Source organism: Tenrec ecaudatus, chromosome 2 (genome assembly GCF_050624435.1).
Source record: "Tenrec ecaudatus isolate mTenEca1 chromosome 2, mTenEca1.hap1, whole genome shotgun sequence".
Lineage (NCBI taxonomy): Eukaryota > Metazoa > Chordata > Mammalia > Afrosoricida > Tenrecidae > Tenrec > Tenrec ecaudatus.
Genome location: NC_134531.1, coordinates 211144423 through 211432780, shown reverse-complemented (window position 1 = coordinate 211432780; position 288358 = coordinate 211144423). Strand labels below are relative to the sequence as shown.

The 288358-nt window shown below is 49.0% G+C and overlaps 4 protein-coding genes across 5 annotated transcripts; 1 reads left to right on the top strand and 3 right to left on the bottom strand.

The window, feature by feature from the left end:
• The first annotated feature begins 92709 nt into the window (after positions 1-92709).
• On the top strand, positions 92710-173184 carry ABCG1 (ATP binding cassette subfamily G member 1). 2 transcript variants are annotated; one of them, XM_075543355.1, is made up of 15 exons: positions 92710-92751; positions 100140-100383; positions 148081-148198; positions 149854-149986; positions 152783-152833; positions 157903-158048; positions 159279-159402; positions 160484-160598; positions 163426-163574; positions 163751-163852; positions 164552-164720; positions 166302-166402; positions 167021-167179; positions 170076-170194; positions 172095-173184. In XM_075543355.1, the coding sequence occupies exons 1-15, from the start codon at positions 92710-92712 to the stop codon at positions 172321-172323; spliced, it is 2001 nt and encodes a 666-aa protein (XP_075399470.1). In that variant the 3' UTR covers positions 172324-173184. The 2 variants fall into 2 exon arrangements, with proteins under 2 accessions (XP_075399470.1, XP_075399469.1); XM_075543354.1 differs by having other exon boundaries at positions 163426-163610.
• A 12804-nt stretch (positions 173185-185988) lies between these two features.
• On the bottom strand, positions 185989-188608 carry TFF3 (trefoil factor 3). Its single transcript, XM_075542909.1, has 3 exons — positions 188527-188608; positions 187553-187699; positions 185989-186140 (listed from the first exon to the last, which is right to left on the bottom strand). The coding sequence occupies exons 1-3, from the start codon at positions 188606-188608 to the stop codon at positions 185989-185991; spliced, it is 381 nt and encodes a 126-aa protein (XP_075399024.1).
• A 1341-nt stretch (positions 188609-189949) lies between these two features.
• TFF2 (trefoil factor 2) lies at positions 189950-240110 on the bottom strand. The gene is made up of 4 exons (XM_075542907.1): positions 240032-240110; positions 239222-239371; positions 237962-238108; positions 189950-189981 (listed from the first exon to the last, which is right to left on the bottom strand). The coding sequence occupies exons 1-4, from the start codon at positions 240108-240110 to the stop codon at positions 189950-189952; spliced, it is 408 nt and encodes a 135-aa protein (XP_075399022.1).
• Positions 240111-256112: 16002 nt separating this feature from the next.
• On the bottom strand, positions 256113-264094 carry TFF1 (trefoil factor 1). The gene is made up of 3 exons (XM_075542906.1): positions 264019-264094; positions 259904-260044; positions 256113-256279 (listed from the first exon to the last, which is right to left on the bottom strand). The coding sequence occupies exons 1-3, from the start codon at positions 264092-264094 to the stop codon at positions 256113-256115; spliced, it is 384 nt and encodes a 127-aa protein (XP_075399021.1).
• Between the last annotated feature and the right edge of the window lie 24264 nt (positions 264095-288358).

The following is a 288358-nucleotide window of genomic DNA, read 5'->3' as shown; positions in this document are numbered from 1 at the left end:
TTGTTCTTCCCGGCAACCGCCCGAGGGAGTGTTTCTAGCAACCAAGTCCAATTTCTAGCACAAACTGCTCATGACAGGAAGTCAGATGCCCCTGGCCACCCACTCAGCCTTTCTTGGGATGACCCCTGACCGATGGGGGCTCTGTGCCTTCCCCACGGGCCCCTGGGCTGCCAGGTGATTTCGGAAGCTGCAGGCGTCTCAGGTGCTGCTGCAGGGCTCTTTGTGGAGCAGGGACTTGGGTGCCTCTCAGGGCCCAGCCACGGGGGCCAGGTGACCTGGCTAGTTAGCCACAAGGGTCCCCGCCAAGCTCTCAGCCACAGAGCAGGTCTGGACAAGTTGTCTGGGTAGGAAAATGGTGATGACACCCTTCACAGCGCACTCCTCCCCACCAGGTGCTTCCTTACCTGCTCACCTGTAGTCAGATGATTCTGCCAGCAGAAAGTGACGGAGAGGCTCTGGAGGGCAGGAGAAGGTAGCCCGGGATCCAGGTAGCCTTGGACTTTCCCTCATCCGGCTGCTCCCACCCCGAGGAGAGGGATGCTGGTTCCGGGGAGGCACTGGGATCAGAGGATACTGTCACCACCACCGGGACTTGAGGTGCCACAGCATAACATGTAATTGATTAAGATTGACTAGGGGTAACCCCCCCTAAAAAGAATAGAATTTTTTTTCAAAGCTATATATTTAAATTTTTTTGTCTTTTAACAAAACAACCTTATCACCTTCAAAGCACTCTTCATTACTCTTAATCCATTTGTCAAATCTGTGATTCCATTCTTGGGAACATTTTTCAAACTCCTTTGTTTGGATGGCTGACAGCACCTCCCTCAGGTTTTTTTTTTTCCTTCACCTCTTCCATGTCCTCAGATCACTGTCCTTTCATGACCTTCTTCATTCACAGAAACAAAAAGAAATCACACAGAGTACTGTCAGGTGAGTAAGGTGCGTGGGCAAGAGAGGCATGCTGGGGCTTTTTTGCCAAATACTTTCTCACTGAGATGGCTGCATGAGCATTATCATGGTGGCAAAACCAGTCCCTCGTCCACCACAAATCAGGCCTTTTTTGTCGCATACTATAAAGCAGTCTTGTCAGAACCTCTAAATAGAAAGCTAGATTAACAGTCTGACCTGGTGGAACGAGCTCCAAATCCACTATCCCCCTCATGTGAAAAAAAATTAATGAGCATCAGTTTTGGAGGGGAGGCCCCTCCCTGGCATTCTTGTTTATTTAATTTAAAGACAGACAGTATTTGGGATGGAAAATGTACATGGAAAAACAGGTTCCCATTTAATAATTTGTACACATTAGTGTCCGGGGATGTAGGCTGCACATTTCAGTGTGGTGACGTTCCCGCTCTTTCTGTTCCAGGTGTTCCATGAAGTGACGGTTTCTTTTACAGGCACAGGACTCAGTGGTGATATTCTTTTACTTTGGGAGTTAAAAGAGAACTTCAAGGGGGCAGTTTCGCATTAAACTTAGGGAATATCTCAGGCTGGGGATTCCTCCAGTCTCACCGGGTCTAGAAAGCCTAGATTCTCCGAGCATTTGAAGCTCTGTTCCCTACATTCCTCCTGTTCATCAGGACCCATCTGCAGGACCTGAGTCATTTTGCTCAGAAAACACCTTCACCGTGGCTTGGTGTTTTATTGATTTTCTATTCAAGGGTTCGCACATGTTTCTTTCACGGGTTGGATTGCAACCCTCGGTATTGTGGCAGCAAGCCTTCCCACCGCCTCCTTGGGGGCCTGTGTCTGTTTGCCCCCTCTTCCAACTCTTTCCTGCCTCTTTATTCCTGAGCAAACGCTGCTCTTTTTATCACGTGAGCCCAAGCAATTCTTACCTTCACAATCAATTTTAAGGAGGCCTTGGAGTAATGATGGACGAACTTATAAGACTAAAATCCTCTTAAAGAATTAGTCCTATTTTCAACCTAGTTAATTCAACTCTCTTAGCCATTTTCAACTGCATTGATACATGTATGCACTTTATTTTCTTTTAAAGGCATGGCAATGATCTAATCCAAGCAGCAACATTTAAAAAAAAAAACTCGGTTGTTATTAAGGGACCTTCAAGTCCCCATGGTCAACAAAATGAAGCACTACTCGGTCCTACAATTGTTATATGTTTAAGCCCATTGTTGTAACCACTGTGTCATCTCACTGAGCAACATCCTCTTTTTCACTGACCTTCGGTCAATCATTATGGCCTTTGCTAGGGGCCGAGCTGTCTTGATAACCGGCATCTCCTACTAACGCGTAGAGCAGAGCCTCACAATCCTGGCTTCTGAGGACACTCTGACTGTACTTCCTCCGAGACAGATCTGCCTGTTCCTCTGGCCGTCCATGGGACTTGCACCATTCTTTGCCGGCACCATCATCGAAATGCGTGGACTCTGCTTCCTCTTCCTTATTGATTTCCAGTTTCCACATGCAGATGGGGCGATTGCAAAGACGATGACTTGGGTCAAACCCCCCTTTGTCCTCAGAGTGACAGCTTTGCTCTTTAACACTTTAAGGAGGTCATCTGCAGCAGATTTGTCACATGCACCAGATTCTTTATTTCCTGGTGGCTGCTTCCATGAACTTTAGTAGAAGTCCAATAAAATCCCTGGCCACTTCATCCTTCTCTCCATTTGTCAGGATGTCGTCCACTGGTCCAGCTGTGAGGACGTTTGCGTCCATTGCATGGAGTTTCAGTCCAAACTGAAGGCCGTGGTCTGGTTGTCATCAGCAAGTTCCTCAAGTCCTCCGTACTTTCAGCCAGCAAAGTTGTGTCACCTGCATATTGAAGGTTGTTCGCAAGCCCTGTGCCTCGCACAGTCCAGATTCTCAGATCATGTGTTCATTCAGCACACAGATTGAGTAAGTATAATGGTTCCTGACTGTGAGCCATGCGGTATCACCTGGGTTGGTTCATACGGCTACCTTTTGGTCTATGTACAGGTTTCACAGGAACACAATTAAGTCTTGGAATTCCCATCCTCCGAAGTATTATCCAAAGTCAAACGCCTCTGCATCGCCTGGAAAGCACAGACAAACATCTTTCTGGTATTCTCTGTTTTCAGCCAAGATCCCCCGATGTCAACAATGATATCCTTCACTGCATGTCCTCTTTGGAATTTAGCTTGAATGTCTGGCAATTTACTACTGCAACCCTTGCTGAATTATCTTCAGCAAAATTTTACTTGTATATGTTATTGATATTGCTGAATAGCTTCAGCATTCAGTTGGGTCAACTTTATTTGGTATAGGCACCAATATGGATTTCTTCCAGTTGGGTGGGTAGGCAGCTAGCTGTCTTCCAAATGTCTTGGCATAGATGAGTTAGTACTTCCAGTGCTCTGTCAGCTTGTTGAAACATTTTAAGTTGTATCTGCTCGATTCCTGGAGCCTATGCCTGCAGTGCCGTTTGGACTTCTTTCAGCACCGTTGGTTCTGGACCAGAAGCTACCTCTTGAACAGATTGACTGTTGACAGGTTCTTTTTGGTACCATGACCCTGAGACTCACGGAACCCTTCAGTAGTGAATCCCAGGGCTTGAGAGGTGCTGGGGGTGCTCTGCCTCTTTGGCTTTCTAACTCCGGGTCTTTGCACATTTCATTAGAACACTCTGTCTTCTTGAGTTGCACCTTGACATTTTCTGTTCGGCTCTTTTTGTTTCATCATTTCCACCACTTGCTTCCTATACTCTACGTCCAAAAAGCAAGTTTAAGAGTCTCTTCTGACACTCACGTTGCCCCTTTCTTTCTTTCCTGTCTTTTATACCTCGTTGCTCTCATTGCGTATGATGTTCTTGATATCATTTCCCAACTCCTCATGCCTTCTAGCAATAGTGCGCATGAGTCAGCCCTGTCCTTGAGAGGGTCTCTAAATTCAGGTGGGATGTATTTGACCTTATACTTCTGCTCTCATGGACTCGTTTTATTTTTTGTCAGCTTCATCCTGAACTTGCTTTTGAGCAACTGATGGCCTGATACACAGTCAGCCCCTGGCCTCATTTTAGTTGCTGATACTAGGCCTTTCTGTAGCCTCCCTACAGATTAGGCCATTTTATTCCTGTGTCTTCCATCTGGTGAGGTCCACATGGATAGTGGCCATCCATGCAAAGGGTATTTGCATGGAAGTTTCTGGTCTTGCAGCATTCTATTTGATCTCCAGGTTTTCGCCCCAGGGCCATGTTTTATAACTACTGATGCTTTCTCTGTGTTCCCAAACTCTGCACTCCAGTCACCAGTAATTACCAATGCATTTTGAGTGCAGGTTCCATCAAGTGATTCATTTCAGACCAAAAATGTTGGTAAATTCTTCAAATTCTTCAGCATGAGGTTGTTGTGAAAGCTTAACAGTTGTCTTCCTGGTAGGCATAGATCTTGCATTTCACAGCCGGCACTGTACTCCAAGAGGGATTTTGAAACGTTCCTTCCAATGATGAGTGCTATGCCCTTCCTCTGGAATTTGTCATCCCTTGCATAGTAAACCAGAGGATTGTCTGACTCAAAAGAGCCAATACCAGTCCATTGAGGTTGACTGTTTTCAAGAGGCAGCTCTTTCTGAGTCTTATTTTGAGTGCCTTCTATTTTGAGTCACTGTATATAAAAGAACTATCCATTTCAAGAGGTAGCATATGAGCAAGAAACAATGATCCTGAAGGAAGAAGTCCAAGTGGGTTCCTCTTCATAACGACTCTTCTATGTACAACACAGTGAAACACTGCTCAGTCCTGTGCTGTCCTCACAATGGTTTTGATTGATCCTATTGTGGCAGCTACTGTGTCAATCTATCTCATCAAGGATCTTCCTCTTTTTGGCTCTTCTTCTACTTTACCAAGTAACATCATCTTTCAGGGACTGGCCTCTGATAACTGATAACATGTCCAAAGTATTTGAGACAAAGTCACCACATCTTTCCTTCTAAGGATCAGTGTGTATATATTTCGTCTAAGATAGATCAGTTTCTTCTTTTGGCAGTCATCAATTATGGTTCTCAGCACCATAATTTAGATGCATCAATTCTTCCCTGGCCCACTTTATTCAATATCTAACTTTCATTTGCACATGAGGCAATTAGAATTTCTCTGGCTTGGGTCGGGCACAACTTAGTCCTCAAAATGACATCCTTGCTCTTCAACACTTTAAACAGATCTTGGGCAGCCATTGTACCCAGTGCAACATGTCATTAGATCCCTTCTCCTTCCATGAGCATTGATTGTTGATCAAGACAAAATCTTGACAACTTCAATCTTTTCCCCCCAAGTTTGGTGTTGGAATGCTCACACGTGTACCTTTTATGTATGACCCTGTTTGCAAGCAGGGATTTCTTTTTATGCTAATGGGGTTAACCAGTGTAGGGTGGGTACTAAATCTAATAACTTCTGAGTTGTAAAAGGCCCAGGAGAGGCACAGACTCACAAGGGGTTGGAGGTAGACAGCTGATGGAGACAATTGTATCTCAAAGCCCAGGAACACCAAGAATTGCTGGAAGCTAATAGAAGCTAAGGTAGAAAGAAAAGCCCTTCCCCTAGAGCCTCTCCCTGTGTTCAGACTCTGTCCTTCTGAAATGTAGACAATGCATTTCTCTGCTCGTGGTATTCTTGTTACTGCAGCCTGGGGAAATGAGGGCTGACCACAATTGACATTTTATCATTGAGTCTCACAAAAACCTTGTACATAGTTGGCATTTTGCCTCGTGACCCCCCACTATTCACTGCCTTCTAGTTGATTCAATTCCTAGTGACCCTTTAGTGGTCCTATGCCAGTGACATAAGTGAGCACATTGTTGCTAAGACCTGGTGAGGGGCCTAACCAAGGCCACATAACTAGGATCCCATAGGACTTTGATAGCCACATTGGTCTCTATTGGCTACATTCTTGGTCCCAGAGGCTACATTGGGAAGGTCACGCTTATTTCACCCCACCCCCAATGACCCTGTGCTCCAGGAGCTGTTAGTGTTCTCATCCCCTAAGCAGCCAATCAGGGCCTCACAGAGATACGGTGCCTGGGTGACATTGTGATTCTGTCTCAGATCTCCTCTGATGTCAACCTAGTCTATGTGACTTGGGACAGAGTTATAGATCTCCTGGTTTACCAGAGCTGGAGGAGGGAATCACAGAGGAGCATATCAGAAAGGGCACTGGGGACGGGCAGGTATCCCCTCTGGCAGACAGACCTCTGTTCACAGAGCAGCCACAGCACAGAAGACCATTCAAGTCAGAAGACAGCGGGATCACTGTGCCCTGCAGTGGGAGGGGGTCCAGGCAGCCCCAAGGCCATGGCTCCTTCCGGGGAAGTGAGGTTTGAGGTGCAGGCTGAGAGTCTAACAGGGACAGACTGGACTTTTACTCGATGCCACTAACTGCCACACGTTTGACATAAGTGGTGCCTGCCATGCAGTCTCTCTTCCAGGCAGAAGCCATCAACCCCCTTCAGCTGGAGACAGTGAGCACAGAGAGGGTACTTAATACTGAGTGCTGCCATAACCCAAAATCCTGTGAGCGGGTAGCCTTAAAGAATGGGACTCTTGGTTCACTGTTCAGGAAACGAGAGTCTAAATTCAGGGTATGGTCTAAGGGGGGGGTCTCTTACTTGTCTCAGCTTCTCAAACGTAACAGTCAGAGTTTACTCCCAGTCAGCGACCCGCTGGGGTAGGTAGAACTTCCCCTTTTGGGTTTCTGAGACTGAGTCTTTGCAGAAGCAGAGACAGTTTCCTCCTTGTCCAGTGGAGAAGCCAGTGCGCTTGAACCACTGACCTTATGGGAATCAGCTCAGTGTGTAGCACACTACTCCACCGGGGCTTGAAATGCCTGAAATTCCTGCGCTGTGTCTTTATTCGCCATATGTATCTGCCATCAAATGCTGTCTTCTCAGTGTGTGCCTGTCTCTGTGTGTCTTCTGCCTTCGTTATAACTCAGAAGTGGTTTAGAACCCACCCTACTTGGGTCTGGACTAATGAACATGACCGAAGAGACCCTCTCTTTCCAAACGGGATCACATGGACAGATACAGGCACAGGGCTTCAATGCATACTGGGTGGGGGTGAGGGGAAGGGACGGAGGGAGAGACACAAGGTTGACCATGAATGTTGGTGGAGTCAAGATGTTAACACATGATTCAATGTCTGTCGAACCAGTACCAAGGAGGAGTTTAGTCTACAGACTCAGGGTTGGGAGCCAGACCCAGCTGTTATCAGAACTGACACCATATAGGATGCCCTCCTTCTCCTGGGGATGGCCATGGGGGTTGGAGCGGGTCTGAATCTGCCAGCACCCTCAGGACCTTTAGCAGAGTGGCAAGGAGGTAGTAGAGACTGAAGAGTCTGCCCTTCCCCTCTCTGCACCCCCATCCTGCCTTCCCCCACTCTGTTTTACGTTAAACCCAAACAAACAAACCAGCTGCCATCAAGTCAGCGCCCCCTCATGGCAGCCTAGGGTGTGTCAGGGGGACTGCTCCGTATGGTTTTCTTGGCTGTCACATCTACAGACACAGAGCACCAGGGGTTTCCGCTGCTGTGCTGTTGGGTAAGTTAGAAAGGCCAACCTGTAGGTTGTACTCAAGTATTCATCATGCATTCTACCCGGAGGCCTTGTGGATACCCTACAGCAAAAGAACTGCCCTCAAGTCCCCTCTGGTCCATGGGGTTTCAGAGACTGTAAATGTTGGCACGATCAGCCTGCCTTATCTTCCTCCCAAGGAGCAAGTGAAAGGGCTCAAGATCCAACCTTGTAGTCAGCAGCCCCACAGAGGGCCCTCGGAGCCACAAATTCCCTTTCCCTTCTAAAGGGCAGGGGTCATCTTGATCCTGTTCCAAAAGGCGCAAGGCTGGGACTTTTTTGGAAGGGGTGTGTGTGTCAGAGGTCCCCAAGAGCACCCTCAGGGTTGATGAGTCATTAGGACTCACAGAACATAGTGGTCACAGTAGATCAGGCAGAAGGACACAGATGAAGGCCAGCCAAGGCAAAAGGTGCACAAGACATTGTCCAGGAGAACGAGACCCAAGTGCCCAACTGTCTTCTCCCAAGGACGGCAGTGCTTAAGTGTCCCAGCAATGAGCTGAGACAACACACACTTGAAATCTTGCCAGCCAGGTAAGCTCAGCCCAGCCTTGGCATCCAGGTGTTTCCTAGCATGGAGCACCTGCATGGCTAGCATTAGTGACTCTGCCTGCCAGGTGGCCAGTCGGGGACAGCCTGGCCCAGGGTGTTCACTATCCTCACACTGGTTAGGACGAGCTGATTATGGGGCACAAGGTCCTTATGCAACGCTCATGTTAGGCACGGTGTTCCCCGGGCTTAGCGCTTATGCCCTGGGATCCAGAAACGGCAAGTTCGGCTTTGAGTGATGCCAGTTTGAAGACCTGAGGTCAGCTGCACTAACCCTTCTCAGTACCGCAGACTTAGGGCACACAAGGGAAGAAGTTCAGTGTTCAATGGTACCTGCTGAAGGTCACACAGAGGGCTCTTTCCCTAAAGATGCACCCCGGCTGCCAGGGAAGCCACGGCAACCCAGTCAGAGATGGAGCTGACTGAGGGACCCAGGGATGGATTCTTCCACCAAGTTTCCTTGCGTGCTGCCGCTGGGGGAGGGGGAGTCGAGGGGGGGGGCGGGGAGGTGGAGCCGGTTGGAAGAGAGGAGAGTGTGAAACTGGGACGGGGCTTTCCTGAGTCATCCTTGGCCACATCATCTCTTACAGATCCCCCCCAAAGTGTTGACCAATACTCTTTTCAGAGGGGCAGAGATCACCACCAGCCCAGCAGAAAAGGACTTCGCTGGTACCCAGTGTGACTGGAGCATTAAATACCGGGCGGATAGGACCTCGGGCTACGCAGGTGTTTCTCGAGCTCTGCAATGTGCGATCCGGCATGGAGCTACGATTTCTATGGTAAATACTCACAGAGCACCCAAGCGGCACAAAGCAGAGAGAGACATTCTGGGGAGAGAAAGGAGAACCAGGCGCACCATCCAGTCCCCCAAAGACCTTATGACTGAGCCGGGAGAATGAGAAAAACAAGGAGTGAGAATTCAGGTTAGAAAGCCACACCTGCCAAGGGTGGGGCTAACATTAGGGGAGCAGGGCTCAGGAGTGGGGGGAGCTCCTGCCCTGAGTCTCCAAAACGAAACCAAACGGAGATGGGTTGCGGTGGAGGGGATTCAGAAGTATGGCGACCCCGTGTGGGTCAAAGAAGAGCAAGCCTTCACAGCGTTTTCAATGTCTGCGTTTTGGAAGTCGATCACCAGGCCTTTCTTCTGAGGTACCTCTGGATGGACTCGAGTATCCAGCCTTTCCATTTATAGCCAAGCACATACCTGTTGTGCCACCTAGGAAGCACCTTGAACCTCAGAGTGCGAGCCGGTGGCCAGAGAATGGTGACCAGAACATCCGGGTTCCTTCTTTGAATGCTGACCAGACACCCTTTAATCCTGAAGTCTCTTCTTCTCGTGGCATTCCATAGACCCCCAGGGACTCTGGACGGGGCAGCTTGTGTTTCCTCTCCCCCACTGTGACGTCATTAGAATCCCCCCTCCCCCCACCACCCCTGTCCCTGGGCTCCGACTGCCTTCCCCACCACAGCAGCAAGGTGTCATCACTCTTGGGCAGTGAGTGTGGGGCCAGGTGAGCCTGAAGCAGCGTGAGGCTGTGGGACCCCTGTGGCTTTGGGTGAAGAGGACAGTGCGTTGCTGGACCCTGTGAACACAGCCCAAACCCTTGGACAGCACACCCACTGACCCACCCAGAGTCGCCAGTGTTTGCAAATGCCTGCGATCTCCCCAGATAGCCTCTCCAAAGAAAGCTCTCACTAAACCTGCCCTGAGGACGGGAGAGCCAGACCAGACTGGAACTGGCTCAAGAGACATGGCTCCCAACTTAAGTCACACTAAGGGCCACCCAGGATGGCTCTGCCCAGGAGTGGGTTAGGGGTGGGAAACAGGTGGGAGACCCCAGACCTCGAGCGGGAGGCAGGGTAGAAAGAAGAGTCTCAATCCCCAAACAACATATCCCTTGGCTCTCCACTTTGCCCAACTGGCAGACGTTTTCAGGACTTTGAAGCTGATACCTTGCAGCCTCTCTCTGTTGCCCCAAACCGTCTCCAGCCTGTCTGCTAGTTTGTTCTATTGTGGTGGCTTGCAGGTTGCTGTGATGCAGACGTTTTGGCACTGAGATTTCCAGTACCAGGATGGTCGCCACCCATGCTGGAGAAATCTCAGCAGAGCTTCCTTGCCCAAGAAAGGCTTGGTGATTGACTTCTGAAAACCAGCCAATGAGACCTCTAGGAATCACAAGAGAACACTGTCCTAACACCGTGCCCAAAGATGAATCCCTTTAGGTTGGAAGGAACTTCACACGCACAAGGCCAAGATCATGGACTGCAGTACACAAGGAATGTGAAGACGGCTCTGAATCGGACAATGTTTCCCCCTGTGATACTTGAGGTCACCGTGAGTTGGAGGCCACCTCGAGGGCTCGGGGATGTGGCAGGGACCAGAGGGAGGAGGAGAAGTTGGAAAGTCTGCAGTTGAATCCACCAGCTCTTTGGGAAACCAAACCCAGCCATGTGGTCCCATACAGATTTTGGTCGAGGAAGGCTTGGGAGCCACATGACTGTGTCCTACAGGATTTCTGGTGAGAAGCAATCGATGATGGCACCTCAATACCAACAGTAACACAGAGAGAGGGAAGTCTATGGGGGTGAGGATGGAGGAGTCGTCCCTCGAGCTGTGGTCCTGCTTTCTGGTCTTTCTCTCCCACTCTCCTAGTGGGTGTCTGGCTGCGTATGAGTTGGGATGCTAATTACAGGTCAGCGGTTCAAAACTACCTGCAGCTCCAAGGGAGGATGATGGGGCTTTTTACCCCCTTAACTAGCTACAGTCTCAGAAGTCACAGGGGCAGTTCCACCCTGACCTATAGGGTCACTGTGAGTTGGCATCGACTTGGTGGAAGTGGGTTTGTTTTATTGTTCTCCTAGCAAGTGATTTGTGAACTGTTTGTTCTGACCCTCCACATACATCCTCTGCATTGGGGCCCCAAGCGCAGTTCTAATGGCCTCTCCTGGCCTGCCCTCTCCCCAGTGACACAAGCAGATTCACCTGGAGCCTAGACATGACGGACCCTTGGACTTGGGGCTGGGGCCCTTGTTCATCTGTGGACACTTTCCACTTTGTGATCTGTCTGAAGGGAATAGTGCCCCAAGATGGCTCTCTCCCAAGTCGTTAAGGGACAAAGGCACAAAGCAGCAGCAGGAGCAAGCAGGTTAGGAGGCGGTGTCTGGTGAGACACGATGCACAGCAGTCAGAAGAACAAAGTGGGGGCCTCTTCCAACCTCAAAACCTGCAGCATAGCCTCGAGGTCAAGCCGAGGGGGACTGGCATAATGACAGCTATGGAGCCCAGTGGAGCAAGGTAGGGAACCCCAAAATCATCCACTAACAGACAAGTGCTTTCTCACAAGGGTTTAAATGCATTAAATGGGGAAGAGATAGTCTCTGCATTGAATGGTGCTGTCAAAATTGGGGTTCGAAGACCCCACCATGACGCGCCAAACCAGGAGGACAACGTAACACACAGAGGAATCCATAAAAAGACTGGACTCTATGCCAGGCCCCAACCAGAATCAGCCTGACCCCACCATGGAAGGGAGTGCCACAGAAAATGACAATAGATCGTCTGTTGAGGGAAAGGAACTGACCTACCATACCCAGAAGGAAGCTGAAGCAAATGAAGGGAGAGGAAGGGAGTGGAGCACACCAGGTCCATCAAGCTCAGAGGATATAGGCCTGCTCAGAGCGGCCAATGCACAGAGAGCACCATGTGGCCAGTCCCACTGCAAGATGCGGCATCCTGCACTGACCCACGGCCCTACACAGGACAGCACTGAGACACAGTGTGGGATGTGTGACCGAGCTGACCCCACCACACCGAGGCAAAACACTAGGGGCGTGCAATAGAGCGGTGGGGGGAGAAGAGCAAGGAGGTCCCAAGGGAGTATCAAGCATGGACTTTGGGGCCAGGGTGTGGCGCCCCATCAGACTCGTCCAGAAAACACTCCTAAAGGTTAACAAACAGACTTGAACTATTAACAAGCTTTTCTTTCCTTTCTTCCACCCCCGCCCCCTTCTTTAAGATTTTGTATGTCAGTAGCTTTTGTTTGTTAGTTTGTTGGTGTTGCTGCTGTTGCCTTGTTTTTATGTGCCACTTTGTTTGGAGCTGTTGAGTCCATCCGCAATTCTATGTGCATATTATTATCTCTGCAGGCCTATCTAGATAAGATAGGCTGGATAAACAATGTGAAGAAGAAAACAACCAGACCAAAGGTCCCAGGGGCACATGGCAGAGTGGGAGGTGGGGGAAGGGAAGAGGTGTTGGCCAACCCAGGGACAAGGGAACAACCAGTGATTCAAAACCAGGTGGCAGGGAGGGGGTGTGAGGACTGGTAGGGAGTGATCAAGGGCAATGTAAGCGAGAGGAATTACTGAAACCCAAATGAAGGCTGAGCATGGTAGTGGGACAAGAGGAAAGCAAAATGAAATAGAGGAAAGAAGTAGGAGGCAAAGGGCATACATAGAGGGCTAAATACAGGCATGTATATATGCAAATATATTCATGATTATGGGAGAAATAGATCTATGTGCATATATTTATAGGTTTAGTCATAGGGTAGCAGATAGACATTGGGCCTCCATTTATGCACTCCCGCAATACAAGAACACTTTGCTCAACCCAATGGTCATTCCATGATATGCACCTTTCTGACATGATCGCTGAAGAAAAATGTGTGCATAAGCAAATGTGGTGAAGAAAGCTGATGGTGCCTGGCTATCAAAAGATATAGCATCTGAGGTCTTAAAGGCTTGAAGGTAAACAAGTGGCCATCTAGCTTGGAAGCAACAAAGTCCACAGAGGAGAAGCACACCAGCCTGTGTAATCACGAGGTGTTGAAGGGATCAGGTAGCAGACACCAAAGAACAAAAACCATCATTGTGTGCTCACCTTCCGCATATAAATACTGAAGATAAATGTGTGCATAAGTAAGTGTGGTGAAGAAAGCTGATGGTGCCTGGCTATCAAAAGATACAGCATCTGGGGTCTTAAAGGCTTGAAGGTAAACAAGCGGCCATCTAGCCCAGAAGCAACAAAGCCCACATGGAAGAAGAACACCAGCATGTGTGATCACGAGGGGTTGAAGGGACCAGGTATCAAGGACCAAAGAACAAAAAATCATATAATCGTGAATGAGGGCAAGTGTAGGATGGGGCCCCAATGCCCATCTGTAGACAACTGGACATCCCTTTCAAAGGGGCAGTGGGGAGGAGACGAACCAGGGTGCAGTGTAGCATTGATGAAACACACAACATTCCTCTAGTTCTTAAACACTTCCTCCCCCCACCCACTCACTATCATGATCCCAATTCTACCTTACAAATCTGGTTAGACCAGCAGATGCACAGTGGTGCAGATAAGAACGAGAAACACAGTGAATCCAGAACAGATGATCCCTTCAGGACCAGTGGTGAGAGTGGTGATACTGGGAGGGAGGAGGGAAGTAGGGTAGAAAGGGGGAACCGATTACAAGGATCTACATATAACCTCCTCCCTGGGGGATAGACAACAGAAAAGTGGGTGAAGGGAGATGTTGGGCAGTGTAAGATATGATAAAATAATAATTTATAAATGATTAGGGTTCATGAGGGAAGGGGGAATGGGGAGAGAGAGGGGGGAAGAAAAATGAGGAGCTGATTCCAGGAGCCCAAGCAGAAAGCGAGTGTTTTGAGAATGATGAGGACAACAAATGTACAAATGTGCTTTGCACAGTTGATGTATATATGGATTGTGATAAGAGTTGTATGAGCCCCAATAAAAAATGATTTTTAAAAATTGGGTTTCGATTTGCAGGACAATGGACTAGGACCCCATACCTCACTACGTATAGCAAATCCTACTCAAAATGGATTAAGGACATAAATGCTAACCCTCCTGCCCTCACTGCCATCGAGTCCATGCTAACTCACAGTGACCCTCCTGGGCAGGGTAGAGCTGCCCCTGTGGGTTTGTGAGACTGTGACACTTTATGTGAGTAGAGAGCCCTGCCTGTGAGTGGCTGGTGGTTTTGAATTGCTGACCTTGCTCAACTTGCAACCACTCTGCAACTGGGTCTCAAATGCAAACCTAGACCTATAAAAGCCACCAATGGAAAAAAAAAAAGAAACAAATTTAGGGACCTGGGTAGATGGTGTGAGCATACTATTAAACACATCCACAGCAGAACACAAAAAAGATGACTCCAACCTTCCCAAAACAAGACACATACGTGCCTCAAAAGACTTCACAGAAAGAGTCAGAAGAGAACCCCTAAGTGGGGAACATTGTTTGGCAGTGATATATGAAGAGAGGAAATGATCTTTAAAATCGATGTTGTTGTTAGGTACCATGGAGTTGGTTCCGACCCACAGCAACCATGTGCACAACAAAACCAAACACTGCACCATCCTCACAACTGTTCCGGAGCTTGAGCACCTGGTTGCAGCCACTGTAGAAAACTGCAACCCGTCTGGGAGACAAGGATGAAAATCCAATTTAAAAATGAGTAGAGGATACGAACAGGCGATTCGCCAAATAAGCCATCCAGTTGATCAACAAACGTATGAAGAAATGCTCACAATCACTGGTGTTTGAGAGATGCAAGTCAAAACAGTGCTGACATACCACCTCATCTTGGCATTGACAGCAAAGTTAAAAAAGACCGAAACGCAGAAATGCTGGAAAGTGGGAAGATTGGAACCGTCCCATACACTGCTGGTGGGGTTGTATTGAAAGCATATGATGCTTCTTCAAACAATCGGGGATGGAGACAGCATGGTTGATTGCAGCCTTCAGGATGGATTACAACTCAATGTAAAAAGGAGCCAAAATTCTCATGACAGCATCAATAGGTGACATCATGCTGAACAGAGAAAAAAAATCAAAGTTGTCAAAGAGTTCATCTTGCTTGATTCCACAAACATGCTCATGGAATCAGCCATCGAGGGATCCCACAAAGCACTGCGTTGCCCGAATCTGCTGCACAAGATCTCTTTAAAGCGTTGTAGAACAAGGAAGTCACTTTGAGGATGACAGTGTGCCTGACCCAATCTGTGGTATTTTCCATTGCTTCCTGTGCATGTGAAAGTTGAATACGAAGGCCAAAGAAGACTCCTGACATAGAATCAGCGTGCCTGCAAAGAATGTAGAAAGTACTGTGCACTGACAAAAACCAAATGCATTTATCTCCGAAGAAGTACAGCCAGAAAGCCCCTTAGAATCGAGGATGGCAAGATTGTGTCACAGAAAGTTTGGACATGTCAGGAGAGACCAGGCCCTGGAAAAGGCCACCCTGGTTGGTAAAGTAAAAGGGCAGAGAGAAAGAGAAAGAACCTCGACCCGATGGATGGACACAGTGGCTGCAACAATGGGCCCAAACACAAGAGCGGTGAGGATGGTGCGGGACCAGATGGAGTTTCGTTCTGTTGAGCACTGGATTGCTATAGGTTGGAACCAACTTGACGGCATCTAACAACCAGAACAATGTGACCCAGCAAATCCTCTCCCTGGTATGTACCCCGAAGGAAGAAAGGACAGGGCACCAGCACACCTGTGCTCGCTGCAGCCCTATTCACAATAGAAAGAAGACAGGAACCGCCTAAATGCCCACCAGAGGAAAAGTGGATAAGGAACTTTGGTACATACACACCACAGATACTACACATCGCTAAAGACTGTGAAACACCTCTGTGGCCGTTATACAATCTCATGTCAACTTGAGGATATTAAGAGGGAAAGGGGTGGAGTCTAGCCTGTCAGTCAGGTCATAGCCTGATCCCTCCATGTTGGCATGGACTTCTCATGAGAATTCTGGGGACTTCCTCTCTCTTGATTCTGCCATCAAGAGACACGGGTCTCTCTCTCTCTCTCTTTCACATTCCTGTTGACAAGCCACATGAGCCACATGCTGATGGCAACCAGAGCCCTGGCGATGCGTCCACTGCCATTGGACCCACAGGACTTTCCACCCATCAACCGACCTGTGATCTTCCTGCATTCGGCATCATTGCTTGTGCTGTGAGTCTGAAACCTACAGGAACAGTTCTACCCTATCCTACATGGTCACTGCGAGTCAGATTCAACTCGATGGCACATAAGTTGAGGTCCCACGGGCTGTGTTCCTTCTGGAAGCTCTAAGGGAGATCCAGGTCTTAGCCTTTTCCAGCTTCTACGGGCGGCTTTGCTTCTTGACTGCTGGCTCCCTCCTTCAACTCCAAAGCCAGGGATGGCCATCTAGGGATGTCAGCTGCTGCTGCTTGCTGACACAGACTGTCATGCTTCCCTGGTGATTGCATTATGCCTCCCAGAGAGCCCGGCACCAACCAGTTGTGTCCAGTCAGCTCGGACTCATTGAAAGCCCACGCATGTGGAGTGGAACTGTGCTTCATAGCGTGTTCAGTGGCTGGTCCTGGAGGTAGATGGCCAGGCCTTTCTTCTGGGCCGCTGGGTGGACCCAAACCACCAGCCTTTTGCTACGGAGCCAGTCAAGCCTGGTAACTAGTTGCACCACCCAGGGGCTCATGAACCCAGGTTAGGCTCCCTATTTTAAGAGCTGTCAATCAGCAACCTTAATTCCATCTGCTCCACGAATTACCTTGGCCATGGAACAACACACACCCACGGGTTTCAGGACATTGGCATCTTTGGGTAGGCCAGGACATTCTCCCGCCTACCACAGTTTCTTTCCCCGTGGCACTCGGATGTGTTGGCTATCCAGAGACTGCAGTAAGGCAGCAGAGTGCTGTCCTGTTTCTGCTTTCGCCCAGCCATCTCTGTAAACTGCCAGGTTTATACACCTGACTGCCATTGGACACACCACCAGATGGGCCACAGCTTCCCTGGCACCCTCCTCCTCCTCTCTCTCCCTCTCTTTCTTCCCATCACTTTTCCTCCTGTTCCCCCATGATTTCTTACTGCAGGGAGTTGGAAGTCTCTCATCCACCTCTTTCTTTTCCTCCCTTGACTTCTCTTCATGCTTGCTCTCTCTGTTTACAGCGCTTACCTTTTATCCCCTGAGTTATCTCTCTCATTCTCTCTCTCCTCTCCTCTTTTCTTCTTCTTCTTCTTCTTCTTCTTCTTCTTCTTCTTCTTCTTCTTCTTCTTCTTCTTCTTCTTCTTCTTCTCTCTCTCTCTCTCTCTCTCTCTCTCTCTCTCTCTCTCTCTCTCTCTCTCTCTCTCTCTCTCTCTCTCCCTCTCCCCCCCATCCATTATCTAGCATCTATCTATTACCAATCCATTTATCCATCATCTCACTCTCAAACTTTCTCTTTCTTTCATTCATTACCATCTCTCTCGCACTTAATCTTTTATGCCAGTCTGCCTGCCTGCCTGCCCATCTGTCTGTCTGTCTACTCTTCCATCTCTCTGTTATCTCTCTCCATCTCCCTCTGCTACCAACCATGCCCCAGGCTCCAAGATTCATTCCTATTTCACTGCTTTCCTCCTGCAGCCTGGCTGATTCTCCCACAGCAGTTGGGGGCTTCCCAACATCCCATTCTGGATGTGTCCCCACTGTCCTTCTATCTCCTGTAACTTGAACTGTGGGGACAGGTCCGGGGCAGGTATCCTCCAAGGTAAATTCCAACCTTCAAGTGTGAATTGGACCAGTTCAGATGGACTTACTTACAAGAGCTGAGTGTGAAAACAATAACAACAAAAATGTTATTAAAAATTAAATGATTAACTTGCCACAAAATGTAAATTATGTCAAAGACACAATGACAGGTGCACAACATTCATCACTCTCTAATCACGTTATAATGTATGTTGTGTATGACAGCTCCCTGGGGTTACTGAGGTCTGTAGTGCTGTGCGGGGAGAGAAGCTTCCTTGACAGGCGCCCCCATTGTTTTCGACTCTGCTCAATGGCATTCAAGTCATGCTGCTGGCTTGGAATCAGGCATGGTGAGGATGCTCACACCCTAGAAGCTAGTGAGTGGGGGACATCCGGGCTTGGCTTTGCATCCAGCCTGAAGAAAGTGATGGAGTCAGTGATAATAAGCTAGGTTAACGTAAAGGCATGCCATTTGTAATGGTTCCCTGTGCATAGCGCATCAAAGCTGCCACATCATGACTAAATTACAAACTAATAACCAGTTTGGTTATGGACATGTCACTGGACAAAAAGCACCCACATTCTATATGAAATTATTAGGCTGTACAGATCTTATAATCAAATGTCTACTTTATTCTTAAGTATGTGCTACAGATCATTTATACCAGTAAAATTCAGAATAAACTTAGGCCTACATACACACACAGCATCCCCTCCTTTTGTGTGTGCTGGGAGCTGGTAACATTTCTTCAGCACATTACAGCCTTCATGCTCCCCTGCCGTGTCCTCCTGACCTTGGTGCGCCCTGCTAGGCCACTAGAATTTTCTGGAACCCTCCCTGCTCTTCCCTCAGCTTGGGATGACCCCAGCATACCCCTCTCCGCTCCACCCCTGCCCCTGGTCTGGCTGGTGCTACCTGCCCTTCAAGTCCAACCCAGAGCCCTTTCCCGCAAGGCCAAGAGGGGAGCGGTGCCATCGGCATCCCCCTCCCCAAGCCCTGCCCGCTGCTTCTCACATCACAGCGCCTGCCTCATTCTCAGGGGCCATGCTGCTCCTCTGTTCACACAGGTGTCCGCTGGCCACAAGCAGCTGTGTGCACTTGGTGTTTTCCTCCTTTTGCTTGGTCCTAGACTCCGGCGCAGTTCTGTGTAGTTCGTGCTCAATAGACACTTCACTCACTGAAAGTGGAGAGGATCAGATATTTTATGTAAAGAGTTGGAATTGTCTTCCACTGGATAAAGCTGTGAAGTCTCTCCCAGAACACAAGAGAAAACATAAAAGGAAAACAGACACCTATACCTATGCCGATGCCTTGGTCTCTCTGTCTACCCATCTGTCAGTCCATCTGTCTGTTTTAGACTGAGTTCTCTAGATGAGAACAGTGAGGTGTTTGTGTCAATATAGAAAGAGAAATTCATTTCAAAGAAGTGGATCATAAAATTGTGGAGACTGGTAAGTCCCAAATCAGGTGCCAGGTTGGTGGCTTCTCAATAGCCTAGGAATTGGAGGTCAGAGGATGACAAGATTCATGTAAGATCAGAGAAAGAAAGAGCGAGAGAGAGAGAGAGAGAGAGAGAGAGAGAGAGAGAGAGAGAGAGAGAGAAGAGAGAACTTTGCCAAAGTATCTGTATTAACTGGATTCAGGCCACATCCCCAAGGAAACTCTCCATCCAAATGATGTTCATATCACATGACAAAATGGAATCATTTTCCATGATTACACAACACCTGTCAAGCCACTGAGAGTCATGCCCTTGCTAAACTGACCGTCTATCTGCCCATCATCATCTGTCTACCTAGTTGTGAAGAGGGCCAGGTTCTGGGAAAGTAGGGGTCTGGGAACAGTAGAGTGCATCAGGGAGCCTCACATATCAATCTCATGAGGTGAGGTTATCCTGAGCCCCCAAAGTATGAACACCTACATCCTGGGAGGCTGCATTGGAGGTTTGCACCAGGGGAGACCACACTGGAAACAGAACCCAGCCCGGCTGCCCATATCTCTTCTGAGCATAGTGGGCAAGGGAGAGTGGGAGCAGGACAACCAGGCAGCCATCCTGCGGCTGCATTCTCCACACAGTCCAGCTTCTCAGATTATTGCTCAGCACTCAGATGGAAGATGCACAGTGAGTGGAAACAGCCCCAACACACACCTCTCCTCTTCTTGAAGCACTTGGAGATAAACATCAAAGACGACAGGCTTCAGGGTGAGTGTGTGTGGGTTTGTTTCTCCAGGCACCCCAGCCTGATCCTGACAAAGGGTTAGGTGATGAGGTAGCTAGTTTATTGTGCCAACCTGGCTGATAAACACGTGGGATTAATTGAAGGGCGGAGGGATAAATGGCTCAGTGAGCTTCCCCTTTCTAAATCTCCGGTCTCTTGCTTTGTGGTCGCAACAGGGTGCAGCTGCCTTAGGAGTTCCCTGCTTCAGCTGGCAAGGCTCACTTCCTGCGAGACATCCCTGAGGAGAAGCCACGTGGACCTGCCCAGATGCAGCCCTCGGTGCTGGAACAGCCGTGTGGAGACCCCTGCCAGCGCTGAGATGCTTACACATTCACTGACTCGGCTTTCCTCCTGCAGTCGGCATCATTGCCTCTGTTTTGTGAGAAGGAGGAGGACTTTGTGGATTGGTGTTGGACATATGGGTTAATGTTGGACTTGTGGGCTTGGGCAGCACTGGGTTGGGATGTTTTCTTGATGCACACTTAACCTTTATATAAAACTCTCTCTAACACATGGGTTTCTGTGTATTTGTTTCTCTAAAGTACCCAGACTAACACAGATGAGAAGGAGGGATGGAAACAAGGAAGAAGTAGGGCAAGTGATGGCACTTTGGGGGGATCACAATGGATGAAACGCGTGTGAACTGTTGAATGTCAAACTCATGATCTTCTCTGTAAACCTTCAACTAGTTCAGTGACTTTCAACCTTCCTCATGCTGCTGAGACCCTTTCATACAGTTCCTCATGTGGTGGTGACCCCCAACCATAAAATTATTTTTGTTGCTACTTCATAGCTGTAATTTTGCTACTATTATGAATCAGGTGACCCCTATGCAAGGGTTGTTCAACTCCCAAAGGGGTTGTGACCCACAGGTTGAGAATCACTGACCTAATTCAGAGTTCGAAGGGTTTTTGTTTTGTGTTTTGTTTTTTAAGTGAATGATATCTCTGAGCCATGCTCACGATGTTGACATTTAAGATTTGGCCACAACATCAACCAAGGCCCCAAACATGAGTATAGGGTCACCAATGTATGCGTAGAGACAGATAAATATACACATTGTGAAAAATGTAATTAATGTCGCTGAGAAATTTATATCTAATTAGGGAGCTCTGTGAGCATATGAGACTACCCAGTGATATGTTAACTGAAAGGTCACCATTTCTAATGCGGCAGTCATTCCACAAGGGAAGGGCGGGGCTGTCTACTTCTGGAAAGATGTAAAGTCCTGAGACCCACAGGGGCAGTTCTACTGAGGACTAAAGGGTCACTATGAATCAGAATCGACTCAATGGCAGTGAGCTTGGTCTTTGTTTTTGGTGGGCAGATAGAGTATCTGTATGTGAACACAAGTATAGATATGTGTTCTTATGTGGGTGGAAGTTGAGCAATGAGTAAGGAAGACTGAAGGAGAATGCGTGCATCTGAATTATGGTGCAGACAAGGAATATTGAAAGTATCATGCCAGCTACTGATGAGAGCTACTTGTCTAAAGGAAAGTTTTGTTGTGAAGGTGCCAATGGGGTCAGAAGATGGTGAAGGAGGGGTGAGGGACTGAAGACACAGGCTCTGAAGATAAGGGATAATGAGGTGCGGGGATATTCCTGGTGGAATATGGTCCCCATGACCAGAGAAGGCACCATTGGCTCTGGAATTGAGAAGACATTGCTAAAATGGAAATACAAAACCTATGGATTTCCCCGGCTGGTGGGTGTCAAGGGGAGGTGTAGAACTAGGTGAGGGAGCTTGGGTCATGTAGGGTTTGGCCATGAGCTCAGAGCAGGGCAGAGCCTGGAGGAGGACTAGAGAAGGGTATCATGCAGAGATAACTCAGGTTCACATGCAATCGTAAGAAACCACACTGGACTGGCCTCGTGCCCCCAGCTTCCTCCAGTGGAACATCTTGCCATGTCTTCTAGCAATGTCTTCTCAATTCCAGCATTGAATCTAATTCAAAAGCCAACCAGAATTAGGGTGTTTGATTACCAAGGCCACAATGGTGACGAATGGAAAGGTTTGTGGTTCGAGTCCACAGAAAGGCACTTCCGAAGAAAGGCCTGGAGATCTACTTTGGAACAATCATCTGTTGAAAACCTTACGGAGCACAGTTCTACTCTGACGCACACAGGCTCACTCAATGGCAGCTTTGAGCTCCTAAGCCTACCTGCAGTGGGCAGGGAGCTATCACCAGGTGATAGAAGAGACAAAGCTGAAAGCCCCAGACTTTGGTTCTGGGTGGGCGAAATCACACCTGGGAGCAGATGCACGTGTTGAACATGATCCGGTCATGTGTAGATGAGCAGCGTGTGGTGACGACGTGCACACATCAAGGAGAGAGACGAGAAGAATGTCCACACCCTGGGGACATGCCAGATCGAATCTACATTTAGTTGGTATCTTGCCATCGTAAAAGAGAGACACTTGCTAGCAAGAAGCTCTCCTGTGATAGCCTGTTCATATGGTTTGTTTTATGTAATGCAAAATAATAACATTTTATTGTGATTTTGGCAAAAGTTTACGTGGTTCATTAGATCCCTATGTGACATTTTTAAATACAAATTGCTCAGTGGCATTACTGACATTCTCCTTCATTGGGGCTAGGTTGTATGATTCCCACACTTCCGGTTTCAGCTGTGCTTTTGGGGGGGAAATGTTGAACTTATGCTTCCATATAGATAATTTGTACTTATGGGTAATATTCGTTAATTTGAGTGCCACTCTTATTCTTCTAAAAAGTGAGCTCTGGGGACCGTTGTAATTCAGGAGTGTCTCAGGGCAGTAGTTTCAGAGAGCCCTCTGACCTCAAGTGGTCCAGCAAATCTTATAGTCACTTTAGTTTTGTTCTACATCTTTTTGCGTTATATCTGAATCAATCTATTGTGCTCCTGGTCAGATGGTTGGTAGTGGTAGCCAGGCACCATCTAGGTCTTCCAGTGTCAGGGGAGATGGGGCCGTGGCTCATGTCAACTGCTCTTCCGGTCTCAGGGGAGCTGGCTCATGTCAACTGCTAGCCTAAAGACTTGTTTCTTTTCTGAGGCATTTATTTCCTTCTTATTCTTCGGCTCCCAAATAAAGCAAACCAATAGTTTTCTCTTAGAAAAGCATGCTTAAGCGTTAAGACCCTAAACAGCATTCCCTTCATTAAGATGAAGAGCATAAACTGGCGATGCCTATTGAATGACTTGGTCCATGAGACTAAAGACAGGTAGATGTATCTATATGTGCATACAAGTATAGATAAGCGGGTGCAGGGCCATATATTCATAGAAGAAACAACCACAGACATTTCCCAGACATAACCAACACATTGTGCAGTTGGGCTCCTATATTCCAGAGTTGGAGACTTCAGTCTCATGGGCCAATTTATTCAATAGATGCCCTCAAATCAATTCAGAATGCTTAACACTCTTATTACAACAGAATGACATGCAGCCAGGCACTTCCCCATCTGCAGAGTGGTCACCTTGGAGCCCATTGCCGCAGTCACTGTGTCAATCCGTCTCATTGAGGCACTTCCTCTTTTTCACCCTCCACTGGACCAAGCATGCTGGCCTTTTCCAGCCTCATGGTAACATGTCCAAAGGATAGAGAGATGGAACCTCGGCATACTGTTTATGGCTGCTTGTGTGCAGCACAGCAGGATCGAGCTGTTGCCGGGAGACTGTGTGGTCCTCAAAGCCTAAAATATTTAGTATCCAGTACTTTACAGAAAAAAAGTTTACCAGTCCCAACAACAATAGCCCCAATTAATACTTTTAAAGTAAGTGTTTATCATATATATATATATATATGTGTGTCTATTATTCTATTCATCCACTAATTGATCAATTTTTTGGATTCATTTTAAGGTAAGTTGTAGATGTCATTATATGTAATTTCCTACTCTTTATCTTAATTGTATCCCTTGATGAACAGAAGTTTAAATTTTTTATGACATTCTTACAGTTTTAAATTTTTAATTTATGTAGATTACTTTCTGTGTCCTAAGGAATACTCACAAGTGGAAGAAAAATTCTATTTTTTGCCTAAAATTATTAAAATTTTAACAAAGAATTTTAGGTCTTTGATCTTTTTTTACTTATTTTTTTTGTATTTGTGATCTAGAGTTAAGGATTGAGATTTCTTTATTTTTTCCACATGGATACCCAATTTTTCTATTTGGATACCCAATTTTCTATTTCCTTTACCCCTTGGATTGCTTTTGTTGAAAATCAAGCAGCCATATCAGTGTAGGTATATTTTAGGGTTCTGTATGCTGTTTCATCGATCAATTCTTTATTCTTATTCTATTGCCACACTATAATGGTTACTGTATCTCTTTAGTAAGGCTTAAAGGGAAGTAGTGTTCACCTTCCAAACCTTCTGTCATTTTTCAAGACTATTTGGACTCTTCTAGGTCGTTTGAATTGTATCTAAATTTTAGAATTAGTTATCAACTTCCACATACTATAAACAAACAACCAGCAAGATTTTATTTGCAATTACATTGACTCTATAGACAAGTTGCCCTAGAAATTTTGTCTTAATAATGCCAAGTCTTGTAGTCGATGAACATGGTATATCTTTCCATTTATTTAGATTTTCTTGCATATCATAGCAATATATGAGTGGGTACCCCCCAAGTAGATTTTTCCCTCAAAGTGTATTTTCCCCTCAAAGCTATGTATTTAATTTATTATTATTATTATTTTTTTACAAAACAACCCTATCACCTTCAAGGTACTCTCCCTTACACATAATGCATTTGTCAAATCTGCAATTCCATTCTTGGAAACATTTTTCAAACTCATCTGTTTGGATGGCTGACAGTACCTTCCTCATTTTTTCCTTCACTTATTCTGTGTTGTCAAATCACTGTCCTTTCATGTCCCGCTTTATTCTTGGAAACAAAAAGAAGTTGCACAAAGCGAGGTCAGGAGAATCAGATGCATGGGACAAGAAGGGCATGATGGGTTTTTTTTTGCCCAAAACTGGTGTTCTCATAAATTGACTATCCCAAAAGATGATGTTCAAGCAAAACTGCTTTTACAAAAAAAAATTCACTGTCACTAGAGACATCCTTCCCAGGTGATGCCACTGGGTGCACTAATTCAAAGGGAGTTGCTCAATGCTCGCCTAGTGGGGAAAATGTGTACTACAAAAACTCTGCTCAGCCCAGCACAATACCATTTTGGTGGTGGTGGTGGGGGTACTCTCTCATATTGCACTTTCCATTGTTAAATATACTTCAAAGTATTTTATATTTGATGCTATGTTAAAGTGATCTTTTAAATTTCAGTTTTAAATCATTTGCTACTGACAAATAGAATATAGCTCATATTTTTCCAGGGAAATTGTAAATGCATTTAGAAGGGGCTCAGAGCAGGTGCTTCACATGCAAGCAACCAATATATATCAAACAGACAGGCGACTGGTGGAGATATAGAAGTAATTTCTAAAGAAAGTTTGATGACTGTATTAGGGTGGTTGACTAGAGAAACAAATCCAGTGACATTTGTATACATGTAAGCAAGAGCTTTATATCAAGAAGTAATTTTATATCAGGAAAGCATCCCAGCCCAGTCCAACTCAAGTCCATAAGCATGATACTAGTCCATAAGTCCAATTCTAATCCATGAGTCCCTCTTCGTGCTCATGAAACTACATACAATGATGCAGAATGCAGGAAGATCACAGGCTGGAGGGTGCAGGATCTTGTGGATCCAATGGTGGTGGAAACATCACCAGACTCTGGCAGACCTCAGCTGTGTGGCTCACCAACAGGAAGGTGAATCAGAGAGAGAAAGGAAGTTCCCAGGATCCTCCTTATGAGAAGGCCATGCCCACCAGGAGGAATCATCAGTTTGTGACCTAATTGACAGGCTAGGCTCCACCCCTACACTTATATAGCTTCAATTTGTAACTAATGAATAATTAATTAAAAAGCATGCTTATATAAAAACTAAATGTACATATATAATACTAAAACACAATCTATAAATTCTAAAATATATTTTTATAAACATATCTAAATATATAACATATAATATATGAAAATTTTATAATATATAGACTCTATAGTATTATGCTTTGAGATCTATTCTGTAAGAAATATATATACTTTATATAGAATTATATTATTATGGTATTGTATATATTGTAAATATATTATGTATGTTGTATAATATACAAAGAATATATTCTATAATACAAAATACATATGCATACACTAAAATATGATATATTCTTACATATTTTATAAATATATATGTTTAGATACATATAACAACTATAAGAATATATAATAGTGTATAATATATTATTGATATATATTCAATATATAATCTAATTATAATTGTATCTAGTATATAAATCTAACCCCTGCCATTGACTTAATTTGAATCATAGAGATCTAATATTGAAGGTTTCTGAGGATATAAGTCTTTTCAGGAGCAGACAGCTTCAGGAGCTTCAGCTTTCTTCCATGGAGCAGCTGGGGAGTTTCAAACGTCAATCTTGTGGTTAACAGTTCAATGCTTACTGGGCAGCTTCACCAGAGCTCCTTAAATATAGTATATATTTTAATAACTATATCTCTGTAACACTTTGTATCCTATAGATTATCAAATAGGAATATGCATATATGTATTACCCCCTTGGGTCTAAAGCCCGTTTCATCCTCTCTCTCTACTCTCCTTTCTACCAGGGTTCATGCCCACACTAAGCAAGTCGCTGGAAAGCGTCCATCTTCTTAGTCGTTCCCCACAGAAGGACTTACTCGATAAAGACACACCGGCACTGATGAGAGAACCTCATTTGGAGAGAACTGCCGTGTATCAATAATGCATCGGCATAAGCAAAGGGCTGCTCGAGCTAAGAGCGAGCTCCGGGAGTCTTTCCCAAGCCAGGCTTTGACTGCGGCACAGTGGAGATTCCCTGGACACCTGAAAGGTGTTACTTTAAGGCAGAAACCACAGCCTCCTCCAGGACCTTAACGCATACGATGAGCCCTGGTGACCTATAAGCAAAGGCCAAGGACGCTGGCGGTGCTATAAGTTAGGTGTTGCACTGCTAGGCATAAGGTTGGCAGTTCAAAAGCTGCCAGCTGCAGTGAGAGAGAAAGATGAGGCTGTCTGCTGCTGTACAGAACTCTCGATGGAAGCACTGCAAGTTGGAATCAGTTCAACGGCAGTGGGTCATAGGGCACGAACTCTACCAGGCTTCTCATCGCTGTGTGTTGAAGAGCTGGCTTTAACTCATAGTGACCCTACGTACAGCAGAAGGAAGCACTGCCCCTCCAGTGCCACCCTCACAATTGTTCCTGTGCTCACCTCCTTGCCGTAGTCACTGTCACTCCATCTCGCTGAGGGCCTTCCTCTTTTCTTGGTAGACCCTCGACTTGACCGAGCATGATGTCCAGGTTCTTCCTGATAAGATGCACTGGGAAAACCTGCTGCCAAAGAACTTTTTAAAGTAGGAAAAAGCAATGGTGTTATTATGAGAATTAGGGTGCACTTCACCCAAGCCATGGTCTTTCTATTCATCTCCTTGAAAGCTAGACAATGAATAAAGAAGATCGTGGGGCATGTGTGTGTGTGCTTCGTTTGAATTATAGTGTTGGTGAAGAATATTGAATATGCCATGGACTACAAAGACTGGAAAAATCTATGCCAAGTCTAGGGGTCTGTAATTCCTAGCATGATAGGAATAAGTAATGAATTACCCATTGCTGCATAGAGTTAATTCTGACCCCTAGTGACCCTGTGTGACAGAATGGAACTTCCCCATAGGGTTTCCAAGTCTGGGATCATTACAGAGGAAGATTGCCACATCAAGAGCAGCTGATAGCTTTCAGCCACCGGCCTTTTGGTTGGCAGTCAGATGCTTTAACTATTGCAGCACCAGTCCTTTTTAAAGTAATGCATAAGTTCACTTAAATGTGAATTTACCTTTGCATGTGAATATCTGACTAGGGAGCAAGGTTTGGAAGATTCAAGTGAATAGTTTGAGCTTGTTTTCGTATCTTAATATGAAGACTTACATTGGACAGATGGTGAATTTACCCATAGACTATAGCTACAGCAAAGAGCGAAAAGTCCAAATATATATTTTTCAAAATGGCATACAGTGTTAAAATACTGTTGATATGTACTGTCCACTTTGATTCAGCATGGCCCTGTACAATAGCATAGAACTGACTTACCTAGGCTGTAAATCTATACAGGAACAGATCACCTGCAGAGCGGGTAGTGAGTGCCAACAGACAGCCTTTCAGTTGGTGGCTGTGTTCTTAACCATTGAGACACCAGAGTTCTTGTGTAATCATTAGACATTCCTAAGAACCACTTAAAATGACTCATTGCTCATGCTCTGTCCTTTGTCCACTTTGACGTTGATTGGTCTTCCTAAGAACGCTCAGCAAAGTTCTACTGCTCTATTGTAAAATGGACTTATTGAACAGTAATTGTTTTTTGGTTCTGCTTTCATTTGTTTTAAAAACCAGGGAGGGAGGGTGGGGAGGAGGGGAAAAAATGAGGAGCTGCTACCAAGGGCTCAAGTAGAAAGAACATATTGTGAAAATGATGATGGCAACAGATGTACGAATGTTCTTGACACAATGGATGGGAGTACGGATTGTGATAAGAGCTGTAAGAACTCCCAATAAAATGATTTCACAAAAACAACCAAAAGACACCAGATATTAATGGAAAACAAAAACAACAACTTAGAGGAAATCTCCATCGCATGGGAGAAAGAGCCATAGCAGTTGACCACCATGTTAGCTAGTGTTAGAAGACCAAAAGAAGGTCGGAAGTGGAGGAGTGTGGATTTTACCTGGCAGAAAGAAGGCACCAGGACCTCCTTGGTCCCTGCACTGCCGATGCATCCTCCTCCTGCCCACTAAAGTGAGTTAACTGACTCCAAATCCTGACCAATCCCTTCAAAACTACTTTGGTTCCTTTTGGCTAACCTGAAGGTTGGACTCTATTGTCCATTGATATGCATAAGCCACCCAGTGCCCATGTGGGCCTCTCTTGCTGCCTCCATTCCTCACAGTCTGTGGCCCTGACATGTCAGACATCATAGGCCATGCCTCTGTGCCTTGGGCTTGTCCTTCTCCCAGCCAGGAACCACCTGAGTGTCCGTTCACCTCTACACACCTGTGAGTTGTCATCCAGTTGGCTCTGGCTCATGGAGATCCCATGTCAAAAAATGAAATGTTGCCCAGTCCAGCATCATCCTCACTGTCTTGGCATTCTTGCATCCACTGTATGACAATTGTGTCCAGCTGTCTGAGCGAGGGTCCTTTTCTTTACCTGTGACCCTCTACTTTCCCAAGAATGATGTCCTTCTTCAGTGATTGGGCCCTTCTGACAAAAGTTCAAAGTGAGTCATATAAAGTCTCACCATTCTCATTTCTTAAGGAATAGGCGCCAGTTGGGGTTGTCAGGTGCCACTGCGTTGAATCTGACCCATAATAACCCACGCACCATAGAACGAGACACTGTCCAGTCTGGCACCATCCTCACCGTGGTTCCTGTGCTTGAGTGCATCATTACAGCCACGGTGTCAGTCCATCTTGTTGAGGACCTTCCTCTTTTCCGCTGCCCCTCTCCTTTACCCAGCATGATAGCCTTCTCCAGGGACTGGTCCTGCCTGACAACATGTGCAAATATGTAAGAAGTTTCGTCAGCCTTGTCTCTACGGCACACCCAGGCAGTACTTCTCCCAAGACAGACTTCTTTGTCTTTTTAGTAGTCCATGGTTCTTTCAATGTTCTTTGCCAGCACCACCATTCCAACACATTGATTCAGTTTCCCTTATTCAACATCCAATTTTTACATGCATCTGAGACCATTGAAAATGCCATGGTGCAGGTCAGGCTCACCTTCGTTCTCCAACTAACCTCCTAACACTCTAACGAGGTCTTGCGCAGCAGATTCACCCAATGCAACACATCTTTTGATCTGTAGACTACAGCTTCTGTGGGATTGATTATGGATCCAAGCAAGACAAAATCCTTGGCAACTTCAATCTTTTCTCTATTTTTCACGATTTTACCTATTTCTACTTGTGAAGATTTTGGTTTTCATTGAGTTGTAATCCACACTGAAGGCTGCAATCCTTGATCTTCATCAGCAAGTGCTTCAAGTCCTCCTCACTTTCAGCAAGCAAGGCTGTGTCTTCTGCATATCACCACTCATTAATAAGCCTTCCTCCAGTCCTGATGTCGCATTCTGTTGCTGGCCTAGCGTCCTCCAAAGCTGGAGTCCCTCTTCCCAAAGTGCATGTGATACTGATACTATTCTTCATCAGCACCTCGGGCCAGCTCATATACTTTGGACCCACTATGAGGAAAAGCACATCCCTAGAAAAGGACATCATGGCTGCTGAAGTCGAGGTTCAGTGAGAATGAAAGAAGGCTTCAATGGGATGGATTGTCTCAGTAGCTACAACAATGGACGCAAACATAACAAATGATCATGAAGATGTCTTGGAAGAAGTATATCCTGAAAGCCCCTTAGAAACGAGGGCTGTGAGTCTTTGTCGCCTGTACGTTGGAGATGTTATCAGGACCAAGACCTTGGATCAGTGCCTGAAAAAGAACATCATGCTTGGTAAATAAAGAAAAAGAGTAAGACCCTTGATGAGATGGATTGACACCTTGGTTGCAACAATGGATTCAAACAACAATCACGAGGTGGCACAAGACCAGAGATGGTTGTTTGTGTTGTGTATGGGGTCGCTATGAGGCAGAGCCTATTCAAAGTCATGTAACAACAACAACTTATGTGAGGCTCTCTTTCTAGAAAAGTCCATTCTACTCCATGGATCTACCTACATGGCCCTCTTTACATCAATACCAACCGATGTCTTGCTTATTGTGGCTTTTTTAAGCAGTGGTTCTCAACCTTCCTGGTGCTGCAACCTTTTAATACAGTTCCTCATGTTGTGGTGACCCCCCCCCCAAAAAAAACCATAAAATTATTTCCATTGCTACTTCGTCACTGTAATTTTGCTACTGTTATCAATCAGGCAACCCCCATGAATGGGTTGTTCAACCCCCAAAGGGGTTGCGACCCACAGGTTGAGAACTGCTGCTTTAAAGTAAGGCTGATATCAAGTAGCATAAGTTCTTTAATTTTGGTCATTTTCAAAAATCTTTCATGTTTTGTACATTTCCATGTTAAAATTCAGAATCATTTTGTCAAATATTACCAAAAAGACTGCTAGGACTTTAGGGAATGGGTGATATAGAATTGATATTATTTTTCCCTAAAAAGTGTACAAATGAAACCATCTGAGATTAGAGCTTTCTTTAAGGGTTTTTTAACCATACATTAGATGCCTTCCACAGACATAAGGATATTTAGGCGAGTTCCTTTTCTTGCGTGAGCTTTGGTAGTCTGTTTTTCAAAAGGTTCATTCACTTCAAATAGGCTGTCAAAATTGTTCATCCTATTCCCTTATCTTTGAATGTCTCAAGGATCTATAGTGGGGTCCTTTTTGTAAGGTTTACATGGTAATTTATATCTTCTCTCCTTTCTCACATTGATTATTATGCATTTTGAAGCCTATCCATACACATTTAAGATTGTTGCGTCCTTCTGATAAAGGAACGTGCTCCTCTATCATTCTGAAATGCACTTCTTTATCCCTGGGAATCTGTTCTGAAGTTCATATCATCTCATGTTCATACAGCTACTGTAGTCCAGATGCCTTACACATTTGTGGGCTGTAACTTTTCTAATTCTATATATTTAACCTATCTGCATCTTTATATTTAATGTGGGTTTCATATAGACAGTATATAGTTGGATTCCATTCTTTGAGGGGTTTTTTTTGTCCACTCTGACAAGCTCAGTTCCTTAACTAAAAGGTTCAACTTATTTATTTATTTATTTGGGAGCTCTTACAGATGTTGCAACAATTTGTAATTCAATTGAATTATGCACGATTATACAATTGCTGACACCATCAATTTCAAAACATTTTCATTCTTCTTGAACTTCTTGCAATCAGCTCCCCTTGAAACCCTCCTTCTCCCACCCTACCCCCAAGAGCCCTTATTATTATGTGATATGTGTTATAAATTGTTATTATTATTCGTGTCTTACATGGTCCAATATATCCATTCCCTTACAATTCTGTTAATCATTCCCCTCGAGTGGGATTATACAGTCATCATTGCTATCAGCTCCCCCTTTTCCCTTCTTCACCCATACCCTCTTCCCGAACCCTCTGGGAATCATTACTCCCACTACTGTTTCTGAAGGGTTATCTATCTTGGCTTTCATGCATGTATCGTAGTTATACAACTGAGAATACTCATGTCTAACTAGGTTAATGAGGTAAGACAAGAACCATAATAGGGAGGAAATATTAAAGAACTAGAAGATAGGTTTAGCTCATTTAAATATGATTATTTTGGATGTGATTGATTTGAAATCCATCATCTTGCTATTTGTCTTTTATTTGACCCATCTAGTTTTTGTTCCTTTTCCATTTTTTCCTGCTTTACTTCGAACAATTGGATATTTTCTTTTTCTTTTCAGTTTTCTATTGTGCCTCCTCTGTTGGATCAATAACTGTGCTTCTTTGATTATGTGGCAGTTGCATTATGGCTTCTTACTATTATGCTCTCAGGCACCTTGAACTTGTCACCGCCTTCCTTCAAGTAGTGTTATACCCTTGCCCTCTCGGATAAGAACCTTCCAACTACAACTTTATTTTAATTTTCTCTCACCTTTTCCTTAGTGCTTGCATACATTTTATTTTTCTGTAGGTTAAAGCCTATACTGGGTTGCCATTTTTAAGGCAGGTCTCTTAAATCCACAATGTAAAAGAAAAATAATGATTTTTGAAGAAAAAACAGTACTAACATAAAATGCCCAAATGTCACAGCAAATGTGTTGCTTCTGCCTTTTGCTTTCAGTGCATTCTTTGTGGCTTTGCTTGTAGCAGTTTTTGGTCTTTCTCCTGCATTAGACAATACGATCCTTGAGAGCAGAAACAATATCTATTCATTTTGCTACCTAAGCACAATACCGGCACTCGGCAGGAGTTCAACAATTGTCCCCTCACTGGTGTCCTGACCGCCCTATGGCCCGGCTTACAGAAAAGAGGAAGGGCCATCCCATAGCAATACAAACACTAAACACAGATTGGGGCATGCTCAGCAAAAGAAGTAGTGGTGCAAACTCAGGAGCCCATGACCCAATAATCGGGGTCTAAAATAAATGGACTCATGTCTAAGAAAAGTGTGAGAATGCACAGGAGCGGGCCGTGTTTGCTCTGCTGTACACAGAGCCGCTGTGAGTTGGAACTGGTTTGATTGTATCTAACAACAACAACAACAACAACAGTTTTAAAACCCTGAATCCATTCCCATTGGCATTGATTCTACTCATAGGAATGCAATAGAACACAGTAGAACTTCCCTGAAGTCTTTCCAAGACTGTGGAATCTTGACAAAGCAGACTGTCACGTCTTTCTCCCTCAGCCTGGCTGGCGGGGGGTGGGGGGGGGATCCGACCACTGATATGTTTGTAAGCAGCCACGCACTTAAGCACTGATGAACTACAGATGAAATCCATGTGGAATTAGTCCTCATAGGTTTGTAAGTAAGCACAAGCAAGCCCAGGCTTACCTACTGTGGCAGCCACATAATCGCCCATCAACTTGCGAAGGGGTGGAGTCTAGCCTGCCAGCCAAGTTACAGCTTGATGGCTCATTTGGAGGCTTGCTGGAGACAATAGCTCACTGGAGGCTAGACACCCTCTCTCCGCTTCCTCTCCCCAAGAGACAGTACTGTTGACAAGCCACGTGGAGCTACGCTGGTGGAGGCAGAACTCTGGAGCTGGATGAGCCACCTGGAGACACACACCAGTACTGAGATGCTTACACCACCACTGGGTCCGCCCACTGGCCTGTGATCTCCCTGCATTCATGGCATGGCTGCATGAGTCTGAAGAGGAATTTACAAACTTGTATCGGGCAAATGACCTAATATCGGACTGATGGACTTGTTCTGGACTGAGCTGGGATGTTTTCTTAATACACAATTACTTTTTTATATAAAGCTCTTTCTTATGCACAACTGAATCTCCCTGGATTTGTTTCTCTAGTCAGCCCGGACTAACACACCTAACTCTTGCTTTGCGTAACTCACTTTATAGCCCTCTCTCTCCCTCCCTCAACAATATGTGTATATCCTTTCTCCGCGCTCTCCCCACCACGCAGCATCAAGCTGCCTTTCAAAATGTGACAAAAGGGAAGAAGAAAGCCAGAAGAATCCTCCAAGGAAACTTGGTTGGAAAAGGTGACACATCAGGACACAGAGTGGAACCCGGCTTTGGCACCCTTTCAGGAGTCCCTGGGCGTGGCTCTGTTGGCTTCCATGGTGTCTGTCCGCCTCAAATGCATTGTCAACAAATGGGACCCTCCTGCTCACTTCTGGCTCTCTGCTCCAGTTGGTTTGGAAAGAGGCCCAAAGCTCCTGTGCTTGCTGCGGGGGTTCTTTTGGATCAGATTGCTCCCCGTCTTCTCACCAGGGAAACTGAATCAACTTAGTAGCTTCAGCAAATGCAAGGCATCTTCTGAAACAGAACTCAAAACCAGAAGCAAACTCACTGCCATTGAGTCGATGCTAACTCATAGTGACCCTAGAGGGCAGGGTAAAACTGTCCCTGGGAGTGTCTGAGACTGCAACTGTTTATGGGGGTGGAAAGCCCCACCTATCTCCCAAGGAGCAGCTGGTGGTTTCAAACTGCTGACCTTGTGGTTAGCAACCCAATGCATAACCACTCGGCATCAGGGCTCCTTAGAATTAGAGAGCCCCAAATAACACAGGTGATATTGAGATCTGGAAAAGTCAAGGCTGCCACTTTACAAGTTGAGTGTGTCCTAAAGTGTTGGTGGCAGGCAATGGACGCCAGTGTTCTCAGTCCTGCAAATGAGGATGTGGAAATATTTCTTCTCTAGTGTTTTGAATTCACAATGACAGCATTCTGATGCCCCTTTGCTTTGCGGAACTTCCTTAAGGTTCTAGTCCTTGAGCTGCTGGGGAGATTGTAAGAATGTTCACAGGGTGCTTTAATGGACAGTTCTAGACAAGTGAATAGAAAGCTAAAAATAATACTTCCCCTAACCAGCTAGTTTTAACATTCTAATACAGAAGAGAGATCCTTATTTCCAGAAGAGACCTTTAATACATAACCACACCCACCCATTGCTGGCATGCGGTCCATTGCACATCACAGTGGTCCTAAAGACAGAGCAGACCTGCCCATAGGGTGTCCGACTCTGTAATCTTTAGAGGAGCAGAGCGCTCCATCGTTCTCCCCCAGGGTGGCTGGTCCATGTGAACCCCACATCCAGTGTGGTACTTAACAGCCAAGCACTTCATCCACAGTGCCACTAGGACTTCTTTATGAAGGTGTACATAATTTAAAAAATTCCACGACCTGTTCTTTCCAAGCTAAAATTAAGCCCAACAATCTACCTGTTGTATGTCTGATTTATTTAGCTCATACGAATGAAGCATTTGTGATGACGGTGGGAGGGGTGCGGGCCCCCCATGGACTCATCTCTCTGGCAGAGATGGCATGAGGCAGCTCCTGACAAATGCTCAGCGATCTGTTCCATCTTTAGTCTTGCTTTCTGACACATGTATAGATCAGCCATCAGTTTCCTCCCCGCCAAATCATGGAACTGGAAGGCCTTCCATGAGACTGTGTGGTGGGGGTTTCCGAGCGTTACCATTTAGCTGAGGCACCCACTGTGAATAGGGAGTCAGGTGGCAATGGGATGGCCCGTTCTGAAGAGAGGGCTTGCAGCTTTGCCCACGACCACCTGCCGCACCTCTTCTCTGAAGCATTGACAGGGAGCTACTATAAAACCCGATGACCAGGCGCTCTCCTTTCATTTGTAAATGGGAGGAGTGCAGCCCAGAGAATGTAAGAGGCTGGCCTATGTCTAACAACCTCCAGTGGTGGTGTTGGTCTCAATACTGGGTCTCTGGCTCCTAGACTGCTCCCACCTCCAGCATGCCCTGTTGCCTCAAAGTGCTTCCCTTTGACGTCTGTTGGGTGGCCAGTACACAGAACGGTAGTGGTGAGGGGTGAGGGTAGGGAGAAGAGGGACAGCTAGCCATCTGAGCCATGGGCTGGCCAGGGACAGCAGTGGTGACTGGTTGAGTTGGTGACCAGGTTGGCAAGCATGCCAGACACCTTGAAGCTGGAGTCTCTTCGCAACCTGGAGGCTGAGGCAAGGATTAGGTGAAAAAGCCCATTCTGGGTCTAGTGGGGCCCAGGTAGTGGGGAGAGCAGCCAAGTGTGGCTAGCAGGGACATGTGGACCCCTAATTGAAAGGGTCCACAAGGATGTACCAAGAGCAGAATCTGGACAGGGGGCACACAAGGGAGGGGAGGCAATATACCTGCTCTGGAAGAACTCCATGTTGTCACCTGAGCCCGCAAGGGTCCCTCCACATTAGAAGGTGTTGTCCTTTCTTCTGCATTTACAGTAGCAGGCTACTCACAGATCTTAGAAGCTTCTGGAATTATGCAGCCCGATCCAACCTATTCAAACACTACTGCAGTAATATGATCCAGGTGTTATTTTAGAAGTTCAGTTCATGCTTCCAAAATGATGAGATACCATTTAGTAAATTACTACTCTGAAATACTTAATGCCATCCTAGCACCTGGGAAAAATTGATGTTCTCTCTCTCTCTCTGTCTCTCTCTCTTTCTGTGTGTGTGTGTGTGTGTGTGTGTGTGTGTGTGAGAGAGAGAGAGAGAGAGAGAGAGATTAATAGTATGCAAATCCAAAGGCTTATTTGTACTTCTAGAATCTAGATCATTCCTCTCTCAATGACCTGAAGTGAAGCTAATTTTATTCCTATTTGAGGGAATTATTAGCTTTAATTTCTTTAAAATGCCGTTTCAAGATCCATTAAAATAAAGAGCTGTATTATTCAGGTCTCCCTCTGAGCTTCAACCACCTCACCATAGACCAGGCAACATAGGGCGCCTGCTGGCTCCATTAATGAAAAGTCCTGGCTACAGTGATGTCATCCGTCTTCTCTCCTCCCCCCACCCCCACCCCACCCTTTCCCCATCTCTCAGAGGGCTCTCAATACCAGGAGATTGGAAGCTCCCTCCCTGTGGAGGCTCAGGATGACGGCCTCCGATTGGGCCAGCTTCAGGCACCTGAGCATGCTCAGTTCAATCCCTGTATCCCTGTGGTAGGGAGGTTAAGGTTAGACCATGTGGTTGCAGAGAAATCACTTCCACCTGGACACTTGGAAAAGATGCCCCAACCCCCCACCCCCACCACCAAGAGAGGAGCTCAGTTACTAAGGAAAAGCAGGGAAGTGCGTGCTGGAGGGACCAGAGCTCAGCTGATGTCTTCATCTGTAGTCAGAACCTCTCTTCCTGGTTCCTGGTCCTGGAGGTTGGAGTCTCTGAGTACAAATGGTTGTCATGCCTACTACTAATCACAAGCTTGGCCCTTCAAGTCCATGCAGAAGCATCTCAGCAGCAAGGCCTGGACGTCTCCCTCTGAAAAACATGCCAGTGCAGATCGTGAGGATCACAGCAATCTGATCCCCACCTGATCCTGTGATGGCATAGGCCCTACCGTATTGTTCCATTATGCCCGAGGTTGCCTTGAGCCAAAGGTCAGCTCAATGGCAGCTAACCACCACCGCCACTTTGGAATGATCCTTATCTCCTTTATCTTCCAAAGTATCTTAATGGTGAGGTCAGACACATGTTTTTGTTGTTAGGTGCCATCCAGTTGTGGCTGTTAGTCCCGCGGCTTGTCCGGTCTTGCAGCTCCTGCGGCAATCCATCGGGTTGAGTGGCTTCATTTCGGTTTGCCCTCTATACCGTGCTCACTGCCCCCAAGTCAGTGCCCCTCGTAGCGACCCTTCTGTGGGTTTCTGAGAGCCTAACTGCTTGTGGGCGTCGAGTGCCCTGTCTTTCTCCTGTGGAGTGACTAGTGGCTTCAAATTGTCAACATTTAGATTGCAGCCCAATGCATAGCCATCACACCACCAGGAATCCTTTACACTGTACAATATTTTATCACCCGAATTCTTCTTGAAGCAAAGCCCAAACCCAATCCACGGCCATCGAGTCGAGTCTGACTCATAGCAATCCTCTAGGGCAGAGTAGAACCACTCCCTGGGGTTGCTGAGGCAGTAACTCTTTATAGGACCAGTCTCATCTTACTCTCTCAAGGAGGCTGGTAGGTTTAAACCACTGACCTGGAGGTTTGCAGCCCAACACTTAACCCACTGCACCACCAGAGTTCCTTTCTGAACAAAGCTGCGCATATACACGCCAACACATTGAGAGGGGACTGACAGAGGCTCCAGTGAGAAACAGAAGAGGGCATGGAACGAGAGACATCATTGCTGATGTCAGAAGGTTCTTGGCCCAAACCAGGGACTTTCAGAAAGATGTTTACCTGTGTTTTATTACTGTGCCACGGATTTGACTGTGTGGATCAAAATACCCTGTGGATAGCCTGAGAAGAGTGGGAACTCCAGAGCACTTCCTTGTACATGGGTGCAGAGGCAGTTATGCTAATGCAACGAGAGGTCACTGCATGACTTCAAATCAGGAAAGGTGTGCATCAGCTTGCATCTTCTCACCATGCTTATTCAATCTGTATGCCGAGCAAATCATCAGAGAAGCTGGCTCATATGAAGAAGAAAAGAATGTGGCATCAAGATCGGAGGAAGGCTTATTAACAACTTGTGGTATGCAGATGACACAACCTTGCTTGTTGAACGTGAGGAGGACTTGAGGCACTTGCTGATGAAGATTGAGGATTATTGCCTTCAATATGGATTGCAACTCAATGGAAGGAAGACCCAGATCCTCACAACTGGACCAATAGGTAACACCATGATAACTGGGGGAAAAGGCTGAAGTTGTCCAGGATTTTGTCTTGCTTGAATTCACAATCAATGCTCATGGAAGCAGCAGTCATGAGATCAAATGATGTGTTGCCTTGGGCATATCTAATTCACAACACCTCTTTAGAGCAGCGAAAAGCAAGGATGTTTTTCCTTGGATGTTTTCACAGCACCTTTTTAGAGCAGTGAAAAGCAAGGACTGAAGTGTGCCAAGGTATTTTCAATTGCATCAGATGCATGTGAAAGTTGGATACTAAATAAAGGAGACCAAAGAAGAATGGATGCATTTGCATTGTGGCGCTGGAGAAGAATATTGAAAGTACCATGGACCGCTCAAAGGACACATAAATGTGTCTTGGAAGAAGTAAGGCCTGGGTGCTCCTTAGAGACAAGGATGGCAAGGCTTTATCTTACAGACTTCGGACATGTTGCCAGGAGAGACCCATCCCTAGAGAAGAGCATCATGTTTGGTAAAGTGGAAGGGTAATGAAAAAGAGGAAGGCCCTCAAGGTAATGGATTGATCCATGGGTCAGTGGGCTCGGGTATAGGAACGATTGTGAGGATAGCCCAGGTCTGGGCAGCATCTCATTCTGTTGTGCATAAGGTTGCTATGGATCAGAACCGATGGCACCTAGCTACAACACCTAGCTACAACAACACAAAGTCCTCCTCCCTCTTACAAAACAGACACAATGATGCCGACTGCAGGAGGAAAGCTGAGCCAGTGAATGTATAAACATGTCAGCACTGGCAGGGGTCTCCACACAGCTGCTCCAGCACCCAGAACTGCATCGGGGTATGTCAGTGTGGCTTCTCCTCAGGGATGTCTTGCAGGAAGTGAGCCTTGCCAGCTGAAGCAGGGAACTGGATAAGGCAGTGGCACCCTGGTTCGACCATCAGAAAACAAGAGATCCGAGAACTCCAAAGGCGAGGCTCACTGAGCCATTTATCCCTCCGCCCTTCAATTAACCCCACATGTGTTTATTGACCAGATTGGCACAATAAACTAACTACCTCAAAGTTGGTTTTAGAAAATAAGGCAGACTCTCTAGATCTTTAAAGTTAGGGACCCTACTCTTGGTCCTTGGGAAAACCAGCCAGTACCTTCTTTCCTGCACAGAATGGGCATGTAATATTTGTGAATGAACCCAGGACAGGCCCAGAGCACCAATGTATTCTTTCATGAAGCCATTTATTTTTCCATCACCACTCACGAAAAACTCTGAGCTTTCACAGAGCATTCATACCTGTTCAATGGCTGCTTAAACGTTGACACTGTTTTGCATGCATGTGTGCATATATGTGCACAGGTGTGGCCATGTTTATGCCTACATGTGTATAAGAGTTCGTACCCTTCATCTCTATTAGCTAGCTGTTAAAAACTCAAGAGCTGGGTACCAAGTATCCTGCAGCTTTTTACGTCTCACAATGCCTACTGACATATGGATGATACTTTAATCAGCGCTCAGTGAATACTTTAAGACGATTTTACCCACATTTTGTTGTTAGGAGCTGCCTTCAAGCCAACCATTGACTCAGAGTCACATTTCACAATGGAATAAAACACTGCTGAGTGCTATGCTACTGTTTATTTGATTGCAGACCAGACTTTTGTGATCCAAAGGGTTTTCATTGGCTGATTTTGGGAAGTAGGTTACCAGGTCTTTCTTCCTAGTCTGTCTTATGGTGAAAGCTCTGTTGAACCCTGTCCTCCATGAATGACCCTGCTAGTGTTTGAAATCTTTGTGGCACCGTTTTCAGAATCACAGCAACTGTCAAGAATTGAATTGTGTCCCTCCCAAATATGTGTCGATTTGGTCATATATTGATGTGATATCACACACACACACACACACACACACACACACACCATGATCTGATCTGATCTGATCTGATCTGATTAGCCAGTCAGTTGTAAGGGAATTCAGTTAGATACCACCCACTTCTTCAGGTCAGAGGCCTGACCTATTGTAATAGGAGTTTTCACCGGGGGTGTGTGATCAGCTTCACCTTTTATCTTACAAGAGATGAAAGGCATGAATAGGGAAGGAGGGGCCTACTACCAGCCAGAAGAAAGAACCAGGAGTGAACTATGTCCTCTGGACCTGAGGTCCCTGAACTGGGAAACACCTACATTCAGAGGAAGATGGATGCCAAGACACATGGAGCTCTCCAACAAAGGTGAGTCCCACGCGTGTTGAGTAACAGATGAGACATTCCCCAAGGGCTGGTCACCCCCAAGTCTGGACTGGATACAACTTCTGGCCTTCTAAGCCGTGAGAAAAGAATATGTATTTGTCAGAGTCATGTGTTTGTGATGTTTCTTTAAAGTAGCACTGGATAACTAAGACGGTGGCCCACAAGCCGCTACCGTATGGCAAACTGACTCATGGTTGATGGAGCAAATGGCCTAGTTGGATGCTAATATTCTATGCATTTTAAAGATAAAAGTAATGAGGCATATTGCCTAGTTCACAGGGTTTGCATGTACCAGTGTCAGAGAACCCTCCCTATCAATAAAAAAGGGGATTCATTCAAATAAAAAAAAATCTAACCATCATCCATTCAGTTTCTTGAGCTTGTTTGTCGATTTAAGGGATGTCAAAACTGCCAGTCGAATAAACCTGGGTGTGTTTTATCTTCAATGTTAGTGTGAAGTATTTAGCACAATCATATGAGAATGTTTCTAAAAATGTATAAATCACTTTGTATTATTTTTACTATTTCAATCAGGTATTTCGCTTTAAAAAATTATTGTTAAAAGTTGACCATGAGAGCAAATGTTATGAGAATGATGAAGGCAATGAATGTACAAACGTGCTTTACCCAATTGATGTTTGTGTGGATTGCGATAAGAGTTGTATGATCCCCTAATAAAATGATTTAAGAAAAAAAAAAGTTGACCATGGTCACTTTTAATTTTGTCATCTACAGTAAAGTTCTACTTGAGTATTCACTAAAAACACACAAATAAACTATTTCAAAAAATGATCTATATCAAACTGATTAAAGGGACTCTCATATTCCCAAAGGAAATACCATTAAACTACATCAAGATTTCAAAAGCCTTCATAAAAAATAATGAAGTTTTCATCAAGGCAAAAACACATCATGAGAGACAGAGAAGGCACTACATGATTAAAGGAACAGGAGAACAAGAAGACATAACCATAATAAATATATATATGCACACAATGAAAGGCCCTCAAATATGTTAATTGTGCTCACAGACTTGAAGAGGGAAATAGACAATACAACAGTAATAAGCAATAAAGAGAGAGAAAAGCTCAACAACACAAATACCAAACTTTACTTCACAGACATATACAGAAACAAATAAGAATGAAAATGAGACATACCGAAACTTTTGGGGACACAGTAAAAGCAGTACTCAGAGGACAATTTCCAGCAATAAATGCACACATGAAAAAAGGAGCAAAAATTAAGATCAATACCCCAACCTAACATCTTCAACAATTAGAACAAGAAAAATCAAAATAAACCTTCAGTCATCGGGGGTGGGGAATAAAGATTAGAGTAGAAAATATTAATTGGAAAATAGAAAATCAATTTTAAAAATCAACAAGACAGTTGAAAGGATTAACAAAATTTATAAACCACTGGCAAACTTAGCAAGAAGAGAAAAAGAAGGTGAAAACATCAAGAATGAGAAATGAAAAGATGACATCACAAGAGAGCCAAAGGAGGAGCGTAAATGATAATCATAAGGTACTATGAACAACTGTGTTCCAACAAATTTGAAAACTTGGATGAAATGCACAATTTCCTCTAAATACAACATCTACCTAAATAAGCACAGACTGATATGGACAATCTCAACAGACTCATAACAAAAAGATCAAATGATTAAAAACTCCCAACAAAAATGTCCATCACCAGACAGCTTCATTTGGGAATTCTACCAAGCATCAGAGAAGAGTTGAGACCAATTATACACAAACTATTTTAAAAATACTGAAATGGACTTCAAATTTCTGAACTCATTTTATGAAGCCAGCACAGTGCTAATACTAAAACCAGGTGCAGACATTACCAGAATAGAATATTAGAGATCAATATCCCTCATAAACATAGATGCACATTTTGTTCTATAAACAAGATATAATACACTAAAAAGTTATGATCAAATGAGATTCATATCAGGACACAAAGACGTTTCAATATGCAAAAAAACTGTCAACATGATCTACCATATAAATAAAACCAAAGATCATACCAATTGATGAAAACTGCATGTGGTAAAATCCAACAGCAATTCATGATTAAAAATAAATAGTTAGCAAATTAAGAACAGAAGGGAATTTTCTCAACAAAATAAAGGCCATATACACAAAACCAATGGCCAACAGCTCACTTGATGGAGGGAATCTGAAATCATTCCCCTGGTGAATGAGAACCAGACCAGGATGCCCTTTATCACCGCTCATCATCAAGATTATGCTGGAATTCTTTGACAAAACTATTACACAACAAAGATAAATCAAAAGTGTCCACATTGGTAAAGAAGAAGTTTCTATTTGGAGAGTACCTAATTCTATATGTAGAAACCCCCAAAGTCTAAATGACAACAACAAAATTGAAAGCAAGTGAAAGATTCATCAATGCAACAGAGTACTAGATCAGTGTATAAAAATCAACTGGTCTGGGAGGCTGGCCCCAGCACCATAAATTAAGTGGATTCCTGCCCCTCCCCCGAAAAGAATTTGTTCCAAAGGATGACATTGACTCTGCAGCTATGGGAGATGGACATATTTGATCAGAGCACACGGGAGCAGATGAAGGGGCAGGAGGAGAGAGTGGAGCACAGCCTGGCCCACCAGGACGTGATGATGATGTTCCTGAGTAGAGCAGCCAGTCCACAGAGAGAACAACATGGCTGGCCCTACTATGAGACATGATGCCCCTCAGTGACTAAGGGCGATACAGGGGACAGCACCGGAGACACGGTGTGGGAATTGCACCTGACCTGATCCCACCACACCGAGGCAAATCACTGGGGGAGTGCAGCGGAACAGCAAGGGAATGGAGTGGCAAGGTCCCCAGGGAATGCTGAAAGTGGACTTTGGGGTCAGGGCGTGGTGCCCCAACAGACTGGACTGGAAAACGCTCCTAAGGGCCAGCAAACGATCCCTGAACTAACTACAAGCTTTTCTCTTGTGAACTGTTTTGTTCTGTTCTTTTTCAGTGGTTTGCTTTGGTTGTTTTGTTGTCTGGTTGTATACTGTTGCTTTGTTTTCCTCTGTCTAGTTTTCGTGCATGTTAGTGACTCCACAGGTCTGTCTGAATAGGACAGGCTGGATGAACTATCTGGATGAAAAACAACGGGACCGACAGTTCCGGGGGGACTTGGGGTGGGGGGGTAGGGGGGGTAAGGAAGTGGTGTTAACAAACCCAGGGACAAGGGAAAAACATGGGACCCCAAATGGTAGAGAAGGGGGAGTGGCAGGCCTGGTGGGAAATGATCAAGGGTAAGGTTGCTTAGAGAAGAGGTATACTCTAGCCCAGGTGGCGATGAAGCATGGTAGTAGGGCAGGAGGAAGGTCAAGGGAGATGGAGGAAAGAGCTAGGAGTCAAAGGGCATTCATGGAGGTCTAGACAAAGACATGTACATGCAAATATATATAGGAGGATGGGGAAATAGATCTATGTGTCTATATTTATAGGTCAAGTATTAAGGTGGCAGAAGGACCTTGGGCCTCTACTCAAACACTCCCTCAATGCATGAATACCTTCTTTTATTAAATTGGAACTCTATGATGCTCACTCTCCCAACACAATGGCTGGAGCCAAAGTGGGTGAACAAGTAAATGTGGTGAAGAAAGCTGATGGTGCCTGGCTATCAAAAGAGATAGTGACTGGGGTCTTAAAGGCTTGAAGATAAACAAGCGGCCATCTAGCTCAGAAGCAACAAAGTCCACATGGAAGAACACACCAGCCTGTGTGATCGAGGGGTCCTAAAGGGATCAGTTACCAGGCATCAAAGAACAAAAAATCATATCATTGACTGCACACCTCCATGATAGGATCGCTGAAGACAAATGGGTGCATAAGCAAATGTGGTGAAGAAAGCTGATGGTGCCCAGCTATCAAAAGAGATAGCGTCTGGGGTCTTAAAGGCTTGAAGGTGAACAAGCGGCCATCTAGCTCAGAAGCAAATAAGCCCACATGGAAGAAGCACACCGGCCAGTGCGATCACGAGGTGCCCAAGGGACCAGGTATAAGGCATCATGCAAAAAAAAAAAAGATATAAGTGTGTGTATGTATGTGTATATATGTGTATATGTATATATGTATGTGTATATATGTATATATATATCATATTAAATGAAGGGGGAAGTGCAGAGTGGAGACCCAAGGCCCAAGTGTCGGCCAATGGAGATCCCCTCATAGAGGGGTTTAGGAGAGGAGATGGGTTAATTAGGGTGTGAGGTTGTATCGATGTAGAACACAGCTTTCCCCCAGATCCTGGATGCTTCCTCCCCCCAACTACCATGATCCGAATTCTACCTTGCAGGCCTAGATAGGACAGAGGCTGTACACTGGTACATATGAGGGTTGGAGGTACAAGGAATCCAGGGTGGATGATACCTTCAGGACCAAGGGTGTGAGGGACGATGCTGGGAGAGTGGAGGGTGAGTGGGTTGGAAAGGGGGAACTGATTACAAGGATCCACATGTGACCTCTTCCCTGGGAGAGGGACAGCAGAGAAGGGGGGAAGGGAGACTCCGGATAGGGCAAGATATGACAAAATAACGAGGTATAAATTACCAATGGCATATGAGGGAGGGGGGAATAGGGAGCGAGGGGGGGGGGAAAGAGGACCTGATGCAAGGGGCTTAAGTGGAGAGCAAATGCCTTGAGAATGATTGGGGCAGGGAATGTATGGATGTGCTGTATACAATTGATGTATGTATATGTATGGATTGTGGTAAGAGTTGTTTGAGTCCCTAATAAAATGTAAAAGAAGAAAAGAAAAAAATGATTAAAAAAATAAATCAACTGGATTTCTGTAAACTAACAAAGAGAACTCTGAGAAGGAAGTCCAGGAACAATACCATTTACCATAGCCATAGAAAAGATTAAATACTTGAAATAAACCTAAATAGAGTAAAAAATATACTCTCCAAAGAAAAATTACAAAACACTATTATAGGAAACTAGAGACCTACATTAATGGGAGAATGTTTCATGTTCATGAATAGGAAGGTTCAATATTGTGAAAATGTCAATACTACCCAAAACAATTTATAAATACAACACAATGCTGATCCAGATCCCAACTTCATTCTTTAAGAATTGGAAAAACAAATTACTGATTTCATACAGAGAGTAAAGAGACTGAGGATACGCAAAGAATTACTCAAGTATAACAAAAGTAGGAGGTCTCTCACTTTCCAATTTCAAAATCTATTACACAGCTGTGGTTGGGTTCAATAGGTGCAATTGTACGGTTGAGATATATAAATATTACATTAAAGTCCCAAAGAGCATGAGAGGAAGAAGAGAGATAGAAATAATGGAGTCAGACACATTTCATAGTAGCATGCTCACCTCAGCCTCACTTGGTGGTCCACGTGGAGAGAGGGGGAGGGGAAGAAGGACAAGGAGAAAGGGAACAGGGGAGCGAGGAAGGGAGAGGAGAGGGGGAGCCGAGAGAGGTCAAGGGAGGAGCTGAGAGAGAGCTCTTTATTGCTGACCCAGGCCTACATACCTTTTGGGGGAGTGCAAGCCCCCTAATTACAGGTAAAGACATACGTCACAGGAAGGGGTTGCACTATAGGTTATACAGCAATGAGAGGGGGACAATCTAGGGGACATACACGCAATAGGAAGAGGAGGAATTGGGGGTATACATGTGACAAGATGGGTGGATCCTAGATTCAGGATGGCAGCCTAACTTTGGATTTTCCTGAGCCAGTTTGACCTGTTCACTAGATCTCCATAGAAACCATTATCAGTAGGGTGTAAACCCCACCTACAGGAACCAACCTAATGGTCAAAAACCTATAGGGAGAAGTAGCCCATTGTCCTTAACAGCAGAGAGTAGGCTCCACCTGTGGTGGGACCAGTCAGTAGTCTGGCAACTGACTGCCTTCAGGGAGGATGTCTCTAAGCATCTGACCTCCCACCATATGCTGGCAAATAGCCTCTCATGTTTGACATGTCTTTGGGGGAGACAAAGCTGGGGAAAAGTCTCTTTATAATCCCACACACAGCCACAGTAGTAAAAACAGCCTGTTACTGGAATAATGATAGATATGTAGAACAATGGAACAGAATAGAAAGCCCAGAAATAAATCCATCTACTTACACACAACTAATGTTCAACAATTATTAAATGGGGAAGAGACAGTATTTTCAACAAATAGCATTGGCAAAATGGGATCTCCATCTGCAGGATGTAACAGGACCCACACCTCATGCTGTATGCAAAAAACGAACTCAAGACGGATTAGGACCTACATGCAAATCCCAGAACTATAAAGACTATCAGTGAGAAATGGAGACAAACTTTAGGAACGCTAATGCATGACATAAACACAGCATCAAATATAATGAAAATCAAAACCCACTCAGTAGAAGACAAAATAAATGACTTGGACCTACTAAAGATAAGTCATTTATGTGCATCAAAAGAGTTAAAAGAGAACGCACAGACTGAGAACAAAAAAAATTGACAAAGACCCATCAGACAAAAGACTGATCTCTAAAATCTATAGAAAACTGTGACATCACAACAAATTAAAAATGGAAAAGGACATGAATAAAAATTTCACCAAATGAAGAAAGCTGATGGTGCCCGGCTATCAAAAGAGATAGTGTCTGGGGTCTTAAAGGCTTGAAGGTGAACAAGCGGCCATCTAGCTCAGAAGCAAATAAGCCCACATGGAAGAAGCACACCGGCCAGTGCGATCACGAGGTGCCCAAGGGACCAGGTATAAGGCATCATGCAAAAAAAAAAAAAGATATGTGTGTGTATGTATGTGTATATATGTGTATATGTATATATGTATGTGTATATATGTATATATATATATCATATTAAATGAAGGGGGAAGTGCAGAGTGGAGACCCAAGGCCCAAGTGTCGGCCAATGGAGATCCCCTCATAGAGGGGTTTAGGAGAGGAGATGGGTTAATTAGGGTGTGAGGTAGTATCGATGAAGAACACAGCTTTCCCCCAGATCCTGGATGCTTCCTCCCCCCAACTACCATGATCCGAATTCTACCTTGCAGGGCTGGATAGGACAGAGGCTGTACACTGGTACATATGAGGGTTGGAGGTACAGGGAATCCAGGGTGGATGATACCTTCAGGACCAAGGGTGTGAGGGACGATGCTGGGAGAGTGGAGGGTGAGTGGGTTGGAAAGGGGGAACTGATTACAAGGATCCACATGTGACCTCTTCCCTGGGAGAGGGACAGCAGAGAAGGGGGGAAGGGAGACTCCAGATAGGGCAAGATATGACAAAATAACGATGTATAAATTACCAAGGGCATATGAGGGAGGGGGGAATGGGGAGGAAGGGGGGGAAAAAAAGAGGACCTGATGCAAGGGGCTTAAGTGGAGAGCAAATGCCTTGAGAATGATTGGGGCAGGGAATGTATGGATGTGCTTTATACAATTGATGTATGTATATGTATGGATTGTGGTAAGAGTTGTTTGAGTCCCTAATAAAATGTAAAAGAAGAAAAGAGAAAAAAAATGATTAGGGCAAAGACTGTACAGATGTGCTTTATACAATTGATGTATGTATATGTATGAACTGTGAAAAGAATTGTATCAGCCCCAATAAATTGTTAAAAAAAATTTCACTAAAAAAGACATCTAGGATGCAAACAAACATATGAAAAATGCTTACAACCACTAGCCATCCAAGAGATGCAAAACAAAACAATGATGAGATTGAACTATATCTCCAGAACCTCATCCTGTAACTGACTGTAGTTTTTTTTAAAAAAAATGCTGCAGAGGACACAGAGAGATTGGCCCCTCATGCGCTGCTGGTGGGGGTGTAAAAATGTGTGAGCATTGTGGAAAGTGATAGGGCACTACTTCAAACAACTGGGAATGCCTCTGCTGGGTATAAAAGTAGAGCCAAAACAGGAATGGACATATACACTCCCATGCTCATCGCAGGACTGTTTACAATAGCAAGAATATGGAAACTACCTAAATGCCAATCAGTAGATGAATGGACAGGAAAACTTTGTTACTTACACACAAGGGAATACTATGGCTCACCAAAGAAGAGCGATGATACCAGGCATCTCCTCATGACATGGGTGGACCTGGAGAACATTATGCTGGGAGATCATTATTAGACAATCACAAAACAAAAAATTGTGTATGAGTTCACTGTCATAAAGGAAAAATAAAGACAAAGGTCTTTAAACCAACGGAAACAGACTTTGATGCTTACCACTGGGGAGAGGGCAAGGGAGGAAAAATTAAGCAACAAGCTAAAGGGGACACAGTTATAAACTTCAGTGAAGAGAAAGACAGCAAATCAAAGCAGGGAGGGCAAGCTATTGAGTATGGTGTTGAAAAGTAGTTTAAGTTGTGGATTATAAAATTGGTGATCTGATGATCTGAAACCTAAAAACCCCACTTGATTCACAATAATTAAAAACAAACTTAAAAAGAACGAAGCTTTCAAACAACTGCTAATCCCAAATTACATAGACATGAAATAAACTATCAAGACTAAACAAACAAATAGATTACTATAAGGTTTCTATGAAAATATTGCCAGTATTCAAGGTTTTAATTTCTAAATCTAAGCTATCTCTTTTCCTTTTTTAAAATATAAAAACCCATCAGTTCAAATAGCAGCAAGATGTTGGTTATATGGATTGAGAGATGTGATGACACTGGTCAACATTTGGACTAAATGGATTAAAACGTATTTCAATGATGCTGCCCATGGGCTCCGAGGAATAAAGACTCACATGACTTGCTTGGTATTTGTTAAAACCAAATGCCCCTCAGCAGAGTCCTTAGAAGATTTTCTTTACAGGACATCTAGGACAGTTAAATCTGTAGAGGTAGCGACGGGATTAAGAATTTATTAGATAAGTGGAGAGCAAATGTTTTGAGAATGATGAGGGTAACAAATGTACAAATGTGCTTGACACAAATTGATGTATGTATGGGTTGTGATAAGAGTTGCATGAACCCCCAGTAAGATGATTTTAAAAAAAAGAGCTAAACTAAAAAAAGAGAAACCAATTTTTTAAAAAAAATAAAAATAAATGAAAAAATAGTTTATTAGCGTTATGGCAGAGGAGGGGATGGAATAGTGAGCTAATAGTAAGTATATAAATAAAGAAAATATTTTAAAATGTAATGATGGCTACAGAACACTTTTAAATATAGTGAAACCATTAAATTGTGTGGCATGTGAATTACATATTTTAACAATATCCCTCAAAGGAGTATCCTTACTAATACACAAAGAGGCACGTATCCCATTATTTAGATTGATACTTAACATTGAGCCTTAACAATCCTACATCTGTCTTGACTGCTACCATACTCTCTTAGAATAGTTCTCATTGTGACTCTTATTATAAAATGCTGTCTCTGATATATTTATTTCTGCTTTGCAATAAGATTTTTCACAGAGGTCTTTATTGTTGTTGTTGCTGGGTGCCGCTGAGGTGGTCCCAACTACAGGGCGCCCTGTGGACAAAAGAACGGCATACCAGCCAGGCCTAGGGCATCCTCACAGAGGTTCTGCTGGGGGAGCCCACGGCTGCAGACACTGCATCAATCCGTCCAAGTTGCAACTAGTAATGGATGCTTTCAGCAGTTTCTTCTCATTTTGAGTTGTGTGCCATAAGCAGATGAAGGTCCCAAAGATTTTACTCCCCGAAGCTTTACTGCATTCATGGCATGATGGTCAACTCTACTTTGAGAAAGCAGCTTTGTCTCGGTTGTATTTTGAAGCCTGAGAGGCCCACCCTCTGTCACTGTCTCTGACAAAGTGCTGCTGCGACTCAGGCGGGTTTTGGTATCTGACAATGTTCCATTGCTATCCGTAGGTTTTTAGCGGCCAATGCCTCAGCCATGCATAGCCTATTCCTTCTTCAGAGTCCTTTCTTACTCTGGAAACGGTACTGAAATCTGTTCATTTTGAGTGACCCAGGGACTTGGCTTCCAGTACCACAACACACAAGCCCCCAAAGTATGACAAACTGACAGATACATGGTGGAAAGATGTCTTTAGTGACCAGAAATGGAAAGCTCCAAATCTGCCAAACATGACTGAGTATATGTATATCGAAAAAGATACAAATTGAAGAGAAAACTCAATTTTTAAAAAGCCAACCACCACCACCACAACAACAACAAAATCACTCGAAGGAATGGTACTTAGCTACTCTGGGGTCTAGGGAAAGGGCAAAACACAAACCAAAAACAACTTCAACCTCCTCCTGGAATGATCAACACATGTGAGGACTCAAATTAAAATTCCAACAACCTGGAAATCAGAAACTGATGACATCTGGGGGGACAGGATTCCCTATGACCTCTGGTGCATTGTATCAGTCCGGGTAGACTGGAGAAACAAATCCATGGAAACTCGTCTGTGCATAAGAGAGAGGTTTATATGAAGGGTAATTGTACATTAAGAAAGCATCCCAACCCAGTCCAGTCCAAGCCGATAAGTCCAGTATTAGCCCACATGTCCGCTACCAATCTATAAAGTCCTCTTCAGACTCATGAAATACAAGCAATAATGCTGAGTGCAGGATGATCACAGGCCAGTGGGTGGAAAGTCTTTGGATCCAGTGGCATTATAAACATCTCAGCGCTGCAGGGGTCTCTACGTGGCTTCCCCAGGTCCATGGTTCTGGCTGTGTCAGGGAAGGTCCATGTGGCCATGTGGCTTCTCCTCAGGGAGCCTTGCAGGGAGTCAGTCAGTCTTGTGTCTTGTCAGTAGAGAGTCTCCAAGGGAGTAAGTGGAGAGAGTGTGTGTGTCTCCTGCCTCTAGGGAGGAAATACCAGAGTTCTGAGAATTTTACGGAGAAAGCCATGCCCACACAGAGGCCTCATTGGCTATGACCCAATTGACAGACTAGACTCCACCCCTTCACTCTTAATCCTCTCAAGTCCCAAATTGACACCAGATTATGTAACTACCACAAGCATGCCTACAAAGGCTTTTCTATTACTTGTTCTCATGTAGAATCAATATTTTTTGCAATTTAATTTTCTTAACAATTGTTAAGATTAACTCTCTTATAAAAACTAATTAAATTTCTAATTATCATTTTCTTCCCCCTAATCAAATGTTTCTTCCATTACATCACCTTATTCTGCACCCCAGAACAAATTTTCTTCTAATATTTTTAATCATTCTCAAAAAGTGACAACCTGGCTCTTCAGCACTTTACAGTGATCTTGTGCTGCAGATTTGCCATTTCCAATATGCCATCTGATTTCGTAACTGCTGCTTCCACAAACATTGGTTGTGGATCCAAGAAAAGTGAAATCCTTGGCAACTTTGACCTTTTCTCCCATTTATTCAGATGCTACCTATTGATCCTCACAAGGTCAGTTCTATTCTGTCCGATGAGAGAATATTATTAATAGTATATCCATTGGTCCAGTTGCTTGGATTTGGGTTTTCTTTACATTGAATCATAACCCACACTGAAGGCTCCAGCCCTTGATCTCCACCACCAAGTGCTTCAAGGCCTCCTCATTTCAACAAGCAAGACGTTGTCATCTTCAAATGGCTGGTGGCTGATAAGCCATGCCCCAATTCTGATTTGGCGTTCTTCTTCATTTAGCTCGGCTTCTCTGATGATTTGCTCAGCATACAGATTAAGCAAGTATGTTGAGAGGATACAATTCTGAATAACACCTTTCTTCATTTTAAACCATTCCCTTGTTATGTTCACACAACTGCCTCTTGATCCACGTATAAGTTCTTCATGAGCACCATTAAGTGTTCTAGAATTCTCATTCTTCTCCATAGTTTTGTTATGATCTACATGGTCAAATGCCTTTGTGGAGTCTACAAGATGCACATAAACATTTTTCTGGTATTCTCTGCATACAGTCAAGACACTTGGACTTGAAACAATGATGTGTTGGTGTTAGCTATCCCCTGATAGCAAGAACCAATTGTTAAATACAGTCATTATTTAAAATGAAATTGTAGTAAAACCACAACTAATAAACACTGAAATCTTATAATTTCCTAATCACCCATCATCTCGAAGTTATTTATCTCAATTTCAGTTGTATTGGAAATAATTCAGTCATGGTGTCCTGCTACACATCTCTTCCTAACTCTGTCATCAGTGAATGCATGTGGGTACCTTGAAGACCCCCAATGATGGGAGTATTTACACTGTGGAAATTGGTAAGCTCTAATGCCAATCAAGGCTTTGGCATTGCTAAACATGTACCAGAATCCACAGTTTAGTGCTTTGACTAATGGGTTTCCAGGTTTCTGAGGTCTCAATCACCACATCTGTCATCTCCATCGGAGTGGGAGCTTAATTATGTGGATAACTACTTTGTTATTAGAAAGTCACCGTCTTGGGATTCGAGGTGAACTTTGGATAAACAAGGTTACCTATCCTTCAAGAATTGTTTCAAATGTGCAGGAAAATTGGACAAGTTGATGTAAAAGGGGAAAAAACATCAACTTCTTCAAAGCCATCTACTAAATTAAGCAATAAAGTATGGATCAGAAATAATACGTTTTATTGACCATTTTCGGAGCCAAGCAAGGAGGTAAGTGATATTTAAGTTGACTGAAAAACAAGAAGAAAAATACAATAGATGGAATTGTCTATATTAGCAAAATCGTGGCAGCAAATTTCATTTTTATCCATCATAGAAAGGTTGAATAAGTTATGGCACTTACAATGGAAGATTATGTGCATAAGAAAACAATGGCTTAGCTCTCTCTCTATTGCCTTGGAATGCTTTTGTGATATTAGGGGGGAGATAAAATGGCTAGTAGAATTCCACTTTTGTTTAAAAATAAACAAAGCTATTTCTTAGAAGCAAGGATCGCAAGACTTCCTCTAACATACTTGGAACATGCTCTCAGATGTCCTTGCTTGTCAATGGGAGGGTTAGTGAAAAATTGGAAGGCTCTCAACGAGATAGAGTGACAGGTGGCAGTACCAACAGGCTCAAACATAACAACAATTGCATAGGACTAAGCAGTGTTTTGTTCTGTTGTGCATAGGGACACTATGAGTTCGTACCCACTCAATGGCACCTAACAACCACGACGTAAACCATTTACACATGGGAAGGAGCTCTGTTGCCATAGTGGATATGTGTTGGACTGTAGTCCGCAAGATCAGCAGTTTGAAACCGCCAGCCCCTCAGAACGATTGGGCTTTCTACACCCATAAAGGGCTACAGTCTCAGAAACTCACAAGGGTTTAGGAGCTGGCATTGACTGGATGGCAGAGAGAGAGAGAGAGAGAGAGAGAGAGAGAGAGAGAGAGAGAGAGAGAGAGAGAGAGAGAGAATATACACAGGAGCCCACACATAATTTAAAGGACAATATTGTGGAAGAATATACACCACACTTTCAGCGTTAGTTACCTCAATATTATGCGCTGCAGATAAACCTTTGGTGCTGATGTGGGGTAGGCATTGGCTGCCCACTGCAAGGGTGGCATTTCAAGCTCACCATTCACCGCAGAGGAGAGATTGGGCTGTTTGTGCTCAGACAGATTTATAGATGCACACATCCTACATTGGGTGCTATGAGTCAGAATTCACTCCATTGCAGTAGGGATTCCTGCCCTCCTCCTCTGTGTAGGTGGTGTGTTTGGTTATAATAAGCATTTTGATTTATTGTATTTTTAAGGAGAGAATATTCTTCTTTCATCTTTCTCAGCACTTTTGTCTTAAAGTTTCGTAAAGTGGGCTGGGCAGGGAGAATATCTGTTCTGGTGCTGGGGTGGCAGAGAGTCAGCCTTCAGAAGGGGTGCTGGGACTTTAACAGAATGAGGGGTTATCATGCAGAGCGAGGTGCAAGGAGAGGAGACCTGTTGGGGACTCTGGCACAGATGTGGGTGGATGCCCAAATAAGGCAGGGAGATGCCTCCATCAGAGGGTACACAGTGTGCCCAGTCACCTGGCAAGAGTGGTGCACTTTCTTTTCCTTGCATCTTCCAATTTAATTTAACCCTTGAGAGATTCATTCTTGGTACATTCTCAGCTTGGGCTTAAACGATTAGTCAAGAGGTTTGATAAACCTGTCTACATGTGTGCAGTAAAGAGTAACTCCACCCAAAGCATTTGGTCATTGTCCTTGTTTTTTTGAAAATTAACTTCTAAAACCTTTGTTCCCAGTAACGAATGGGGGTGTCTGATATGGCCTACCAACACACGAGAGAGTTTATGCTAATGAAGTGCCTTTTGAGTGGGCCCTAGCCACGTCAACCAGAACCCCTGCTCATGTGATGAAGCCACAGTTAAGACTCAGAACACAGATGTTCCAGGGGTTCTGGTGGGTAAAAGGTATTAGCGTACAAGAGAAGGTAGTGCACTTCATAGGACCTGGAAGCTCTCTTCTGGGAATCCTCCCAGACCTCTCCTTAGGCACCTGTTCCATTTATCAAGAGATGCTTATGGTTGGAGGAAAAAGGGCTTCACGGGCAATTGAATTGGAATCGATCAGAGAAGTGGGAATTGATTTCCCCAGAAATAAACAAGAGTTATAAGAAGCCTGGCCTCTGGACTCAGAATGAGCCAGATAAGGGTCCAGTTTCCCCACTTACTGTGTGTCCTGGACAAGCCACTGATTCTTCTACCTCCGTTGCCTCATCTATAAAATGGGGGTGAGATTAAGGTAATCGGCTCAACCTGGTCTCGCTACTGAAAGTCCCATGTCTCAGGAACCCCTTCCATCCCGGACAAACCTGAACTATATAGGACGAAATAAGACCCACACCTGTGGGTCATTCTGAAGACACAGGTGCAGGCAGGGGAGGGTGCACCAAAATGGGCCAGCAATGTGTCGACATGCGGCACGCACGGAGTGAAGGTCACTGTTGTTGCTGCCAGTATTCATCACCACGGGGCTAGTTTATGTGCAGTGGTAAAACCTTGGTTACGAAACAGGCTCTTGGTTATCAGCAAGCCAAGTGGTGTTCAGAGGTCCACGTCTAAGTTTCAGTGACTCTCGGAGAAACTGAGAGGGCACCTGGGAACCAGACAGGTGAGTCTCCCTGGACCTATTTCACATGGAACGACTGCACAGCCTGAGCATGGCTGAGGCGACATGGCTTTGCTAGCAGAGCACCCAGCCCGCTGATATGAAAGGAGGCTTTCCAAGGTGCCTTGCAGGTCACTGCCAGAGTGGGAGGCGGCGCTTTCACCCTGGGCAGACCTGTACCAAGGAAGGGGCAACACCTGGGTGAGCGAGGCCCTTCTGCTGGTCTTATGTATTTCTGTATCTCAAAGTGAATGGTTGGCTTGTTTACTTGCTTTTTTGTTTGTTTCCTTTTATATTTACTATATTTATATTTCATCAGATGTGCTCTTCCTTCTTTCCTTTGTCATTTTGTTTTATTGTTTATTTTTCATTGCACTTGTACTCATTCATCCCTTTATCCCTTCATTTACTTATTCATTCATCTATTCATTTTATCGTTCTCTCGCTCATATGTTACAGATGAGTTCACTTAGGTTAATGAGGAGGGAATGTGATGAATTCAGAGCAGGTTTAAAAGGGGATCTGATCATCAGGCCAGACAAGGGGAGCCTTCCCAGGGAAGCATCCAGCCCCGAGCCTAAAGAAGAGCCAAGAGCCAGGCTGGGTCTTATGTGTTTCTCAACTGACGGTGCCCTGTCTCAGGCTGAGCTGTGCTGTGCCGTGATGCTAACGCTCACAACGGTGTATTGAGAATAGTCGAGTCCCCAGGTCTTTCCATTGTCGTGGGATTCACCGTCAATTCCCCTTGAGGTCCGCAAGCAGCTCTTTGTGCCCAGAAACTGCTTATGGAGAAGTCTCCAGAAACACTGGCAGCTAAGGTGTTAGAGGGCAGCTGCAGCTGGAAAACCCTCCAAAACAAACACGATAGACGTCTAAGCGATGAAGTGACTTTTAGATGAGGTTGTAATGGCATGCTCCAGAGGCTGCATCAGCGAGATCTGACGTGGAAAGTCCACTGGGGAACTGGACTCTACTTCAGACACACGTGTAACCTGAGGACTTCAGGCGGAAAATGCGTAGTGTCTGAGGAAGCGGTTGCCGTACCAAGATTGTTGAACTGTTGGTAGGCAGACAAACATGGTCCTGCTACATCAATGCCCCATATGCTGGATTAAGATGTGTATTGTTCCAGCAAGCATGTGACTAACCAACCCTCTCAGTGAATAGTATTGTAACATTTCCCTGACAATTACGCTCATTGTTTGTGTAGATAGCGTCCAGCCACAAAGGGATCGATTCTGTACACGTGAATGATTCCGGTGCTGCGACATGGAGTTAGCCGACATTGATCAATGTCCCTTTCTCATCGGGGCTTTAAAAAATTAGTACCAGGGGCTAATCAAAGACAAAATGAACGGAATACCATTATGCCCCAGGGAGATGATCGATAAGACCCTCAGCCATAAATTAACAAGGAAGCCTTGAAAGGGCACCAAAGCCAGGTTAAAAAAAAATCCAGGAATGGGTTTGGGCCTCACACTAAATCCTCGCTCCAGTTTCAGAACCATTCGTTCTTACATCTTGGCCCTCCACCATACTCGCCCTCAGGACTGGAACACAGAAGATAAAGGCACTACAGCAAAGGTGGTGAAGAAAATTGGATGGTACCAGGCTATCAGATCAAAGCAGGGTCTGGGATCTTAAAGGCTTATTTCCAAAGAAGTAGCCATCTAAGTGAGATGTCAGCTAAGTCCACATGGAAGAAGCACACCATCATCAGTCACTGAAGGATTGTACATCGTATAATCTGAAGTCGAGGGAAGGGAAAATATCAGAGCCTAAATTGTGAGAAACTGGTTTGCAGAAGGGAATGCGTGACAGTGGGAGCCCAAAATACATTTGTGGGAACTACGTGGGAAATATGCCTCCAGTGATTTCCCTCAACCATTGATAGAGGGATGGGAGGGAAGTGTTTACCAAATAGAGTGATGGAGAGATGACTATAAAAGATCCAAATGATGAAGCCGACTGAAAGCCTTGCTAAAACCTTGTCAGCTGATCACCTCTCGGATGCGCATTGGGTCTGAGTGGTTTCAACCTTTTCCATATTTTTTTTGTTTGTTCAGATGTGTTATGTTATTGGAGGTCACTCTCTTGAATCTTTGCTGTATGGGGTTCCCGCCCCTCCTGTGTTTCAGCATATGAAACCCAGGACTGATGAACCTGTAGGGACAGCAAGTAGAATAAGGGTTTCTGGAGGGCAGGGGCAGGGGCAGGTACAGTGGAAGGGGAAGAAGTACAAGGGTGCTGAGGTTAAGGAGTTCAGGAAGGAAAAGAAAGTGTAGAAACCGATTGTGGTAGCAATTGTACAATACTGCTTGATGTGATGGAACTATGCAATGACGTGATATCTGTATTAACGCCCAATAAAATGGTTCTGAACAATAAATAGTGTTGTAAAACAAGCAATAAAATATGAGTTCCTTCTCAGAATATGGTCATGTACAACTTGAAGGGGCAGAAAGTGAGGCAGACAAAACTACAGTAAGATCTCAAGTATACTACACAGTGGCTACTACTGTGCTATGTGGCCAAGTGTCTCTAAACACTAACGTACAAAACACGCAATATTTCCACACGTGTGATTCCAGCTAGCAGGCTCCACAGCATCTGAAGTATGGAAAATAATCTACTTTGCCTGACACTGCATACAGATGATATTTTAGTGAATATTTTTAGATTCCTATGCAGGATTGTAGAATCTTTGACAAGTAATGCTTCTATTATGTACTTCTGAAAATAATCTAAGTGTCTGCCTGCATACAAGAATACCTCATTCCTTGGGGAATTCTAAAAATATGGCAGGTACTGACTCTCCCAGGGAAGGAAATTTCCCAGGGATGGCAAATACCGAGCACACCCTCCCTGCTCTTTGCCCCAGCAGACATTACTAATCCATCATAGCACTGGGTCCTGCTGAGTCTGCACTGGCCTGAGCAGGATTATGGGAAGGGCAAGGCCACTGATTGGCCTCCTCTTGGGTCAGGTCCCGCTGGTGAGAGTGCCAGCTGTGCTCATACCACCAGCCTTGCTTCTGCAGAAAGCTCAGCATGATAGAGGGTCCCCCGCCTTTTGAAATCACCATATTAGCACGTGCCATGTATGAAAGGCAGCCTCAGTTTGGAACTCAACACCCCCACCTCTCCCTTCCCCCTTCCTTTCTCCCTGCCTGGGGTTACTGCAGCAGCCCTGAACCAGCCCTTGCATTAAGCCGTACCTAGGCCTAGGTGAACTTCCAGAAATCAGACTCCTGGATCTTTGCAGGAGGGGAGAACCAAATCCCCTCCCGGAGCCCCTGGATGCTGGGGGCTCCACTGGGGATCTTTCCAGCAAATGCAGTGATGGTCTGTGTGGTCGCGCTCAATATCCTGCACTGAGAGAACCATGGAGAACCACAGCGAGCTCATTTAACTCCAAATGAAACAAAAACGGACTTTTAAGAGACTGGCCTGGGAACTTGGCCCTGATGTCTATGAGAAAATGCACGGCAAAGTTCCCCATAACAGGGCCACGGAAGCGCTGGCAGACCACGAGCAAGGGCTGCCAGCACTATAGCGAGAGGGTGAGCAGCTGTGGGCTGGGAGTCCCGGCTGGCTAGGCCGGGCTGGGGTCGCCCAGGCAGACGGGCACTGGATCTGAAACCGCAGCATGGTACCAGGGCGGAGCTGCTTGTCATCAGTGAGTGAAAGGTCCTTTCTCCGGTGCTCGGACACAATGGCACACAACTGTAATCTTCAAACAGGTGAACACTTCTCTGACTCCATGAGACAAAAGCCACGGGAAGCAGATGCTTTGAGACAGAAGCACAATTTCAGCCAGGGGACCAGTGGAGACTTAACAGCATGTCTGGGAGTCTGGGTGGCTGGCATTGAACCCCACTGTTTAATCTATGCCCTGTGGTGGTCAGCCAAACCACAGCCCCCAAAGATGCCCAGTGATCTCCAGACCTGTTACTACATTCTCTTCTGTGATAGAAGGGACTTTCCAGATAGGATTCCGTCAAAGCTATTTCGATGGGAGATGGTTCTAGACTATCTAGGTAGGAATCACATGCGTTCTAGAAGAGGAAGGAAGGGGGGTCAGGGTCAGAGAAAGCCATGTGACAGCGGAAGTGGAGTCAGGGAAGCTCCTACTCAGAGGGTTTTGAAGAGGAAGGTGTGGTTGTGAGCCGCAGCACGAGGCTGAAGGGCCAGAGATGGTCCCCTGAGTCTCCAGAGGCCCCAGAAGGAATGACACCCAGGTGTCTGGATTCCTGACCTCCCTGATTGCAGAGTACATGTTTTAAGGCAGCGAGGTGTGGGTACTGGTTACAGCAGCAAGGGGGAAACTTACACACCTTCCTCGCTCTGTGTTGCTGTAGGAACAGAACTGCTTCCTGTCCTGGGGGAGTTGACTTTTGGATTCACCACTCAGGGTTCCTGGATGCTCTCTGTGGACCCGTCCACACCTTGGGTGACTCACCCTGCTGGGCTTGGCTTTCCCTTTGCAGATCCCACGGTCATAATTCAGGACTTGGGACAAGATGCTGCCCAGTGTGGAGATCACAGCATGCTGGTGACAAATGCTCATGACACCCCTGACTTCCTGACACCCCTAACCTCAAAATCCTCCCAGCCTGTCAGAGAGGTGCCTGCTGGCTTCCCTTGTGTCTCTCCTTTTGACCCGGCTTCTGCAAACAGTCTTTCCTTGAACTCACGGAATGCTCCAGTCTTGTCTTTGGGACCCAAACTAAGTCGTGAATGTACTGAGATTTGGCCACCATCCTTGTGACTTACATCAACCTGCCGCTACTATTGCTGCCATTGAGTTGATTCTGACTATAGAACAGGGTGGAACTAGCTCTTCCAGTTTCCAAGACTGTAACTCTGCTCCTGCAGAAAGCTCGAGCATGTGGTGGCTTCGAACTGCTGACCCTGTGGTTAGTAGCTCACTGCCGTTAAGGCCATTTAAGAAGGGAGACTGGAGAAGAATTGATGCATTTGAATGATGGTCCTGGTGAGGAATTTTGAGAGTACCAGGGACTGCCCACAGAATAAACAGATCTGTCTTAGAAGAAGTATAGCCAGAGTGCCCCTGAGAGGCAAGGATGGTGAGACATCATCTTCCACACCTTGGATATGCCGTCAAGCGGGATCAGTCCCTGGAGAAGGACTGTACACTTTGTAAAGCAGAGGGGGAGCACAAAGGAGGACACCCCGAAACAAGCTGGATTGACCCAGTTGCTGCAACAATGAGTTGGAACATCACATCAGTCAAGAAGATGGCACGGGGCTGGCAGGCCCCCAGTCTGTTGTGCCCAGGTACCGACTGGATGGCACCTAACAACCACAGCAGCTTAGCTACCACGCAAATGACTTCAAGCTCTCGTCCACCCACAGGGTCCTCCAAAGAAAGACCTGATCATTGATGTCTGAAAGATCAGTCATTGAAAACCTGAGGGACACAGCTCTATTCTGACATACATCGGGTCACCATGAGTTGGACTTCACCACCACCACCACCCCCACACAGACACACATTTCAGCTGGCTTCACGAAGTTGGTGGGAAAATGGAATTAAAAATAATGAGGGTTTTTTCTATGAAATGTAGAAGGCTGTGTATCCTGGAGTGGGTGACAGTGGACGGAGCAGACCATCCGTTTTACACTCAACAAGTCCTACAAGTGCTGCTTGATCGCAGTCCACGCCCTGCCCTCAGTGGGGCACCCCCATCCCTGCTCCTCCCAGTGTCTCCCACTCTCCTCACCTCCCTGAACGGTGTCCTGGGGAAAATGCTGCCCCTTGAGCTCACATGGTTGTGTATTCTAAGGTGTACCTATCTCACCGATGTTCTCTTGTCCTTATAGTTCACCTGATAATTGAATCGGAAAAGGGATGGGTGTCAGTTCATGTCTACGCCTCAAGGGTAACTGCGGTCTCTCACTTCAAGTTCCACCTGTGTCTATCTGGCCAGTGAGCCTCGTCTGGTGTATGAAGTTCAGCTCGGGTCCATGTCTTTTTCTCCCTCTATCCAAGGCCCTCTACTGCGATCCCTTTCAGAGCAGCTGGCCGTGGGAGCCGGGCACCATCTAGTTCTTCCAGCCATGGATTCCACAACATTTCTGAAGTCCTATTGTATACAGTATTTCCCAACCCGGACGGGTATCCTGACGTGGCTCTCCACGTCAAGGAAATAGGCCCAATTGGCTATAAGAATCCACAGCTGTCCGTGGGGAACCCCTAGGGCCCCTCTTCTTGAGTCAGAGGACCAAGTGCTCTGCTTGTTCTTTTCACAGTGCCTGCTTTTCCCTCCTTGTCTGCTCCAGGCAGATTGAGATGCAAGGCAGCTTCGCGACAAAAGACAAACTATTACCTACACTGTGAACATCCCCCTGCTGACAGCAGCGCTGTAGGGTCTTATTGGCCAGCCACCTGAGCACAGAGCAATCGGCAACCACGCTGGAACAGGAAGCAGCAGCAGCAATGGCAGGGGCGGAAAGCTAACCCCGGTGAAAGCAGGCTTGGCTTGTCTGCACTCCTCAAAGGCTCACTGATGCAGTAACGCCAGAGGCCTTCTTTCTGATTGCAGGGCCTGGCCAGTGCCCCCGAGTCCACCGCAGCTTCCAGTAGCTCTGAGGCGCAATCCAGGCCTGGTTATTCCTGTCTGCTCACGGCCAGGTCTGTATTTGCTGCCTACTGGAGGGGATGCCTGGGCTGGTTTGCCAGGAGAGCCGGCCTCCCGACAGATCGGCGACCCCACTGGATGCGGTCTCCATGCCCTGCTGTCCCCTGCTCCCTTCGCCAGCTCTCCATTCCCCACTGTTTTCAGGCAGTAACAACAGGTGTGGATTTTTTCACAGCCAATGGTCCCATGGCTGCTCATTCGTGTGCCCCTCTCTGCCTCCTCCCCACAGACACCAGGTCGCTGGCTTGCCCGTTTCCCACCCTCTTTCTAGTTCTTTTCCCTCTTTTTAATTTCCTTAACCTTTCCCATTTCCGTCTCTTAAGGAGGGACAGAGTCAGAGACGGGGAGGGGGAGAGCTTTCTCTAGTGAATTAAAAAGAAAGGATAGATCAAGCCAAGAGTTGCCCTCCTAACCCCCCAAAGGCCCCCTCTCTGGACTCTCCTTAATAGTGAGGAAAAGAAAAGGGGTGGGGGGACGGCGTAGAACTTTCAGATTGAGAGCTTTGTTCTTGCCAGCTTCAGCCCAGTCCTGCTTCCAGTCCCAATCCCCCACCAAAGCATTTACATTTAGGTGCCCCTGATCTCTGCTGACTGTGTGGGCCCTGGAGGGTGGGGTAGAAGTGCCCCTGTGGGTTTCTTTATGGGAGTAGAGTAAACGCGGACTGATGCCTTGCTCCCTTGCTGCACGCCCTTCCCAGGACGCTCCGGGGTGTGTGTGGTCAGACTGGGCACAATTCCCCTGCAGCGCACACAACAGAAACATGGGTGAAGGGAGACAGCAGATGGTGTAAGATATGAAAATAATTATCATTTACAATTTATCCAAGGGTCACGAGGGTGGGAGAGTGGGGGAGGGAGGGGAAAAAAGAAAAGCTGATACCAAGGGTTTAAGCAGAAAGGCAATGTTTTGAAAATGATGATGGCAACATATATACAAATGTGCTAGCTACAATTGATGTCTGGATTGTTAGAAGAGCTGCAAGAGCCCCCAATAAAATAATTTATTAAAAAATAAATTGACTGATGGCAGTGGGTTCTTTTAGAGGGCAGGGGTGGGGGCGGGAGGTTTTCTGCTGGATCTCTTCCTGCCCAGACTACAGAGAACTCAAGGAAATATCTAGCCACGTGCTAAGAACACTCAGGGTCATGAAGCACTTAAGTCTTTATCCTTCTGAGCTGCTTTTATTGGGAGGGCCGTGCCCTGCTTCTGCCTATGGCAGCATCCCTGCCGCTCTGGGGCCAGATGCCTCTCCAAGAAGACCTCGGCTCTAGAACATGCAGCGTTCGGAAATGCACAGGTCCTGAGGGAATCGAGGGCCAAGGGGCAGATCTCAGAGGCCCAAACGGAGTGCTGGAAGGCAGAGAGGGAAGAGGGTACGTTTATGAATAGCAGAGAGGGTATCAGAGTCCCAGTGGTGTAGCGTTTACAGGTGGGGCTGCGATCTGCATGGTGAGCAGTTTGAAACCACCAGCACCTCTGCAGGAGAATGACAGGACTTTCGGCGCCCGTAAACCAGCGGTTCTCAACCTGTGGGTGGCCACCCCTTTGGGGGTCGAACGACCCTTTCACAGGGGTTGCCCGATTCGTAACTGTAGCAAAATGACACTGATGAAATAGCAACGAAAATAATTTCATGTTTGGGGGCCACCACCACATGAGGAACCTGTACGGCAGCACCAGGAAGGGTGAGAACCACTGCTCTGAACAGTTAGAGTCTCGGAAACTCACAGGGGGCTCCTGGGAGTCAGCATTGGTCTGAAGGCAGTGAGGGGTTTAATGTGTTAGTCTGGATATATTAGAGAAACAAATCCACAGAAACTCATATGTATAAGAGAGAGTTTTATATAATGGTTAAGTGCACATCAAGAACACATCCCAACCCAGTACTACCCAAGTCTACAAGTCCAACATTAGCCCATATGACACCAATTCCACAAAGTCCTCCTCCATCTCACAAAACACACGCAATGCTGCCGACTGTGGAGGAAAACTGAGCATGTAAGCATCTCAGTGCTGGCAGGGGTCTCCATGCGGCTGCTCCAGCACCCAGGGCTGCATCGGAGTAGGTCCATGTGGCTTCTCCTCGGGGATGTCTTGCAGGAAGTAGGTCTTGCCAGGTGAAGCAGGGAACTGGCTAAGGCAGCTGCGCCCTGGTCCGACCATCAGAAAGCAAGAGACCAGAGAATTAGAAAGGTGAGGCTCACTGAGCCATTTCTCTCTCCATCCTTTAATTAACCCTACGTGTGTTTACTGGTCAGGTTGGCACAATAAACTTTAACTCTCTCAGTCAGCATTGACTCGAAGGCAGGGAGGGTTTGCTTTGTTTAGAGCAGGTGTCCTCAAACTATGGCCCGCAGGCCACATGCAGCCTGCCGAGGACATTTATCTTGCCCGCCGAGTGTTTTTGCCCCATTTGTTTTTTTACTTCAAAATAAGATATGTGCAGTGTGCATAGGAATGTGTTCTTAGTTTTTTTTTAATTTAAACTATAGTCTGGTCCTCCAACGGGTCTGAGAGACAGTGAACTGACCCCCCGTTTAAAAAGGACCCCTGGTTTAGAAGGATGGGGTAGCCTGCCTCACAATTGTTGGGAGAGAGGCCCATGAAGACTTGGTGCCTGCCCTTCCCAGTGTGGTCAAGGGCATCGTGAACGCGTGGTGGCTTCCACAGACACAGTGCTCAGCTCCATGTCCTTAAATCAGACCCCCACTTGCCACCTACATCTTTGGGATTTGGGGGAGCTGGGGACTAGAGTTCTTCTTGAACCCTTTCAGTACTGGGCATATGAAGCAGAGGTGCCAGGACATTCCTTTGGAAGAGCAAATAAGGTGGTTGGCTTTTTCTTCTTGTTTATGACCCTGGGTTGATCATAGGGTGTCGGGCGGGGTGGGGGGAAATCTCATGCTCCTGTCCTCATGGGGCTGAGCCACATGCACCAGTGTCCTTCCCAGTGGTAGCTGGTGACCCACTGCTGCCTAGGCCAGGCCCAGCTGTACCAATGTGACCAAAGTGAAATGACGAAGGAAGGAGGGTTTCTTTAAGAACAGGCGCAAAACTGCTAGAGGTCTGGGTGGTGGAGATGAACTGAGTGTTGTGAAAGAGACAGGGGTGAGGGAGTTAGTTTATTGTGTCAACCTGGCTGATAAACACATGTGGGGTTAATTGAAGGGCGGAGGAATATATGGCTTGGTGAGCCTCGCCTTCGAGTTCTCGGTCTCTTGCTTTGTGATGGTCGGACCAGGGTGCAGCTGCCTTAGCCAGTTCCCTGCTTCACCTGGCAAGACCTACTTCCTGCAAGACATCCCTGAGGAGAAGCCACATGGACCTACCCCGATGCAGCCCTGAGTGCTGGAGCAGCCGTGTGGAGACCCCTGCCAGCGCTGAGATGCTTACACAGTCACTGACTCAGCTTTTCTCCTGAAGTAGGCACCATTGCGTGTGTTTTGTGAGATGGAGGAGGTCTCTGTGGACTGGTGTTAGACACATGGATTAATGTTGGACTTGTGGACTTGGGCAGAAACTGGTTAGAATGTTTTCTTGATGTGCACTTGAGCCATTATTTAAAACTCTCTCTTTTACATGAGTTTCTGTGGCTTTGTTGCTCTAAAGTACCCAGACTAACACAGGGTGGGTGACAGGGTACCCGGATTCCTCGCCAGCCCTGAGGAGTGGCCTCCTGGTTGGCGGCAGAGTTACATGATCCTGGACCACACCCAGCAGCCTGATTCAAGGGTCTAGGCGGCTGTATAGGCTGGTCTTCTAAGGGGCAGCCTGGGTTAAGATGCACATACTGCATTGTGCTTAGTTGCCCATGTGATGGGGATGGGAGATCTGGTCGTGTTGGGTTTGTGTTGGAGGTAGGCTGAAGAGTGAGATATAAATGATATGGCCTGAGAAAGAGGTTGGCAGACACTATCAGCGAAGACTTTATAAACACCCCACATTCAAAAGACGTAGTTCAGTGTTGTAGACACTTATTCTGTCAATAGTCCTGCAAGTGACAGGGGCCTGTGCACCGTTTCATTCTCTTGTCCATGGGGTTGCCACAAGTTGGGGCCACCTTGACCACAAGGGACAACAAATGGCACTGGGGTCTGAGAAGTCAGTTAAAAACACAGATCCCTGGATACACTGAATCAGAACATGGGCCAGAGAGTTCTGCAGCAAGCTCCTCTGTGCTTCTTAAGAATGCTCAAGCCTGGGAACTTGGTTTGGGCCTAGCTCTCCTTTGGTGTGCATGTCTGAATACAGTGAGGAGCTAGTTAAAATCCTGATGCCCAGGCCACATGCTAGACCAAGCGGCCCCAAGTCTCTGGGCCAGAGGGATCCCAATGCACTGCCCAGGTACAGCTGCTGATATGGGGTAGAAGTCAGGAGCGTGGAGTTCATGCACCTGGCAGGACGGAGGGGAGGGCAGCTGAGCCATCATGGGGCCAGCGATAGCAACAGGGTTGGGATGCCGGTCGGCTTGCTTTGAAAACAAGGTCATAAGACAAGTGGAGCTCCCTCTACAGAGAGACAGGGTGAAGTCCTCACATCTCTCTGGTGTCGCCCCAGACTGTGAGGTCTTCTCATTCCTGTTCCTGTGACTGGACTCACAGATGTCTGTGACTACTCCCTGTCCCCAAACTCAGCTGCCACGCCAGAGGGAACAGCGACAGAAACAGAAAGCTTTCTCACCCTCAGAGTTTCCTGCATCTCTGCTGGCCTCAGGAGAAAAGTAACACATGCCCAAAGGGAACTGATACAGGTGGTGTTTGGTCTTTCCAGGACAGATGGGTATTGGTCAGAGAACGGGGTGGGAGGAGCAGGTGGAAAACCCCAATGCTGTGGAAACGACTCCAGCTCATGGCAGTGCCGTGTGTGCAGGAGAACTTGGCTGCACGGTGTTTTCACTAGCTGATCTTGAGGGGAAACGAGATGGCTAGACCCTTCGAATGGAGTACCTTTTAGGTGGGTTCTAGCCAACAACATGGGTTGCTTAACCATTTGCAGCACTCAGGGAGCTCTGTGGACCCCCAAAAGCTCAGGGTTCATTGAGCATCACAAACCTGTTCCCCGGAGATTCCTTGCACCCACAAGTGAGTTCTGTTGGCCTCTGCTCCTGGGTCTAAATCTTTGGTTGATCGGGTTTTCTTTTATTCCACTTCCAAGACAGGGCACTGGACAGTCTGGGCATTTTCTCTGGCTTTTCAACTGTAAGAATTGAGAAGTGGATACAATGGACATATTAAAAGAGCTACCCTGTCACCTTCCATATGATGCAGCCTGGAGGGGGATGAAAAGTCTGCTCAGGTTCTTCTTTCAGGTGAGGTTTGCAGCACACGCCTCTCAGTGGGCTTTGTTCCTACTGCCTCAAAAACTTCCCAGAATCCCTTGGAGTCATCCAGCAATAAAGACAATAGTAATTTCAGTGAACCACTCAGAGTTGTATGCCCCAGCATCACAGTGGACTTGAGTATGAACTAAACATTACCCTTCACACACACAGTTTGTCTTTGTCACACACACCATGCTTTTGACATTCAATGGCCAGACCAGCAATGTAGGCTGTTTTTTAATCAAGTAAAGGACCTTTTACTCAAATTGTGGTGAGCAGTCCATCTTGATCAATGTGGATTGACCAATTCAAGGAACATGTGCAAAATGGCTTTATAGGTCAGCTCTTGCCCAAGGCAGCTTTCCAAACTGTAGGAAAGAAAAGCTGTCTCCTCGGTTTCCAGTCACAAGGCAGAGAGAGACTCATGACCACGTGGGTGATTGCACTGCACCCTATTATCATCACTAACCGGCCCTTGAGTGCAAAAGTGGCTCCCGCTTGACCAGTAACCCACATGCTGGTTCAGTGTTCCTCTCAGGAGCTAGTTCCCGGGAGTGCAATAACAGAACTCTAAGAAATTATGTCCACACGGAACTCAAAACCAACCCAGATGGCAACACACTCTAGGTGAGGGGTCATGAACATGTAGACCCAGCAGAGGTCAGGAGACAGAGCTGCATTTCATCCCCTTAGTGGAAACGGACAGCGTGTCTCAATGCTGAACCTTGGAGAATGGGAGCTAGATCGTGGAGCCCCTAACCAAGGACTTCAAAATACTGCCACATATGCTTTCTAAAAGGGGGGGAGGGGCAACGAATGCACAGATGTGCTTGACACAATTGATGCATGTATGGATTGTGATAAAAGTTGTATGAACCCCCAATAAAATGTTTTTTAAAGGGGGGGGAGGAAAGGACAAAAGATAGATGAAATATATGCAGAGGCTACACATCAGCATAGAGTGAGAATCATACTCTATGAAAATCATCAAGCAGACGTCCTAGAAGTGCAACTAAATATATGAAAATAAAGACATTTAAGACAACTTTAAGAGCAAACTGGCAGGAGACCTGGCAGTGTAGTGGTTACGGGCTGGCCTGCGATCCACAGGGTCAGCAGTTCAAAACCACCAGGACCTCCAAGACAGCAAGAAAGACTAGGAACGCCTCCCTTCTACAGTGACAGTCTGGGAACCCATGGGGGGTCGCTGTGAGTCAGCATCGACTCTATGGCAGCGAGAGTTTTAAGAGCAAACTAGACATAACAGAACGCATGGTCAATAAGCTTGAAGACAGATCAATAGAAAATATTCCAACTGAATCACAGAAGAAAATGCTCAACAAGAGAGCAAAGTGCAAGACATGTCGGATATGATCCACATAGAGCGGCTTCAACAGCAATGCACAGTAACACAAGTAAACACAAGGGAGAAAGAGAGTGGATATTTAAAGAAACAATCCCCAAATATTTTCTAAATCTTCTAAAAGACAACAGCCTACAGACTCCAGAAGCAGGCTTGAAATAGGATGAGTAATGTGGGAAATAGCACACATAAACACATCATAACAAATGATCCATGAATGAATCTGGAAGCGATTCTCATTAATAAATTATTTTAGAAAAACTCAAGTCGATGCAGAATTACACAACACGCTTCTAAATCAACAGGCTTAAAAAAACCACTAGGGAAATTGTAAAATGCTGTGGGGTGAATGAAAATAAAGACACAACGTACCCAAATGTGCAGGATAGAGAGGAAAGAGTCCTCAGAGCAAACGGTACAGCAGTAAATGACTGCATTAATGAAGACAAGCTGAGACAATAAACAACCTTTCAAAGGACTTAGAACAGGAGCAAAGCAAGTAGAAGGAAGGAACAGACTGCAAGGCTACAAGGGATGTATCTAGGTTGCTGTGTACAAAGTCACTACGCAAAAATCAATTCTATTTTAGATGCTGTTGTTAGGAAGTGCTGTTGAAATGTGCCCATGATGGCAGGCGCCGCTGGTCTGTGGAATCCTGATGTCATAGTTTCCAGCATTACAGGACATTGCACCAATAGAAAGGTGGCAACAAGGTGTGTACGTGTGCAAAGTACATCAAGGTTTACATGAAAATGTGTGTATTTGGATCGGATTAATCAAAGGGAAAAAAGCCCTCTATCTTAAAGGAAGAAAAAGAAAATTGTAGTTTTTGGAGCCAGACTGACTTGTTGGGTTAGAGATTCGGTACTTGCTGGCAAATTGTATAGCCTCTCTGTGCCTTACTGCTGTATTGTGTATAGAGGTGTCTGGCTCTTGTAGCTGTGTTGAGGTTAGAGTGAAATAAGGAATGCAAAGTTCTCAGCACAGTGCCAGGCACCTCACAGTCCTCCACAGACATTAGTCCTTGCTACCAGGTGATTGCTAAGTGCCTTTTATTGCTAAGCTCTCTGATTCTTCTGATTCATTGTCCTACTTTGCACCAGTAACAATAGGTTAATCTGGCATTCTGTGATGCTCACCTTCAAAATGGATGAATAAGTAAATGTGGTGGAGAAAGCTGATGGTGCCTGGCTATTATAAGCTATAGTGTCTGGGGTCTTAAAGGCTTAAAGTTAAACAAGCGATTATCTAGCAGGGAGGCAACAAAGCCCACGTGGAAGAAGCACATCAGCCTGTGTGATCATGAGGTGTGATGGGAGCAGGTATCAGACATCAGAAGACCCAAAACAAACAACCATTTCGATGTGAATGAATGTGGTTAGAATGGAGACTCAAAGCCCATCTGTAGACAATTGGACATTCCCTCATGGAAGGGCTACAAGGAAGGAACAAGTCAGCCATGGTGTAGTATAGCACTGATGAAACACACAACATTCCTCTAATTCTTTAATGCTTCCCCCTCCCCCCCCCCACTATCATGACCCCAGTTCTACTTTACAAATCCGACTAGACCAGAGTATGCACTCTGGTACAGATAAGCACTCTCGACATGCAGAATCCAGGACATATAAACCCCTCAGGAACAATAATTGGGGTAGTGAGACCATGAGGGTAGGGGGAAGGTCAGGGGAGACAAGGAGAAAGGGGAAATGATCGAGGTATAATCCACCCACCCCCAGGGGGACGGACAACAGAAAGGTGGGTGAAGGGAGACAGCGGGCAGTGTAAGATATGAAAATAATGATAATTTATCATGGATTCACAAGGGAGTGGGGGAGGGAGGCAAAAAAGAAAAGATGATACCAAGGGCTCAAGTAGAAAGAAAATGTTTTGAAAATGATGATGGCAACAAATGTACAAATGAGCTTGATACAATTGATGTATGGATTGTTATAAGAGCTGTAAGAGCCCCCAGTAAAATGATTTATAAAACAAAAACCAATTGGCTAGAAGAGGATCTATATGCAGAAGAATGCAGCATCAGGATTGGAAGAGGGGTGATTTAACAACCTATGATATGTAGATGACACCACCCTGCTTGCTGAAAGCGAGGAGGACTTCAAGCCATCACTGATGAAGATCAAAGACTGCCACCATCAGTATGGATTGCAACTCAATGTAAAGAAAACGGAAATCTTCACAACTAGACCCATTGACATCATGAACAATGGATAACATATCGAAATTATCAAGGAATTCATTTTCATTTGTATCCACAATCAATGTTTGCAGAAGCAGCAGTGACGAAGTCAAGTGAGGAAGTGCACTGGGCACATCTGCACAAGACCCCTTTAGAGTGTTGAAAAGCAAATGTGTCACTTTGAAGAATAAGGGCACCTGACCTAAGCCATGGTCTTTCCAATCAGCTCGTACTCATGTAAAAGGCGGACAACGCATAAGGAAGACCCAAGAGAACGGATGTGTTTCAATTACGGTGCTGACAGAGAATAGCGCGTGTCCCGTGGACTGCTAAAATAAGAAACACATCTGTCTTGGAAGATGTACAGCCAGGGCTCCTTGAAAGCTAGGATGGCAAGACTTATCTCTCATCATTGGACTTGTTAAGAGAGACCAGCCGCTGGAAAAGAACATCATGCTTAGTGAAGTAGATAATCATCACAAAAGAGATGAGCTGACGCAGTGGCTGTAGTCACGGAGTCAAGCATAGCAGTTGTGAAGATGCGATGGGACAGGGTGGCCCAGAGTCAGAACCAAGTGCACAGCAAGAGGAAGAGAACGTGCACTTGTGCCACAGTGGACTAAACATTGGGCTGCTAACGAAGGCCTGATGCTGGAAGCCAAGTCACGATCTCAAATACCGGCAGGGTCACCCAAAGTGAACAGGTTTCAGCAGAGCTTCCAGACTAAGAACAAGTTACAAAGAAGGAACAGGCTGTCCACTGCAGAGGAAGTAGCCACTGAAAACCTTATGGCAGCAAAACATTGTCGGACACTGAAACCCGCATGAGTAGCAGCGGAACATTGTCCGAGAGAGAGCCAGCAGATGAGCCCCTCGGGTCAGAGGGCACCCAAAATACGACGGAAGAAGAGCTGCCTTTCCATGTAGAGTCTGGCGTGATGCTGTGGATGGGGTAAAGCCTTCAAGACCTTCATTTGCTGGCGGGACATGACTCAAAATGAGAAGAAACGGCTACAAACATTTATTAATAATTAGAACTTGGAATGTATGGAGTGCAAATCTAGCAAAATTGAAAAACATCAAGAATGAAATTGGCTGGATAAAGAAAGATATTATCGAGGCATTGAGCTGAAATGGATTGGTATTGGCCATTTTGAATCAGAAAATTATATGGCTTACTATGTTGGAAATGACAAATTCAGGAGGAATGATGTTGCATTCATCATCAAATTTTAAAATCAATACTGTCTGTGATAGATAATATCTATTTGCATTCAAGAAAATTATGTCTCTATAGCTATTAGTTAAATTTATGCACCAAATACCAGAGCTAGTAATGAAGAAATTGAAGAATTTTACTAACTTCTTCAGTCTGAAATTGATTAAACATGTAATTGAGATGCATTGATAGTTATTGGTGATTGGAATGAAAAAGTTAGAAACCAAGAGGAAGGGCAGTAGTTGGAAAATATGGTTTTGGTGATAGAAACAAAGTAATGTCATCAAAGAAATTTGCAACACCAACGACTTCATTGCAAATAAATTTTCAACAACACGAACAGCGAGGATACATGTGGACTTCTCCAGATGGAATAAAACAGAAATCAAATTGACTACCTGTGTGGAAGAGACCACAGAGAAGCTCCATAGCAACAGCTGAAACTAGGCCCAGGGCTGACTATGGAACAGACAATCAACTGCCCATGTGTAAGTTCAAGTTGAATCAAAAGAAAATTGCAGCAAGTCTATGAGAGCCAAAATACAACCTTGAGTCTATCCCACCTGAATTTCAAGAACATCGCAAAACCAAATTTGACTCATTGAACTCTAATGACAGAAGACTTGAGCTATGGGATGAAATCAATAACAGCATACAGGAAGAAATCAAAGCTCATTAAAAAGACGGGAAAGAAAGAACAGATCAAAATGGATGTCAGAACAGACTCTGGATCTTACTCTTCTTCGTAGAATATCTAAGGCAAACGGAAGAAGTGATGAAGTAAAAGAGCTGAACCAAAAATTTCACAGGCAGCTCCAGAAGACAAAATCAAGTCTTATAATGAAAGCTTCACAGACTTAGAAAATCCAAAAAGAAAGAACACTCTCAGCATATCTTTTTTTCTCTCAGCATATTTTAATTGAAAGAACTCAAGAAAAATTTCAAGTCTTGAACTACACTATTGAGAAATTCTATGGGAAAAATATTGAATGATGCAGGAAACATCAAAATAAGATGGAAGGAATATAGAGTCAAAAGAACTAGTAGATATTCAATCATTTCAAGAGCTAGCATATGATCAAGAACAATAGTGCTGAAGGAAGAAATCCAAGCTGCACTGAAGTTATCAGACAAAATCAAGACATCGGTAACTGATGGAACACCAATGGAAATGCTTTGATAAGCTGATGAAGTACTGGAAGCACTCACTCATGTATGCCAAAACATTTGGAAGACAGCTAGTTGACTAACTGACTACAAGAGATATATTTGCATTCATTCCAAAGAAAGATGACCCAACACCATGCGCAAAATACAGAACAATATCATTGATGTGACATGCAATCCCTCTCCCCTCCCTTAAGATCATTCAGCAAAGGTTGCAAGTGTACACTGATTGGGAGTTACCAAAAATTCAGATCAGATTTAGAAGAGGACATGGAACAAGAGATATCATTGCTGACATCAGATGGCGTTTTTTTTAAAAGAAGAAAACACCGGAAAGATGTGGTATTTGTGTTTTATTTACTATGCAAATGCATTTGACTACGCGAGTGATAACAAACAGGAAGAATGGAAATTCCAGGACACTTCATTGAGCTCATGGGGAACTTGGATAGGGTTCCAGAGTCAGTTGTGCAAACAGTACAATAGAATGCTGCTAGGTTAAAATCAGGAAAGGTGTGCAGCAGGTTTGTGTCCTGGCTAGATCGTAAGATGAAGAATGATGCACCAGTATTGGAGAGAGGCTTATTAACAACCTTTGATATGCAGATGACACAACCTTACTGAAAAAGAAGAAGACTTGAAACCCTTAAGGATGATGCATTCAAATAGAATGCAATTTACGGTAAAGAAAGCCAAAACCCTCACCAGTGGACCAGTAGGTAACATAAATGGAGAAAAGGTTGAAGTCGTCAAGGGTCTTGCTTGGATCTAGAATCTGTGCTCAGGGAAGCAGCTGTCAAGAGATCCAATGCCATCTTGCATCAGGTAAACTTGCTGCACAAGACCTCTTTAAGCTGTTGTAAAACAAGGATGTTACCTTTGAGGTCTAAGGTGTATTTGACCCAAGCCATGGTATTTCCGCCTGTGAAAGTTAGACTTTGAATAAGGAAGTTTTGGATTGTGGTGCTGGAAAGGAATATTGAAAGTACCATGGACTGCCAAAAGAAGAAACAAATCTGTCTTGGAAGAAGTACAGCCAGAATTCTCCTTAGTAGCTAGGTTGGCAATCTTTGGACTTGTTATCAAGTGAGACCTGGAAAAGTCCTCCCTGGAAAAGGACATTGCGCTTGACGAAGAAGAGGGGCAGTGAAAAAGAATAAGGCACACGTGGGACAAGATGCATTGACGCTGGAGGCTGCACAAGGGGGACGTAAGAACAATGATGATGAAGCAGCATCAGTCTGTGCTTCATTCTGTTTTATGCAGCGTTGCTGTGATTCGGAACTGACCTGAGGCGGTGACAACATTCCCGCATAGAAAAGGAGCCCTGGAGGCATAGGGTTAGGCATTGGGTTCCTAACTGCAAGGTCAGCAGTTCAAAACCTCATGCTGCTCCGTGAGAGAAATAGGAGACTTCTTCCTCCCCCCAAAATATCTATAGCCTCAGAAACCCACAGGGCAGTTTGAATCCATCCTATAGGGTTGCTATGAGTCAGAACAGACTTGATGGCAGTATGTCTGGTTTTGAGTTAACTCACTTAGAGATCCAGAGGAATTCAATTTTTAAAAGTGGTTTTCAATGTATATTATAAAATATAAATGCAGAAGGACACATTCAACATGAGAAAAGCTGGGGAGGGGGGGAAGGTGACCAAGAGGTAGGTGTGTTTTTGGTTCTCATGTCCATCTGTGGGTAGATGGGCAGTGCCTACTATTTTATGCCAGTGGGGGAAACACTGGAGACCTGGTGGCATGTGCGGTGTGCTCTACACTGAACTGCTAACACAAGGTTTGCAGTTGGAACCCCCACGAAGCTCCGAGGGAGAAAGGCAAGGATATTTATTCCTGCCTGGATTTCGAGTCTCGGACACCCACAGTGGCAGTTCCTCTGTCCCACAGCGCTGCACCGAGTCATCTTCTACTGGGGGGCAGTGGTTTTCTATGGGGGTTTTGTTTAGTTTCTTTCTATTTCTTTTAACCTGGGAGGGAAATAGAACTGCCCTTTAGTAACCTCACTTACTTCCTGTTTTCTGTAGTAACAATTACATCGGGCAAGATTATTACACATGAGCTTGCATCATGCTTGGTTTAAAACGATTCTCGGTGTGGCACAGAGCAGCAAGCCAACCATCCTTGGCGGTTTGGCGTTTTTGACAGGTCCGCGGGGGTGACAGCTTAAATACCAGCCCAGGGATGGAGGGGTCTCCTTCTTTTGGGAGCTGCCAGACCAGCGCACTTCCCTGCTGCGTGTGAGGGGTGGCTTTTGTTTGCAGCAGAAGGCCTCCTTGCGGAGTGTGTACACTTGTGGTGGTGGGTGAGTCATTGACAAATGCCTTTTAGTGAAAAGTATTATTTTTAAAAAATATAGCAATGTATGTTTTTGTTGTTGGGCGCCTGTGAATAGATGCCCCCGAATGGAGTCCATATAACTAAATCGATACAGATGAATGAAACAACCTATAAGTAATGCGTCCTAATGGAGACAACAAATAATTTATGATTTAGCCTGCGATTTAAAGTGCCTTATAGAGAACTGGGGGGTGCGGCAGCTAAAGCATTTGGCTGCGAACTGAACAGGCGAGTGAGTCTCACCACCAGCTGCTCCTGGGGAGCAAGATGAGGCCGTCTGCTGCCATGAGGATAGAGCGCCGTGGAGCCCCCTGCCCCCCCTCCCCCAGGGTAGTTCCACTCTCCTCTATAGGTGCCTGTGAGTGGGAATTGACTCACTGGCAAAGGGCTTGCTGACTTTGGAAGCTTCTTGTAATTGAAACGGTTGAACACCCAACTACTCACTGAAGCAAGGCCTGATGGTCTACTGAAAAACCAGCCATTGAAACTCTCTTCAACAAAGCGTTGCTTTAACAGGGTCACCGTGGGTCAGAATCAACCCAGCAGCCATGGATGTGGCTTGGTTTTGGTGATTTGCATCAGTTTGAACACATGTGTGAAAGCCAGGCTTTTCCTAGCCCTTGATGATGAAAGATGAAGGAGGCCTAAGTTGCCCTGTCCTCCTGGGGTCCGAGGAGTAGTGTCTGTAAGAGGCAGGAGATACACAAATTCGGGTGGAGTGCTCTTGAAAAGCAAGCCGTTCCGTTGCTGTCCACAGAGAGATTACACCATCGGAAGCGGGTGACCAGAGTTCCTTCGCCCTTCCACGTGCCCGTACTCCCTTGCAGAACTACCTGCAGCACAGCCCAGCTGAAGATGAGCAAAGCCATTTCAAGAGAGGTGAGCATAAAATCATTGGGAAGGGGGTGGAGGTGGTCTCAGCAGGTAGGGGGCACTGTTACTGGCTTAAGAGCCTCCTGTTTCGCTTTGTGTTTTCTCCCTTCTTGGCTCCTGAGCATCTTAAGAGCCTCATTGGATTCAACTCTCACAATGAAAACCAAGACAAAACGAAAAGCCAATGCCGGAGAGTTGATTCAGACTCCGCCGTGACCCCGTAAGCTGCAGACTAGAACTACTCCCAAGGTTTTTCTTGGCTGTAATTTTCATGGAAGTAGATTGCCAGACCTTCCTCCCATGGTACTGCTGAGCGGATTCGAACTGCCAACCTTGAGCTTAGCAACCGAGTGCAAACTGCTGTGCCACCCCGGGGACATTGCCCTCGCCATCGTACTGCTTTATTTCGTTTTTACTGATGAAGGTTGAGGTTTCGAGCGGGTCAGTGACTTTCCCGTCATCGTGGAGCGAGTGACTGGCGCTGGCATTCCACCATGTTCCAGCAGATGTCTCAGGGGCGCATTTTGTTTCTGGATTGAATTGTGAAATCTTAACCCCTAGTGAATCCCTGTAAACGTGACCTCGTTTGGAAAGAAGGTCCTGAAACATGTTATCAGGTAGATTCATTTGAAGTCGTCCTAGAGCAAGGTGGCTCTACTCCAAAATGATTGGACCCTTTTAGGAAGAGGCGAGACCCTGAGACACACAGAAGGGAGCCATCCAGCCTCAAACCGAGGAAGCCCACGGGGTTCCCAGCAGGACTAGACGCTAAGAAGAGGCAAGGACGGGGTTTGCTCTGTGCTATAGCCTTTAGGAGAGCATGGCCCTGCCGCCATCCTGGTTTTGCACCGATCGTCCCCAGAACTGAGAGAAAAAAACATTTTAATTATTTTAAGCCACCCAGTTTGCCGTATGTGTTATAGCAGCCCTGCGGAGCTGATACTCTTTGCTGGCGTACCCACTGGTATGTCTAGTGGGGACATAGAGCATCTTGGTTTTATCTAGTGATCCTCTGTGTTGACTGGGGAGCCGCTGTCTCTCGACCTTCCTTACCTACACGTGCCTGCTTCTGTTTCCTGCTTACCTGTTCTTGCCTTACCAAGTCAGCATCTGACAAAGGAGGTCACGGACACTCCCGTGCCCGGCAGCCCTGTGTGTGCTTGGCCCTGAGCTTCTGCTGCTCTCCGGGTCCCTTTCCTCTCCCCAGCTCCCTTACACCCCACTCCACACTCCCGGGGCATCCCCACTTGCCTTCCAAGACGGCTGCGCTCAGAGAGGCTTCACTCAGGATGGTCTCCTGACTTGTGTTTTTTTTTAAAGGAAACTCTTTTGCGATAAAATAAGATCTTATATGTCATAGGAGAGCTTTAGAGCCTGGTGGGGTGGTGAGTAACGAGCTGGCTGCAGTTTGAAGCCACCAGCTACTTCGAGAGAAGAGGATAGGGCTTTCCGTTGCCTGGAAAATGCAGTCTCAGCACCCACCGGGGCAGGCACTGCCCTAGAGTGCTGCTGTGGATCGGAATCCTCTCCGCGGGCGGGCGGTTTACCGGCTAGCCCATCTTGCACCGGCTGGTACAGTACCGCAGCTTGATGAGACCACTCAGAGATCCCAGGGCGGGATGCTTCCTTCCATCCCCACAAGGAGGTTTTGTGCTGGCGCTTTGTTTTTTTTTAAGGCTGTACTCACTTTCCTCCCACGTGCCTCTCCTGCTGCCTTCTGTGGTTAGGTGTCCTGACTAATAGCAACCATAATTATAACAGATCAAAATGTGGCCCAGTTCCGTGCCATTCCAACAATTGTCGCTAGGTCTGAGCCCCTTGCGGTAGTCAGTGTGTCTATCTCGCTGAAGATCTTCCTCTGTTTTGCTGTCCGTCTGCTTTAACCAAGCATGATATCCTTCTCCAAGGACTGGTCTTCCTAAGAAAGCGCCCAAAGTAAGGGATGCAAAATGTCACTGTCCTTGCTTTTAAAGAACCTTCTGGCTGTACCTTGTCCAAGGAAATGTATTTGCTCTTCTGGCAGTTCTTGGTATATTTAACATTCATTGCTGATATCATCGTACAAAGGCATCGATATTTCTGAGATCTCCCTTATTCATTTTTCCAGCTTTTTCATGAAGATGAAGCAACTTAAAATACCACAATCTGGGTCAGATGCTCTGCAGATGTCAAAATGATATCTTTGCCTTTTAAGATTCTAAGACCGCGTTTGCAATTGATTTGTCCAGTGGCATATTGGATTGCTTAACTACTGCTTCCAGGGACACTGATTGTTGAGCCAAGAAAAATGACATCCTTACAACGTCAATTTTTCCCTTTTATCATTTATTTATTCCCAGGAACCACTAATATGCTTTCCAGTTCTCTAGTTTTGCATCTTATAATGTTAATGAAATACAATCATACAGCATGGAACTTCTTGGGATTGGCTTTTTTTTTCTCCAAGTATAATTCTCTGGATATCCATCTAGATCAGCAGTTCTCAACCTGTGGGTCACGACCCATTTTGGGGGTCGAGCCACCCTTTCACAGGGGTCATCAAGACTATCGGAAAACACAGAAATATTTCACAATATATAATTACATATTGTTTTGTGATTAATCACTATGCTTCAATTATGCTTAAGTATGTTCAATTTATAACAGTGAAAATATATCCTGCACATCAGATATTTACATTGCGATTCATAACAGTAGCAAAATTACAGTAATGAAGTAGCAACTAAAATAATGTTATGGTTGGGGGGTCACCACCACATGAGGAGCTGTATTAAAGGGTCGCGGCGTTAGGATGGCTGAGAACCACTGATCTAGATTGTGGCGACGATCAATTGTATCGGCGAGTGGCATGGATGGTCTGGGTATGAATGGACCAAAGTTTACCTAACCATTCACTCATTGCAGACTCTCTGAGTTCTCATCAGGTTTTTGGACTATTGTGGATAAAGCAGCTTCGCATCTTCATGGACAAGTTTTTGTGTGAACTTAAGTTTTCTGTCTCTGGGCTCGGCGATCAGGAGTGCGCTTCCCGGGTCACACAGTACCTGCATGCTTTGCTACCGGAGACAGTGCCGAGCATCTTCCAGATGGCCGTCTTGGTGTGCAGGGGGGAGTCAGTTCCCCCACAGCTGCATCAGCATTTGCGTGGGTACCACTTCCCTGCAGCCATGCTAATGGGTGTGCCGTGGTATCGCACAGAGCCTTCAATTTGCATTTCCCCGATAGCTAGTGATACTGAACATTCTCTCATTCACTTGCCATCTATACATCTTCTTTGGCAAAATAAATATTCAGGTCTTTGGACCATTTTCTAATTGAATTTTTTTCTGAGTAAATTGTGAGCGTTCTTCATAAAGTATTTTCTATAGCTACATACAAGATATCTCTAATTTTTTTTAAGCAAAAGGGAAGAAATTTATAGGAGCCCATACGGGAAACTCTAGAGGGGTCCAGCATTCCCTACTGTGTAGGAATACCCAGCAAAGGTCATACCATTCACTGTACCCCCATGTCCCAGAGGGACTCCCCTTGAGCCGAGCCCCAAAGCCCCACGACTGGCTGGGGGCGGGATGCTAACTTTTGTTTTTAATGCTGCAAATGAACGAGGAGATTGAAAGTGATTTTGAAAAGGAAGACAAAGCGGGTGACTCGCTCTTTTTCAACACTTGCCGTATAGACATAGTAATCAAGATTACCAGGAGTCAACGTTTTATTCTGGATACTAGTCTTTTGTTGGATATGCAATTTGTAAATATTGTCTCCCAGGACATCGATTGTCTCTTCATCCTCTTATCAAGATCTTTCTCAAAGCCAAAGTTAAAACATTTTTTTCAACTATGTGTTGCTTTTTAAAAAACTTTTCTTATTAGGGTGAAAATACACTGAAATATTCGCCAGCACAATACAAAGTTTTTAACTTTGGTGAAGACTAAGGAATATTTTACTTGTTCCTAAAACCCAAAAAATGTTCTTGTATGTTCTTATTTTTTTCCATAAAAATTTAATCTTTTTGCATGTAAGTCTCTGGTCCACTTTAAGCTAATTTTGAATAAAGTGTGAGGCTTAAGGAGAAGTTTTTGTTTCTGCTTTTGCCAATGGATTTCAACTGCTTCCCATTTGTTGAAAAACTACTCATTTTTCTATTAAATTGTTTTTATACTTACAAAAAAATCAGCTAGGCTATCAGTGTGGGTCTGTTGATGGGTTCTATATGCTGTTCTATTGATCGATGTAATTACCCCTCTGCCAGTACTGCACAGTCTTGATTACTGTGTCCATATAATAAGTTTTTAAACAGGTAGAACGACTCTTCTCACTCACGTTATCTTCTTTTTCAAACTAATTTTAACTCTTCTAGTTCCATGTAAATTTTAGAACAATGTTGTATATATCTTTGGAAAAGTCTTGATGGACTTTAAATTATGCTAAACTTATATGTCAATTTGGGGAAAATTGTCACCTTTTGTGTCAATGTATTTAGCCTTCCAATCCATGCACACAGTCTGTGTCGATTTATGTCTGTTTTTTATTTCTTCCATCAGCATTTTGTCATTTTTAGTGTATAAGTCCCATACATATTTTATTAAGGTTACATCTAAGTTTTTTATTTTGCTTGTGTAATTATTCATTGTACTATAATTTTGGCTTCGGTCTCCATATTCTCATTGGTAGCATATAGAAATAAAACTGGGGTTTCTACGTTTATTTTGTATCCTGCAACCTTGCTGGGCTCATTTATTGGTTTTAACAGTGTTTTTGTAGTCTTGGGGGTTTTCATTAAGGTTATCGTGCCAATTATATGTGGGGATACAAAACTTTATCAAAACTGAAAACAAAAACCCAAAAATCACTGTCATCAAGCTGGTTTGACTCACGACGCACCCTGTAGGACAGGGTAGAACTGGCCTGGTGGGTTTCCAAGATAGTGACTCTTTACAGGAGTTGAAAGCCTCCTATTTGGACGGTGGGAAAAGGAGCACAATTCAATCTGTAACAGGGAGCATCGTTATGGCAGAGTGGGGCCCTAAGATATCACCCTAGCAGGGACGTGGGGACGTGGGATGTGGGCGGAGGATCCTCGATATGATCTGATGGGCATAAGAGTTCAGACTCCACACTTAGGCTTCTCATGGACCCCACTTGGGCTGGGAGGGGTGGGGTAAACGGGTTGGGGAGGGGTTGGAAATACCTCATCATAGTCTGAGAAGGGTGGGAATCTCGGTTTTCCACTCCGTGCCGATCCTCATGTCTTAAACTGTCTCAGCCTATCTACCTCTATCTTTCAACTTTTCAGAGTCCTCCTGCATTTTTAAAAATTTTCCTGCCATCATTGTCCCGGGGCTTGTAACAGCAAGTTGAACTCAGCTTCCTGTGGGCCTGTCTCCTTATCTTGAATCGAGTTTGACCGAGTGACTGAGCAAGGGTTTAAGAGAGGTGGGAGGGCGAAAACTGTACTTCCTCAGTCAGGGGCCTGGACACCTGCGTCCTTGCCTGGAATTATGCTTAGGAAGGTTGTAGGATCCATGTAGCTCCATTTCCCCGTTTTCATGGTCCGGAAACTTATGGAGATAACATCTGAGTTTAACTTTCTTTGTTCTGAGTCTGTTCCCCTCCCTCCCTTACAAAGTGGACACGGCTTTTGTTTTTTAGTTGTTTTCATGCCTTGGAGGCTTTTACATAGGAAAATGCTCTCCCTAGCCAGACTTTGCTTTCAGTGGTGACTCCACGAGGGGATGGCCCCAGGTCTTCATGGAGGGAAGAAGAGGCAGAGGTGGGATTCTAGAGGCTGGGGGCAAGAGGCTCAAGAAGATTTTCTTTTGGGGGGTGCACAGTACAAGCATTAGTTTCTTGAGGTTGCTGTAACAAAGTCCCACAACCTGAGTGACTTATAAATAAAAACAGATTTTCTCACAACCTGGGGCGATGAGTCTGAAGTCAGGGTCTTGACTGTGTGAAATCATTTCAAGGGCTCTGGGCCATGCCTCACTTGCAGCTTCTGCTGGCACGGCCACCCGAGGCGTTCCTGGGCTTCCGGAAACAGCACTCCAGTCTCAGCCTCCATCTCCACAGGGCGGTCTTCCCTCAGCATCTCTATAGGTCTCGGTTTTTTCTCCTTTTCTACAAGGACACCTTTCAGAATTAGGACCCATCCAACTCTAGCATGTCTTCACATTGACTTAAAGCAGCAGTTCTCAACCTGTGGGTCACGACCCCTTTGGGGGTTGAACGACCCTTTCACAGGGGTCGCCTGATTCATAACAGTAGCAAAATGACAGTGATGAAGTAGGAACGAAAATAATGTTATGGTTGGGGGTCACCAAAACATGAGGAACGGTATGAAAGGGTCGCAGCATTAGGAAGGTTGAGAACCACTGACTTAAAGGATAGCATCTTTCCAGAGTCAATTGCCAAAGGAGTTCACAATCTCAGTGACCTGGGGTTATGACATCAATTGATCTTGTTGGGGTAGATCAGGAGGCCAAGTACAATCTCAGTGACCTGGAGTTATGACATCAATTGATCTTGTTGGGGTAGATCAGGAGGCCAAGTACATCATAGACTTCGTCTGTGTCTTTGGAGACAGAGAAGGTACCATTTGTGCCCACCTGGGCATGGCAGGGAGAAGCTCCCTATCGAACCAGTTGCTGTGGAACAGCCACGACTCCTGGCAACCCCACATGTGCCAGAGTAGAGTTGTGCTCCATCTGGTTTTCAATGATTGATTTTGGGGAAGTGGATCACCAAGCCTTTCTTCCCACATGGACCACACCGTCTAGCCTTCTGTGTAGCAGTCACCTGGGTCAATCATTGGCATCACCAAAGGACGCCTTCCAGTCACTAGAGATGCACTCCCTGACAGAGAGAACTATCAAGCCATGTGGCCTGCTTGATACATGGTGTGGGGGAGTCATGTTCATGCTCCGGTCATGGTCCCTTCCCTTCTGGCCTGTAGGAGTGTCTCAGAGTTGGTAACTATGTTCATGACAGCACTTTCCAGCCCTTTGGGGCTTGTTCAAATATAACTACTGGATTTTGTTGAGCACCTTGGCTGGTTGGAATGGTGCTCCTGCTGTGTTGGAGGCAGAGATGGAAAGAATCGCTGGGGCTTATCACCTCTTTGGGGAGACAGGGCAGGCTTCAGCTGGGAGGCAGAGATGAAGCAGCAGTGTTACAGGGTTGATGGATGAAGGACATTTTTTTTGGCCAGCTGGGTTTATGACCCTGACTTTCAACACTTTTGTCAGGCTGTTTGTCCTAGTTTGGGCCTTTGACATTGGAATTGAATGCGATCTAATGCATGCTAGCTCAAGGCCAGCATACTGGATCATCTAACTCCAAACCGAACCCATTGCAGTCGGCTGAGTTGATTCCCGTTTCTCGGGCTCCTGGTGTGTCAGAGCAGAACTGTGCCCCGTGGGGCTTTCTTCACTGTGCTCCACTTCACTGTGATCCACTTCCCCCAAATCAATCATTCTTTGGAAGCAGACTGTCAGGCCCTCCTTCTTTTTAAATGTTTATTTATTTTTAATCATTTTATTAGGGGCACATACAACTCTTATCACAATCCACACACACATCCATTGTGTAAAGCACATTTGTACATTCGTTGCCCTCATCATCCTCAAAACATTTGCTCTCCATGTAAGCCCCTGGCATCAGCTCCTCATTTCCCCCCCTCCATCCCCGCTCCCCCCTCCCTCATGAGCCCTTGATAATTTATAAATTATTATTTTGTCATATCTTACACTGTCTGATGTCTCCTTTCACCCACTTTTCTGTTGTCCGTCCCCCAGGAAGGAGGTTATAGGTACATCCTTGTAATTGGTTCCCCTTCTCGATCCCATCCTCCCTCTACCCTCCTGGCATCGCCACTCTCACCACTGGTCCTGAAGGGATCATCTGCCCTGGATTCCCTGTGTTTCCAGTTCCTATCTGTACCAGTGTACATCCCCCTGGTCTAGCTGGATTTGTAAGGCAGAATTGGGATCATGAGAGTGGGGGTGTGTGGGATAGGAAGCATTCAGAAACTAACGGAAAGGTGTGTGTTTCATCATTGTGACACTGCACCCTGACTGGCTCATCTCCTCCCCATGACCCTTCTGTAAGGGGATCTCCAGTGGCCTGCAGATGGGCTTTGGGTCTCCACTCCACACTCCGCCCCTCATTCACAAGGATATGATTTTTGTTCTGATGATGCCTGATACCTGATCCCTTCGACACCTCATGATCGCACAGGCTGCTGTGCTTCTTCCATGTGGGCTTTGTTGCTTCTGAGCCAGATGGCTGCTTGTTTACCTTCAAGGTCAGGCCCTCCTTATAGTCTACCAACAGAATAATGGTAATAATCATGACAAACACTTACAAAACACATAGTATGTGCTGAACTCTGTTCAGTTGTTTGTGGCTGTTAGGTGCCACTGACTTGGTTCTGACCCATAGTGACCTTATGCACCACCAAACAAAACAGTGGCCGGGCCCCGCGCCACGCGCACAATTGTTCCCAGGCTTGAGCCCATCATTGCAGCCGCTGTGTCGCTCCGGACTGCGGAGGGCCTTGTTCTTCTTATACGTCCCTCTGCCTTACCAAGCATGAGGTCCTTCTCCGGGACTCTGTTCTAAGTACTCTCAGGTATGAACTCACTTGATCTGAAGAACTATCCCATGACAGGTGCAATCGCCACCCTGCTTCATAGCCAAGGCGGTGATGGTCACGGACCTCAAGCTGGACAGGGACAGTGATGAGGCCAGGTCCCACCGACCATGGTGTCATCTCTGTGGCTGGATGTCGGTGCTTGGGCACTGAAAGGGCTCTGTTCCAATGACAAGAAAAACACTCATGGCATGGCTTGTCAACCCCCAAAGCAAAAGGCACCTCTTCCCTCCCAGGGTCCAGGCATGCTCCAGAGAGAACTCTTAGGGAAACAGTGGGCATAAGTCTTTTCCAGAACCACTGACAATAGCCTGATGGTGGGATGTTCTAGAGGGTACTGGTTAGGGATCGAGATCCCTGGAGCTAAGGAAGGGAAGCTCTCCAGAGAAAGGGCTGCCCATGACCTACTGTTGTTGTTGTTGTTGTGGGTGTGTTTGCTTCCTGCTGGTGTTTTGCATGCTTTTCTATGAAACCCAGGACAGGTAGGTCTATAGAGACAGGAACTGGATGGATCACTGCCTAGGGGGATGACCAGGAAGGACAGGTTGTGTGGGGCAGGGAATGGGGAGTTAACAACCACAAGTCTCGAAGAAAATGTTCTGAAATTGATTGTGGTGATGATTGCATAAATCTTCCTAATATGATGGAATTATTAAATTATATAACACGTGAGGTATATGTCATTAGAACCATTAAAAGTATCAGTGACACACACACATTATATATATATATATATATGCCAGTCCAACTCAAGTCCGTAAGTGCGACGCTAGCTGCAGGTTGGTGACACAGGAAAATGAAGTGGGATGCAAGACTACAGGGCAGTGGGTGCAAAGTCACATGGATCCAATTTGTTGGAAACATGATGGGGCACCAACAGTTTTAAGACTGGGCAGCCCATCCGTGGCTACCCCTGGAGGCAGGCACAGAGTCTCAGCCAGGATGAAGGCGAAGGCAGGAGATAGAGAGAAGAGGTCCTGGTTTCTCCCAGAACGCATCCTCTTCAGACCATGACCTGATTGACAGGTTAGACTCCACCCCTACACTCTCATACAAATTTAAGTTGACATAAAATTTAACTACCTTGACCTGCCTCTCCTCTCTCCTTTTCCCATCTCCTGGCTTGTCCTTAGCTTGGAGGTGGGGGGATGGGGAGGACCAGGGCAGCGTGATCCACTGGTCTACCCTAAGGCCCCTCCCAGGAGCTGGGCACATGCGGGAAGACGTGATGCTGGTGCCTCTAGCCACTGGAGACAGAATGTTGTTGAAGTCAAGAGAACCGGCGAAGCAAACTGAGAAGATTAAAGTCATTTGATTCTTTATTTATCAGTGGGCAACAACATCCCCTGGGTGGCACTGAGAAAACCAGGGTGGGGGTGGGGCTGCAAAGCAGCTATGGACCCTTTATCCTAGATTCTGGGCTCTCCTACAAACCTTTGCGATGTTGCGGGTGGGTGGGGAGTACTTTCTTTTTCTGAAAGAGTGGCCGTAGGCTAACGAAGTTTAGGAACCTCTAGTTTAAACGAAGCAAGCAACAGATTGTCTCTGCGCTCCCGTGTCATGCAGCTCACCAAACTCACCGCCATTGAGTCAGGGCTGACTCAGAGGGACTCCTCTGTGGGTGTCTGGGACTGCAGCGGTTTCCCGGAGTAAAAAGCCCAGCCTTTCCCCCTCGGAGCAACTGGCAGGAACCACGACACCCCCAGGGCCAAGGTCTATTTTCTTCTGTGTGCATTCTTACCTTGTACGGCTTTCTTTCTCATCCTTCCTCCTTCCTCTCCGACTTCTTCCTTCTCTGCTGCCCGCTCCCTGTACTTCTGTCTTCTCCTCTCGCGCATTACAATGGACACCATGCTTTTAGGCGAACACGGGTAGAACAGAGCTGGTGGCTGGTGCTTTTCCAATGGAGCCACGTGGAAGGCTCAGGGAAGACATTCACAAGGGCAGGGAGCAGAATGGCCTGCAGGTCAGCTCCAGACATGGTCCAGGTCAAGTTTACCAAGAGGGCTGCCTATTGGTATTAATCTTGGGCCAATGGCCTGCGAGTTTTAGATTGCTTTAGGATTCATCATGGGATTCATCTCTGCTCATTCACCCCTCCCAGAATCCCCCTTCATGTCTCTGTCCACTGGCACCCAGGGAGATGGGACAACCTCTTCTACCATCAGATGTAGTAACACCAGGTTTTGCTCTTATATTTGGGGGGTTTTGTAAACACATTACCTTATAGATTGAGTAAAATTTTGGGGGAAGAAAGCCCTAATCCCTCATGATGCTACTGGGAAGTCTGGGCATGGAGGAGAGGGAGTTGGTGGTAGAACCACAAGGATCCACCTTCTCCTGAGCTTTGAATTCTCCCATGAAATGGAGACTTCTCCAATGGATGGAATTGTTCCCTTGGCACAGGCGATCTGTCAGGGCAGGCTGGATCCCACGTTGGGAGGCTATGTTCCTCCTGCCAGTGGCTTGGGCCGTGGTGCCAGAGATTGCTGGGGTGGAATATTGGCTCATCAAGTGCATAGCTGAGTGCCTACGGGTGTATTCAGTAGACAATCTTTCTGGTGCTGGGGATCTGGCTTTGGATAAAAGCTCCTGCCAGCCTGGAACGTTACCCCAGAGCTACCTGACGGGCATTGAGGATAATACATAGCACACTGCATGGTGATCTGTGTACAAGAGAGCACGGTGCTGAGGACAAGGTGGTTTGGGAGGACATAACTGCAGAGACCAGGTCTCTCGATGGGGGCACCTAAAAGCTTGATCCCTAAAAAAACGCAGGAGGGCCGATGGTCACGCAACTTGTGTTTCCTGTTTGTCTCTGCTTGCCAAAACATACAACCACTCAAGCGTAAGCAAAGAGTCTACCACTTCTCTCTCAGTTTGTCACACTCTGTGGCTTCTGTGTTGCTGTGATACTGCTTCACCTACCAGCAGGGTCACCCATGGGGGACAGGTTTCACTGAAGCATGCAGACTAATGTACACTAGGAAGAAAGGCCTGGAGATTTAGTTCCACAACTAGTCAGTGACAGTCTCTGGGTTACAGCAGAACATCATTTGACTCGTGTGTCTCAGACGCTTCAGCATGTAGAGGAAGGTGTCATGCACGGTGAAATAGAAGGTGAGTGGGAGTGTGGGAGACCCTCGGTGAGGTGCATCAACACCACGGTTGCAACGATGGACTGACGCAGGATTGGGAGATATTGTATTCTGTGACACAAGAGGTCACCTTGAGATGGAATTGACTTGATGGCAGCTATCAGTGCCTCCGTAGGGCCCAGCGGAAAGAGCTTGAGGAACTGAAGGGTTGGATACTTGGAAGAAAAGCCTGACAATCTCCTTATGAAAGGTCCAAACCTTGAAAATCCCACGGGGCAGTGCTGCTCTGTGACACATGGGTCAAAATGGACTCAATGCTTTGTCTTGTTTTTATCCAGTTATCTGTATAAAGAGCCATCTCTACTATATGTCAGGCTATGAAACAAGGCATCCAATCTCTGTCAGGATGTTGCCTTTCAAATCTTAGCCCGTCCTTCTCCACCTGCCTCACATGGTTTTCCTTTTTTCTCCCAGCTGAAACCATGCCTGTTGATTTGAGTATTTTAGCTCTCAAGCTAGACTACACTTGAGGTCAGGGTTTCTTGGTTGGCTATCTGTCAGAGGAAGCCAGCCCCTAACACATCATTACGGGTCCGGTAGGCGCAATTGTACAGTGATAATAAGTAAAGATCATAGTAAAGTCATAGAGAGCATGAGAGATAGAAATATTGAAATAAATGGGAGTCAGACAAGTTTCATGGTAGCATGCTCACCTCAGCCCCACTTGATGGTCCATGTGGAGGGAGAGAGTTTAATGGTAGCCCTGGCCCCTTTTATATTCTCTGGGGCCTTGTAAGCCCCCTAATTATAGGTAAGGACATATGTCACAGGAAGGGGCTGTACTATAGGCAATACAGTAATGAGATGGGGGTGGTCTAGGGACATACACGCAATAGGAAGGGGAGGGATCCTAGGTTCAGGATGGCAGCCTTACTTTGACCTAGTCCCTAGATCTCCATAGGAACCATTATCAGTAGGGTGTGAACGCTTGGTCTCAGGCCTCAAGAAGGAATAGTTTATTGTCCCCAGTAGCAGGGAGTGAGGCCTGCCCTATTGTCTGGTTGACTAACTGCCCTAGAGGCCTACCCTGTAGTCTGGTGATTAACTACCCTGGGGAGGATGTCTGTAAGCGGTTGACCTCTCCCCACAGCTATCTACCCTTGCATTCCCAACACGGAGAAGACCTTCCAGCACCCGATAGGCCATCTTTCGGCATCTGCCGAGTGAGTGGCTAAAATTTCTTTTTAATCATTTTACTGGGGGCTTGCACAACTCTTATCACAATCCATACATCCATCCATTGTGCCAAACACATTTGTACATGTGTTGCCCTCATCATTCTCAAAACATTTGCTTTCTACTTGAGCCCTTGGAATCAGCTCATTTGTTCCCTTCCCTCCCTGCCCACTCCCTCACGAGCCCTTAATAATTTATAAATTATTATTATTTGTTATGTCTTACACTGTATGACATCTCCCTTTACCCACTTTTCTGTTGTACGTCCCCCAGGGAGGGAGTTTTATGTAGATCCTTTCAATTGGTTCCCCCTTTCTATCCCACCTTCCCCTTCCCCTCCTGGTATCACTATTCCCATTCTTGGTCCTGAGGAGTTTATCTGTCCTGAATCCCTGTGAGTGGATAAAATCTTAGGTCTACTGAAATGTGGTACTGGATGGTATCCATCAGGAATTGAGCAAAAGAAAGTTGGCCAAGTGGAGTTCACTGAGGTTAGTTCATAACTGGCCACCCTGCCATTATAGAGGACTTCAGGTCAAATTGTTGAATGCCAAGCAACAAGATATGAAGAAAATGATATTCACAAATGATATATTCATTAGAATTCTTAACTAGCTAAGAGGGAGCAAGCTGGAAAGCCATAGGTGTATTCCCAAAGGTTTATCTTAGGGCTTCAGAAACTGTTTTTTTTTTTTTTTTGGTGGGGGGACCTCCAGTGATGGAGAAAATCCACACCTGCTGGCAACTGGCTGATTCCTGAAACTCATCTGGTCAAGGTATAGCCATGCTTCAAGTCCATCTGCATGTGTGATTTACTTGTGTCTATCCTCACCTGGTATCAATGGCTGAATCCTCCTACCTGACCCCAAATCCTCAGGATGCTCCCTCTCCTTCACTTTCCAGCCCAAGTTATCCTCAGGCCCTCCACATCTGCCACACCAGAAAGAAATGGGACAATCTTGAAATGCAAGTCAGTCAAGTAAAACTACATCATTGCTAAGTCAGAGTAGAGCTGCTCCTAGGGGTTTCTGAGATTGTAACTCTTCAGTGGCGTACAAAGCCTCTTTCTTCCATGGAGTGCCTGGTGGTTTAGAACTGCTGACCTTGGACTTTGCAGTCCAATGTGTAACCACTATGCCAATTGATAGACACTTTACCCGAGTGAGACTGTTCAGAAAGTGCAGGGAGAGCTTCAACTTAATATAAGTTAAAACTCCAAATGAGCTTAAGCTTTACACAAGTTTGAACTTAACATGAGATCACACCTTATTATCTTCTTTGAGTCGAGAGGGAGAATTTGACTTTGGCCTTCAGGTGTGTGAGGGTGAAGCGTACTTGCCTGATATAAACAGCCTAGTAGGCGGAAGAAAAGGAGAGGGGCTGGCTTCATCAGAGATATGGTGGCGACACTGGCCAAGGGTAGTGATGGTCGGTAGGAACACATTCATGGCTGCAGTTCTAAACCTCTGAACACCAGCCACCCAGCCTGAGACTGGGAGTCCAGAATGTCTCTCATTATGGTTACCAAGAAAGAACCCATCTTAGCAGATGTCAGGCCATGTGGTATTCCAGTCTGGTGCCAAGATAGAGAGTCCTTGCTTGAGTGTCCCTCCTAAATGCAGGTACCATGAACCCAGGCATGGGCTGGGTAATAGAAGCACTGCCGTCTGCCCCAAATGGGCCTTTTCTTTGTTGACAGGTGGGGTGGATGGCAGAGGCTTGGCCACCTTTACCTCCCAGCACTTGCCACGTGGGCATACACAGAATGCTGTACTACAAGAAGTCCCTTAGTAGCCTGCCAACACCCTGCTTCAGCTGCCAATCTCCAACTCAGCTGGCAGAACCCACCACCTGCTCCGAGGAAAAGATAAGGCTTTCTGCTTCCGGAAAGATTAATGGCCTCTGATATCCAGTTCTACTCTGACCTACAGGGTTGCTATGAGTCAGAATCCCTCGTTCCTTGGCAGTGAGTTCTCTATTCTCTCTTCTTCACTTCGCACAGCAATAAGGTCTCAAACTGCCAACTGGCAGAAAGGTGTCCAGCAACTACACGAGAAAGAGTTTTTTTAAAGTCCTTCACCCTTTCTGCTCTTCACTCTCCCCTCCCTCACCCCCCACCCCCCCCCCCCCCCCCCCGCCGCATCCCATCCCGCCAGGATGCCCCTCTGACCTAATCAGCATAGCCGCCTGCCCTTGAGGCTCACTGCTAATGCAGGTACAAAGAGCACAGGAATAGGCTGGTGCTGGCCTGAGCCTTGGGGTCGCCGCCACTGCCAAGGTTTCCTGTGGACATCCTGGGAGCTCCCGAACGTTTCCAAATTGTGGGTTTTAGGGCGAGGAGCCGCTGGGAGGAGGGAGGCAGAGCCTCAGACGGTTCCGGGAAGCGGCCTGTCACGGCGCAGGACAACAAGAGCACGCGCACCTGCCCGCGGCCCCGCCCCCTCGGCGCCGGCCAATCGCAGGCGCGGGGCGGAGCTGGAGCCCGAGAGCCGGAGTGGGTGCAGGCACGGCGGCCCAGCCAGGAGCGAGCGCAGCCTCGTCCCCGCCGTCCGCTGCCCCGTCCCCGCCGCCGCCGTCCCCCACCGGGGCATGGCCTGTCTGATGGCCGCTTTCTCTGTCGGCACCGCCATGGTGAGTGCGCGCATCCTTAACCTGAGGGCTTTCTTGTCCGAGAAAAGCAGAGACCCTCCTCGCCCCGACCCATAGGGCGCTCGCTCCACCGCTCCCGGGAGCGCGTCCTCCGGCGCTGACCTAGGTGTCGCCGGAGAGGCTCGGCTCGGTCTCTCCTGCCCTGGCCACCTGGCATACAGGATGCTACTGGACCGGCCGCGGACGGGAGGGGAGTGAGGTAGCCAGACAGCCCCACAAGTGGACCGATGGCCTTGACCTCGTCCCTGTCCAGGAGAGGGGCATGCGGCCTGGGGACCGAGGAGCGTGCGGGGAGTGGCTGCAGCCTGGGCCAGCAGGGAGATTCGGGCGGGCGCGGCCAGGCTTTGGGGAACAGGGGCTCCTTCGCGCCACCCTCCGGAGCGCCGGGTTTGGAACAAAAGAGGGAGCGGGTAGATCCCAGAGAACTGGAAGCTGCGCTCCCTCTGCGCTTTGGGGGTAGAGGCAGCTTCGCCCGGACCTAATGGGGGCAGGACTGTGGAGTGCCTGGGGAGGCAGGCGAAGGGCGAGGGGGATGCCTACTGGCCGCCCTTCTGCACCGGCATGCAGAGACAGGGAGGGAACCAAGGCGCACACCTCAGTTTTGAGGGGAAGATGGGGTGCCGGTGATTTCATGGCTAGACACAATTAACAGCAAACGCCTTTCCAAGCTATGGCCAGAGACGCCTTTTGCGCGTTTGTGCACATCTCTATAAACTTACATTAGGGAAATAGAAAACAAAACGAATGATGTTTACTGCCAACTTCGCACTACCCCACCCCACCGAGGGCCGTTTATTTCGATGCCTAGCACATCAACGTTGCAGTTAGTTACTTATGGACAAGATTTAGGTTATACACAGTGTTTGGTATTCCTGCTGTTATCTATCCATCCGTCTTTCTAGCTCTTCCTATTTACTATCGTGCTTGCTCCTGCCCTACGGGGTGTAAGCCCACAGTGTATCTCACGCAGGGCTTTCACCGCGCCACCCCCACCCCTTTATTTCATTTTTAGCATCCTGTATTTGAAGTCAGCTGTGCTCAGCAGGATTTGACCGACAGTTACCTCTTGCCTTGCGCTCAGAGAGGAAAAAAAAAAGTAGCCTGGTTTCTGCGCATGCGTCACTCTGACAACTGCATCCTATGATTCCAAACAGGTTACTGTAGAACATACCGAACCTCGCCAGCTCATTATATAATGATTTTGTGTAAACCGATAGAATGAGGCCAGCAGAAAGCTTTAGTCAGTTGGTAGAGAAGGGGAATCCAGGGGAGCGGGGAGCTCGCCGGCAGCATCCATCGCCAGACGTACTCTATTGCTTGCTTTACATAGATAAGCCCTTGTGCCACTCGGTAAGGTGTAGCGTTGCCTCCATAGGGGTCTCTAAGGAGATCTTTATGGAAGTAGACTGCCGCATTTAAGGGGGGGGGGGTGAACAAACTGAAAAGACCCAATTTTCTCCTGCTTACATTTGCTTCCATCTGGTTGACTGTTTGGATAACATTCCCTAAGACATTTTCTTTTTTGCGCTTGTTCATCTCCGGAATTCCCAAATGATGTGGATAATGGAGAAGTAAAGAGCTTGTTGGCGCTCTTTGAAGGCAAGGAAAGTTTCAGATCTTTTAGTCGCCCATTCACTAGCTTTTAGGGATGCTGAGGAGGTGCCTACACATGGAAAACCAGTGGAATCCCAGCGTTTTCAAATGTAGATGGCCCTTGTAGGACAAGCCCTGCTCAGTTTTTGCAGCAGCCCTGAACTTAGACGCTTAGGACTGCGCTCATATTGTCGTTTCAGGGAACGCGCTTTTGTTGGAAAATCATAACCCTCTCTGGTAAACTTGTACTTTTTTTTTAAATTTCAAAAACATCTCTACCAATCGTAAACAAACGGCTTTTGCAAGATACCCAGGATCCTGAGCTTGGGTTTACAGCCCTGGGTCTCCACCTCCCCACCATTCAGAACCAGCCATGAGGTGTGGTGTGTGTCTGGAGCGGACTGGGAGAAAGAGAGAGATATCTAGAGGAGGCAATGGAGTCCCAAGGGAGCCTGTGGCCCCAGAGGGCTGGGCACAGGCTGCCCAACAAGGTGTTGTTGAGTGGCCTAAAGAGGTTTCTTAACTCTAAACAACCAAACGCACTGCCGTGGAGCCGGTCTGACTCATAGTGACCCTAAAGGGCAGAGTAGAACTGCCTTGTGGACTTCGGAGGCTGTGAATCTTGAGCGGAGCAGACAGCCTCGTTTTACTCCGGAGGAGTGACTGGTGGGTCCAACCTGCTGACCTTGGGGGCTAGCAGCCCAACCACGCTTAAAGAGTTGATGCTTTGCTGATTTCCCTGTGGGCCTTTATCTTGAGGATACCGGATCCGACGCTATGGACCCAGGACTGCATGACCCCCAGCAGCAAAGCCCACTCTCTAAGTGGACACCGAAGCTGACAAGGACGAACCAGAAAGAGGCGAGAGAGAACGATGCGCAGAGCCCTGCCACTGACTGACTTCCTTTTTCCTCTTTTCCCCAGGATGCAGAGGGGGAGTTTATGTCTCCACTTCTGCTTCCTGAGACTTCATAGAGCAAAAGCATCTTAAATGACTGACCGACCAGTGAGAGACACCCGCTCCCCACTGCCTATATGCCCAGCATTCAAAGGGAAATCCTGGGTCACTCTGCTCAGTGCCCATGCAAACATTCTCCTGATCAGCAGCCAGGGAAACCCCAAAAGAGGGCCCCCTTTGCATTCAACATCCATGAATGGACTTACTATTATTTACAGCACATTGTTGCCACACAGTTGCCCCCCAAACTGGTTGGGGAGGGGGAAGGTCCAAGACAATGTGAAAAGAAGCTATGAAAGAGACCAAAATAAGGGGAAAGGTACTGGTTTTATTTTTAATGAGCTTGCTAGAAGGTATAACTCGCTGGCACCTACGTTGTCGCCAGCTCTCCTCTGCTGGTGTTCTTCCAAAGAGGGGGTCCATTTCAGAGGGAGGGGCCGCTGCCTCACATCCTCCCAGCTCTCAGGGTTTCAGTCATTGGACAAACCTGTCTGGCACTCATGGGTGAGATGGGCAGTGGTTCCCCCCATGTGAGGGAACAGCAGATGCAAAGGTGGGTACTGTGTCCCTCCCTTTGGGGCTGTTTTATTTGAAGGTGGAGATGTAGGATTTCCTGTTGGTCGTGGACTTCCTTATACTGGTCATGCCGGAAGAGCTGACCCAGGGTTACTTAGAGCTTGTCTATGCAAAGCCAAGCAGCATTCAGACCACAGACCGCCAGGAGGGGTGGAAGAAGTTGGAAGCCTTATAGAGCTACACCCCAGGGAGCTAGGGAGCATCGCTACTGACAGACTACAGGATGGCAGCACAGCAGTCTCTCCAGGCTTTTGACTCCGCCTCTGCCCACCTTCTGGAGCGAAGGGCAGAACTGGAGGCGTAATTTATACCCTGTGGAGTTTAATGGGCACATTGTAATTGCTGAATCAATAGTAGCTGTTGTTTATCATCATTGATCTACTGTGCATGAGGTGCTATTAGTTAATACTTTGAATAGTAAGTACTTGACTGTGGGTTCTCTCTCACTCTCTCACTTCCAGATCCGTTTAGTCACCCAGTTTTGACCTACTGGCCAATCCACTCGTCTCCATCCCTGTTCCACCATCACCCCTTGATGGAAGCAGCCTTCTGTCTGTCCCACCCCATGCGCATCCCCCTGCCCTTGGTCTCCATGGAGACAGAGGTACTATTCTCAACTGCAGATCTGGTTCTTTGACTAGTGGCCTGCTAACTGCAAAGTGAGCTGTTCGAACCCACCAGCCGTTCCAAGGGAGGGAAATGAGGCTTCCTATAAAGCCTGTAAAGATTTATAGTTTTCAAACTCTCGGGGCTGCTTCCTATAGGGTTGCTATGAGTCAGTATTGACTCAATGGCAGTGAGTTATTATTTATAGTAGCATCCCAGAGAGCTCTAGATAAAGTCCAAACCCATTAACAAGCCCCCTCTTCTCCCACACTCCTTCCTCACCACCTTAAATCTAAACCAGTGCTCCAGCTCTGAGATTTCTTTCGAATTCTAAAAGTCCCTTCTCAGTAGCTTCTGAGCCTTAGCACAAGCTGTTCCCTCCCATGTAAGGAACTTCTATCCACCTCACTTTGTGACTCTCAGCTTGGATTTTATTTCTGAAGAAAGACTTTGTCCCACATCTCTCTAGCCCAGGATCTGCCCTGCCCTGCCCTTAGTTGCCCTTCTGGGTCCCTGCCTCCTCTTACCGGCCTGGCAACTCCAGATTATAATCACCTATTACTTATGTGGGACACTTGAACTTGCTCAGGCCAGAGCCCGGGTCTGTCCCGTGGACCACTGAGCATCAGGACTAAGTTTGTGGTGAATTGGTTGACTGGAATGAGTGAGTAGGTGACTAGATCGAGGCAGCTTAGAATCTAGTGGGGAAAGTCAGACCCTCATCAGAATATACATCAGACTGGTACAGAGAGAAGTGACCACGTGGAGGGAGATGCCTGGTGTGAGGGGAGAGCATGGATACCATGGCAGCTGCAATGCTGGGGTTGGAGGTTGAGGGGGGCCTGGGACTAGAGAGGAGCTTGCTGGATTAGCATGTCCCCCGTATCCTGTCTCCACATCTGAACACACAGCTGCTGGAGATCTCGGAGTTAGGTTCCTGGTTGACCAACACCTTTTATCTTTCTGTCTGTGTAGCCTGGTGCTAATTATGTTTTCACTGCTCCCACCTGCCTGTCCTTACCCTCCAAAGCCTGGATTTGGAGCTTACTGAGTTGAGCTACTAATTGCAAGGTCAGCAGTTGAAAACCATCAACTGCCCTGCAGGAGAGAGATGAGGCTTTCTGCTCCCGTAAAGACTGCTAGGCTTGGAACCCCACAGGGGCAGTTCTACTCTGCCCTGCCAGGTCACAATGAGCCAGAATGGATTCAACAGCAGGGCATTTTTCTGAGGATCCCTTTAGTGACAAAGAGGGCTACAAACCTGTGACAGCAGCCTGTGATCCCCAAAGGGCAGGGTGAATGGGCAAAAGGGGTGGCTTTGGTTGCCCTGCCTGGGGATGCCACAGCTGGCGCCCCACCTTCTGGCCTGTTGCCAGAGCAAAGGCATGCTGAGCAAGGGAAGGCTTTCTGTTGGTCCTCTAGGATGCCCCAGCACCGAAGGCCATCGCTCTCTTTCCGGCCCTGAGCCTCATGACTACCGCAAGGCTACACGGAGCCCTGCCGTTAAACAAATCCCAAATTCTGCTAACTTGTAATTTATGAGCCCACTTATGTTTGGGTCTGAAGCATTTCACATTCTCGGTGCCAGCAGTCAACCCAGCCTGATTTTGTCAGAGTTGTACTCTGCACCTTTATTTTTAGCCACAAAATGTTATGGTCCATGAGCTCAGTTTCACTTGGTTCAGGCTTTCAGAAGTGGGAGAGACCTAGGAGGGATGGATGTGTGTGTGCCCGTGTATGCGCGTGGGTTTTCCGTGTGTCTGCATGTGTGTGTGCATTTCCATGCCTTTTGCCTGAAAGGACACAGCCATGTTATCAGCCCACACAGGAATCATCACCCCCTACGTGCCCACCTGTTCTTTGAGTATTTGGACCTTCCAAGTCTAGAGATGGGTTTGGGAACCCTCATTCAGCGATGTGGTTGTGTGCCCATGAGAAGGCATTGTCTTGGGGGACGTTGTTTTTAAACGCTCGAGTTGCTGGGGTCGGTGAGTTTGTCTCCTGATGGAGCATTCGTGCTTCAGATTTGTTTTGGCTTTCTGATGAGGCACAGTAAAGGCTGAAGCTAGCGACTCTGAGGAGAGTCCCCGAACCTGTGGGAAAGCCCGGGATCTCGCGGTTCCTCTTTTGGACAAACACATACATGGCAGGGTCTCTCCGTCCCCACGTTCCCCACAGTCATCGGACTGATTCTGAGTCCCCAGAACCCTGTAAAGATCCAGCCAAACTCTTCCTCAGGGTTTCTGGACTGTACATCTCTCTTCGAGCAGATGGCGCATCTTTCTCCCTTGGGGTGGCTGGTGGGTTTGAACTGCCAACCTTGTGGGCAGCAGCCCAGTGCTTAGCCCACAGCAGCACCAGCGTTCAGTGCCCACGGCCATCGGAACAGCCTGAGTTCTCCACGATGGCTGTGCATGGGCTCTCTGATGAGACCTCCCCCAGGACAGCAGAGTGTGGCGGGAGGCCCTGCTTTCCAAACCATAGCACTGCTTTTGGTTAAGGAGGCAGCTAGAAAAAACGCCAGGCAATCTTTGCCCAGGTTCGTCAGTGTTTGGGAGCTACTTGGGGCGTATTGATTGCTTCAAAGTGCCAGGCCATCAGAGGAGGATAGACCTTTCTTTGCATAAAAACGCTGTTCTTGGCACATCTATTAGAGTTGAGTTGACTCTCACCGGAAGCTTTGAAAGCCAGTGCGAGCTACACAATGGCAGGTACGAGCATGAACATCTCACTTTTTCGGATGAGTCAGACTCTGGGCCCACCTCTGCCCTGTATTTGATTGTGGAACTTGGGACAAGTCCTTTACATTGTGTGTGCCCCCGGTGTCCTTGTCCATACAGCAAAGCGAAAGCAACAACACACAAACCCACCACCCCCGGCGGCCTCTCAGGGCTGTTCTGAAGAGTGGCGTGGTAAGAGATTTGGAAAATTTTAAAACGCAGAGGAACCCTCATAAAACCCACGAGCAAAACGGAGTTATTTCTCTTGAGAATTTTGATGAGGTGATGGAGGGAAGCATTTGAATAGCCCATTTTTAATAGGATTGTTTTTCAGTGATTATATATATTTGGCACTACACTCTTGCCGCCACACTGGGTAGTTTGGGAGGCTGCTGTCACCAGTTGCTGTTGAGTGGACTCGGATGCCGAGTGACCTGTGCGTGTGGAACCATGTAGAACAGTGCTCCAAGGGGTTACTTTCTGAGGACTTGATTTTTGGAAGTCGATCTCCAGGCCTTTCTTCGGAGGCCCCTCTGTGTGCATTTGAGCCTCCAGGCCTTTGAGTGGTAGTCCAGTGCTGATCTATTTCAGTCAATCGGGGCTGTGAGTCATTATGCTTAATGATGTTTTTTTGCCTACTTTGAGGCAAATAATTCCCTTGCTACAGTTATGTGATTAGGTTGTATGCTTCCCCAGAGTTGCGGATCAGCGCCCCCTTCTCTATCTGAAGCCTATTTTGAACAGGAGAGGAAAAGATGGGCAGAGAGGACCGAGTCCGCGCAGCAAGCACCCTTGGGCCGGTGCCAAAGGCCCCCGGAGGCGCAGTGTCGGCAGTGCTGTGTGACCCTGGGCCCGTGTGCTCCTTCCCAGGATGCAGCGGCTCACCGACCTTGTGCTTTGTGCTCCCCTTTGTCCAGAACGCCAGCAATTACTCTGCAGCGATGACGGAGCCCAAGTCCGTGTGCGTCTCCGTGGATGAGGTGGTCTCGGGCAACATGGATGCCGCCGAGACGGAGCTGCTGAACGGACACCTGAAGAAAGTGGACAACAACCTCACGGAGGCCCAGCGCTTCTCCTCCTTGCCTCGGCGGGCAGCGGTGAATATTGAATTCAAGGACCTCTCCTACTCCGTGCCCGAGGGTCCCTGGTGGCGCAAGAAAGGTAGGCACTTGGGGCGCGCACGCTGCTTTGTTCCCTCGGGGCTGGCAGGGGCCTGCGGAAGGAGGCCATGGTTGCTGGGGGGAGATGTTGGGCCTGGAAAGGTGGGCGGTCTAGATTCCCTCTCGTTTGTCACTACTGACAGTACCTATTCCATCGACTCCATTTTCCTCAGCTGTAAAATGAAGAGGTTGGATTAGAAGGATCTCAAGGTGGTACCCACATTCTGATTGTTCGTACAAACGACCCCTGGTCGGGAAGGTTGACCAGAGTCAACCTGCATGCTCTGTGGTGTGCGGGCGCTCACAGCGGGCTGTCTTTGGAGCTGAGGCTGTTCTGGGCGGAACTCCGGGGGTGTCTGCCAGAATCACCCAGCTCAGGAGTTTGACAGAGGTTCGAGGGGATGGGCCACGAACTGTTCTGAGTTCCCTGAGCAGCTCGGCTGCCTCCTTTCCCATATCTAGAGCCCCACGATGTGTAGCATGAAACAGCTCTTGGTCTGATCACTTCATTTTGAGCCTGATCTAATTCCTCTGTGGGACTCGTTCCTCATCTCCCTGTGCGCCGTGTAACCGTAACTTGTCCGGGAGTCTCTCCAGGGGAGCGGGTTCGATTGGAAGAAAGAGAGGATAGGAGACATGTCACCTAAACTCCAGTCCCTTGTTTCCCAATCATCCTCCCAACCATCTGGGAGGAATTTTGCACAAAGAATTTCGAACAGTGACCCGGGGAACCACTGGAAAACATGTTAGGGTTCTCAAATCTAGAGTCAACCCTACTTTCATTTTGAAGGAGAAAGAGCAACGGGGATTTCCTCTGTTTACTTTTAACGTTTCTTTTCTTTGTTTCCCCTGTTACCTTCAGTTTGCCTTCTGACTCTTTTGAAGCCTAAGCCTTTTTGGACCATAGGTCCAGGCCCTCTGGACGACTTTAGAACCTAGATGGATGGCGTCTCTGGGGTCTGCCAGCCCGAGTGGGTTGGGGATGGTTTTAAGTCCATGGATTCAGGAACAGATGCTTCCTTTCAGAACGGTCAACCGTTAGATAGCCTTGTTATCTGATACCGGCATTTCCCAAGAACACCAGCCAGTTTTGTTAAGAGAGAGAAATTCTTTGGCAGGCTCAGGGCTGGGTCCATTTGTTTGAGCCTGCTGAAGTGTCAACATTGGGGGATCGCCTTTTCCTTCTCAACTGGCAGAAACATTTTACAGAAAAATGAGCTGATCACAGCGAGGTCGCTATGGTTGGCGCCATGTGTCCGCCCATCTCCTCACAGAGGCAAAGCTGTGAATGACATGGGGTGTGTCCTGTCTGTCGGGTGTGACCCTGATAGCATTGTTGTGAGGGTTGAAAATGTTTGCTGGGGGGGCAGAAGGAGGGGGGGAGTGGGTGTCTGCCAGTGGAAAGCAGCTTGTAATGCGGGAACGCACACGTTTGAACAGCAGAGGGGCATCTGGGCTTGAAATCCAACACACAAGCCCTGGCATACAGCAGATGTTTAGTCCGTGCCAGCCAAGTAAGAAGAAAACTCATTCCAAACCAGAGACATGGCCCGTCAACCCTCTAGTCTCTAAATGTTCAGACCGGGCATAGGGATGGTCAAAGTTAACCAAAGGCTGATGGCCACTTCATCAGAGAGGGCAGGGCCCAAACTGTTTGTCCCAGGCGCCACGGCTGAACATTTGCCCGATAGTAACCTGCGTGGGGGCCTAGGAGAGGGCGGAGTAGGAAATGAGCAGGAGGGACCTGCCCATGAGTCAGAGATGGCTAAAGCCTGAGGGGCTGACAGACGTGATCGATTGGCATGTCCCCTTGCTCATTTCTCAACCAGGCAGGCATGGCTGTGTGCCTACCGTCCTCCCCAGCTCCCGGTCTCTACAGGGGCGGCTGCCTTCACATCTTTGGCCTCATATTTGGCTCCTCCACTCTGTCTCCTTGTTCCTGGTACCTGCGATTCAGAAATTAAGTGGCATTTTACTGCAGTATGATTGAAGGCAGGAATCTACTTGTCTACCTTCTCACTGGTTAGAAAGGGAACCGAGGCAAAATGGTTTGGGGGCTTTGCCATGTTCCTGACTTAGGGAGAAGCAGGTTTGAGACCAGAGCAGCGCTCTCTACGGCGATGAAGTCCCACAGGGTAGTCCTGCTTTACCTTGGACGAGGGCTTAAGGGGTCCCAGTGTTACTGAGCCCACATGGCCACTAGGGATGCTGGCCTCTCCCTGTAGGCTTGGTTGCCCACAGATCTTGCTGTTGTGGCCACATTTCCAAGGACACCTAGACTATCCTTGAGGGAAATGAGCTGTGGTCACTTCTCATAGCTCACTGCTTTCGTGGGTGCTACTTCCAATCAACTCAACGTGCGTAACGGAGTTTCCCAACTAATTGTCACCCCATATAAAGCATGCCTTCAATGTGGACCCTACCATTGGGCTGCCCAACTGTCGTTCCTTTGTGGCCTGGGTCCAACATGCAAATCCATTTATGCCCTTCCCACATGGTGGACTTGTCTCTGTCTGATGCTGGAATTCTGTCTCCTTTGACCTTGGCATGGGCGCTTCCCTCCCCCATTTGTGTTCTTCTGATTAGGCTAAACTGAGAAGCAGACGCGAAGCTACTCCCTGCCCTAAGCCCTTTCTCATTTTCTCTCTGGTTGGCATCGTCTCCACGTGAGTTCGAGTACAGCCTTTGGGACAGATATGGTTTCTCTTCCCTGAATCCCATGAGGTCTGCTGTCTAGCAGAAACGCATCACTGTAAATTCTTAGAAAATTCATCATTCTGCGTTCAGGGAATGATGGTATCACTGGAGGTAGAACATATTGCATTATTGACGGCCATTATTACATTCTCCAACTCTAATAGCTGAGTGGGTTTTGAGAGCACCTGATCACACCCTTGCCCTGGAGAGGTTAGGAAGAAGCCTGCCTGCAAGAGATGATCTGCTCAGTTCAAGGCCAACTGTGGGACCTAGTTGTTCTGGTTCCCTCCATGAGACTGTTCACTGCACATTTCAGGAAATCCGTTCCACGACATTTGTGCATATAGAGCAGAACATGGCGCTAGAGCGTACACTCGGCACAGAAGGCTGGCAAAGCCGCCTTGTCACTAGAATAGCATGATAAACACCCACGTGATTATTGTGAAGAAGGAAGACAAGATGGAAGGGGAAACGAGAGAGAACTTCTCAGTCTTTACGAGAAAGGTGACAAGCGAATACACAGCAGCGTTTTTAAACAAGAGATACACAAGACAGAGTCCCTACATCCATCTCTGAGTTCCTCTGATGGCTATCCGCCTTGAAAATGGTGTTTGACGACGCACCTTGGATTTTCAATTGCAGTTACATCTCCACCATATGATTAATGATGTCTTTGGAGGAACAACCAGATCACATAATAGATTCCTAGTAGAGAACATAATTCTGAACGGAACCATCCTCAGGAGAGGAAAGTGCCCCCCGAGGAGAGTTTCACACTGCTTCTGCTGCAGTAATTACTCTCCCTCAAGGAAGGCGCTCACGCGGCGCGCACTGACGGACAAATGACTTGGAACCGACGCAAACTTTAGTGCTACCGCTTAACAAACTGACGTCAGAGAAGCTTCTGGAAACAAGGGTTTAGTGCTCCCTGACCGCTTTCTTTGGAAAACAGCCTTTACTTTATGTAAGGTGGACACGGTGTCGGTGACTCTTGGGACTCCTTCCTAAGAAGAGACTCCACATCTTGAAAATATGTCTTCGGGGGAGAGAAGGTGATGCAGGTGATGCCGAGGAGGGTTTGTGTTTAAGTAGGGTGCTCTGGCTTTCGGCTCCTGTTCACCCAGAAGCCCCGGCTTTATTGGAATGTCTTGGGTTCCAGCTAACAAATGGAGTACGCAGAGTACTCTGTTCACTGCTTTCCCCTTCCACAGAAATTGGATCCATTTTCATGCGGAGTTATCCAAACGGAAAGCAATTCTTTGGTCCATCTGGCTCATGGGACCAGTTCAGGGGTTCTATTCTAGCCATTGTAACAGTGGAAAACTGTGCCGTGGGATTCAGAGACATGCCCAAGGGCATCAAAATCTCAAAGATGGGACTTGAATTCAGGTATGCAGAATCTCAGGCCAAGATAAATTCTGAACAGAGTTTATCAGGAGAACAATATGGGGCTAGCTCCAATGTGGGCACGCCAGGAGATCCAGGGCCCGGCTCATGGATGTGCCTCATCTTGCTTTACCAAATGATTAGGGATTGCCTTGAATGCCAGCTCTGACTTACTGTTCTTACATAAGATCTGCTTCAATGCCTGTTCCCTTTTTGTCATTCGTAAGATAAAGTAACAGCATTTCATGTTCCTGTGGAGACACTAGTTGTCCTGTTCCCTTACTAGGGAATCCAGGCTGCTGTGTTACAGCTGACTGCTCTCCATCCCACGGCACGATTCTTAGAAATTAAATACACCCCCCAAGATTACCTTCTGGAGAAGTTCAGGTTGAAAACAAAAGTAATCGCATCTGGGGCTTTAGCGTGTTTTCTTTCTTTCTTTTTTAATACTGCGTTTTCTTTACTATACTTCAGCTAAGCTCTTGTCTCACAATGGTAACCCTGTGGTGGAATGTAATATCATCTACTTTGAAAACTTATCTTCCAGCCTCCGCCTTGCCAAAACCCAGGAAGGAGTTAACCGTTGCTTGCAGCTTCCAGGCACATGATCCTCATGGATTTGCTTTTAAGCTATGCATTTAACACCCTTCTCAAATTAAAGGTCCCCTTTTTAGAGTTTCCATAACTATTTCACAAGGCGGTGCCTGCAGTGACAGGTTGGATACAATGAGTGGAATGTGTCATTAATAAATCCTTTTCAGGAATTCCATTAAGGGGAGACTGGATCACAACCAAGCCCTGGGTGACTTGACCCAGCTCTCTGGGACAGAGGCAGGAAGGGAATTCCAGGCTATGGAGAGCCCTAGAGAGCTATGGGTTTTCAGAGTGGTGGATCACTCAGGTTTGAAGGGAATTTATAGGCTCCTGTAATGAAGGCGTCCCTGAGAAATAAAAATGCCGTGCTTGGCTGCTAACCAACAGGTTAGAGGTTCAAATCCACCTAAAGGCACCTCAAAAGACAGTAGTCACCTTCTGAAAAATCAGTGCCTGAAAACCCTATGAAGCATTATTCTATCCTGACATACATGGGCCCCACGAGTCAAATTAATTTTTTCCTTTTTAGAATGAATGAATGACTTTTGGGCTTCTTGGGAGTTGTCCTGCTAAGGTGGGACTCAGAGGTTCCCAATGAAATTGCTTTTCATGCTCGCCCCTTGGTCTCTACCTGGAGCAGTTGCTAATGTTTAGTGCAGCGTGGTGGCCCCAGTCTGCTTATAAGGACACATGGCTTGGGGCTAAGGGATAGACAATGGAGAGCCAAATGGCTCTTGGTTGCCTGTTTGGAATCCAGAGAACTGAAGTGTCCCTCTCCCCACCACCCACCTGCTACCCCCAGGGGCCAGTGCTTAAGTTTACCCTAGGGCAGGCAAGCAGGCAATCTGCCTGCATGGGTCAGTGCCCTCTGATGACAAGGCCTTCCCAGCTGGTTCTGATCCCCTGAGGCCTGACAGCTTCTGATAGAAGCTTTGCAAAAAAAAAAAAAAATGTTGAGACTGGACTGATTCTCACGGTGGACGCTGATCTCTAGTGTGCAGGGAGAACATGAACATCTAGAGGTTGGGGTGGAGCAGCTATGCACATTCTCGCCCTCTGAGCACCCTGCTGTGGAAGACTCAGCCTCGTCATGTGTGACTGGAAGCAGAGCTCCCCGATTCAAAAGCTGGTGTTGTCAAGCACAAGGGCCCCACTGGCCCGGACATGGTTTCGCTGGCCCTTCCCGCAGTGGCTTGACCCTTCCTTTTATCTCCTTCCCTGGCAGCAGGTTCTCTCTGTCCTCAGCCACACTACTCCTGCATCATTTTCCCGGGAAGTTCTGCTGTGCTGGCACCTTCTGGTCTCCCTGGTTCGACTCTGTCGCACTCTGCTCAGTGGGGGACAGGCCAGTGTGGCGCACTCATTGTTACCCACTTGGTAGGGGCCCCCCTGCCTTCATGTAACCTCAAATGTGCTTACTTCTTGAAAACTGCCCACTGTTGAGCAAAGCACGCCCGCTTCAAACTGGCATCGAATCCATGAAGCCCAAGCCGTAAACGGAGGTGACACATTGGTGAACACGATATCACTTCTTTTGTGTATCCGTTGGCAGAGAAAACGTTTGGTAACCATATACATGCCCCTTTTGAGTTGTGTTCTAGAATCAACAGATTCGTTTATTTGAGGAACAAAGCTAACCTCAGGGCTCAGATGAAATAGATGTAGAAAGACCGAGCTGGGCAGTGTGAGATGTTGTCAGAGGGGTGGCATTCCCTAGCAGATCTATGCCGATGGCCCCCCAAACCTTGTACTGCAAACGTTGCCTTCAAACGGACCACGTCTGGTACTGAGTGCTCCATGCGTGAGGAAGGCTCAGCGGGTGTTTTCAGAGCCTGGAGGACAGTGGCTGGCACCACACTCCGTTCTGACCCCAAGTTGTTGGTTTTGCGTCTTGCTGAACCAGCTGTGTTGTTATTAGTCACCTGTGTGCTCTGTTGGGTAAATGGCATGCGGTGTCAAGGCCAAGACATGCCAAAGTGACTTCAGGACTGTGATTATATCCAACCGAGGCCTATATTTTGAATCCAAGCCTGGGACTGCCTCTCTTCTGACCGCCCACCCCGGGGAGGTGTCTCCCTCTTGCCCTGTCCCTCTCCATAGGCCCTCAGCCTCCATCTGAGCACTTCCAGCAGACGAGGAACTGACACTCCCAGGCAGGCGGCCGGGGCTTGCACAATTTTGGTTCTTAGAAAATTCTGTGTCTGGAGCTAACATCTAAAGTTGAGAAATGTCCATTGGTTGACCCAACGCCTGATTTCTGGAACTGTGCAGAACAAGTGAAATGCTTGTTAAAGGAACACAAGCATTAGGGAGGGTGGGGGAGCCAACCCAAGTCTGCAGCAATTACTGAGTGTGTCAAACCCTGGTCCTTCCTGGAAAGGAAGAAGTGGGACTTAGAAAGTCCTGCTGTGAAGTGGCCGTCCCAGTGGCGTCCCTGAGGAGAAGGGCCTGAGGAGGAGCAGGGGCCCCTGGCATAGGGCTCATGCTCTCTGTCAACTGGTGCGGGTGGAGCTCCACTCAGAGCAGAATGTGACTCACCAGCTTCGTTTCCTTTTATTGTCAGAATGGCGGGCTCCCTAGACCAAAGTTCCCTCAACTACTCATCCTGAAAGTGAACCTTTTCGCATGAGTTTTATGGGATTTCTCTGTTGGTATTTCTCCCCCACTTCCCTTTTCTGGAAAAGTTTATTTTCAAATGAAAAACAACTGATGTTTACTGAGCAAATGCTATTATGTCAGCACATTGTCTCATTAAGTCCTCACAGGAACCCCATGGTGCGGCCCTGGGAAGGGTGCCTATCAGTACAACCATCTTACACAGGAAGGAAGGAGGTTTGGAGGAAAAGGGACTTGCCCAGGACCCTTTGCTGTGGGTAGGGGGCCGACCTAGGATGTAGAGGTCAATCTCAGCCTCTTAAGAAGCTCGCTTGAGTACCCGTCTTGATTGGGTTTTGCTCAGGCCCGAAGAACATGAGCTATATGATTCACTTCCAACACAAGCTTTCTTTGACCAGGACATGAACAACTGTACCCAGCTTAGCAGTGAGTGACAGGCCAAAAAACGCCTGCCACCTCCTGGGTTCTCAGCTTTGGCCTTGGCTGCGTTCCCAAACTCCCCCTCCCTATCTGGCTGGGAGGTGCACTGGGCACCTGGGTCCAACCTGACTCTCCAGGGATGGGGTTATTAGACCATCTGCCCTCTACCCAGAAGTTCCAAGGGCGATGCACTGGCTTGCCGTGAAGGAGGGAGTGCCTGCCGCCCAGGGGTCCACTCACCTGGGGAAGGTGAGCCCTGGCTGGCTGGAAGGTAGCGCTTTAGGCACCAAGTCCTGAGAAAACTTGGGCTTCTCTTTCTGGCCGGTGCAGGTGCTGCCTTGAGCGGTCGGGAGCCATTTCCCATCAGGCCTAGGGGAAGGGGCACACCAGCTCTGACGTCGTTTCCTTTTGCTAAACAGTAGCTCGATCTCTAAACTTGGTGGAGGTTGCCTGGAGGATTTCTGTGCATTTTTAAACTTGAAATTCTGAAGGTTTGGGAGAATTAAACTGGAAGAAAATCCAGCCCTGCTGGTCCCACTTCTGTGAACAGGTGCGGGCGGGGCGCGTGCGGAGGTGCCGCGCACGCGCAGTTCCTGTCAGCCGGCTCCTGCCGCCGGCCGCCAGCACCGAGGTTACTATCGGTCAATGCACGCTGGTAACCTCTGTCGCGCGGCAGTGGCGGCGGCGAGGAGCGGCCCCATTGGCTGCAGGCAACTCTGTTGCTAAGCGGGGGAAGAGGAGAGGATGCTGAGCACTAGGAAGGCTGCCCCTCCTGGTGCTGTGGTGGCTGGTCCCTTAGGCTACGCAGGGGAGATCACTGGGACATGCCCTGAGTGTGAGCATGTTAGCAAACCTAGGTCCAATGACCAGCCTGGACCCAGAAATTGTGAGAACTTTTCCTGTAGCATAATTTCACTCTGTAAGACCTCAACAAAGTGGATCTGATGGGGACATTTGTTATCTGTACTATTCAGAGGAGCCCAGATGGTGTACTGGGATGCATGTGGAGTTGCTAACCAGAGGCCAGCAGTTCAAACCCACCAGCCGGGCTTTCTGCTCCTGGAAAGATTTATTAAAGCCTTGGAATCCCACAGGGTCACTGAGTTGGAACCCACTTGATGACAGGGAGGTTTTAGTATTGTTCAGATTCGGTTGGCAGACTTCATGAAATGGAAAGACAGAATGACCATCCTTGGGGAAATGGCTGCTGTTCGTATAGTAGATTGTTTCCTAGTAGCTCGCATCCCAGTCCAGAAAAGTCATGTATGTTCCAGACTCCTTTTAAAAAAAAGGTGTCACTGCCTGGCCCAAATGGTTAAGTCCTCAGCTAACCAGAAGGTTGGAAGTCCAGTCTGCCCAGAGGCATGTGGAAGAAAGGCCTGGCCGTCTACCTGTGGAAATCAGCCCCGAGAATCCTGTGGAAGGAACACAGTTCTACTCTGATGCACACGGGGGAGAGCCATTACAAGGAATCCACTCACAGCAGTTGATTTGTTCTTTTGCTTTGTTTTTCATGCTTAAAACGACTTGAGGTCACAGAGTTTTCCCATTTAGTCTTTAATTTCGGATTTCGTTGAAAACATTCTTGCTTTGTTTTGTTTTCTTAAGTTTACACTGTAGGGTAAAGTGGTAAGAGGGTTAGGTCAGGCAGGTTTGGGGGGGAAGTCAGCAGTCCAGGTGGCTTTTCCATCGTCTGTGTTTAAACATGGCCAGGGTGGTTTCCCTTAGGAATCTGTGGTGGTGGAGCTAGTAATCCCCATGGAATTCTGACTTGAGGGCTCACACCTCAAGGTTGGAGCTGCTGGATTGCGTGCTGAGCCACTTCCCTCATGGGCGTGTTAGGTGGGTCAAGGACACCTCATAGCTGCACTGGCAGGAGTGTTCTGCTGGAGCTTCTGAAGGTCACAAGGCAGCAGAATCGACTTGACGACAGTGGGTGTGGCTTTTTGGTTCCAGTGTGTTTTTCTGTAGCTTGGGTTTACGCGCATTTTTGTCAACTAACACATATGACAATAACCTTTCTTCCTACCAGTTGTGCATCCTTCCAGTGACTTAAAGACCTGGGAACACCATAGTGGACCTAGAGGTACCCTGCTTGTCCCTCTCTGGGGATGAGGGCTTTCTCCAGACACCTGGCTTGCCTGGTTCCTTTGGGCTTAATTTAGGTGTGTTGTGAAAGGTGAAGTGCTATCCTTCATGTGCGTTAGCTCAACCCTCGGGGTTCCTGACCCCAGGGCGAAGACCATGAGGCTCCTCGTTCTTCTTGCCTCCTTGGCTTCTAGCTGTTGGCTCGCTTCTTTGGTTCTGCCATTGTGACTTTTTGGTAAGTCTATATACAGATTACAGTTCTCAGGTCTGCATGCACTGACCTGAAGGTGGAACACAGGAGGCCAGAGATGGGGTTGGATACCTTTCATGAGATAATCTCCTCTTGGGTTGTTCTGGTGTTTTCCTGGAGAGGTGGGCGCAAACCTGTGCGAAAAAAACAGACAGTATATCCATTTCTATGTACCTGAGACATTGCATGGCTAAAAAAATAGAGCGTTGCACATTGCTGTGGGGTGGGAAAGCATACCGTATGCCCAAGGCTGGCTAAGAAGTGGGAGCCTTTTGCCAAGGTTTCTGTTAAGAATTAGAGAGGAAGTTGTGGACTTCCTATTTCAGCTTGCTTATCGACTTGTGCAGTCGTTTCCTCCTCAATGGTGAGAGCACAGGATTGTCTAAACAGCCTCTTGCTCCCAGTAGTTGTCACGATGTGCTCGGGCCAAACCGTGCAACCTGTCCCCATGACTTGATTTTCATCTGCCTTCAGTGACAGTGGCTCTTTTTATTTCATCGCTTTCTTTCCTCCTACGGGTCTTCTGCGGTTTCTTCAGAACCTTACCTCCATATCTGAATTAGAGATGCCTTCCTAAGTTTAAAACTGTTCCACCTGGACACAGGGGCTGTTCCGGAGCCCATTCCTGCTTGTCTCCCAGCAGCCTCTCTTGTGAAGCTTCGCCCCATATACTTACCTAGACTGAGCTGCCACCGGAGAAAGGAGTCATTGGCTCAAGCAGACATTTGTGTTTTCTTCACCTGGGCCATGCCTTCTGCCAGGAGCCCACCCCTCCTCCCGTGTCTGGGAGAGTAGGGACTGTGTCAGTTTTCACCCCATTTATAGCCCTGCTCCCAGCCCAGTCCCTGGCTCCAGTAGGCTCTCCAATAGGTGTTTGCCAAATGAATGAGTGACATAGTCAAACCCAGGCCACCGTAGAAGAGCAAATGCCTTGACCCCAGAAGGGAGGGGAGGAAAAGTCAGAAGTAAAACAGAGCCAGGAGGAAACGAAGTACCCTGACCTTCCCTCACAGTGCTACCTCTGATGAACCAAACCGTCTGGCGGTGGCCACTGGCTGCCATTTCCGTGGGTCCTTCCCAACCACTGGTCTCGTGGTAAGAGTCCGCTCTTGAACCCTGGCTCTGCTGTTCATTCGCCCGTGACCTTGGGCCTCCGTTTCTGCATCTGTAGGATGGAGCTGAAAAGAAGACCTGTCTCAGAGAGTGAGAACGGTGACTGGTACACAGTGGCAGGCTAGGCACCTTAGAGAGTTAGAGGCTACATTTTTGCCAAAGGCTTGATTATTGTGTGCTGATGAAAAGGAGTTGCTCCTGGTGTGAAGTCTTCAGCTGTGAACTGTAAGGTTGGTAGTTTAAACCCTTCTATTAGTGCCGAGGGAGAAAGAGCTGGTGACTGACCAGCTTCAATCAAGATGACAGCCCAGAAAACTTGAAGGCAGTGGTTCTCCACCTTCCTAATGCTGCGACCCCTTAATACAGTCCAGTTCCTCATGTTGTGGTGACCCCCAACCATAAAATTATTTTCGTTGCTACTTCATAACTGTATTCTTGCTACTGTTATGAATCATAATTAAATTCCTGATAGGCAGGATGTATTTTCATTGTTACAAATTGAACATAATTAAGGCATAGTGATTCATCACAAAAACAATATGTAACTATATATTGTGAAATATTTATTTCTAATGACAAATAAATGAAATTTTGTCTTGAAGCATGGTGTAGCATGGGTAACAGACTTCACCCCGGGTACTCGTATGTGGGTATATCTGCATGTAGACCCGCCTGGTGATGGACAGAGGAGTGGTGTCCTGGTGGTCTTAGGCGACCCCTGTGAAAGGGTCATTCGACCCACAGGTTGAGAACCGCTACTCTAAGGAGAATGCTGTTGTGTCACATTCACATGGGTCACCGTGAGTTGGAATTGACTCAATAGTACCCAACAACCACAATACTTATGAACAATGGTGATGGTGATGATGTTACCAACTTGATATTAGCCGATGAGCAGTAATGTACCCAGACTTTCCAATAGCTCTTTGGGAAGATTTTTCTTTTTCTTTCTTTCTTTTTTGAACTCTTCTGATGTGAGGGACAAGTCTGCACAGAGAGGGAGAGGTGGGGCCTGCATTTTACCCCAACCTTCACTTACGTAACACCCACCGCCAAGTTCGACTCACAGCAACTCTTTGTAGGGTTCCCGGGGCCGCGAACCCTTCCAGAGCATAGGACCTCATCTTTTACCCTTGGAGTAGCTAGTGGGTTAGAATTATTGACCCACCAGGGAACCAGGGATCTTTTCTCTTTCCTAAAATCTGGGATTTCTAATCTTGGTTACCAGAGCCCCCAGCTCTCCCCAAGTCATCCAATCCACACACCCCCTTCTTGGAGTTGTTCTCCCTGAGAATTGTCATGCTGTGCCCTCTCTAAACCTTCCCCCGGCTTCCTGCTCACGGCTGACATTAGGACCAAATCACCCCCTGGCCATTACAGAGACATTAATGTGTCCCTTAAGGCTTATGCAATTATGTGTACAGCCTAGGTACAGATTTTATTATATTATATGGGGGAGGCCTTTAAAGGACTTTGAGGTCTCTGGATGATAAGTTTTCTCATGTTTGTGACTATTTATACCGAAGCATCGGCATTCATTACTCACCAGATGGAAATTTCCACCATTGAAACAAAGCTTCTCAGCAGCACACTAAAGAAGTTGGCTCCCGAGAGAGGTTAATGTAGGGTATCTCAGGAGGATGTGAGATTTTATCAGGCCCGGTGTATTTTAGTCTGGCGGCTAGAGTGTCATGACTGAAAATGAAAGATGCCTCCCTCACTCCTCCCAGAGTTTGGGGTTGCGGGGCCGGCAGGGGCCGGTGGGCGGCAGCAGGACAGATGTAGGTGGCAAGCCTCTGGATTAGACACTGGTAGCGACACTGCATCGCTGGCAGATGGGTATTGCTCTTGAATTTGTAGATACTCATGCCATCTACTTATGCTGTCGTTCTGTAGAAAACACAGTGTCCATCCTTGGCAGCGGTTCCAAGTTCACGTGTAACAAGAAGGCATCCAGATGCGTTGACATGCACTTCGGGACTTGTATTCATTGTTAGAACTGTATTTTCTCATTGCTTAGGAGGCTAGAAGTCCGAGGTCAGATTTCTCACTCTGGGGCAAGGCTTCCTCTTTGGGTTGGGTCTGGAGGAAGGTTCTTGTCTCTTGGGTCAGGTTCCTTGGTCCTTGGAAGTTTTTCTCATTTTGCGGCCTACACCCCTATCTGTGCTTGCTTGTCTGCTTCAGCCCCTAGTCTGCTTTTGTACATCTCAGATGTGATTGCTTTAAGAACCACCCTCGCCTGGTACAGTCCTGTGTTAGACAGGGTTCTCTAGAGAGATAAAACCAGATTGCTAGTAATTATTTATAAATATATTTATAAAGATAGATATATAACACAAGAAATGAACCATTAAATTATATACAGATAGATAATACAAGAAATTAACAGTTAAATTATAAAGCAGTGAGACACTAGCAGTTAAATTATATACAGATAGATAATACAAGAAATTCACAGTTAAATTATAAAGCAGTGAGACACTAGCAGTCCTTTAAGTCTTGAGAGCCTCCAGTTCCTCTTCTGTAGAGAGAGCTGGGCTATATATATCCAGGCAGCAAACAGCAAGGCAGGTCACCAACTGTCATCAACTGTCGGTTCCCAGCTCCAGAGACGAACATTCCAATCAAGTGTTCTTAAAGGAACCTTAACTTACAGCAACACAGTCCACAGGCTAGGCGTCCCACAGGTAGTGTACCCTTTAAATTGAGGCACAGAACAAGCAAGGCGAGGCTCACCGAGCCATTTATCTCTCCGCCCTTCAATTATTCCTACTTGTGTTTATCGGCCAGGCTGGCACAATAAACTATCACAATCCACCCCTTGCCAACCTGTACACAATTCTTTAGCCATATACACTTATATAATTTCCAGACATTAATGAAATCACACTTAGACTTATCAATCATCTATCATACATATACATGAAAACACACTAAGTCAAATTATATCTGATATAACATACCTGAACAAAGGAAATACATGCAATAATTACATACAAAGAAAATACATTGACAATTACAAACCTCGCTTTTGCAATTGATCACGTGGTCGTAATTGATAGGTAGAACTACTTTCTTCTACCCATTCTGTATGACCTTTGCCCTCAGCAAGCACCTCAGCTGGCTGTGGTTTTTGGCCTGGCGGGGTGACCCAGACCTTCATTCCTGAGGGGTCTGGGTCATTACAAGTCCTGTCAGGATTGGGTTGCTGTGACTTACCATTTACTTTAATAACAGGGCATGGTAACACTAAAAGTTGGCCTATGGGATCTCCTGGATTCCAGACATATTCTTCTTTACCTCCATTATGTAGTACCAGTCCAGTATCTTCTTGGTAATCAGGATCAATCACACCACTTAGTACAGCGACACCCTTCCTGACCTGTTGATCCAAAGGCATGAGAAGCCCAAAGTGCCCAGGGGGCATTCTCAGCTGCCAGTTCAGTGGAATCTGTGCTGTGTTTCCAGGTGGGAGAGTTCTTTTCTTCGGGACCAGGACCTCCAGGCCTGAGGAACACAGGGTTGCTGGGACAGGAAGCGAAAATGCTGCAAGGGGATCACTAGGAGTAATAAACTATAGCAAGTCCCATTCACAAAGCAGAGAGCCCTATTCCTACAAGAAGACACCGATTGCCATCAAGTGGATTCTGACTCAGCAGTGCTCTAGGGCTGGGTCAGGCTGCTTCATGGGTGTCTGGGTTTGGATCTCTCCATCTTTCCATCTGCTGGGTCTGAACCACTTGCCGCTTATCCGCTGCACCACCAGCATAAGAATTACTTGACATGACAGTGAAGATTACCCACTGGACTGCTAACTGCGAGGACAGCAGTTCGAGACCTCCAGCTGCTCCTTGGAGCAGGATGAGGCTTTTGCCCAGTAAAGAGTTAGTCTCAGAAACCCACAGGGGCAGTTCTGTCCTGTCCTCTAGGGTCGCCGAGGTCTGTCTGGACTCCATGGCAGTTGAGAGAATGGCCTGCAGAGCTCCAGTCTTCCCTCTGACCCAGAGGCCTCTTACAGCTTACATTTGTTGATCTTGGATGACACTTGTTCCCAGGTGTGCCTTCGGAGGTTAATGGAGAAGAACCCCAGGGCCCGTCACATGGTTGACCAGCTGTCTGCTGTTTACGTCTTGTGTAACTGACTTTGTTGCTGCTAGGTACCGTCAAGTTGGCTTTGACCGATAGTGACCCCGTTCCTGCGCCTTCCTCACGCTTGTTCCCATGCCTGAGCGTGCGGCTGCAGCCACTGGGTCAATCCTTCTAGATGAGGGCCTTCCTCTTTTTCACTGCTCCTCCGTTCTACCAAGCACGATGTCCTTGTCCGTGGCCCAGTCTCTCCTGACAGCATGTCTGCATTCATTAAAGGGAGGAGATCCTTGTTATGTGGTATCGTCTGATGGTTGCAGGCTCAACAGGTCATCATCCTCCAAATAAACCAGGAAAGAGGAGCCCGATGTCCTTTTGAGCCCTGGTGGTTACAGGTTGAGCTGCTAAATGCAGCTTGCAGTTCGAGACCATCAGCTGTACCGCAGGAGAAAGGTGAGGCTTTCCGCTTGGGTGAAGATGGACAGTCTTGGAAATCCACAGGGACAACCCTACTCTGTCCTATGGGGTTGCTTGCATAGGGACTGACTTGCTGGCAGTGAGTTTGGCTTTTTGGTTTTTTGATGTCATGTCAGGAGTTATGAAGTCAGCAGGTCTTCCTTGGGGAACTGGGCCTGGTGAAGCAGGGCCCAGCCCTGTGTGTGTGTGCGTGTGTGTGTGTGTGCACCAGGGGAAGCCTCCCAGCATGGGAGGAGAGAGACAGAGAAACCTCTGAGTCCTCAACCTTAAGTGAGCAAGATGGCCTTACCTGGCCTGTCACTGCCTTGCAATGGCTCGTCCCAGGGCCCAGGACCACGTGGGCCTCGCTCCCACACTGCCAGTCCGGAAGGGATGTCCGAAGGGGTGTAACCGACAGATTTAGTTACTGCCCCGTGCCAGACAGAGCCCTTGGGTCTCCCAGTCTGAGCCAGCCCCAGCCCTTCCTCCGTGCCTCTGTGAAGTGAAACAAATCCTGAAACCTCCTAAGTCCACGTTTATTTTTAGTCAAAATGAAGCGTTACCATTTCTACTTCCTTCATGCTTGTACCAGAGAAATGGGTGCGGGGAAGCCTGCGGAGCGGACACCGCCTGCCCAGTGGGCTCCTGGCCCCATCAGGTGAACCCGGCTTCCTGTCTTCCAAGGAACCCTAGCGGCGGCACAGCAGGTTAAGTGTTGCCTGCGAACCCCGACGTCAGCAATTCAACCCCAGCAGATACACCGTGGGAGGACGAGGCTGTCTGTTCTCGTACAGATTTCTAGTCTCAGATGAAAGCCCTAAGGATCACTTGAAGTCCGTCTCGTAGAGCGGTCATGAGTCAGAATCAACTCCATGGTTCGCTTTGGTTTGTTTGTTCATTTTCCCTCTTGTTTCTGGGGGAACAGCAGCCACTGTGCCTGACACACAGCACCTTGGCTCTCCTGGCAGCAGGTGTCCCCAGCAGCCCCCTGAGTCTGTCCACACTGACTGGGAGGGTGCACGTGGGTGGGTGTCAGCAGGTGCTTTATCAGAAGGTGCCAGGTGCCGCTTCTCCCGAGGGAGCCAGGCTCACAGTCAGCACTTTCGACGGACTTCAGCAGAGGCATTGGGAGAGCGCTGCACACACTCAGTGCTGGCTGTCTTTCAGGCCACCGACCAAGAAAGCCCAGGCTGGTCACTGCTCTCAGGACTGCATGATGAAAACCAATGTCCACCCCCTGCAAAGCCTTCTTTTACCAAGAGGGCAGAATTCCTTATTGCTGCCTTTCTCTAGGGAGCCTGAAAATCCACGGGCTCTTCGTAACTTGATGCTGTTTCTTCAAAATGCCAGTCGTATGAAGATGCGACACTGGTGCACCGGGTCCCTTGCTTTACGACTCTGCCCGCCACTGGGAATGCACACAAACACGGAGCCGGCCGTATGCATGCTCGAGCGAAAGTTAACAAAGCCGACACGGGTTTACCACTGTATTGGACTTTACAAGATTTCTCCTTTTTCTTTGAAGGGAGAGGGGAGGTGCGGGAGCAATCAAGAGTGCAGGTTTCTGGTATCTAGGACCAAAGGGTAAATCTAGGAACAGAGGAAAGATTATAGATAAATGAGGTGACTTCCTGCTGGGAGACTATTGACCTCCGAGGAGCTGATTTCCTTTGGTCCCACCCGCCTGCCAGTTTGTCACACTGTGATGACTTGCGTATTGCTGCCAGACCCGAAGCGATGCCACTGGTATTTCAAATGCCAGCAGGTCCACTCACGACGGACAGGTTTTAGACTGAGGCAGACTAAGGAGAAAGGCCTGGTGATTGACTTAGGGGCTGTTTCCATCATATCTATTTCTCGGTTACACAATTAATTTTCAAAAGGTTGGGGAAACACCCACTTAGAGTGACAGTGCTCTTCAGGGCCCAGGAAATCCTTCCTAATAGAGAGCCACCAGCGACCAACATATTTCCCCAGAGTTGATGGAAGAGCATGGCTCAGATTAACATAGAGTTGGCAGGAGTCACCGCGTCCCCCAGCTCCCGCGGTGTCCCACTGCTTCCTGACTGGCTGTGCTGAGCATGATCTCTACATAAGATGACCCCAGACCTGGCAGTGTCCTGGGAGCCCGGCATCAAGAAGGAAGAGCTAATGCAAACAGTAGGCAAAAGGTTGGCAGTTTAATCTTAACGTCGGCGCTGCCTCAGAATAAAGTCCGGAGGACCTCCTTCCTGAAAGACACAAGCCCTTGGAAACTGTGACGCGGTTCCACTCTGACACATGAGGGGTCTCGGGGAGTCAGAATCAATGGGGTGGCAGCCTGTGACTGGCTCTGGTTTTCTGAGGTCCCGGGGTCATGTCTGGAGCCCCCCTCGGGTGAGTTCTGGATTCTGGAGCCCTGTCTGTGCACCCTGAGTATGGGTCAGAGAAAATACACTTTTAGGTCAGAGGGCCTTTGTACATCAGCAGCCGCAAGAACCACGGAACACGGGATTTTATTAAAAAAGAATTTTATTGGGGGCTCTTAGAGCTCTTATCACAGGGATGATTTTTTTTAATGTGAACTTTTCCATTGATTCGTGATAAAGTCTGATTTCTTTTTTTATTTTAATCGTTTTATTAGGGGATCATACAACTCATCACAATCCATACATATATAAATTGTATAAAGCACATTTGTACATTCCTTGCCCTCATAATTCTCAAAACATTTGCTCTTCACTTAAGCCCCTGGCATCAGCTCCTCGCTTTTCCCCCTCCCTCCCCACTCCCCCATTCCTCACGAAGCCTTAATAATTTATAAATTATTAGTTTGTCTTATCTTCCATTGTTTGATGCCTCCCTTCACCCACTTTTCTGTTGTCCGTCCCCCAGGGAGTTTGTATGTAGGTCCCTGTAATAAGTTCCCCCTTTCCACCCCACCCTCCCTCCACCCTCCCAGTATCGCCACTCTCACCACTGGTCCTGAAGGGATCATCCGTCCTGGATTCCCTGTGTTTCTAGTTCCTCTCTGTACCAGTGTGATGTAGTCTGATTTCTAAGAAAACTCTCAGATCAAGGCTTTTGCAGTTGTAAGCAGTTCTGTCCGCTGCTGTTGAGTCAGCGCCAACTCACGGTGGCACATGTTGACAAAGTTGCCCCAGGCCTGTGCCATGTTTGCAGTGGTTGGTCTGCTCAAGGCCATTCTTGCAGCCATTCTGTGTGTTGACCACCTTCCGACCTCGGGGTTCCTCTCCCAGCATGCTACTGAGCAAGATTCTGTTGAGATATGTAGGGGCTTTTTTCGCTGACTGGTTATTGAAAATAGACCAGCCAGGCCTTTCTTCCTAGTCCCTCTGAGTCCAGCCGCATAACAGAAACCTGTCCACCGTGGATGACTCTGCTTGCTTATATTTGAGAGGCAGCAGACATAGCCTTCAGCGGCAGCACTGTGCAAGCCACCCCGGCATAGCAAACTAATAACCAAGGAGGAACCATTGTCTTGGTGCATTTGGCTGTAGGCCTTCTGTCCAAATAAAAAGAAATATGAAATAAGTGATGAGGGAAGCTGGGAGAGGCTTGGCGGGCTAGATATGCCCACAGGAGTGATATCAGAGGCAGTGGGGAGGGAGCAGCTGGCAGCTCTGGACCGAGATTGAACCAGGAAAGTTTGGATGAGCCATAAGTAGATTGGGCCAAACCTTTGTGGGGAAACCGAGCCACTCAGATGGGCCTTCTATCTGCGCTGAGACCCACTTCTTTATTGAAACCCTCTTTGCAGTGGATTGTCTGGGAGGGACTGTGATAAAAGAGCTGACAGGTACACAGGGCAGGTGCAGGGGCCCCGGTCAGCCGCCCAGGGAAACATCAACTGCTCTTTTCTCCCGCCAAATGTTCTGGAAAGACCTTTGGAGCAGGAGAGCCTCCTGGAGGCCAGGGCAGGCAGGTGGCAGTCGCATGTAGCTGGGAGGGGGTGAAAGGTTACGTGCCCCCTGATTAGCTCTGACATCTGGACGATTCACGTTCTGTGCAGGTGTCAGGCTTTGGACTCGTGGAACAGCTGCAATGGAATTTATCTTGGAAACACTGTAGGAAAACAGCCGTGGGGTTTATGTAGAAGTGGTCTCTATAAGCCGATTGCTCCGGGGAGTCCATTGGGCAGAAAGTGCCCTTTAAAAGGAATGATTATTACTGAGAGAAGACGTTCACCTTCTCCAGCTACTGGCCATGACCCTCTTGCCTGCCCCTCCTTCATACTCTAGTAGCTTGCATGTTAGTGTGCTCAACTAGAAGTTGTGCCACCCGTGTTTCAGATACCAAAAGGGTCACTCCAGACTAGGTGGAAAGGCCAGGCGATCAGATGAACCAGCAGCCTATTGAACTATTTGCTCCCTTTGGACCCATCATCGGAAGCAACCAGTCACTGGAGGGGGGCATGCTTGGTGAAGCAGAGGGAAGGAGGGCCCCTCTTTGAGATGCAGTTGGCGCAGTCACGACAACAATGAGCCGGGGCGTGCTGGTGACAGGGAGAATGACACAGGGCTGGGCAGGGCTTCATTCTGCTGTATGTGCACCAGGTCCCCGCGAGTGGGTGTCTGCCCAGGGGTACTGAGCACCACACAACAGGAAGCTCCCAGCAAGACAATCTATCTCTTCTAACCGTCTAGCTGTTAGCGCATGCTTCATAAAGTGGCCTCGGACCAAGTGTAGGAATAGTAAACAACTGTTTAGCTGCAAAGGCGCATGAAGACCTGTGCAGCCCCACATTTTCTTCACTGACTTCAAAGGCGAGGAGGTAGGTCTGCAAGCTTTTTCGTGTTGTTGGTTTTATATATTGGCCTCAGAGAGACAATAGGGAGTTTATTTTCAAAACACAATCGTGTGTGTGTGGTGTTTGTACTTATATGAATACATACCAAGCCAGACCACACTCGCTGCTGTCATAGTGGCCCTACTGGGCAACGTGGAATGGCCCCTGTGCGTGTCCCAAGGTGTAACTCTTCATAGGAGCAGAAAGCCCATCTGTCCCTCCATGAAGACATAGTTGGGGCTATCTTCGTGTAGGAGGACATTTCTTCAAGTTAGAAGACCTTCGAGATTTGGATAGTCTTGTCCAGTGTACACATTCTACAGATTCAAAAAGGGAGACCCAAAAGATTTGCTTAAAGTAGGCCAGGTTTTGAGATTAAATGCCACCACTGGTTATTCCACATGTATGTATGAGCACATGGATGTTTTAAAGCCAGACTTCACCTTCTTGTTATTTATTACAAAGCATTCTTATGGGGAAGATATGAGTAAATGCAACAAAACATGTCAATTCAACATCTTACATGTCTACATGCATTCTGTTCTGCGAACGATGGCTGTGAATCTTTGATTCTACCATCAATATCAAGGTCTCACGTGATCAGATAAGAATAACCAGGGGTGGGAGGAGATATAGCCAGCTGACTGTGAATTTCACCATGACTGTGACACTGCCGCAGGGAAGCTTTGCCTTACCTCACGTTAGCCATGGGTGGCTACGGGAAGAGATGAGAACTGTCAACCTGCCTTCTCTGTCCCATCTCTCTCTTGGTTTCTTTTTTGTCCACTGCAGTGATTTTCAGGTTAGAAACTGACTGAGAGAGGTCCCTCACCCCCATTCTCATCACAGGGAGCAAACCATTGTTTCTTCCTTCAGCATCCTTTCAGCAATGATCTGTGGTACATAAGGTCACCATGCATCTGCACTGACTCGAGAGCCCCTACCAACAATGGCATAAGCCACAGTCTTGCCAAGTCCTGGTTGGAGAACTGTGAATGAAGCGTGGTCCTCAGTGAGTCAATGAAGCACACCGTGACCCAAGGAGCTCCAGCCAATGGGCACAGGACAGGCCTGTAATGAGTGAGGTGTGGACACTCCAAAAACCCACTGCCATCAAGTCAATTCGGACTCAGAGACCCCTGTATAGATCTTCCAAGAATGGATCTTTATGGGAACAGACAGCGTACTCTTTCTCTTGAGGAGCTGCTGGTGGGTTTGAACCACTTGCGGTTAGCAGCCCAATCACCTAACCCATCTAACCCTCAGGAAGACTAGGAACTGAGAGAGGATGGGTCCAGGGGGGTGGGACTTCCAGGGTGCCAGAAGAGTGGGTATTCTGTCATTGGTGCAGAAGCAAGGGCACAGAATCGGGCAGAATAAGGTTTGGTGGGCACAGAGGCAGAGCAGCTTGCAGGCTCTGAAAGGCCAGGTGCCACCTGTTCAGGTGTGTGGACTTTGGGTAATGGGCAAGTGCAGTGAGGCATCAGGAGGGGCGGTGGAGGAGGTGGCTGGAGGCCTGGCTGAGGATCTTAGAGTAGGAGAGTTGTAGTGTGGTAGTGGCATGATGGCTGGCCTTCCAAAGAGAATGCATCCATGCCCTAGCCCTTAAAAAATGAAAACCCATGGCCATCGGGTGTATTCTGACTCCTAGCAACCCTGTAAGCAGGTGGCCGCATACAGTTTCCACTGAAGCAGATTGCCTGGACTTTCTTCTGCAGAGCGGCTGGGGGCTTCAGAGCCCCAGCCCTTCACTCAGCAGTGGAGTGCTTCGCCACTGCCCCGCCAGGGTTCCTTGTTCCCAAATCCACTGCCATTGAGTTCATCCCTACTCCGAGTGACTCTAGAGAGCGCAGACGAGACTGTCGAGCTCTCTGGGGACCGACAGCCTCCTCTTCTCCCCCAGGATCCGCTGGTGAGTTTAAGCAGCAGCCAGTGTCTAAGCCACAGTGCCACCAGGGCGCCTGTAAATATGACCTGATTTGGAAAAGGGGGCTTTTCAGATCTTAAATTAAGGATCTGAGATGAGGTCATCTTGGATCAGAGTAGGCCCCAAATCCAGTGACAGGCCCGATCAGAGAATATAAGGCGACTCAGCCACAGTCCCTGCTCTGGAGTTGACCCCATGGGACAGGACAGGATTGCTCTCCAGGACTGCCCATCTCTACAGCAGCTGCCACCCCCATTTTTCTCAGAACAGCTGGGGGGGTTGAATCTCCAACCAACCTTGTGGTTAGCAGCCTGATGCTGAACCCACAGTGCCACCGGGGCTGCTTACAGAACCATTAGCTACGGTTACTGTTGGCATTGTGAGGAAAGACCTGGCCATCTGCTCCTACAGAGATGACCAAGATTACAGCCTGGGACACACGGTGAGGGCAGCTCCACCCCGGCCTGTAGGGTCACTATGATGTGCTATTGACTCAAGGACACAACAACATCATCACCAACAGTAAATAATAACTGTCATTGTCATTATCATTGCCATCGTCAAGAAAAGCGGATGGCATTGGGAAGAGAGGAGCCAAGGGTGAGTCTTGTCCAGCAATGGCACACACGCATGGAGGAGCATGGCATGGTGGACAGAGCGGGCACACTCAGCAGTTGGGGAGGGACAGCTTTGAAGGGATTCTAAGCAGTAAGCCCAAGTGACCTCAGATGAGCTGTGACGGGGACTAGATGAAGCTGGAAAAAATAAAACCCCCAAAAGCCAGAAGCAGAAGGAACAGAGGACTTTGACTTGAGCGTGCTGATTTTCACTGGAGACAGATCCCCGCCTGCTGGTCGTGTAGGATGACCTATTGAAGCCATACTATTGACAATTGAAGCCGGGGTCTAGGCTACGGGCGGTGGGCACCCCTTGTCGCTGTTTAAGGCCTTCTAAATGGGCAGGAGCCAGGCTGGCTTGCAATGAGTGGGGACTCAAGAGCCAGCACAAAGCTTGAGCTGCCCGTTAAGCCTCGCCTGGCTGAGAGGGCAGTTCGTATTGTTTTCCCAAAGGCAGGATGACGAGATTTTGACCCATGAACTTTGGACCTGTTACCAGTGGGGCGCAGTCTCTGGAGAAGGACGTTATGCTGGCCACAGTTGAGGGACAGTGAAACGCAGGAAAGCCCCCGTGGAGATAGATGCACACACTGGCTGCAGCACTGGGCTCAAACACGGCAGTGGTGAGGATGGCGCAGGGCTGGGCAGGGTTTTGTTCTGTCGCACACAGGGTTACAATCAGTCGGAACCAACTTGACCCCGCCTAACCTCCACCACAGCACAGCAGTAGGGAGAGAGAGGGGCCCCACTCGGAATAACAGATAGGACACGATAAAGGATCCAGAGAGAGCCAAGAGATGCCCAGAGTCCCACGTGGAATCCTCCCTGGACCGAGGCGTACCACGTCAGAGTTCCCGCTGGGGAAGAGCAGCCCCCTGGGTCTTGCTTTGACTCAAGTTGATTCCCTGCACAATAGAAATCAAGAACCAGGCACCGGGTAGTAGCATCCTTTCCTTGCTTGTCTAATGCACAAACCCAGGATACGGTCAGAGTAGCGCTGGGGGTGGGAGGGCCGTCAGTTGCCTCCTTTAACTTGGGCTCCATGCAGTGCACTGGCTTGTCCAAGATCCCAACTGTGGAACACAGCCCTCCCCAGGCAACTTCTGGGCGGTGTCTATAATGCTGCTCCGACGTGGCCACCCAGTGGTGGGCGGCTGACAGGAGCCTCTCTGGCTCTGTGTGGTCCCTTGGAGGAGAAGAGCTGTCGTCTGCTATTTTCTGTTTCAGGAACGTCGTTAACGTAAATATTCAAGGAGAGTGCTAAAGCCCCGTCAGTGCGTGTCGGCCAAATCGTGCTGGGAGCCATCCGAAGCTCCTTGCGGAGCTAGGTTGTTTTTGTTTCCTTTTGTCTTGTTTGTTCGTTTCCCTTTCAGAGTTTGAATTGAGAACGGGCAACACGGTCGTTTAATATTAGTCCAGGGACCGTGGCTCCTCACCTGTTCTTGAATGAATGTGGGGCACAGGAGGGAAGCGAATCCGGTTGTAAAGCCTGGGAGCTCAGGAGGAGCAGAGCATAGGCTGCCATTGCCGACCATTTGATTAGAGTCGGGGTAGCTTGGTGACCCAAGCCTCACCTTCCACATGGGAAATCCACGTTTGAACCCAGCTACTGCGCCTCGTGTGCAGCTACCGCCTGCCTGCCGGTGAAGACTTGCATGTTGCTATGCTGCGGAGTGGGGTTTCAGCAGGGCTTCCAGACGGAGATGGGCAGGAAGAAAGGGCTTGTAAGAGAATGGGAAGAGCATAGCCTGGGCAGTGTTGTTTGTTGGCATGGGGTTCTGTGACCCAGGCTGACTCAGAGCAGCTAACCACCACCACAGTTCAGGCGGTGGACCCTGAAGCTTAGTGCCCTTTTGGCACTTGAGCATCTGACTTGGGTGGGCCTTATTGGGGAAGGCTTGTAGCTTCTGGTCCGTTTCATGCTGTGATCTTTCCGATGGCTTATACCGCACAGGGAGTATGGCATCTGCCACATCCCGCACCTGCTTGGATGTGATATGAGCATGTGGGCAGGTAGGCAGCTGGCGCTTCAACAATGCAGATTCCATCCTTGGAATGGTTAATGGCACTCAGGCTGCTCCCTGGGAGCACACCTGCCCTGGGTCCAGGGAGAGAGCACATGAGTCAGGAATGACCAAGGCCAGATCCAAAATAGCATCAGAGGGTTGCCCGGCTGCTGTCCTCTGTCCTCCCTGTGCTCGGTAGAGTAGCTCTGCTTCGAAGGAAAAGGCAGGACCCCTGGCTTCTTCCTGTGTGTATACTCATGTAAGTGGGTTAGCCAGCCTGTCTGTTGGGATGAAAGAGAAGAGATTGTGTGTACCTCCTTCGATGTAAGGGGATGCAGTCAGTGACATGTGAGTTCTCCCTCTTACCTCTTGGATGCTGCTCAGTGCCTGAAAAACTTTAAAAAGCAACAAGACCTGCTGCCACCGAGGGGTCCCTGGCTCACGGTGACCCCGATGCATCCAGTAGAATTCTGCTCCCCAGGGTGCTCAGGGTGAATTCTTTGGGAGCAGGTCACTAACCAGTCTTTTCTTCCGAGGCACCTCTGTGGGAGCTCAAGCCACCCACCTGGCGGTCTGTGATGAGTAGGCATGGGCCCCCCACCTCTGTGTGCATGTTGCTGTAGTCACTACTACCAAGTCCATTCTGAGTCACGGCCGCCCGCTGTACCGCAGAATGAGATACCGGCCTCACGGCCACCGCTATAGTCCAACCAGACCTTGCGGTGGGCAGCCCCAGTGTAGGCGCTGTGCCGCGGTGGCTCCTCCAGCCATCGCTGTAGCGCGGTTCGAAGTACTTGGTGCTGGGAGGATGGGAGCATCCTCTTAGAGGTAGGCACAGAAATGACAGCTAGGCTATAGAGGAGGTGGAGCGGACCGGGGTGGGGGTGCAGCTGGAGGGGGGAGGCCTGGGGGTGGCAGAAGAAAGGCCAGCCAGGGGTGCTGACTGAATGTAGGGAGCCCAGGGGACCAGGGTGAAAGAAGTAAGTAAGAAGAGGCTCTTAGGGAAAAGAGGATGAAAACTCCCCCTTGAGCCGTGGTCCCGTGACCACGAACGTCCACTCGCTGGTGCCCGGAGAGAGTGCATGGGGACACTTGCTGCTCCGCCTCTTCCCAAATTGACCTCCAGAGTGAAGCATCTGTGACACATCCAGTAGTAGGATATCCAGCCTGAGAAATTGATCACGGCTTCTCCTGAAGCTGGGAGGACCTTCTGCTTCAAACGGAGAGGATGGCCGGCATGCCGTGATGTGTTCCTTGCATGGTTTGGGGGCAAATCATTAGAATGCGTGCATTTTATGAAGGGCTGTCTGCGGAAGGATCCTGGGTGGGGTAGTGGCTATGCATTGGGCTGCGGTCTGCAGGGTCAGCGGTTTGAAACCACCAGCCCATCCACTGGAGAAAGACGAGGCTTTCTGCTCCCATTAAGAGTTACAGTCATGAACATAATAATAATAATACCATATGATTTATCAAGGGCTCATGAGGGTGGAAAGGTGGGGTAGAGAGGGAATAATGAGGAGCTGATACCAAGGGCTCAAGTAGAAAGAAAATGTTTTGAAAATGATCATGGCAGCACATGTACAAGTGTGCTTGATAAAATTGATGTGTGGATTGTTATAAGAGCTGTAAGAGCCCTCGATAAATTATTTCAAAAAATTTAAAACAGAGTTATGGTCTCAGAAACTCACGGAGGCAGTTCTATCCTGTCCAGCAGGGTTGCCGTGAGTCACCATTGCCTCAACGCCATTGAGTTTGGTTTGGCTGGAGTTTCCTGGGACTTAGACACCCTAAAATGTATTTCAAGGTCATTTTGAGGTTAAACTCAGTTTTCCAGACATGGCACCTGTTACTCTTGCTTATTCAAAGGCCTCTAATGACAAAATTAACTGTGTTGTGTTGTTTTTATTTTTTCCATATTGGGGTTTATCTCTGATGTATTTTGTCTTTGGAAGTAGCCCTCTCGTATTTCTGTTATATATTTTTCTATTTTTCAGTATATGAAACCCAGGATTGATGAGCCTATAGAAACAACCAGTAGAATAAGGTTTCCTGAGGGAAAAAGTGGAGGGAGGGGTAAAGAGGAACTGAGATCAGGGAGTTCAAGGAGGAAGAGAATGTTTGGAAACTGATGGTGACAGCAATTGCACAATACTGCTGGATGGGAGTGAGCTGTGGCATGATATTGGGTCAGGCCAGGTTGAGTAGAGAAACAAATTCAGGGGCACTCATGTGTGTACAAGAAAGAGCTTTATATTAGAGAGTCATTGTACATTAAGAAAACATCCCAGCCCAGTCCAGATCAAGTCCATAAGTCTGATATTAGCCCATAAGTCTGATACTAGTTCATAAATCCCTCTTCAGACTCATGCAGTCACACACAATGATGCAGAATGCAGGAAGATTGCAGGCTGGTGGGTGCAAAGTCTTGTGGCTCCAATGGCAGTGGACACATGGCTGCCAGTGGGCTCTGGCTCCCATCAGGGTGGCTCCATGTGGCTCGTCAACAGGAAAGCGAAGAGAGAGAAAGAAGGAGAGAGGAGCCCACCTCCAGGGAGAAAATAAGAAGTTCCCAGAACCCTCATGAGAAGGCCACACCCACAGGGAGGTATCATCAGGCTGTGACCTGATTGACAGGCTAATCTTCACCCCTATACTTATTTATCAAGTTGATGTGAAACTAAGTAACTATCACAGAAATGATATCTGTATTAGCTCCCAATAAAATAGTTTTAAAAGAAAAATCCCACAAACTTTTAAATAAAGAATTGTTACATACCAAAGAAGAAAGATGTTTGATCAGTGGGTGCTAGCTTAGTCCCATCACATGGGAAAATGGAGCCAGTAAATCAGAAGAGATTTGTTGGCATCAAGGAAGAAAACAGGTAGGCTGAAAGTGAAGTGTCACCGGAAGTTGTGAGCACATGGACCGGAGCCCTTTTTGCTTGAGGTTTTGGGGAGAAGAGAAGGAAGGACCTGTTGGGGGGCGGGGGGCAGAGAGAGTCTTCTTTCAGCTCTGAGGCAAACAAAGGAACAGAGGAACAGATGTGGGAACTGGTCCTCCAGACGCAGACATCAGGGCCAAACATCGGGGCATTTTTCAGTGGAGGCTGATGAGATCTGTAGAAACCACTGGGTAGCCTTGCTGGTTCTGTTGACATAATTTAAATAATTGGAAGGATTTTCATGGCTTGAACTGGGTTTATAAGCCCATGAAGAAGACCGATTCTGCTTTTCAATGTGTAAAAATACTGTAGAGATAAAAAAATTGCTTCATGCCTAATGGGCAGATATAAATGAGTGTTATCTGGCATTCACACCTGCACTGAGGCAGGGTGCCAAGGTCACAGTCTGATGAACTGGCCAGCCCATGGGGCATGGTGTGCATTTATGTACATGGCATGCCTATGAGTGTACATGAGGCGTGTACCTTGCATGCGTATATATGTGCACATGGTGTATGTGGTATGTATTTATGTGTACCTGGTTTATACATAATGTACACATGTATATGGCATGTGTTCATACATGGACATATACACGGGCGTGTGGGTATCTGTATACACATGGTGTGTATGTGTGTACACAGTGCATGTACACTTGTGTGCATATTGGCATGCTTGTGTAGATGACCTGTGTGCATAGCATATGTGGGTATATGCGTATACGTGTGTGTGTGTGTGTGTGTGTGTGTGTGCCCTGATTCAGGCAGATGCTGACTGAGTGCTCTCTCAGATGTACACTACAAAAGAGACACAGATGAATTAGTGAGTTTTTCTATTCTCCACTATAAGCTGGAGTGTTTGTATAGAAATCATGAAGCCACTTCCTAAGATCAGAACTCTTGTTTCTGTGTGTTTCGTTTGTGAGTTTTTTTCCTTTCTAGTGGAGACTGGCCTGCTTTTAGGAACAAGCTGCCCTCCTGCCACCTAAGGCCCTTCCCTGTGCTCCTGAGGGCTGCCCTCCGGCATCAAGCACCACGATGGAATTGCAGGCTCCCTGCATCACTGAGGGGCACCTGCCCCCCCTGATTCTAGAGAGTTTGGGGTAGGATTCATAATGAAGCTTTTGAGAGTTGTGCAGTTTTGACCTCCGGTCTCTGGCTCACCCAGACCTGGCTGGCCTGCTGTTTACCTCCCCCTTCTGCAGAAGTGGCTGCTGTTGGGAGGGTTAGGGTCTGGGAGCCACATGTGTCCATTTCCTCCATAAGTGGCCTGGGTGAGCCACAAAGCCCTCCCAGCACAGGCCTCTCCTCTGAAGCATGGTGGTGATACTGCTTTTCTCTTACCGCTCTGGGCATCACCAAGGGAGACGAAATCAGTACCTGCTTGGTAGACATGGTTAATATACTCAGCCATCAACTGAAAGTTTGGAGGGCCTTGGAAGAAAGGCCTGGTCATCTCCTTCCTAAAATTCAGCCATTGAAAACCCTACAAGCACAGCTGTGCAGTGCCCTGATCCATCCGCGGTCACCAGGAATCAGACGACTCGGCAGCAAGTGGCCGAGACTAACATGTCGTTGCTGTTAGGTGTCTGTGAGGCAGGCCCAGCTCACAGTGACCTTATGTAGGCTGGAATGGCACACACAGCCCGGTCCTGTGCCGTCCTCGCCACCTCTGCTATGCTGGAGCTCACTGATACAGCTTCTGTGGTCACCCTTCTCATCAATGGCTTCTCTCCTTTCCGCCAGCTCTTTGTTACCCAGCACCATGTGCTTCCCACGGACGGGTCTCTCCTGGTAACACGTCCAAAGTCCGTGTGATGGCGTCTCGCCACCCTGACATCTAAGGAGTATCCAGGTTGTACTTCCATCGAGGCAGATTGATTTGTTCTGTTTGCACGTGGTATAATCGATATGCCTTACCAACACCACAGGTCAAAAGCAGCGGTTCTTTGCTGTCCGTCCTCCCTCGCTGCCCAGCTCTTGCATGCATGTGGAAATGCCCGGTCTCTGGCACCGAAGGCTAGCTTGTGTAGCTGCTTTGTTTCCGGGACCCCCGTTCTAATCACCAGTTGCAATCGAGGCATCCTGACTGCATGTTTGATCAACTTCAGACTCTAGACGTGGATGAGAGTCTTCGATTGCTGAACCTTTGGCAGCAGGGGTGGGTGCCTGCCTTTGACTTCAGGGTCACATTGACTCATCTTCCTTGTTGGCGTACGGATAGTGTCCTGTCGCTGACAGCTCTGTGCTTCAGGAGAGATCTTGACATATTCTTTTTGACAGTGAGTGTGACACTGTTCGTCTCTGTGCCTGCTTGATTAAAAATCTGTCCGACCCTCAGGTTCCACAGGGGCAAGGCGAGACCATCTTAGTCCTCTCATGCCTAGGATATCCATCATCACACATCCCGTCTCATTTTTGACAACTTCCAATTTCGCTGGAGTCATACTCCTTGCATTCCACATAGTGATTGTCCAGGGATGCATGCAGCTGTTTCTTCTCATCTCGAACCATGCCACCTCAGCACAGGAAGGTCTTGGAAGCTTTCCTCCATGCGCACCATCCAGGCCGACTCTTCTCCGAGAAGGCACCGCCTTCCGGCTGACGGGGCGTGTCCTCCAGGGCTCGCTCAGACCACGTGCTGTTGCTATTCTGGAAGTGTCCAGTGGCTGATGATTTAAGACCATTGTGGCTGCAACAGTGGGCTCAGGCATGGGAGCGCGAGGGAGGATGGTACAGGACCTCCTGGTGCTGTGTTCTGTTGTGCATGGAGTCTCCTGGGTCAGAGCCGACTTGATGGCACCTAACAACAACGACAGTGACTTAAGAAAGGGCTCGCCAGACCCTCGTTCCGCCCTTCAGTTTGAAAGCTCCATTGAGATCTGTCCACCGGGGTGACCCTGGTGTGATGGAGTACCAGTGGCATAGCGCCCAACATCACAGCAACATGCAAGCCACCCTCACCGTACAGCAAAACGACGGAGGAGCAGAGGGCTGAGCATGGCGCCCCGTGCAGGAAAGAAGTCAACTACATCCTCTGCCACCGGGCAGCGTGGGTTTTCCGGCTGTTGAGCAGGTTGTCCTGAGATGGCCCGGAGGGGTGGTGTGCCGCTCAGAGAGGCTAGTCTGTGTGCATTGTCATCCTCTTGGGCTGGAAGTGTCGCCTGTGCTCTGGCCCCAGCCACACCTGCCCACAGGAGGCCTTGAGTCCCTGAGTCCCCGTGGGTTTTAGCCTCCGAGTGGCTTGAGGCACATGACAAGGGAGTGGTGGCTTCAGGTGGCTGTGGTTCCAGGTGACCTGCATACGTGGGTGATGGGGAATTGCATCATAACCATTGTACCTTCTGTGCTCTCTGACCCACTGACAGTGAAATGGGCAAACATGGGTAGGCGTGGATTGGATGCTGCCCACAGGGCCCCTCCTGAGATGGACTGGGCGGAGCATCTTGGCGCAGTCAGGCATTGAGGGGATCATGAGTGGGCCAACTGCAGATTTGAAGATCATCACAAGGTGAAACATCTGGATCTGAAATGTCCACGTTGGTCTCCACTCCTTGAGCTGCTCCATGCATTCCAGCAACACCTGGCACACAGGAACACCCCCCGCCAAAAGTCCCACACGTGCTAAGCCCACTGCTGGCTGTCCTAATGGTCCCCTTCCCTGTAGTCTTTTGCCTCTACTTACAGGGTGTCGTGTTGTGCCGAGAGGAAGCGCCTCACTTGAGGGGAGAGAAGAGCATCATGGTCAGCGTGGGGTCTGAGTTATCAGTCCTGGTTGCTTCCTGTCGGCCTTGTTAAAGAGGTGGTAGTGGTGTTGGTGGCCATCAAGTTGACCTTGACTTGTGCCAAACCCATGTTCAACAGAATGCAATGCTACTCAGCCCTGTGCCATCCTCCTGATTGCTTGGCCGTGGACCTCACTGGCCCTCTCCTTCCGAAAATCAGCCCGTGAGAATCCCGTGGATCACGCCATGATTTTTTTTACTGGCTGATTTTTGGAAGTCGAAGGTCAGGTGTTTCTTCCTATGCAGTCTTACTGTAGAAGCGCCAACCTGTTCAGCCTCACTGCCACACACAACCCCCATGGACGGGCGGGTGGTAGCTATGCAGGAGGTGCACTGACTGGTTGTCCAGCCGGACTTCCCACATGGAAGATGGGAATTCTGCCATGGAACCACCAGCGCCTCACAGAGGGGTTGGGACATGTGATGAGACACACCGTTGTTGTTGGCAAGGTGTGAGTTGGGAGTGCTGATAGGTCCAGATGGCGGCCAACCCCCTTATTTTGGCCACATCCCCACCTTGCCAGCCATGAACACAATTGTACAGAACCAGAGTGCATTTAAATCAGTGTCAAAAGCACCCCCCCAAAATCAGAACACTCGAGCAGCCCCCCAAGAAATACTACCCCTAGTTCAGAGGAGTCCCCAGCCACCACGGCTGTCGTGAGCTCGTGCAGCAGCTTCAACAGGAAGTATCTCGACTTCATCTCCACCACATGGCAAAGAAAAGGAGGTGTCGATACAATTCCGTTTTCGGTCACGGGAGTCACTGGTGTGTGTGGTGCCAAGGAGAGCCTGCTGGGGTTTGGCCAACACTTACCTGGCCGAACTAGAAGCACCGAGCTCTGGAATTCGGTGGAAATGTTGTACAAGGTTTTACCAGATGGAAAATACATGAAGAGATGTTCATTGAAAAATAATCAATGACGTGTGTTGTTTACCTCAACACAAAACAAAACAAAACAACACAAAACAAAACACATCACTGTCAAGGACTAGGTTCTGACTCACAGCAACCCTGAAGGACAGGGTAGAGCAACCCCTGTGGGCTTCGGAGATGGCAACTCTGCCGGAGCAGAGAGCCTCATCTTTCTCCCTTGGAGCAGCTGGTGGGTGTGAACAACAGACCTCAAGCTCAAAGCTTAACCCACAGTGCCACCAGAGCTCTTTATTTATTACCCAGTCCTTCATACATTTGCTTGGCATTCTGCTTCTTCGTAGCTGTCGTTGATGAGGACCGATGGGACATCCTTTCTTTGAAATGAAAGACCCACTTCTCTGGAGAAGGAAACTGCATGGAGCTCTGCTGAACTTGAGTCTGATCTCCATCACGGAGAGGCTTGCCCACGCTGAGGGCACTTGATGGCTCTGACCCTTATATCAGCAGCCCTGACACATTTCACAAGGAGCCTGGCCATTAGCCTCAGCGGTCATTTGGCTGTCTGGCAAAAGACACTGTGATTCAAATCTAGTGACTTTGGTGCTGACAGGGCCTTAGGAGAGTAGACTTCTTTCATCATGAGACCCAGAGGCTGAGCTGGTAAAACAGCCCGGCCAAGGCCACAACTGGGATTCAGCCCCAGGGCTGCTGCCTCTGACACCCACAGAAAGCACTGAGCTTTCTGCTCCATCAGCTTCTCTCAGAAACTAAGAGGCCAAGAGCACAAATCTAAATCCGCTTCTTTAACCTCATTATTAAGCTTCTACACTGGGGATGTGTCCTACACAGAGAAGGCTTGGTGCCTCTGTGGACCGCCACGCAGGAAAGCTGGAGAACCTCACTGGGCTCCAGAAACTGGTGCAGGAGGGCAGCCCTCCTCAGTTCCAGAGCTACGTGGAGAGGCTTTCTCAAGACAACCTGGCCCAGGGAAGATTGCTCGCTGAGAAAGCTTCACTTTCACATCGTGTTCCTATGGGAGGGAGAGAAATTGATTTTTTGAGAAGGAATGCAAAGGCAACATTGAGCTGTGTGTTAGTCCGGGTAGACTAGAGAAATACACACACACACACACACATATATATATATACATGTATATATATATATATATATGTATATATATATATATATATGAAAGAGGGAGCAATTGAAAATTAAGAACAAACCCCAGCCCAGTCCAGATCAAAACTATAAGTCTGATATTAGCCCATATGTCTGATACCAATCTGTAAAGTCCTCCTCAGACTCATGAAACACATGCAATGATGCCGAATGCAGGATGATCACAGGCCAGTGGGTACAAAGTCTTGTGGATCCAGTGGTGGTAGAGGCATCTCAGCACTGGCAGCGGTCTCCACGTGACTCCTTCAGCTCCAGGGCTCTAGCATAGCTCCATGTGTCTTCTCAACAGGAATGTCTCACAGGGAGCAAGTGTGTGTCCCACCTCCAGTGAGCTAGTTATCTCCTTGGAATTTCCAAATGAGGTCATCAATGTGTGACCTGATGGACAGGCTAAACGCCACCCCTGCGCCTTTAGTTTCAAATTGACAACAGATTATGTAACTACCACAAATTGACTCTGGACTAGGGTGCTGAGCCTGTGTCTGTGGGTTGGGCTGCCTGGGAAGGAGTGTTGGGAAGAGCAGATCTGGCTTCCAAGATGAACTAGCCCCTGCAGGAATGGTGTGCTCAAGGGCAAGAGAGTCTTGGCTAGCTTCATAAGGCAGGGTGAGTAAATGTCTCTTGGTGACTTACTTTCCTTGCCATTACTTGCTGTCAGGTCAGCTCTGACTGTGACATCCCCCTGCCTGTCCCTGCGTCTCATGTCATTCTCATAATCCTGGCATGCTGGAAGGCGTTGCTATGGCCACTGTGTGTTTCCTACCATGACATTCACTGGACAATATCCTGTTGTGATCCATAGGGACTCTTCCCCTCGATTGGCTGTTTTTTTTTTGAAGTAGATTGCCAGACATTTCTTCCTAGTGTGTCTGAGTCTGGAAGCCCCGCTGGCACATGTTCAGCATCATAGCAACACACAAACCTTTATCGACAGAGAGGTGGTGGTTGTGCATGAGGTGCATTGGCCAGGACTTGAACTTGGGTCTCTCCCACAGAAGGCAAGGGTTCTATTACAGTACCACCACTGTCCCCTTCTTGGGCCATTAGAGATACCAAATGGCTTCCTTCAGCCAATTGTCCTGCTGACGTAGTGGTTATGCATTAGGCAGCTAACTGCAAGGTCAGCAGTTTGAAACCACCAGATGCTCCATTTGAGAAAGACAGGGCTTTATACTCCTGTAAAGAGTGACAACCTAAGAAGCCTACTGGGACAGTTCTGCCCTATAGAGGGTCGCTATGAGCCAGCGGCATCCACTTGCAGGCAGTGAGTTTGGTTTTGGTTTGGTGGATACAGTAGCAAGCTGGTCATTTACAGACAAGTGCTGCTGACAAGACAGCAAGAGTGGAGGTTTCTGCAGAACCTGCTAGGCCAGGAGCTGCAGCGGTAGGCTTGTCTCCTGCAGTGACCATCTCTTTGTGAGGAGCTCAGCCCCCTGCCCCCTGGGTCCTCCTCCCCCACAGTTCCAGGGTAGAAACCACTCACATTCTTGGTATTCCCAGGACCCAGCACATAGTAGACAGACATATATCTTCATGGAAAGTATCCATGTACTTAAAAAAAAGAGGGAGTTTAAGATCTGGAGGTTAGATCTGGGTGAGACTCTTTGTTATGTTCCACATGGCTGAACCGGGTGTTTGCTGCTGGTCCGTGGCCTTGTTTCAGCTCCCAGTGATGGTGGAATAGATACAGCACCGCATTCACGGAGCACACCGGGACTCAATCCTCCAAAGGGTGTGCCTACCTGCAGGGACAGCCTGCAGTCTGCAGGGTGGGATGGCATGGTCCTGGAGGGGCTGGTCAGAAGCTACTGCTCCCAGCAGGTCTTCCTCTGAGCACCGGGAATCCAGGGGTGGTCTCTGCACCCCAGGCTAGCCCCTTCCCAGGCTTTGCTAGAAGGTAGTCTCGGGAGCTTTGTGGCTGTGGTACTTGCTTTGCTCCCCATCACCCCGCCACCCTGTTTCTGGTGGGGTCTCCAGGTGGCACTCCCTCTGTATAGGGGTCTGTCACCAGCAAGGACAGGTCAATAACTCAAGAGATAGGAAGGGCTGTTTTAGGGTGCAAAGGAGACCCCCAACCTCAAATATGCTTACAATTTAAGGAGAGAATATTTACTAAGTCTTACAAAGGCAACACAAAGACACAGACACTTCATCCGGATGAGGGAGGCCTTTAGCAGGAGGCCACCATGACATCCAAGGATTCCTAGTTAGGATGCCAAATAAGGCTCAGAACAAAGGAAAATGTCACAAGTGTCCTATTGGTGGCAGATCAGTACATCACAATTACAGGTGCAACTCTGGAAGCAAGAACAGAGCCATGATTGGACGTTATGTTAAATAAAAGGACTTACAACATTGGTCAAGGGCCTTCCGACCGAGGCAGCCAGGGCAAGACTGATCAAGCATGACTCATGACTTTGTGCCCCCCGGGATGGTGGTCTCCATCAAGGACACACTCAGACAAGGCCCCCGGAGAGAATGCTCCTCCCTGGGCTGGCTGCAGAGGGTCGGAAATAATTCGTTTTCCAGTGCACTCTGCCTGAAGGTAAGATTATCTGCCTCCTTGGTTAATGGTCAGAAAGAATTCAGTGGCGACTTATTTACTTGGCGACTTTGCCCATGAATGTTGGGCTGTCACTGTCATCCAGGGGCCTTCTACAAACCAGGGCACTCAGAGTATAGGCTCTACTTCAAGACAAAGGGCTGGGCTTTCTGGGCTAATCCATGAAGTCCGGGGAGGAGTCTCTGAGCTGCCACTCGCCATGCCGCTTGGCCAGTAACGTAGGCCTGGAGGTGGTCAGAGGAGGTGCTTGCCCCAACCCTGCAGGTGGGATTAGGAGATGAAGCAGTTCCAGGACCTGAGCCAAATCGCAGAGCTTAGTGCTGAAAGCTGGACCTTTCTGAAGGGGTTGAGTCCCTGAAAGGTGTTAGCAGGAACCCCAGAGCCCAGGCGAGTCCCAGTCTATAGAACCGGGAAGCAGTCTTGAGACGTGCCTGTTCTTCCTTCCTGGTGTTCCGTTGGAGTGGGTTTGTTCGAGTCCCTGACAGTTAAAAAGATTTCCCCAGAAAGGTTTCCTACATCTTTCAGACTATGATTTATCAGGAGGGAAGGGGCGAAGAGGTTCTTGAGTGGCCTCCGGGGACATCGGCTGGCTTCAGAGATGACCTGGGAGCCTAATCACCGGAAGCAGGGCCGCTTCCCCATCCTCTTCCTGATTCCTGCTCCCATCCCACCTCCGCCTCTGCCCCACCGATGCCAAGGAGCCAAAAAATACCCATCCACAGCCCAAATAAAGCCACCTTCCAGGAACCAGAAAAATGCAGAGAGTTAACCCCCGCTCTACCAGCTAGGAAATAATTCTCCCCACCATGATGTCTTTGCCCCCATATCTTTCTCCTGTCTTGACTCTCTCCTTCCAGGAGGAATTCTTTTTCTTTCATTAAACATTTTGTTGTGAATTAGGTATGTGTGTGGGGTGGGGGTGGGGGGTTACATTTCAGATTGCCATTTTTTTAATCCAACAACTCAACAATAAACAAACCACCCAATGGCTTTCCTGTGCTGCCCCCACCCCTGCTTTTCCTCTCCTCCTTCTTGTGCAATATTGTCTGAGCCCTGTACCCGAGCTAACGTCTGGACCCTCCAGCCCACTCCTTCCCAAAGTGGGTGACCCCACTTCCCAGGGGGATGCTATACCGGTCCAGGGGGCCTGCAAAAGGACATGCTTATGTTTTCTCCTGGATTCTAGGATATAGCATGGAAGTTTTTCGTCTCCAGAGCTGGGGTCATATTATTTTTCTATAGCGGGAGCAGTTGGCCCAATAGGTTTGGAGATCTATGCTCTAGGGGTTGGCAAGCTTTTGAGGTGGAAGAGCCAATCCCATCCCTCACAATGATTTAAAAATGATTGGAGAGACATGCATATATTTTTTACAAATAAGGAAACTTTCAAGTACCAGCTTCAATGAAACGACCTTTGTATTTGCACTTTCAACTTTCCTTCAGAGCCATGTGGCCGGACCGAGGAGCCGCCTGTGGCTGTGGAGCACAGTTTGCCCACCCCTGGGGTGGCATGCGCTTGTCCTTCTTCCCTTTCTGCTTTTTGGGGTGTCAGGCACCTCCAGCTTGGTTTTCCCGTCTGTCACCATCCTCCCAATCAACATTTGTCCTTTTGCGATCGACTAACTCTACTCAACACAGTGTCCGCCAACAACCAGTTTTATAGGGGCGTGAGGCCCACCCATACAGCCAACCTCAGGTAGGTCACTGGTAACCGCAGCGTGGTTACTGGACCAGGATGCTCTGCTCCCGGGGCTGTCATAACAAAACGCCATGAGTGAGTGTCTGTAAAGAACAGAAACTTAACCATCTCGCAGTTCTGGAGGCCAGAAGATGGAATTCAGGGCATGACTCTAGGGGCTGAGCCTTTCACATCTCTCCCTGCTTCTGGTCTCTGCTAGCAGCCCTTGGCATTCCTCTGCTTGTAGATGAACCTTGCGTGGCGAGGGTCTGCCCTCTTTGTGTGTCTGTGTCTATTCCCTGTGTCTGCTTTTCATTAGGTCCCTCAGAAGGGATGAAGGGGCCCTGGTGTCATAGTAGTATTCAGTTCTCTGTGACTAACCCTAAGGTCTGTGGTTCGAGTCCACCAGCTGCTGCTCTTCAGGAAGAAGCTTTGTCAATATAGATTTAAAAAAAAACAACCCTCAAAGTCAAACTCACTGCCACCAAGTTCTTTCAGATAAAGATTATAGCCTTGGAAACTCTTTGGGGGCAGTTCAGTTTTGTGCCATTGGGCAACTGTGAGCTGGGCTGCAATGATTGGTTTGTGATTTTCAGAAGGGCTTAGGGCCCACCCTACTTCAGTATGACCTCACTAAAGCAACGGCAGAAACCTCCTTTTCCTAGCAGGGTCCTCCTCATAGGTACAGGATTAGGACTTGCCCCTCTCTCTGCAGTGGGCACTTCAGTCTATAATCCAGAGGCAATTTGCTCAGGTAAATTCAGATTTCCTCGTGTGGGCCGATGGGCAGGCAGGCTGTGTTTTGATTTTTGTCCCTGGAAAACCCATCACATAGCGATAGTGTGATGAGAGGCCCATCACATAGGGATAGCGTGATTGTGATGGGAGAGGCCCATCACATAGGGATAGCATGATGGGAGAGGCCCAGGAGAAGTTGCCTCCTCTGTGCCGTGTGGTCTCCGTGTGAGAGGGGGTGTCTCCTGTGAGGAAGATGAGAGCTCAGTGTTGGAGCCCCTCGGCCAGCGAGTTAGGTAGGTACAGGGTGGCCACAAGGTGGGTAGGAGGGGAACACAGTCCCGGGAGCAGCCTCGTAGGGGAAGTTCCTCTGCCCCCTCTCTCCACTGCAGACACCAGCTTCTCTTGCCCACTGGGGTCTCATTTGCAGTAAGCCGCGCCTCTGCCATTCTGCTGAGAAGGGGGATACTTTTGTCATCCCCTCCTGGAGCTCTCGATGGCTCCAACACTGCGAAGGTGGCCCCACCGCCTGCCTTCAGAACTCTGTAAGTCCAGGGTGGCTTGCTGACCAGCAGTGATGTTGATGGACCTTAGAAGCCCCGGGGGGTCAGAGCACCAAGCCACCAGCATTGCCTTTGACCTGTGTTTTGGGGAAGGGACCCTCTTCACCTTGTCAGGCCCCCAGCGCAGCACCAACAGGCAACACGGTTTTGTTGGGGCCTCTGGGAGCCCAAACCAGTGATTTAACAAACTTGCGATTGCTTGGGAAACACCAGCCCCTTCCAAAACCCCACCCTGTCCAGGGAAACCCGAGTGAGTAAATTGCCAACTGGGTTTTCAGAGTCTTAGTCCTTCCTGCAGGCAAACAGGACAGAGACTCCAGCGCCAGGCCCTGACCTGCTGTCCGTTCATCAAGGGCAGCTGCACAGCTGTTCTGAGACAGCTGCTCGTCCACCTGGCTGGTGGCTGCCAGGGTTTGGGGTTCGGGGTTCCTGGTTGCATCTTCATGCGGCTGCTGTTACCCTGTGTGTGTCTCAGTGCCTCCACTCCTCCTCCTCTGTAAGGGCAGCTCTCAGATGGGATTAGGGCACACCCTACTTCAGAGACCTTGTCTTCAAACAGTAGCGCAGCCACTGTCCTGGGGCTTAAGATTTGAGTGTGCCTTCTTTGGCGTGGTGGTGGAGGGAGGCGGTGGATACAATCCAAACCATAACAAATTCCTAACCATTTCATGGAAGCACACACAGCTGAATTGCGGGATGGGGGCGATTCATGGGGGACCTGCCCACTCGTAGGAAGAACGAGCAAAGGAAGGGAAGTGGGGACAGGCTGTAACAGGCACACGTGGCCCCAGAGGAAGTGTTGGAATCCTGACGGCTCTATTGACCAGCCACGTGGCCCTTGACAAGTCAGTCCCCTCCCTGGGCCCTCACTTCTCGTCTGCAACACCCAGAGAAGAGTCCCACACGTCCCTTGCTGCAGCCAGCAGGGAGCCTCTGCCAGCATGGTGGTTCCTGTGGCCCCCACCCTGCCATCCTTGGTCTCTGCCCCAGGGGCTCGCTTTCCCCTTTCAGGGAAACCTATTTACACAATGAGAACAACTGCCTCCTGTCCCTCAAGACTGAAGTCACACTGGGAGTCCCCAGCACCCCTGTAAGGCCGAGGACAATGCTTCCCATGGTGAGACACCACTAGCTGCTGGTTTCTGTCCTTCCTGGTAGCCTCAATCGCATCAGCCCCGGACCAGAGAATGCGACATCGCCAAGCCCTGGGCCAGCGTTGCTCATTGTGGTGGCCATGGTATGTTCTGCTTGCCTTCATTTGGACCCATCTCCCAGCACTCTGTCATACACTGTTCTCTTGGGAGCCAGAGAGCTTGCAGAAGCAAATTACCAGACCTTAGTCTGTTTTAGCCTGGAGGCCCTGCTGGAGGCTGCCCACCTGGATGCTGCTGCTGCTCTGTGGTGGCATGGCCTCCAGCCTCGCAGCAACGGGAGCCGCCACAGCGGTGCATGCTGGCACACGGGGAGAGGCACCATCAATTAGGGAATGTGAGCAATCGGTGCATGCCATTCTCCTGGATCCGGACTTCTCATCTGCTGGTCTAGAACGATCTCATCCCAGGGACTGTGGAGTGGAGGCGGAGGGAGGGAGGGGCTCTCATCCATTCTTGGGGCAGAGGTCACAGCACGAAGACAGGCCTGCAGGAGACTGATTACTGGCTATTGGGGAGCATTTTTTTGCATCAAATGTGGGCCCCTTGATTCTCCCAGTAGCAAAAGAGTGTTGTCTTGATTTCTAAAGGAGAGCAATATATATACTACCCTTTGGACAAAATTTATTCTTTTGTCAATGAACCATCATGTCTGGAGTTTTACCTAAGATTCCAAGCAGTCACCTGCTGAAGGGAAGTGATTGGCTCAGAGTGGCTTGCAGGACTGGCGCAGTCGTGTCTCCACCTGGACACAGGTTCCTGGCTTTGTTCCCTTGGAGAAAGTCAGCTGCATCCTGTGCAGCCTGCCCTTCAGTAAAAGTGGCTTTGAAAAGCAGTGACTGACAAGTACCATACGGCTCGTACACCTTGGTGGCCGTGGTCTATGTGTTTGCTGGTGCTTCCTGAGCCACACACTGGGGGTGGGTGCACACCGTTACACTCAGACCCAGTGAGGCATTCAGGCACAGAAGTCAGTCTGTCCCATGTTTAAACTTAGGTGCACTGGGCAGCGGTGCCTCCAGGGGCTACCCAGCATTTCTTGCTGGCCCTGTGTGCCCTGGAAGGGACAATGGCATCGCTCTAAATTCATTTGTCCCCAGTGCTAACCTCCCCCTCTTTACCTCCCCAAGCGTGTTTTAACCACCTCTGTATGCCCCGAAATTTGGAAGGCAGCTACCTGGCCAGCATATTTATGCCCACTCCAAAGAAAGTTTATCCCACGAAATGTGGGAATTATCAAATCATTTTATTACTGTCGTGCGCAAGTAAACTTTCTACAGAAGGTAATTCAGTCATGGTTGCAACACTACATCAGCAGAGACCTGCCAGAACTTCAAGCCAGATGCAGAAGAGGACGTGGAAGGTGGGGTAGCGCTGCCGGCATCGGAGGGATCTTGGCTGAAAGCAGAGAATACCAGAGAGATGGTATTCTCTGCAAAGGCATTCGGTGGTGTGGGTCAAAACAAACTGTGAATGACCTTGAGAAGAAAGAAGGGGAATTCCACAACTCGTCATTGTGCTCGTGCGGAATTTATACACGGATCAAGAGGCAGTTGTGTGAACAGAACAAGGCATATTGCAGAGTTTAAGATCAGGAAATGTGTGTGTCAAAGATTGCAGCCTCTCACCGTACTTACTCCACCTGAACGCTGAGCAGATTTTCTGAGAAGCTGGCTTATATGAGAAGAGCGCAGCATCAGGATTGGAGGAAGGCTCGTGAACCACCTGCGATATGCAAATGGAACAGCTGGGATTGAGCAGGGTTTGAAGTACTTACCGAGGAAGATCAAAGACTACAGCCTATAGGATAGATTGCATTTCAACATAAAGAAAAGAAAAATCCTCACCACTGGACCAACAGACCACATTGTGATCACTGAAGATGGATTTCATTTTCCTTGGATCCACAATCCACCCTTGTGGGAGCAGCTCCCAGACACCAGACAATGCATTGCAATGGGGAAATCTGTCACACAAGATCTCTTTAAAGTGCCGAACAGCAGAGACATCACTTTGAGGATAAGATGCACCCTGCCCGAGCCATGGGGTTTTCAATGGCCTCATGCATGAAGGAGCTGGATCATGAAGAAGGAAGACCGAAGAAAATCGCTGCCTTTGCATGTTGGTGTTGGTGAAGAATATTAAGTATACCATGGACTATCAGAAGAATGCCTACATCTGTCTTGGAAGAAGTAAGGCCAGAAGGCTCCTTAGAAGCAAGGATAGAGAGACTTCATCTTAGGTCCTTGGGACGCTGTCACCAGGAGGACCAGTCCCTGGAGAAGGACATCGTGCTTGGTGCAGTGGAGGGTCTGTGCGGACAGGAATGCCCTCACATGAATTAGCACGGTGGCTGCAACAGTGGGCTCAAACATAACAATTGTTCGCCTGGCTCAGGGCCAGGCCGTGTTTCCTTCATGGGGTTGCTTGGCACCTCGAAGGCACCTAACAACAACGACACCCACAAGACAATGTCCGTTCTCCACATGGGAGGCATGGTGATTCAGAAGCTGGGCGGTCGTGGGCACACTATTAGGAAGGGAGGGCTCCCGGCCTGCTGTCTGGAGCCTGGTCTGCGGATTGTCCGCTGGCTCTGGCAGCTCTTCGCTTCCTCCTTTTTATTTCCCAGAGGGAAATGGACCACATCCTGCCTAACCGACGTTAGAGCTGTTATGATCTTCCTGATTAATAAAACTGGGTTGGCAGCTCTAGGCTGTAGTCTAGCTGGGGGGGTGGGGGGGAGAGGTCTGTCTGGGTTTGGGGTTGGGTCTGTCCGAGGTGGTCTGGGTTGGGTCTGTCTGAGGTGGTCTGGGTTGGGTCTGTCCGAGGTGGTCTGGGTTGGGTCTGTCCGAGGTGGTCTGGGTTGGGTCTGTCTGAGGTGGTCTGGGTTGGGTCTGTCTGAGGTGGTCTGGGTTGGGTCTGTCCGAGGTGGTCTGGGTTGGGTCTGTCCGAGGTGGTCTGGGTTGGGTCTGTCCGAGGTGGTCTGGGTTGGGTCTGTCTGAGGTGGTCTGGGTTGGGTCTGTCCGAGGTGGTCTGGGTTGGGTCTGTCCGAGGTGGTCTGGGTTGGGTCTGTCCGAGGTGGTCTGGGTTGGGTCTGTCTGAGGTGGTCTGGGTTGGGTCTGTCTGAGGTGGTCTGGGTGGGGTCTGTCCGAGGTGGTCTGGGTTGGGTCTGGCTGTGGTGGTCTGGGTTGGGTCTGTCCGAGGTGGTCTGGGTTTGGGTTTGCCTGTTATGATGATACAACATTGACAATCAGATGGTCCCAAGCTTCTTGTTACCTGGGAGCTCACTGTCCCAACCACAGAAAGTGGGGCACCTGCACGCATGTAAACGAGTGTGGACAAGTGTGTGAGAGCAGGCAGTGTGCCGCGTGTGCCGGGAGCTAGGCTGAGCAGCCCCACTGGTGGGAAAGTAGGGCAGGGAGCGTCTTGGTTGCTTTTCTACAAGAGGAACAACGTGGGGCTCTGTAGAGGGAGGGATGCGTCCATGCCATCAATGTGAACACGGGTGTGCTTATGGAGACACACGGAACCTGGCTGTCACAGGAAGGGCTCCCTGGTGGTCTCCCTGCCCTCGCCTCACACCTGGGGCTGCAGAACACCTACTGCACACACCCTTCCTGTGGCTGACTTTGCTCTCCGTGAGTCCACGGATCTCCGGGAGTCCGTGGCTCCTGGCTCCCTTGACTTCTGTGTCCTAAGACCCTTTTAACGGGTTTCAGTCCCTGATATGTGTGTAGCATTTTAAAATACAAGCGGGTTCCTAACATGAGAGACTCCAGCCCCAAGTAGAGTCTCCATTGTGGGACCCTGCCCATGCCCCACAGCACCTCACCCATATTCCCCGTCTTCCTGGGGCCGCCCACCTCTCCTCAAGAGGTAGACCACCTTCTCAGGGAAAGTACCTGCTCACTAGGGCCTCGCTTGAGGACTGGGGTTCACATATGGACCCCAAAATTCCATACAGCAAGACCTTATCTTCCATTCTGCTCCCCATAGCTCCCACCCACTCCAAGTCCTGCACCCGGTGTCTGTAGTCCCAGCCCCATGACCATTCTCCTGCCTGATCTGCTCTCTCGTGCCACATGGACCCCGGCATCTGAAGGCTTACACAGGGTTCTGTCCAAGTGGGGAGCCCTGCCCTGTATGTGAGCATGTCTGAGGGGACCCTGGGAGTCCCAGGGAAAGAACTTTCCAGAACTCCAAGGAGCTGTTAGGAGGTTGTCCCTGGGAGTCTTATGACTCTGTTGGGGTCCAAAGGGCCACAGTGGTCACCCCGCCATTCTCTGTGCCTTCTGGCAGCTCTGACTGACGGAGGTTAGCACCGGGTCATGTCTGAACTTCCAGAGAGAAGAAAGGGCTCACTGAAGAGCTTGCTCGGGAGTAACCCGGAATCAGCGGGAGGCCTGTAATGAGCAGTGCCCACAAAGTAACTCTCCCCTGGTGATGTCACAGCGATTATCTGGGGGCCGGAGTCCCTAGCACAGGTGCTCCCCACGGATCCTTGCCTGGCTGTGGAGAGCATGGCTGGGCGGGGGAGTGGTCTCGGATGCCCAGGGCTCTTCTGTCCATCTGTCTGCTGATGGATGCAGGACGTGAGGGCTTCCAGTCCACTCCTCTGCCCTGGTCATCCCTGGCTCGTGAGTGTTCAGTTTGCTGACCTCAGTCTGTATCACGTTCCGAGCCCGGGAATCTGGTCCACTGGTCTACACTGAGCTGCTGCTCTCCATGGCCCCTCTGCCCACAGGGACTGCTCTCCCCACCCTCCCTTGGGTGACAGTCTTTCTCCTTAATGAGTCAGAATCACAGGGACTCCGGCTTCCTGCCATTTGCTTCCGCTTCTCCCGGCTGCAGTTAAACAAGGCCTCAGAGACTCCCGGTCCAAATTAAGGAGGCATCTGCTGACAGCTTGGAATATCCAGGTGTCCCATCTGTGGGAGGTGAGAGGATGACAGGCAGAGAGCTTCCCAGACCCTGGGTCAGCATCCTGCGTGCGTGTATGCTCACGTTCTCTGTCTCTCTGTCTCTCTGTCTCTCTCTCTCTCTCTCTCTCTCTCTCTCTCTCTCTCTCTCTCACACACACACACACACACACACACACACACACACACACACACACACACAGAGAGGCTTGGGAATTCAAGGAATGGTCAATCATCAATGAGGGAGAAATCTAAGAGCATTTATAAAGCATTCTGATGCCCCTTGTCCCATCAGATCCCTTTGGACATTATGTCTGGGAGCTTAAATATTGCATGCACTTGATTCTTATTCACCCAGGGCCCTTCTGGGCTGATATTGTAATGAGGGATGTTTCTGAATTAAGAATTGGAACCAAACCAGTTGCCATCCAGGGGTCTCTGACTTATGGCGACCCCCTGTGTCAGACTAGCACCGAGATCCACAGGATTTTAGTGGCTGCGCTTTGGGAAGTGGATGGCCAGGCATTTCTTCTGCAGTGCCTTTGGGTAAACTCAAACTTCCAACTTTTGGGGCAGCAACCGACTATGTTAACCACGGTCACGGTTCAGGGACTGCTCTATGAACCCAGGTGTTTCTGTGTCATCCCTGGGTACACCTGTCAATTGTTTCCTTTAGTAAAAGAACAGGGATTTTCTTGGACCATGTCCCTTTTCCTTTTGGACAGTGCGCTTGTTTGGAGACTTGGCAGAAATCCCAAGGCAGTTTGCTGGGGCTTCAAACGACAGACTCTCATGGGGACACCCTTGTAACGCGTGTGCTTACCGTGTAGGCGCAGCCCTGAGCTGTGCAGTGATGGCGCGTGGGCTTCAGAGCCCCACACCCTGACCACAGGGCCTGGTGGTGCCACACACCTCTCTGCATGTCATTGTTGTCAGTGGCCGTGGAGTTGGCTCTGACTCGTGCCAATCTTACATACCACAGAACCCAACACCGCCTGGTCCTGCACTGTCTCTGCAGTGGCTGGCATGTGCCAGTGCAGTGTGGCCACTGTGTGTTGTGAGTGGTTCATCTCCCCACACTGAGACACTAACCTGCTGTGACCCACAGGGCTTTGTTGGCTGGTGTTTAGAAATAGATAGCCAGACCTCTCTTTCTAGTCTCTTTTAGTATGGAAGCTCCGCTGAAACCTGCCCAGCACCAGTGATCCTGCTGGCGGTTGAAATATTGGGGGCAGCATACAGGCCACCACAGTGTGACAAACTGAGGGCTAGCCATTCCCTCGCTGTACATTGGCATGGAGGATTCCTTGGACGTTCATTAATATATGTGAATGTGTCCTGCAAACTCTGAAGCATCCTGTGTGTTATAGGTGGATGGGTAATTGTACCTACTCCTCGCTTAGCGACTGTCTCGTCCTCCGACATTGCACGTTCGCAAGCATGCTAAAATATATATACATGCACACTTTGCTCACCTGAAAGCCAGGTGAAGATCCGTTTGTGTTTGAGTGAGAGTAGCTTCCTCCTGAATCCCAAGTCCTTGCTCCCTCCCAGTCCAACCCTCTCCCCAGTCTTTGCATGGGAATGTTGTTGAGAGAGAGCACGAGATAGAGGAAAGGAGGCTGCTGGGATCTGGGGCCTTTAACCTGTACTCGCTTGATGGCCTTGCTGAATCCTGGCCAGGCCAGCAGGCTATGGCGACGCTGCAGCTTTCAGAAGGCTGCACAGGCACCCAGACAGAAATGGGGCATCACCACCCTGAACGTTTGAGATCTGCTGTTTGCACGGTGGGAGCCCTGGGATCAGCAGGCAGTCTATGAATGCTTCCGTGGAGAGAGATAACTCTGCGTGGGTCATGATGCGCTTGGTCCCTTCCTGCCTGCTAATTCTGACTGAGTCAGCTTGAAATGGCCCAGCTGTGACAGTGTGCATCCCACGGCCCCAGCAGAGGCAGGAGTAGCCCCACGGGCCTGCGCCTGGAGCTTGAGGAACATCTGGTGGCTGACGTTTCTCCAGGCATCAGTTTTTCAGAACCCATCCTTGTTGACAGTGAGGGGCAGAACCGGCCTTTAACGTCACGAACTGCACTCAAGGAAGCAGAGAAAGGCACGCAAGGTTAATTTTCTTGCCTAGAACTTAGCATTTGACGACGGGGCACAGGGAAGGCTGCCTTTGAGCACCGTGGGGCAGGCAAATGGACTGTGTTAGCCAAAACATGCCCTGCGATGGTGACATACTTGAACACCATCTGCTTTTTTGTAGGGTACAAGACACTTCTGAAGGGAATTTCCGGAAAATTCAACAGTGGCGAACTGGTGGCGATCATGGGTCCCTCCGGGGCTGGGAAGTCCACGCTGATGAACATTCTGGCTGGATACAGGTAGGCATGCCCGCCGGTTAGAGAGGGGGCAAGGCTCTCACCCAGGTGTGCTGGCCGGGGGTTGGCTGGCGCAGGGCAGTGATGTGACGCTGCTGCACTCGGTCATCTGGAAGGGCGTGCTGTCTAGAGCTGGGGACTTCTTACCATCCTGTCCGAGGTGAGCTTCTGGGAAGCTGTGGAATCTGCGATGGAAACGGCCCAGGGAGGCAAACAGCACTGAGAGTGAGGCATGGTTGTGGATGGCTGCTGGGGAGTGAGCTCTGACTCACAGCCACTGTGTGTTGTACCAGAGTGCTGCCTGGCCCTGGGCCTTCTTCTCTATGGTGTGGACACAGTCTGCGGAGGCGTGGTACAGCATGGGTGGAGAATGGATATGGGCTAAGGGGAGAGGCCAGCCCAGCCCCCAGACCACCCCGGGGTAGGACGCACAGAGATGGCCTCCTGAAGGAGCTCCGCCTGTGCTGAGGTCTTAAGGCCCAGGAGGAAGGTGGGAAGACGGAGGTGGGGAGAGGATTGGTAAGCGAGTGAACTTGAAAGGAGGCTGGCGAGTAAGGCACAGCATTTTCTGAAGACACTCAGGAGACCCTCTTGGCGGAGGCCCAGGCTTCCTCAGCTCTTGGGCTCTGATGATGTTAGTTGTTTGGTATTATGGAAACCACACCATCCAGTGTCCTGCCCAGTGTGATTCTTTGTGAATGCTGAAAAACAGACCCTTTAAAACTCCCAAACCAAACTTATGCCATCGTCAGTGCTGAGTCTTAGCGACCCTAGAGGACTGGGTGGAACTGCCCGTGTGCGTTTCCAAGACTGTATGTAACTCTCTGTGGGAGTAGAAACCAGTGTCTTTCGCCTGCAGAGCTGATGGTGGTTTCGAACTGCTGACCTTTCAGACAGCAGTCCCAGTGAATAACCATCAAGGTCCCTATCTATAAAACAAAACAAATAGCAACACATGCAACAACAAAACAAAACAAAAACAAACAAACACCTGTTTGAGTCAGGTAATGGTCTCTAGGCAAAGGTTGGTGAGGCCACACCCCTTCCATCTTCATATGTCCATATGGGATGCTTTTATGTGTTCCTGGTGGTCGGAGTGAACAGCCTCCCCTGGGGGTGAGGACCACTGAGCAGGACCAGGGCCCGGGGCCACTCCTCCCTGAGCCACCTGAGCCCGAGGGCCAAGCAGGCTGCTGCTGTTGCTCACTCGGGGGGTTGGGGGTGCCTCAGAAATGGGCTCCTACATCCTCACCCCATCTCCTGACCTGCAAGTCTCCCATTGTCGGTACCATTGACCAAATGTCAATCTTAGAGGCCCTTGCAGAGCCAGGGGGTGTTGCGCCCACTCAAGGCTGTGTGTGGGAGCAGCCATGGATGGTCTCAATTGTTTGTGTAGTAGCCACAGGCGACACAGCCACCGCCACTTGCTATCAACAGACCCTCCCAGGGGAGGCCAGGCCCTCGGCTTCCCTTTCCCTTGCTGGGCATTTTCTCTGTGTGGCTTCTTCCTCTGGATGACAGGGGTTCTCTGCCCAGGTCTCCATCCCCTCTGGCCCCTCAGTGCCTGGAGGGCAGGTGGTTGAGCTGGGAAGATGCTGGGAGGAAGGAGGAGCAGGAGTTGGCTGCTGGGTGCTGACCCGCCTCTTATTGCCCTGCAGGGAGACTGGCATGAAAGGGGCAGTCCTTATCAATGGCATGCCTCGGGACCTGCGCTGTTTCCGGAAGGTGTCCTGCTACATCATGCAGGATGACATGCTGCTACCACACCTCACCGTCCAAGAGGCCATGATGGTGAGTGCTCCCACCAGCCACCTGGCCGCTCCCTTCTCACAGAGCTGACAGCTAGTTCTGCCAGGCCGCTTGCATGTGGTCAGCAGCCCCACCTCCCAGCACAGCTCTGCTCTCCAAAGAGGTGCGCTCTTTCGGCAGCTTCACTGAGAACAAACTCCGTCGCCGTACATCCCGACAGTCCTTGCATGGCAAACTTGCCATCCTCAAGGCTTTCTGGGACTCTGGAGCCACGCTCCTGAGAACCTGGTGCCTTGGTCAGGGCTCCAAGGGCCTTATTCACCGAGTGGCCCATCTGCCATGTTGGGGATTGCACACCGAGCGTGCCAAACCCTGGTGGGCCTAGGCCCCGCCTGCACCGAGCTTGGCGTGGCCACCCCACGCACTCAGCCAAGAGCTAGTGTTCCTGCTGGAAGCAGAGGAGACGCGGAGCTGCAGGGAACAAGCTGGAAGTCTTGCAGCTGCTGATGGCCACCCCAGGACTCAGAGGCAGGTCTCTCTGACTTCAAAGTGTTGCCTTAACGGCTCGGCTTGGCTTCCTTTCCAGGCAATTGCTTTCCCACTCACATCCTCGGTCTCCCCTTCGGCAAGACCACGTGAAGTTGACTCTGATCTTGAATGAGTGGGGTAAAGCAGTCAGCCCAGACACAGAGCCCGGCACCTAGCCGGCACTCAGTCAGTCCCCGTCGCTGCCGCGGCTCGGTCTCGGCTTCCTTTTACTGTTCCTAAGCTTCCCCGTAGTGTCCTCACTCAAGTCCTCTGGACTTTCATCAGAGGTTGGAAATGGCTCTGCCTTTGGGGGTCCCAGAAGTGGCCCCTTTAGAAGGCATTTCTGGAGCCGCCTGGCTATATCCTTGGAACAGACTGCGGCCTAACCAAGCGTGACCCTGGGTTACCAGGACCATGTGCATTGATAAAAGGTCCAACACACACTGACCTGGGCCACACCGACAGAGTTGTGGGCTGTGGAAGTCTCCAGAAGCTGTCCACCCCGCCCCCTAGCCCCATTAAGGGTTTAGTTAGGAGGCTGCTTGGATGCTTATCGTGCCTCATTTGGGCACAGGTAGTGGGGGTGGTATTGGATTTTCTGCTTTGCCCCCAGGTGTGCTCAGCCTGGTCTGCCCTGTCCTTGGTTGGGAGGTCCACGTAGGCCTGGTTTGACTGACTAAGTGAATGCCTGCCTTTGGGTTGGCCGAGCGCCCGCCTGGCAGTGCCAGTGAGTGGCAGCCGCACAGCATTTCAGCCGCAGGGCAATCGAGGGGCTTTGAGCTCCGCTCAGGGAAGGAGGCTTGTTTTTCAGATATGTGATCTGCTCTCCCTAAGCTGCTCTGTGGGGGAGCAGGGAGGGAAGTCCCTGTAGGGTCGAGCCCATTCATCTTTCTCAAGCATGAGTAAGGCGATACCTGCCCACAAGGCTCGGCCTCCCTAGGTGGGCATGTGTGCTGCGCAGATGGACTGTTTATCCATCTGCCAGGTGGGCGCAGTTGCCCTGGGGACAGGGAGGGGGCGGCTTGGGGGAAAGTGTGCAGGTAGTCTGGGTGGATCCGCCATGTGGGGAGTTGCTTTCTGCCCCCACGCCCCCTGTCCTGGGTATCCAGTCAGTACAAGCTTGACATGTCCCTGCTGGGTTCCTGAGCAGCTGCTTCCTCTGGGGCTCCCCAAAGTCGGCTTCCTTGCAAGCTGACAGCGAATGAAGCACATGGCTCATTGTTGGGAAGTGTGACATTGACTGCCACCTCACTCACTGCTTTCCCTGGCAGACAGGCTGGGGGGCTTCTGTTTTCATCCCCTCCCATGCCCTTACCTCGTCCCCAGCCTCTGCCAGGATTACGTGCATGTGTCTCCGACATGAAGCGGAGTGGCCCCCCAATTCAGAGCATTTGCTGACATTCCCATGTAAGACTTAGCCTGAGACTAGGATGCCCTTGACCTCATGGGGCACTGTCACCCCCCCACCCCACAGAAGAACCGGGCAGCTGCCTCTGCCTGAAGGCCCATTGCCCGTCAGACCCCAGGGTGCAGGTTTTTGTGTCCCTGGTGATCTCTGTCACCCCAGGGTAGACAGGGGTGTGATGCCTGCTGCCACGTGGCAGGTGGATGTCCCCTGCCCAGCTGGCATAGGCATGGCCATGTCTGAGTCCAGCGTCCTGACCACTCTGGGGCTCCCCTTGGCTTCTCGGGACCACTTGACCAGTGTTTGCAGCCACTTCAGTAGCGTGAGCAGGGCACGTTTTAACCTCCTTGTGGCTTGGAAGAAACGCAGGCTCTTTCCTTGCCCCAGGCCCCAATTCTGGTGGAGTAAAACCCAGGCATGGTGAGCCGATTCCAGGGTCATCTTATGCCAGGCCAGGGGCCCGGTGGAGCCCTGACCTTGATAAAGAAGAATAAAGTGCCCTTGGAGTATACCATCGGCCAATTCCTGCAGTTCAACTATTCCCCTGTGGACGGTGTCTGCTACCAGTGACCTAGCAGCTGGCTTGTGGCAGGTCGTCAAGTCCCCCGGTGCTGGAGCTGCCCACCTTCAGTGTCCCGCGCTGGCATCAGCTAGGGCTCTCCTGAGACTGCAGGCCTCCAGTGCTCACCTACGGCTGTGCTTTATGGCACCCATGCCATGGAAGCAGGCGGCCAACAGTTACCCCAGGTTTGTCTCCATTGTCCTGGTAATGCAGAAAGTCTCTCGGGTCCAGAGCTCAGGGTATGGCCATGGGAAGCCTCTGAGAGACTTTCATCCCATAGCCACGGTGGCCTTGCTGGGAGCCACCCCTTCTCCTTCCACACCCCTGTCCTTGTCCCCCACAGGTGTCTGCACATTTGAAGCTCCAGGAGAAGGATGAAGGCAGAAGAGAGATGGTGAGTATGAGGCTTTGGGGTCCGCATGGTCACGCGTGGTTCTAGCTGCTGTGACGTCACAGGGAAGGGAAACAGCTGCTCTGTCCCCCGCTGTCCTCATGATTGGTCATGGGGCACACCACCGTGGCCCGGAGGGTTTTCACAGGGGCTGGTTTTCAGATGCAGATTGCCAGGCCCTTCTTTCTGGTCTCGGGTATGGCAGCTCCACTGAAACCCAAGAAGCATCCTGCCCTATAAAACCCTTCCCTGGCGGGGGAGTGAGTGCTGGCTGCTCATGAGGTGCTTGCATGGACCCAGAATCCGTTCTGGGTCTGTGATGTGAAAGGGGAGACTTTTACCACAGAACCATCCAACCCCCCCAGCAAGTGCACAAACAAGCATCTGCTCTCTGGTCGCTGCTGACTCTCGGCACGCGTCAGCACAGAACGGCGCTCCGCAGGGCGTGTGTATGCGGGGTTCCAGGTTGCCATCGTTTGGAGATGGACTCCCAAACTCTTCTTCCAAGAGCCCCTCTGGGTGGAGCTGAGCTGCCCACTGCAGTCAGTAGTGTGGTGAGCCATTTGCACCAGACTCCAGAGAATCTCCAGACTCCAGGGCATGGGCTTCCTCAGCGGGTTCTGGGTTCGGTTGGTTGATATGCTTTCGCCGGACCCATCTCAGCTTTGCATGCATGGGAGGTGGCGACATCTCTGCCTGGGTGGCAGTGGCCTAGCAGGTGGGGCCAGGGGAGCTGGTGCCCAGAGAGTCCCAGCTCGGGGACTCTCAGAGCAGAGCGAGGAGCCAGACTCCAGAGTGTCCCGGGGAGGCAGGCCAGTGGTCAGAACACGTAGGTGGCCCGCAGAGCCAACCCCAGGCTTGCCCCCCACGCTCAGTTTCTTTCTGCGCACACGTGCCACACTTGAGATTAAACTGTTGTTGATGAGACGCTAACAACGGCGATGGTGCTTAGTCACTGGGTTTAAAATAGCCACCTTCCACCCACCCGCCCCACACGCGCTCATTTACAAGGAGAAAGCTGCATCGTACTTGTTATTAACCAGTCTTTTTTTTTTTTTCAAAAAAATAAACACTTTTCCATGATGACTGGGATTTTTTAACTCCCTTCACTGCTTTTTTAAAGGCAGTTCCTTCCCTAGGTAGGGAGCCAGCCCCTGTGGAGCTGGCTCTAGCTCACAGTGAACCCGCACACAGCAGAATCTAGTCGTGCTTGTCAGGCATTGAAAGCCTGATTCTTTAGGGAGGTAGCTGGCCAGGCCTTTCTTCTGAGGGGCCTCTGAGTAGATTCGAACTTACAAGGCGGGAGCCTGTTGGAAGCAGATCATCAGGGCTGCCTTCTGCGGCACCTCGGGGAGAGTTCTAACTGCCAAACTTCCTGTTTGCCATCACCGAGCACTGCACCATTTGAAATTGTTGAAAGCAGCCCACCAGGCCTTTCTTCCTGGTCTCTCATAGCCTGGAAGCTCTGCTGAAACCTGCCCATCCTGGGACTGTGACCCTGCTGGTTTTTTATACCGGGGGCACAGCTTCCAGCCTCACCCGCAACACGCAAGCCCACACAGAGTGGCAAGGCCACTGTTGTGAAAGGGCTGGGTGCAGCAAGGAGCCCTCCTCTGCAGACAGGTAGACAGGAAGGTGTTCTGTGCGGAGGTGCACAGCTGCCAGGCTCTTCGGACCTCCTGCGGCATCAGCTTTGCCCTGACTTCTGAGTCTTGCCCGGGTCTGGTAAGGCTGGGGAGGGGCGTGGCAGTGGGCCACGGGAGGCAGCAGTGCTGTGCTGCCTGAGCAAAAGGATGGGGCTGAAAGAAGCACCCGAGCCATTCTCAGTGGGGTCTGTAAAAGCCCAAACCCGGACTAGGTAAGGGCCCTCAGCACTGCTCCATGGTGAAGCTGTCTCTGAGAGGGTGCACAACTGGCACCCCCGTTGGGGTCATCTTCTCCAGGTTGAACAGCACAGCAAGCTGCAGGATCTCCAGGTGCCAGAAAGCCCTGCACCCAAAACCTCCAGCCCCAGGGCCCAGTGGGCCCCTTTTCTTTCAGGAGATTGTGGGTCTCCGCCTCTCTGAGAATCCCTCAGCAGAGCTGTTTCCAGGATGAAACATGCCCCGGCTTATTTCCCTTACATATTCCCGGGTCCAAAATTGTCTGCATCCCCTGGAAGCATGAGGGAATGGAATGTTCTGGGAGGTGGTGGAATGCATTGTCTGCATCCTCTCTGTTTCCTGGAACAGCAGCCTCCTGAACAGGCTGAAGGTGGCTTCCACAGCACCTGGGTCTCTAGGAGGGGCCATCCTGAAGCTCCCGGGGGGACGGTCATATGAGGGGGCCAAGCAGACCCCAATTACAAAAGCTGGGGAGTGCAGAGTTTAGGGGAAATGTAAAAATAAGCCCATTGCTAGAACTTTCCGACTAGCTTGAAAGCAAAACCAGTCTTGGTAGCCATCCCAGCGACCCCGTGCACAATGAGTGGGACACTTCCCCCCACGTGCCATCCCAGTGATGGCCCCAGGGGCTTCACGGGCTGCTGCTCAGAAGAGGATCGGACCATCACCCTCTGAGCGAATGCTGGGGGAAAGGGCAAGGCACAGTAGGGGAGAGGGAAGTGGCCCCGTGTGTGGTCCCCTCCTCAACACCCTCTGTCAAGGGCTGAGGGAGTGGGGTGGGGCCTAGAGACCCTCATCAGTCCCCCTGGGAAGCTGATTGACAAGAAAGCATGGAGCCAAACCCAAAAGGTCAAACCGGTCACCACGGCACCAACACTAACTCAAGACAACCCCCCAGTGGACATCCAGGTAGAACTGTGAGCCGTAGAGTTTCCGGAAGTGAATTGCCAAGTCTGTCTCTCAAGGTACACCTGGTTTGACTGTGACCTTTCAGTTAAGAGCGGGTTCTCCTTAATAACTTGTGCCACCTGGACGACTGCTGCCTTGTCACTGCTGCTTTTCTCCACACCGCCTCGTCAGCCACCAACTCAGCACAAAGGGTCAGCGCACTGTCACCCACAGGGGTTTCCGTGGGCCAATTTCCAGAAGTAGATCACCAGTCTATTCTTTCGTGACACTCCCAATGAACTAGAACTCCAACTTTCAATGGGCGGCCAGCCATGTTCATTGTGTGTGCTGCCAGGAGCTGCACACCAAGGCAATTAACAATGGACGTGAACCAGGTGCCTCTGCGGAGACCAAAGGAGGATGGGGAAGGAGAAGGGGTGTTATTGGAAGCCTGGCATCCTGCTCCTTTGGCCGGTGTTGGCGAGGACCAGCAGAGTACCCTCCCGGGAATCCAGCAGTGGGCAGCACCAGAGAGAGAAGGTGGACAGTGAAAGAGGAGACCTTCCCCTACCCCACCTTGACCTTGATGTGCCTTTTCCAGCAGGGCATCAATGAAGTTCTGTGCAGGTCACTGTCATTTGGAGGCGATAGGTTCTAGAAGGATGTAGTGAAGTTGGGTGAAGGGGAGCATCAGGAGGCAGCTGCAGGATTCAAACCCAGCTCCTTCCAACCCTAGGCACCCGTTCTGCCACCTGCTTCCAGGCCCTAGGGCTCTGGCCTCCTTCTTTCTGGCCCAGAGCTGTGTATTGTCCTGTCCGTGCACATGCAATTCAAAGGCCCAGTGGAAATTTTCTTCCTTGCAAGCTCTTCCTCTTCTGGATTACCTCATCTCCCTGGAGAGGCTGCTGGACAGGGGTCTGCCTACCCGCTGTGGCCACCTGGGGCCGGCGCCCCAGGGCTGTGGTGCCAAGAACAGGAACAGGGCTGCATGCATTGTGGCCCAAGCCCCCAAGGTGAGCTGCCCCCTGGCAGCAGAGGTCAGCGTGGAAGCTGGGAGGGGCCTCGCTGACCCAGCCCCACCTTCCTGTGGACCTGCTTAGGAGGAGGTGCCTGCGGACTCTGCCCGGCTGTCTGCTGACCTTTGTGTTCCAGTGTCGGCCCTAGATCAATCATCGGAGTGCACAGGGAGGGCTGGCCCACAGGGCACTGCTTCGGTCTGCCTCAGTGTCCAGCCTGCTGCCCTGGGAGGGGAGCCATCCAGGAAAGATACGCAGAAAGTGCAGGCTGCTTTCATCAGACGCCTTGGCAAGTCAGCTTCGTGGCCTGGCTGCCACTCTGAGACCAGGCACCCAGCAGCTCCCTTCCGCCCTCCCCGAGAGCCCTGGTGGACCTGTGTGTGTATTCCCAAGGCGCCGTTCTCCTGCCCTTGGTCTGTTGTCCTGGAAACACAGGCACAGGAACAGACCACGCTGCTGAGACGCATACCACCATCAGGGGATCCATCCACTGGGTGTTCCGAGCTGATTTTCAGAGGTGAATCACCAGGCCTTTCTTCTTAGCCCCCCTCAGCCCAAAGCTGCCCCGAGAGCTGGTCATGATGGCAGCATGCAAGCTGAGTGCCCTGGCCGGGACTCAGACCGAAGTCTCCCACATGGGATGCGTGCATGCTTCCCCTGAGCCACCTCTGCCGATGCGTGCCCATATCGGGGACAGTAGCAACATTGCTCCTACGCCATGTAGTGGTCAAAGAGACCTGTGACCTGGCCAGGTCCCCCACTGCTCATGCTGATCAGAACCTGATCACCCATCTGCTAATTAATCTGTCCTCCCCCACCCCACCAGTCTTTGGATCCCTGGGTGGGGCAAATCGATGAGGACTTGAAGACTAGCTGAAAGGTTGTTGGTTCGACCCAGACCCAGGCGCTTGGCAGTCCGTGTTCCAAAAGATCATCACCTTGGAAACCCTGTGGCACCTCCAGGAGTCGGAATGCACTGGATGACCACTCGCCACCATCAGAACAGATGTCCATTGAGCCACCTCAGCGCAGTGGGGAGGAGGGGGTTTGGGCTTAGATCTGAAGAAGTTTGCTGACTCCCACACTGCCTTCTTAGCCTCCGGGCAGCTCTGCCCAAGTCGTGCCTGTGGCTTGGGAACGGAGTGTGTCCCCCCTTGGAAATGGAGCCCAACTTGCGTATCCATGGGAGGAGATGTGGCTGTTCCCAGCTAGGGGATGGCGGGCGGTCTCTTCTGGGTTTGGGCAGAGGGGCCTCATGGAAACCCTGGCTGCATTGCCCCTCCAGGTGAAGGAGATCCTGACAGCGCTGGGCCTGCTGTCCTGTGCCAACACGCGGACGGGCAGCCTCTCGGGCGGCCAGAGGAAGCGCCTGGCCATTGCACTGGAGCTGGTCAACAACCCACCTGTCATGTTCTTTGACGAGCCCACAAGGTGAGCCCAACCCTGGGAGCCTCTAAGGGGGCTGTGTGCCCCGCTTGTGAGTCCCCCACATGCGATGATTTCTCAGGGCCCCCTAACACCAAGTCCCACTGGACTGTGCTGCTCCCCTTTGCTGCCTGTGTCCTGGGGTCCTAGGACGGCGGGGCCAACGGACTCAATAGCAGCAAGCCCTTGGAGGGGTGGGCGGAGGGAGCCGAACTTCTGTGATAAAGCGTCCCCATAGTGCAGCTGCTCTCAGGGCCAGACCTTCAGCACCCTGGAGAAGGGGCTCCCTCTGGGGTTGGACGCATCCTGGGACTCTACATCTTGATGCACCTGGCCCAGCTCCATGCTCCCCAGCATACGAGTGACTCAAAGAAACCAGAAGGAAGACACTGGCATGGCCTTGTTCACTGGGGCTCTCTGTACCCACCTGAAACTAGCCCATCTCCCAAAGAGGGCCGTCCTCCCGACCCCCAGGTGGAGGCCAGCACACTGCTGCAGGGGCCTGGCTCTGACCCCCTGGGGCAGACACTCAGCCAGACCTGCACCTGACTCTTGTCTCCGTGTTGCCCAGTTTATGCCCACCTTGCCCCTGCCCAATTCCAGTTAGATTTTTGGGGGGAGTTGGAGGGTGTCTTTGGCTTTCTGCACATGGGGCTTGTCTGTTTTGCTCACTTTGGTGTGCAAGCCTACCCGATGCCCATCCCACAGTGGGTGGGACTGACAGCCTTTTAAAGATACTTGAGAACAAGAGGCTGCAATGAGCCCATAAACTAGCCTCTTCTGGGCAGAACCCGAGTGCCGCTGGTATGGGAGGTGCCTGCTCCACACTCGGTTACCTCGTCTGTCACACAGAATGGAGGGGACAGAACCAGAGTGAGGCAGGAGGTGCTGGGGTGAGATAAGAGGACCCCCTGACCCCCATCAAAAGCCCTAAGTGAGCCCCTTGAGCTACACTCTGTGGATGTTTGTGTTCACTAGAACTTCCATGCAGAAAGCCCCAGCCTGCCGCTGCATGGGCACCCCTCTGCTCCAGCCCTCAGTGGGCTGTGACAGCCAGGCTGCTCTGTCTCCCAGCTGGGAGCTCTGGGAATGCACCAGCAGGTGAAGCAGAGTGGGACGATGCAGGGCACCAGGGAAGCCCCTGGTCTCTGCTCTGCAACCCTATTGGGGGCTCTTGGGACAATGGGCTCAGCTCTGCCACCCACAGCAGACTCTTACCCTGCCCTTGACTTGCAGCGGCCTGGACAGCGCCTCCTGCTTCCAGGTGGTCTCCCTGATGAAAGGGCTGGCCCAGGGAGGGCGCTCCATCATCTGTACCATCCACCAGCCCAGTGCCAAGCTCTTCGAGCTGTTTGACCAGGTATGGCACTCCCCCTCCCCCAACCCTGGAAAAATCTAAGCAAAGCAGAAAAAAACAGGGCCAGCCAGTTGGCTCCTACTCATGGTCCTCCTGTGTATCAGAGTAAACATGTGCTCCTCCGCTCATGTTTTTGTGAAGTAGACCACCACACCTTTCTTCTGAGGCACCTCTGGGTAGACTCACCAGCAGCAGAGCATGTTAAAGCCACTGGTATCCTTCCCACCCGCCCTAGTTAGCCTAAGCGCAAAATCCTGAGTAGGCACTGCCCTGGCTGATTTCTCCTGGGCCGTCATTTTGGGGTGGCCTTGGTCTTGGGTTTTATGGCACTTAGGGGTCCTAAGCAGGTAGGATGTCTGGGGGAAGAGGAAGAACTGGGCAGTGTCCTCTCCCAGCCATGACTGGTGGCCATGGGAGGGGGGACAAGCCACTGGCATGACTGAGACTTTGTTCCTTCCACTGATAAACTGGAAGAAATCCTGCCACATTAGTGACACATGATTTGTGCAACAGACTCTGATGAATCTTAGGTTTTGATTATGATGAGTCCCATTACCTACCCTGCCCCACTCCCCACCCCTGAAAAAAATAATCCCAAGGGATGAAAGGTATATAGTTCCAAGGTTTTTCCTAAGCGGATGGTGGCAGTCCTGTGCCATTGAGTGATTCGGATTGAGACCCCACAGGACAGACTGGAGGACTCCGTGGGGCGGTGACAGCTGCAGTCTCTATGGCAGCAGGTAGCCACGTCTTCCTCCTGGGGAGCAGCTGGGAGTGGAGCTCCTGACCTTTCGGCGAGCAACCAAGCTGAACTCCAGAGCCGCCAGGGCTGTTAGCAGGTGGCTAGTGATCAGCAGGCTTCCCTGCCTTCCCTTTGAACAGGGACCTTGGAGGTCACTGAAAGCTCTAGTGAGAGGAAGAGAAACAAGAGTGAGAAAGATGGGGATAGGTTGAAGGCACGAGAGGGAAATAGAGACAGAGACCAATGCAGAACCACACACACACACTGATGGAGACGGGGTGTGATGCCTGTTGCTTTGGGGCGGATGGCAGGATTGACTTTGTGCCTCTCCTTCCATTGCAGCTGTATGTCCTAAGTCAAGGACAGTGTGTGTATCGGGGAAAAGTCTCCAACCTTGTCCCCTATCTGAGAGATTTAGACCTCAACTGTCCGACCTACCACAACCCAGCAGATTTTGGTAAGTAGAGCCCTAACCAGCCAGAAGGACACGGGTCGGTCACGCCCTACTCTTGCCCTTGGCGCAGGATCAGGGAGTAGCGACTATCTCACAGATGGCTTGAGCGCTTTTTGTGACGGAGTGCCTAAGAGCTGAACTCCTGCCCTGCAGATTGAGATACCTGGAACCGGAGCAAGGGAGCTGCATGCTACCCAAACCCACTGCCTTCAGCCAATGCCAACCCTTAGGGGCTCTAAAGGACAGGGTAGCGCTGTCTCATGGAGATCCTTAGTTTCTCAGCTTTAAGGCAACAGACAGCCACATTGCCTCCTGCAGAGCAGCTGCTGGCTTTGAACCGCCAACCTTTCAGCAGCCGAGCACTTCTGCCTCTGAGCCAGCAGTGCTGCCTGAGCTGTGTGTTGTTAGGAGCCATACCTCTAACATGTTTTATCAGGAAGCCCCCCAGTCTGGTTGAAGTCATTTCTATGAAGGAAAAAGGAAACCTTACCTTTTTGGTTTAGAATGTCTTCCCCTGCCAACTGCATTCATTACCAGAGACCCCAAAAAGGGGAATTTAAATTTTGAGGGAGCATTTAATGATAGCAACAAAGTCCAGAGTGGAGGGGAACCGATTGAGGGCCCATCGCTTTAAAGAGAGGCCTTGAGGTGGGCCACCTCCTCGTCTGTCCATACCCCACCCACCCACTACTTGCACCCCAACTGACAAAACCTGCTTCCCCACAGTCAACTCGTGTGCCAGTCGGTGCAGGCTCCAGGGAGCGTTCCGGGGCTGGCTGTTTGGCAGTAGATCCCCCATGCACCCCTGAACGATGCCTCTGGGTGGAAGGGAACCTCTGCTTTGAGCTCACTGACGGGGACATTAACCGCATCATCCAGACATTCACTGCGTGCATCATGTTGGCTATAGTAACAGCTCAAATGTCTGACACCATCACCGGGGCCCAGGGACCCCCTGTTGTTTCTTTCTTTCCTGTCCACACCCTCTGGGACATTCGGTCCATCCTCAAGCATCGCTGATGTTGGCCATCTCTGTCTCTAGGACCCGCCTCTGTGCTTCATGCTCCCTGACACTGCTATCGCCAACTGTCCAGGCGCTTCAAATCCAGTGTCTCCAAAAGCACACTCCTTGCCTCCCTCTCTCCCTGCCCCCCACCCCCTCCATCACAGCTGCATGGCTCCCTCTGTGCTACTGGTCTCAGGGTTGGCCCCCTGGACAGTATGCTTGGTCAGTGGAGATGGATTGACACAGTGGCTGCAGCCAGGGGCTCAGGTGTGGGGACACATGAGGGTGGCTTGGGACTGGGCAGCGCTTCCTTCTGTTTTGTGTTATTTCCCTGAAAAACATCTGCACGTGTCACCTCCAGGACTCCCGCTGTCTATGCACTGCTCAAATGGTGCCATGCAAGGCAGGGTCCTAGGAGATGCTCCCCACTGCTGGGTAGCAGTTTTGCGGGGAGGAGGCCAGGGGAGAAGGCAGTCCTCTGAGAGGAGGTGAGGGCGCGGGAGAGTCTTGTGTAAGGAGAAGACTTGAGGGCTCGGGAAAGCCTGTGGGAAGGGTCACCTTGATAGTGGCATGCTGCTCCCAGAGAGCAGAGGGGACATTCGGTGACATGGCCCTGCTGGGCAGGACAAGGATCCTAAGCCTGCAAGGAGGTGAGCGCCTTAGAGGGAGGATGGACAGGAAGGAGAGGAAATACTGCCTGTGGAGAGAGGACAGTGTTCCCGTCGGGGGCTGCCATCTCCTCGGATGGACAGAAGTCCAGCATCCGCGGGGAGAACAGGACATGAGGGCCTGGGAAGCAGCCGTGTGCGAGTGTCAGCGCCACTCCCAGAGGTGGCCCGGAGTGTGACTCCTGGGGCTTGGCTGTGTCAGCGCAGGCCTTGGGACAGCACAGAGTTGGTTTTTCTGGAAAGATGTGATGAAAAGATAGGGCCCAGGGGAGCCTGGAAGGGAGCAGGGAATGTCACCGACCTAGGGACACTGAACAAAGAGGGCCAGTAGGATGGAGGACGTCCCCTGTCAGGGACAGGAAGGCCCATCGTCCTCATGGGCTGACGAAGCCAGAGCATGTGACATCATCCGAAGAGCATGTGACTTTGGGAGTAAGCCGGGTGATGCTGGGGGTGAAGGAGACCGTGGGGGTGAGTGGTGAGCGAGGAGGAAGAGGGGTCAGTATGGGGATCTATGAGCCTTGTCCCTGGTCGCATCTCCCAGGCCCATGAATCTGCGATCTCTCGTCTCGGGGCTGCTGCTGGTTGTGGTTCTGCTCCCCAAGCTCCCATGCTGCCGTGATAGGGGTCACTGTCAGATGGGCGAGCAGCTGACGCCTCAGGTTCCCCGACTCCGCAGATTTGCACCCCTTTCGTTCACCGCTTTCCAACCAGGTCAATGGCCTCGCTTTGGGTTGCAGAGTCGATAACAAGGTGTTGAAACGTGGCTCCAGCATCGCTAGCCTCATGATGTGGCATCTACACAATTGTTTTCAGTGATTCCCCACCATTTCTTTCCTTTGTGGCTGTGCCATAGCTTTTCATGTAGCCGTGCCCGGTGGCTAACCACCAGGTTGGCCGTTCGAGTCCACCCAGAGGCACCACAGAAGAAAGGGCAGGCGATCTATTTCCCAAACCCAGTTGCACCCAAACACACTGTAGGGGGCACCGTGCTCTGCAGGCACAATGCGGGGGGTGGGGGTGGGCATCGTGAGCCAGGGCCGTCTCCAGGGCTGGGGGACTTGTGCTTCCTTGTGAAATGGAGAGGACACACAGGGGTGCCTTGTGGCCACGGGGATGCTGACCCCCCCCCCCACCGTGTGTGTGTTCTGTGCAGTCATGGAGGTGGCTTCTGGCGAGTACGGCGACCAGAACAGCCGCCTGGTGAGAGCCGTTCGCGAGGGCATGTGCGACTCGGACTACAAGAGAGACCTCGGGGGCGATGCCGAGGTGAACCCCTTTCTTTGGCACCGGCCCTCTGAAGAGGTAAAGCAGGCAAAACGATTAAAGGGGTTGAGAAAGGTAATGGAAGTCCCTTCCCCTCCCGAGGAGAGCTGCATGCTGCATTTTGCACCTAGCTGCATGAAGCACCCCTTAGCAAGGACGCAGAGGGACCCTGGGCTGGAGCTTCACCTCCGCTCCCTTCTTGGATATGCCCTTAGGATTCTACTTCCATGGAAGGCTGCCACAGCTTCTCGGCGAGCTGTCTCACCCAGTTCTGCATCCTCTTCAAAAGGACATTCCTCAGCATCATGAGGGACTCGGTAAGGGGGCTTGGAGCGACATCTATCCTGTCCTGTCCAAAGGGCTGCCTTGTCCCTCCATCTGTATTGGTCAGTTTTCACTCTGTTTCGCTGCTGTAACGAGCGCTCCTAGCGCAGCTGTGTCCGCCACTGTCCGTGGTTCTGCTTTGCTTATGTTACCTGTCGGTGTCCGGTGGGGAGCGGTGAGGAGGAGGGGGTTTGTGGCTCTGCTCCTGTGTCTTGTCCTGCTGGGACCCAGAAGAAAGGATTGCCTCTCTTCTACAGTACACCTTTCTTATGGCAAAGGGACAGCACAGGCGCAAAGCCATGTCCCTGACCGAGTGTCCACGTGTCCACGTTCCCCTGGCCAGAACAAGCCCTGTGGCCACTCATGCCCTATGGGAGGGGGTGGGCAGTATAGAAACCTCTTCCCTGCAGGTCGTTCACCCTTGTTGGTTTGTCCTTTTTGAAAGGCATTTAGCCAAAAGGTTGCAGTTGCTTCTGTTTTTAACAGCTACACAGTCTCATCCTGTGTGAGTGCCCGTGCATATGTTTGAAGTGGCTTAGGGTTTGGGAGGAAAGGCCTGGAGGAAGCCTAGGGTCTGCTGTCCCAGAACTTATGTGCCGTGCCTCTGAAGGCCCTGGCCTCTTTGCTGTGGTGGGTCACCCTCCCGGCCCTGGCTTCCACGCTCCCTGAGTGCAGACTGCGTCTGTCCCCAGGTCCTGACGCACCTGCGGATCACCTCGCACATTGGCATCGGCCTCCTCATCGGCCTGCTCTACTTGGGGATCGGGAACGAGGCCAAGAAAGTGCTCAGCAACTCCGGCTTCCTCTTCTTCTCCATGCTTTTCCTCATGTTTGCGGCCCTCATGCCCACCGTGCTCACATGTAAGCAGCCGGCAGCCCCTCCCTCCTCTGCACGGCCGGGCCTCCTGCCCACGCGCAGCGGACTGTGGTCATGGTTGACCTGGGGGTGACTTTTCTGAAAGCCATCGTTTCTGGGGGACAGATGGAGGTGTGGCTGTCTTTTCTATCAGACAAGAATAGACTTTGTTGAGTCAAAGGAATGAATTGCTAACAGAAGGCTTCAAGGCATGGTCAGAAAGGCCACGGAGGCGATACTTCTGAAAGTGTACTAATTAGGAGCCCATCCAACCCCCTCCTTGTGCACCCCCCTAGTTCAGCTATCAGGAGCTCTGGCGACCAGGTAGCTTCCATGTTGGGCTGTTAACCACAGGTCAGCAGTGAAAGCCCACCGATGCTCCTGGGAGAAGGACAAGGTTACTGCTCACGTACAGATTCACAGCCTGGGAAGCCCAGGGAGCAGTTCTGCTCTGTCCAGTAGGCTTGCTGTGAGCTGGAATTTGATTTTGTCATTTGAGCTCGGTTGTGGGTCGGTGGTGGTTCAAATAGTAGGATTGCCACCTCCCAAACAGGAGACTCAGGTTGACTATTCCCAGCCAGTATGCCTCTTGGACCACTACCACTTATGAGGTGCTATACTGCTATGATGCTGAACAAGCTTCAGCAGAACTTCCAGACTCTGATGGACTAGGAAGAAAGGCCTGGCATTCTACTTCTGAGTGCCAGCCAATGAGAGCCCTCACCTGTTACTGGGATGGCACAAGCGCGGGCAGCATTTCATTCCATTATCCATGGGTTGCCGAGTTGATCTATGGCAACTGGCAACTGGCAACAACCACGACTAGAGTTGAGTTACTAACCCAGCCCTTGTGTGGCACACCTTGTGATTGGGTAAAGCTCCTATGGACGAGTGTCCACGTCATTCTGATTTGCTGGCGAAGAAGGCATCCCTTGGTCATGTGGAGCTGGTAATATAGACAGTTGTTGCCTCAGCAGAGCCCCAGAGAAACACCTCCTTCCTGCCCTGCCTGGAATCCCTGGCCTCGCAAGACCAGCCTGGAAGGTCTTACCCATGAGAAGTCTTCTTATCCAGGCAAACTGAATCAGAATCCGTCAGCAGTCAGCAGTGGAGTGAATAACTAGAAAGATTCTCAGCATCCTCGTAGATCTTCTTCACCCCAGGACTCCCCCGCCCATGACTCTCAGGCTTTAAAAGTTGGCAGACCCACCAGGTTGGAGCTGCTGCTGCGTGCTGGTGAGCCAATTCCAGTTCGCAGACATGTTGTCCAGCAGAGTGGAACCGTGCTATCAGGTTTCCCAGGCTGTAATCCTGATGGAAGCTGACTGCCAGGCCTTGTCTCCTACACATGACTAATGGGTTCCAGCTTCCAACCTTTCCGTTAGCCGCTGAGGACCTAACCACCATCTGTCCAGTCCCTCCCAGGCTGGTAGACCATTTCATATCATCTTGTTCAAGCATCGTAAGGCCCACGTGGTGACACGGGGCAGGATGGGGTTAGGAGCAGGTTGGCACGAGATAGCCTACTTAAGAGTTTGGTATGCCAAGCCCATCTTCTTGATCCCATTTTCTTGTCTTCTTCCCAGTTCCTCTTGAGATGAGTGTATTTCTTCGGGAACACCTGAATTACTGGTACAGCCTGAAGGCCTACTACCTGGCCAAGACCATGGCCGACGTCCCCTTCCAGGTATGTAGTGAAGGAGGGCGTCACTGGACACTAGTATCGGAGTGAGATCAATATGAACCCACATGCAACTTTAATTAAAGTTCACAAACCTTTATTAGCTGGTGGTCAAGGGGCGGCGAGAGCCTAGTTCTCCCTCGACTCCGAATGCTTAAAGAGGGGAGTTTCCATACTGTGGAACAAACAAGGCACAGGGGCAGATGGTGTCATGCTACCTGGAAAATATAGGACCTTATCAAAATGCAGTGGGGTTTATAAGCAACATCAGCAATTTCAAAAGTCAAGCAACAGGTCAGCAATTACAGAAGTTACCAAAGGAGTTACAATAGTTACACGGTGGCCACCCTCAGGCTCAGTAGTTAATGCAGCTTGGTTACATTGTTAAAATTACTGCATCGAAGTTACCTACCTACTCCATGGTGGATGTGGGGTCTACAACATGGGCTGCAGGCTCTTCATTTGTACCCCAGAGCATAGTAGGGGGCCACAGGGAGGGGGAACTCCAAAGGGCGCAACAGGAAGGACCTTACCAGGAACCGTGGGCTGTGAGTGCGGCAGCGTCCTGCCTGCTGAGGGCTGGGCTGAGTGTTGCAGTGACCCCCGTGTGCTCTGTGTCCCCAGATCATGTTCCCAGTGGCCTACTGCAGCATCGTGTACTGGATGACCTCGCAGCCGTGCGACGCAGTACGCTTCGTCCTGTTCGCTGCCCTGGGCACCATGACGTCCCTCGTGGCCCAGTCCCTGGGCCTGCTCATCGGGGCTGCCTCCACATCCCTGCAGGTACTGGCCCGGGGGGCACCGCAGGCCAGGCCACTCTCCCTGGTACCCTTCCCCCCACTTCGCCTTGCACTCCAGAGCCTGGCGCTTCCCCGCTGTCCCCACAGGGGGGGAATCCGTTGTCTAGGACAGTCAAGGTCAGCAGTGTGTGGTGAGTGATGGTGAGTGCAGCTGCCTCACAGGGTGCAGAGCAGAGCCCCCAAGGGTGTTCAGCGGCTGGCTTTTCAGAAGTGGAGTGCCAGACCTTACATCCGGGCACCTTAGGTGGACTTGAAACTCCAACGTTTCAATTAACAGCGTGCACCGCGCCTTGACTCCCTGCCCAAACCAAACCGAGCTAGTTTCTCTCAGTGGATCCCAGCTCACAGTGGTCTCTGACTCCCCAGGAAGAACTGCTCCCTAGGGATTTCCTGGCTGAAATCCTTACCGGCCTTCCTTCCATGGACCCACTGGTCGGGCTAGACCCCCACCCCCCCACACCACCTGTCGGGGCCTCCAGAACTCCCTTACATGGCACTTCACTGCAGGAGGTGTTTCCCCATCTAAGCACCCATGCCTAACCATGCCCTGGAGCTCAGGGCTAGTCCTGTCCAGAGGGGAGACTGGCCCAGGGAGCGGAGGCAATTTGGTTGGGATCACACCTTGTGTGGGTCCATTAGCCATCCCTCAGGTCCTCCACACACCTGCATGGGTTTCACCGCTCCCTCCTTGCTCCCTGCCTCCAAGGTCAATCTTGCTCTTTCAACATCTCAACCCATGTGGGCTTTCCAGTCTCCACCTCTGCTCCTCCCATCCCCCCCACCCCCACGGCAGGCTCTGTCCTTTGAAAACTAAAGCCAGAACACTGGTAAAAGAGGGCTCCTGAGCCCTCGACCCTCCCCGCCCCTGCTCCCCACCAGGGCTGAGCCTCCAGGGCCTCCCTGCAGGCCCCAGCCAGAAATGGGAAGGGCAGGGATCTGACCTCACAGGGCTGCGAGGTCCCCGACCCAAGGTTGGCAATTCAGACTGTCCCAGCAGCAGCATGGGAAAGAGGCCTGGCAATCTCCCCTAGAGAGTCTAACTGTAGAACCCGTGGAGCAGTCTAGTCTGCAACTTTTGGGGTTCCTATCCATTGGCATCAACTAGCCCGCGGCAGGGCTCTTTCGGGGTATTGGATTGCTGTGAGAACTGAACATGACAGCCCACATCAAGCACTCTGGCCCACAGTCAGCACCCCAGAAATGATCCTTATACCCCTCTTTCCATTACGCACCTGCCCCACTCCCACAACCTGGCCGGGCCCTCCTGGGCAGAGTCTCCTAATGTCTTGCCCAGAGGAGGGCCTCAGATACCTCATGGCTTTTTAAAGAACAAGCAGACTGGGAGTGCCTGCCTGCCAGCATCCCTGCCTAGAACTTTCCTTGGGGTTGAAGGCTTCTGGTATCAGTCTTAGGGGCAGGCCCCTCCTCTGTGGCACTCTGTCTGCGAGGTCTAGTCCAGCATCTAGCACATAGCTGGCGTCTCACAAGTGTTTGCAGCCCAGGCTGCAGGCATTTCTCACCAGGTTTCCCAACCACTGTGCCACACAGCCACCTGCCCTACATCCCCAAAACCCCAGGACGCAGTCCCCACAGCAAGCACAGAGTATCAGACACACTATGCGCTTGTCTGGCCCACTCAGTCCCATGTTCTACCACCAGCCACACCCAGAGATGCCCACTCTCAGAACAGCTCACATCGGCAGGCTCTTTTCTCTGTCCCCCAGGCTGGCTGCCAGGGCCACCAGGAGGACCACGGCCCACCCGATAAGGTTTAGCCTCTCCTCCCCTGCTCAGCGTCTTCCAAAGAGTCTTTCCCACCCCACCGGCCCTCGCGAGGCTGGTCAGCCTGCCTTTACGGTATCACCCACTCATAGTGTCATCTGTGACATCCCTGTTAGGAAGTCTGTACACCTTACACACTCCCCTGCTCTCTCACAAAGTGCACACACACATAGTCCTGCACACCCAGTCTCTCTCTCTCTCTCTCTCTCTCTCTCTCTCTCTCTCTCTCTCACACACACACACACACACACACACACACACAGCTGGACTGCTCACTAGATGTTCGTTTCACCCTAACGGCCTGAGTCGCTGTGGCGGTCCTTCACCCTGCGCGGCCCACCTGCCCGACAGGTGGTGACACCCAGGAAGGCCCCGCTGCTGCATGCTAAAGCCAGCTTCATCTGCTGTAAGTCCTGCTGAGTGTCTGCTGTGTGCCCACTCCTGTTCTTCAAACGTGGGGCCGGCACTGAGCAGTCCTGCCTTTGAGTCGTGTCCGTCCTGCTGGGTCTCCCATGGGAGCAACCGTCAGCGTGGCTTGTGGGCAGCATCCAAGGGTCCCCTGCCCTCCCCCCACCTGCTATTCCCCTGGGCTCTGAGGGAGGCTCGCTGAGGACCTGTGGGCAGGTGTCACAGCAGGGCAGACAGCTGGGCCTCTGCTTCCAGGTGGCGAGCCCTTCCAATACAGTGACGCCACCTAATTGCCAGCGCCTCAGGGAGACACGGTCCCCTGCGCTTCGTTAAGCACAGCTCATTACCATTCCCAGAGGATGCCCTGCTCCTGTGCGTCACTGAAGGCTTGATTTTGCTTCTCTAGCCAGCCACCCTCCTCGGACCTGTGCGGCCATGGCGATCAAATGCTTTCCCAGTGTGTGGCCACCGCTCCTGCTTCTCACCAGGGGGAACCAAGATGCCTTTCAGCCATCTTCTTGGTTCTTAATGGACCCTCCCTGAAGACTCGTCCTTTAGGGGGTCCTTCTGTCCATCTGGTGGCCAGCTGTGGAAAAAAATAGCATCCAGGGCCAACCTGAGGATGGAGTGGGCCGACTTCCTGCTTTCCCCTCACAGTAAACCCTCCCGTGTCCCTGTCCTGCCCCTAGGTGGCCACCTTCGTGGGCCCTGTGACTGCCATCCCTGTCCTCCTCTTCTCGGGATTCTTCGTCAGCTTCGACACCATCCCCACGTACCTGCAGTGGATGTCCTACATTTCCTACGTCAGGTAGTGTGGCGTGGCCAGCGGGACGGGGTGGGAGTGGGGTGCGCTTCATATCTCCAGGGCAAATGAAAGGCCCGGGACTAACCCGCAATTGTTCACAAAAACCACTTTGTCAGCCACAGACCCAAGGGTATTGATTACGTTGATGTTTGCCCTTGTGTGTGCCCACACCCTCCTGAACACACACAAAATAAGGCAGGGAGGGACAAACCCTAGCACTTCATCGCTTGAAGAAGCCACGAGGGATCCCCAGATCCTGGCAGAGTGGGTTGTTAGCTGCAAGGTCAGCCATTCAACGCTACTAGCTGCCCCCCAGGAGGAAACTGAGGCTTTCTGTTCCTATAAAGATTTGTCGTCTCAGAAACCCGCCGGGGCAGTTCTGCTCTGCCTAATGGGGTCGCTGTGAGTTGGAATCTACTCGATGACAAGGAGTTTGGAGATTAGTTGGCTTAGGAAGGGAGAAACGCTTCCCTCTGGGGAAGTCCCACATTCCTCACGGAAAGGAACAATGTTTATAGGTATTTGTAAGCTGTAATCAGAAATCCAGGAGGGGGGCGCGGGCACGGGGCAAACAGTCAGCCACACTTGGAACAAGAAGAGTCTAGCACCTGAGCATTTAGGTTATCAGGTTCCATCAGTCTTTGGCACGTTGGCCCTTCACACCGCCATGCCTGCCTCAGAGTCTTCCTCCTCGGCAGTTGTGGTTCCACGTGACACCAGAGACCTTAAGTTGGGAACAAGCTCTTCTCTTCTAGAATGTCACTCCAAACCCAGGCACATTGTTCAGAAGCACCCCAGCCAAACAAAGCCCTTGCACAGAGTCTCAGTTGCCCGCACGCTCTCCGACACCAGGAAACTGAAACTAGCTGCTTTCTACTCAAGATCAGTGTGTTTTGAACAAAATCAATTTGTTCTCACCATGTAGGGCTGGCACAGAATGCTCTGGGGGGGCGAATGTTGGATTTAAGTGCTCCAAAGTCCTTGGAGAGATAGCAGAGCCATTGTGCTGTCTACCTGGTGGAAATTACATAATATCGGAAGCAAGAGATGCATTTTCCTGTACCTCTCACCGCTCACTGAATGCCTGTTCTTCATTTGAGTTGGGGTTTGGTGCTGGTGCTGGTGATAGTGCTGGTGTTGGTGATGATGTGTGTGGTGGTGGGTGGTGGTGGTGGCGGCGGTTGGAGGCTGTGTTAGGGCCAGATTGATTAGAGAAACAAATCAGTGACACTCTGAGATGTGTAAGAGCGCTTTCTATCAAGATGTTACTGTACATCAAGCAGACATCCCAGCCCAGAAAGTCCATACGTCCGATGCTAGTCCTTAAGTCCTTCTTTAGACTCACGCAGCCACATGCGATGATGCAGCGTGCAGGGAGATCATAGGCTGGTGGGTGCAAAGTCCCGTGGATCCAATGGCACAGCTTATCACAGCGCTCTGGTGGGTCTCCAAGTGTCTCCCCATTAGGAAGGTGAAGCAGAGAGAGAGGGGAGGTTCCCAGGATCCCCCTTATGAGAAGGTCATGCCCACAGGGAGGCACCATCAGGCTGTGACCTGATTGACAGGCTAGACTCCACCCCTACACTTCAAGTTGACATGAGATGATGTAACAACCACAGAGGCGCTGTAGGAAACACTAGGAGAAAAATGTTACACTTGAGAAGCTGTCGAAAGGTTAGAATGGATTTGGAGAAGAATGCCCGATGGGGAGGAAGAAAGCCAGGCTGAGCATTGCAAGGGAGTAGCATCCTTCAGCAGGTGGTGGCAGGGACCGAGGGGCTCGGTCATGTGAACTTGGCGGCAGCCGAGACCTGCTTCATGCACATGCTTTCCACCGAGGGGCCCGGTCATGTGAACGTGGCGGCAGCCGAGGTCTGCTTCACGCACATGCTTTCCATCACAGGTACGGGTTCGAAGGCGTCATCCTCTCCATCTACGGCCTCGACCGGGAAGACCTGCACTGCGACATTGCCGACACCTGCCACTTTCAGAAGTCGGAGGCCATCCTGAGAGAGCTGGATGTGGAAAATGCCAAGCTGTACCTGGACTTCATCGTCCTGGGGATTTTCTTCATCTCCCTGCGCCTCATTGCCTACTTCGTCCTGAGGTACAAAATCCGGGCGGAGAGGTAAAATGCTCAGCTGCCAGTCGAGAGGAAATGAGGCACGGCAGCCAAGGGCACATCCAGGACTGTGGCGGCAGGCTTGTGGCCCACCCTGTGCGGACCCGGGGGACCCTGCCCCTGGAAACCACTCGTGGTTTGTGGGGGTCTAAGTGCTCAACTTCCCTCCATTACCCTTTCTAGCTATACCTAGGAGGAAGATCCAAGTTTGCTTTCCCTGTTTTTCTGTTGTTTAACGTGCAGAATTTAAACCACTGGGGTGGAATTTAAAACTGCAAAACAACTTAGGACAAGAAGGTTCCTTGGTAAATACGCATCCTTCCCCGTTTGACCGGACACCTTCCATTGTGGGCAGGGGATTGGCAGGCACCCCCTGGGCTGCAGGCAGCGTGGCCTCCCCAGATGTCGGGGGAGAATGTGGAAGCGTGGAGTGACACTGTTCTATGACTGTTGTCTGTTCATAGTTGTGGTCTTTCGAAAGTTTGTCTCTTTCCAGCGAGAAGCCGCTCACCAAGCCAAAAGTCGATAAATGTCATGCCTTTGAAGAAATCCTATCTTTTTTAGGACTCATTCAAGACAACCGTGCAGGATCACTAACCTGCCTTGTAGAGACCCAATGGGTCGGCCTCAGTCACTGAGCTGGTCTCACAGACAGAGAGAACTTGGGGCACAGAGTGAAATGCTCTTTACGGGTCGAGGGAAGATTTTGAAACTGGAAGCAAGGACGCTGTGTAGAACATGGTGGGAGGGGGTTGTAGAACATCAGCCAACTCAAAATCTTTCCCTTATGTTTCTTATGTTATGCAAAATATATGTATAAATATTTTTTTCCTTTCTAAATGTCCGAGCACCTTAATTTTGCCTAACGTTTTTCCCAGATCAACTTTCATTTAAAAAATTGATTTTGTTGTTCACATATCATATCGACTACCTCCACTGAACCTTGGAAGGTTGGGCTTGGGAACATTGCAGGTGTCCAAGCTGCAGGATAGACGTGCAGGCACAGGTGGGGGAAGACGAGAGCTCTCCTAGAGGGGAAGACGCCGACCCAAGACCTTTGCAAGCAATCGGGGAAGGCCCGTAGCACGGCAGAGTGCGCCCAGCACGAGCAAGTGCTGCTTGAAGAATTGTGAGCCCCTGCACCTCTTGGACCTGGACTTGGTCGCATTTCAACTACGCAATCAAAGAGGCACCACCCCATGGGCAGTTCGCTTCTCAAATGCTGGGACTTGTGTCGACCCTGCATATTCTCAGACTAAAACCCCCCCAAATTCCAGTGACACTGTTGCTAACTAAAGCCCTCTAGAGCAAGCAGGCTGAACACCCCTTAAGGGACCTTTGTAATCCATAGCAGGGCTGCTCACGGTCCATGGGCTGCCTCATGGCGAGGGCAGGAGCTGATAGTAGCCAAAGAAGGCCACCTGGAAGACAATGCCGGTCTGATCCCCTTCTAGAAGGTCGGTCTCCTGGGACCAGGGTCTCCTAATGGAAGATTGCCATTTTCATGAGCCAAGTAACTGGCCTCCCTGAGCCTCGGTCTCCTGCTCTGTAAATAACAGCACGGGACTCTTGGTGAGGCCATCTCAGTGCTAGGAGACCCTGGGATGCTGCCATTGACTTTCCGAAGTGTTCATTTCTTCCTTTAAGAGCATGAGAAGCGTCCAGGGAAGGTCTACCGTTTCCACACAGTGATTCGCTCTGTAGCGCAAACAGATTCCTTTTCGACCCCTAGTTCTTTTTGCGCGAACTCCATGACATATATTAAGATAAGTATTCAACACGACATTCCAAAATTGTTCTAACCAGATTTTATAGATTTCATATCTATATGAAGTTAATAGCCATATATATATTTTATATATGTATAAAATTAAGTTGTTGAAAGGTTGTATGTTGACGTTTTCATCCAATTTCCGGATAAATTTGCCTAGAAGACATCATATATAGAGGGGACTCTGAAAGGAACAGCCAGGTGGAATAGAGAATTGAAAAGAGGGAAAACTGATCGCCCTCGGATGTGTCTTGGGTGACATCAATGTGTAAAGAGCCCGCACCTTCCAGATAAGTCTCCCCATTGTAGATTGGTGTGGTCTGCCTCGGCCCTGATGAGGACGTGCATGGTAGGCACTGGGCTGTGTCGGGTCACCCACTGCTGCCCCATTGACCACCTCGTCTCCCTCATTGTAACCACAGTATTGGAGAGTCCTTGAGGTTCAAGATCTGGTTTCCCAAAGCATTGCCGCTCTCCAAAGGTTCTGTTCCCCTAGGCTCTCACGCTCCCTGCGTTTTAGTTTGTCTCAGTAGAGCAATCGAATCCATGTGTTGATAAGGAAGCACTTGGCGTCCTCTCAAGGCCGAGGTCTGGGGGTATAAGGGTGTTCCGCTGTTTCAAGGGGAGGGCACGTGCAGTTTTCAGGGTTATTTGTCAGGGTTGTTCATTAGAGCGTACTGTCTTCTGAAGGTCACCGCACAGGGGACTCATGCTTATAGTGCCCCTGTAGACTTGAGGTTCCCAAACCACGATTGTGAGGTTGGGCCATTAGCCTGGAAAGCTACCTGTGTCCCTCTCTAAGCACCAGCAAGAGCCTGTTGGAGCATCGTCGTTATAAACTCTTCCATTCTTTATGGAAATGAAGTAGCCCCTCCCTCTCTCAATTAGATTTCCAGATATGCACCCTCTGCTTTCTGTTCCAGGGCAGATACATAAAGCACCTTATTCTACAATGGCCCTAGCATTCCAAGTATTTAATTTTTTTCTCTAAAACTGATGATATATTCTCTTTCATGTGTTGGCGTTTAAACCCACACAAGCTTTACAGTTATAAATCATGTTTAATTCTTGACGTAATGACCCAAATATGCCTTTGATCTCTGGTCGAGTTTCTTCATTTCTTAGGAAGGATTGAACCTTGCATAAAAGATATGCAGCCTCCTTAGTTGTTGGTAGCAATACGATTTTTTTGAAAAGTCCAAAGAACACCACTTTGAAGTGGACCTTTTCAGAAGATGGAAGGAGCAACAGAGAATTCCAACACTGCTCTAAGAAATCTTCTGATCCCCCAGGCAACCTGGCGAGCCAAGCCTTTAGCCTTCATCCACAGGGAAGTAGTCTGTGTCTCTCCTCCTTCCAGGCATGCTCATTATCAACTAGGGAATTACATTCTTCCCAAAGTTCCTGCACCGATGGAGTGGAAACTCCTGGAAGGAGGGAAGAGAGAAGTAAGCAGGAAGTCCTTTTACCTAGCTGATGCTAAGATCTGATGTCCTGGTCTTAGAGACAGGTCTGCAGACCAGGAGATGGGATTTAAAGCTCAAGAGATATACAGGAAGGCCATTTCCAACACCTGAGACAGACAGCCCCAGGGGCTCAGCAGGCCGTGTGTCTGGGGAGAAATCCACCTTGGGCCGTTTCTGTGGAAGTGTACAGCAGAGAGCCCCTATTTGTTGAGCACAGTTCCTTGGGAAGCGTCCAGGGATTGGCAGCCTGCCTTCGGAGTTCCATAGTCATTTACTCAGGCAACAAAAAGGGACCAACCCATCGCCACGTGTTGGGGAGGGTCCAGGTATGAGGGGCTCAATAGGGTGGAAACTCAGACGTGGGCCTGCCCTCCCAGCACCCTCTAGTGTGGGCTGGGAGGAGACCAGATGGCCGGTTCATGATGAGCAACCACATGCTGAGTGTGCGCTGTGCTGGGGGTGAAGTCAGAGAGTACTCCTCTGACACGATGTGTTCTCTGTAGGTCATTGGTCGGCTCTCAAAGGACAATGCCCACTCCTGCCCTTGACAGATGGGAACACCGAGGCTGGGAGAGGCTCGGGATTGCACCCAGGATCCCAGGGCTGGGGAAGGGGAGGAGTGGAACTTGAATCCATGTCTAATCCTTAGAATCCCTCTTTGGCGTTCCCTACCGCACTGCCTCCTATTCGTAATTGTGCAGACGGGCCTGAAGCCAATGAGTGAGAAAGAAGGTGCATTCTGAGTTGAGATGCTGTTCGTTTGATTCTCTGTTCCAGACATGCTGAGGTGGCTGAGATGGGAGAAACGCCATTACTCCTCACCCCTGCCACCACCAGGAGCACCCATGGTCCCCCAAGGGGTCCATGGGGCTCTGGTCTCACTCCTTGTCTCAGTGGGGCAGTGCCGCCTTCTGCCCTGGCCTTGTCAAAGCTCCCACCTGCAGCCCGCCTGGGAACTAGCACGGTGTGGAGACGGGCAGGCGTGCGTGTCTGTGTCTGTACACGTACACACACACACACACACACACACAGGCATGCATGCACCCATGCAGGCCTGCTTCCCTGGTGGTTTCATAGCACTATCCCGTGGTCATGGTCTCTGAAGATCAGCCTTAAATCTTCACTCCATCATCCTTTACCCCAAGAAGGAAAGAGGACCTTGCCCCACCGGCTGTGGGGTAGATGAAAAAGTATCCTCAACCTCCCACCAAGTAAGGCTTTCATCGAGTGCAGCGAAATCCGCAGTGTGACAAAAAAGAAACAAGACCAGCGGACGGGAAGGAAGTGTGTGGGGTGTCTGTGACCACCGCGAGGTTCTTGTCACACCTAGATTGCGAATAAAATATTTTCTATGAAACATTCTATTTGTGTTCAGTGTTAAATGCTTCAAATGACTTGCCTGAATTTCCCCCGGCTCGGTGGGATTTTGGAATATACCTTGTCTGCCTCGTCGGAGTTCTGACGAATGACTTCGTGTTGCTGGCTGACACACCTGTAAATAATAACCCTTCCACTAGCACCGAGTTGTATGTTTTATGTGCAGTTGTTGTCAAGTTTTGCACCCCTCTCCCCCCGACCCGGCCCTCCCCTCCCCCTCCCGCCTCAGTGGATCACGTTGGCTGTGACCTCAGTGGCTCAGGAGCAGGGCTTGCTGGGATGGCAATGGGAAGGTTGCCGCAGTCCCACACTCCTTCTCTCCAGCTTGCTTCCACCTTTGCAGTGGTCACCATCGAGGCCGGCCTTGACCTTGTGGGGGTGGACCCAGCAGAAGCTCCTGTCCTCGTTTGGGGGAACCCACTCTGCAGGTCCTGCTATCCCTGAATGAGGAAAAGGCCTCCCTTCCCAAAGTCTACCTGAGCGGGAGGTGAGGAGCCAGTGCCCAGTGCCGCCGTCTGTTCCCCAGGCGCGTGCCCACGGCCGGCCTTTGAATAGACTGTGTCGGGCCTGCCAAACGGGCTGCCCACCCACCTGCAGGGAAGCAGCAGTATGCCTGCTTGTGTGCAGTCCCCAGCTGGATTTCAAATGGCCCCTAAGGCCCTACCAGCCCTGGCAGAGATGGGCACTGGGCACAGCCAGAGGGTGCCCATGGAGGCAAATCTGGTTCCCATGACAGTACCTGCGGATCAGCTCACTCCGCCTCCCAGCCGACAGAAAGTCATGTTCCTTCAGGGTCCCTGGCTCTCACTAATTCCTGGTCCTTCATTAAGGAATTTGTGCTTCGGGAGATTATGTCTCTGCACAGGTGCACGGTCTATCTCATTTCCCGGGGATGCACGTCTCTGGCTACCATCCTTCCAGACCCCAGGGCAGGACTGGGGCAGAGGTACCTGTGCGTTGGTTGTATTGTTTGGGGCAGTCTTTCAGCCTTGAAGAGGGAAGCCCAGGCCCTGAAACTGGTGCCATCCTGAATCACACAAATAAAATAGAGCGGACACAGAATGATGGCGCTCAGGGGAGCGGAGCCAGCCTCTGCGTGGCATGTCTGCGCTGGATGCACATGAAGCGCATCCTGCTGGTCCCCAATGGGTGCCTTTGGCGTTCACCTTGCCTGAGAATTGCAGACGGGGAGGGTCCTGTGATGGTGTGCACCTGGAGATGACATCTATTTTATATCCATCGTGCCCTGCTGAGATCTGGTCTCTGGGCACTCCTAACCACCTGTGGTTACCTCTACCCAGCCCGCCAGGGCATCTGGGTTTTCTGTGCCAGGAAGAATCATCCCTTGCACATGCAGGCACTTGGGTGGGCTGGTTGGAGACGGAGGTGCAGGAGCCCTGCCAGTGGCATCTCCATGGCCCACTTCCCCTCCCCATTCCCCCTGGGAGGAAGCCCCTCATGAGGCTTCACCTTTGTACTTTCCCTGCCCCAGTGTGGAGCAGCCCTGGCCCCTTCCAGCTGGGTCTTCCCTTTGCATAGTGCATGCATGGAGCTTAGGGGGAAACCAGGTTTGCCAAAAGGGTGTTTGCTGGGATGGCAGCAGGAACCGTGGGGGTATTGCCTAGGAATGGTAAAATCAAGTTTTGAATCTTGGGGCAAATTCACCAAGATCATACCCCCTCCTAGGGACCCCTGAATGTGTCCTGCTGGTTAAAATGTTCAGGACATTGAAGGCCATGGCATATGATCTGCAAGACGGTTTGCAAGTCATAGATTCAGGGGCCAGAAGGCTGGGAGCCCCGTCTGTGTTGCATCCTGGAGACGCCGGGGTAGCCCGATCTGAACAGTCCTGTACCCCGCTTTGCCTCCAAGTACGTCAGGGGCCACGGTGGCGATTCTCCTTCTGTACCTTTTGCATTTTGTCCGAGTCTGTCCCTGTGCTGGTGGCCTTTTCCCTCGACATTGTGGAACACAGGCTTTAATAACCACGCTGGACAACGGAAAACGTCCGCAAAGCACCCCCTCCTCCAAACTGCTCATACAGCAGACCACAGAATCCACTCAACGGGTTTCCATCTGTAGAGGCTGAGGTTCCCTCAGGGGAAACACAGAGGGGGATTGCTTGGTGGTTTGGTTTTTTGTTTCCTCTCGTCCTTTCTGTCCTTGGTCCGTGGCCTCCTTCCCTCATGTCCCTTTCTCTTTTAGATATATCGGTGCAATACTCGATCTTGGTTGAACCTGTACTGAATTGTCACTTTTTATCTGATTAGGGATTTGATGTTCTTCCTGCTACTCCTTCCAAAGCAAGAGTCAATGCAAGTAAAACTTTTCATCAGCGTGCAAACCTGAGCATATACCTGTATATCTAATATGTAATGGTGTAATACCTGTTTTTTATATCATGCTGTGTGGATAACTGGCCTTGATCTAGCTACGTTACCCTAGAAGATCCTGTTGCTTGCACACTGTGAGAGATTTGCACTGTTGTAGATAAACACGACATGTATACATACGTACATATATAAATATATCTATTTAAAAAGAACACCGGCTCTTGTGGCCTTGGCTGTTTTCCTCCGTTGGGACCACCCCTGAGCACACCCTAGGATGTGGGCATTCTAACTCTTCAAGACCACTGTCCTGCTGTGTATATTTCTCTAGAGTTATACTGCCTTAGAAGATTTGTATGTGCATTTTTTGCAGACCTGAACTTTGTTTTCTGAAATTAGATAACATTTATGAAAATCTGACATAAACCAAATAAAGCATCATTATTTTCAGATTTCTCTGTCTCTCTCTCTCTCTGTTGGCTTTCAGCAGCGACCACCCCCAGATGTGCTGATGGAACTAAGCCTGGGGTCCCCTGGGCTAAATTCCCCTTACACTGACGCCTGCTGTCATCTGTCTATCTGTCTGTCCGTTGAAGACATACAGATCAGAACGCGCCCCGCTGGCACAACTCCTGCTTGTGCAGGTCAGTGACGTGGTTTGGGCCGTGCGAGCAAGTGGTGCATTTGCCAAGGATCTCCCCATCGTGGACACAAACTCACAGCTCCTCCTAAACTTCTCACCTCTTCTTCGGAATTACCATTTGTCAGCTCCATGACACATGAGTAATTATGCTAAAGAATTAGATGCTTCCTGCAAACTCTCTTTTCTAATTAGACTAAAGTATTATTTGGTTCCAAGATGGCTTGAGGGCCTAGTTTGAGTCCAAGGTTGACCAGTATGCTCAGGGTAATCATTTCAGGGATCATTTGGCCTCAGTGGTTCCAGGAAGTCTGGATTCCTTAAGAATTTGAAATCCTGTCTCTCCTTTGATCAGGAGTCTTCTACAGAAGTCTTGAGCTGGCTCTCTCCTCAGCTGGACACCATCCAGTTCTTCCGATCTCATGGCGGAGGGGCCAGTTGTTGGAGGTGGCTGGCTACGTGTCCATTTCCCCCATCAACTCCTGATTCGCCTTACTCTGGTGTTACCAACACACAGAGACCTCTTAGATTTGGATGGCTGCTCCCAAGCCTTCAAACTCACACCCTATAAAACCAACCAGGAGCTGAAACCGAAACTCCAAAATGCACATTAGGCCAGCCAACCAGAATGTCCCACACAACCATGACCCTAAGTCTCCCAACTGGAAAATAAAATCCCATGCGATACACACGTGACTTCATTGGAAACAGAGTGATTCCCTTGTTAATTACCACCAAGTTGGCCCCACTCCCAGGGATCTGATGCCTCGTGGACCACTGTGAGCCATAGGGTTTGCATGGGTTCAGTTTGGGGAGCAGACCATCGGGCTCTTCTTCCTCACCTCTCTGAGTCCGGAAGCTCCCTTGAAACCCGTTCAACATCAACCCGATGGGGCTTCGTTTGCTCACGATCGCAGATAGCACCCCAGACCGGCAGGGAGCCCATTCTTGCTTCAATCGCGGCAGGCAGTGCCTTAAAAAACCCATTCAGCCATTTGCTTTCCAGCGTCCCTGAAGCTGTTTCTAACAGTGCACCATGACACCGTACGGGAGGGCGTGTGAGAAGGTCTGCACTCACACCTGTACACAGCACGCAGTGTAAGCCGCAGTCCTTCGGGAAGCCCACGCGAGGACAGCCACAGCATCTTGCAGGAGAACTGAACGCTGTTCGGTGGACAGAAGCAGAGCTCCTGATTGGAGGTGCGGACCTGCACAGGTGAACGGCTCACACACAGATCAGATAAGCAGAGACTCGGGGCAGAGGGGGGCACACCTGTGATAGGTAAAGGGGTACAGGAGCTCCCTAGGCTTGTATGTTACAGTGAGGCGTGTACAACAATCTGTTTCAGAAGTCTGAGTTTTATGAAAGCTTATGTGATGAAGTATCCACCGATCGGCCCCACACACCCAGCATTTTCTTTCCTGTATTTGCTCTTCCCGGAGTGAGCAGCCTGTCACCTCCTAGCTCTGGGACCCTGGGCAAGTTGATCTGTGCCTAGCTTCCCCTTCTATGGGTAGCTTCGTTGGCATGCCCCTGGCGGCAGGCTCTGGAGGGGAGCAGAGGAACCTTGGAGGGAGAGATGTAGGTGCCCAAGGGCTCCGTCTAGTGGGCATTAGACCCATGCACAGCGGGGGCTCGGAGGGAAGGAGTGTGTTTGGAGCTTAGTCTCTGCAAAGCCCAAGATAAGACAGAAGGCTGCCGCATCTAGACCAGGAGAGGCAGAGCCCAGAGCACACACCCTGTGCACCACTGGGCTCCAGCCCAGGGGATGGGAGGCTGGGGTCTGAGGGGCCACCCACCTGGAAGGTCATATGGCTAGTTCAGAGGCCACTGGGCAGGACCAGTGGTCTTGACCCAATGAGTATGCCCCCACCTTGGCCTTCGGGGGCCTTTGGAAGTAGACCCTCCATTTTCTGAGCAGAGAAGCAAGAGTCACCTTGGCAAGCCCCACAAAGAGAAGCTGAAGTTCAGCTAGGCTTCTGTGCACATTTTAAATGAGAGACGAGGCCCATGCATTGTCTTCGTCTCACATGCCTCAGACGTGTTGTCAGGAGAGACTGGTTCCTGGAAGGACATCACGCTTGGAAAAGTGGAAAGGCCGTGGAGAAGAGGAAGGTTCTCCAGGGATGGACTGGCAGAGACTGCAGCAGTGGGTTCAGGCACAGGCACCGTGGTGAAGACGGCACAGAACTATGCAATGTTTTGTTCTGTTGTGCACCGGGTCACTACGGGTCAGAACAGACACATGGCACCTAACAGCAATGCCCGTGCCATGCCGTTCACCTGTTTACAGTGTGCCCCAGAGCAGTGCTTGTCTTAGCCATGCAGTGCTGACCCGGCAAATGACGCTCACAGAGGCCTATGGTCTCACAGGTGAGGGGCCGGTTGGAGGGGAGGCTTCCTTTTCGGGTGGGCTCTAGAGCAAGGTCCTCCTATTGACCTGCAAATGATCCTCTCCTCAGCTTCTGCTTCCTGTCCCTTGGGCCGTGGGATCCATTTTCCAGCAAAATGAAATTTCCCCTTAATTGGCAGACATCAGGAGTCATAAGGCTGGCAGTTCAAACCCACCAGCCAGTGCTTAGAAGGAAAAGGAGGTTCTTACTCTCAGAAAGATATACAGTCTCAGAATCCCTATGCAGGGTTTCTATGAATCAGAATCGACTTGATGGCAGTGGTTTGGTTTCTGACTTTTGGGGTGTCATTATTTGTAAACCCAGCCAGGACGTGGGAGTTTGTACCTGAGCTGGGGCAGGGGCTCAGGGTCCATGACCCTCCAGACTCAAGGCGTGACTTGGTACCCTATTTCTTGGTTTTAGCTGGCAGAGAGGATTAGAGCCTTCACCCCCAACTCAGAATTTTCAGAGGTGCCAGAGAAGGACAGAGTTTGGGCTCTCAGGGGCACTCACCCCCACCTGATCAGATGATGCTCAGACCTCATCCCCACCTTTGCAGACAGGCTCTGGGCAGTACAGCCTCCTCTGAGGACCACTGGTTCAAACAGCTCCTCCTTCGGCTTGATTACCACCCTCCACCCCCACGGCCACCCACCAAGCCCTAGAGGGGGCCGGGCAGGAGGGAGCGCAGGAGCAGGTTTGTAGAGAGGTGTGATGAAGCCTGGGGGCTGTATCCTGCCACTGCCCTCTGGCTACAGACCCCCAGGGACAGCCCTGCTCTGAGCAAAGTTGGTTGAGAAATGGCATGAAGATACCAAACCCACATCGTGGGGGGCATCTTAATAGAGAGCTGTTCAGTTTGGGACTGAGGCAGGAGATCTGCAGGAATGGGCTTTGCTCTGGATTTGGATGGTGTTGGGAAGCTGGAGTGCCTTCATTCATAAACTTGTCTCATCTACAAGGTCGGATGAAGAAAGAGCCACAGTTCCTCGCCTTGACCAGCAGAGGGCGCCATGTGGCCACGTCTGCCTTTGGACAATGTCCATGTTTTACGGGATACTGGCGTTCTGTGTCCTGACCCCTGGTTCAGAGGTTTAAGTTCTGTGGAGTCGTTTGTGCTAAGCTGGAGGGCACTGCAGCCCTCTGTGGGCACTGTCAGGGGCTGTGCCACCCCACCCATCCACCTGCCCGCCTTCCCAGTCCCTGACCTAGGAGGTAGCCCGATGAGGCTCCTGGGCTGGGACAGTGTTGGTATTAGTGGTTGCATCAGACCCTGGGTGATCATTCCAACCTCCTGGGAAACAGGCTTCTCTGAGCAAGGCCTGTGTATAGCCAGAAAATGGGGGTCTCACCCATGGGCACATGGGTGGCCTTGATGGTGCCAGTGGTGCCCAAAGATAATGTGGCCCCTCTGACAAGTGACCAGAAAACAGCACCCAAAGTATTTGGAGAAGGCCCAACGGCTGAGATGCTCCCCTGCCCCCCCCCCCGAGCCACCTGGTCTACCTGCAAGAGGAGGTCTCCTAGAGACGAGAGGAGGTCCTCTGGGGGGGCCCAGGGTGCAGAGGCGGCACCCACATACCCCATTTTGACAAGGGGTAAAGCCCTTCCTTCAGGGTCCTTGTCAGATTGTAGAGCATGCATGCCAGCAGCTACCGGGGCCACCGAGGGCCCTCCCTTGGATCCCTGTGATCTGCAAACTCTCATTGTTTCCTTCCCCGGGGCCAATGGGAGACTTGAACTTGAACGAAAGCTTCGCACGAGGTGCCCCTAGATGAGTGTGGGAGCTACCACTGTCCCCCTCCCTTCCTTAGTGAGCCAAACTCACTGCTCTCTAGTTAATACTGACTCTTGGCGACCCTAGAGGACAGGGCAGAACTGGCCCTGTGGAGTTCCTGGACTGTGTAACTCTTCATGTGAGTAGAAAGCCCCGTCTTTCTCCCATGGAACCACTGGTGGATTCAAACTGCTGAACTTGCACTTAGCAGCCCAATTCGTAACCACTGTGCCACCAGACAGTCACTCTTGACTGCCTGCCCCATGGCCTCCCTGATGGCCAAGGGTCGCTGGCTGTGCAAGAGTACACCATCAGAGTCCAGCCTCTGGCCCTGAGCTCAGGGGGATGAGCCAGCCCTGCAGTCTTGGGGTGAGCTAAAAGATGGGGTTCAAGAAAATGCTGGAGGGGGAGGGCACAGAGAGACAGGAAGGGATATCTGGAAGATTCTCTGGTGGATAAGGTGAAAGGGAATGCACCTCGGACCCACTGCTGGAGAAGGGCCTGACACAGGTCCAGGGGCTGCGCGCCACCTCAGACCCCTCCCCAGCATCAGAGCTGGCCCCCAGGGCTGGGTGTGGCCGGCATGGCAGAAATGTGAAGATGTCACAGCCAGAACTGATCTGGGGGACTCGGAGTTAATCAGGAGGCTTGTAGGTGACCCCCATGGGCTTTGGAGTTAGAGAGCAGGACACCCCAACATCACCCTCTCTCAGCAGGTGACGTTCTGAGTACTCCCTGGTGGTCTCTTTTGTGAAGGACAAGGATAGTGGCAACTCACGGTGGGTTGGGGTGTGTGTGTGTGTGTGTGTGTGTGTGTGTGTGTGTGTGTGTGTGTCCACACGCCTGGAGCACTGGGTGGGAGGAACCAGGAATGTGCTCTGCTTCTAGCCTTAGGGCGATGGCTGGGGTCCACTTGTGGGCACCTCACAAAACAAGTCTGGTCACCTCCTTCCAGAAGGTCAGCCGCTGGGAATACTGGGGCACACGGCTGTGCTCTGGCACAGGACGGGGTGCCTGGAGGGAGCAGGAGTGCACTGGGCAGCCCCTGGCACTGTACTTCCTGGGGCTCCTTTCAGGACCCCACCCCCAGAAGCGGTGCCATCCTGGCCACCCAGGATGTGCAGGAGCCGGGTGGAATTGTGGGCCTGTGGTCTGAACACGGTCCCTGAGCAGACTCAGTGTAAAAGCACTGTCCTGAGCCTGTTCAGTTCCCCACACCCAGCTCCCCCGGTGCTTCTGCAAAGAGCCCGTGGGAGGGAGAGCGAGGGAGGTGGGTAACTTGAGGACGTAAAGCCTGGCAAGGCCTCCTGGAGACAGGAGGCGGGATCCCTGGGGCCCCATTGAAACCAGGCTCCAGAGAGGCTGTGTGCTCTGAGAAGCATGGGCTCCTTCCTTCAGGGCTGCCAGGGTGGAATTTTCACCAGGGGCTACCAGGCCTTTCTTCAGTGGTGCCTCAGCCTTCCTGGTTGCAGCTAGCAGAACACGTCATCACTGTTTTACACTCCCATGAACTTCACAGCGGCCGTGAGGTTTCAACAACCAAAACCAAAGATAAAAGCAGTAAAACACAAACAAACAAAACAACCCCAAAGTATCACAACCATTCCACCTGATTTTCAAATAGATCCCAGAAAAAATCGCGGCCCACGGGATGGCTTTATTGGCTGATTCGAGAGAAATAGCGACCATCTTGTCCTTTCTTTAATTGTGCACGGAAAGTCTTTTTCTCAAGGTCGAAGGAGAGCGTGACCCCTTAGACATGTCTTAGGCCCCCACTAGACTTGAGAATTGTGACGTTCACATGCAAGGCAGCTACCGGGGGACAATTTTCCACTCACGAAGGAGGTGTGGGGCCCACACGCTCACACCCTATCCCGACGAGGTGGGCCTAGAACAAACAAAACACAGCACCACAGAGCCTCAGGCCGCAGAGGCGCCCTCAGCTGAGCAGGGCTCTTTATTCCTTAACTCGGGGCTCCAGCTGGGAGGGTGAGGCAGGAACAGGGGGATGGGGACCCAGGACACCCTGGAGAGAAGGGGGGGCAGAGCGTTCCCGGGGCGGATGTTCACATCTGAAGGTGTCCATGGTCAGCGGGCAGAACTTCAAAAGGTGCACTCTGGAAGCAAGCAGAGGGTCTCTGTGAGCCTCAAGGGGAAGAGAGGCTCGGAGTCACTGTGCCCTGCAGCCCCACCTGCTCCCCAAAGACCCCAGGGATGGATGGAGATGAGCTGCTCTCTCCACCTCAAACAACACCCCCCCAAAACAACAAAAGCAGGTGAAGTAGCAGGCTCTGGGGGGCTGGAGCAACGTGTATACCGGGGGCATGGGCAGGCCGGTAGGACTCTGCGTCCCAGACGGGAGAGCCTAGCACAGCCAGGTCAGGGAAGAGGCAAAAGGCGGACTCTCCCCTGGCCCAAAGTCCCACCTGGGCCTCCTCCTCAGTTTGCGGGGAAGGAGGAAGAACCCTCTGGGCAGGGCCTCCTCCCCAGGGCTCCGGGGTCAGGCCCAGCAGTGATCCTGACCCGTGTGGCCCTGAGGTATGTTCTAGAAGGTAGGCTAGCATATCACATGTCAGGGGGCTTGTAGCCTGCCCCAAGACCCAGATGAGGTGGGCAAGCCCGCCAGGCGCCAGGGCAGCCATCTGTTGCTTGAATAGGTGCACGCCCTGCCCAGGCAGGGAGGGGCGAGGTAATTGTGCAACGCCCTGCCCTGCCACGTGACTGACGGGGGTGGGGGGGTGGGAGGAAGAGGTAGAGAAGTCCCCGGGTCAGAGGGGGAGGCTGAGGGAGAGGGGAGGCGGCGGGATAAGACCACTGGCAGGAAACTGCAGGGACTAGACCAAGGCCAGAGACCGGGTTAGGGGCCCAACACAGCATGTTCTTAAAAATGGCAAAGAATCTCAAGATGACGACAGCAGAGCATTGCCCAAGCCCGCCTGGGAAGGGTGCAGAGTAGGCACAGCAAGGCAGGGCGCGGGCAGGGACACTGCCCTCCAGTACCCACCTGTCATCCCACCAGGGTCGGCCCCATGGGCCAGGGAAGTGCCTGCCCAGTGCTGGCTCCCACGCCCTGTCTGGCGGGGAGAGCCCATCTCCAGGGTTCTGGGCTAGTCCCTGCTTGAAATGGCCTCAGAAGTCTGCCCAGCTTGCTAAATCCACCGATGTCTGGATTAATTTTTCACACTCCTCTATGACCTTCATCTTGAGCACTAATCTAAAATGACTGTGCTTAGGCATTTTGCACAAGCCCCTGGGTAAAGGGAGAGGAGGTGACAGTGGCTGGCCACCAGCTGCCCTGGCCACAAGCCTCTGGCATGAGCCTCCCCCAGGGTATGGTGACCGTTCTGGGGGAGCCTTTGGAGGGCCCAGCTTCTGAGAGACCTTGCGTCTCCAGCTGGGGGCCCAGCAAGGAAGGGGCTACCTAGGACAGCCTTGGAGAGGTTGAGGCGAGGCTGCCAAGGCCAAGGTGGCACGTGGGGCTCACCTGTCTCTTGGAGCGGCTTGAAGCACCAGGGAACCGCGGGGATGCTGGAGTCAAAGCAACATCCTCTGTTGTTGCACTGCTCAGCGGTGACCTCGGGGTAGCCGCAGTCCACTCGGTCCTTGGCGGGCACAGCACACTGGTTGGCCGCTGTCCCAGACAAGCCCAGTTAGTGTCGGGGGCACGTACAGGTTTGGGAGCACCTTTGCTTGCCGCTTTCTGCTGTCTCTCCCCCAACCCCCACCAGTCAGAGATCAGGATGGTGGAAAGCCCATCTGCCCCTCAATAGCCTCTTTCCTGGTCCATGATCCAAGCCCGCTGCCATTTCTCAAAACTCCCTGCCATGACAGACTCAATTCGAACTCACAGCGACCCCCCAGAACAGAAGAGAACTAGCGGCCCCTGTGGGCTTCGGTCAGAGCAGCCGATGGGTTTGAACCACTAACCCCCACTCCCTCCCATCCCCACCCCACCAACCCCACCCATACAAAACCCCTTCCTGATTGAGTCAGACTCGGATGAGGCGAACAGCTACATCTCCCACCAGGAAACACGGCTCCTTCTTCTCGTGTCTGCACAGAAAACGGCCCTGACATAATCACTAGCCATCATGCGTCTTTCCTTATTTTATTTTAAAAACAGGCCCCAACGAGTCTGCAGATAGATTATAATCCAGAAGCCTCTGGAATGCAAGAAGGCCTTGGGATAGTGGGGGTCGGGAGGAGGTCCTCTGGAGGCTGGCTGGGGAGGACTGCTCTTGGTAATTCATGGGTGAACCTCGTTCTCCCTGCCTGTCCAGTGAGACAATTGACTCTCTTTGAAAGGCCATGGCAGGGGACCGTGTGCATCTACTAAGTTATCTGTTGAACAGACATGGAAGCCAGGTCACGGTGAGGCCCCCGATCCTGGAGTTTACCCCGTCCTCCTTCCTCCTTGTGCGTTCTCCCTGCCCACTACCCCCTTTCAGACCTACTCACACAGGCCGACAAATTCCCCGGTGGAGCTGCAAAGGGCCCCGGCCAGGACCACGGCCAGCAGCCAGAGCGCCCGGGCCTCCATGGTGCCTGTGGGACTGAGGCGCCTCAGGCTGCTGGGGCCAGCGCCCAGGCGCCTTTATACTCCGGTGTTTGCACAGGGGCCCAGGAAGGCTCCACCTGGACCTCCTGCTCCGCCTGTGCTCGGGCTTTCAAGTCCCAGAAAGGACAGAGAGAGTGTCTGACCTAGAGTAGGGAGGGCGATTCAGAAGGCACTGTTTGTCTGGGGAGATTTCTATCTCTGTTGTTGGCACTTCTCTGGGAGAGCGGGGCTCAGACAACCCCAGGATCCACCTGCACGGGGAAGAAACATAAGGGTTCCTTATGGGGCTAGAATGTGTGGCCCCCCAGGTGCCCAGACATTTCACCTTCAGCAGGAAACTCCAGGTCAGTCGTCATACTTGAAGAACAACTTACGTGTGTCAGCCTACGTGCGACATGATTTTTTTTTCTCACACTTGGCAGGCAGAAAAAAGGTGTTATTAACTACACATCAATAAAAGTTTTACGTGAGTTTGTTCAAATCAGTTGCCATCAATACAACACACAGCAGCCTCGTGCCTATCTGAGCAGATCGGTGCTTCACGGGGTTCCAAAGGCTGGTCTTTCAGAAGTGGATCTCCAGGTCCACCTTCCAAGGCACTTCTGGGCAGACGTGAACCGCCAGGCTTTCAGTTAGCAGCTGTGGGTGTTAGCCATTTTTACCACCCAGGGAATCTCCAGCTAAAATTATTGGAGATGTGCTAACTAGATGGAATAGATCCATTTGGTTTTTAAAAACCCAGCCATCCAAACAGCCAGCCCCCTGTCCTGAGTATCCATGCTCACCACCCTCCGAGTCACCCTTTCCTTCCAGAAGCCTTCTCTCCAGATGTAGGTGTGCTTAAAACACCCAGGGTACCTTACCCCACATATACCCCTCCCCATGTACTTTTAATGGAATATACCTTTAACCAAGTACATCTGAGGGAATTTCCAAAAATTTGCAGGAAAACAGCAAAACGATGGAGACAACCCGAATGCCCATCTGTGCAGGACTGGGTCAAGGAGCTTTGCCACGGACACACTGGGCGACCCTGAAAAACCAGGGATGAAGCTGTTACACAGCTCGCGGCAAAGTGGGTCCATCTCATCAAGACACTACTGTAGGAGACCATGACGAGAAAAGACATACTCAAGAGACAGGGTTTTCACACCCGAAGAAGTGGACTTGGGCGGCTTAGAGAGGCTGTGGCGTGGCAGAGAACCACAACCACAACCGCAGCAAAAAGTAGGTGGAAAAAGTTCTTTCTCTTTTCATTCCAGTCTCCCGCAAACCAATTTGCAGCTTGCTTGTACATCAAGACGCCATTTCTGGATAACAGACCTAGATGAGGTGGGAACACTTGCGCCTGTTTCCTGTAAGAAGAAACGAAGGCTTAAAACGTCAGGTTCCTGCCTGAGTCCCCCAGTAGGCCTATAAGAGGTCAGATAGGCAGGTAAACAAGCCGGAGGAGAAAACAACAGGACAGATGGTTCTGGGAGGACATGGGGAAGGGGGGCAGGGGAAAGGAAGTGGGTGTTAACAAACCCAGGAACGAGGGAACCGTGATCAAAAATCGATGGTGAGGAGGGTGTAGGAGGCCTGGTAGGGCTTGATCAAGGGCAATGTAACCAAGAAGAATTACTGAAACCCTAATGAAGACTGAGCATGATAGTGGGACAAGAGGAAAGTAAAGGGAAATAGAGGAAGGAACTAAGAGGCAAAGGGCATTTATAGAGGTCTAAATACAGGCATGCACATATGTAAATATATTTATATAGGAGGATGGTGAACTAGCTCTATGTGCATATATCTATAGGTCTAGTATTACGGTAGCAGATGGACATTGGGCCTCCACTAACACTCTGCTCCATTAACCTGGTACTCCAGATGCTCACTTTTCTGACATGATCGCTGAAGACTAACGTGTGCATTAGCAAACGTGGCCAGGAAAGCTGATGGTGCCCGGCTCTCAAAAGATAGAGGAGAATCTGGGGTCTTAAAGACTTGAAGATAAACAAGGGGCCATCTAGCTCAGAAGCTACAAAGCCCACGTGGAAGAAGCACATGGGCCTATGTGATCATGAGGTGTCAATAGGGATAAGGTATCAGGCATCAAAGAACAAAATATCATCTCATTGTGAATGAGGGAGAGTGTGGAGTGGGGACGCAAAGTCCATCTGTAGGCAACTGGACATTCCCTTCCAGAGGGGTCACGGGGAGGAGACCAGCCAGTCAGAGTGCGATATAGCACCAATGAAACATACAACTTTCCTCTAGTTCTTTAATGTTTCATCCCCCTCCCCCACTATCATGACCCCAATTCTACCTTACAAATCTGGCTAGACCAGACGATGTACACTGGTACAGATCGGAGCTGGAAACACAGGGAACCCATGACAGAGAAGCCCCTCAATACCAATAATGAGAGTAGCAATACCAGGAGGGGAAGGGAATGGTGAGGGAGAAAGAGGAACCAATCACAATGGTCCACATATAACCCTCTCCCTGGGGGACAGACAACAAAAAAGTGGGTGAAAGGAGACATCAGACAGTGTAATAATATTTAAATTGTCAAGGGTTCATCGGCGAGGGGGGAACGGGGGAGGCAGGGGAAAAATGAGGAGCTGATGCCAAGGGTCAAGTAGAAAGCAAATGTTTTGAGAATGTTGATGGCAACAAACGTACAAATGTGTTTGACACAATGGATGGATGTACAGATTGTGATAAGAGTTGCAGGAACCCCCAATAAAATGATTTTTTTTTTAAGTTGAGATACAGCCCACTTCTGCATTGACTCTGTCTGCTCAGAGCCTGCACCCCTGAAGCCCTGGTGGAGAACAGACGGGTCACATTCTCAGGATAACCTGGAGCCCGGGTTATTTTCTTGTCTTCTGTGGCATAAGGGTTATGCCATGGGCTGCTACTGCACAGTCAGCAGTTCGAAACCAGCAGCTGTTCCTTGGGAAAAACCGGAGCTTTCTACTCTCACAAAGAGCTAGTTTCAGAAACCCCCAGGGGCAGCTCCCCCGTGTCCTGCAGGCTGCGATGAGCCGGGATGGACTGCACGGCGGTGTACAGTTTCTCCGTGTGTTGGGGGATTCTTAGCACTGTGCAGCAAAACCGGGAAAACCCGAACCCCTGTGAGCAGGAAACCCGTCAGAGAGGGAAACCACCTCTTTCCCATTATAAGGGAGCGATAAAACTAGGGGCAGACTGCGCCCTGTCAAAGGCCCTGTTCAAGACCCAGACGAGCCAGGCCCTGGGGGCGCGTTGCAGCTCTCACAGCTGCCACTTCCTCCTCTACTTAGGTTACTCACGACTCTTCCAGGAGCCTCACTTGACAAGCTCCAGGTGGGCTTGGCACATCATCTCAGAACTCGTTCACCTGGCTGCTCCTGCCTGGATGATCCAGATGACTCGGGGGCTGTGCTTCCCTGAGCCATGGATGGGAGCCAGACTGTGAACATGTTGGGCCTGGGCCATGTCCCACCTCATGCAGCCCGTACCTGCCCTGGGCACTCAGTAAGCTCTCTATGAGTCCGAATGGGTCGGAGTCAACACTTACCATTTGATTGGACATGTCTGCCCTGAGTTTGGACACTTTCTCTGTCACCAAAGGAAGAGCGGGGACCCAGGCTAAAGAGAAGCACCATTTTCCTGTTGCTAGAAAGATCCTCCACTCCTACCACCACCCCCGTCTTTCTCTCACACACACACACACATACACACACTCACACACACACACACACAATAGAGGAACAGGACTTGGTTCCTGAGAACCATCAGCTCAGGGGTGGGGGTGGGGGGCAAGTGGGCACTCATTTTCAGGTTGTGGGGCAGGGAGTGTCTCCGCAAGCAGTGTTCCCCGCCCCCCCTCCACCCCCAGTGGTGCCTGCAGTCACCTGGCAGGCTGGAGTACTTGCCTCTGAAGCCTGGTAGCTCAGAGCCCCTGAGAGGCAGCCCGGCCCACACCCACCCAGCCCGAGGAGCACTCCCCGGTGGCTCTTCCATGTACTCAGGAAACGTGGACTGAGAGCCCCCACAGCAATGGCTGGACCTGGTTACTAGAGAATATAACCCACCCTCCTGTCCTGGAAGAATCCCAGCTCTAAGACCTGGACTCTGTGACCTTGGGAAAGTCCTATCAGCATTGCCTTGTGCCTCAGTTTCCTCATGTGTTCACTAGTCCCTGCCCCACAGGACTGCAATGAGGTCTCTGACGCCCAGCTGGACCCCTGGGGACATGCACTGAGCACTTGCCAGGGCAGAAGTGGTGGCAGGAGCAGGAACGGTGTCACTGACAGGGATCTAGTCACTGGAGCCTCATGGAACACTGCGTGGTGGATGTGCGGAGGGCGGAGAAGGGCCCCTCCGAGTGGGCCCAGCGCAGGCTCCTTAGAGGACAGGGACTTGGGATAGTCCTGTGGAGGCTGAGTAAGTGCTTATGCTCACCACTAACTAAAAGTTGGCATTTGCGTTTACCTGGAGATATTTCTTGGGTAGTGCTGGTGGAAGCATGGGCTATGCATCAAGCTCCTACCTGCAAGGTTGGCAGTTCAAAACCACCAGCCAGCTGTTCCTTGGGAGAAATGAGATTTTTCTACTCCCACCAAGAGTGACGGTCTCAGAAACCCACAGAGAGGCTCTGCTGTGTCCCAGAAGGTGGCTCTACATTGGCGTTGGGTCAGTGGTGGTGAGTGAGAGCCACCTCTTCTTAAAGACCTGGGGATCTAGCCCCCCCAAAATCAGTGGAAAACTCTGTGGAGCGGCGTTTGACTCTGGCATCCCTGGGTCCTCCATGAACAGAGGTGACCCGTGTCGATTGTTTGTTGTTTCCTGGGGGTTCCGAGAGATGTCTGTGTGCACACTCCCTTGGGGGAACGCACAGGCCAGGCCCCAGCAACAGAAACCAGGGGGAGGACAGCTCCTACCTCTGGGGCCAGCAGTCCAGAGTCTTCTCTGCCCGCCTGGTCGGCTGATGACCTGGTGCTCTAGGGGTGACATGACGCTGCTGCCAGAGCGCGAGGCCTGAGGGTTGCTGGACCTCGAGTCCCACCCTAACAGGTGGCTATGTGGCTGCCCCGAGATCCGGGGAGAGCAGATGCAGGCTCCTCCCTGCCTCCCGAGCAGCAGTCACCCAGCTGTCAGCAGGGACGGGTCACGAACTCACAGCCCTGGGCCCTTTGCGTCGGGTCTGAGCGAGCACAGCTCCTGGAAGTACGCGTGGAGCAGGGAGTGAAGGCCCAGGTGTCTCCACTGCGATTCCCACCCTAAGAACGTGTGGTTCTGAGAACATGCAGGTGACAAGCCCGGACTGATGTGCTCCTCAGGCAAGGGGCTTGGCCTGGGGTGCTGGGCCCCTGAGGACACCAGGCAGAGTCCCCTGGCCTCAGAGAGCCACTGTCAGCAAGGGAGAACAAGCCTAATGGGACACATTGGAACACACGCAGTATGGTGTGACACAGCAGGCTTCTCATAGAAGGGGATGAGCAGGACTTCACCAGGCACACAGGGTCAGGAGCACTCCAAGGAAGGCAGTTCTGCACTGTCTACTTAGCACAAGGCCACCTCTCTGGGCTATGCAGGGTAATGCAGCAAACATAGGATTGCATATCCCATGTCATCACTCAGGTCTCTAATGCTGTCTCTTTTAGTTTCATAAACAAGCACAGGGCCAGGTGGAGGATGAAGGTACAAAGTCAAGCTCATCAACAGCCCTGGGTTGGTCCTGCCCTGCTGCTGACCAGCTGTCCCACTGATCTACAGTTGCCTGGAACACAGCTCCTCCCTCTGCTCAGAACTTCCTCCTACTTCCTGGAGATGGGCTTCCAGACCCTTTGGGGTAGTTGGGGAAACAAACATGATGACCAATGGAGGGTGAAAGGAAAGGGGGGTGGGGAAGATAAGGGCTATGGAAATCTATCAGACACCAACTGTGGGAGGGGACATGGAAGACAGGTCGCAGTGAGCTCGAGACCACGGGCCTTGCCTCCCAGGTGGCCCTCCGGGACCCTGGGTATCCTGCCCAAAGGCTAAGGCAGTCCTCAACTGCAAGATGCACACCAGTGCCTGGGGAAACAATACTCAGCCCCAAACAGAGTTCATGCTGTTGTAGACACACAGATTAAAAAAGAGCCCCCCAAGTCCAAGGCTTCTCTGAGTCTTAAACAATTATTGCATCAGCCCCACCCAGCAAGTCAGCTGATGACCAAGAAACTCACAGGAGCGTAGATAAGACAGAAAGAAACACACTGATAACCAGGTAGCAGATGTGGGAGGCGGACATAAGCCCCCTGACTGGCCACCCACCTTTTGAACAAACACTGGTCAGGGGGCTCCAACTTGACCCGGAGCCCCAAGTCCCAGGTGCACACTCTGAGGGAGATCTGAACGCCACATGCATGACTGAACATGGCAAGAACTAGCCGTAGATGATGCCCAGAGGTCTTTCTCAAGAGGACGGGCAAGGGAGGCGCCCTCGGGAAGTGGAGGATTCCAGGTAGCAAGGTACAGGGAGCCTTGCACATTGACAGGGGACCCCGGTCAGCCACTAACTACTTCTGACCTACATTTCTTCTCTGACCTACATTTCTTATCTGGAAATCAGCCTTCATCTCTGGGATTTCCAAGGAATTAAGAGTCCTGGTTGCGTAGTGGTTACCGATTGGCATGCTATAATCGCAAGGTCAGCAGTTCAAAACTACCAGCCATTCTTGTGAGAAAGATGCGGTTTTCTGCCCCCGTAAAAGGTTAGAACCTTTAAAATCCACAGGGGGCAGTTCTACCCTGTCCTGTAGGGTCACTATGAGGAGTCTGAATTGGCTCCATGACAGTGAGTTTGGCTTTGGGGCTTGATGAGACGTTGTAACCTGCGCTCTCTCATGAAGGGGGCTGAGCGCTTGGCGATCTCAGCAGCTCGTGCCTGCAGGACGCCGACTTGGCCAGAAGCTGACAAGGTCCACTGATCACAGTCCCCATCAGCTCCCAGCTCAGACTCGGTACCCCTTCTGCACCCTACTGTTTTCCATTCCTCTCCCTCCCCGGGCCCCAACAAGGGGTCTAGCTGGAGCCCTTTGTCCTCCCTGGACATTTGATTGTTAGTCTCTACAAATCATTGACTTTAATCAATCTCCAAATATTTGTTGAATGCCTTCCCATGATCCCACACGTCACCTTATTAATCTCCATGGGGACTTTTACTGCAAGTTCCTTGTCAGTGGGAGGCTACGATAACAGGGCTGAGAAGGAAGTGCAGAGCCTTGACTTGCTGGTGTCTTGGGCTGGGTTTCTGCCTGCTGACGAGCAGGGCCGTGTGCAGTCAGTTCCTGAGGGAGAGCCCACTTGGACGGCAACTCTGTAACTAATGGTCCAAACCAGTGTGGGCAGGTGTACCCCTCGTGACCACGCCAGGACAAACGCAAGCCAGCATGATCCCCCATCCTAAATGCTCTGCCCCCTGGGCTTCAGTCCTCTCCGAGAGAGTGGGGGGTTGGGGGGCAGAGAGAGAGACTCCAGAGCTATCTTTAAGTCCAGTGCTGTCTGTGATAGGGTTCTATCCATTGGTCTAAAAGAAAGACCAGTTAAAAGCAGTTTACAAAAACTCACTAAAGTCAATGATGAAGAAATGGAAGAATTGACCAACGTCTGAAGTCTGAACTTGGTCAAGCATGCAATCAGATCATTAGAATGCAGAATTTGCCAACAGAGAGGAGGGGCCACAGGCAATATGGCTTTGCTGATTTAAGCAATGAGATGGCATTTTGTAAGACTGATGACTCATTTATGGTGAATGCTCTTTTTCAACACCACAAATGGCAGCTATGTATGTGGGCTTTGCCGGATGGAATACACAGAAATCAATCAAAATCTGTGAAGAGGGATGGCAGAGAAGCGTGATATCATCAACCCGAACAAGGTCAGAGACTGAAACAGACTCTCCTGGCTCATATGTAAGTTCAAGTTAGAGCTAAAGAAAATGGAAGCAAATCTACACGAGTCAAACTACAACCTTGAGTCTATCCCACCTACATCTAGAGGCAGCTCAGGAGCAGATGTGCCACGTTGAACGCAATGACGGGAGACCAGCTGAGTTTGGGGATGGCATGGAGAGCACTACATTGAAAGAACGCAGCGCGTCATTCAAAAGACAAGAAAGAAGAGGCCAAATTGGATGTCAGAAGGGACTCTGAAATTTTCTCTGGAAAGGAAAGAAGATCACGTGACTAGAATAAATTAGGAAGCGAAAGAACTGAACAGAAGGTTCCAGTAGGCAGCTACATGACAAAGTGAAACATTATAATGAAATGTGCAAAGTTTGGTGTGATACAAACAAGAGGGAAACACATAATCAGCATTTTTCAAGCCCAAAGAACCAAAGAAAAAACTCAAGCCTGGAGTTCGAATGTTGACGGATTCTATGGGCAAAAATATTGAACGATGCAGGGACTATCAAAAGGCGATTGAAGGACTATGCAGAATCACTGTACCCAGAAGAAGTAGAAGCCATCCCACCGTTTTAAGAGGTGGCAGGTCATCAAGAGTCAATGGCATTTAAAGGAAACCCCCACGCTGTCCTTAAGGCACTGGTGTAAAACAGGGCTCCGGGAATCAATCAGACGTCCCAGCAAAGCAATGCAGTCCTGCAAGTGCTCCTTCAACTCTGCCAAGACATTTGGAAGAGAGCAACCTGCCCCACCAACTGGAACAGACTCAGATTCATGTGCATCCCCCAAACTTGACACAACCTAACAGAACGTGGGGATTATTAGACCATATCATCAATAGCACACGAAGGAAACTTTTGCTGCAGATAATTCCAAAATGGTTGCAGCAGTACATTGATAGGGAGCTGATAGAAGTTCAAGATGGATTCAGAAGAGGAAATGGTTTGATCTTGGCTGAGGATAGCCTAGATCTGTTTATTTGTGTTTTGTTGACTCTGCAAAGACATTCTACTGTGTGCATCACAACAAACTATGGATAGCATTGAGAAGAATGACAATTTCAGAAGACTTCATTGTGCTCATGCAAGTCACTGGCACAGTCACTGGTACAGAGCAAGAGCATGCTACATAGTTTAAAATCAGGAAAGGCGTGCATCAGGATTGTGCCCTTTCTTCAGGATTATTCAATCTGTATGCCGAATAAATAAACTGAGAAGCTGGACGATTTGAAGAACACAGCATCGGGACTGGAGGAAGGCTAATTAACAGCCCTCCAAGTTTGCTTGTTGAAAGTAAAGAGGATTTGACTACTTACTAACAAAGACCAAAGCCTTCAGTAGAGTTTACACCTCAAACTAAAAAACCAAAAAAGTCCTCACCACGGAACCAATAGACCACATCAAGACAAATGGAGAAAAGAGTTATGGTGTGACGGATGTGATTTTACCTGGAGCCACAATTCATGTTCACGGAAGCAGCCACTGAAAAAAAAAATCAAATGATGTATTGGGCAAATGCCCTGACCCAAGACCTCTTGAAAATAATAAAGAGCAAAAATGTCACTTTGAGAACTAAGTACACCTGATGCACGCCAAGGCATTTTCCATTGCCTCCTTTATCCATCAAAGCCGGACGATGAATAGGAAAGATCTGAGAAGAACTGAAGCCTTTGAATTATGGAGTTGGCCGAGGAGATAGAATATACCATGGACAGTCCAAAGAACCAACAAATCTGTCTTGGAAGAAGCGCAGCCAGAATGCTCCTTAGACATGAAGATGGTGGAGCTTTGTCGCATGTCCTTCAGACATTTTCTCAGGTGAGACCAGTCCCGAGGAAGGAAGTCATGCTTGATAAGGTCGAGAGTGGGCGACAAAGAGGAAGATCCTCAACAAGCCCATCGAATTGGCCCATCGGACGCATCAATGGCTCAAACATGACAACAGCGGCAAGGATGGTGCGGGCCTGGGGAGATTCTCTTAGAGACAGGGCAGCTATGAGCTAGAGCTAACACAACAACATCGAGCGACAAAAACAACACTTTAATGGAAAGTCTTGTTTAAATACATCTAGACAAATGTTCATGGACCTTTGACATTTGCCATAATTAATAGAAAAGGGTTAGGTCTTCTCTACGCTCCTAGCTTACTACAAGGTAGGAACTCTGGGTTGGGCAGGGGAAGGGGAGGGGAAGAGGAGGCCTTTCTGGATTCGTGTTTTCCGAAGCTGGATCCACTCTGTCTCAGCTCATTTCATATTTAAAACCTACTTATTAACCCACAGGCTTCTTTGAGGGTTCCCTCCGGGTCATCCATCCCTAGAGATTCCTCATCTGGAGCTCCTTGACGCTGTGACTACACTTCCCTCTAGCTCATGAATTACTCCTTCCCCGTCTCCTTGAAACACAGTGATGTTATCGGAGTTTCCAAGCAGGTCTGTTCATGCCTCAAGTGCTTCTCTTGTACAAGGTCTAGAACAGCGGTTCTCAACCTGTGGGTCAGGACCCCTTTGGGACTTGAACAACCCTATCACAGGGGTCGCCTGATTCATAACAGTAGCAAAATGACAGTGATGAAGTAGCTACGAAAATAATTTTACAGTTGGGGTGGGGTCAGCACAACATGAGGCACTGTATTAAAGGGTCGTGTTAGGAAGGTTGAGAACCACTGGTCTAGAAGAATGCACAGACCTCTCCAGGGCTCCATGGTCTCTCTCTGCACCACTGAAAACATTTACTTATCTTTTAACCCCCAAATCTCTGGGGGTACAGGCAGATTGCAGTGGTTCTGCTTGTTCTTTGCCAGCTATTAGAATTCTCAAGGGTTAGAATCCAGTTTCCTGTAACTCTCAAATTATGGAAGACATGCACCTACTTCTCTCAGCAATTCCCATAAGACCCTATTTGCTGGAAGGAAAATACAGAACAAAATTCAATTCTTAAAAATGGCCAGACTAACTGGACCCTCAAGGACAGAGGATTGCCTAAGACTATCACCCTGAGAAGCTATTTAAACCTCAAGTCAAAACTGTCTTTTGAGATTAACTCTTAACAGAAAAGCAAAGTGACACATGAAATAAACAAACAAACAAAAACCCAAAAACATTATCCATTAGATTGGCATCTACTTTAAAAAAACCTGTATGAGGCCAAGAATATCACACATAATTCAAAGCAAAAAAAAATAAGGGGGTGGGGACGGCATGAAACTAGAATAAAGGAAGCAGAACAACGAGAACGCTATTCATGAGAATGTTGACACAGTGTGAAAAATGAGACTGCACCATTGATTAACTTGTAAAGAAAAACTCAAAGGAGGACATAGCTTACTGTGTAAACCTTCACCAAAACACAGCAAAATGTTATTTAAAAACTAAAACAAATAAAGTCAGGATCAACTCGATAACTGTGGGTGTTTGGGTTGCTGAAAACCATGACATAAGAAAGAGTCCATTCACCAGGTTTGAGACTAGGCTCAGCCACATACAACCCTCGCCACCTAGAGCGAGATAATATATCTGGGTATAAAACCCAAAGACAAGAGGTCTAAATTTGTTTCCTGTGTGTGTGTCTTTCATGGACAGGTGATTGTATCATATTCTGATGACAAAGGACAAAGTTAAATAATATACAATTTCTTCCCATGAGGACTTCAAATATAATGAAAGACTATACAAATAGATTGGATACTTAACTCTAGATCCTGCAGAAAGGACTAAGTTAGTGGAGATAAATACCTATTCATGAATAAGAAGTTTCCCCATTTAATCTTATTTTTTTTCAACAGTTTTATTGGCAAGTAATTTACATAGCATGTAATTCGATAGTTCAATCATTCAATTTTATCAAGGAGAATTGTATAATCACCCCAACACCAATTTTCCCCATGGTTGAATTGCCTTTAACATTAGTTATGCAATCACAATCCATTCCTGTGCTCCATTCCCTCTCATCAGTTACTAAGATTCCACATTTTAAATGTGGCGATTTCCTCCAAATTTGGCCATAAAGTCAATGTATTTTCTTTCTTTTAAAAAAATCATTTTATTGGGGCCTCTGACAGCTCTTATCACAACCCATACATCCATCCATTGTGTCAAGTACATTTGTACGGTTGTTGCCATCATCATTTTCAAAATATTTTCTTTCTACTTGAGCCCTTGGTTTCAGCTCATTTCCCCCCTCCCCCGCCCTCCCTCCCTGATGAGCCCTTGATGATTTATTAATTATTAGTTTTTGTCATGTCTCACACTGACTGATGTCTCCCTTCACCCACTTTTCTGTTGTTTAGAGGGGGTTATATGTTGACCATTGTGATTGGTTCCCTCCCCCCCCCCCAACCTTCCCTTTCTCCTCCTGGTATTGCTACTCTTATTATTGTTCCTGAGGGGTTTATCTGTCCTGGATTCCATGTGTTGTGAGCTCTTATCTGTACTAGTGTACATGCTCTGGTCTAGCCAGATTTGTTAGGTAGAATTGGGGTCATGCTAATGGGAGCGAGGAAGCTTTAAAGAACTAGAGGAAAAACTCGGTGTATTCTCTATCAAAATCCCAACAAGAGATCCTTACGAATATCACAAATTGATCTTGGGGGTTTTATGGAAGTGTTACAGGTCAAAAATAGTCCATAAATGTCTGAATAACAAAAAAAATAGTTGAAGAGATGAATTTTAAGGGACATATTCTATCAGATATTAAGGATGTCTAAAGCAAGAAGGTGTTGGTGCAAGCAGCAACTCATACAACAAGCAACTAGAATGGAGTAGAAGCCTCGGACATAGAGCCACCTGTGTCAGGACGTCTGGATAATGGGAAGAGAGGGCAATTCAACAAATGTTGCCAGGGTAAGCAACAACCAGGCTGAAAAACGGTCAGCTGTGATCCTTAAATCACAACACAGTGACACATTTCTAGATTAATTAAAATCCCAAATGTGAAAAGCACATCTTCAAAACAGTAAAAAGAAACATATATGGCCAACTAGCTCAAACTGGTCTAACACCTGCTGGCAAAAACACCCAGAACTTTGAAAGGGCAATGCAAAAACAGTGACCGGCAAGCAAAAGAGGATAAAAAGGGGGGAAAGTGATTGATATTGGGAAGAAGGGATTAGGAGTGGGGTGAACTCACCATCTTTATAGATTTTCGCCATATCTGAGTATTTGTGCCTGACAGCTGGCCCCAGTTGGTGTTGTGTGTAAAGACGGGTGTGTCAGGATGCCTAACACGCCCATAGAAATGCTGTACTCCTCTAACCTGGACAATCAGCACAGAACAAGCGGGGCAAACACAGTTGATGGAAAGTGAAACCGAAAAGAGAGAGCCGCCAAAGAGGGAGAGACCCAAATTCTGTGTAAGAACTCTTCCAAGTCCGGCAGACTCTGAATCACGCATATGCAGATCAGAACCCAGCGACAGATAAAAGAACTAAACTAAGAGCTGAGGGCCACCAAGAAGATCTAGACCTCAGAGGCCAATTTCATCAACTGAAAACCAACACACTCACACATGACGAGCACTGTCAGTCAGGGATATAACCACATCCAGGGCCTTCACAACATAACATCACAGTGTTGAGAACACAATCCCACGTCACCAAACACACACAAAAGACAGAGCAGTGTGATCCATCACCAAGAGAAAGGATAATCAACGGAAACCATCCTAGAATTGACCTTGATGTTAAGGTAGAGATGAGGATTCTAAAGTTGCTAATATAATTATGCTTGAGAAATAGAAGGAGATGTGTCCACAGTGAATGAAAAAGAGAAAATATCAGCAAAAAAGGAAACACAAATACGTGTGTGTGCGCACACAGGTGCATGCCACCCCACACCCTCCAAAAAACAGATATTTTTCAAAGCTATGTATTTAAATCTTTTTACATAACAACCTTCAAAGTACCCTCCATTACACTTAATACATTTGTCAAATCTGCAATTCCATTCCTGGAAACATCTTTTGAACTCAACTGTTTCAATGGCTAAGAGCGTCTCCCTCATTTTTTCCTTCACTTCTTCCACGTTGTCAAATCACTGTCCTTTCATGTCCCTTTTCATTCACGGAAACAAAAAGAAGTTGAACAGAGTGAGGTCAGGTGAGTAAGGTATGTGGGGCAAGAGAGGCATGCTGTTTGTTTTTGGGTTTGTTTTTTTTTTTGCCAAAAACCGGCACACTGAGATGACTGTGTGAGCAGGTGCATTGTTGTGGTGGCAAAACCAGTCCCTCTTCTGCCACAAATCAGGCCTTTTTTGTCACACACTGTAATGTAGTCTTGTCAGAACCTCTAAATAGAAAGCTTGATTAACAGTCTGACCTGGTGGAAGGAACTCAAATGCACTATCTCACTCACATTAACACACACACACATACACACACACACACATGCACACACACACACGCACACACACACGCACACCAAAAACCAAATAAGCATCGTTTTATTTGGGGGGGGGTACCCCCTCGTATATATAAATAAATTATTGTCAAATATTTTCTCCAAAGAGAATTCAGGCTCCATTATTTTTACCATTTTACTCCATCAGATAAAGAAGTAACTCCATCCTTCCTAAACTCAGAAAACAAGATGAGAAGAAACATTACCCAACTAATTTTATGAGGCCAGCACCACTCTAAGACCAAAGCCTGAGAAAAAAACATGTTATGAAAAATAAATAAGTAAACGATCAATACCTCGCATGACATAAACTCAAAAGCACTTGGTGAAATATTAGCAAATCTAGTACAGATACAGTACACTGGGAGGGCTTCTTTGAGGGAGACTAGGGTGGAAGGGGAGGAAGGATGCACCAGGAGCTGGAGGGCGTGTTACCTCAGGCAGAGGGAAGGGCCTATGGAGAAGGAGGAGGTCACGCAGATGGTGCAGGCAACGGAAGACGGTATGAGGAGCACCAGCATGAGGGCCACAAAGGAAGCTGTTTACAAACACAAACCTGCAGAAACCACGAGAGGACTAGCACTCGAGTAGAGTAGCTACACAGACACTCCAGCTGAACAGGGCTGCGAGGGCAAATGAGACGAGGCGCACAAATATATATAGGAAAAAATACTTTGAGATGCAGTACAAGAATAAAAAATATGAACCGTGCACTGGATTGCAAGAGGGGTTAATGAAAAACAAACAAAACAAAATAACTTTAATATCAAATCAATTAAATTTACCACATAGACGGAAGGAAGGCATAAAGATCATCATTGCAATAGATGCACAAAGCGCATTAACAAAATCCACACCTATAATAATAATAACTCTTCACGCCAGCCTGTGTGACCATGAGGTGTCCAAGGGATGAGGCATCAGGCATCAAAGAACAAAAATTCATATCATTGTGAATGAGGGGGAGTGCAGATAGGAGACCCAAAGCCCATCTGTAGGCAACTGGACATCCCCTTACAGAAGGGTCACGGGGAGGAGACAAGCCAGTGTCACAATGAGGAAGCATACAACTTTCCTCTAGTTCCTTAATGCTTCCTCTCCCCCGCTATCATGATCCCAATTCTACCTTACAAATCTGGCTAGACCAGAGCATGTACACTGGTACAGATAGGAACTGGAAACACAGGGAATCCAGGGCAGATGAATCCTTCAGGACCATTGGTGAGACTGGTGATACCTGGAGGGTGGAGGGTGGAGGGAAGTTTGGGTAAAAGGTCTACATATAACCTCCTCCCTGGGGGATGGACAACAGACAAGTGGGTGAAGGGAGATGTCGGGCACTGTAAGATATGACAATATAATAATAATTTATAAATTATCAAGGGTTCATGAGGGAGGAGGCAGTGGGGAGAGAGAGGGAAAATGAGGAACTGATATCAAGGGTTCAAGTAGAAAGCTAATGTTTTGAGAATGATGATGGCAACAACCGTACAAATGTGCTTGACTCAACAGATGGATGTATAGATTGCGATAAGAATTGTATGAACCCCCAATAATATGATTAAAAAAATAACAACAACTCTTAGGAAACTTTGACTAGAGGGGAACATTCTGAGAGAGATCAAATATATTTACATATATATTTACAAATGAGCATACTATTTCATCGTGAAATACAGAACATTCCCAGTTAATATTGGAAGCAAAACAAGAATGTCCATTCTTGTTGCTTCCATTCAATATTATGCTAGTAGTTCTTCATTACAATTCTCAATTCACTCCCTACATCAAGCCAATTACAATCCACAGCCTCCCTGCAGGGCAGGGTAGAACTGTTCCTGTGGGTGTCTGAGACTGTAATTCTTTATGGTGTAGAAAGCTTCATCTTTCCCCGAGGAGCTGCTGGTACTTTTGAAATGCTGATCTCGCCGTTATCAGTCCAAAGTATAGCCCATTATCCCAGTAGGGCTCCTCAATCATAATAAGACATGGAGAAAATAGCAAAGGCATAACAACAACAACAATAAAACAAAGAAAAAACCAAACAAAACTCAGGGCCATGGAGTCCATCCTGACTCACAGGACCCTATAGGACAGAGTAGAACGGACCCTGTGGCTTTCTGGGACTATACATCTTTACAGAAGTAGAAAATCTCATTTTTCTCCCTCGAACATCTGGTGGTTTCAAAGCGCTGACCTTGGGGTCCACAGCAACTTCAGCAAAGGCATAAAGATAAGAAAAAAGGAGCAAAACTGTATTTATTGACAGATGGTTGTTGGAACTCAGTTGCTTGCTTGTTACTAATACATAAATCCACAATGAATTTTTGCATATTGACCTTATGCCCCATGTCTTTACTATTTTAAAGGTTTCTTACGATTTTCTAAAAGAACACAAATCGTGAAAACATAGATTCATAAACTTGACTTCATTAAAATTAAAGATATCTATCCACCAACATACCAAAAATGGGTAAAAAGCGAGTACTTCATTAGAGAACTAGTCACTTTAAGAAGACACTTGAAACCCACATCATTGACAAAGGGTTGTTGTCAGGGGTCCATAAAGAACTCCTACAAACAACCTGGGGGATGGGGGGAAGCGCCTGGTTTTTTGGATACACCAATAGGAAACTCATCGTAAAAGAAACCTAAGCTGCCAATCAGGATGTGAAAATGTGTTCAATATCACTAGTAGAAAGCTGCCAAATAAAACAGCATTAAAATACTATTGCATTAGCATCAGATTTCAAACTCAATTGAGTCCATGACACCAAGTGTGAAGAACTAGAACATCTTCTCCAAACCTGCTGAGAAGGTCATTGACATCCCCACTTTGGGAAACACAAAATCTTTACAAATGGGAGAAATCCATTTTTTTAAAAATTGGAATAAGGCACCTCATTATGCAACAGTAGGGGAATAAATCCTATAAAATACCATAGATGTGTCAAAATCAATTAATTTGACCTCTTATTTTTAACCCAAATAACCTCCTAAAATCTAAGTGTGAAATATGTTATAAGAGGCTGCATACAATCATGCCATCTATGATCACTAAAGTCTGCAAGAGAATATTAGATGTGTAGTTTATGAGCATTCACGTAGACCATGTGTACTTCAGAATGGTGGTTGATCTGGGGAGAGGGGAGGAAGGGTGGGCAAGGGAATGGCTTTTGTTATTTTGCTTCATTTTCAGTAGGAGAGACACCAACACCAACCAATACGTCCAAAGACCAACATCTGATGAATCCAGGTAGCGCATAGGAGGCTAAGCCCAAAAGTATCGCTGCAAGCCCTTCCCTGGTTTATTTTGAACCAACATGGTTAATTCTGTCTCTGTGTTTGGCCGATGTTGGCAAACTAGTTCTCCCAATTCCCTTGTCTCAGTCTCCTTAGGGTGCCTCCAACAGCAACCAGGTTCGATCAAAGCAGTGTCTTTCCAGGGGACCAGCTGGAGCAGTTAAAAAAAAAAAACTGCAGTGAAGAAAGCTGATAGTGCCCAGTTGTCAAAATATATAGAATCTGGGGTCCCATAGGCTGGAAGATAAACAAGGGGCCATCTAACTGAGAAACAAAAAAGCCCACATGGAAAATGCACACCAGCCTGTGAGATGACAAGGCATCGAAGGGATCAGGTATCAAGCATCAAAGACAAAAAAAAAAATCATAGCATTGTGATTGTGAATGAGGGGGAGTACAGAGTGGGGACTCAGGGCCCATCTGGGGAAAATTGGTCATTCCCTTGTGGAAGGGCTGTGGGGAGGTGATGAACCAGTCAGAATGCAGTGTAGCAACGACGAAACATACAATTTTCCTCTAGTTCTTAAATGCTTCCTCCCCACCACTATCATGATCCCAGTTCTACCTTATATAACCGGCTGGACCGGAAGATGTACACTGGCATGGATAGGAACTAGAAATACAGAGAATCCAGGATAGATGAACCCCTCAGGATCAGTGGTGAGAATGGTGTACTGGGAGGGTGGAGGGAGGGTGAGGGAGAAAGGGGGAACAGATGACAAGGTCTACATGTAACCTCCTCTCTGGAGGACGGACAGCAGAGAACTGGGTGAGGAAAACGTCGGATGGTGTAAGATATGATAAAATAATTATTATTTATAAATTATAAGGGTTCAGGGGGAGGAGGAGTGGGGAAGGAGGGTAAAAATGAGGAGCTGATACCAAGGGTTTAAGTAGAAAGCAGGTGTTTTGAGAATGATGATGGCAACATATGTATGAATGTGCTGGACATAAATGATGTATGTACGGATTGTAAAAAGAGTTGTATGAGCCCCTAATAAAATGATTTTTTTTAAAGACAAAGAGGTCAGCTCAGCAGGTAAAGGTGACTGTTTTAATGGGGACCTCAAAGGGGTCATCTGGGTGGATGTTTGCAAGGTCAAGGAGTGATCCAGAGGGTGTCTCATGCAGAAGCATTCTGAAAACTGAAAACGGCCCTGGTGAGGAAAACCCCGGGAAAGGTGGGCCCGGAAATGTTTTCGGATGGTCTTCAAGGGTAGCCGAGAGTCTACCTCATGTACCTCCAGCCCGACTCTTTTGCCCTTCCGAGTTCTTTTGCCGACACCTCAGAACATTTAGCAGGAACACAAGTTGAGTCCCTCAAGCGGAGCCTGGCTGTCCAGAAGGGTCACAGACATTGAGGGACAGGGTTGAAGAGATGGAAACATTGCTCTGCTTTCAGACGTGCACAGACCGAAACGGGGACCTGGAAGAAGCCAGCGCTAAGGCTCAGGGCTGAATCCCAAGGCTGTGATTTGCGGAGTCCATGTAACCGTGTGCACTGGACACCTACTTTATACCAAAGGGGCTTGTCTCGGCCGAGGGACCCCAGAGAGGAGAAGAGGAGCCACGTTCAAACCTCACCCCGCATTCAACTTATTGGTGAATGACCTGTAGGCCAGTGTCACTGGTGCTCTTGCCCAGAAATCAGGGACCCGGGCGAGTGTCACCCTTCACAGTAGTCAGTCAATAGAACAGGAAACAATCAGCTTGCAGATGTACTGCTTTAGATTCAGTGTATCACGAAGTCCTAGGAACAAGGTACAAACAGTGTTCTGCCAGCCGAGTTTCTCGTACAGATGGGATATAAACCTTGAAAGAAAGCTGTTCGAGGCTGATCTCTGCTTCAGAACTCCCCATCCCAACCCGTCTCTGTTTCTCTTTGGGGGATCCCTATCCCCACTTGCAGGTTCCCTTGTTGGTTCTGTGCAGGTTACAGCAGTGAATAAAATTTTAAGCCATTTCAAGTTTTCTATTTCCAATCCTAAACCTCTGGACTGCGCCGTAAAAGCTCAGATTTCCTTCTATTTTAGGATTCGTGCCTTCCCTTGAGTCAGATGGAACAGTGACCAATGAACCGAAATACTGCCTGGTTCGGCATGCCCCCACGACGGGAGGCAGATGGGACCGTTGTGATCCACGGGGTGTGCACCGACTGATTTTCAGAAGCAGGTGATCAGACCTTCCCCCCTAGTTTGTCTCAGTCCGGAAGCTCCCCTGAAAGCGAGTCAGCAGATGAAAATCCAAACCTTCTGTAGTTGACTGGCATCCAACTAAGAGCCCACTCATAGCATCCCGGTAAGACTGTCCTCTGTGGGTCCGAAGGCTGTAAATCTTTGTGAGCGCAGTTGGCCACAGCTTTCTCCTGCAGAGACATATGCTTGTCGGTTCAAACTGCCAATCTTTTGTTGAGCAACCAAGCTCTCCAACACCGAGGTCCAGGGCTGCTTCTGTTCAGTTTTCTAGCATCACAGAAACCACCCCGGGCTGCCAGGCAATGACAGCACACGAGGTCCTTGATGGACTGGGAATTGAAGTCAGGTCCCCCACACGAAAGGCTGAACGTCCACGGTACCCATTCTGCCAATGAACCCCCGCGGCATGCGTTTTTATTTGAACACTTCCCCACACGGCCAGTGAGTGAACACCTGCCTATGTTCCTGCCTCGGGAGGGAGAGAGAGCGCGTGAGCGTGACTTGTCAGCCCAGTGGGGAGGCAGTGAGTGTCGGTGTTCAGCACTATGAACCCCAAGATTAACGCACTAGGGTAAGACGTTATGCTTTGCCTCCTGGAAAATAATCTACAGAGGAAACTACTACCCTGACTTCTTAGAAATGACTGCACATTTGCTCAATGAGTGCTGTGGAGAAATTACCTGCTAGCGCCCTTGGTCACTTTGTCCTTGTGGCTGCAGGAGGTCAGACATGACCCCGGCACCGTTTCCTCGATGGATGAGTAATTGTTTACTGTTCATCAATAGAGAGCTAATGACTCTATTTGGTTGTATGTGTTTTTTAATAGCGTATAGAATAAGACTGACCAGAGTTGAAAGTCCCGTCCAGGTCATAAAGTACGACTCTATCTACTGCCTGGTTCTTTCCACCACACCCTCCCCAGTTGTTTGCCCACTTGAGTAGGAAGTACTTTTCTTGCAGTTCCAGAGAAATTGGAAGCAGCTCTCACCTAAGAAAGAGGTTGTTTGCCCAAAGAGGTTGAGGGCCCACTCAACCATCAGAATGGCATGAGACGAATGCCTAAGAGCCCTGGCTGGAGCGGAGCTCCGCAGGACCCCGCGAGTCAGCCCCTGGGCAGACAACTCCACAGTGACAGGTGAAGGTGGGGAAGGTTGTCCCCGGGGACCTTCTCCCCAGGAAAACTGCTCCTGTGTTGCGTGCATATCTGTTGGGTGAAATCAAGCTCAAGTTGACTGTGTCCTGCTCACCATCCTACGGACGTTTCTGCGATGCTTTCTCGGGGTCATGCACTTTCGCTGATAAATATATAACCCATCGAGGGTTTGAGAGTAAAGATAGCGTGAGACCACTTAACAAGGCCACATCCACAGGTGAGCCTTTATTTCAAGCTGCCTGTGACTCCCCAGGCCTCCTTATAAAGGTACCCACCTTCTCAAGACTCACTCAAGCCTTCTTGAGCACATCACAGAGCGAAAAGCGAGATACCAAGGTTCACTCATAAGACGGTTTATACGTATCGATCTCACACTCACTGCCATCCAGTGAATTCTGACTCATGGCGAACCTAGAAGGCAGGGCAGAACTGGCCCTGGGGTTCCAAGACCGGAACTCCTTACGCAGTCGAAAGAGGGGTGTCTGGTACTTTCAAACTGCTGGCCTCACGGTTAGCAGCCATCACATAAAAACTACACCACTAGGGCACCCTGTCTTTATAGAGTGCTCACATAACACTTTGTCTTTAAATGCTTTATGGGGGTTTAGAAAATAGTTAATATTTGCTGAGCTCTTGTAGGTGGAGATATTATCAAAGAACAGTCAATATTGAATACACATCCATTGTGTGCACAGCCTCCGGCCCAGGTACTGTAGGAGGTTGCCAGGAAGAGGGCAATATGGTCTCCATTGATAAGAAAGCTGTGGGCGCCGCGGAGGCAGGGACAACTCAGTCCCAGAGGCCTGGCCATTCAGATTCAGATAGCTTCTGCCCTCTAGAGGTCAGCAGGATAGAAGGCATTGCGTGGATGAATACGGTCATTTCAAAAACCAGTTCACAGCAACACACGCAGTTGTCTGGGAGGCAGCAAAAGGCTGGGGTTTGGGTCTCACTGTTTGGGTGTCTGGGCTTCCTTTGAACAGAGGAAGTCTTAAAAAAGAGATACTGCCAGACAGAAATGATGTCATTGAGTGCCCGGGATCTATTGTCGAAGGAAATGGAATGGAGAGGCAACACGAAAATGATCCTCCTTAGGGCAGCAGGGGAAGACCAGGCCGTGTGAAGAAGAGACCTCAGAGAGTCCTCAGGCAGAAGTGGCTTCATGTCCAGGTGGCCGCTGCTCTAGGACCAAAGGCCAGTGGCCAGGGGCCAGTGTTCATCTTTGCTGTCACACAGCAGGAAGGTTAGCAGGACGTGTCCCCTATCCTTCTGGATCCGATGACTGAAGTTCAAACTCAGTGGGGGTCCTTGGACAGTGGTGCCATGGGGTCCTAGAATAACGGTCAAGTCTTCTTTACTCACTTTTCCTAGAGAGGTGTGCCGCTCACATCCTGGGTACCTGGGCGGGGAACCTGAAGTATCCACCTGCTTGTGCTTGGTGTGGTTGCCGTTATAGGAGCTCAGTGCACAAGCACGGCTTGACTGCGTATGACCTTGGGGTGCAAATACCATAGACAATTCTCGGTTCCTCGGCGTTCCTTTCGGTTTGACTGCCTCTAGCGCACTCGGGAGTCTCCCTCTGAGCTGCCTCACACTGTGAGTTTTAGACCAAGACCAGCTCTCCTGGAGCTCCCCTGAGGGATCCTTGACTTCATCAGGTTTACCGGCTCTTCCGGGCTGCCTCAGCTCAGGTGGAAACTGCTCTCTGCTCAGCTCGCTGGTACCCCAACTGAGAGGGTGGAAGCAAGCCCAGTAAGGTGTCTGCGGAAGTGGAGTGCACACAGGAAGGTGATCAAGGCTATTGATCTCTACCTGCACCTCCTAAAGGGATGGTGCTGCCCGCTAAGGCCAGCCACTAGTTACCCGGTCTCCTGCGTGCCACTGGTCTTTTGCAAGGCCACTGCGGTTAGTGGATGAACAGAAAACCAACCAGAGCTCGAACACTTGGTACCACCAAACGTTTGGAGATCTCCGTTGAAGCAAACTGAGCCAGGTGCCTTTTGCCTTGACTGTAATAAGCTTCATGCCGGATCATAATTCAGCACTTCCAGTGTGCCAGGCTACATGTTACAAAATGCGTATAGTGTTTATTGCCTCAGTTCAGAGGAGTCTGAAGTTAATCAATCCTGGGGTCATTGGAAGTCTCAAGTGTCACAGGGTACATCAATGCCACCACTGTGCGCTGTCCCCCAGCTCTTTTTGACTTGTGAACACCTTTCACTGTAAAAAAAAATTATATGTAGAACATTGTTGTTACTTTACTAGTTTCATTGGCATACAACTCATAGATGATCTAACTTCATTGTTCGGTCACACGAAGAAGGGTGTGCAGTTCTCACCACACATCTTCACAGACTCCTGCTTGTTAGCGCCCAGGGTCCCCAACCTTCTTGGCCATGCCCTAGGGAATGACTCATTCAGCTGCTGCCTCTGTTTATTGACTCATCCTGGATTCCTTCTGCACAAAATCCTACAAAACAAAAATGAGAAACAAACAACCCAACAACAGCGATGGAACAAAACAAGAAAAAACCTCAATGGAAAAGAAGGAAGCGAACACAAAAGCCAGAAACAACTTAAAAACGGCTCAAAAGGGAGATCAAGCCATAAGGTGTTACATTTTAACCCAACTGCACCGGCTGTGGTTGACTTGATGATGCTGTTGGCCCGGCGGCTGGCCCATTCTCATCCATGAATTCTGATCAGAGAGGACCCCAGAGACTGGATCCATGTGGGGATGCTGCAAATGGATTTGGGGCTTCTGTCACCATCCACAGCCTCCTGCAAGATTTTATTATTTCCATCACGCAGACGGATGTGCTCCTTCCAGGTGGGCTTCATTGACACATCACTTCGATGGCTGCTTCCTTTAAGAGAAGACTTGAAGACCTCGCACGCTATTCTTGCTGATAGCCAGGCACCTTCTGACTTGCTTAAGCACACTTTGCTTTAGCTTGCATACCTTCAGTGATCTCTCTATGAGGGCATGTGTTGAGTAGGGCCACGTCATCAGGACTAATTTTTCCTGATTAGTGCCACCATTAAGTGTGAGTTCACTTTAAAGACACCGTTATCATGTTATGGTATGTTGCTGCTATGGTTATTAGGTGCCATCGAGTTGGTTCTGGGCCACGGTGATGCTGTGAACTGTTGTTGAACAAAACCTGCCCTGTCACGGGCCATCCTCGCACGTTTTCCTGTTTCGGAGACCACTGTTGCAGCCACTCTGTCAGTCCATCTCCTTGAGAACCTGCCTCTCTTTTGCTTCCCCTACTTTACCAAACAGGATGCCCTTCTCCAGGGCTGGCCTCTGCTGCCAGCACATCCAAAGTTTGTAAGATGAACTCTTGCCATCCTGGCCTCCAAGGAGCACTCTGGCCTTACTTCTTCCAAGAGAGATCTGTCTGTCCTTTTAGCAGTCCATGTACTTTCAATATTCTTCTCCAGCACCACAATTCAAATGCATCCATTTTTCTGCAGCCTTCCTTATTCAATGTTTAGCTTTCTCAATGTTTAGCACATGAGGCAACGGAAAATATCATGATTTGGGTCAGGTGCCCCTTAGTCCTCAAAGTGCCAACCTTGATTTGAAATACTTCAGAGGTCTTGTGCTGCAGATTTACCTAGTGCAACTCCTCGTTAGAGCTCCTGACTGCTGCCTTCATGAACTTGATTGTGGATCCAAGCAAGACACAGTCCTTGACCACGTCAACTTTTACTCCATTTATCATGATGGTACCCACTGGTCCAGTTGTGAGGATTTGGGTCTTCTTTACTCTGCACTGTGGTCCATCCTGAAGGCTGCAATCCTTGACCTTCATCAGCAAGTGCCTCAAGTCCTGTTTGCTTCCAGTAAGCAAGGCTGTGTCATCTGCATGTTGCAAGTTGTTATAAGCCTTCCTCCAACTCTGATGCCACGTTCTTTTTCAGCTAAGGCAGCTGTTCTGATGATTTGCTCAACATTCAGATTGAATAAGTATGGTGAGAGGATGTAACCTGATACATAAACTTAATTTTAAACTATTCATTATTTTCTTGTTTTATGCCCACAACTGCCTCTTGATCCATGTCTATGTTCCTCATGAGCACAATGAATGTTCTGGAATTACCATTCTCCTCAAGAGTATCAATAGTTTATAATGATCCACACAGCTGAATGTCTTGGCATAGGCAATACAAGACATGAACAGGGCGGGGTGGATAACAGACATGTGGGTGAAAGGAGACAGTGGACAGTGTAAGACATGAAAAAACAACACCAACTATATATTACTGATCAAGGAGTCACAAGGGGAGGAGAGTGGGGGAAGGAGGGGAAAAAAGAGGAGCTGTAGAAAGAAAATGTTTTGGAAATGTTGATGGCAACATACATACAAGTGGGCATAGTACAATTGAACGATGGATTGTCATCTTTCTTGTTTTCTTGTCATTAAGTCAAGATCAGTTCGGCATCAACGCTGATATCCCTTGTTCCATGTCTTCTTCTGAATCCGGCCTGACCTCTGGGAGCTCCCTGTCAATGTACTGCTAAAACCATTATTGGGTGATCTTTAGCAAAATTCTACTTGCATGTGATATCTGTGATAGTGTTCTGGAGCTTGAGCCTTCTGTTGGGTCACCTTTCTTTGGAATGGGTATCAACATGGGCTCTTCCAGTCAGTTGGCCAACTAGCTGTCTCCAAGTTTCCTGACATAGACAAGTGAGTGTTTCCAGTCTTCACCAAGTTACTTGTTGAAACATTTCAATTGATTCTTGCTTTGGGCGAATGCTATCAGTGTAGCTTGAACTTCTTCCTTTAGTACCCTTAGTTTTTGCTACCTCCCCAAATGGAATGTCAACTAGTTCTTTTTGGTACAGTGATGATTCTATGTATTCTTTCCATCTTCTTTTGGTGTTTGCTGGATCTTTCAATAGTTTGCCCATAGAATCTTTCAGGATTGCAACTTGAGGCTTGAATTTTTTCTTGGGTTCTTTCCGTTTCAGATATGATGAGCGTGGTCTTCCCTTTCGGTTTTCTACTTCTAGGTCTTTGCACATTTCATTGTAATATTTGGTTTTGTCTTTTCAAGCTGACCTTTGAAATGTTCTATTCAGTTCGTTGATTCATCCTTTCCTTCATTTGCTTTAGCTATTGAACGGTGAAGACCATGTTTCAGAGTCTCTTCTGACATCCACTTTGATCTTTTCTGTCTTTTCAATGAACCTTTATTTTCTTCATGAATAGAGGTCTTGGTGTCCTCCCACAGCTCACCAGGTGTTCTCTCAACGCACCAAATCTGTTCTTGAAATGTTCTCGGATTCAGGTGGGATAGACTCACTGTTGTATTTTGGCTCTCTTGGACTTGTTTTAATTTTCTTCTGCTTTGTCCTTAACTTCTATATGAGCAATTGATAGTCTGACCCATAGTTCATCCCTGGTCTGATTTAGCTGCTGATATCGAGCTTCTCCATCATCTCTTCCCACAGATGGAGTCAATTTGATTTCTGTGTCTTCCATCTGGAGAAGTCCGCACGTCCTTTTGTGTTATTGAAAAAACATGCTTGCTAGGAATAAATTTTTGATTTTGCAAGATTTTATTATGCAATCTCCAGCTTCATTTCTATCACCAAGTCCATATTTTGCAACTACTGTCCCTTTCTCTTTGCTTCCAATGTTTGCACTCCAATCACCTATAACTATCAATACATCTTGATTGCATGCTTGATCAGTTTCTGACTGAAGTTGCTGATATAATTCTTCAATTTTGTCATCACTCATTTTGCAGTTGGGGCATAAATTTGAGTAAAAAGTTGTATTGATTACATGTATTTGAAGGCTGATAGATATAATCTGATCACAAGCACACTGTACTTCAAGATTAATTTTGCAATATCCTTTTAGACAATTAATGCCACACCATTCCTCTTGACTGTGTTATTTCTGGCTTAGTAAGTCATATGATTTTCTGATTAAAAATGGCTGTTAATCCACAGATTGTTATTCTGTCATATCTTGCCCTATCCGGAGTCTCCCTTCCCCCCTTCTCTGCCGTCCATCTCCCAGGGAGGAGGTCACATGCGGATCCCTTTAATCAGTTCCCCCTTTCCAACCCACTCACCCTCCAATCTCCCAGCCTCGCCCCTCAAGGGCTCATGGGGGAGGGGGGAGTGGGGAGGGAGGGGGAAAAAAGAGGACCTGATGCAGAGGGCTTAAGTGGAGAGCAAATGCTTTGAGAGTGATTAGGTCAAAGAATGTACGGACGTGCTTTATACAATTGATGTATGTATATGTGTGGATTGTGATAAGAGTTGTATGAGCCCCTAATAAAATGTAAAAAAAGAAAAGAAAAAAATGATTAGGGCAAAGAATGTGCAGATGTGCTTTATACAATTGATGTGTATATATATGCATGGATTGTGATAAGAGTTGTATGAGCCACTAATAAAATGTTTTTTTAAAATGACTGTTACTGGTCCATTTCAGCTCCTTGATGCCAAGGTTATTGATCTTCATGCATTTCATTTTTGACCATTTCCAATTTTCCTATATTCATACTTCCCACACTCCTAGTTCTGATCATGAGCAGGTTTTGCAGTTGTTTCTTGTTCCTTTGAGTCGTGCTATGTCATCACACGAAGACTCTGAAATGCCCCCCCAATCCCCGCAAACTTTAACTGACTCACGTCACCATATTGGACTCCACTTTGAGAAATCACCTCCTCCTCGGCCCCATCTTGAGTGCCCTCTACCCTAGCTGTCTCTTCTCTGGCACTGTCTATGACAATGCTCTCCTTCAACTTATTAGATCTTCAGTACCTGACAGTGTTCCAGAGCTAAGCATAAGGTTTTCAGCAGCCTTTTCCTCCAGAGTGGGGAGCCAAGTCCTTTCTCATTTGTTCCTAGTCTCGGTGCTCCGTTGACATCTGTTCACTTTGAGGGATGCTCCTGGCATTTGAAAGACCGGTGACAGAGGTACCAGCATCACAGCAACACACAAGTCACCGCAGTAGGACAACCTGACAGATGAGTGTTGTTTTAGGTGACACCACCAAGCCAATTCTAACTCACAGTGACCCTATGTGCCAGGCCCTTCCCTTGCGGTCACTGAAGTCCATCGATCTTGTAAAATGTCTTCCTCTTTTTCGCTGCCCCTCGACTTTATGCCAAGCATGATGTCCCTTGGCGAGCACTGGTCTCTCCTGATAGCCTGTCCAAATGACAAGAGACAAGGCCTCATTAGCCTTGCTTCAGATGAATTCAGAAGAGAACGTAGAATAATGGGTATCATACTGGTGTACGACAGAACTTGGCTCAAAGAGAGAAGACCAGAAAGGTGGTTCTTCGTGTTTTACTGACTACGCCAAGACATCTGACTGGGTGGGTGGTAATACACTATGGATGACCCTGAGAAGGGTGGGAATTCTAGATCATTTCAATGTGCTCCTGGGGATCTTGTACACGGACCAAGGACGTTGTGTGAACAATACAAGGGAACATCAGGGTTTACAATCAGGAAAGTTGTGTGTCAGGGATGTATCCTCTTACATTCTTTATTCAATCTGTATGCTGAGCAAATCACCAGAGAAGCTAGCTTGTATGAAGAAGAGTGTGGTATCAGGATTAGAGGAAGACTTATGAACAACCTGGGACATGCAGATGACACCACCTTGCTTGATGAAAGTGAGGAGGACTTGAAGCACTTGCTGATGAAGGTCAAGGATTGCAGCCTTCAGGATGGGTTACAGTGCAGTGTAAGGAAGACCCAAATCCTCCCAACTGCACCAGTAGGTAGCATCATAATAAATGGAGTAAAAGTTGACGTTGTCAAGGGTTTTGTCTTGTTTGGATCCACCATCAATGCTCATGAAAGCAGCAGTCGAGAGCTCAGAGACAAGATGCATTAGGTAAATCTGCTGCACGAGACCTCTTTAAGTGCTGAAGACCAAAGAAGTCACCTTAAGCATTAAAGAGACCCTGCGCCGAGCCATGATATTTTTAATGTGAAAAGTGGACAATAAACAAGGTGGGCCGAATAATTGATACCTTTGCATTCGGATGTTGGTACCAAATATTAACCTGACCTTAGACTTCCAGAAGAGCGAACCAACCTGCCGTGGAAGAAGCACGGACAACTTTCTTGTAAGAAGTGATAATGCTAAGACTTCATGTCATACCCTTTGGACAAGTTCTAAGGCGGGCATCATGCTTTGCAAAGTAGAGGGCCCACACGAAGGAGGAAACGCCTCACAAAATGGATTGATACAGCAGCCGGATCAGAACCAACTCCACCGCACCTAAGCAGCAAGCTAAGCAAATTCCAGGTTGATCAGCAGAGGGCATTAGAGAGTCATGTGTGAGTTCTTTGTTCCGGGTTGGTTTACTGTGGAGAAGACAGCTGCGGTTCACTAGCCACGTGTTTTAAATGGAGCCAATGGAGTGGCTCAGTGCTAGTGCTTGTTGTGTTAAATTGCTGTGGTTGGTTGCCACGGAGTTGGCCCTAACTCATCCTGTACAACGGGGATCACAACACTGCCCGGGGCTGGGCCTTCTTTAGCAACTCTGGTAGCATAATGGGTTCTGCATTGGGCTGCTAACCACAAGACTGTGGTTCAAAGCCATCTGCCACTTTGTGAAAGACAGGTTTTTTTCCCATGAAGAGTTACAGTTGCGGAAACCCTCAGGGGCGGTTCTACCCTGCCCTGTAGGGTTTCTGGGGGCCAGAACCACGACTGTGGGCATAGGGTTTTCTTCATGCCTTCTGACCTAGCAGGCTTGTCTTCCAACTCTATAATTGATGAGGTTTTCTTGTGGTCCATGGAGTTTTCACGGGCTGCATTTGGAAGTAAATAAATCACCTGGCCTTTCTTCCTCTTCTGTCTGATTTCTGGAAGCTCGGCAGGAACCTGGTCACCATGGTGACCCTATTGGTATTTGAACTGCTAGGGACAGAGCTAACACAACGCTGGGTACTTGAATAATTCAAGCAGACAGGTGGTGGGCTAGGTCTCAACCACGAATTAAAGCTCAATCATTAAGGAGACCAGCCCTCTCTGATTCACAGACAATACCTTTGGAATCTGCCAGTGGTGGACCTTGTAAAGACTCATTGGGTTTGAGCTGCCAGGCATCCCGCCAGAACCCAGCCCAGGCTGTGGAGTGAGGAAATGCTCCTTTCCCAACCCAGCTCGTCTACAGGAGAGCCAAGGATGCAGCCAGGAGAAGTACCAGATACCTAGTCTCCACTGTTTCCACGATACAGACACTTGGCGGAAAATGAGAGGGTGGAGGGGAGGTCAAACAAAAGCTCAATTGTGAGGCTGGGCAGGCAGGGCTGATACTGGGAATTGTCTGTGGTGGGGGTGGGGTGGAGTGAGGTGTTTGGGACATGAGACAACACTGATTCTGGTGGGGAGCAGGGCCCTACAGAAGGGAGGCAGTTCCAAACCAGCATGCCAGCCTGGGTGGGTTCTCTGCTGGTGACTAAGAGGACACCATATGGTACAGTCCCCACCACCAGCCTGTACAAAGCAACAGTAAGTGGCTGCCAGAGGAGAGAAGAGTGCCATGGTTTCTGTGCACATGGCCCTCCAGCGTGTGGCTTGCTGAGAGCACTCTTTGCTTCAATCAAGGACACAACTACTTTCTAAATGCAGAAGGCCCCTCTGGTGCGACACTCCCTGCCATGGACCCTAACCCCACTCAGCAAGAGGTAAGACGTGCCTCTGTCTGGGCAGACGCCTGGGTCCAACAGGCAGTGGGTACAGCTGCTCTTAGGAACCCAGTGTTTGCCATAGCAAGGCGGACAAAGAAACCTTGTGGCAGGGCACCCTCAACTGCTTGGATCAGTTCAGCAGGAGTCAGCCTTCCTACATGAACTGATGGGATCTTGGAACCTGAGCTACTTGGGTATTGAGAGAAATAAGAGCGTGCTTTTCTTCCCAGAATACGGAATCTGGGAAGTTGCGATATGCATGCACAAGGTTAAGTCAGAAAGCATTGGTTCATGATTATACAAACCTTTACTAAACAAAAATATCCAACTGTGAAGCCAGTGTTTCTTGACATAGCTTCTGTCTAGGTCTACACACTTGTAAGTGTATGCTGGCAAAAAACACTCACCACTTCCCTGGGTTCCCTGAAGAACAAACAAGCCAGTCTTGGCGAAGTACAACCAAACAGCTCCGCAGAAGCGAGAGATGAGATTTCATCGACCGTACTTTGGACAAGTTCATCGCGTTAGGTAAAGTTGACTGCCAGTGAAAGGGAGGATGACCATCAGTGAGAATGACTGACAACAGTGGCGGCAACAGTGGGCTCAAGCATACCAACAATGGTGCGGAGGGTCAAGGACCAAGGAGTGCTTCATTTTACAAACCCCCAATTTCAGTTCATGGAATGGCATCCACTGGAAGCTCATTCAGGTGGTCGTCTTTTCCTCTCCTCATTTCAGCAAGGGTGTGTGTATGTGTGTGTGTGTGTGTGTGTGTGTGTGTGGCTTTACCGAGCAGTAGTCCCTTTGTAGCTACAGTTTTCACTGCTGGCTCCCACTGAGTTAAGTAGGACTGAAAAGAAACCATTTGAGTTCATTGTTGCAGCCACCGTGTCAATCCATCTCCTAGAGAGTCTTTCTTTGTTTTGTTGACTCTACCAAGCATGATACAGTATTCTTTTCCTGGGAGGAATCCCTCCTGCTAACATGTTCAAAGTACCTGAGAAGTATGGTAATCCCCCCTTCTAAGACCTAGTCTGGCTGCATATCTTCCAAGACATTCATTCTGCGGCAGCCCATGGATCGAGTCAATATTCCTCGCCAACACCATAATTCCAAGGCCCCGGTTCTCTCTCCTTCGGCCTCGCTTGTTGATCGTCCACTTCCATATGCACTTGAAGCTACTGAAGATACCACAGGCCCATCGCACAGTCCTCTAATTGACATCTTTGCTTGTCGTCCCCTTCAGAGGGATCTTTTGCAGCAGGATCAGTCCAATGCAATATGTCATTTGATTTCTTGCCTGCTGTTTCCATGTGTGTTTCTTGTGAATGCCAGAAGAATGATTCTTGACGACTTTGTTTTCTTAGAGAGTCATAATGTTGCTTATTGAGCCGGTTGTGCGGGTTTTCAGTTTCTTAATGTCTAAGTGGAATCCATGTCGAATGCTGGACGCGGTGCTTGGTCTTCGTAAGAGAGAGCTTTGGATCCCCTTATCTTTCAGCAAGCACAGTTGTGCTGCCTGCACACTGCAGACGCAAACCGGTGCCACGTTCTCTCCAGAGTCCAGCGTCTTGGATGATTTCTCAGCATTCAGATTGTGTAAGTACGGTGACAGATGCGGCTATGACATGCACCTTTCCTCATTCCAAACCACAACATAGCCCCTTGCTCTATTCGAATGGCCGCCTTTAGTCAATCTACAGATTCCAGGTGAACACATTTAGATATTTTAAAATTCCCATTCTTTGCCATTTTTTTCTCCATAATTTGTTATGACTCACACAGGCTGGTGTCTCTGCATAACCAATAAAACACAGGTATTGTCTACTGTCAGCCAAGATCCATCTATCATTAGCAATGATATCCTTCCTTTCATATCCTCTTCTGAATTTGATTTGAATTTTTTATAGGGCCTGTTAATGTACTGCTGCGACTGTTTTTTAATTGACTTAAGTAAAATTTTATGACTTGCGAAAGTAATGGTATTATATGTTAATTGCTGAATTCTGTGGGGTTACGTTTCTTTGGAATGGACATAAGCATGAATCTTTTCCCATCGTTTTGGTCAGTCTTCCAAATTTTTAGACATAAACAAATGAACTCATCCAGAATTATATCTCTGCAGAAACATCTCAGTTGGTATCCTTTCAATTCTTGGAAACTATTTTTTTTCCCCACCAAAGCCTTATTGCTGCCTTCAGTTCTATGGGTTCTTGATCATCTGCTAACGCTGAAAGCGACGAAATGCCCACCATTCTTTTGGGTACTGTGTCTACCTGTATTCCTTCTGTCTTCTTCCTGCATCATCAAGACTTCGCCCACTGAATCCTTCAATATTACTATTTGAGGTTTGATTTTTTTTATCAGTTGTTTTTCCCTTTGGGTTTTCGAAGTCCAGGGTTTGAAATATATTTCATTATAATGTTTTACTTTGTCCTCTCAAGCTGCCCTTTGGAATCTCCTGTCCAGCTCTTTGACTTCATCGTTACTTTTCCTATTAGCTTTAGCGACTGTGTGTTTAAGAACACATTCCAGAGTTCGTTTGGCATCTGCATGGTCTTTTCTTTCATTCCTGATTTTTCATGGCATTTTATTTCCTTCTTGTGTGGGGTCCTGCATGTCCTCCCAGCATGTCTCTGGTCTTCAGTCATTAGTTTTCAGCATGCCAAATCTATTTCTGAATTCCAGTGAGAGGTATCATCTTAGTTTTTCATGGGCTTGTTTCCATTTGCTTCGGCTTCAACTTGAGCTTGCCTGTGAGCAATTGATGTTCTGCTCCACAGTTGGCCCTGCCCTTGTTCTCTCTGATGATTCTGAGCATTTCCATGACCTCTTCACAGATGGAGTTAATTCCTACGGATTCCATTCAATGAGGTCCACATGGACAACTAGGGTTTAAGTTGTAAAAGGTATTTGCAAAGAATAAGTCATTGGTCTTGCAAATTTCTATCGTGCAATCTCCAGTATCATTTTCATCATCAAGGCCATATTTTCCAGCAACTGATTCTTCCTCTTTGCTTCCAACTTTCGCAATCCAATTGCCAGTGATTATCCATGCATCTTACTTACATGCTTGATCAATTTTGGACTGAAAAAAAGTGAAGTCATCAATCTCTCCATCTTTGTTCTTGTTGGTAGGTGCACAAAGTTTAATAGTGGTCCTGTTAGCTCTTTTATAGGCACATGGATGCTATCCTGCCACTGACCATTTGTATTTCCAGATAGAGCATGAAAGATTCTTTTTGACAGGGATTATGCCATTTGAGAGTTAGTTTATTGTGCCAACCTGGCAGATAAACACGTGTGGGGTTAATTGAAGGGCAGAGGGATAAATGGCTCAGTGAGTCTTGCCTTTCGAGTTCTCGGGTCTCTTGCTCTCTGATGGTTGGAACAGGGTGCAGCTGCCTTAGCAGTTCCCTACTTTAGCTGGCAAGGCTCACTTCCTGAAAGACATCGCCGAGGAGAAGCCGCATGGACCTAACTCGATGCAGCCCTGGGTGCTGGAGCTGCTGTGAGGAGACCCGTGCCAGTGCTGAGATACTTACAAGTTCACTGATTCAGTTTTTCTTCTGCAGTCGGCATCACTGCATGTGTTTTGTGAGATGGAGGAGGACTGTGTGGAGTGGTGTCAGACATATGGGCTAATGTTGGACTTGCGGGCTTGGGCAGAACTGGGTTGGGATTTTTTTTGATGCACACTTACACTTTATATAAAACTCTCTTATACATATCAGTTTCTGTGGATTTGTTTCTCTAAAGTGCCCAGAATAATACACCATTCCTCCTGAATTTGTGATTTCTTGTACAGTAGGCCATATGATCTGATTCTACATGGCCAATGTCAGTCCATCTCAGCTCACGTGAGTGTATGCTTCTTTGTGCATTCCATTTCATTTCTACAAGAACCTTCAAAGGTACCAACTGTTCTCCTTATATGGGGAGACAAAAGGCCACTGACTATGTTCTCAGCTGCTCATGATGCTTCTATAAAACCACACATGACAGGATAAAGCCTAACTGCATGGTGGCTTACAGCAGGTATATGAGAGGAGGCAGGTGAGCAGACCTGCATTTGGAAAATGGGAGTCTCTTATACAAAAGCATACAATAGTATAGTAAAGTCACCTTCTTTTTTGATTCGGTGCATTTAAAATTTACTGCAACCAGAATTTATCAAAAAAATGTAATGCGAACATTTCTTACTCAAAATGGGTAGAAAATCGGCAACTGATAATTCAGCCGAAGGCAGCACAGAACTTGGTGTTCTCCTGTTATTTCTGGAAGAGCTACATATTCGTACTTTGTACAATCCACACTGTGATTATCAAGGGATGTTTTCAGCTCTTTGTCCTCATGTTGAGGAATGCCCACCCCATCAGCAAATGAAGATCCCCCACACTTTGCTTTTATCCACAAAATTAACACTCCGCTGATTGGCTATTTCAAACCCAAACTATCCCATGTAGCCAACTGTTTTTTTTTCCCACCAGTCACTATTTCTCTTCCCCAAGACACTCAAAGGTGAATCCATATAAGGAGAACAATTGGTCCCTTGCTCAAAAACATCATCTCTCTCCTTTGAAGTTTCTTTGATTTTTCTTTTAGTAATGTCGGCAAGTCACGGTTCTCCCTTGTAGTGCTACAGAACAGTGTTTGGGTTTTCAGAAATATCTCAGCATTGGGTGTGCTGTTGGGCTAATTATCTTGGCGAGCCTGGTGCCACAAACCGAGAAAAGGCCATACCAGGGATGACATAGTGTCCTGTAACTATTTGCCTTCACCAGAATGAATCTCACTGTCGCAGATGCAGCCAGTGCCACCTTCACAGCGCACCCTCACTAAACCCTGCCTCTCCTCAGTTTTTCCAGGCTGTGTGTGCTAATGGCGATAGGTCCTCCTGAAGGAGGCCTTGCTTCCTCCAGTGAGAAGTGCCGTTTGAATGGAGAGAGAGCACAAGGCTGGCATGAAGGAATCTTGTGGTGCCCATCTTTGCTAGGTGTAGCCTGTGAATTATCTCTAAGGTGAGGGTGAGGATTTTCTCAAACCCCATTCTAGTCATAATTTCAGGAAAGCTGATGCTTCAAGCCAAGGATCAGCTGACCGATGGTATTTCCATTTGCCTGATCAATAGATAAGTAAACCAAGAAGCTCCTTTGTATCCCTACTGTTTATTTCCATCCATAATGAAGGATTAGCAGATATCTGGTGACATTTTTCTGTAGGTCAAATAAACCACAATCAAAAAGTAAATTCAAGGAGGGTAAGAAGAGGAGCTGATATCAAGGACTCAAGTAGAAAGTAAATGTTTAGAAAATGATGGCAACAGAGGTACACATATGCCTGATACAATAGATGTATGGATTGTTATAAGAGCTGTAAGAGCCCCAATAAAAAGATCTTAAAAATTAATTCATTACTTCACTTATACTTTGTGGATACCCAAGCTGAACAGTTAAGTCTGAAATATTTGTATCATCCTCCAAGTTTGGTAAAATGCCATTGTCCATCCATTCTTCTTCAGAATCATTTTCACTCTGGAATGATAGCACATTGCCTTTTTTGTCTCTGTAGTGAACTAATGTCAGACTCATTACAGTCTTCTGAAAGAGTCCCATCTCGCTGACTATTATATATTCCAAAGTCATTCAGACAATCGCATAAAGTGTCTGCATATAATTCCATATATTTATATGGCAATGCATTGAGGCTGTGGGTGAGCTCTGGCTACTGCTCATGCCCCCCCCCCCCCCCAGTGCAAGAACTCTTTGCTCTAACAACCTGGCATTCTGTGATGTTCACTCTCCCGGCACGATCGCTGAAGACAAAGCAGTGCATAAATAAACGTGGTGACGAAAGCTGATGGTGTCCAGCTATCAGAAGATATAGCATCTGGGATCTTAAAGGCTTGAAGTTATACAAGCGGCCATCTAGCAGAGAAGCAACAAGTCCACATGGAGGAAGCACACCAGCCTGTGCCATCATGCAATATGGCAGATAATACGCATCAGAAGACCATAAACAAAACCATATTGTTGAGAACGAGGGCGGTCAGAGCAGAGACACAAAGCCCATCCATAGACAATGGGACATCTCCTCACAGAGGGGTCACAGGGAAGGGATGAGTCAATCAGGGTGCAGTAAAGTACTGATGAAACACACAATACTCCTCTGGTTCCTTGAGGCTTCCTCACCAACCCACCCCCACCCCCCCACCCCCACCCCGCTATCATGACCCGTCCTGCCTTTCACTGTGGGCTGGACTGGAGCATGTACTAAGGTACAGATAAGCGATAAGAACTCCCAACACACGGAATCCAGGAACAGGAATGGGAGAAGTGATACCAGAAGGATAGGGGTAAAGTGGGAAGAGGGAGGGAGGAAGGGAGAACTGATCGCAATGATGGACACATAACACCCCCCTCCCAAGGGGATGAACAATAGAAACCATGGGGGAAGGGAGACAGTGGTCGGTGTAAGATATGAAAATAATAATAATTTATAATTTACCAAGGAACCATGGGGGTGGAGGAGGGGGAAGAGGCGCTGACACCAAGGGCTCAATAGAAAATAAATGTCTAGAAAATGATGGCAACATATGTACAAATGTGCTTGATACAATTGATGTATATACTTTGTTACAAGAGCTGTCAGAGCCCTCAATAAAATGTTTAAAAAAATAAATTAAAAAAATAGACGAAAAAAAAAATGTTTTTTTAAACAAGAGTTCTTCACTGCAGCCATGCCTTGTTTTGACACTTTTGCCTGATTAAATATGAGTAGAAGAATCAGAAGTCTGGCATGCCATCTCTCTTGGGATATTGATTGACCTGTTCAATCATGTTGTAGTTGTTAGATGCCATTGAGTGGTTGCGACCCGCAGCGATCTCTGCACAACAGAAGGAGACACTGCCGGGTCCCCTCCGGCACCACCCGCACCATTGTCCCTATGGCCGAGCCCACCGTGTCAATCCATCTCCTCCAGGGGCTTTCTCTTTCCACTGCCCCTCCACATAGCCAGGAGGAATAGTGGGGATGGTCAGTTCTCTCACACATTTGCACTTTCTAGAGTTTGCGCCTACACTAAGATCCGGAAGACTGCAATGAGCAAGCTTAGGCAGCAAGCGCAATTCTGCTCAGGAGGCGGCTCTGCTCTGACCGGCCTTGACTGTCTCCCCACCCAAGGGCCTCCGTTTCCGTCACTCTGTCTGACTGCGTTCCAGTGGCAGTTTCAGATGTGTTCTCTGCCCCAGCTTCTTCTGAAGCAGACGGCCCGGTCTTCCTTTCTAGTCTGTCTTAGTCTGGAAGCTTATATGGAAACCTGTCTAAAAGGTGACCCTGCTGGTATGGGAAACACTCATGGCCTTGCTTCCAGCATCACAGCGACACACGAGTCACCCCAGAACAGCCAACTGACGGACGAGTGGTGGCAGCAACAGCCGAGGGAAGCAGGAGCCAAGCAAGAAGGTAGCAACAGCTTCAGATCTCTCACCTTCATGGAGTTACATGATCCTGCTTCCCAAGCTCTGTGGGAGGGGCTGTCATGGACTAACCTTTTATTTATGTAAGAACCTCTCAGCGGTCCTGCCTGCTGTGTGGACGGGGCAGATGGTCACAGACAGATGCAGACTGCTTTGAACAGCAGCTCCCTTAGTGGAGACTCCCTGTGCAACAGGAAGCTCATTACCTGGCTACTGTTGTCATTGTTGGTGCTATTTTTTTAAGATATAAGAGAGCCTTCCCTTATGAGCTGATCCATGCCTCCAACACCTCCCCAACTACAGCCACCCAAAGATACATTTCAGTCCTACCCTGTGTACCAGTGAATGTGACCTTGTTAACCTGAGATCGTATCAGAACAGGGTGAGTCCTTACAAAAAGGGAAAAGTGGCACAGAGATAGACAGAAGGACAGGGGGAGAAGGTCATGTAAGGACAGGCCTATGTTGGAGTGATGTGTCCACAGGTCAAGGAACTCCAGAGGACAGCTCAGATCGAGAGCAGTGGCAAGGGGGGGTCTATAGAGAGAACATGGCCCTACCGGCACTGAGAATGTGGGCTTCCAGTCTCCAGAATCATGAAAAGAAAGAACAAGTGTCTTTCGTGTTAAGTCACTCACTTAGCTGCCCTTGGTTGAGGCAGCCCCACGAAACCAAGTCACTGCTCAATGTCCCACAGCCGGGATATCAACCTACCTGTGTGTCGCTACGTATCTAGCTGCTCCTTTCACCTACAAGTTGACCAATCCCCTCTCCTTAATTGCCCTTCAAAACACCTTCATTATCTGAATCGCACTGACAAGGATGGACCTCGAGAGACCAAAGGAGCCAGTAAGCCAAGAACAGTTGAATTCGGGGCTAGAACTGGCCTCACAGGCGAGAGGACCCAGCGTCAATTTGGGGAGCAGCACTTTCAGGAGAGTCCAATCATGTACAGTCCATGTGGCCCCTGCAGAGTGTATGAAGGATCCTTTTCTGAAATTCATGTACCTGCCCTGACACGGACAACCCCCTAACACATTAGCTACTGGAACGGGGCGGAGACTCATGAGAGGGGTACCCCACTCTGTCCATGAGGCACACATTCGCCAGGCAGGGTGCCGCCTCTATGGGCCATGTTTCTTAAGAGCTCCTATGACTGCACATGGCCAGCGAAGGCCATTGTTATACTGAGCTTATGAATGCATTCTTCATTAAGTTATGGAGGTAAGGGTAACGCAAAGTCAGTTATGCTACCTACTTCTTCCAAATACATGAACCTGATGAGAGGCTGGAGACAGAGGCACGGAACAGAGAGAGACTCTAGCCAGGAGTGTGACGTTGACAAAGATTTTATTGAGGCAGGGAAAGAACTCCCGGGAGGGAAGGTAGGACGGGGAAATGGACAGGGGTATCTTGAGCCCCTGGGCAGGTTCCAAGACCCAAGGAGTTCAGGTTGCACCTGGCAGCGAGGCAGTGGGTCTTATATAGGGTATGAGCTTAAAGGCATATGAGCCGGTAAGGGGAAGGGAGGTTCTTTGTGCTGTAGTTGCAAGTTTTGGGCCAGGTGGAGTTTTGTTAGTAAATCATGTTGCTCCTAGGAAACAATGCTAGGGAGAGGGGGTCTATGTTCTGTTCGGGGAGGTAAGCTCTGTGAAATGCTGAAGGCAGGAGCTTTGAACCTCAGGTGTTTTGAAATTCAGCCAGGTCATTTGTCTTCTGGAGAAGCTGGTACAAGGGGCTGCCTTGGTCCAAACCTGGCCCAAACATCCCAAACTCTTAATAATAGTGATGACTGGTGTTGTGATCTATCATTAACTACTTCCTGCTGACGTCAGGCGACTAGGGTGGGGGAAATTAAGAGCTGGGAAGTCTGGGACCCGGCTCATCGGTAGTGAACTGTAGGGGTGAAACAAGAGCTGGTTGAAGGTCAGGTTGGAGATGGCTTTCATCAGTTCCTGAAGAAATTTAAACACACTTGGAGTACACAGATTATTATCAGAGGCCCAATGAGGGGCCTCATCCAGGCCATGCCAGGACTTTGAAACCATGAGGAGCTAGTGGCGCTCCACTGACGTTTCCTGATTTTATCGGCCATGGTGCAGAGTGCTTTACCATTTTATTTAGCAACCTCTGACTTATTGATAAAGTGTATGTATCCTTTTGTTAGCTGTTAACAGATTCAATGCATGATGGTTTTGAAGGGTTACCTGTGCCAGGGATGTAAGTTGTTGCTGCAAGGAGGTGAGAGACTTTGAGGTGGAGTTTATGACCAGCTAGAGTTGTTTGTTCAAGTTTTGTGTTTGCAGTATGATGTGCTCTACTGGATGAGTGTGCAGATGTGGGCATGCGGACGCATGAACATAAGTGAGTGAGTTTGTACCAATCAGTGTGAGTGGGCACATGGGCGTGTGAGTGTGTGCAGGCATGTGTACAGAATGTGGTGCATGTTGTATGAATAGTGAATATAGAAGTGTGAGAATGTGAGTGTGAGAACAAGTTGTAACAAATATAGGAGTGTAAGAATGAGCTGGTGTATTAGCAGTTATATGATGTCTGCAAACTTTATGTAGAGAAAAGCCACTTTCATCCTGATTTGTGAAGTAGCAGACTAGCTGTGGTTGGACATTGGGCAGTGACAAGGAGGGGATGGTGAAGTGGAGACTTGGAGTTGGGTTGGCGGTAAGGTTTCTGACAATAGTCCCTGCCTTATTATTGCCCTGTGTGACAAGAGCGTTATTAGATTGATGTTCTTTGCAGGGGATGAGAGCCATTTTTGTCGGTAGCTGAAGGGTCTCTAAGAGATTGGCTATTGATTTACCGTTTATAATGGGGAACCCCTTGGTGGTGAGAAGTCCCCGCTCCTTCCAGATGGTGGCGTGACAGTGAGCTATAAGGAATGCATACTTAGAATCAGAATATATACTGGCTATTTTTTCTTTAGCTAAATGAAGAGCTTGAGTGAGAGCAGTAAGTTTTTCTCTTTTTCTTCTTCTTTTTTTACATTGTATTAGGGGCTCATACAACTCTTATCACAATCCACACATATACATACATCAATTGTATAAAGCACATCCATACATTCCCTGCCCCAATCACTCTCAAAGCATTTGCTCTCCACTTAAGCCCTCTGCATCAGGTCCTCTTTTTTTTCCCCTCCCTCCCCGCTTCCCCCTCCCTTATGAGCCCTTGATAATCCGCAGATTGTTATTTTGTCATATCTTGCCCCATCCAGAGTCTCCCTTCACCCCCTTCTCTGCCGTCCATCTCCCAGGGAGGAGGTCACATGTGGATCCTTGTAATCAGTTCCCCCTTTCCAACCCACTCACCCTCCACTCTCCCAGCATTGCCCCTCACACCCCTGGTCTTGAAGGTATCATCCACCCTAGATTCCCTGTGCCTCCAACTCCCATATGCACCAGTGTACAACCTCTGCCCTATCCAGTCCTGCAAGGTAGAATTCGGATCATGGTAGTTGGGGGTAGGAAGCGTCCAGGATCTGGGGTAAAGCTGTGTTCTTCGTCGGTACTACATCGCACCCTGACTGACCCGTCTCCTCTCCTAAACCCCTCTATGAGGGGATCTCCAGTGGTTGACACTTGGGCCTCGGGTCTCCACTCTGCACCTCCCCCTTCATTCACTATGGTATATATATATATACACACACACACACATATATATTCTTTTTTTTTTTGCATGATGCCTTATACCTGGTCCCTTTGGCACCTCGTGATTGCACCGGCTGGTGTGCTTCTTTCATGTGGGCTTTATTGCTTCTAAGCTAGATGGCCGCTTGTTCACCTTCGAGCCTTTAAGACCCCAGATACTATCTCTTTTGATAGCCAGGCACCATCAGCTTTCTTCACCACATTTGCTTATGCACCCGTTTGTTTTCGGCAATTGTATCATGGAGGTGTGCAGCCAATGATATGATTTATTGTTCTTTGATGTCTGATAACTGATCCCTTCAGGACCACGCGTCACACAGGTTGGTGTGTTCTTCCATGTGGGCTTTATTGCTTCTGAGCTAGATGGCCGCGTGTTTATCTTCAAGCCTTTAAGACCCCAGTCACTATCTCTTTTGATAGCCGGGCACCATCAGCTTTCTTCACCACATTTACTTGTTTTGCTTTTTGAGAGATAGCTCCGACTGGAAGGTGTGCAGCTTTCCAGACTTGACTAAGTGAGACAACAGTATAAGCAGCTTGTTTTTGCCCTTGAGTGTCTACATTAGAACTGCCATCAACAAACAAAGTTAGATCTGGATTAGGATACGACTGATTGGAGAGTTTAGGTTGGGGAAGTGTTAGTTCTTCAAGTGCCTGTGGGCAGGAGTGACTGCTGGGCTTTGGTGAGCCTAAGAGCAGAGGCAAGAAGGTTTCTTGGTTTAAAGAGGGAGACTAGTACAGTGCTATGTTAGGGGTTTTGAGATGGATAAAAACAAACTGGCAATCTGGAGGAAAAACAACGGGACCGACAGTTCTGGGGGGACTTGGGGTGGGGGGGTAGGAGGGGTAAGGAAGTGGTGTTAACAAACTCAGGGACAAGGGAAAAACATGGGACCCCAAATGGTAGAGAAGGGGGAGTGGCAGGCCTGGTGGGAAACGATCAAGGGTAAGGTTGCTTATAGAAGAGGTATACTCTAGCCCAGGTGGCGATGAAGCATGGTAGTAGGGCAGGAGGAAAGTCAAGGGAGATGGAGGAAAGAGCTAGGAGTCAAAGGGCATTCATGGAGGTCTAGACAAAGACATGTACATGCAAATATATATAGGAGGATGGGGAAATAGATCTATGTGTCTATATTTATAGGTCAAGTATTAAGGTGGCGGAAGGACCTTGGGCCTCTACTCAAACACTCCCTCAATGCATGAATACCTTCTTTTATTAAATTGGAACTCTATGATGCTCACTCTCCCGACACAACAGCTGGAGCCAAAGTGGGTGAACAAGTAAATGTGGTGAAGAAAGCTGATGGTGCCCGGCTATCAAAAGAGATAGTGACTGGGGTCTTAAAGGCTTGAAGATAAACAAGCGGCCATCTAGCTCAGAAGCAACAAAGTCCACATGGAAGAACACACCAGCCTGTGTGATCGAGTGGTCCCAAAGGGATCAGTTACCAGGTATCAAAGAACAAAAAATCATATCATTGACTGCACACCTCCATGATAGGATCGCTGAAGACAAATGGGTGCATAAGCAAATGTGGTGAAGAAAGCTGATGGTGCCCGGCTATCAAAAGAGATAGTGTCTGGGGTCTTAAAGGCTCGAAGGTGAACAAGCGGCCATCTAGCTCAGAAGCAAATAAGCCCACATGGAAGAAGCACACCGGCCAGTGCGATCACGAGGTGCCCAAGGGACCAGGTATAAGGCATCATGCAAAAAAAAAAAAAAGATATAAGTGTGTGTATGCATGTGTATATATGTGTATATGTATATATGTATGTATATATATGTATATATATATCATATTAAATGAAGGGGGAAGTGCAGAGTGGAGACCCAAGGCCCAAGTGTCGACCAATGGAGATCCCCTCATAGAGGGGTTTAGGAGAGGAGATGGGTTAATTAGGGTGTGAGGTAGTATCGATGAAGAACACAGCTTTCCCCCGGATCCTGGATGCTTCCTCCCCCCAACTACCATGATCCGAATTCTACCTTGCAGGGCTGGATAGGACAGAGGCTGCACACTGGTGCATATGAGGGTTGGAGGTACAGGGAATCCAGAGTGGATGATACCTTCAGGACCAAGGGTGTGAGGGACGATGCTGGGAGAGTGGAGGGTGAGTGGGTTGGAAAGGGGGAACTGATTACAAGGATCCACATGTGACCTCTTCCCTGGGAGAGGGACAGCAGAGAAGGGGGGAAGGGAGACTCCGGATAGGGCAAGATATGACAAAACAACGATGTATAAATTACCAAGGGCATATGAGGGAGGGGGGAATGGGGAGGGAGGGGGGGAAAAAAAAGAGGACCTGATGCAAGGGGCTTAAGTGGAGAGCAAATGCCTTGAGAATGATTGGGGCAGGGAATGTATGGATGTGCTTTATACAATTGATGTATGTATATGTATGGATTGTGGTAAGAGTTGTATGAGTCCCTAATAAAATGTAAAAGAAGAAAAGAGAAAAAAATGATTAGGGCAAAGACTGTACAGATGTGCTTTATACAATTGATGTATGTATATGCATGAACTGTGAAAAGAATTGTATGAGCCCCAATAAATTGTTAAAATTTAAAAAAAATGTTAAAAAAAAAAAACAAAACAAACTGGCAATGTCTCACAACAGCAGGTCAGGAACTGTTTCACACTTCCAGGTTTATATAGTGTGGCAGTGGAGTGGAGGGGATGCAGGTAAAGGTTTAATGGCGGAGAGTGAGAACAAAAAGGATATTGGGGAAGGAGGAGTGGGTAGGAAACAATTCCATTGGAAACCTACTCCCAGCCTGGAAAGGAGATTCCCACCCAGTAAAGATGCAGGGCATGAAGGTGTTATTAGGAACGAATGAGAAAGGGGGGAGTTCCCTACATCTAGAGACAAAGGTGGGGTTACTAAGGGTTGGGAGGGCTTGCCGTCTACTCTATACCCACAACCATGACCTGGGAAGAAGATGCAGGGCCCGAGAAGGAATGCAGAACCGAGAAAGCAGCTCCCATGCCCCCGAAAAAGAGACTGGCTTGCCCACTATCTTGACTGTCACCCGAGGCTCAGCAAGGGTTACCGGGATCATTGAGTGCAGGCATCTTCAATTGCTGTCGGTGGCCAGGCCCAGCAGTGCTGAGGGCAGGTCAGGGTTCGGCGGGACCATCCCTCCACAGCTAGGCGCCAAGGGGCAGTCGCTTCTCTGGTGACTGCACACAGGGAAAGGCTTGCTGGGTAGTCAGACCTGCAGGCAATGCTTAGCCCAATGTCCTCCTGGCTACGCTTAAAGCAAGGTCCAGGTGGCAGACACTTAGAGGTGTGGTTAGAAGCATTGTTTACTGATATATTCAGACCCCTTCTTCCAGCCGGCCTCACAGTGGCAATCAAAGCTTGGGCCCGCCAGCCAGCCTGCTGGTGTGCTCGGGACTCACACACTGCCTCAGCCCCTTCCTCTCGGACCTTAAAAAACTTTAGATGCCATGTTTGCCAGGTCACGGATGGGGGTCTGAGGGCCACCCTCGGCCTTTGTAAGTTGTTTTATTTTTAATAGCTGACTGCGTTATAAAATGAGTGGCTGAAACAGTAGCTCCTGCTGGAGAGGCGGGGCCTACCCTAGTGTACTGGGCTAAGGCCTCCGCCAAGCGTGAAAGAAAAGCTGGAGCTTTTTCTCCGGCTGCCAAGTAGCTTCTTGCAGCTTGTCAAAGTTAACTGCTTTATGAGAGATGGCTTGTAAGCTGGCCAGCAAACATCGTATCATGCGGTCTCAGCTAGCCCTGCCCTCTCGTCCAGCTTGGGTATCTGGCTCCTCCCTAGGAGCTGCCTGAGGGCTTACAGGGAATGGTGGCATCTGTGAAGTGGACCTGTGGTTTGCATGCTGCAGGGCAGCTGTAGAGACCCACTCCACCTGTCAGGGGTAAGGGTAGAGGGGAGGACTATATATTATGCCAGGTCAAGTCATAGGCTTGGGTGAGGTATCAGAACTTTTCAATATTCGTGGTAAGGTCCTGTGAGAAAATTCCCAGCTGCTTCTTACAAAGGCTACGGCTGAGGGGCTTGGGAGGCTGCAGGTGTTGCTCCAGAGGAGGCTGAGTAGGGAGGGAGCAGAAAGGGGGGAAGAGAGAGAGACACTCTGGGGAGTCCAGTGGTTTGGCTCCAGGGAGGGGGCAGGTATAGGAGGGGCAGTTGCCTTGGGAGGGGGCAGGTGTTGGAGGTGCAGTCGTCTCAGTCTTTGGGAGCGCCTATGCCGGAAATTGAGCCAAAAGTATTTGTGTGGGTTGGCAAGAGATGCAAAGAGATGGACGGGAGTGGAGAAATAAAGAGAAAAGCCTGAACGTATGGAATCTTAGACCATTTGGGGGTTTGGTGACAGAAGTTGTTGAGGTCGTGGAGAATATTGAAATTGAAAGTATCGTTTTCTGGCCAGTGTGACCTGTTGAGACAGAGTGTGGTCCTGCACCCAGGAAGACACATGTTCATAATCCCAGTCTTCCAATGCCAAGTCGCTCTCAGCGATCCCTGCCCTGCCCTGAAAGGCACAGGCCTTGCACTCCCCAGGGAGACAGAGATGCTCTTGTTGCAGACTTGTATTTTACTCCCCAGACGTGGAGCTAAAAGGCTCTTTACAGGAGCGAAAGCATTACACGAGTTGTGCCTCGCCCGAGTTCACCAACCGAGATAGAAATCCCCATTCCCTTTAGACCTCGGAGACATCCACATCTCGGCTTACACATTTCCTCACTCATTCAGGAGTTTCTGTTCAGACGTGAAACAGACTTTTAAATAGACATGTGTGAATGTTTGACCATCCTGTGTTTTATATGACCTGTCATATAAAAGCCATGGCATTTTCAACAGCCTCCTGTGAACGTGAAAGATAGACATGGAATAAGGAAGATGGAAACAGACCTGACCCATATAAATCAGGGTGCTAGTGATGAATATTGAAAGCAGCGTGCACTTCCAAAAGAACAAACAAATCTGTCTCAGAAGAAGTACAGCCAGAACGCTCCTAAGAAGCGAGGCTAGTGAGACTGCCTGTCACCTGCTTTGGACATGCTACCTGGAGGAGGACATTACACCTGGAAGAGTAGAAGGGAAATGACAAGCGGAAGACCCTCAACAACATGCCTTGGCACGGTGGCTGCAACAGTGGGCTCAAACCTCACACTGGGGAGGACGGCGCATCGGCTGTGCTCACGGGTCGTTGTGTTGTGCACAGGGGCACTGAGTCAGAACTGACTGGGCGGCACCCAACAGCAGCAGCCACGACGACTGGTCACAATACATGAGTGAGGTGTCCTCGCTCCCTCTCCTATGAAACTCTCTATCAGGAGGGAGCGAGGAGGGAGGGAAAAAATGAGGAGCTGATGCCAGGGGCTCGAGTAGAAAGCAAATGTTTTGAGAATGATGATGGCAACAAATGTACAAATGTGCTTGACACAATGGATGGATGTCTAGATTGTGATAAGAGTTTAATGAGCCCCCAATAAAATGATTTTTAATAAAAGCTCGCCCCTTTCCATTGTCCGTGTAGCGCATCTCATTGCTCAAAGGCTCTGCTTTGTTTCAGGGACCTTTTCTGAAACCAAAATAAATTCTACACAATCAATTTGATCAGAATATGTTTTAAACAGGGTAGGTCATTTGGTGACACACCTGCGAAGCCGAGCGGCTTGGGCTGTGCAGGAGACTGGAAAAGCAACCAAGAGACTGAGCGGTGCCCCTGTCCCAGCTCTTCCCCTGGGCTCAGCCCTGCCGGGACTCTGTCGAGCAGGCACAGGAAATGCCCTTCCTGGGATAGTGCCCGGTGTGCCGCTATCCTCCAAGCGAACGGACACCGCCTGCTCTTTAACGCCTCCTCCAAATTAGCCAGGTTTCCGAAGCGGCTCTCCGGTCCAGGGGAGAAACAGGACGCACGGGCCGTTGGGCAGGACGGGGCAGTGTGTTGTTCTGTTGGGCATAGATCAGGTTGCTACAAGTGGGACTGAGTCAAGGGCATCTAACAGCAGCCGCTGCCCATTGAAGGAGATGGCATTTTCAAAAGCCAGTAATCCGTGAGGCACTCTGTAAAATCCATCGGGTCTTATGAATTTACCATCTGAAATGAGGTGCTACTCTAAGTAGTTTGGGCTGAAAACATTTGTGCTTTGATAAAAATTGTTGAGATAGCCAAGGATGGGGCACGGGGGTGGGCTGGTTGGTGGCACAGTGGTTGCGGGATCGATCAGCTGCTAATGGAGGATCAGTGGTTCAAACCCACCAGCCGCTCTACAGGGGAGAGGTGCGGCAGCTGGCTCCCAGAAAGCGTGCGGCTGGGAGCCCTGGGGGTCAGTCCTAGTCTGTCCTCACAGGCCGCTGTGGGTTAGAATCCATTCGACCCAATGGGTTTCTTGTATGGGAGTTGGAGCATGATTGTGGATGCTGAAATCCATGCATAGGGAGTGTTTTACTGCTGCGACAATAGCCTGTGTGTCTTTGAGGAACAAACCCCTCAAGAAAACCCAAACCTACTGCCATTGATCAAGGTATTGCAACTTATAAAGACCCATCTAGGGGCTCGGGGCCTGTCAGCCATTGTGAGAATGAACAGATAGCCTCCCATTGTTCCGCAGAAGAGCTGGGGGTCCAACCATTAGCCTTGTGGGTAGCAGTCCAATGCGAACAGGTTGCTTTTATTGTAAATGAAAAAATACGGAAAGCTACACACACACACACGCATAAGCACACGCTAGCTTACACGCACACAAACACACCCCCAGAAACGCTAGCACCATTGCTGTCAAACAAATTTAGCAGATTTTAGAGGTTTTCTTTATTCAAAGAAATTTCATGTTAGAGTAAAAGGCAGATGGAAAAAACCCAGGAACTCAGGAGGTGTGACCTGCAAGGCTGACGAGATGGCCAATCTTTTACTCCGTCTTCTCTTTTTCTTCAGTACATCCATCAAGCCCCACGGACCCCCGGCCAGCGCATCCTAGTAGTGACAGTCTAGAAATCCAAAATGCAAGATGGTCAGTCAGCGCATCATAGGAACAGTCAAAGCTAAGCTAAGGAGGGGGGTGCATTCCCTTGAGAACAGGAAATTCTGGCCAGCAGTTACCTGGTGAAAGGGGAGGGTAGGAGAGGAGGCACAATTCCCCAGACTAAGATTGTCCTCTGTGGGGCCCAAGCTCCCCAAATTATTAGAAAATTTCCAAGTGGCTCCAGAAGTGATTCGCAAACAAGCCCACAGCTGCAGAGTTGCTCCTGTCCTGTCCTCAGGAAGGGACATCTTGGACCTAGCTGGGGCAGCCTTCTCTCAGCTCAGGGCAGAGATCTGGGGGAGTGGCTGGGTTGAAACTGCTAGATGGCTATGTTTACAGCCATCAGGAACCACGCTCCCTAATGCCAGGGGGGCTCTGACCTCAGTGAAGGGGACCATCCCTGTCCAGAGTCAGGACAGGTTCACAGCGAAGGCCATTGTGCTTCTCTCCCTGAAACAGCCGTCCACACCCACAGGAGTCACAGTGACTGCCGGTCCAGCACCCAGCGAGCCCGGTGAAAGCGACAGGAGGGTTACCTTGCACAGAGATTGGGAAGAAGCACCAGGGCACTTCCGGGATGGTGTTGGAGAAGCAGCACTTGCGGGAGGCGCAGTCTTGCTGGCTGATGCCCGGGTACCCACAGTTCTTGCGGCTCTTCACTTCCATGACACACTGCTCCGACTCTGCTCACGGCCATGGCACCGCCGCCGGGGAGGGACGGCACAGAGACGCAGTGAAACCACCGCCCACCCAAAGCTCCCCCGCCTGCCCGCCCTCCTCAAATACCTAGCCTCAGTGTGCCTCAGGGGCTGTCACCTGTGGCATAGTAAAACTAAAGTTTCCCAGGCCCTGGGCAGCGCAAATGGGTTCACTGGCTGGGCTGCTCATGAGACTGGAGGTTCGAGTCCACCCAGAGGTAACTTTGAAGAAAGGCCTGGTGATCTACTTCCAAAAGATCGTTCACAGGAAATGACAGCGAGCACAGCTCTACTCCTCTGCCACTCATAAGGTCACCGTGAGGCAGAATTGACTCAAGAATTAAAACAAAAGTATTCGGGCTGCCTCTGCTCTCTCTGCCAACTTGAACTGACATGGGATAGTGGCCAACCGTCAGAAGACAGAGGACCGGGCCTTGGGAAAGTCACGGCGCCTCTGTGGACTCAGTATAGCGTTCTGTGGACCGGGGACGGGCCACTGCATCAGGATGAGAAGAGGTTTGTGAACGGCCTCTAAGGGTGTACGTGTTTGGTCAGCGTGTGGACATCACGGCACCACTGCCATCAGGGTGGGAGGTCCCGCTAACAGCCAGCTCTCTGTCTTGCTTGATTGCCAGAATCAGGTGAGCCCCTGGCTGACAGCCCTGGAGAGGAACACTTCCTGGGCGTGTGGAAGAGAGGCCACGGGGCAGGTTCAATCCCCACAGGGCGCTCCTCCTGGGCAGCCTTCATGCACACCTTGGCATGAACAACTTGTTGTGGTCATAATATGAACTGGCATACAACTCGCTGCGAAAAAATAATGCTAGACTGCGTCACTTAATTAACCATCACTTCTCTTAAAAGTTCCCGCAGAAGTGGTGGAAGAGAGTCGAATGCCTTGCTATTGTTGTTCAAGGACAGCTGAGCTCAAATAGCTATGCAGCAGCACCAGAGGTGGACCCTTTGGGTCTGAGCCAGGGCTGGCCCAATGGCTGGGTGATCACAAGCGTTGGTGGGTGGAGGGTGGGCTGGCAACTGGCCCTGCCACTGTAGATCCCCACAGCCCCGGAGGAGGCTCCTGCTCCCCAGACAGTTTACCTTGCATCGGAAGGGGGGTGAAACACCAGGGGACGCCGGCCACGCTGGAGTCGAAGCAGCAGCCGGCGGCAAAGCACTGGTCACTGGTGATGCCAGGGAAGCCACAGTTCTTGCGGTTCTTGGGGCTCAACCTGGAGCACTGGCAGGGGGCTGGGGGAGAAGGTTCATCAGCCAGACCCGGGCCTGGGCGCCCCTGCCCACCCAGCTCCACGGGGCTTTCGAGGACACCCAGGACGAGACACGCGGCCTTATTGTGCCCGTGTTTGAATGATATACAACTCTCCTCTGAATTGTCGCGAGGGTTTTGCTTAAACTGCTTTAAGAGTTTAAAAGGAGAGACAAAATAGCCTTCTGGACAGAGGACCAAGAAGGAGGTCCGAGGAAGGGGTAAGCAGCTTGGATCCAGAGGAACCCTCAGTAGCCGGCCCTGCTGACTCAGACTCCCGCTCCGCCGGCCCCTGCCCCTGTGATTCTTCAGACCTTTGTCAGAGGGGGTTCTTCTTAGAGGTCTGCTTAGCCCCCAGAGTCATGGGCAATTCAGGGCAGGCACAGGGTAGCCTCTATTTTAGGTGACCAGAACATCGCACATTTTGAGATGCTCTCTCAACTGCGCCTCCTCTAGAATTAAGCTTGCATTTGGCCTCCGCCCTTGGAAGAAACGTAGAATGAGACCCACTGGAGGTGGGAGGAGGAGGACCCGGCAGAGAGCAAGGACAGCCCCTGCATCCTGGGGCTCCACCAGCCCACAGCACCTCACGCCACAGAAGAAGAGACGGAGAGTCAGAGGGCTACCTGTGGGCATTCACTTACAGGGCTTTGTGCTGGCCGCCAGCGCACACAGACCCAGGACAAGGAGCGCCACCAGGAGCCCAGGGCCTCGAGGTGCCATGCTGTAGGTGCGCAGCTTCTCCCAGGATCCGCCTACAGAAAGTCCAGTCCCCCCTCCACGGGGAGTTTTATAATCTCCTCTCTGTTTGCTCGGCGTGCCCAGATCACCTGCCTGCTCCCCCTCCCCCGTGGCACCAGCCATTTGCGCCCTTTGTTAGGAAAGAGGACTGAGATATGTGCCGGGCAGAGCGGAGGTGAGGGGTGGCCATGGCCTCCGGGGTGAGGCTTCCGGACCGGCTGTCCAGGCCTCCCCTGCCCTGGGTGGAGAACCGGGTCATGCCAAGCTAACAGCCTGGCTGCCAACGTGGAACGTTAATGCTGTGCACGTCCGGCACTGGGCAGAATGGGGACGTACACAGGCTCAGGCCCAGCAGAGGATACACCATGCATTTCTGCTGATAAAGGGCACGCCACCACTGGATCCTTCAAAGCTGTTGGAGTCAATGCTAGTGGGAAACATGGAAGGGCCTGCTGTTGGCAGAGAGAGGATCCCTTAGCAAGGAATGGGGGCATCTTTGGAGACCCCGGGAAACCCATCCTCCAGAACTCCATGGTTAGATGCTTCTCCCACGCACAAAGCTCACCAATGGCGGAAGGCCCTGTTGCCATCGTCTGGAGCAGAGGCTTGTGTCTGTGGAGATGAGGCTCACTGTTTGCTGAGCTTGGCTGGTACATGTCCTGGAGGGCTGCCAGTAGGCACTCATTGCATCGGCCGAGCTGAGCACGCCATGGTGGCTCGATTCTGCAGCCTAGACTTCTCCACTGCCTTCACACTTTCATTCTGCACATTCTGAGGGTGACCCCGTCTTTACCGGATCACAGAGGAAATAACAGCCAACAAAGGGGGACTCTCTCAGATCTCGTCCAGGTGGACATCCCCTTCTGCCCACACTGGGGTAACTGGCATTAAGGTGGCCTTCCTTCCACCAAACAACATACACGAACACTTGGCTGTACCCACTGTGATAAAGGAACGAACCTTTTTTCTCTCTGGAAGCACTTGCTGGGATACAACACAGACCAGGGGCGGCCCCAGCAGAGCGCAGGGATCTCCGGAGGGGAAGGCATTGTTGGTGTCGGGTGTCATCGAGTCAGTCCCAACTCACAGCGATGCTGCACACAGAGAAACGAAACACTGCCCGGGCCTGTGCCACCTCACAGTCGTTCCTGTCATTGTTGGGTCAAGCCATCTCCTTGAAGGCCTTCCTCTTTAGTTACCCTCCACTTTACCAAGCAGGACGTCCTTCTCCAGGGACCCCTCTCTCCTGACAACACGTCCAAAGGACGTGAGATGAAGTCTCACCATCCTTGCCTCTAAGGAGCGCTCTGGCCGTACGTCTTTCAAGACAGATGGGTTTGTCCTTGTATCAGTTCATGATATTTTCAATATTCTTCTCTGGCACCATACTTCAAACTCATTTATTCTTCTTCAGTAAGGATACAGGCACAGGATCGGGAGGTACTGAGGCAGCTGAAACATAGACCATAGAAAAGAGGGTTTATAAATATGAATGGGGATCTTTGTGGATTTGGGGGCAGATCCTAAGCTTCCCATGCACATAAGGCCAGACAAAGGAGAAAAATGGCGTAGAGACAAGCTCTGGGGAGATGGACACGAACAGCGACTGGGGCTCTTACAAAGCTGGGAGATGGGTGAGTGCGACTTAGGTGGAGCAAACTGCTGGTCACCTCAGGTACTCGACTGTGTCCCAGAAAAGCCACGCCATCAGAGGAGAGCTCATCTAGTGCTTGAGGGAATCTCCCCGCTGGACCCACTCTACCACAACCTGCCCTGAAAGGATCAGGCGAATCTACAAGCTAAGTGACTGCCAGACAGACCAGAACACTTCATCCAACAAACAGCAAGATCCAGGCAAAAAGCAACACAGCATACACAATGTCTAACACAAAATAATCAAAATGCCTTAGATATATAAAGAACAGGGAAACATCACCCATTTTTAATAGGCAAAAAATAAACATTTTAATAGAACAACATAAAAAATCTAAGTGTTGTTGAGCCAGTTCCTACTCATAATGCCCTATATTTAAATATATTTACATAGGCAGATGGGTAAATAGATCTATGTCCCTATATTTATAGGTTTAGTATTAAGGTAGCAGATGGACATTGGGCCTCTACTCAAGTACTCCCTCAATGCAAGAACACTTTGTTCTATTAAACTGGCATTCCATGATGCTCACCTTCCTGACACAATCGCTGAAGACAAAGAGGGTACATAGGCAAATGTGGTGAAGAAAGCTGATGGTGCCCAGCTATCAAAAGATACAGCATCTAGGATCTTAAAAGCTTGAAGGTAAACAAGTGGCCATCTAGCTGAGAAGCAACAAAACCCACATGTAAGAAGCACACCAGCCTGTGTGATCAAGAGGTGTTGATGGGATCAGGTATCAGGCATCAAAGAACAAAAAGTCATATCATTTTGAATGATAAGGAGTGTGGAGCTGGGACCCAAAGTCCCTCTGTGTGCAACTGGACATCCCCTTACAGAAGGGTTGTGAGAGGAGACCAGCCAGTCAGGGTAAAGTGTAGCAATGATGAAACATACAACTTTCATCTAGTTCTTAAATGCTTTCCCCTCCCTCCACTATCATGATCCTAATTCTAACTTACTAGACCAGAGGATGTACACTGGTACATATAGGAACTGGAAACACATGGAATCCAGGGCAGATGATCCCTTCAGGACCAGTGGTGAGAGTGGCGATACTGGGAGCATGGAGGGAAGGTGGGGTAGAAAGGGGGAACTGATCTACATATAACCCCCTCCCTGGGTGACGGACAGCAGAAAAGTGGGTGAAGGGAAACGTTGGGCAGTGTAAGACATGACAAAATACTAATAATTTATAAACTATCAAGGGTTCATGGGAGGCACAGGCGGGGAGTGAGGGGAAAATGTGGAGCTAATATAAAGGGCTCAAGTAGAAAGAAAATGTTTTGAGAATGATGATGGCAACAAATGTACAAATGTTTTTGACACAATGGATATATGGATGGATTGTCATAAGAGTTGTATGAGCCCTTAGTGAAATTATTTTTTTTAAAAAAACACCAAAAGCAAATCAGAAAGAAAAATAATAAAATAAAAATAAATAGGGGAAAAAGAAAAGAAAGCAATAGATTCAGAAATAGAAGATAACAGAATTAGGTTGGGACTTATAAAAGGCTACTATAAACAGAATCCAAGGTTTAAAGAAAACCCCAGATACAATGAGGTCACAATTCAAAAGCCTCAATAGAAAAATGGAAATTTAAAAAGTGAACCAAGTGTGAATTCTAGAAATAAAAACTAAGACACCTGAAGTGAAAAAGTCACTGAATAGGCTTAAAAAAGACATTGGCCACTAGATACTTCATAATAAATTACCAGTTTGCCTAAATCCAGGATAACATGCGCTACCCAAACAGGACAATATGAGAAGGAGCTGAAAAAACAAACAAACAAGGAACAGAGCATTAATGATCTGTCAGACAATATATAGCCTACCAAGATTGGTGTGCCAATACTAGAGAAGAGTGAGACTGGGCAAGAAAAAAAATGTATGAAAAAACAGTGGTCATTTTTCTGGAACTTTATTTTAAAAATATAAACTCAAGGCGTTCAACAAATCCATGCAAGATAAATATGAAGAGGACCACACCAAGTGCTATCATGATCAGTTATTAAAAATCAGGATTAAAAAACAATTCTAAAAAAACAGATGGAAAAAAAAGATTGGCTGTTTACAAGGGAACAACTGTAACAGCCGACTTCTCATCTGAGACTATGCAAATCCGAAGGCAATAGAACAATGTCTTTAAAGTGTTGATGGGGAAAGGGTTTTTAAAGCTCAGTGAAAATCCCTTTCACAAATGAAGACAAATTAGTTTCTTAGACTCACAGCAGCTGAGGGACTATGTCACTGACGTGCCTGTTCTCCAAGGAACCTTAAATGGAATTCTTAAGTTTGTGGCATGTACTTGACAAGCTTGCCCCCGCCCTCATCTATCTGAATTTACTCAGCAATGGCATCTGCTTGGCCTCGGTAAGCACTTTAGACTACAGCCCAGTCTAGTCTGTATTCCTCCTCACTTGGCTCACTGCAACTCCTCCTGACAGTTCCCTCAACCAGCAATCTTTTTTTTTTTTTTGGTCCATCCAGACAGTAATCTGGTACTATAATGCTCTCTGTAGAGTTAAAACCCATCAATATCATTCCACTTCCACTCCTCGGCTCTTTGCAACCTGTAGGATAAAGACTAAATCTCCCAGAAATAAAAGTAAATACCTCTATGAACTGAGCATCTAGTAGGTTCTCCTCCGAGGATCAGTACCCACGTCTCTACACGGGGCTGGTTTGTGAGCCTGCGCTCCTTGGCTCTCGCCTCTCTCCAATACCCTCTCTTCTCTCTCGTCTGGCTGGCCCCTTGTCATCCTCCAGTTCTCAATTCAGGAATCATTTCTTTTAGGGTGGCTTCTCTTATTTCCCCAAGAATGTCTTAGTTCTCCAACAGTGAAGTTAGATGCCTTTCATCCTTTCCCCCACCCAAAATAAAAATCAAACCCACTGCCAATGAGTGGACTCTGTTCCTAGCAACCCTCTACAGGGTTTCTGAGCCTGTAATGTTTACAGGAGCAGACAGCCCATCTACCCCACACGGAGCGTTGGTGGGTTTGAACGCCGACTTCGTGGCTAGGAGCACAATGCCTCCCTCCCACAGCACCTTCCTTTTTTATGCGGATTGTAACATATAGCACAGCACATTGTCCTGATCTTTTGTTAATTATACCCATGATGACAGCTAATACTTACAGTGGTATTAGTTTGTGCAAGGCAATATTCTAAGGGATTTATCTGCCAGATCGCATTTAAACAGAACCCCACCCACTACCATCAAGTCTATTTCAGCTCATCGTTGACCCTATTGAACAGAGTAGACTTGCTTCACAAGGTTTCAGCGATGGCAGGTCTTTATGGACATAGAATACCTCATTGTTTCCCTGCAGAGTGGTGGGTAGGTTTGAACCATCAACTTTGCTCAGCCCTTAATTCACTACACCATGACAACTCTTTGCACTCATTCCCATTTTAGAGCTCAGAGAAATGATGTCGTTGCCTACATAACACAGCAAGTAAGTTTAGAGTGGAATACAATGTCAGACCTACATATTATTCATTTTCTAGGCCGAGCACATGTCTGGCACATAGTAGATGATTAAGAATAGTGAAGTAGGCAACTAAAATGGCAGAAAATTGGGGGATTACACATCCTCCACCTAGTATTGCCCACTACTCAAATTATCTTTTGAAAGTCATGAAACAATGCACTCCCCCACAGCTATTGAAATCTGTACCTGGGACAAGAGGCAGTCTTTCCGACAGAACTCGGGGAAATGGCATGCCTTAAAATCAAGTCATAAGTCAGGACGGTATCCTCTCACCACACTCATTCTATCTGGAGGCTCAGCAAATCATTAGAGAAGCTGAACTGGATGAGGAAGAGCATGGTAGCAGGATTGGAGGAAGTCTTATTAGCCACCTTTGATATGCAAGTGACATTAACCTTGACAACTTGAAGCACTTGCTGATGAAGATCAAGAATTGCAACTCGATGTAAAAAAGAAGAAAGAAGCAGAAAACTTCACAACTGGACGAACAGACACGATTGACATTGTCAAGGATGTCACTTTGCTCGTGTCCGCACCCATTGCTCACGATAACATCATCCAGAGAACAAACAATGCCTTGCATTATACAAATCTGCTCCACAAGACATCTTTAAAATATTTAAGGGTTAAGGTGCACCTGACCCAAGCCATGCCAGTTTCAATGGCCTCGTATGCATGTGAAAATTGGCCAAAGAATCAGGAGGACCGGAGAGCCCTCGTTGCACTTGAACGATGGTGTTGATGACGAATAGTGAGAGCACCCTGCACTGCCAGGAGGACAAACAGAACTGTCTTGGAGGAAGTACAGCCAGAAAGTTCCTCAGAAGCAAAGATGACTTGACTTCGTCTCACATCCTTGGGACATGTTGTCAGGATAATCCATCCCTGGAAAAGGACATCTCGCTCGGCAGAGAGTGAAACAGAGGAAGGCCGCCCAGGAAAAGGACCGACACAGTGGCTGCAACCATGGACTCAAACTAACGACCACCTGTAAGCATGGAGCGGGACTGGGCAATGTTGTGTCTATGGTCCTTTGGGCCGATAAGAGCTGGAACCAACAGGAAGGGCCCAAACAACAACTATCATTGAGTCAATGCTGACTCCTGGCCACCGGGCATAGCACTTCTGAGTGTGCAAATCTTTACAATAGGAAACAAGACTTACCTTTCTCCCTGGGAGAAACTGGGTGTTTGAACCTCTGACTGAACTTAAAGTTAGCAGCCCAGTGCTTCCTGGACATCACCGCCAAGGGTCTATCCCATCACGCCAATACATAATGTCAGCCTCTTCACCTCCTCGTCCAGGAAAGGTGCTCCAGGTTTCCTCTAGTCTCCTAAAATCTAAGTATGACCGTTTTTTCACACTACTAATGTGAGGAAGGGGTGCTTTTTTTAAAGTAAAATTTACTCTGTTTTAAGTCTCTAAATGTGGAAGACAAGGGTTGAATGGCATACACGGTCCATTTCCCTTCCCGCCTTCCGCGTTCCTGAAGTTGTGTTGCCCTGATGCATATAGTGCACTTTTCTAAGTCTGGGATTTTTAAAAGAAGTCCTTGGTGGTGCAACGAGTAAGCATTTTGTTACTAAACAAAATGTTGATTCAAAGCCATCCAGTGGCTCTGAGGGAGAACGGCCTCGTGGTCCGATTTCATGAAGATTGCAGCCTAGAAAACATCAGCGGGCAGCTCTCTGCTGTCAAAAGGACTTACTGTGCAACCACAATGGCAAAGTCCAAGGGCAGATGTCTGTACACGAGAAAGAACTTGGTCAAAGCTAAGGGAAGAAGCAAACAAATGAACAGATATTGATGGAAACATTGACAGGGTCTGGGAAAGACTGAAAGTCAAGGAGTCCTGGGGGCGTCCTGATTATGCATTTGGCTGCTTACCACAAGGTCAGCGGTTCACAACCACCAGCCACCCCTCAGGAGAAAGATGAAGCTTTCCACTCCTGAAAGAACTATAGTTTTGGAAACCCACAGGGCTAGTTACGCTCCGTCACGTAGGCCATTGACTCAATGACAGTGAGTTGGACTTGGGGTTGACTCATGAGCTACAGAGGGGTGTACGAGTGGAACAGACATATCTATGAACATGCGTTTTCAAAGTGCTTTGTAATGTAATTTCTCTTTTCACTTTTTCAAGAGGCTGGGGCGATGCTGCGCACTGCACTGAAACATCTCTGCGGCATCTGAGAAGGCATTTCGTTTGGGTTCAATTGACATTGTGCTGAGACAGCAGTTGTCTGGTCAATCTTAAAACTCAAAAAATATCTGAACCACTCGCCATTGAAAAGACAAGGAGAGACTCTGAAACTTGTTCTTCACTGTAGAGTACCTAAGACAGATGGAAGATGACCAAATAAACAAGCAAATGGAGCAGAACATTTCAAAGGGCAGCTCGAGGAGACAAAGTAGACTATTATGATGCAACGCGCACAGCCCGAGAATTAGGAAATCAAAGGGAAGATCATGTTCAGCGTATCTGAAACTGAAAAAACTCAAGCCTCGGATTGCAATGTTGAAAATTCTAAGGGCAAAATATTGAACTATGCCAGAAACATCAAAAGGAGCTGGAAAGAAAAAAGGACTAGTGGACATCCGACCATTTCAGAAGGTAGTGTAAGAGCAAGAACGAATGGTGCTGACGGAAGGTCACGTTGCATCGAAAGCGTTCGCAGACATCAAGCCTCCAGACATGGATGGGATACCACTGACATGTTGCAGCGGGTGGATGAAGCCCTGGAAACACTCACTCGTCTGTAGGCTCTGTCGGTTCATCTCACCACCCTTCGTGTAGTCTGCTTGTCTATCGGGCAGCTGTTTGTAGCTCACCCGTCTTGCAGGATGGTCTGGACAGCACAGCAGGCATTCGCCTCTGCTGCCTTTCGTTCCTTCCTGCACTCCGCTCAGCGCCCTTCCCTGGCTCCGCCGCTTTTTGCCGTCCCCCCGTTTCTGTATACTGCCTCTTAGGTCACTCAAGTTAACACGCATCTGCTCTCTAGCGAATGGTTTCCCCTCTCTTCCCCTGGCACTCCTGGTAACCATCAAGGAATGGTTCTTTCTGTGTGAAGCCCTGCCCTTGACCTTATCATAATCCGCTCATACACTATGTGTCCTTTGGATGAACGGCTCTCGTTCATCACTACGTGCTCCAGCTTCGCCCGTGTTGCGAGGTGTGTGGCAGCGTCCTCATTCCCCTGTCATGTGGCGTCCTGTTCCTGCAGGTGTGGGTGCCAGGCTTTCTTCATCCATCCTTCCACTGACAGGATTTAGGTCGTTTCCTTCTTGTGCCGTTTCTGCACGTCTGGTGAAGGAAGTACAAACTGTCCTGATTGGGGGCGGGGAGCTAAAATTGAGGTTCAGTACTAGGTGGTGCCCTGATACCTGGTAAAATCGGGAGGTTTATCAATGGCTTAGCCAGAATTTTCCCTCCCCCCTCTGCTCCAGCAGATACAGTCCCCTAGCCAAATTACCTTCTGTGCAAAGAGGCTGGGCTGCTCATCCTTCAGTTCCCTGACAGCCTGCAACAATCATCCGAACCAGCCAATCACATCACCCTCAGAAGTGGGAGGGCGGGCACACCCCACTTTTTTGATGCCCTATAACCTCCTCCCCACAGTCTTGCATATCCACCCTGTCCCTAAGAACAAGCCCCATGTGGCCCTGCGTGGTGTGCCATGGCCCCTAGATGGTGGCATCTAGGATTAATAAACTGCCGCAGATCTCATGGGACATGTGTGAGATGTTATGTGTTCAGCCACCCCCGACCCACAGTCCATGCCCACAGACTAGGCATGATCTAAACAGCCCTCTCTTCTGCTTTGTGTCTTCAAGGATGCTGTCTCTCTTTGAAGCAAAGGGTTAAGGAAAGACCTATTAAGCCCATATAAAAGATCCTGTTCCCATAATTCCTCAGTATATGCTACAGTACCTGCAAACTTCTGTTTGAGCCCACCCCATTGGAACCATCCCAAATATGCCAAATGCCCTCTGACCACAGACCAGGGAGGTGAGTAGTCTTGCTATCATGCAGAATGCATCAGAAGGTGGATTATTGCAGAGACGGTTAAGCTTTCACACCTTAGCAGCTGATCTCCCTTTTGACCCATTTTAGATCTGTTCTCATTTTCAATATTTTCTGCTATCTTTCAAATAGAGGTTTGTCTCTGCTTTACTTTGCTATTGTTATTAGTTTCTGGTTGTAATTGTTGCTGTTTGGTGCATTTTTCTGCATCTGAAATGCAAGTGAGGTGAATCTATAGAGACGGTAAACGGATTGATGACTTCTTGGGGGCAAAGCAGGACAGGTTGGAGGTAAATGAGAACTAAGGACAAGTCTAAGGAAGAAGAAACGAATCTAAAATCAATTATAGTGATGATTGTACAACTCTTCTTAATATGAATGAACTATTGAACTGGATGATAACTGAACTGTATGCTAAAGAAATTGTCTAGAAAAAGAAATACCTTAAAAAATAGTACCAGTCATCCTTCTGTTACTAAGTATAATCTGTCTGCTTGGCCCTTGGAATCAGTGACCCTTTCCCATATAATCCCTGACATCCTCCAGTAAACTACGTGTGCTTACATTTGTCAGGTATTCTGATTAATTAATGTTTCCTATCAGCTTTACAAGCTTGGCACGCTTCCACATATCACCCCTCCCAACACTCACAAAGAAAGACAAGGGAGTTTTCATAAGTCTACAATATCCTTCCCAATATTGATCTTACAAACATATTCTTCAACCACAACTTGGATTAAGGAATCAGTTCCTGGTTTGTTTCTTAGTTCAACATTCTCTGAACAGAACCCTCTTGTTGTGTGGGAAGTTATCTAGAAGCAGCGATAGCCTCCCGGCCACTAGCAGACACAAACCCCAAAGGCTCACAGCCTGCAGGAAGGTCCCCAAGCCCCACTATTGCTGAGATCAAGCTGACTTTATGCTGGAAAGCCAGGGGAAAGGGAAGCTGGAGGTGAGCGATAACACAGGCGATACCTGGGTGGAGTCTTAGTGACCTAGTACTGCTGCGGTCACACACATATCCCAAATGGATGACTCCCAAGCCAGAAACGCATTCTCTCGCTTTTGGGGGTTCAACGTTCATATCAGGGTCTTGGCCAGCTGGCTTCAGTGTTTTGTCAGGAGCCCTGGGTGTTCCTGGGCTTCCTGGAGTTCTTTGCCTTGCAGATGAGCCTTACACAGCACCTGTCTTTGCCCATGGGGGTGTCTCTCTGTCTTTTCCAATCTTTTTTTCTAACTCAGAGGGAATTAAGCTTCGGATCCATCCTATCTTGTACCACACAGATTCGAGGGCCAGAAACAGCACGTGTTTGGGAGAGGTACATAACTCAATCCATCAGACCTGGCTGGAAATATTCCTCTGCTACCACAGAAACACCATAGTGAATGACTTTAATGAACAGAATTGCATTGCCTGCTACTTTAGGAAGGCTTTCTTTCTCTGAAGGCTCCTGAAGAAGGTCCTGGTCTCCTTCCAAACATCTGCGGTCCAACACCCTTAGAGATAGATCCCCATGTGACTTGGTACCCATCTTCCCCAGGGAAAGGAAGTTCTGGGCAGGGACCTTAGGTCCACAGGACACGATCTGCTCCTGGCTCTCCTTTCTTTGCGGTAGTCAGTCCCTGCTCTGTGCTAGCTTGCGTCTCCTTTTTTTCTCCTGGAAGCTGGAAGGTGACAGTGGCACACCCCGGGACAGCTCACTTTAGCTGGGAACCGGGACTGCGCCTTGAGTAAGGGTGGTGATTTTAGGAAGGGCGCTGCATCCCACGCTGACCCTGCCTTACTGGCATAACAAGGAAAGCCTAGACTTCTTCACCATAGCTTAATCCTGCCTCCTTCACCACGGCCAGAGTCAGGATGAGCCTCGCCTGATACAAAGGAGAATACGCACAAAATAGTGGGACCCTGGCCTAGGCACGCTGACACATTTTCGGGGGCCACAATTAGCATCCTCTCTGATGCTGTGTTGCACAGATTTGATCACTGGAGCTTTCCAGGAGATGGAAGACACCTGTGGCCAACATCCACTTTTGCTCTCAGGGAGACCTGTGGGGGCCAGAAGACCAGGCCACCCTTGTTGCTCACCATCAGCCACAGCGCAATCATGTGCTGTTAGTTTTGAGTGTCTGGGCAAAGCACACACAGCGCTTCCATCGGGCCATGATGATGGTCCCCGGGATGATTGGTGGTCACCATTTAGGGATGGCCGCTCTATCAGCTTCGAGGTGAGTGGTCCGTTTGTTATGACTTAGCCCCTTTGGTCTTTTCTTCTCGTCTGTCATAACATCCCTGCTGGCTCCGTCCTTTTCTGCTGTGCAACACTTTCACACATCAGCAACGGACTTCCCGTCCACGTTTGCGGAGTGTCACCTACATCACACAAGCCACTCCTTTACCCGCTCTCTATACCTGCCATGGTTTCAATGTCACATAATGCTCTCTTTCTAGAGCAAAATGGAATTGTCTGGACTAATAAAAACAACATTCGTGACCCCTGCTGTAAGAAAAACACTGGGCATCAGACGCAGCATAAGGCTTCTTAGGAGGGACCAAGGTCCAATGTCCCTCTCTAGTGTCCCGCTTGCCCATGCCCTCTCACCCTGTCCTTCCTTCCTTCCTCCCCATGCCGTCAGTTCCCTGATGGCCAGTGTAGATGGTTCGCTGCAATGGCCACTGTGCTAGTTACATAATCTGGTGCCAATTTGAGACTATTAAGAGCGAAGGGGCGGAGGTTAGCCTGTCGATAAGGTAGCTGATTGATGACCTCATTTGGAGGAGCTAAGACAATAAATAGCTCACTGGAGGCGAGACACATACACTCCCTGCTTTGCAATCCTGATGACAAGCCACACGGAGCTACACTAGAGCCCTGGAACTGCAGGAGTCAAGTGGAGACCCACACCAGTGCTGAGATGCTTCTACCGCCACTGGATCCACAAGACTTTCCACCCACTGGCCTGTGACCTTACTGCATTCAGCATCATTGCATGTGTTTCATGAGTCTGAAGAGGACTTTATAGATTGGTATCAGACATATGGGTTACTGTCAGACTTATGGACTTGATCTGCACTGGGCTGGGATGTTTTCTCAATATTCAATTGCTCTTGTATATAAAGCTCTTTCTTTTATGCATATAAATGTCTATGAATTTGTTTCTCTAGTCTACCTGGACTAACAGCCACAGAGAACTCACAGGACTCACGGACGACACATAGGTGATGTGGCTTATTAGGGTGACAATACAGAAGAGGATGGAATTCAGGGTAGGCTCAGGGCCAAGGCCAGGCACTCAGGCTATCACTCGGGCTCTGTGGACAAGCGCTGGGAAGGTGTCCTGTGTGAGAGTAGGTTTTCTAGAGCAGCAAACCCAGGGGTATTCATATGTGCACGAGAAAGACATTTCTATCCAGAAAGTGGCCCACAGAGCGGGCCAGCTCAGGGTGACTCGAGTCCGTGGATCGGATGCTAATGTGGAGACTCTTTTGCCTGATGCAGCCACCAGGCCGACAATCTGGGAAACGGGAAACGGAACCAGGAGGCAGGCCGGAAGGGCCTGAGTCAAGCAGGTTATCAGCACAGACCAGTCCCTGGAGAAGGACCTCCTGTTTGGGAGCGTGGTGGGCCGGCAAAAGAGAGGCAGACCCTCGACAAGGTGGACTGACACCGTGACTGCAGCAACGGACCTGGATTGAAGCGCAATAGCGAGGGCGGCGCAGGATCTGGGCATGCTTTGTCCTGTCGTCTGTAGGTCGAGGTGCGTGGGAGTGGGCTGCACAACACATGATGACAACACCAACAACAGCAACGGGGGGTTTACAGACTATGGCAGCTGAGGATGGAAGAAGGGCCCGGTGAGCCACTTTTCAAAATCAGCCACTGGAAACCCTATGGATGACAAAGGTGCTCCCCCCTCCCCTCGGGTCGTGGGGCTGAGGGGGTGCGGGCAGTGTTTCGTTAGTCGATGGTGCACAGGGGTGGGGTGAGTTTGGATCGACGCAACAGCAGCGAACAGCATTATTCATCCCGGGAACCCCAGTCTGCCAAGCAGCCAGCCACAGCCAGGGCTCCACGCGCGCAGACAGTGGTCAGCACCTTCCCCTGCCCTGGAGCCTCTCTCTGCGCTAGGGCCTCATCTCACCCCTGCTCTGACCTCCTGCCGAGCACAGGCTCCTGCCTGGCCCCTTCTGACTCCATGCCAGGCCCGAGGCGGATGCAGCCACCCGCCTACGGCCCTTGTTGACATCTAGGAAAACCCAGAATGCCTTCCCCCCGCCAAGGTGGCCTCTCAGCCAACCCTCCTGGGGCTGGGAATAGGGAAGGGTCTGGCCCTTTAAAAGCCCTTTGGGGTGAGTATGACAAGTTACCCAAACAAACTCGTAACCAAACTATTAAACTCGTAAGCGTTTTATCAACCATGCTGTTATTTTTAAGAGCCATTATCAGCACCAGCCTGCCTCTTTCCCACTGTCCACTCCACACCTCCAAGGGCTCTGGCATGGCCTTTACTCTCTCCCCAAAATAACACCATCCGCTCTTCGCCTGCCCCTAACATCCCCTGCCTACTGCGTCCTAGCTGTTGGGAGCTGGGGTCGGCGAGGGCCTCTTCATCTAGGACTCCTGTGGAGTCCACACGCGATTCTCATTAAGAGCACCCCTGACTGCCAACCCTGGGCATTTGAGGGGGAAGGGGGAAGGCAGGGGCAAGTGTTGGTGGGGCCTGAGAGTTTGCCTTGGGAGGGAGGAGCCTCAGGAGGCTACTTGAGCCAAATGGCTTGGAATTGCCAGAACCAGTCAGGGTTGCAGGTTCATGGATGGGGGTGTGGTGGGGGGTGGAGGAACCTGTGTAAACACCTGAAAATCTACTACTTCTCTTCCACCCTGCTCCCCAACTCACACATCTATACACACAGCACACACACGTGCATATATACACACAGACACACACACACAATGCACACACATACACATATGCACACGCACATACATCCTTGCATACATACATCTATACACACTCACAAGGATAAGTCCAAAGTATTGCTAATAGAGTCCTAGTTCCCACCTACCAAAACCAACCAAACAAACCCAAATACAGACATGAAACCCACTGCACTGCCACGGACCTGATTCCAACTCCTTGTGACCGTCAGGAGGGCTCCTGAGAATGTCAATTCTTATAGTAGCAGACAGCCTCCTCTTTGCCCAAGGAGCAGTGGTGGGTTTGAACTGACCACCTGGCAGTTAGCAGCCCAGTGCTTAGCTCACAGCCTGATCAGGGTCCCATGGATTTTTCTAAACCAAATGTGTTTAAACTTGTCTTTGTGCCCAGTGGATGGCCGTGGACAAGCTCCCTCCATTGTCTTAATCTCCCTAGGGTGCCTGAAAAGGAAAGGCCCGGCCAAAACAGTGGCCTCCAAGGGAATATGCTGAGCTAGTTAAATTCAAGGCCGAAAGGCGAGCTCAGAAGATTACTCTTCTGTTTTGCCTTTTTTTATTATTATTATAGAGGGGTCATCTTGATAGAATTTCTCAGAGGATTCAGAATGACCAAGGATTTTGACATGGTTTCCGTTGAAGAGCACAGAATTCTTTGAGGTGGGTTTGTTAGGCGTCATTTTGATCTTGAAAAATATAGTGCATCAAAACCTATATCTCCAAAAAAGATGCGTATAGACCTAGACTGAGGATATGTTAAGAAGCAATAGCTTGGCATTTGTGTGTGTGTGTGTGTGTGTGTGTGCTTCATAAAGGTTTCTATGGTTTTGTAGCAATACTTTGGGGCTTCCCATTGTACATAGCAAGTATGGACACACTCTGGTGCATAAACAAGCACACACAGAGGCAGCCTGTCTTCTTCCCTTCTCTGGCATGGTGACAGACACACCTCAGATACCAAAGCTACCGGCTTGCTGTCAAAGAGAAGAGCATGCACCTCTCTCAGAAACAGCCTCTGCCTCGCAGAGAGCGCTCCCAGGAGCCCTGGATCCATCCTTGCCTCAGAACATGCCCGAAGCCGATGAGAGCTATCCCTGGGTGTGACATAGGCTTGGGCTGTGAGAAGGGAACACTTTCACTACTCTGGGCCCTTCCTCATCCATCCTGTCCCCACCTCCCTCCCATCACTCATCTTGCTTCCCTTGTCCTCTGCTCCTCACCCTCCAGGCCCCATCACCTCACCCTTCCCTCTGCTTTCCTCCACTGCAGAATGCAGCCGTTCTAGGCTGACTCTCCAAACCTCAGTGACCCCTGTAGATTTCTCAGGTTGTGCTCAAGGAAGTCCAAACTTCCTCTGCGTCCTTCTCAGGACTTAGTGCTTTCCAGAGTCCAGACAGCGGCCTTGTTCGCACTTAACCTCTGCCAGGTTTCCCCTAACGGCGCCTGCCTCCAGTGCTGCCCTCCTTCTCTCTTCCCTACACCTGCATTACACTTTGCAAGCATGCGCTTTGACATAATGCAGGCATCCTGATAGCACGGCAGGTTAAGCGTTGGGACGCTAACTACAAGGCTGGTGGTTCAAACCACCAATCCGCCACTCCATGGGAGAAAGGGGAGGCGGCCTTCTCCCATGCAGATGAGGGCGGCCCCTGCCCATGATGACTGAGCCATGGGGCTTGCGGCTCTGTGTTTGTGTGAACATGTAGACTGCGGTAGTCTCGGGAACGCACAGGGACAGTTGTGCTCTGTCCTGTAGAGTCTCGATGAGGAGGAATGGACTCGATGAGTTTGGTTTGGCTGCTCCGATGTGACTCAGTGACGCTCCAGGTGGTTAATGTGGCAAAGACCCTCATGGAGTGCACTCGCCCGCCCCTCTACTGCCCTCTTTCCTGGACACCTGGGGAGATGGTCAGGGTGAAGTGCACCGGGCAAGAACAGGTGAAAGCAGGCATGGCGGTTCTTGTGGGCGGAGGCAGAGACACATCTTCAGGGGTCCCCTGTCTCTCTTCTGCACTGGGGAGCATGGAAGAGGCCTCGTGTCCTGCGGGAGAGCCACAGATCAGTGTCTTGGGTGGGGGTCCTTACAGGATGGGTGCAGTGGTGCGGGGAGCCTGAGGACCTCTTTCTAGGCAATGTGATGGGAGGGAGGAGTTGAAGCCACCAGCCTGAGGTCCACTCAATCCCCTGGTTGTTGTTTGCTGTCACTGAGTTCATTTTGATCAGAGTGCCCCGTATGTGTCAGAGCAGACCTGTGCTCTAGAAGACCCCCGGCGCACAGTGTAACTCCTCTCAGAGGCCTGCCAGCTGTGCATTCGGGAAGCAGACCGGGATGCCTGGCTTCTGACACATCTCTGGGTACGTTTGAAGCATCAACTTTTCAGCCAGCGGTTGAATCAGTGGTGCCATTTATTTCCGCTACTGGGAAGCATTTCAGGGGAAATATAAGGAGGTGGCTCTACACACTCCCCACCCCCATCACTTTCTCAGTGGACCTCAAGCCTACAAGCCTCTTCTATTTGCTAGGAGGAAGAAACCCCTTTAGCAGGGGACAAGAAGGCCGGTTTCTATGATTTTATGTGTCAGGGCTGCCTGGAAGGCCCCCCTTAAACAAGGAAGCTCCCTGGTGCCAAAAGGGAGATGTTCCCTAATTGAACACTCCCTGCCATGGGGTCTCCCTTGGAGAGCTCTTCTATTTTAGGGTGATGGAAGCACATGTCTGGGACAGGAAGGAAACCGTGGGGTGTCACTCTGGATGCTTTGTTTGACGGCTCTCTGCTTTGTGGGAGCCTTTGACGTCTCATCGTTGGAGTCCTTAGTGAGCCTTGCTTCAGGGAAGATTTCTGATTCCTGAGACTCTGAGGTGGCGCTCAGGTGGGTGTCGGCTCCCTCCGGCTAGTCATGAAATCGCCCTCTGCACCCCTGCCTCGCTCGCAGAAGAGAGCTATTGGGTAGGTGAGGGGTCGTTTAGCAAACGGACGTGTTGGGTACGTCAGCTGTTGTCAAGTCGGCATGGAACGCGAGACAGCCGCACACACCATGGATCCCAGTGTTGGTAGATCCTATGCCATCCCTCCCAAGGAGGTGCAGGTTGGACTGTGGTGAACCCTTGACAAACGTGCAGGAATAGCTTGCCAGGTCTCTCTGCTCCATCTTCATCTGGAAGCCCCCCTGAAGCCTGTGCTGCTTCACCGCGACACTCAAGCCTCCACTGGCGGATGGTGATGGTTGTACCTGAGTGACCTAGGCTGGGGATCGAACTTGGATCGCCCACCTGCAAGGCAGGAACCCTATCCATGAGCCACCACTCTTTGTTAGCAAACAGAAGCTGATACTTTCTGGTTCTCCTCCCACTCGTTGGCCTTGCAGCGATTCATTCCAAAAGGCAGGTCTTGGAGTTAACTGCTATAAGGCCCGAGAGGTTTCCGTAAAAATCAAAGTGAGACACCACAAGTGTCAGAGAAAATGGGTTGCCCTAATCCCTTCAACAGATCTAAAAGCTTGTCGGAAGGACTCATCATTTTTGTTCTTTATATATACATGTGTGTGTGTGTGTGTGTGTGTGTGTGTGATATATCACATATAGCTCTTATAACTATCCATACATCCATTGTATCAAGCACATTTGTACCTATGTTGCCATCATCATTTCCAAAACATTTTCTTTCTACATGAGCCCTGAGTACCAGTTCCTCTGATCTCCCCACTGTTCCTGGGACCCCCATGGGGAACTGGGCACATTGACAAGGGGTACCTTGGGGATTTGGGGTATGAGTGGGAGGAGGAGTCCAGGGTACACTTGGCTTGCCGTGTTGAGCTCCCTGGAACAGAACCGTGTCTGTCCAGAGAGGGGTGGCATGCTCTTTTCCACACAAAGGCCAGGCTGGCTGCAGGACTCTTCCCGTGGCCTGGCCTCTGCACCCTGCAGGGGCTGCTCGGTCAGTCTGTCGCTGTCCACTGAGGTGGGGAGCCCGCCCCACTCCTGGCTGAGCTGGCCAGCCCATGGGGCTCCACACCTTTCCAGCTTGCCTTGGTAAGTGGCACAGTGGCCTGTGGTCTCCCTGTTTGTTTCTCTGAGGCCGCTCTCTGGAGCTTTTACCATCAACGGTGAGAAAGATCAGACGCAGGCAGTGGCTCTCCCGTCAGATTCCAGCTCTTATGCTAGGCCCAGAAAGGGAAAGGAAAGAATTGGAAAGTCGTGTTGTGACGTCGTTGTTGGAGGCTCCACGATCACGAGATAAAGAAAGCCAGTAGAGTGTGGTGCCTGCGAGAGAATGAACTGTGTTGCCCTCAGAAAGGTATGTCGAAGCCCGTGCTCCATGAGATGTGACCTTGTTTGGCGAAAAGAATTTGTTATTGTTGTTCTTGTCATCGTCAGTGAAATGCAACAAGACCACACTGGAGTAGGGAGGGAGGGTCCTAGTCCTAACCCCTTCGAAGGGACGCTTTACACAAGAGGAGAACAGACATGGAGGCAGAGCCATCCACGGCGGAAAAGCCAGTAGGAAGATACATTCACAAGCAAAGGAACTCCAGGGATTGCTGACCGCCTCCAGGAACCAGGAGAGCGGCTGGGACAGTTCTCTCAAAGTTCCCTGAAGCAGTCAGCAGGACCACGATCCTGATTTGGACTTCTGACCTCCAGCACAGTGAGAAAAGACCTTCCCGTCTTTAACGCCACCTATTTTATGGTATCTTGTATGACTGCGCTAGGAGGTTCAGGGGGGGCCTATTTTCTTGACGTAATAAGAGAGCGTCTTCAACTCACTCTGCACTTTTCCATCTCACGAAAACGTCTCTACCTCACAGGCGGCAACCGCAACGCCCACTGCTAACACGGATCCGGTCAATGCCAACAGCACCGGATTATCCCTGTATCCCACCTCTGAGGCTCCTGGTGAGTGTACAATCAACGACACACGCGAAGCCACAAAAAGACAACACCTCATTTCCGTCTTAAAGGAGGGAAGGCATTTACTACTATATTTAGGAAGACCTGCCAGCACAGAGGAGCAGTCACCCCTTAGAGTGTAGGCGCATGTTTAGCACTCAGAATCAGATGTAGGACGTGAGCGAGGGCAGATGTAGGAAGCAAGCGAGGGCGGGGTACAGGGAAGCCCAAGCCCTGGATGGGCATCCAAGGTGTCTTCTCAGCGAGGTGGTTGAGGTCCAGGGCCAGGTGCAGAGGGGGATCCAATTCATGGTACAGGCCAAGTCCGGACGCGACACAGCGCTTCTAAAATTCACACTCTGAAGTTGGGGGGGGGGGGAGAGGGGAGGAGGTGCATCTGTGAGAGCAAATACTCCTTTTCCCTTTTAAGCAATCGCAGATGCTGAATAAGCTATTCCAATAGACACGAATGCTCTTTTGGGAAATGTTTCCGTATTTGAACGCTCAGGCCTCTCATTCTCCAAAGGCCTTCTTAAAAAGAGAAACAAGAGCCAGGAAGAGACAGAGGCCCTTGGTAAGCAGTCTCTCACCCGCCCTGGTATCCCCCAGATCTGAATTCAGTCCGGTTCATGTTCAACCATGTCTTCCCACTCACCCTCAGACCATCAGGATGGGGAGAAACCCTACTGGCCCGGCTGATGGGGCCCCTGTGCCCCGTGTGCTTTTTCTCACTAATTCTAACGGTTCAAGGGGCCCATGGCTCCACCACAGCCATACCTTCTTCTGTCGCGGGGTAGTAGCACCACGGAACCCTGGTAACCAAGTTGTCAAAGCAGCAGCCCTGTTGCTCACATGCTTCCCGGGTGACACCAGGGTAGCCACAATTTCTCCGTTCATGGGGGTCCACTTGGCAGGTCTCTGGAAGCCAATGGGACAAGAGGTAAAGGTAAGTCATTGGGCCAAATTCTTGGATCATGCTAGACGCAGTCCAGCCCAGCTTTCTTCTCCAAGGATAGCAGCAATTGCCTGGTGAGGCCGAGGTGGAATCAGGGCTCAGGCCTTAGACGGGCGATGGTTTTCTCCTCTCCTGCTGCTCATACGTGAGCTCAGGAGAAATGCCAAGTCCCCAGTGACTGTAAACTAAGTCCTGTGCCCACTCACTCATGAAGGTCAGCAAATGACCAGGAAGCTGTAGTCGCTGTTTGTCTAAGTGTGCCCCTGACCCACGCCGTGGCCCTTCCACTCACTCCTCGTACAGGCGGAAGTTGGAGGGTGAAAACAAAAGGCGGAAGAATGGGCGCTTTCAAACTGTGATGCTGACTGCGCATGGGCTGCCAGAGAACAAACCATTCTGTCGTACAGAACTACAACCAGCATCTCCCTGGAAACACGCATGGTGAGGCGCCGCTTCCCCCTGGCTATGCCATCCGGAAGGGCCAGCAGCTAGAAAAGGCATCGTGTTTCATGAAGTAGAGGGTCGGCAGGAATGAGGGAAACCCTCAGTGCGATGGGAATTCCCAAAAGCCACAGGCTTGGACTCAAGCACAGCAATGATGGTGAAGACTGTGCAGGGCAGGGCAGGCTTTCCCGCGGTTACACATAAGGTCGTCAAGGAGGCTAAACAAAGTAAGGAGGACTTCCTGTAGGAGGAAGTTGAGCAGCCAAGGGTCATGCCACGGTTGGTACAGGCAAGGGAGCAGCATAGCCCCAGGCTCTGGAGACAAGGAGCAGCATGTGTCCAAGGAGGGTAAGTCCCTTAGCAGGGGAGATGTCCAGGCAATGGAGAGCGAGGTGGACGGGAGCGAGCTGAGGTCTTTAAAAAGGAGGTGAAGAAACCGATCGGGAGGTGAGGCTAGGAGGGCCTGGGCCCTCTAGCAGGTTTCAGTGGTCAAGATGCAAGATCTCCAGTCTATGAGCTCAGGGGCCAGAGTCTAGAACTCTAAAAAGTCAAGCTCCTTGGGATCCCGTGGTGGACCCTTAACAGAAGGGGTGTTTAGAGCACCTTCCCCATCTGACCTGGGGAGAACGGAGAACAGAGTTAGGAAACGAAGAGTGGTAGGGGGCCTGCTTTCAATGATGTCTGGGTAGGATCGGTCCAAAAGAGACTCAGGAGAGAGGCACAATGGGGCAGGAGCTGCAGAACCACCCAGTTCATCTCTGAGCGAAAAGCTGGGAGAGAAGGGGGCAGAAGAGGCAGGTGTTGGGCGACTCGGCATTACAGGGGGAGGCGAGGGAATGGGGCCCGTGCAGAAGCAAGGAGCACAGGAGAGGCAGGAGGCTGAAGTCAGGAGTGGGGGCAGGGGTCATCAGATCCGCCACAAGCAGGAATTCTTTCCTAGGGAGTTGTGGGATGTCCTTTCCCTAGACTGTTAAATGCAGGATGAATGTCACAGACACAGTGGTCTGCCTGTCATGAGCCCACCACCCCAGCTGCTCCCAGCAGTGGGCTGTGATGTCTGCCTCAGGCTCCAACTCTCCGAAGAGGGAAGAGCTGGACCAATTTTCCCTCTAGCTGGTGTCCTCAGTGGGGTCTGGAACACCCAGAGTCTCCCTGCCCATTCCTAAAAGAAAGATGCCCCTTATCCGGACCACAGGGCAGGAGGGAAGGTGAAGAGGAGTGGGGGTAGTAAGGCTTGGCTCCAGCATGCTCTGTCTCTCACGCTCCCCACAAGGAGTGAGCTGGGGCAGCTCTCTGGGGTGGGGAGGGGGCCTTGCTGGAGTAATCAGGTCCCCTCCCAGTTGGTACTCCTCCACAGACAAGAAAGATCTCCACGCCATGCTTCCATTGACTACCGGCTCCTGTCTTGCCCGCCCGTGTGTTATCTCATAATGGAACTGTGTGAAAGACTTCCATTTGCGGGCTACACTTGGGCTCACTGTTTTTATATTTCTGTTGTCACAGAATTGCTGGTGCTATATGACCCAGGAGAAATGTCCCCAGGGCCAGAGGACAGGGGCAGGGGCTGGGGAGTGCTCTACTCCTGCCTTGTGTAAGGGGCTGGCTGGGGAGAGAGCATGCACAGTGGGCCAAGCTGGAACCGGAGTGGAGCCGGCAGATGGGAGAAGACAGGCTTGAGAAGGCTGGGAGCAGCAACCTCACACCTGGTTCACAACCCCAAAACAATTTCCTCCTCTAGTTTTAAAGATCACTAGCTCTTCCTCAAAGGGAGCTTTGGTGGTATAATGTTTAAGCATCAACCTGGTAACCACAAGGTCAGCAGTTCAAAACCACCAGCAGATCCAAGGGAGAGAGATGAGACTTTCTACTCTCACAAAGAATTACAGTCTCAGAAACTCACAAGGGCAGTTCTAGCCTGCTCTGTATGGTAGCATGAGTCAGTATTGACTCGATGGCAGTTCTTCCTCCACATAATAGGTTATGAACTGGGCTGCTAACTGCAAGGTCAGTGGTTCAAGACCACCAACCACTCTGAGGGAGGAAGATGAGGCTTTTTGCTTCTCTAAAGATTTACAGCCTGGGAAACCCACAAGGGCATTCTACTCTGTCCTCCAAGGTTGCTTGACAGCAGAACCAGCTCGATGCCATGAATGAGTGCTTCCTTGCCAGAGGCTTCTGGGACCTTCCACACTATTGCTTGCTGTCTCCCCCCCACCCCAGCCCACCGTCCTGACTGCACCAGCACATCTTGTTCATTACAAGGTAGTTTAAAAGTCACCCAGGGCTCATGGAAGCCATGGCCTAGCTCTTAGATCTCTTTCATAACTCTGGAAGCCTGTATGGAAAGTTTTGAACAAAACCCTTTCTTACACCCCCGCTCTTGTTTAAAATGCCCTAACAATAGCAACAGCTATTTAGTGCTCTGGTCATTTGCAAAGCATGTTTCACAAACTTGTTCAAATTTCATGTCCGTAGCACCCACTTTAAGCAGATTACTGCTCCCAGATGAAAGGATTGAGGCATAAACCTGTTCAAAGGAGCCTCCACGGACTGTCCACCCACCAGAAGGCGCTCTGGGAGGGCCTGAGCCCCAGTCCAAGCTGGGCAACAGGAATAACGAAGGAGCAGGTGGGAGGAGTGCCAATGGGAGAGGGGGAATTGTCCCCCAGGATCAAGAGCCCAGCGGTGACTCAGGAGCCCCTCTATGGAAGAGGAGCTTCGATATGTGTGGACCGGGAATCGATCCACACCCTGGGCTAGGCTTTGGCCAGGGTATTTGGAAGAGTTACTTTTCTTCCCAAACCGAAGATTCCTCCTGGGTGCATGACACTTAAGATCTCCATCGCCTTCTAGCTTTAGTTCAGAAGGAGGCCCTTAACCCAGGTGGTCGACCTTCTCCACAGGACCCCGCCACCCTGGTGCTCTCTCCGCCGGCTGTTGCTTTTCCTGTACAGTGGGATCGATTTCCCAAGGCTTAGCCCTGGAGGGTGCAAACCATCCACGCACTTGGCTACCAACAGAGAGCTTGGGGGTTCAAGTCAGAAGAGAGACCCAGTGATCTATTAAAGAAAATCAGCCTTCAAAACTCCTCTAGAGCCTCAATAACAACAGCCAATCCATCGGTGACCTGCGCCATCTCCACAGTCCTTCACATACACAGTTTGGTGACATTGACAGTGCTCATCAGAGTGTCCAACGACCTGAAACGTTGCCTAATTTCTCCACCACCCCCTCACAGAAGCTCAGCATCCCCAACGACTCTTCCCCGGTTGCCATTAATCAGCGCGGATCTCTGTAAAAGATGGATGGGCACTGATGGTGCACGGCTCTGCGCTGGCATAATGGGGTCTCTGTGAGCCAATTTCTGCCTTAGGCCATTGGAGGTCCAAGTACCCAGAACATGAAGCAGTGCCAGGGACCGGGTGACTCGAATGGAGGCCAACCTGGAGCTCTGCCTGGCCCAAAGCAGGGCCCAGGGCAAGGTCTGTCTTACCGGCTGGGGCCTGGGCCAGGGTGCTGAGGGCCAGCATGAGGGTGAGGGCCAGGACGCAGATGACCTTGTACTGCATGGTGCCCTTGCTTCCCTGCTCTCTCTTCCAAAGAGACGGCGAGTGAGGATGGGAACCCGTCGGAGTCCTCGAGTTTATACCTCCAGCTCTGTTTGCTCAGAGAGTGTCACATAACATTTGCCTAAGGAGGGCCCGGCATCCTCCACGCCGAGTAATCGCCAGTGACTACAAGGCGTTCCCAACCCGTCAGATTGACCAGTGGGCTGAGAGACAGGAATGCCACGGCTGCGTAGTCATCTGGGTTGAGGGACCTGGGCTTCGGAAGGCCCTTGCTTATCCATGGGAGTCTCCTGGGACCACCTTCAGCCAACCCGCAGCCCTTTCGTGCAAATATCACACTCAGTGCACAGGTGATTCACGCCAGGTTGTGGCCTGAGGAAGTGAGGAAGTACGTGGTGGGGTCAACAATGGCTCGTGTCCCCTTTCCCATGGCCTCTGGGGGGCGGGGGCAGGATGGAGGAGGTAGAGGGGAGTGGGACTACCACCTTGAGAAAAAGCAGCTTCTCCCCCGAAGGGGCCCGGGAGCAACTTTCACATAGTCTGAGACCCAGTCTGAAAGCCAGGGAGTAGGATTGTAACTGGCCCCCTTTCCTGCTCTCCTCACCCACAGGACGGGTGGGGGGGGCAGGACAGGGAAAGGCTACAGATACCGATACTAATTGTTGGTGGTTCCATCAACAATCCATCATTCCACCACAGTCCATCATTCCTACCGTGAGACACCGTCTTAGACTGTCTGGTCCACTAGGCACGCCCTTGGCAGAGCGACCCATGCTCAGCACTCCAGTATAGAGGAAATCCGTGTTCTCATGGTACATTGCAACAATGTTGCAGACAGACCTGTGTGAACACCTTCATTTCTTAATGGGGTTTCCTCCTTTTTGTTGCTCTTTCTCTTATCACAGAGGAGTCCTTCTGAGTGTGACCTGCACAGTGACCTGACTCTTTGGGATCCTGTCAAAGTGGACGCAGACCATCCTGCATTTGTCAAGACTCGCGGGACTGAACGACACAGAGGGAACCCTCGCCGGAGCCAGATGTTTCAGGGAAGGACAGCGCGTCCACGGTGGTTCACTGGTTGCTAGTAGATGGCCAGCCTTTTCGTCCGTACCTGTCTTAATTTGGAAATCCCAGTAAAACTTGTCCATGAGCTGCACTGGTTGGGGCTCGAACCCAGGTCTCCCACATGCAATGCAAGAGTGCTACTCCCCACACTGACATTGAGACCCACATGCAGCCAGCGTGAAGGGTGGAAGCCTGATCAGGGAGGAGAGCCTGTACCCCCAAAGGTTGGCAGAAGCTTGCCCGTATCTATTGGCAACCCTTGGAGAGATATTTAAGCATACAGTCTGGGGGTGTTTGACCATGAGAATCAAAGGTTCTACTAATAAAATAAAGCTGGCGTCTTGGCACTCACGTGGGACTCAGAATTGGAAGTGTATGTAAGCACCTGGAGGATTGTGGCCATCCCCTAGGGGCGACCCCAGGGCTTGGATTGGGGGTGGCCAGCAGGCCCACACAGTGTGATCTGAGGATCGGCAGCCCAGCATGTCCTGGCATTGTCATAGAAATGCCTCGTTCCAAACCTCAAGATGTAACGTCTACAAAGCTCCCTGTTGGCACAAGCATTTTAAGCTCTTAGGTACTAACTGAATGGTTAGTGTATTGAGTCTACCCAAAGGTGCCTTTGATAAAAGACCTGATGTCCTATTTTTTTTTGGGGGGGGGCAACTCCATAAACCCTATGGAGTTCAGTTCTGCCTGGCATGCGTGGGTTTGCCAAGAGCTAGAGTTGGCAGCGAGAGCCGGGTCGTTGTCTTTGGTTTCCCAGATGATTCACATGCATGTTGAGGTACCACCCTTGAGCTCTGGAAATGAAGGAGTTGCACTGCTGCATTCTGGGAGATGGGGATGTGAGAATGCATCTATCAAATACACCCCCCTCGTCCTCTTGGGGATGACCAAAGAACACGCCCATCACTGAAGCCTTAAGAAATACACCGATAAGGGGCCCACCAGCAACCCCAGGAAATCCTGAGGTTCACACCTTCATAGAGCACAGTTGACCTGGGACCCACCATCCTCCAACTCAAGTGTGGGTTGGATTTGTGTAAGAGCCCTGGATGACTTAGCAAAACACTGGTGGGTCAGAGGTTGGAATTGCAAAAGGTCAGGGGCCTGGCGCATGGGTGAGGTTTGTAGACAATTGGAAGGAGTAGAAATGGCCTCTGTAAAGAGAAAGAAGGGAGCCCATGGTGTGGTAAGCTGCTCACCAAAGGGTGTTGGGGCAATCTACTCTGAAAGGTCAGCCAGGGACATTGCTATGGGGCGCAGTCTAGTCTGACACACATGGGGTGGGCGTGAGTGGAAGTTGACTCAAAAGCAACTGGTAGTAGATATTGCATCCTGTATTGGGGAAGTCTTAGGAGACCCGTAACACAGACCCCAAGTTAGTTCTCAATAGTCACATGACAGCTAACCCAAGAATTTAGTCACTCAGAACAATAAACATGTATGATCTCACAGTTTCAGGAGTTCAACTGAAGCTGGGCTGCTTCCTCCGGTGTAGGGTCTTTGGTAGGCTGTGCCAGTGGTGTTGGCCCGAGTTGAATTGAAATCTCATGAATGTGAAGCAATTTCCCCCCAAAATTGGTCCATATAATAAAATAGTGGTGTCGGCATAGGACCAATACCCATACCTTCCTTCTCACTGTGACCAGTCTGGTTTATGCCATTGCTGGTTCCCAAATGGTCAGTAGCACAGGCTGTCACCTGGACCCTGATATAGGGACATTTTCCTGGAGCAGTGGCCAACAGCTGACTGGCACATCAGTGACACGGATGCCTTCTGTTATTGAAGGGCAGTGGCAGATGTGTGGGCTGAGTCTGCATCTGCTTTGAAGCCGGCAGCTGCTGGAAGCAACACCGTTTGTCATTTTGCAGGTGGTGTCTCCACTGTCTGGACTGCCTCACAACACATATTAAGGCAAGGAAGTTTTAACCGTCTCCAGAGAAAGCACTGGTCTCCCACATGCCCCAGTGCATCCTGGAATGGTGAGATCATCTGCCAAAGGCTTGGTGTTAGCTGATGGAAATTCAGTGTACAGTGAAAGCCAGGGCCAAGAGGTGGCACGACTTCTTGCATAACGGAAATGCACAAGTGCAAAAACTAAGAAGTGGACGTCGGAGGAGCTTTTCTTACTGTTAACTGATTTGATTCCTGGAGAGAATCTTGCTTCCCACAGCCATGACTTTAGGGTTCGTGGCTTTGGATGGAGTGCATTTGCTCACAAGAGAGAGGCTTGCTTCCACTTGGAAATACTTTCTTGGATCCATTGAACTGGCAGCCAGGGAATTCCCTCTGGCCATTTTGACCCCTAATGCACTAAACCAACAAGCAGGAAAGTACTGGCAAGAATGATTGGTCTTAATCACCACAGGAAGAGTAGGTGTTGGCTGGTGGGACAAAGTCCATGACTCAAGAGTCTCTGGTGCGATTCTCAGTATCATTTTCCTGCTCAATGTACCAAAACAAACAAACTCACTGCCATCAAGTCAATGCTGAGTCCTGATGGTGTAGTGGGTTAGGAGTTGGATCACTAACTGCAAGGTCAGCAGTTTGAAACCACGAAAGGGATGAGGCCTTCTACTTCCATAATGGATTGCTGAACCTATAGGGACAACAAGTAGAATAAGGGTTTGGGGTGCGGGGGGGGGGTACAGAGGGGGGGATGATGTCAAAGAGTCCATGTAGACAAAGAATGTTTGGAAACAGATTGTGGTAGCAATTATACAATTCTGTTTGACGTGATTGACCTATGGAATGATATATTTATTAACACACAACTAATAAATTTGGGGGGGGGGAATCCATAGGAGAAGTTTTTACCCTGCCCTAAAGGGTCACTATGAGTTTTGCCCAATAGTCCTGGAAAAAGAAAAACTGCAGCAACTCAAAAACTGTAAGACCCCTAAGAACTCACATCCTATAGACAAATAATTCCGTCCATTTGATGTAATAATAGTTGATGTTGGGGTATGAAGGAGAGGTGAAATCAACAATAACACACACCAGAATGAGAAAGGCTACAGATACCGAGACTAATTGGTGGTTCTAACTCATCGCCACCCTCTGTGCAACACAACAGAACACTGCCCTGCCCTGTGCCATCCACACGTTGTTCTCATGGTGGACCCATTGTTGTAGCCCCTGTGTCGGTCCATCTGGTCAAGGGTCTTGTTTTCTAGTACCCCTTTGCCAAGCATGATGTCTTTTTCTAGGGAAACAAATTAAATATAACCAGTCATCTCAAGGGGTGTATCCTCTCTGTTTGGATGTTGGAGGCCTTGGTCTTACGGGACAACAGACTGATGACATAATATAGTTTCCAAGCTGTGTTCCACCTCCCAGTAGACTGTCTAGTCTCTATCTAAAACTTACAAGAGGTCAACAAAATATAACTCTGGGCCTTTATTTCTCTGGAACAGAGAAGAAAACTCAAGAATTGGGGAAGACACTGTCCTAAATGTCTACATGAACCACTGTCTCCTCCACTTTGAAACCGGAGCTCAAGGAAGCCCAGCAACGACTGTTGAACATTCCGTCAGAGACCCAAGAGATGGACGTGGAGGAAAGTCAAGAGAAATGTGGGACAACTATCAGTCCAATGCTTACCTGGCAGTGTCACTAGGGCCCCTACGAGCAGATGCCAGAACAAGGATTTGAACCCTGGACCCTCAGATGAAAGCCTGAGGTTCTACCAGTGGAGCTATCCAAGCCCTCCCTGCATACATAGCGGTGTTTTGAAGTACCATTGAGTGGTTCCAACTCAGAGCGATCCCATGTACAACAGGAGAGATGACTGCCCAGCCCCACGCCACCCTCACAGTGGTTGCCATGGTCGAGACCATTGGTGCAGCCTCAACCCACGTCCTTGAGGCCTTTCTCTCTGTGCTAGCCTCCACTTTACCAAGCAGGTTGTCATTTTCCTGGTAGAAATGGACATCACCTTTTTGAAAATTTGTGTAGGTCTTTGTAGAGAGAGCCTGAAAAAGAGCACTCTTTGACCCAGTCAATCTATAGCTGTGAATTCCCTAGAGAAGAATCCAAAACCCAGGCCAACAAACAGTCCTTGAACTAACTATAAGCTTTTCTTTGTTGTTGTGTTGTTTTTTGTCATTGACTTTTTGTTGTTGTTGTTTTGTTTTCTTTTGTTGCTTGATTTTCTCTGTCTTGTTTTGGTGCATGTTATTATCTCTGCAGGTCAGTTTAAATAAGATGGGCTGGATGAACAATTTGGAGGAGAAAACAATGGGACCGACAGTTCTGGGGGACATGGGAGTGGGGCAGGTGCGGGGAAAGGTAGTGGTGTTAACAAACCCAGGGACAAGGGAACAAGTGATCCAAATCTGTGGTGAGGAGGATGTAGGATGCCTGGTAGGGTGTGGCCAAGGGTAATGTAACCAAGAGGAATTATTGAAACCCAAATAAAGGCTGAGCATGATGGTGGGACAAGAGGAAAGTAAAAGGAAATAGAAGAAAGAGCTAGGAGGCAAAGGGCATTTATAGAGGTCTAAATACAAGCATGTACATATGTAAACATATTTATATATGAGGATGGGTAAATAGATCTATGTGCATATGTGTATAGGTTTAGTATTAAAGTAGCAGATGGACTTTGGGTCTCTACATGCAAGAATACTTTGTTCTATTAAACTGGCATTCCATGATGCTCATTTTCCCAACATGATCGCTGAAAACAAAGCAGGTGCATAAGCAAATGTGGTGAAGAAAGCTGATGGAGCCCGGCTATCAAGAGATATACCATCTGGGGTCTTAAAGACTTGAAGATAAACCAGCAGCCATCTAGCTCAGAAGCAACAAAGCCCATATGGAAGAAGCACACCAGCCTGTGCGATCAAGAGGTGTCAAAGGGATCAGTTATCAAGCAACAAAGAACAAAAATTCATATCATTGTGAATGCAGGGGAGTGTGGAGTAGGGACCCAAAGCCCATCTGTAGGCAATTGGACATCCCCTTATGGAAGGGTCGCGGGGAAGAAATGAGTCAGTCAGGGTGCAGTGTAGCAATGATTAAACACATAACTTTCCTCTAGTTCCTAAATGCTTCCTAGCCCCACCCCACCCCCCCAACCACTATCATGATCCCAATTCTACCTTACAATCTGGCTAGATCAGAGGATATACACTGGTGCAGATAGAAACTGGAAACACAGGGAATCCAGGGCGGATGATCCCTTCAGGACCAGTGGTGAGAGTGGCGATACTGGGAGGGTGGAGGAAGGGTGGGGTGGAAAGGGGTAACTGATTACAGGAATCTACATATAACTCCTCCCTGGCGGAAGGACAACAGAAAAGTCGGTGAAGGGAGACATCAGACAGTGTAAGATATGACAAAATAATAATGTATAAATTATCAAGGGTTCATGAGGGAAGGGAGAGCAGGGAGGGAGGGGGGAGAAATGCGGAGCTGATGCCAAGGGCTTAAGTAGAAAGCAAAGGTTTTGAGAATGATGAGTGGAACGAATGTCAAATGTGCTTTACACAAGTGATGTATGTATGGATTGTGATAAGAGTTGTATGAGCCCATGATAGAAAAATTCAAAGCCCAGAAGAATAGTTTTACATGGAAATATTTATCAAAAGAAACATGAATAACAGTGAAACATGGAAATCCCAATAACAGAAGACTCTAACAAATGTAGAAAACCTCCATCAAGACGCAGTAGGCAAGTATCAATAGAGTATTTCTATAGAATTCCCAATGACAAGGGGAAACTACATGTTTCAGTGTGATATCAAAAAGAACAGAATATAAAATTTTACAAATCACTTGTTAGAAAATAGGGGGGAAATTGCACCAGTGCATGTCATTAAGTGATAAAATGATGCTACATTTTTACCCTTGATTCTGTTTTTCTTTTAAAAAAATCATTTTATTAGGGGCTCATACAACTCTTTTCACCATCCTTACATACATCATTTGTGTCCAGCACATTTGTATATATGCTGCCATCATCATTCTCAAAACACCTGCTTTCTACTTGAGCCCTTGGTATCAGCTCCTCACTTTCCCCCTCTCTCCCCACTCCCTCTCCCCCCTCCCCCTGAACCCTTGATAATTTATAAATTATTATTTTATCATATCTTACACAATCCGACGTCTCCCTCACCCACTTCTCCGCTGTCCATCTCCCAGGAAGGAGGTTATATGTAAACCTTGTCATCTGTTCCCCCTTTCTCCTTCACATTCCCTCCACCCTCCCAGTATTGCCACTCTCACCACTGGTCCTGAGGGGTTCATCTATCCTGGATTCCCTGTATTTCCAGTTCCTATCTGTGCCAGTATACATCCTCCGGTCCAGCCAGATTTGTAAGGTAGAATTTGGATCATGATAGTGGTGTGTGGGGGGGGGGAAGCATTCAAGAACTACAGGAAAGTTGTATGTTTCATAATTGCTACACTGTAGTCTGACTGGCTCCATCTCCTCCCCACAGCCTTTCTGCAAGGGGATGTCCAATTTCCCCAAGATGGGCCCTGGGTCCCCACTCTGCACTGCCACCCCTCATTCACAATGCTATGATTTTTTTTTTTTTTTTGGTCTTTGATGCCTGATACCTGATTCCCACTATTCCATGAAGTATTCCTATAATGATTGTGATTAATTTTTAATTAAAGAAGCTGAATTATGATAAATAAAATGCAATGTGTTTTCTCTCCACATAAGAGAAAGGGGTTCACCTGTGTCTCCCCAGGAAGTGATTCACCAAATGAATCTTGGCTGTGGGTGTTTATCTTTGGAGGGGTTCCCTGCAAATCACACCCCACTGAAATGTGTGCCTTCTGACCTGTTTCTTCACACCTTCCCTGAAGTTAAATAGAGATCTGGGGTTACGGTGTGAGCTGCCTCTAATCTCTTAGATTTCAGCAACTTTGTTGAATGAGCCACCCATTCCTGCCGCTGACTCAGTCCTCCTTGTCCCACCCAACAAATCTTAGAGTCTCATTGCATGCATACCAGTAAGGTACAGATTTGCCCATGAAAAGAATAAAATTTGTCTGCCCCTGTGAGTGATAAGCCTGGGGTTCCACTCTGCCATGCTCTCTCTGGCTCTCTATCCCCTCATCCCCTGAGGATCACTATCTAAACTCTCTCCTCCTTGTACCACCTCCATCCTCAGCACCCACCTCTTTTCTGATTCACAGAGTGTAGGCTAAGGCAAAGGCATCCCTGTACTGATCAAGACCCTCAAAACTCACATTCAGCCGGTATGATATCCCAGGCATTCACAGCCTGTGGGTGAGGCATGGGAACGTGGTACTTGATTCCTCAATTCGCAGCCATCCTTACAGCCTCTGTAGTCTCTGCCAAGTCAGAGTTCTATAAACCTCAACTCTCAGGCTCAGCACTGAGCAGGTCTGGGGTAAATCCCTGCTTCCCCCAGTGGGTGAGTCTAAAATTAACCTACCGATTCCTCACCTAGATCCAGGGATTCTAAGACAAGTGTGGAATCAATGTCAATTCTTCCCTTAATCTTCACCTCGGTTCCGATGTGAGTCATCTGACCACCACCACCACCCCCCCTCCCTTACGTCCCTGCCTTCCTCTCCAAGGGGTTGACTAGTTTTGTTTTTCTACCCCAGAGAGCCCTCCTGGAGCCTCAGTGCTGCATCTCTCCCGATCGGTCCAGGCATTCCCGATACCACGATCTACTAGGATCCCTCCTGGCATTCACCCACTACCTCCACTTTGAACCACTGATATGGCCCCAGGCATAGTTAAGCCATGTCAACTCACAATAGAGGGACGCGGGTACGTGGTGCATATCTCATTTCGTGAGTGAAGCTTTTTCACGCTGGATGGGGTTGATGGTGCGCAGTATTCTCTCTTCCTGAGAAAGGGACAAGAAGAATTACAGGAACATTACGTGTGAGTAGAACTTTCTAGGTATGTCAGTTACTAATCCCTGCTCTGTGGACTGTTTCTACTGTAATGTTGTACAAATTGGGGCCGGGTCAGAGGAACAAGTGAAGGCTGGAAAGTCCAATGGGCTGGGTAAACCAGTAGAAAGACTTTTACAGATTGAACAAAGGCCCTGCATTTGGTAATCTCTATAGATCCTCGCTGTGTTTCATTTATACATTATATCTTTGGGTCCGCAGTACCATCCCTTTTATATTTACTTCCTATAAGTATAGTTGCTGAGGGTTGGGTTCTGAAACTCAGGCAGCTGACTTAACAACAGATAATAATGTCAACAAGCTAATTAAGAAAAAAGCACATCATCATATTAATTAAAGTAGAAAGTATTTGACAAAATTTCACACCGATTCATCACAAAAATTCTCAGAAAGTTAGTAATGGATGAGAGTGACCTCACCATGGTAGAAAGCATCTACTAAACAAAAACAAACAAACCACGTCTAACATGACAATTCATAACGAGATGTTGACACTCATTTTCCCTAGCATTGGTAACAAAATGAAGATGTCTACTTTCACCACTCCTATTTAGCATTGCGATGGGCGTTTTTGTCACCACAGGAAGGCCAGAACAGTTAGTGAATACCAACGAGAAAGTAAGAAGTCATACTCCCATTATTTATAGATGGCATCATTGCCTACACATAAAATCCCAGGAAATATTTTTAAACACCAGAACTAATAAGTTAGTTCAGGAACACCACAAGATACAAGAGCAACACACAAAAACCCAATTGTATTTCTATACACTATCACTGAACATATAGAAATCAGAATGAAAGATCCATGTCATTTATAGCCACTCAGAAATATGGACTCCTTAGGCATACACTTAACAAAACCTGTACAGGATCTGTGTGCTGAAAATTATAAAATTATGATGAAAACCATCAAAGAAAACCTAAGCAAATGAGACATAGGAAGATCATAGATGGGAAGATTCAATATAGTAAATATATTCATTCTCCCAAAATTATTGATAAGCTTAAGCCAAGCTAGGATTTTGAAGACATAGGAAGCTTTTTCTAAAATGTATATGTAAAGATAAGTGCTCGGGGCGGCTACAGTAATCTTGAATAATAAGAATAAAGTAGAAGAAATCACTCTACGTGATACCAATCTTATTAAGTTTATGAGAGTAAGTGAAAAACTATTGCCACAAAATCATAGAAACTTCTATTAAATAAGCAGGTGAAGTGTAACGCTATTTTTTCCCAGCGTTTCCTCCATCCAGGTATTTACACTTCCGAAGGTGTTGTTTCCACATCTCTAACCCTTCCCTGGAGAATTCTGTCCTCTTTGGTTCACACCATGTCAAAATGGCAATTTGGGTATGCTCAGGGGACTTCAGTCACGCCCCTTTGAAATGTTCTTTGAGTGTAGGGAACTGCGATGGTAGATTTATTGTGCCAACCTGGCCAATGAACATGTGTGGGATTAATTGAAGGGCAGTTTAATTGAAGGGTGGAGAGATAAATGGCTCAGGGAGCCTTCCTTGTCTCTCTTTCTTTGGGGATTGGACCAGTATGTGGCTGCCTTGGCTGGTTCTCTGCCTCCACTTTCGAACTACACTACCTGTGGGACACCCAACCCTCGGACTGTGTCACTATAGTTTGAGGTTCCTTCAAGACCTGCTTCCCCACACTACTGATGTATACATTGCTGGAGCTGGGGACTGTCAGACCCTGTCATCTAGCTGACTGTTGGTGACCTGCTTGCTGTTTGCTGCCTGTGGCCGGACTGCCTGAATTGCTCTACAGAGAACTCAGCTGTCTGCTTCCTTGAATTGCACCCAACGACCCTCCTGACTTGAAGGACTGCCAGCATATTAGCTGTTTCATGGAAGTGAGCTGCACTGAGCCATTTGTACTGCTCCATAGACTAATTAGGTGTTTATTTCATCTGTAGTATCTATCTATATATATCTATAAAATCAAAGTGTCCTGGTCTTGTTTCTCTAGAGAACCCTGTCTAACACAGGAACAAAAGGAAGTTTGAAGGGGAAAGACCAGAGCTGTAGGATGGATAGGGTAATGCTTGCCTGCAAGATTCTCAGAGAATAGCCCTTATCTCCCTCCAAGTATGAGCAGGTGCAAGGGGCCCTGGTTATGCACTGGGTTGCTAACTATGAGGTCAGCAGTTTGAATCCACCTATCACTCTGCAGGAAAGAGAGGAGGCTTCCCCCTCCCATAAAGATTTAGTCTCTGAATCCCACAGAATCGGGCAGTTCTTCCCGGCCCCATCAGGCGGCTATCAATTGGAGCAGACCCAGGGGCAGTGCGTTAAAGCTGTTGAGCAGGCGCATCGGCACAACTTTCTGAGCCTTTTCCTCACCAGTGCAGCTTTCAAATTTCTTCAAACTTCCTCATAATACACCCCAATGACTGCCCTGTGCCATTTGAGAAAAAGCAATCAAGATGATCCCTTGGGGATCCCCCACAACAGTTGCCATCACTTCCTGAGCTGACCTCTCTGCCTTTCCGTGAATGGCCCAGCAGGTCTCCCTGGCCTTCTCTTTGCGAAGGCTTCCTGAGCAGGCTCAGAAATGGAGGGTCTGTTTACAGTCACCCCGTGGTCTCGGATGCATGCGTGAATGCACTGTGTTTGGCGTTAGCCTGGGAACGAACTGGAACCCCGGCAGCAGGACTTCCTTTCCTCCCTCCCCCCCCAAGCACAGAAGCACTGACACACGGGTCGAAGGAACGCGGTGGAGTTCCCAGAAATAGACCGACAGCGTTATGTTCCGTTGACTTTTAATGAAAGGGATTCAATCAAGGAAAGATCATCTTTTCAACAAGTGGTGTTGGATTCTTTGAACATAGACCGACACCCCACCTCAAAAAAAAAAAAAAAGATAAACCTTGACATCAGTCTCGCACTTACACAAAAATTAACTTCAAAAGCATCAGAAACCTAAATTTTAGCTATCCGACTTCTGGAGGTCAGTGGGGTGGGATGGGGTGGAGTGGGGGGGGGGGGGCGAACAAAATGTGAAGCTCCTGGGGCTAGGCAATGCGTTCTTAGACATGGGACCATGGGTGCGTGATCCCTAGGAGGTGATGCTAAATGAGACGTCGTCAAAATATAAAGCCTCTACTCTGGGGAAGTTCACATGAAAAGACAAGCCTTGGGCTGGGAGTAAGTCATTGACATTACATCGTTGACCACGGACTTTTCTCTAGACTACATTTAAACACTGTCAAACTGCAACAGTAAAGAATGGTCCAGTTAGAAAATGGACAAAAGACAAGAAGAGACCTCGCACCGCCCAGGATGGACAGATGGCTAAGTAGCAGATGAAAAGATGCTCGGCATCATTAGCCATCCGGGAACTTCACAGTGTGACTGCAGAGAGCTGTCACGACACAATTATCAGAAGAGCTCACACAAACACAATAACAACAGCGTATGCTGTCAGCGACGGGGGGAAGCCGGGTCACTCCTACAGTGCTGCTGGGGATAAAAATGGCACAGCCCCTCTGGAAAACAGTGTGACATTCTTGAAAAGATAAATAAACCACTGCCCTATGTCCTAGCATTTGCTCTCCCGGGCATTTATCGGCGAGGAAACCTTGTGCACAAACATTCACACTAGCTTCGTTTGCAGTAACCAGAAATTTGCATCCACCCTGATGGCTTTCTATGGGTGAGTGATTAGCTGAGCAGTGGTCTATCCACATCTTGGACACAAAGGCACAGACATTGACGGATACCACACTGTGGATGAGCCCCCAGCGGATTGGGCTCAGGGAACGAAAGCCATTTCCATTGCACACTGACTGATCCACTTATATAACATTTGGGAAATGATTGATTTTTTTTTATTGGAGAAAAACCAGAGGTTTTGCTGCCAAGAACCAAGAAGCAATTGGGGGCAGCTGGAGGGTGTGTGGGGCTATAAAAGCGTAGCATTGAGGGTTCCTTTCGGTGTAAGAAATATTAAAGATCTTGAACGCAGAGTCAGTAATGGTACATAGAACTGGTCTCTCTCTCTCTTTCTGTCTCTCTCTGTCTCTCTTTCTCTCTCTCTCTCTCTCTCTCTCTCTCTCTCTCTCTCTCTCTCTCTCTCTCTCTCACACACACACACACACACACACACACACACACACACAGAGTGTTGCAGGAGTACTCCACAGATGAGGTTCTTTCCCCTGCCCCATTAAGAATAAGGAGCCAACGAGTCAAGCTTACCACCGAAGCAAAGAGATTTCTGACAGGAAAAATGCACCTTACATAGGGAGCCATGGCAGGGCCCTGGGCTACGCAGACCACAGTCTCTCCAACCCACTGAAAAGGAAAGCTTTTAAGGGCATTTAGGTGGAAAGGACATTATGTTTGTTTATGAGAAGAGGTTCAGGAACTGGGCCTCCATGGGTGGGGTTATGGTAGCTGGCTGGGTGCACAGTGGGTGGAGTCCATGGTAAAGGACTCGGGGTGGGCTGCCATCATTTATTCTAGGACGGTGCAGCCAGATCCTCAGGTTTGAGTCCTCTGACCAGGTGTCCTTTGCTCCTGTGTTTAACATGAGCGCACAGGTGCCTGGCTGCTTCCGCTCCTGTGACTCATTGAAGCTGGTCAAATGGGTGGGTGGGTGGGCGGTGCAGAGCAGGATGTTGATCTCAAGCACAATCTTCTTACAGGGGCCGAAAAACACATTGCCCTTGCGGGGAGACAAGAAAATTGTAAAGGACTCAGGCTATCGGACTATCCCACAAGTTAAAATGTTGGCTGAATTTGGGGTGTGATTGAGCCTTACCGGGCTTGAGGAAATTCCTCAAAGCCATGTGAACTTGAAAAATGGAAGTGGAAGGATCCAGTCTCTGTCCTCCTCTGCCTCAGCAGAGTATAGGTAAGACTACAGGACTTGAATAAGGTCAAGAAGATTCTGTCGTGTCCAGATGCTGGTCGTGAAATTATCTACAGTTTTGCAAAACGCTCTATGCAGGGACAAGTAGACCAGGTGTGCATGGGATCTCCATTGTTTCCCACAGCTGTGAATGAGTCAACCGTGATCGCCATAAAAAATTCAGAGGACAAAAGTCTTAGTTCAATATAAATGCCCTGTAACCATTGTCCTTGTGACTGCGTAACCAAAAATAACCTTGAGACGCCATCTGTATGGTTAATTGGGGTTTGGGGGGTGTTGTTCTTCACAAACTCCGTATAGTCTTCTCTTCTTAGTGTTGTGAATACACCAGGAAGTGCTGACAGTACCTCCTCGGCCCTTAAGGGCCCAACCCCAACCCCTTCCGGGCATAACCATGCCAAGAAGATCAGAAAGATAACCAGCCATGTGACTGAAGGACTCGGGGGCTCTTGCCTGAACCTGCGTGTCGTAGTTAGGTGCCGTCGAGTCAATTCTGAGTCATGGGGGCCCTGTGCCCGACAGAATGAGACACTGCCCAGCCCTGCACCGTCCTCGCGATTGCTTTAATGCTTGAGTCCGGGGCTGCAGCCACTGTGCTGACTGAGGCACCTGGCCCAGGGTCTGGCCTGAGCCTTAGGGATGGAGAACTGGCCTCACCGTGTCACAGCTGAAAGAACTCTGTAAACTAAAGGCCCCTTTGCTTTACAATGAAATGGGTTACAGGCTCTAGCAGCGGTTCTCAACCTGTGGGTCATGATCCCTTTGGGGGTCGAACGACCCTTTCACAGGGGTCGCCTGATTCATCACAGTAGCAAAATGACAGTGATGAAGTAGCAACGAAAATAATAGTACAGTAGGGGTCAGCACAACATGACGCCCTGAATGAAAGGGTCGCAGCCTTAGGAAGGTTGAGGACCACTGCTCTAGAGCTCCACCTCAGAGCCCTGATGGCTGCCTAATGGTCTGGCTGGCTTCCTCGTGCTGGCTTTGAGGTCAGTGCACACGGTTAACATGCTTGGCAGCTAGACCACAGTCCGGAGGTTGGAGGGCGCCCAGAGGCAGTGCAGAAGCAAGGCCAGGCAATCTACTTCAGAAAATATCAGCCATTGAAAACCCTACAGAGCACGGATCCGCTCTGACACACATGGTTGCCGTGGGTTGTCATGCTAGACAGACACACTCCTGGAAACTGCCCCTTCTCCTCACCTGTTGCCCCTGGTGTCTCCAAAAGATGAGCATGCCATTTGAATGCCACATGGGGAACTGTTGAAAAATACAAAGGACAGTACAGCAATGGGAGCATTTCCTGCCCCACATCCCTGCCTCCCAGGGACAGAGAGAAGACAAGAGCCCTTTGCACCTCGGGTCACTTGTCAGTGAGCTGGAGAGTCCTGGCACAGAAAGACATCAGGAGGGGCTGGAGCATGGGTGTGGGCACAGCACACTTCTGGACTTTCTGTGGCTCTGGCCCCGAGACAGGAAGGATGGAAAGGAACGTTGCCTTTGCTGGTGTGACGTGCTGTGGAGAAGGTTCCGACTCCATGCCCAACGGAACCAACCACTGCCTGGGAAGTAATGTCGCAGACCCCCAGGGTCAGGCAGTAATGTCATGGGCATGACATCTCTAAGCTCACAAGCAGAGAGCAACCAAAAGAAGCCAGGCATTAAAAATTCCATGCTGAGCCCAAAGGGGGTAAAACTCTTCTAGGGGGGCTCTCTGGGTGACACAAGGGTTACCAGTTCAAAACTACCCAAGGGCACGTCGGAAGACAGGCAGGCCTGGGACTCTGCTTCCGGAAAAGTCACAGAGTTGAAAAACAGACTGACCCACATGGGGTCAGCACGAATCAGAATTGACCCAGCCGCAACAGACAAGGGCGACGGTGTGTGGGGTTAAAATCAATACCTCCTCTGGAGGTAGCGGTGGGAGGGCGCGCGAGGTGGTCTTTGAGGTCCCAAAGATGGCCCACTCTTGACCTGGGGGCTGGCTGCACGGGTACTTCACTTAGTGAGGACATCCTGCTGGGCAAAGTGGAGGGGCAGCAAAAGAGAGGAAGGCCCTCGCCATGATGGACTGACACGGTGGCTGTAACAATGGGCTCGGACAGACGGGCAATTGTGAGCTGGTGCAGTCCCGGAAAGGGTGGCACCTAACAGCCAGGACGACATAAACTCATGACTAGTTTATGTGCTTCGCTGCATATATGTTATATCACTGACAAAAGCAACAAAAATAAGCCCGAGTAAAGAACTGTATAGATATTCTATACAGGGCCGGGAAAAGCCACATCGAATAAATGCGTCTGAAGAGTCTAGTTCCTCAAACCATGACATTAGTTTTTAGGGGACAGATTTGTTTTTGTTTTTAAAATCATTTTATTGGGGGCTTGTATAACTTATCACAATCCATACATACATTCATTGTGTCAGGTACATTGGTACATTTGTTGTCCCCATCATTCTCAAAACATTGTCTTTCTACTTGAGCCCTTGGTATTAGCTCCTCATTTTCCCCCTCCCTCCCTGTTCCCCCCTCCCTCAGGGGCCCTTGATAATTTATAGATTATTATTATTTTGTCATATCTTACACTGTCTGACATTTCCCACTTTTCTGTTGTCTGTCCCCTAGGGAGGAGATTATATGTAGATCATTGCAATCAGTTCCCCCTTTCTACCCCACCTTCCCTCCACCCTCCCTGTATCGCCACTCTCACCACTGGTCCTGGAGGGATCGTCTGTCCTGAATTCCCTGTGTTCCCAGTTCCTGTCTGTACCAGTGTACATCCTCTGGTCTAGCTGGATTTGTAAGGTAGAATTGGGATCGTGATGGTGGTGGTAGTGGGGAAGCATTTAAGAACTAGAGGAAAGTTGTATGTTTCATCATTACTACACTGCACCTGACTGGCTCCTCTCCTCCCTAGGACTCTTCTGTAAGGGGATGTCCAGTTGCCTACAGATGGGTAGGGGGCAGATTTTTACAGGTCATCCTTCTTTTTGTTTTCAATCTGAAGAGATACAGGATCCTCTATTTTGCAATCGCTCACCCTGCTGCGAGCTGATGTCCCTGGGAGCCCACCTTGAGTCAGGGCGTTGTTTGCATGTGTGTGTTCGCTCTAAGAATGCTGCCAACCGTAGAAGTGGTGAGATTGCGGGACTCAAATTCTCACACACGGTGTAGTCCTTTTTGTGTTTTTTGTGTTTTACAGTGGAGAAATATCGAAGTGTGCCTGTAAGCCACACCGTGCACATTCTGTTACCTTGAACTTGGTTTTTGACTCTTAGTACCCTAGTGGCGTGGAGGGTCAGGAGTCAGGCTGCTACCTGCAATGTCAGTAGTTTGAAACCCGCTGTCGCTCTGCTGAAGAAAGATGAGGCTCTCAACTCCTTTAACTGCCTCAGAGACCCACAAGGGCTGCGCTCCTAGGCCCTGCAGAGTCTCTGGACGGCACTGAGAGCTGAGTGTTTCTTCGGGAAACATTCGCAGCAGATGTTAGTAGTGTCTACACGTTATAGGCTTCTTTGTTCCTTCTCCAGGTGTGTGTGAACATCTTTTGGGTGCTGGGCACTATGTTGGGCACCGGGAGAAGATAGGTGAGTGGAACACCCGGCCGTGTCCTCCTGAGGCTATCAGATTGTAATGAGAAATTGGTTCAGAACCAATTCGCCGCACTGTGATACAAGAGTAAGTCACAGAGTGTGGCCACAAAATCACAGAGACCTTTATTAAGCCAACATGTCAAACTGTGAAGCTACTGTGTCCTCATCTCCCCTCCAGTGAGAGCTATACCCTGCTGAGGGTGGAGTGCCCATCACACGCGCCCTTCACACCACATCACAATGGTCGTCACAGGATCTCCAGGCCTTCTCATCTGGCCCTTTCACATGATCTCTGAGTTTGGGGCACAAAAAGACATCTGAACGACAAGGGCAAGGCTTTGGGGTAGGTGGGCTAAGGTTTCCCAGCAAAATTCTTGCAGGCTTAGCCTTTGCTGGAGACACCGGAAGTATGAGCAGGTGTGGGGACATCAATGATGGGGGAAATCCCTCAGCGTAACCTGCCTTTATTTCACCAGTGCAGTTTCTACATTTCAGAAAATTTCTCCCTAATAAGCTTCCGTGAGTGTCTTGTGTTCTTGGGGGAAATCTATCCAGAGTCATCCTTGGGAATGTCCCCAGGCATCATCCCCTTCTGAGCTGGCTTCTTCGCCTTGGAGTTAAATGGTTCGGCAGATCCCCTGAGAAGCCACTGTTCGGATGGGATGTTGTGAGGGGAAGACAAGTGTATTACTGAAAGGCCCTGTCTGCAGTCACCCACGGATCACAGACATGTTTCACGCACATTTTATTTGGAATAAACCTGGGCACGTGGGAACTGGAACAATACTAGCAGCGATGCATTTGACCTCCCGCCTGTAAGCATCACACCCACTCTCCCACGGCTCACACTATCACATCTACCGTATCCACACGCACACGCTCACGCTCACACAAGCCGTTACGCTTGCCCTCACACACGCACTCACTCATGCGCTCAGTCACACGGAGGCACACACTCACACAAGGACCAGAGAAAGAGTGACTGATTGGGGAAAAACTCAGGCCCTTTAGGCAACCGGGAAGAGGTGTAGATTTGGGACCGAGCTCAGGTAGTCAGGCACTCAGCAACAGAAGGATGGTGAGCACCTCGCCCAGGCCCTGCTCAGACAGGGAGGACTTCAGAGGGTGATCCCGTTACTGCCCACTGCTGCGGGCCAGGTCATTAGGAACGGACACCTGCCCATTTGACCAGCCTGGGCCCCTGCATTTACACACTGCCCTGATGGAGCTTTCAGGAGGACCGACGCTGCGGCAGGAGCCTCTGCGCTTGTCTGGCATTTAGGAGCTCGGACACGGAGACCAGTACAATAGCACGCACACCTGCACTCTGTCAACCACCAGCGGGGCCCTGGGCTGGGCTTGGTGACACAGTGTGAAGGGCGGCGGACTTCTAAGCCTGGGCCCATTCCCGGCTCCTGCAGTTTCTCAGAGTGGTGTCAGGGTCCGTCCAGAAACTCTCCTATAGACAAGGGAGGCAAGCTCGCAGGTTGAAGTGCTTGGTCGCTTTTTAACATGGCACTCCAAATTTTCTATATAATTATACGTTTTAAAGGCAAGCCATATCTGATGCTAATGTGTCTAAGAAGAGAGACGGACAGTGGGAAAGGGAGAGAAAAATGAAGAGGGAGGGAAGCAGGGAGAATGGAAAGAGGGAAACAGAGACACAGAGACAAGAGAGACATGATGGTGAAGGGGGAGGGCGAGGGAGAGAGGAGTGGTTGCCTCATCCTATCCTGAACACCTGGACACAGGTGAGGGGCCCTCCAGGCATTCACCAACTTTCATGGGACGTGGGCTTCCCCACAGTGCCTTCTGCAGGTCCAGGTTGGCCAAGAGAAACCAGTCCACTGTAGAGTGTGTGCTTGGTTGCTTCTTCAGAAGTGGTTACCAATTAGGGATGTCTCTGCATCTGGCTACTAGAGCCATGATGCTCTCCTCTGTACCCATCCTAGCCTGGCTAAGCTGTATCCATAGAAACAAGGGAACCAGATGATTGATTGTACACAGCTACACGCTGGCCTGCAGTGAGAGTCAGCCAATGGCTCCATGAAGACCTCAGATTTCCCAGAAGTCGCCCATGACAGTGAACTTCAGGTGGGTTATAACTGGTGTTACACGATCCCTTTAGAGCAGTGGTTCTCAACCTTCCTAATGCCGTGACCCTTTAATACCATTTCTCATGTTGTGGTGATCCCCCAACCATAAAAGTATTTTCATTGCTACTTCATCACTGTCATTTTGCTACTGTTAGGAATTGTCATGTAAATATCTGATACGCAGGATGTATTTTCAATGTTACAAATTGAACATCATTAAAGCATAGTGATTCATCACAAAACAATATGTAATTATATATTGCGAAATATTTATTTCTAATAACAAATACAGGAAATTTTGTCTTGGAGCATGGTGTAGCCTGGGTGACAGTCTTCATGCCAGGTACTTGTATGTGGGGGTATCTGCATGTGGGTGGTCCTGCCTGGAGACAGATAGAGGAGCAGTGTCTCGGTTCCTAAGACATTCGGAAAGATGTGTTTTCCGATGGTCTTAGACGACCCCTGTGAAAGGGTCATTCGACTCCCAAAGGGGTCGTGGCCCACAGGTTGAGAATTGCTGCTTTAGACTCCAACATCAAAAATGTACACATGGCCTTTGTTCCTGCTGGTCTGCTGGGCTTGGTCTGCATCCTGGGACACTGTGTGATCTGGGGAACATGACAGCCACCTCCCTACCCCCGGAGAAGGTAAGACAGGTTTACCTATGAAATACCCATCCGGTGGGGTCAGGACCTCAGTACACGCTGACTCATTCCTGCATAGTACAAAGGGCTAAGCCATCTGCCACGGAGAGATGGGTTGTTCACACCGCCCAAAGACACCTCAGAAGCTGTGCAGGAGTCTGCAGGGCCTTCGTGCATGGGAGGTAGCTCCATAGCAGCTAGTCTGGTTTGGGCTTGGTTGCCTTATCATTGTCCAAGACCTTTGCAAAGAAGATGGCAAGACAAGATGCAGTAATGATGCAAGAAGAAAGGCGATACAGGAGATGCGAAGTGCATTTCTGGGGACCCCACACAAAACCGGTCATGTTTGCTCGCGTGAGATGATGATTGTCTACGAAGTCTTTGAACATTCCGCCATTTGGATCAGTAATGCGTGAGCTATCCTTACTTCCAGAGAGAAGAGGTAAAATGTTCTTTAAAATGATCTGATAGCAACCGTGAGATGGGGAGTGTAAACAAATACAATCGTTCAATGGCCGGTTCGCTTTGAGCACCTGTGATGGATTGGATTGTGTCCCTCCCCACCCCAGCCCCAGATGTGTGTTTCAAATCCTAACCTCTATGCCCATGGTTATAATCTCATTTAAGAATGGATGAAACACACCACCTTCCTCTAGTTCTTTATTGCTTCCTCCTCATAGCCCCACTACCATGATCCCAATTCTCTCGTGCAAATCTGGCTAGACCAGAACATGTCTACTAGTACTAGCTCACAACACAGGGACTCCAGAATAGATCAACCCCTCAGGACCAATAAGGGGAGTAGCGATACTTGGAGGGTAAGGGTGGGGGAGGGAGTAAGGGGGAACTGATCACAATGATCAAATTATGGACCCTATCCTAGGGGGGTGGAAAGCAGAAAAGTGGGTGAAATGAAACAGTGGTCAGTGTAAGACGTGGAAAAAGAATTTCCAAATTATCAAGTGGACATGTGGGAGGGTGATTGAGGAAGTGGGGGGGTGGCATGAGGAGCTGATGCCAGGGGCTCAAGTAGAAAGACAATGTCTTGGAAAAGATGATAGCCACATATGTACAGATGTGTTTCACAAAACGGATATATGTATGGATTGCGATAAGAGCTGTAATAGCCCCCAATAAAATAAAATAAAATTAAATTAAAAAGAATGGATTGTCTGCAAGGAAGGGAGAGTCAACCAGGGCTCAGCATGGCACCAATGAAACACACAATATTCCTCTGGTTCCTTGAGGCTTCCTCACCCCCCACGATCATGACCCCAACCCTGCCTTTCACGGCGGGTAGGCCGGAGCATGTACACAGGTACAGATAAGAGCTCAGGGTACAGGCAATCCAGGTTTATCCTGAGATAAACCCCTCAGGAACAGAAATGGGAGTAGCGATACCAGCAGGGTAGGGGGAAGGTGTGGAAAGGAGTGGGGAAGAAACCAAGGGGGAAGGGAGACATCCGTTGGTGTAAGATATGAAATTACTCATGATTTATAATTTATCAAGGGGTCAGGGGTGGGAGGTAAAGAGAAGCTGATAGCAGGGGCTGAGATAGAATGCAAATGTTTAGAAAATAATGATGGCAACCTGTGTACAGAGATGCTTGATACAATTGATGTATGGATGGTTATAAGAGCTGTAAGAACACCCAAAAAATGATCTTAAAAAAGAAAGAATGGATTGTCTGTGGTGTGTGCAGGAGGCAGGATTGACGGGCTGTGTCTCTGGAGTCAATCCCGTTTGAGATACAGCCAGAGGCTAAATAAGGAAACTAGGAAGCAGAGATGGCAAAGGAATGGAGCCAACACCCATGGAGCTCACCAGGGAACCAGGAAGCAGAAGCCTAAGAGATAGGACCGGCCTCCAGAGCCGACCCGGACAGAAAGCCTTCCTCTAGAACCTGCACCCCGAATTTGGGCTTCTAGCCTCCAAAACTGTGTGAAATTAAATCTGTTTATTAAATCCCCTGGCCTGTGTGTGGTAGTTCTCTCACAGCAGCATCACCACAACAGCACCCCTTGCCCCAACCCCAGCTCGTGCTCAGCCAGAGATCCAGGGCCTACCTTCTTATCGCCCTGGAGCAGTTCCTTTTTCCTCGACACCGGAATCCATCTCTGTTTTCCTTTAAATATGCCCAGTTTCCATGGCTGCCCCAAGGTAAAGCAACTGGTTCACAGTCTGATTCGTGATAAAGCACCAATGGGCAAGTTCTCCTTCTTACAGGAGGTGTGTCTGATAGGTAGGTTGATTGTGACAACCTGGCCAATAGGCCCATGTGGGATTAATGAGGTTGCAGTTTAATTGAAGGGGAAAGAGATAAGTGGCCCAGCGAGCCTTGCCTTTCTGTCTCTTGCTCTCTGATAATTGGACCAGTGTATGGCTGCCTTAGCTTATTCTCTGCCTCAAGTTGTGAGTTACACTACCTGTGGGACACCAAACCCGTGGACCATGTCTATAGTTTGAGGTACCTTAGAGACATGCTTCACCACACTTCTGGTGCACACATCACTTGAGCTGGGGATTGTCAGACCCTGTCATCTAGCTGACAGTTGGTGACCTGCCCTGCTGTTTGTTGCCTGTGGCCGGACTGCCTGTATTGCTCTACAGAAGACTCAGCTGTCTGCTTCCTTGACTTGCACCCAGCACCCTCGTGAGTTGAAGGACTGCCAGTATATTAACTGTCTCATGGGAGTGAGTTGAACTGAGCCCTCTGTACTGCTCTGCGGACTAATTAGCGGTTTATTTCACTGTTATATATATATATATATATATATACACACATATATATATACATATATATATATACCTACATATATATATGTCATAAGTGTCTTGGTTTTGTTTCTCTAGAGAACCCTGTCTAACACAGTATGCATGTGTGTTAGAAACTACAGAAGGGATGTGTTCAACCCGAGGGGTGTCTCAGTCTGTAAGGATTGGCCAGTGGGGCTTGTTCTGGGGGGATAGGTGAGCCATTGTCTTCTTGATGGTCGTCTATCTCCCCTCATTCAGTACATGCCCTGTGGGGTTTGTGTTTCTTAACTCTGCCTTGAGTCTTATGATGGTGGTTGCTGTTTCGTTCCATCTGTCAGTTCTGGCTCATAGCAACCTTATGCACAACAGAAGGAAACCCTGCCCAGCCCTGAGCCATTCCCACGATTGCTATACTTGAGCCTACTGTTGCAGCCACTGCTGTCAACCCGTCTTCTTGAAGACCTTTTTCTTTCCACTGCCCCACGCTTGAAGCACAAGCACGATGTCCTTCTCCAGGGACTGGTCTCTCTGGACAGCATGTCCAAAGTACATGAGATCAAGTCTCGCCATCCTTGCCTCCAAGGAGCACTTTGGACTTACTTCTGCCAAGACAGATTTGTCTGTCTTATGATAGCGCATAAGATAATTCCGGTCAATTAAGAAACATACTCTAACAGGAAAATGCAAAACTCACAATGAGTGCCGATGAGGTGAAAGCAGCCGCGGCTCCAGCACTAAGCTTATGATTTCCTGTCACAAGAGCAGTTAGTGGGGATTCCAACAAGCTCCATCTGACGAATGCAACAGAGGGCTTGATTTCTTTGGAACCAAAGGGCAGCATTTCATCAAACACCAAAAGCTACAAAGAAATTGTGGAAATAAGCATTTAGTGGGGTATTTCCAACACACACAGGGTTGGAAGTCGAAAATGCTAGTTTAGTTCTGGTCCCCAGAGATAAGAATGTGCAGCCAGCTAAATCCACAGAGACTGCACCCATGTAGTTGAACGTGACACTTCAAAAAGCAAACAAAACCCCCTCATTGCCACCGCATCAACACTGACTCAGAGACCCCATAAGACAGAGCAGAACTGCTCCTGTGGGTTTCTTTGCGGGAATAGAGCTTCATCTTTCTGCCGAGAAGCAACTGGTGGTTTAGAACTGCTGACCCCGTGCTTTGCAGCCCTACAAGTAATACAACGGTTAATTCCTTTTCACGTGACATTTGCCTTTCTTATTTTTAATTCTGAACCACCCTCGTGGGGAAATGGACCAGTGGGGAAAGGCAGGACTTGGG

What these genes read in the sequence shown, in the direction of transcription:
- ABCG1 (XM_075543354.1), top strand. Translation starts at nt 92,710, where the DNA reads ATGGCCTGTCTGATGGCCGCTTTCTCTGTCGGCACCGCCATG. An exon ending in GATTAAAGGGGTTGAGAAAG is followed by an intron (nt 163,611 to 163,750) that starts GTAATGGAAGTC and finishes ATATGCCCTTAG; the next exon opens with GATTCTACTTCCATGGAAGG. An exon ending in TCCTACATTTCCTACGTCAG is followed by an intron (nt 170,195 to 172,094) that starts GTAGTGTGGCGT and finishes TTTCCATCACAG; the next exon opens with GTACGGGTTCGAAGGCGTCA.
- TFF3 (XM_075542909.1), bottom strand. Translation starts at nt 188,608, where the DNA reads ATGGAGGCCCGGGCGCTCTGGCTGCTGGCCGTGGTCCTGGCCGGGGCC. An exon ending in CGGGGAATTTGTCGGCCTGT is followed by an intron (nt 187,700 to 188,526) that starts GTGAGTAGGTCT and finishes TGTCTGGGACAG; the next exon opens with CGGCCAACCAGTGTGCTGTG. An exon ending in CAAGCCGCTCCAAGAGACAG is followed by an intron (nt 186,141 to 187,552) that starts GTGAGCCCCACG and finishes GGACACCTTCAG; the next exon opens with ATGTGAACATCCGCCCCGGG.
- TFF2 (XM_075542907.1), bottom strand. Translation starts at nt 240,110, where the DNA reads ATGGCACCTCGAGGCCCTGGGCTCCTGGTGGCGCTCCTTGTCCTGGGT. An exon ending in CACCCCCCTTCCGATGCAAG is followed by an intron (nt 238,109 to 239,221) that starts GTAAACTGTCTG and finishes GGCCGTGAGCAG; the next exon opens with AGTCGGAGCAGTGTGTCATG. An exon ending in CTTCCCAATCTCTGTGCAAG is followed by an intron (nt 189,982 to 237,961) that starts GTAACCCTCCTG and finishes TTCTTCTTACAG; the next exon opens with GAAACAGGCGCAAGTGTTCC.
- TFF1 (XM_075542906.1), bottom strand. Translation starts at nt 264,094, where the DNA reads ATGCAGTACAAGGTCATCTGCGTCCTGGCCCTCACCCTCATGCTGGCC. An exon ending in CCTGGCCCAGGCCCCAGCCG is followed by an intron (nt 260,045 to 264,018) that starts GTAAGACAGACC and finishes ATTGGCTTCCAG; the next exon opens with AGACCTGCCAAGTGGACCCC. An exon ending in CTACCCCGCGACAGAAGAAG is followed by an intron (nt 256,280 to 259,903) that starts GTATGGCTGTGG and finishes GCTCTCCCGCAG; the next exon opens with GACACGAGGCCTCTTCCATG.